This window comes from Tenrec ecaudatus, chromosome 17 (genome assembly GCF_050624435.1).
Source record: "Tenrec ecaudatus isolate mTenEca1 chromosome 17, mTenEca1.hap1, whole genome shotgun sequence".
NCBI classification, from domain to species: Eukaryota; Metazoa; Chordata; class Mammalia; order Afrosoricida; family Tenrecidae; genus Tenrec; species Tenrec ecaudatus.
Window position 1 is genome coordinate 30,902,216 of NC_134546.1, and position 288,358 is coordinate 31,190,573.

The 288,358-nt window shown below is 43.2% G+C and overlaps 2 protein-coding genes, 1 non-coding gene and 2 pseudogenes across 6 annotated transcripts; 3 read left to right on the top strand and 2 right to left on the bottom strand.

Annotated features, from left to right (window-relative positions):
• Window positions 1–25,307: 25,307 nt before the first annotated feature.
• MAP4K3 (mitogen-activated protein kinase kinase kinase kinase 3) lies at window positions 25,308–205,348 on the bottom strand. 3 transcript variants are annotated; one of them, XM_075535823.1, is made up of 34 exons: window positions 205,007–205,348; window positions 147,560–147,617; window positions 120,269–120,359; window positions 111,702–111,766; window positions 103,298–103,353; window positions 102,464–102,511; window positions 98,746–98,788; window positions 96,109–96,181; window positions 88,471–88,602; window positions 88,191–88,253; window positions 88,022–88,103; window positions 87,814–87,924; window positions 82,665–82,743; window positions 81,008–81,066; window positions 79,694–79,756; window positions 69,728–69,786; window positions 64,720–64,758; window positions 64,418–64,471; window positions 61,830–61,872; window positions 58,934–59,093; window positions 58,078–58,190; window positions 55,130–55,171; window positions 52,213–52,297; window positions 49,732–49,811; window positions 45,782–45,842; window positions 45,580–45,697; window positions 43,182–43,240; window positions 40,506–40,609; window positions 35,412–35,583; window positions 34,726–34,794; window positions 32,946–33,038; window positions 30,585–30,655; window positions 27,441–27,496; window positions 25,308–26,743 (listed from the first exon to the last, which is right to left on the bottom strand). In XM_075535823.1, exons 1-34 carry the CDS (start codon window positions 205,100–205,102, stop codon window positions 26,656–26,658), a joined length of 2,685 nt encoding a protein of 894 aa, XP_075391938.1. In that variant the 5' UTR covers window positions 205,103–205,348; the 3' UTR covers window positions 25,308–26,655. The 3 variants fall into 3 exon arrangements, with proteins under 3 accessions (XP_075391938.1, XP_075391939.1, XP_075391940.1); XM_075535824.1 differs by lacking the exon at window positions 79,694–79,756; XM_075535825.1 differs by lacking the exons at window positions 120,269–120,359; window positions 205,007–205,348.
• Window positions 27,265–27,333, bottom strand: LOC142431169 (U7 small nuclear RNA; annotated as a pseudogene).
• LOC142431136 (U6 spliceosomal RNA) lies at window positions 75,512–75,618 on the top strand. The gene has a single exon (XR_012780701.1). It is a non-coding gene; the product is annotated as a U6 spliceosomal RNA (small nuclear RNA).
• On the top strand, window positions 160,100–160,541 carry LOC142430400 (small ribosomal subunit protein bS18m-like). 2 transcript variants are annotated; one of them, XM_075535518.1, is made up of 2 exons: window positions 160,100–160,345; window positions 160,404–160,458. In XM_075535518.1, exons 1-2 carry the CDS (start codon window positions 160,104–160,106, stop codon window positions 160,456–160,458), a joined length of 297 nt encoding a protein of 98 aa, XP_075391633.1. In that variant the 5' UTR covers window positions 160,100–160,103. The 2 variants fall into 2 exon arrangements, with proteins under 2 accessions (XP_075391633.1, XP_075391632.1); XM_075535517.1 differs by having other exon boundaries at window positions 160,100–160,541.
• Window positions 205,349–241,055: 35,707 nt separating the features above from the next.
• On the top strand, window positions 241,056–262,421 carry LOC142431059 (protein-serine O-palmitoleoyltransferase porcupine pseudogene; annotated as a pseudogene).
• The last annotated feature ends 25,937 nt before the right edge of the window (window positions 262,422–288,358 follow it).

Below are 288,358 nucleotides of genomic sequence, written 5' to 3' on the forward strand. Positions count from 1 at the left end.
TCGCATATAATTTTTTAGCCGAGGTTCTGTATTTGCCTAAGGAAATTAAAAGAATATGTAGAAAGGCACTCTATTCCACCTATTGTCATTGCCCACAAGGAAGTGATTAGAATGTGATGTTATCAAAGTCAGTAGAAGGAAATGTTCTTCCTTTTAAAGATGGCTTCGTTGCTTCCTTCTTGGCAGTGGTTCTCAACCTTCCTCACGCCGCGACCCTTTCATACAGTTACTCATGTGGTGGGGACCCCCCAATCATAACATGATTTTCGTTGCTACTTCATCACTGTAATTTTGCTACTGTTATGAATCAGGTGACCCCTGTGAAAGGGTCGTTCAACTCCCAAGCAGCTGAATCTGGCATGACTACAAGTGATGTGTAAGAAGTGATACACCATACTACACTTCCACCTGGTGGTCACAGAAGGGGAAAAATGTGTTGTTGAACAAACACTAACTAAATCTTCCAGATTCGATTCTGATCCATATTGTCCCTATAGGGCAAGGTAGAACCGCCCCCTTTGAAATTCTGGAAACTAAATCTTTATAGGAGCTGACAGCCTCATCTTTCTCTCTGGAGCAGTTGGTGGCTTCAAACTGCTGACTTTGTGGTTAGCGAGCAGCCAACACACAATGCAGTATTCCACCTTCCTTCTCACTGCCATCTAGTCAATGCTGAATCATAGCGACCCTCTGTGGGTCTCCAAGACTAACTTGACAGGAGTAGAAAGACCAGTCTTTCTCCCTTGGAGCTGCTGGTGGTTTTGAACTGCTGACCATGCGGATGGCAGCCCGACGTTTAACCACTACACCACCAGGGCTCCTAGTATGCTAGCAGGACTCCTTTGTTGAATAAAAAACCCAAAACTAAATTCATTGCCATCCCTTGATGCCAACTCACAGCGACTCTGTAACTCTTTTGCATGGAAGCAGAGGCCTCGGCGTTTTGTTGAAACAAGCAGCCATTAACAATAACAAGTTCCATTTAGAGCATCATCTGTTGCTCTTAGCTTTTATTTACTTATTTGTAGACTTTTATTGTGATTTGGGTCAAAGTTTACAGAGTAAAGTGGTTTTCATTCAACAATTTCACTTTTCTTTTTATGGTGGAATGCAACCTTAAATCTTAAATCCCCCCCAAAGAAAAGCAATTATATTTAATATAATATAATTTATATAAATTACTGTATCTAGTATATAAGCCAAGATTTTCAGCACATTTTTATGCAGTTTTTATGGTAAAATTAGGTGCCTCTGCTGATATTTGGGTCGGCTTATACTCGAGTATATATGGTACCTATAACCTATATAACTACTGGGTATAGTAGGTCCTATTTTTCCAATCATATACATAGGTGAAGCCAGTATGGAATCAGAAACCAGGAAGTCAGGAATTAAAGATCAGAATTTTCATCCCTACACTCCACTGCCTTTGGGGTCATTCAAAATCATATGAAATTCAAAGAACTGCTTTATCTGGGTTTGATAGTAATACAACGTTAGGTGATGAACTTTGACCACTTTAAACATCTGGTTTTTTAACCTTATTAATATTCCATCTTTTGCATTCATAGATGGTCTCAATGTAGAAAGAAATAGACTCTCATATGTCATCATAAAAATATATAGCTGAGAGAATTGCTGGGCAACTCGTTACTAATATGCTTCAATATATATCTATATATCTCTATCTCTATCTCTATCTCTATCTCTATCTCTATATCTATATCTATATCTACTCAAGTAATAACAGAGAAGAAGTAAAACTATGCCATTTTACAGATGACATGACTCTATGCAGAAAACTGCAAAGAATTCATAAGTTATTAGAACTAATAAATGAATTCAACAAATGGGCAGGATATAAGGTCAACATAAAAAGTAAATAAATTGGGTTTCTATACATCAGCACGGAGCAAGTGGGAATTGAAAGGAGGAAGCATGTCCACTGACAATAGCATCTCAGGAAACTATCTAGGCACACATTTAGCAAGCAAGGCGAAGGGCTGACCACAGAAGCAGCAGCGCATTACTGAAAGAAATCAGAGAACTCCCAAATAAGTGGAAGGGTAGACTGTGGTCCTGGACTAGAAGGTAAAATATAGTTCAGGTGGTAATACAACCCCCAAAGCGATCTATAAAATCAGTGTAATTTCCATCAAAATTTTAACAACCTCTGTAGAAATGGAAAAACAAAGTCCTCAAATTTGTGTGGAAGGGCACATACCATTACCACCCACTGCCAACAAGTCATAACAAGCCCGTATAGCAGCGGTTCTCAACCTGTGGGTCGCGACCCCCTTTGGGGTCGAATGACCCTTTCACAGGGGCTGCTAGCAAAATTACAATTATGAAGTGCAATGAAACTAATTTTATGGTTCCACCACAACAGGAGGACCTGTATTAAAGGGTCACGGCATTAGGAAGGTTGAGAACCACTGCTCTATATAGTGTTTCTGAGGTTGAGAATTTTTTTTAATTTTTGAGAATTTTTATGGAAGCAGATAGCCTCAACTTTCTTCCTTGGAGCGGTAGATGTATTTGAACTGCTGATCATGTGATTAGCAGTCCAATGATTACCTGACATTGACACCAGGGCTCCTTTATGAGAAGACAAAAGATCCCTAAATCGCTAAAGTAAGTGACCTCCAAGTGGCTAAAGTAATCTTAAAGAAGAATGAAATAGAATTCATATTTCTTGATTTCACAAACACACTGTTTAGCCACAGTCATTAAATCAGCCTGGTACAAGTATAAGGGTAGGCCTAAAGATCATTGGAATAGAATTGAGAACTCAGAAATATGTTCATATATGCATTATCAACTGATTTTTTTGACAAGGGTGCTAAGTCCAATCAATATAGAAGACAGAATCTCATAAAAAATGGTGCTGGCTTAATCATAGCCCTAATCTAGGAACAATTAGTTTTTTTATTTTTAATTTTTAATTTAATTTAATTTAATTTAATTTTTTTTATTTTAACAATTTATTGGGGCTCATACAATTCTTTTCACAGTTCATACATATACATACATCAATTGTATAAAGCACATCTGTACAGTCCTTGCCCTAATCATTTTTTTCTCTTCTTTTACATTTAATTAGGGACTCAAACAACTCTTACCACAATCCATACATATACATACATCAATTGTATAAAGCACATCCATACATTCCCTGCCCCAATCATTCTCAAGGCATTTGCTCTCCACTTAAGCCCCTTGCATCAGGTCCTCTTTTTTTTTTCCCCCCTCCCTCCCCATTCCCCCCTCCCTCATATGCCCTTGGTAATTTATACATCGTTATTTTGTCATATCTTGCCGTATCCGGAGTCTCCCTTCCTCACTTCTCTGCTGTCCCTCTCCCAGGGAAGAGGTCACATGTGGATCCTTGTAATCAGTTCCCCCTTTCCAACCCACTCACCCTCCACTCTCCCAGCATCGTCCCTCACACCCTTGGTCCTGAAGGTATCATCCACCCTGGATTCCCTGTACCTCCAACCCTCATATGCACCCGTGTACAGCCTCTGTCCTATCCAGCCCTGCAAGGTAGAATTCGGATCATGGTAGTTGGGGGGAGGAAGCATCCAGGATCTGGGGGAAAGCTGTGTTCTTCATCGATACTACTCACACCCTAATTAACCCATCTCCTCTCCAAAACCCCTCTATGAGGGGATCTCCATTGGTCGACACTTGGGCCTTGGGTCTCCACTCTGCACTTCCCCCTTCATTTAATATGATATATATATATATACATATATACACATACATATATACATATACACATACATACACACACTTATATCTTTTTTTTTTTTCATGATGCCTTATACCTGGTCCCTTGGGCACCTCGTGATCCCACTGGCCGGTGTGCTTCTTCCATGTGGGCTTATTTGCTTCTGAGCTTGATGGCCGCTTGTTCACCTTCAAGCCTTTAAGACCCCAGACACTATCTCTTTTGATAGCCGGGCACCATCAGCTTTCTTCACCACATTTGCTTATGCACCCATTTGTCTTCAGCGATCCTATCATGGAGGTGTGCAGTCAATGATATGATTTTTTGTTCTTTGATGCCTGGTAACTGATCCCTTTGGGACCACTCGATCACACAGGCTGGTGTGTTCTTCCATGTGGACTTTGTTGCTTCTGAGCTAGATGGCCGCTTGTTTATCTTCAAGCCTTTAAGACCCCAGTCACTATCTCTTTTGATAGCCGGGCACCATCAGCTTTCTTCACCACATTTACTTGTTCACCCACTTTGGCTCCAGCCGTTGTGTCGGGAGAGTGAGCATCATAGAGTTCCAATTTAATAAAAGAAGGTATTCATGCATTGAGGGAGTGTTTGAGTAGAGGCCCAAGGTCCTTCCGCCACCTTAATACTTGACCTATAAATATAGACACATAGATCTATTTCCCCATCCTCCTATATATATTTGTATATACATGTCTTTGTCTAGGCCTCCATGAATGCCCTTTGACTCCTAGCTCTTTCCTCCATCTCCCTTGACTTTCCTCCTGCCCTACTACCATGCTTCATCGCCACCTGGGCTAGAGTATACGGAACAATTAGTTTTTATGACATGGCCCCCCTGCCCTTAAGAAGAGATCACTGAAGATATGGTTGCTACACCAAAGTGTTGTGAAGAAATCAGAAGGTGCCTAGCTATCAGCAATACCATAATAATGTCTGGGGTCTTAAATGCTTGTCTAAAACAAGGAGTCATGCAAGTGAATGATATGTCCCCTGAATCCACATGGAAGGAGCATACTAGCCTGTATGATCGAAGGGTTGTAAATAACAAAATCCAAGACTAGAGGAGAGAATTGTACTGGAGCTTAAATTCTGAGCACCCAGTTTGCAGAAGGCTATGGATGAGTGTAAAAGCCTCAAATACCTTTGTAGCGTCTCCACATGGAGACTCCAGTGAATTCCCGCTGACCACTGACCAACCATGTGAACAGCCTTGTTATCAGATGGAGTGCATAGGAAAGTGGATTAATGCAGATGTAGGTAGGTTAAAATGCCAATGCCTTATTTGTTCTCCCTTTTGACCTATTTTAAATTTCCTTAGAGAATTCTTTAAAAACTCTCACAAAACAAAACAAAAACAACTCACTGCCATGGACAGTGGTCTTAAAGGACTACACCCACTGCCCTTGTGTGTTTCTGACACTAACTCTTTACAGTCGAAAGTCCCATCTTTCCCCCTGAAGCACCTGGTGGTTTGGAACTGCTGGCCTCGCCATGAGCAGCCCACAATGTGACACACCTCATTTTTACTGCGCTGATTTATTTTCAATTGAGGTTGGTCTTTGTTTTGTTATTGGTTTTTCTTTGGTATGTTTATGAGGATAACCTAAAAAACGAGAGCCATTGGGAGGATTACATTAATTCTCTCCATCTGTCTGGCTGAGTGGGAAACTAGGGGAGGTCTAGAGGAGACCAGAGAAGGGTGGATCCAAGTCAAAACTGACAGCATTTTGATTGTATGCCCAAGTCCACACACTGATCTGCTGGCAGGGAGGGTAGAAGATTTCTGGACCAGAGGTGCGTAAACCCATGGTTGCTTAGTCCATTGCTGAATATAAGCTATGGAGATGCATGGTGGTAACCTCTAGAAAGTAGGCTAAAAATAAGAATAAAGCACTGAACAGACATTAGCAGCTACGTACCTGTGAGGAGGTGACTACTGGATACATGCAGTTGCAAAAAGAACCCATAAATAAGAACCTCAAGGGAGAACATCAGAATCCAGGTTTGCCACTATGTGTCTGGTTTTCAACAACAACAAAAGTATGAGGAAAAGCTAAGAAAAAGCAAAGTGTGACCCATACTTAGGAGGAAAAAGATGTCAACAGCAATGGACTCTAAGTCACTGCAGATTTTGGAGTTAGCTGACAAAAATGCAGATATTTTTAATATGTTTGAATAATTGCAGCAAGCCGTATTTTAAGAGTTAAGTGAAATGTGATGACTGGCTCAATAACAATTGAAATTATTAAAAAACAAAAAACAAAACCCAAATGGAAATTCTAGAGTCCAAAGATAGAGTAACTTAAATAGAAAAGTTCAATAGACTCAACAGCAAATTTGAGAAGGCAGATGAAAGAAACTGAGAAAAGATGATCTGAGCCTGAGAGCCCAGTGGGAGAAAATTAATAGACTAACATAGATGTGTTGGATTTCCAGGAAGAGTGAAGAGTGAGCGAGAGGGACAGAAAAAATATTTCCAGTAATAATGGTCAGAACTTTCCAAATTTTAGGATATCCTAGAGAAGGGGGTCTTCAAACTACAGCCGCAGGCCACAGGTGGGCCACATGCCCACCTAGGACATATATCCGGCCCTCCGGGTGTTTTTTGCCAACGCTGCCTGTCCTGCTTAGCTGACTCGTCCAGTGTGCACAGGAATTTGTTCAGAGTTTATTTTAAAACCATAGTCCGGCCCTCCAACAGTCTGAGGGACAGTGAACTGGCCCCTGTTTAAAAAGTTTGAGGATCCCTGACCTGGAGATTCAAGTAAGCCATGGAATTCTTAATCGTCTCATATGCATGTGAAAGTTGGATACCGAATACAAAAGACCAAATACAACTCAATGCATTTGAACTATGGTGTGTTCATGAAGAATACTGGAAGTACCATGACTTGGGAAAGAACAAACAGGCTCTGTCTTGGCAGAAGTACAGCCAGAATGTTTCTTAGTGGCAAGGATGGTGAGACTTGGTCTCACGTATTTTGCATATGCCATCAGGAGAAACCAGTCACTAGAACAGGGCATTATGCTCGGGAAAGTTGGAAGGCAAACCAGAAGAAGGGCCCTGACACAGACAGGTGGACACAGTGGCTGCAGGTATGGGCAGAAACATAGGAACAATCGTGACGATGGTGCAGGGCCAGGCGGTGTTTCATTCTGTTGTACACAGGGCTGCCATGAGGTGGAAGTGACCACAGCACCTAACAACAAAAACCTAGATCACAAAGAGATCCACATCTAGATAGTGCAGAAAATCAAAAGACAAGGTGAAAAACACGAAAGCTGGAGGAACAAAATGACGCACAGGGGATTACAAATAGTTTGATGACGAATGGGTTTCCCAGCAGAGAAACAGTAGGGAAAGAAATTAAACTCAAAATTCGTGCTTAAAAAACATTAACAAAATCGAGGAACCTTTATCTCGATGGACTAAGAAAAGACAAAAATTACCAAAATTAGGAACGAGGGATGGGGTCGTCTCTACTACTTAGCAGAAATTGGAAGGATTATGAGGGAATGTGATGAGCATTTATGCACCCAAATCCGATAACTTGACAAATGTCTAGAAAGACACAAAACACAAAAGTGACTCAAGGGAACAGAAAACATGATCACACCCAAATAAAGCAAGTGAGATAATAACTAAAAACGTATCCTCGTCACATCTCTGCTGGGTGGAGAGGAGCCACATGCAGTAGACACCTAATAAATACTGATTAGATGGGGGTTGGGGGTGGGAAGAATATTCAGGATCCAGTGGCTTCACTGGTCATTCTATTAAATATTTTAGGAATCGGAAAAAACCAATTCTACACAAGCTCAGAAAATAGAAAAGGAGAAGGCGACACTTCCCTGCTTATGTAATGAAGTCAATATATTATGGATGTACATATTGAATTATGGATAACTGCAAAAACCAGGAAATTCCAGGACACCACTATGTTCAGGGGGAATCTGTCCAAACTCCAGAAGGCAAATGTTGGAGCAGAATGAGGAGCTGCTTCTAGGCTTACAGTTGGGGACGGAGTGCATCAGGGAGTGCATCCTTTCTCCGCAAACGATCCGAGAAGGTGGACCATTGAAGAAGAATGTGGTGACAGGATTGGAGATGACTCATTAACAACCTGAGCTATGAAGATGACACAGTTTGCTCGCTGAAAGTAAAGAGGACTTGAAGCACTTAGTGATGACGATCAGAGACTAGAGCATTCCATACGGATTACAACTCCACATGGAAACCTCCTCCCCACCGGGCCACTGAGCAACACGATGAGATTCGGAGTCAAGCTTACAGTTGTCAGTCGTTTCATTTCACTTGGCTTCCATTCGGATCAATACCCACGGAAGCAGCAGGCGAGAAATAAATGGACTGAATTGGGCAGATCTGTTACAAAAGTTTAAAAAGTTAAAAAGCAAAATTGTCACCTGGAGAAGTAAAGTGCACCTAACTGAAGCCCAAGGTATTTTCAATCGCCTCATGTGTGTGTGTAAGATGGACACTCAATGAAGAAGAATGGCGAGTTCGCTTATTTGAAGTATGGGATTGGTAAAGAATATGGAATACCGCGGACTGCTAGAGGAATGAATAAATATATCTCAGAAGGAGCTCACGTTCATTCTTAATGCCGCCGAGTCGGTTCTGATTCATGTCAAGCCCATGTTCAGCAGAAAGAAACACTGCCCGACCATCCACCGTCCTCACAATGGCTGCTAGAGGCCACTGTTGCAGCTACGATGTCAATGCATCTCCTTCAGGGTCTCCCTCCTTTCCCCTGCCCCTCTACTTTACCAAGCACGACACCCGTTTCCAGGGACTGGTCTCTCCTCAATAACATGTCCGAAGTACATGAGATCAAGTTTCACCATCGCTTGCTTCTAAGGAGCATTCAGAGTGTACTTCTTTCAGACAGATTTAACTGCCCTCCTGGCAGTCCTTTCAATATTAGTCTGCATGCATTGGTTCTTTTGCAGTCTTCTTTACGGTCCAAGTTTCACATGCATAAGAGGTGGTTGAGAATACCATGGCCTGTGTCTAGGAACACTTAGTCCTTAAAGTGACATCCTTGCTCTTCAACACTTTAAAGAGGGTTGGCGCAGGGCTTGGCACCTCATCAGACTCGATTGGAAAACATTCATAAAAGTCAACAGTCTATTTATAGGCTTTTTTTTTCATCATGTCTATGTAAGATAGGCAGGATAAACATCCCGGGGGGGGGAAAACAATGGAACCAACGTTTCCTGGGGGACATTGGAGAGGGGGAGGTGGGAGAAAGGAAGGGGGAGCCAACAAACCTAGGGACAAGGGAACAATATGTGATCTAAAATAGGCGAGGAAGGCGCAGAACCCCTGCTGGGTTTTGATCAAATGCAATGTAGTCAAGAGGAATTACTGAGAACTGAATGAAGATCCAACATAGTGGGACAAGAGGAAACAAAAGGAAATAGGGAAGGACAAACTAGGAGGCCAAGGACATTTATAGAGGTATAAATACAGACATGTACATATGTCAGTATGTTTATATATAATGATAGGGACATAGATCTATGTACATATATTTATATGTTAAGTATTAAGGTAGCAGATGACATTGAGCCTCTACTCAAGTACTCCCTCAATGCAAGAACACTGTTCGAATGACTTGGCATTCTGTGATGCTCACCTTTCTGACACAATCATTGAAGACAAAATGGGTGCATAGCAAATGTGAAGAAAGCGGATGATGCCCGGCTATCAAAAGATATAGCATCTGGGGGTCTTAAAGGCTTGAAGATAAACACGCGGCCATCTGGTTGAGAAGCAACAAGGTCCACATGGAAGAAGCACACTAGCCTGTGTGATCATGAGGTGTCCATGGGATCAGGTATCAGGCATAAGACCCAGAACAAAAATCAAATCAATGTGAATGAGGGGGGTAACAGAGTGGAGACCCAAAGCCTACTGTAGACAATTGGACATCCTCTCACAGGTGGGTCACAAGGAAGGGATGAGCCTGTCAGGGTGCCGTATCACACTAATGAAACATACAATATTCCTCTAGTTCTTTAATGCTTCTTCCTCCCCCCTCCCCATTATCATGACCCCAGTTCTACCTAACAAATCTCGCTACACCAGAGCATGTACACTGGAACAGATAAGAGCTCTAGACACATAGAATCTAGGATGTATAACCACCCCAGGGGTTACAATAGGAGTAGCAATACCATGAGGGTAGGGGCAAGAAAAGGGGAATTGATTGCAATGATCGATGTATAACCCATCCCCCACCCCCTGGGTGATGAACAACAGAAACATGGGTGAAGGGAAACAGTGGATGGTGTAAGATATGAAAACAATAATTTATAATTTATCAAGGGTTTATGAGGGAATGAGGGTGGGGGAAAATGAGTTGATACCAAGGGCTCAAGTAGAAACAAAATGTTTTGAAAATGAAGGTAACATATGTACAACTGTGCTCGATACAATGGATGTATGGATTGTTAGAAGAGCTGTAAGAGCCCCCAATAAAATGATTAAACCCCAAACAGGACTGGCAGCAGATTTGCTTAATGCAACACATCATTTGATTTCTTAACTGCTGCCCCACAGCATTGATTGTGCGTCTAAAGAAGACTGAATCCTTGACCACTTCAGTCTTTTCCTCACTTACCATGCTGTTATTTTATTTTTTTTACATTTTATTTTATTTTTTTTTAAATTTTAACAATTTATTGGGGCTCATACAATTCTTATCACAGTTCATACATATACATACATCAATTGTATAAAGCACATCTGTACGGTCTTTGCCCTAATCATTTTTTTCTCCTCTTTTCTTCTTTTACATTTTATTAGGGACTCATACAACTCTTATCACCATCCATACATATACATACATCAATTGTATAGTGCACATCCATACATTCCCTGCCCCAATCATTCTCAAGGCATTTGCTCTCCACTTAAGCCCCTTGCATCAGGTTCACCATGCTGTTATTATCTATCGGTCCAGTTGTGAAGATTTTAGGTTCGATGTTTTTTTCACATTTATTTTCAATCCATACTTATCCACACTGCCATCTAGTCTGTTCTATTCCCAACAAGCCTATCTATACGTGGTTTCGGGGACTGTAAATCTTTACGGGACCATATGAGCTGATCTTTCTTCTGCAGAGTGACTAGTGGGTTTGGACGGCTGACCTGGTTAACAGGACTTAACTCACAGTTCTAGCAGGGTTCAGCATGATGGGTGGTCAGTGACTGCACCTGTGGACTCACCCTTAGCAACTAGGTGAGGATGGTGCAGGATTGGGTAGTGTCTGACTTTGATTCTGTTGAACACAGAATTCCTGAGTCGGAACCTATTTAATGGCACCTAACAATTACTTATCCTGATACCAAAATCAGGCAACTAAATCATGCGTACATTACAAATCATTGTCAACATTAGACACCAAAAAAACCCTTAATGAAATAACAAGTCAATCCAGAAACATATACTTATTTTTGCAAATAACACATGCCATCCATGTTTGTTTGCCAACTATTCCCTTACCCTCGGAGGTTTATTTGTAAATGTGCTATGCTCATTTTCTGGCTCTAAAATTTACAGCATAGTAGATTTACAAAAATGTCTCACAGGAGAAAAGAGTAGTTGGCAAACAAACATAGAAGGTGCATGTTTAGATTTTTTAAAAAAATACAGCAAAAAGCATTATACACCAAGAGCATTTACGATATTATCTCAGGAGTGCAAAGCTGTTTAAAGCTGTTTAATGATATAAAAGAAAAAGAATGTAATAGAAACAAAAGGTCAAAAGCATAATTATTTCACCTGATGCACAAAAAGCATTTGACAAAATCCAATACCCATTCATTAAAAAACAAACCAGTAAACATGGAACAGAAAGGATCTTTTTTGAAACCAATGAAGGATAACTATGAAAAGCCTGCCTCATGCTTGCCGGTCAAAGCCTGAAGGATTTCTCTCTCAGTTCATTTCCACGACTTAGTTAACATTGTTTTTGGAACCTCTTGCAAGTGCAATAAGGCAAGAAAAAGAACTTAAAGGTATATGGGTTAGAAATAAAAAATAAAATGTTTCGATCAAGGAAGACTGATGAAGGATTGATGCATTGGAACTACTGTGCTGGTGAAAAACATTGAAGGTACCATAAACTGCCAAAAGAATAAACACATTTCTTGGAAGAAGCGGCGCCAGAACGCTCCTTAGAAGCAAGGATGAGGAGGCTTTGTCCTTCGTCCTTTGGGCGTGTTACCGGGAAAGATTAGTCCCTGGAGAAAGACAGCCATGCTTGGTGAAGCAGAGGCGCAGTGAAAAAGAGGAAGACCCTCCACAAGACGGACTGACAGACACAGTGGCTGCAACAGTGGGCGCGGCCATAACTGTGGGATGGCGAAGGACAGGGCAGTGTTGTGTTGTGCACTGGGTCGGAACCAACTCCGCTCCCAACACCATCCCAAATCAGGGCCTGGGCTAAAGTCCGCCAGAGGAATGCAAGAAGTCAGACAACATTAAGCAAAGGAGAGGAGAGGAGAAATAGGGGGTGGGGAAACAAAACTCAAAACGATTAATAACCTGAAGGTTCCCAAGAAATTTGTATAAACAGTGGCTTTGGGAATTGGGGGTGAGGGTGGTAGTGAAGGCCAGACTGGGTAGGATTTTATAGGCTCTTTTACATAACATGCTTCGAATGATTAGTCAACGCGCATTTATATTGGAAGCATAGGAGCCCTGGGTGGGGCGTGATCGCCGGGCTGCTCTCGACGAGGTTGAGGTTCAAAGAGCAGCCACTGGGGTATCTAGACTTGACTAGGCTAGGGACATGGGCCACAAAGCCCTTCTCCGTTTGTCTTATAAGCACGTAACTCACTGTGTTTCAAAAGCCCGCACGCCTGTTTATAAATGTGTCTTGGTGATAATACAACCAGATTAGCTAAAAGCACCAACGGAGAACCAGAACCCATATAATTTACAACACCCAAAGAACTCTTTTTGTTTTCAAAGCACACATTGCACATTCACACACAACCGATCGGAAGGTCTGGCGCAAATCCCCCTGGCTTCCAGACCTCTAAACTGTGCCGATGGGGTCGGGGCGGGGGTGGGGGTGGGGCACCTGTTCAAGACAATCGTTAAGAAACTCTCTACCCTTTACTTAGCGAGCAGGGCCAGGTCCCCCAGCTGGGGCCCAGGTGCGCCTGCGCCGGTGGGTGCCCGCCGCCCTCCCACCCCCTCGCCGCCGTGCCCCTCTCCCCGCCAATTTCTACCCCTCCTGCCCCCGCCCGCAGGGCCCACCCTCCTGTCCTTTCAGTAGCCCCCACCCCAACCCCCAGGCGAGGTCAGCTCCCTCTTCCCAAGGGACTCTTGCCTTCCTGATTGGGGTGGGGGCGCATCCAGACCCCACTTCTCCCTCCCCGCCCCGCGGCCCAGGGACTCACGGTGTGTTGGGGGCGACAGCGGCAGCCTCGCGCAGCCCTAGCCCGGGCCGCAGCTCGCATGGGTCCCCAGCTGAGCCGTCGGCGTTTCCAGGCAACGGGGACGCTGTGCGGCACGGGCTTCGGGCGCGGCCCCTGGGGAGGGAGGGGGGAGGGGAACGGAGGGCCCGAGCCCAGCTGCGGGCGCACCGCGGTGGGCGTGACTGCAGCTCCTACTCCGAGAAGCCTTCCAGGAGCCGGAGCGAGGAGCCTAAATCCTGTTCCTTCGCCAAACCTCCCTGCCATACAAAAACCCCAAAACACCTTGAAAACGGATTGCGTGACCTGTGCCCTGCATGGGCCGAGGTCGTCGGTCGGAAAGACCTGTGATCAGGCATGATCCTTTGGACCTGCCTTCTTGTCTCCACAGCTTCTCAATAAAAGTGGGTTGGCTGCTCTGGGACAGCGGCTGGTCATTTAGCGACTATGCTAGGACTTCAGGCGGATTGCAGAAAAGACGGACAAGCCACCCAATGGGATAAGTCCCGAAAGCAAATCAGAATGTGATTGGTGGCTGCTATAGAAAGGGTCAAAGTATTTAACTTCACAAATGTAATTTTTGCTGAAGTTTACCCTTCTTGTTCCTAAGTCTCACTTAAAAATGCTTCTTCCAAGTACACGTTTAGGAACAATAAAAATTCCCCATAATGCTCAAATTGAGGATGTTTCTACTTGCCCTTTCTTCTTTTTTTAAATTTAATCTTTTTATTGGGGCTCATACATCTCTTATCACAATCCAGACATACATCAATTGAGCAAAGCACCCTTATACATTTGTTGCCCTCGTCATTCTCCAAATTTGCCTTCCAATTGGGTTCCTGGAATCAGCTCATTTTCCTTTTTTTCCCTCTCCCTCCCTCCCCGTTCCTCCCTTCCCCCTGAACCCTTAATAGTTTATAAATAATTATTTTACCTTATCTTACACTGCCGGGTGTCTCCCCTCACCCACCTTCCCATTGCCCATCTCCCAGAGAGGAGGTTACTCATAGATCCCCAAGATCGGTTCTCCCTTTCTACACCCCCTTCCCTCCCGGTGTCGCCACTCCCACCGCTGGTCCTGAGGGGTTCATCCATCCTAGATTCCGTGTAATTCCAGATCCCTACTGCACCGCTGTGCATCCTCTGGTCTAACCAGGTCTGCAAGGTAGAACTGGGATCATGATAATTGGGAGGGGAGGAAGCATTCAAGAACTAGAGGCAGGTTTTGAGTTTCGTTGTTGCTACACTGAACCATGAGTGACTCTTCTCCTCCCCACTACCCCTCTGCAAGGGATGTCCAGCTGTCTACAGATGGGCATTGGGTCCCCATCACGCACTCTCCCTCTTTCACGGTGATGTGATTTCCAACCCCCCCTCCCTGCCTTTGTTGTTTGAGACCTGGTCCCCTCTGCCCTTCACGATCACACATGTTGGTGGGCTGCTTCCGTGTGGCTTTGTTGCTTCTGGTCTAGATGGCCGCTTGTTTACTTTCAAGCCTTAAGTCCCCTGACGCTATATCTCTCAATAGCCGGGCACCATCAGCCTTCTTCACCACACTTGCTTATGCACACATTTGTCTTCAGCGTTTATGTAAGGAAGGTGATCACACAATGATGGTTTTTGTTTCTTGGTGTCTGCTACACGGTCCATTCAACACCTTGTATTCACTTAGGCTGTGTGCTTCTTCTCTGTGGGGTTTGTTGCTTCTGAGCTAGATGGCCACTTGTTTGCCTTCAGGCCTTTAAGACCCCAGATGCTATATCTTTTTGATAGCCGGGTACCATCAGCTTTCTTCACCATGTTTGCTTATACACACGTCTGTCTTCAGTGATCATGTCGGGAAGGTGGGTATCATGAAATGACCGTTAAGCTGGGCAAGGTGCTATTGTATTGCGGAAGTACGCGTGAGGCGGCTCAATGTCCACCTACTACCCTACTACTGAACCTATAAATATATGCACATAGGTCTATTTCCCCTGCTCTTTCTTCTTAAAGATGAATTTCCTCCCTGCTTCTTGCCTATTTTCAACCCTTGGTCTCCGAGCCCGTTTTGGCTCAGCAATACAAGGGGGTGCAAACGTTCCATGGACATTGTGAGACACCCTGGCCTGCTCAGACCTCCCATCTTCAGAGAACAAAATCAAAGAAGGAATCCCCTTTTCCTGTCCATCCTGTTAAGACCAAACATGTGTCCCTTAGCCTTACACCTGCATACACTGCAGTCCACGCATTCCCCTATAGTGTCCACTCACCAGCCTGTAGAGACAGTTGCTCGGGATTCTAGCGATCGCCTCCTGTGTCCACCCCTCTGGTCCTCGAGACCTCCAGGGTGCCCGATCCCTGCAGCTCGGGAACTGCTGCCTGCTGGCTACCTTGCTAACCCAAGTGCCTCATACTCGGGCCCATCCGTGCTCTTCTGCTGTGTGTCCTGACATTCTGCACCATGTACCCGAAGTTCTGTCACATGTAGCCCCACTATTTCTTAACAAGAGAGCCCCAGTTCCCAGTGAGTTGTAAGTCTTGGGCTGCTAACGACAGAGAAGCCTGTAGTTAGTTCTACCCCACCAGTTGCTACAGAGGAGAAAGGTGAGGCTGGCTGCTTCCACCAAGATTTACAATCTCAGACACTCCAAATAGTAGTTCTACTCAGTCCTATAGGGTTGCTATGAATCTGGATTGACTTGCTGGCAGGCGTGTGTATTTATATATTTAATATTTATATTTAATACAGATTTAATTCCTTGAACAAGGCCCTCAGGTTGGTGCCAACAGGTAAACGCTTAATACTAGCTGTAAGGCTGTCGTTTGAACCTACGGGAGGCTCTCAGGAAGGCAGGCACCGTGAAATCCCTGTGGTGCTGTTAGACTTGGCACGCGCCGTGCCGCCACGAGTCAGAGCGGCCTCCTGGGCAAGTAACAACAGAGTCCTTGCACACGTGGTATCTGTGCACGCGCCCCAGTCTAGGCTTCAGCTCCACGAAGACTCGTCGGTGCGCTGGTCATACTGTGGTGGCTGGTGAGCTGCTGGAAGCTCCACCACGGGCATTCCAGATACCAGTAGGGTCACCTGCGGCGAGCAACTTCCAGGGGACGTTCAGATTCAGAACAGACTGTGAAGAGGAACACGCAAACCTCACGAATGGCAGAATGCTGTCTGCATAGTACCTTAGGATGAGCCCTCACCAGCAAGACCTGGGCACGCCTCCTCTTAAGGAGAGTCCACCTTCATGGCGTAGAAAGAGCCGAGCTTTCAGGACCTTCATTGGCCGACGGGCATGAATGAAAACGAGGCGAAACCATGTTAAATATCCACTGATGATTGGAATGCGGAGTGCACGAAGTCTGAATCCAAAACGTTGAAAGCTGTCCAGTGGAGTGGAACACACAGCCAGCTGAGCGGGCAGGAGGTGGCACCGGAACGCATGGTGGCGCTGCCTTCGCAGCAGAGAGAAGACCCGCGTGGCTACTGCGCAGGGATGACACGCAAAGTCGGGAAGGGTTCCATATTTAAAAAACACCAACAAGCAACTGCTGGTGATGATGAACAGGCAACTCTTTGATTTAACTATGGAGAAGAAGATGTGAATTTTATATCAAATAAACCAGCTGTTCTCAACCTGTGGGTCACAACCCCTTTGAGGGGTCGAACAACCCTTTCACAGGCGTCGCCAAGACCATCTGCAAACACATGTCCGATGGTCTTAGGAACCGAGACACGGCTCCGCTATCCCTCTCCAGGTGGGTCTGCCCACATACAAGTACCTGGCATGAAGACTTACCCAGGCTATACCATGCTTCAAGACAAAGTTTCATTTACTTGTAATTAGAAATAAATGTCACAGTATAGAATTACGTAGTTTTTTTGTGATTCATCAGTATGCTTTAATTATGTTCAATTTGTAACAATGAAAACACATCCTCCATATCAGATATTTACATGATGATTCACAACAGTAGCAAAATTACAGTTATGAAGTAGCGATGAAAATAATTTGATGGTTTTGGGGGGGGGGCCCCCACATGAGGAACTGTACTGAAGGGCTGCAGCATTAGGAAGGTTGAGAACCACTGTACTAAACAAAACAAAACTTGCCCAATGTTACCATGGATGGAGGAGGAAGGGTTTTTGCTTAGGGGGTGCGGAGCGTATGTTCACGGTGGCAGGATACTGGGAAAAGATATCAATGGTTGTACAACCGTCTCATCAGTGGCCTTGAACACACGTAGAAGTTGTTGAACTAGAGACTTTTGAGGGGTAGATTTTTGCCACCATTAAAAAAAAATTGAATACAAGGAAGAAGAAAATGTGCTAAAATTGTGGTGATTGTTTAACTCTTCCTGATATGATTGAATTATTGAATTGTATATGTGGCTGAAGTGCTAATTGCTGAGTTGAAACAGACTGATATTGGCCCCTGTCTGCAGGGCAACTGTGGCTTACTGGGCTTGGAGTGCCAAGTCATCATCAAAAAGAACATTTTGAGATCTATGGTGGAGTTCAATGGTGTCAGTGATAGAATAATATCTGTAGTTAGGACAACTATTAATTATTCAACTTAGGCACCAACCAATAAAGCTGCTGCTGAAATAAATCAAAGAATCCTACCAACATCTTCAGTCTAAAAAATGACCTTGGTGATAAAAATGTATCTGGAGATTACATGATACAATTTTGATTTATTTCCAATGACGACTATGCTGCAAAAAACCCTTTGCAACGTCCTAAGTCATAAAAGTGGGCCTCACCAGATGGAAGACACAGGGATCGAAGTGATGACACCTGGGAGAAGAGACGATGGGGGAATCTCAATGGTATCAGCTAAAAGAGCCAAATCCATTGCTCATAAGCAAATGCAGGTTCAAGCTGAAAAATCAAACAAACCTATGTGAGCGAACATACATCTGAATTTACAGGCGATCTCAAGAACAGATATGCCCCAAACACTAAACATCATACCTGAAGAAAGCAAAAGATCATATTAAAAAAGGGGAGAAAAGGCCACCGTGGCTGTTGGTAGAGGCCCTGAAACAGGCCCCGGAATGCAAAGTAACTAAAGCAAGTTGAAGAAAGAAATGATGAAGTAAAAGAGCTAACTGAAAAAGCTAAAGGTTGGATGGAGAAGACAGAGAATCCTGTTGAAACCCTCTAAGCCTTACAAAGTCGAGGAGCCACCCACAGCTCTTTTCAAGATGAAAGAAGTGGGGGGAAAACCAACCTCCAGTTACATATTGACGGGTTCTCCTTGCAGGAAGTATTACAAAGATGTAATAACAGAGTCACACTGTACCCAAAGAACTGGTCAACATACAACCACTTCAAGAGGTAGCACACGACCAAGAATGAATGGTACTGAAGGAAGAAGTCTAAGTGGCACAGAAGGTATTCAAAGATATTTGCCAAAATGAGGCTGGAATTCCAGTGGAAATGTCCCTATGGTAGGACAGTCAGAACATACCACTCTGTCTTGGAAGACGTGCAGCCAGATGCTTTTTAGAATAGAGGATGGGGAGACTCTGTCTCACATACTTTGGACACGTTATCAAAAGAGACCAGTCCCGAGAGAAAGACATCAAGCTTAGTAAAGTGAAAAAGGAAGATAGACAAATCTGCATGATATAGTGTCTGGGGTCTTAAAAGGCTTGAAGAGAAACTCGTAGCCATCTAGCTGAGAAGTAACAAAATCCATGTGGAAGCACACCAGCCTTTGTGACTGCGGGATGTAGAAGGGGTCAGTCCCAGGTATCAAAGACCCAGAACAAAAAAATCCTATCAATGTGAGTGAGGGGGAGTGTGGAGTGGAGACAATTGGACATCTCCTTACAGAAGGGTCACAAATAAGAGATGAGCCAGTCAGGGTGCAGTGTAGCATCAATGAAACACAACTTTCCTCTAGTTCTTTAAATCTTCTACCTCCCCCACTATCATGATTCCAATTCTACCTTACAAATCGAGCTAGATCAGAGCATGTACACTGGTACAGATAAGAACTGGAAACACAGGGAATCTAGGACAGATAAACCCTTAGGACCAAAAATGAGCGTAGCCATACCAGGAGAAGTGGAAAGTGGGGGGGAAATAGAGGAACTGATCACAATGAATGATCTACATATAACCCCCTCCCGGGGGGCAGGGAGTACAGACAACAGGAAAGTGGGTGAAGGGAGACATCAGTCAGTGTAAGACATGAAAAAATAAGGGTTTGTGAGGGAGGGAGAGAGAAAAATGAAGAGCTGATACCAAGGGTTCAAGTAGAGAGAAAATGGTTTGGAAATGATGGCAACAAACGTACAAATGTGCTTGACACGTGGATGAGTGTATGTATTGTGAAAAGTGTATGTCTGAATCCCCAATACAATGATAAAAGAGAAAAATCAGCACATACAAATTGTGGCGGACTACAAGAATTAGAATGCTTTTTAAAGTAGAGGCTGGCAAGACTCCCTGACTTCCTTTAGGCATCTCAAGGAAGAATAGGGCACCGCATTTGGTAGAGGTTCAGAGAAAGGAAGAAAAACTCTCCGTGAGAGGACTGATGGGTCTAACACAAGAGACTCACGGCTCTACACGTGATGGACAATTCTTGCTCACCCTTGAATAGTGAGTAAATTTGCTCTCACTCGGAGCGCTGGTGTCACGGCAGGATGACCATTGGGCAGCAAAAGGAAACGTCAGAATTACAGGCTCATAAACCCTCTGCAGAATTGACTCGATGGCAGTAGGTTTGAAATGACAGCACCTACTTGTAAAAAATTTCATAATTCCCTTTGCTTGGAGCTTTTCCTTGTACTGAAAAACAAATTCACTGCCATGGAGTCAATTAAGACTCATAGTGATCCAATAGGATAGGGTAGAATGGCCCCGATAGGCTTTATAGGGGCCGAACGTCTCACCTCCCTCTAGAAGATCAGCTGGTATTCAATCTGTTGACTGTGGGGTTAGCAGCCCATTATATAACCACTATGTTACCAGGGCTCCTTTCTTAGACTGCAGGAAGGTTAAATAAGAACCTGTTCTGAGCTGCCTGTAAGTCAACCTAAAAACAATTAGGAAAGTATCTCACTCATAAACCCAGGGAAGACCTATCAACAATCACGAAAATAGTGCAGGACAGAGGCATTGTTTGATATGGAAGGAAGCGATTTAAATGTGGTCTATCTTTATTCATCAGAGTATGCCTGGGAGTTCTCTTTTCTCCGGTGACAATAATGCGCTCTATTGATGTGACATCTAATATGACTCCCCAAACCGTCACTGCCCACACAGCTAACACTAGCCCGACCTCTTATTGCCCTTCTTACAACCTCTGGCTTAGTAACAGTTCAACTCCATAACCCTTCCACTAAACGGATGAACTTCTAACACCTTAACCATGTATCATGTTAAATGTCACAAAAGCAAAAACAGAAAGCCTTTGTAATGAGTTTTGATTAGACTTGCGAAAGTCCTAATTGTAAAACTAATTTAACGGAGGTTCTTTTATCTTTATACAAAACGCTGAACAAAGAAAATGCTTTTGTACAGAAAAATTGAAGACAGGAAATTAACTTCTCTGGTTGCAAGAAGATAGTGAAATTCAGAATTTGGAATTTAACTTTCTTTCTGGGCCGGGTGGGGAACCCCTAATCGCTAAGTAAAATCACAAGTGTATTTTGGAGGGAAACTGTTCTGTTTAATGTTTAGTCCAGCCTAGTGGTTAAGAGGATACTTTTTTTTTTTTCACTAGAGAAAAGCTTGTAGTTAGTTCAGGGATCGTTTGCTGGCCCTTAGGAGCGTTTTCCAGTCCAGTCTGTTAGGGCACCATGCCCTGGCCCCAAAGTCCACTTTCAGCATTCCCTGGGGACCTTGCCACTCCATTCCCTTGCTGTTCCGCTGCACTCCCCCAGTGATTTGCCTCGGTGTGGTGGGATCAGGTCAGGTGCAATTCCCACACTGCGTCTCCGGTGCTGTCCCCTGTATCGCCCTTAGTCACTGAGGGGCATCATGTCTCATAGTAGGGCCAGCCATGTTGTTCTCTCTGTGGACTGGCTGCTCTACTCAGGAACATCATCATCACGGCCTGGTGGGCCAGGCTGTGCTCCACTCTCTCCTCCTGCCCCTTCATCTGCTCCCGTGTGCTCTGATCAGATATGTCCATCTCCCGGAGCTGCAGAGTCAATGTCGTCCTTTGGAACACATTCTTTTCGGGGAAGGGCAGGAATCCACTTAATTTATGGTGCTGGGGCCAGCCTCCCAGGCCTCTCCACTGGTTCCCTCCTCCACGCCGGGATATTGCATTCACACCTTGCGACACTGGGTTGAAGTCTGGTCCCACTTTCCCTCAGCGGACTCATGTTGTACTTGTCCTTTTGTGCCTGACTTACTTCGCTTAGCATGATTTCCTCCAGTTCTTCCCATGCCGCTATGTGCCTCATACGTTCACCACTGCTTTTTAGTGATGCGTAGTATTCCATTGTATGTATATACCACAGTTTTTTAATCCAATCGTCAGTTGATGGAAATTTGGGTTGCTTCCAACTCCTTGCAATTGTGAACTGTGCCGCAATGAACATTGGAGCACAGATGTCTGGTCTTGGTTTGTTTCTTGCCTCTTCTGGGTATATGCCCAGTAGGGGGATTGCTGGGTCATATGGTAACTCTATTTCCATCTGTTTTAGGTATCACCAGATTGATTTCCATAGTGGCTGTACGTACTTACAGTCCCACCAGCAGTGGATGAGAGTTCCTGTCTCCCCACAGCCCCTCCAACACTTGTTGCTTTCTGATTTTTTGAATTGGGCTACCTTTGAGGGTGTCAGGTGGTACCTCATTGTTGTTTTAATTTGCATTTCTCTTATGCTAAAGATTGGGAACATTTTCTCATTCGTTTGTTGGCCCTTCGGATTTCTGCCCCTGTGAAACTTCTGTTCAAGTCCTTTGCCCACCTTTCAAGTGGGCTATTGGTTTTTTTCTTTTTGGAAGCTAGCAGAGTACTGTAGATTTTAGTAATAAGGCCTTTGTCTGATGTGTCATTGCTAAAGATGTTTTCCCAGTCTGTGGACTCTTATTACTCTCTTGGTGAATTCTTTAGATGTACACAAGTGTTTTATCTTCAGTATATCCCATTTGTCGATTTGTGCCTCCTCTGTGTTTGTGTCCTTCCCTATTTCTGATAGCCTGTGTATTCCCTGCGCCAAAGTTCTCAAGTTGGTCCCAATTCCCTCATTGATGGCCCTAATAGTTTGGGGTTTAACTTCAAGGTCTGTGATCCACCTTGAGTTTATTCTTGTGCATGGAGTGAGATAAGGGTCTTCATTTTTCTGCATGTTGATATCCATTTTTTCCAGCACCACTTGTTAAAGAGGGCATCTGCTTCCCATTTGATATTTTTGGGGCCCTTGTCAAAGATCAGCTGTGTGTATGCTGATGCTTTTATTTCTGGGTTTTCAGTTCTTTTCCATTGGTCTGAGTATCTGTCATTGTACCAATACCATGCAGTTTTGAGAACTGTGGCTGTATAGTATGTGCCAAAGTCAGGTAAAGCAAGCCCTCCCACGGTGTCCTTCTTCTTGAGGAGTTCTCTGCTAATTCTGGGCTTTTTCCCTCTCCATATGAAGTTGGTAATCAGTTTTTCCATTTCTTTGAAGAAAGATGATGGTAATTGTATCGGGATAGCATTAAACTTATATAGTGCCTTTGGCAGAACTGACATCTTAACTATATTAAGTCTCCCAATCCAAGAGCATGGAATATTCTTCCATTTGTTGAGGTCGCTCTTGGTTTCTTGTAATAGTGTTCTATAGTTTTCCCTATATAGATCTTTTGTTTTTTCAGTCAAGTGTATCCCTAGATATTTCAGTTTGTGTTTGGCTATTGTGAAGGGTACCACCTTTTTGATCTCTTCTTCTGTGGTCTTATCTGATGTGTATAACAGTCCGATGGACTTCTGTTTGTTGGTCTTGTATCCTGCCACTCTGCCAAACTCCTCTATTGCTTCCAGTACTCCCCTTGTGGAACTTTTGGGATTTTCCATATATAAAATCATATCATCTGCAAATAACGATAGTTTCACCTCTTCCTTCCCTAGACGAATACCTTTGATGTCACTTCTTTGCCTTATGCCGTTAGCTAAAACCTCCAGCACGATATTAAATAGGAGTGGAGACAAGGGGCATCCTTGTCTGGTTCCCTTTTTCAGTGGGATTGTTAGTCTTTTCTCCATTGACTACGACTTTGGCTGTTGGTTTTTCATATGTAGCTTGTATTATCTTGAGGAACTTTCCTTCCATTCCTATTTTCGCTAGTGTCTTAAACAGGAATTGGTGTTGGATGAAGGATACATTTTTAACCAACTCCTTAGGTTCAAATCAAGTCTTGGCTCTACCACTTTTAGCCACAGTCCTGGCAAATTATTTAACCTTTCTGTGATTTCCTTCATTGATAAAAAAGTTAACAAGACCTACCTTATGGGGTTGCTTCAAGGATTAAGTGGAAGAATCTCTGTGTAGGATGTGCTATCCCTGGCACACAGACAGACACAAGGCTTGAGCACTTGCTGGTATTGCTTTATGCAAGGAATGCTGTTTACCTGTCATTTGAACGGCACCCCCTTCCCTCACTCTTCTAGTAACATCGACAACACTAATCCACCTATTTTCTGATTTCGACTGGAATCAGTGACACTCTTATAAACTCAATTGCCAGAACAATTGAACTCATTCGTCTCAACACCAGTGGCTAATTAGATAGCTTGAACTTCAGAGATGAAATAGATGGTTCCCAACATCTAAACAAGCACCTCTCCCCCTCCTGCGTGCATATTCCTAGCCCAGAGTTTGCCTTTCTGTCAGCATGGGTGATTCTTTCCAAAGCAAGTGGTCTTCAGACTACACTCAGAAATGCCGATTTAGGATCACTGTGCAGCAGGTGATCCTCATGGAGGGTCTACTTGCTGATCACTTGTCTCGTTTTGTAAAAATAGATTCCTAGGTGTCCAATCATTGGAGTGTGACTCCAGGAGTCGGGTGGGGTGTGTCTGCATTTTCAAAAAAGCAAGCTCTATACTTTTAATCAGTTGCATTTTATTTTCTGTGCCTATATGATGGTTAAAATTTTGAGAGAATAATATCTTTTATATAATGCACACAACACTTGAAAAACAGAAAACAAAACCCCAGTGGCCCCACTGCTAACAAAGGCTCACAGAAGCATCTTGGTTTCTTGAAAATCACTTCTACATGCCTCTGTCTCTCAGCAAATTGCTCGTGTTAGATTGGTAAAGGTGTTTTACAGGAGTTATTACCGAATAATGGGAAGATACTTGAATATGTTTGGGAAAAGTACCGTACATACTCGAGTATAAGCTGACCTGAATATCAGACAAGGTAGCTAATTGGACACAAAAACAACATAAAAATGTACTGAAAAACTCAGCTTGTATACGAGTATATACAGTAATAAAGGGATATCATCTCTATTTGTATGATTTTTAAAAATTCTGTTTTTGAAAAAGGAAAGTGGTCTAGAGTCAAGTAAATTATCCAGGGTGACAGTAAAAGGCATCGGCACAAACGATGCTAAAAATGGAGTCGCCTGGACCCCAACCCAACACTTCCCACTCTTTCTTCCTTACCTCCAGAATCACTCTTCTCCAATGCTTTCCTTTCCTTTCTCTAACCCAGAAGGCTGGCAAACTTTTCTGCAAAGGTCAGATAGTAAATAGTTTAGGTCTTCTGGAACCCAGGGTGTTGGGGTAACCACTTCTACCATGGTAGCACCCGACATAAGTGAATATTCGCGGCAGCATTCCAGTAACATGTTCTCTGTAACAGCAGGTGGGAGCTGCGGGGGGGGGGGGGGCTCGATTGTGCTGTGGAGAATTACCCACCCCTCTTCCAACCAAAAGACTGGAAGCTGAGGGCCCTCTAGACGCCCCTTTCCTCACGTGTGGCAATGTGCCTGCTTCATGAAATGGAGACCACAGATCGAATAACGTCACTTGAGGGGCCAGGATGGAGAATCTAAGCATCTACATGAGTAACAGTCAGATAATTTCCCCTGTAAGAAGCTTAGAATCCAGTCTTACTGTATCCAGATTGAGCCACAGGACAAGCTACTATACAACAGCATGTTAAAAAACATGTTTATTTTACAGTATGTACAATCAGGAATATATTTAAAAGCATTATCAATTAAAATACATGAAGACCATAAATCACAATTTAGTTCGTTCTTAGTGTATATACTCACATTAAAATATAAAGAACCTATGCCAAAAGAGAGTCCAGAGTGCGCATTTGCTCAACCTTGGTACATACATACTCCATTGGAAAACAGCAATCAAAACTGAGTCTCACCAGAACGAAGTTCGTGTGAGGGGTAGTAACCACTATCTTGTTTTGATGAGGTAGTAACTAAACTCTTTTGGCCATGTATTAATACTTTAAATCAATCACAAGAAATATGAAAATGATCACAAAAGAAGGCCAACAGAAGTAAAAATTCCACTAGAAATGTGAACAGCTTCACTTTAAGGAATGTCGCAGTTGTTCAACGTGATGATGCGCAGTGTTCCGTGGAGCGTCTTTAATTTGAGCAACGCTGACTGACTCTGCGTGGGCTGTAATTCAGTCAGTCACTGCCGTGTCACATCATGGCACCGCTACTCCGTGGCTCAAATTCGATGTCAAAGGCATTGTTTTCAAGCACAGACAAGCAACCTGACAGGGTTCTGCTTAAATATAAAAGGGCCAGTTACTACAACAGGTGGTTAATTGGTTTGTTTCACAAAGAAAACAAGCCAAATACATTTAAAAAAGATGTTATGGAGCCAAATGCGTATGGACAACGTCACAGTTTACTTTTGTGACTTACTGCATCACATCTCAATGCTCTGTGCAAATATAAACACCAGTGCACTAGCATTAAAATTAAAAACAAGATTATAAAAGGATTACAGCCTCTGTTACCATTTTAAAAGTTACAAGATTTATATCATATTACTAAATTACATAGAATAAAAATACAATAGTGTTTAATGTAGTTTTCATTGCCAGCACCCCATTTCTGTCATATAACCACACCCCAGAAGATACTAAAGAATTCTTAAAATATTAATCCCAATTGCATCTTTCATCCACATTTACATCTGTACAGATAAGACACGTACTTGTACATCTCATAAAAGTACATTATCTACATAAATTCTTGGTGTATGTCCTCAGCAAAATGAAGTTTCACAGAAAAATACTGCCTATATGTACAAAGATTACATAACAATGAGTTAAGCACTTGTGTGGTTCAAATATGCTAAATATATCCATACCACTTAAAACAAAAATCCCCCCTTTGTCTCATGCCACATAAACTACAGAATAACCGGAGCCAAGTGACTGCAGTCTGTGCGGCACGGCTCGCGTGGCCCTCTGTGCGGCGGCGCTGCTGCTGTCCCCAGTGACTGGCAGAGCACATTGCTCAGTAACTGTTTTCATGGCCCGCCAGGATGTAGAGATTGCTATTTGCGGTGGGGTTATCAGTTGGCCTACTTTCCAAAACCACGACCCTAAAAGTAAAACGAACAGAAACAGAGGACAGAGTTATTCTTGAAAATGACTAGCAGCATAAACCGCCCACTGCCCCCGCGGGCTGCTTCTAAGTGGGGCTTCTTTGATTTGTGGGTGAAGCCCATTTGCAGGCCGTCTGGGGAGAGGGCCGGTTCCCACCGGAGAAGTAGTTTTACTGCCCACACCCGTCCTGCCCTAACCCCAGTTTCTTGTCAGCACACGACGGGAAACCCACGTTAGAGGCAATGTGGAGGATGAAGTCTTACAGAGTCTAACAACAATGAGTGGCTCAAGAATCAGAAGATAAACCACAGCAGAACTAAAACGCTATCTGGCACCGAAAACCTTTCTTTATTGGCCTGCGGTCTTGTCATGTGTGGTAGACCAGACTTCATGTAGTATTTTTAATGCAAAACCAGCCCCGACAGATAGGTACATTCTTTTTGTTTAGGAGATCAGGCACATCTGCAAGGGTCTTCTAACTTTCTCTTCTTCTTGTTTTTTTTTTTTTTTTTGGGGGGGGGGTTTCCAGAAAAAAACAAACAAACAGAAAACCTGCTAGACAAATTCTAAAAGAGCTGTAACACTTTGTCGAACATATTACTGAGAAATGTCAGTTCTCATGAAAAGACGCCAGTTACATGTGGGACTAAGAAACACACGTAGCTTTATATTTTAAATAGTTTCTCTTCATACCTGTCAGAGCCAAGGAGCCTGAAAATTCTTGTGCTGTCTGAAATTTCTTGTGTTACCTGTTCAAGTAAAAATGTAAATTTAATTTCTGAAATTAGAAAACAGAAAAGTAGATGGGCATTTTATAACTTTACAGAAAACAAACCTTTTCCTAAGATGGAAAAGATATTCCTGTATGCCTTAATAACACGGCGCACAGGGGCAGAGTTGTGTTAGTCTAGGAAACGCATGGCTGAATTTGAATAAATTTGAATAAAATATAGAAATAGGAAAGCCACTTATGTTACATTATACACTTGAAGGGACCTTTAAAAGCACAGTATTCTGGCTCACCTTCTTAAGAAGGCCACTGGCCGCCGTAACTCACGTAGACCTGGTGCTTTGATTGAAAATGGTGCAGTATGAAGTATTGAAACGACAGGCACAACTTAACTTCGAATCCTAATTCTCACACTTAAACCACTGGGCAGCATATGATCTCCTAAACATATTTTTGCCTTGTGCAAAATGGAATAAAAAATATCTACTTTGGAGTATTCTCATAAATATTAAGTGGATATAATGTCTAGCTGAGAATACTCCAAAGATGCTAATTCTTGGTTCTTTTTCTTGCCCACTGTCTCGAAATAATAAAAGATTTCATAGTCGTACACATCCTTCAGAAAGTCCTCAGAGGGACCAACTGCCAGTTGGGGAAGCAGGGGTAAGACTACAGGGAAAGAGAAACCCAGGACAGGTGGTAGCTCACTGACGGCAAAACATCCTAAATTACAGTGGCTCTACCTTCTTCCCTAAATTTGGTAGGCTGCAAAAAATTTTGAGTTTGAAACTAAACTTATTTCCTAATACTTTATCAACTAATTACTCCAGAAACATCAATTATTCCTACGTTCTGTAGCCCAGCTCACCTGAAGGATACAACGCACTCACATAAGTAACAAGGGTTCAAGGCTCAAGATTGTGATTTTTAGTAGATTCTGGGGTTTGCCTACTAGAGGGGTATAATCTTATTTTTGGAGAGGTGGCATTGAAGTAAGGGCAGTCTCGGGAGTTTAAAAAAGCCCTCTGGTGATATTCTGTAAATACCTTTTGAAAAACAAAACTAAACAATCAGTCCTGTAATACTTTGCTTTTTCTGCTCAGTGTTCACTAGTTGTTGACTGTTCTTAATCTCCCTGCCCAATTCCCTCAGGTGATTTAACACCATTCTGAAAAGTGAGATCTCATGGGCATTACTGCTAAAAACATGTTAGCAGAGACCTTTTGAACACTTCCTACAAGCCAGGCATGATGCCAAGCACACCACGTGGTTCATTTTATTAACCCTTTGAAGCACTATTTCATTTTCCCCAGTCCACAGAAATATGAGGGGTACCCCCCAAAACAGGGTATTGTTCAAAACTATATATTTAAAGTTTTTTACAAAACAACTTTATCACCTTCAAAGTACTCTCCATTACACTTAATGCATTTGTCAAATCTGCGATTCCATTCTTGGAAACATTTTTCAAACTCCTCGGCTGGGATGGCTGACAGCACCTCTCTCCGTATTTCCTTCACCGCTTCTACCTCATCAAATCGCTGTCCTTTCGTGTCCCTCGTCATTCACGCAGACAAAAATGAAGTTGCACGTGTGTGGGGCAAGAGAGGCAGGCTGTGTCTTGCCCCAAACTGGCGCACTGAGATGGCTCCATGAGCAGGTACATTGTCGTCATGGCAAAAATAGTCTCCCCTCTGACACCAATCAGGCCTTTTCTGCTGCACACAATTTACGCTCTTTTCAGAACCTCCAAATAGAAAGCTTTATTAACAGTCTGATCTGCTGGAATGAACTCTCTACTACGAATCGTCATTTTTGTCTGTTTGGGAAGTTGATGGACGTCCAGAATGAGATTTGTCATCAGTCGACATTTCACCTTTTTTTGAAAGGAGAAAACCACTCGTACACTTGAGTTTTTCCACAGCGCTGTCCTTACAAGCTGTGTCCAACATCACAACAGTTTCTGCAGCATTCCCAGCCCCCTCTCAACCCCACGCCCAGGAAAAAGAATTTCACAGCCGCACGCTGTTCACTTAAATTGACCATCACAAAAGAGGAGGTTTGAGTGAAACTGCTTGTACAAAACATTCCCTGTGACCAGAGAGAATCTTCCTAGGCGATGCCACTGGCTCCACTAACCCAGAGTTGCTTGATGCTTGCCCAGCGCAATTTGTGTGTGTGTGCACGCGTGCTTGAGAAAGTTAGTGATATTCCAAGCTCACACCGCTGATAAGAGTTGCGACTTGAACTAGGGGGTCCTGCCCACACTGATTGCTTGGTAGAAGAACTGTACTGAGTTTCATGAACCTTAGTTCAGGGCACAATGTGCTACTGTCTTGCCTTTGGCATGAAAAGGTGCTTCTCCCACAGTGATCAAGTGAAGGTGACGCTTTACAGACTGGCAGAGGGCATTCACTTGAGGGCACTGGAAGAATTTTTGATGATTTTATTTACTATGACACTGAGGGGGAGGAGTGGAGAGGAAAAAAAGCAAATTTTGTTGATGTTTATAACCCTAGCACTTTCTGACAGAAATGATACATTGAATAGAATACATCACGCTGCTTGGGGTTAAATTCTTTCTGAAAGTGTGGTAGGAAGAACTCGAAAGATACAGACACAGGTGAAGGGAAGGGAAGAAAAGATGTGGAAAGAATCTGGCAGTGCAGAGGCAACTGAAGGAAGGGGCAGAGTGGCCTCACAGGACATGCAGGGTCCTGTCCTTCTAGCCGGCCGTCTGAACTGCCAGGCAGAGAAGGCGTGTCAGTCAGGGCTCTTGGTCCAGGTGTGGGGTCTGGGAATGTCAAGCAGAAACCATGGTGGTTAGCTTTAAGCAGTTGGGGAAAGTCTTGTTTTGAAAAGGCGGGTGTTGTCTGGAAGAACATAAAATATGCACTGAAGTTATCTGAGTACTGGAGAGAAAGCGTTGGCTATGAAACAAAGGTTACTTTAAATCACTAGTCTGAATAGAGACTATGATGGTTCCCAAGTCAAGCATTCCTGGTAAAAATTAGCAAAACCCAAATCAAAAGATTTGTCTGAAGTACAATTTGACAACACCTTGTGACTATTTAATAAGAAAAATTTTTTTTTAAAGGATTACTTACTTCATTTGATCTGAAACTTCTACCTTGCATTCCGTGTTTCCAGAAAGCTAGCACGCTGTCCTGTAGGCAAACTAGCAGGCAAGAACAGCTCAGTTACTGCTATTGTACAAAAGTTCAACTGCTAAGCATCATTTAATCCCTCTTTCTATCTTCAATGGCAACATTTCAACTGGTCACTAGCGTTAAAAAAAAAAAAATCACTGCCAAAGACTTAACTGATAAGAGTAGAAGCTGCAGATCTTTACATGAGCAGAAAACCTCCTTGTTCTCAGAGTGCTGGTGGATTCGAGTCACTGACCTTGTGCTTAGCAGCCCAAAGCACAACCCACTATGCTACCATGGGTCATTTCAAATATACACGCTCACCTACTGCCACGGAGTCCACTCTGACTCACAGTGACCCTACGGGACAGAGCAGAACTGCCCCTGCGGGTTTCCAGGACGGTTACTCTAGATGGGAGTCAAACGCCTTATCGTTCTCCTGGGGAGTGGCTGGTGGTTTTGAACTGCTGACCTTGAGGTTAACAGCCCGGTGCATAACCGCCACGCAACCAGCGCACACCACACAGTACTTAATATAAAATACTTAAAACACACACACGTACCACCACTCAACTATGAAATCCTAATATTTGCCAATAGGTTTAGAGAAAATTAGACCTGGCATCTTACATACCCCATGCTTTCCATGGTTCATACATTTGGTATGATGAAAATTCAAGGTATTTCTAGATTTTTTGTTATTGCAAACAATGATGTAATAAGCATTCCATTATCTTTTAACTCCATTTTGGACAAAATTTTATAGACCCCTCGTAACCAATCCAGGTTTTGTGTGTATAATGAATGAGGAAGAAATGTAACTTTGCTTCCCATATATGACCAATTTTTTCAGCATCATTTGTTGAATAGTCCCATCATTTCCCAGGATCTTTTCACGGTTTTCTGTTTGATCCTCATATTTCCTGTTTCGTGTCTAATAAAACAATGTTGCGGTATGGTGACAGCAAGCATCCTCACTGTTTTATATTTTAATGGCAATTATTTGGACCATTAAACATGATGTTTACAATAGGGTAAGGTCATTTCCTTCCTATCCTAATTTACGAAGCAGTTTTTTTGTTTAAAACATGAACAGAGTTTATTGAATTTTTTGGCAAAATAAAAAGTTATATGACTTTAAAAATTTTTGGTTACATACTGCATAAATCTCCCAAGTTTTTCTGAGATAAAGTATCTTACTCGTTAGTGTGGAATTTTATTTGTTAATCTTATTTTAATAGTGATGTTCATAAGTCACATTAGATTATCATTTTTTATTTTATGTTCCAATCTTATACAGTTTTAGTATCCTTATTTAGTTGGGTCTCATACTTTAATTCCCTCATGATTCCTTGTCTACAATCTCCAGATCTGTATGGGACTGGGTGTTTGGTCCTTGTTCCGGACATGAAAAGCTGTAAAGCCATGCAGCCCTACGTCCTCTGTAGGGAGAAGCTTCTGATTATCAGGCCCCTCCAGCAACAAGGTCTCAGACTTGGACACTGTTCTGAGTTTCTGTCCTTTGTTTACTTTGTATTTTCATCCCGTGCTGTTCTAGTGGCGGCTTCTATTTCACTGTCTTGGGCAGTTGTCCCCCCCAAATGACTTAGCTTTTTTTAAAAAGTGGAGGACATGCATTCAGGATTGAGAACTCAAAACAGCACAAACGAACTATCTGCCCTTGATCTGAACTCTCTGCAACATCTAGTATCTTTACTGAAGGACATTTAAAAAAATCATGGTTAAATATCATTTATACTTAAAAATACGACTTTAAATATTGTCCTTCATTTTTCCTGGCACAATCTCATCTATAATAATCTTTACCTTACTTTTCCTGGGTATAATTATTTTAGAATACTGATACCATCAGAAATACTTTTCTAGAAAAAGCTCTTGCCGAGTAAAATGTGGAAATATATTTATAAAGAAATGATACAGGAATCTGGAAGAAACAGAAAAATCATAACTATGTTGTAAGAAATGATACTATTTTTTTGAAATGTCAGATCTATAACAATTGTTTTCAATATTGTTATTAAACTAATTTAGAATATATGTATAACTTCAGGCTAATATTGACTTCCTACTCATTATATCCTATATTTGAAAAAAGATGAGTCCTTAGCAATGTACCGTATACACACAAGTATAAGCCAACCTAAACATCAGCCGAGACACTAATTTTACTACAAAAACTACATAAATAATGTGCTGGAAAACTCGGCTTATACACGAGTATATAAGGTATTTTTGTAACTTCAGGTAATTACCAGATCAATTATTTTCATCAGTTTAATCAGCCAAGATATTACTTACCTATTGATTCAATCTGGAAATCAAAGGTGAGTTCTGATGATAATTTTCTGCTGGATTTTAATCTTCCTTGGAGATTTACTATTTTTATACAACCTAGAGGGAAAAAAAATCACTGAGAAACGAAGATAAAGTAATCTTATTCCTTGAGGGCTATGTAACCACACCGAGCAACTCATGAACGGAGAGATGCACAGGGCCAGCCCCAGAGTCCACCTGACCCCCACTCCATCCCCTAGAAGTGTGCACTGCAGAGGACAATACCAACCCTACAGGCCTGGGAGGGACTAGACCCCGTATAGGGACAGAGAGGACTGTAGGCTCACAACAGCTCGAGACATGGCTGGAGCACACCACAACAGGGCAGTACTGGGACACATGGCGCCGAGTGAGTGAGCGGTGTACCCACTCTTACAGTGGGGTGAAGCAAGAAGGGAACATGAAAGATCAGCAGTGGGAGCAAAGCAAAGCTATAAACCCCCGAGGAGCCCCAGCAATACACTTCAGGCTAGGAGGGGCAGTTCCCAGGGCCAGTGGGAGGTGGGTCAGGGACAGACCTGGAAATGATGTCTGCTTTGTTCTGTGTGTGTTTTTTTTTTTGGCTAGGCATTTTCTTTGTTTTTTCTCTTTTTATTCAATCCTTTGTCTCTGTTGTTGTTTTGCCTTGCTATCTAAGACAGGAACTCATGGTTCTGGAGAGACTTGGGGGAGGAAGTGGCAGGGGAAAGGAGTGGTGAGCAAACAATGCCATAGACAGGGGAACAACTAGGGAATGAAAATCAACAAGGAGGATGTGTTGGAGCAATGGCAATCTAGCTGAGAGGAATTACTAAGAGGTGGGAGATGGGTGAATGCGGTCGTGGGGCAGGAGGAAGGTAAAAGGAAACAGCAAAGATTTAGGAAACAAAGCTATGGATAGAGGTATAAACATAGGTGTGCATTGATGTACTATATTAATTCATAAAAATATAGGTATTGGTCTATGTATATATATCTATATGGAAATACATTGAGGAAGTAGATGGACTTTGGGCTTCTGCTGAAGCCTCCCTCAATGCAAGAACACTTTGTTCTAACAACCTGGCATTCTGTGATGCTCACCTTCCTGGCACTATCACTAAAGACAAAATGTGTGCATAAGCAAATGTGGTGAAGAGAGCTGATGGTGCCTGGCTATCCAAAGACATAGTGTCTGGGGTCTTAAAGGCTTGAAGGCAAACAAGTGGCCATCTAGCCCAGAAGCAACAAGTGCACATGGAGGAAGCACATCAGCCTATGCGATCATGAGATCTTGACAGAATCAGGTAACAGACAACAGAAGACCCAAAACAAAACAAAAAACCATATTGTTGAGAACAGGAGGGGGTCAGAGCAGAGACACCCCCAAACCTGTTGGTAGACATTAGAACATCCCCTCAACAGAAGGGTCGCAAGGAAGGGATGAGTCAACCAGGGTGCAGTATAGCACTGATAAAACACACAATATTCCTCTGGTTCTTTGAGGCTTCCTCACCCCCCGCTATCATGACCCCAGTCCTGCCTTTCAGGTCTGGCTAGACCAGAGCAGGTGCACAGGTACAGATAAGAGCTCACGACACATGGAATCCAGGTCAGATAAACCCTTCTGGAACAGAAATGGGAGTAGTGATACCAGGAGGGTAGGGGGAGGAGGAAAGGGGGACCGAATGAAATGATCATCGCATATGTACAAATATGGACTGTCCTAAGAGCCCCCAATAAAATGTAAGAAAGTAAAAATAATAAGTTCATAAATAAAACTTACAGTCCATGCATACGAGAATGGTATCTCTCTCCAGTTGAGTTACATGAGTAACACTTGTCTGTGGGCTATCTACAACACAAAAAGCATTGAATAAAGTTATAGAAAAAGTAGTAATAAAAGCAAAGAGACATCAAAGAGAGTTCGGAGATCACTGCACTCGAAACGCAGTCATAAAATCACGGTAGTGGAGGATTCGAACTAGAGTCAGGCAGCTTGGGTGCCAACATTGAAGCAAGCGCTAAACGGTGTAAGTGTTCACCGCGGCCAGTGATGTTAGCCATTGCTTTCACTCTTTTACGTTAGTTATGACGGATTTCTGATTTTACGCTTAGAAGGCCTGGAACTGCCCTTTGTAAGTTTAAGTGACGTGATTTTCCCACCAACCCGAAGCCCACTTCTGCGTGCTCTAGACCCAGTAAGGTCTCAGTCTGTACCTACATGGTCTGTTAGTTAAACAAATCAGCTACTTTAAAACGAGCCATTTTCTTCAGTTCTAAAGAGATGTTTAAGACTGGACTTTCACAGTTTCTCCTTAAAGACAGATTCTGTCAACCTGTTGCTTATAAAACTGGTATGCACGTGAAGGGGCTTCACAGAGTCCGTGGAAAGGGGAATTAGGAGATGCCCCCACAAACTTTTGGAATCCTCTTTGAATAATGGTCTTAATAATTCAGCAAAACACAAACCTGACTCTGTAAACCACGAAGAGGTAGAATTCGGGTTGACGGTCTCAAACCGCACCACCTGGTTGAAGTCTCGCCCTCTGCTGACAGCCACACATACTAAGGGGTACTCCTGCTCTGGGACGACCAGCATCTCAAACATCCTGAGTGGACACGGGATAGGGAAATCGATGTGCTGAGGAGAGAAACAAAGACGTGCCGTCACACCCAGGAGAGTAAAATGCCAAAAACATAGTTTTATCAATCTTCAGTTCTGCTAAAACATACAAAACAATCAAGTTACTTCTTAGATAAAAACTCAAGGTATACAGAAAAATCAAATTTATTAAGTATTTTTATAAATACTTTACCATTATTTTAGGCAATTAGGGTTAGAAAATGGATCCCTGGTGGCGCAAATAGTTAAGCACTCAGCTTCTAACCCAGAGGTCAGTGGTTCGAACCCATGCCAAAACTCCTCGGGGTGGGAGACTTGGCGATCCACTCCCATAAACCTCATGTCTAGGAACCCCATGGGCAATCCTACTGTCACCCTGGTTAGCTTTGGGCCAGCATCAACTCCACGGCACCAAACAACAACAGGGCTGGATGGGAACACCCTCATCAAGTGTCTAACCCTTCTTTCTCAGAGTTGGAAACTGAGGCCCGGGAGTTTGGTGACTGTGTCAGGGTCCCCTAGCCCTTTCTGGTACAGGCTCCAAAATGGATTGTCTCCAGTTATATTTAATTCTGTATCCTTATTCAACTGAACAAAAGTGGATAAAAGAACTGAATTAGCCAGTGAGAATCATGCGAAATTTATCATCCAATCTCAAGCGATTTCATTCAATAAGGTAACATACAAGTAAAAGAAAACCAACTTTATTATTTTATCTTATTGTAAAGAGATGAATGAATTAAAAGTGTGGATAAACGTCATTAGCCATTAGGAAGTAAACTCACAATGAGGCACTCCCGATAGTGAAACGAGAGAGAGTCACAGCAATAGCCCTGGGAAGGAGCACACGAATGCTCACCCCACTGGGATGGGAAAACAGATGCCATCACACGCTCACTGCAGTATCTCCTAATGCAGACGTATGCACTCCCTGTGAGCTGCTAAAGCATCGCTGGTGTGCACGCCCTCAAGAATACGTGCCCACCTGGAGACACAAGAGTGTTCACAGCAGCACAGCTCATGAAAACTGTCCACTGGAATAACCCACATGCCTATCAGCATCAGAACGAACAACTGACATGGAGCCACAGCCAGAACCAAACTCACTGCCATTCTGACTCATAGCCACCCTAGGGGGCAGGGTAGAACTGCCCCTGTGGGATTCTAAGGTTGCAACTCCTTTTTCTCCCTTGGAGCTGCTAGTGGTTTTGAACTGCCAACCTTGGGTTAGCAGCCCAACTCGTAACTCACTGCATCACCAGGGCAATCAAACAGAACAATTTATAGCTGCACCCAATAGCTTCACAAATAAGCTTCACGAATAAAATGTTGCAACCCCCCCAGATAGCAATGAGCATATACAATTGATTCAATTCATGTCCAAGTTAAGAAATGGGGTAAAATGAATATGAATGGTTAGAGATGCAGGCTTCCACAGTAGCGCAGAAAGAAAAGGGCGTTCTTCAGCTGTGAAAGTCAGGTCTCCTTTGGTGGAAAGAGGTGTGGTGACTGGAAGTGGAGGGGGGGGGGGTACGGGTGATGGAGAATTCTGAAGTGCCAGAGGTTCTTAACAAAAAAAGTTCTTTTAATGTTTATTTTTAATACAGGAGTGGGCTGCTAACCCCAGGGTCAGCTGTTCAAAGCCACCAGCCGCTCCTTGGGAGACAGGCGAGGCTTTCTTCTCCGGTAAAGAATTAGTCTTGGAAACTCATGGGGGCAAGTCTCTCCTGTCCTGCAGGGTCCCCATAAGTTGAAATGCACTAGATGGCAGTGGGTGTGATTTTAAATATGCAAATATATCGGTGTCACTAAATCTCTCCAGCAGGGAATATTAACCATTAAAAACAAATGATTGCTTTAATAGTTAAGCTTGGTTGTTTTTAAAGTTTTTGATAACCACGTTGCTTTGCATAAAAGCTGCCCTTTGCCCTTTAGAAGTGTTTCTTAATACAACTCCCATGGTAAGCCAATTTTATTCCAAAACGAAGTTAGCATTTCTTTTATTCGTCAAATCTTGTTAAAGTAAACCAGAGCAACACTGAGAATTTCCCCCACTGTCCCTTTTTTCTCAATACTTTTTAAATGATCTTTTCACTCTTTTGAGAGAAAGCTCCTGGTGAGATCTTAACTTCCAGTCGTCGTATACAGAACTGTGCACTAGGGAAATCTGACATGTAAGCAGAAGCCACGACTTCACATTTTCTCAAGTCTTCTTTCATAGTTTTAGAGTAAGTTTCTTTAAGAAGCATGGCTCTGACCGTCATAACATGGTATGCTTTTGTATATTCTCTAAAAGGCGATTGCTAGCAGCCACAGAGCTACTTTCAATCTGGCAGCCTGCTGGAACTATTTAAACAACTGCTCCTTTCATATTTTCGGTGTTTTCAAATATATGCCATATAAAACCATTAAAAAGACAAATCTGCTGACTCAGAGACCTTATAAGATAAGAGGCGGCCTGCCCACAGGCTTCCAAGGCGGAGATCTTATACGGAAGCGGCCTGCTGCAGCTTCCTCTGCGGGACGGAAACATGGGCTCCAGACCCTGCAGCGCCAGGCTCCGCCTGCTCTCTACATAATTCTACACCTTCTCCCAGCCTCTCCGTGCTTTCCTGTTTGCCTCCATAATATCCCAAACGCTGCTATCAAACGGCGGCCGGAGTGCCGTCTCTGTATTTATGGAGACCACACTGAGGCTCTGGGGGTAGCGAGGTCGCCTTTGCTGAGTCCTTCTTGGGACACACCTCCCTGCTGGGCTGAGGAACCTGATTTGCCACGGGTGGAAGTTGCCGGGACCCCACTCACTTGCATAAAACCCTTAATTTTGGTACATTAAACACCGGCACCCTGAAGTCAAAGAATATGTTGCATGTCAAATTCAGGTTTTCAATCAATAATTTCCAGCTTACATAGCTCTCTGGCTTCCAGGCACTGTGCCTGGGAGAAGAGGCTGGAGGACCACTGAAGTGGAACCGCCAAGCCCCTCTGACCACGGCGCCACATGCCCTGAGCAGCAGGCACCGAGACACTGTTCGTGGTCCTGGTTTGCTTCAAACTTCACTCCAAAGACATCCGTTTTGAGGGCACGTGAAACTCAGTGTGCATCTGTGTTGTGCCAGGTTGATTACAAATTCACCGTGTCCTTATTTATTGTGATTACATGCTTTGTGACAGACTGGTAAATCAGTGACTGAAACGAAGTGAACTGTGCTGTGTAGGGAGATCTTAGTTTCGGTTTCATGATGTGATTCTCCTATAATAAGATCCCTATTTGTTTGACTTCAATCTATGGTTTGCTTTTGGAAAAAACCCGATTCATATTATCCTCCACCTACCAAGAATGTCGTTCTTTGTTATTTCCATTGTGTGTATGGACAAGATTTCTCAGCTTCAACCTTCATTGCTAACCTTCTGTATTGCATGTTCTTTATGTGGGGAGTGGGTGGAGGGATGATCTGACTTTACCCACTTCTTGCCAGAAGCACCACTTCTGTCTCCAACTGTGGCAGTCAGAAAAGGCTCGGGCATTGCCAGTTCTCCCGAGGGCAAAACACCCCAATGAGAACCACTGACATACAAAAGATGGTCAGACTGGTATACTACATACTACAGAGAGCTTCTTCATTACTAATAACTTACTGCTAAGACACCACAAATACACATACATAACGAATGCAACTAGAAATAAGCTATTTTACCTTAGGACAACAAAAGGCGGCGTGAGCTCCCAGGAGAAGACACAGTGTGGTCTCGTGGGAGATGTGAAGCTCAGTGAGGTACACGGCCCCACTTCCCTGACTCCCCTCAAGGCTGCTGGGGTGTCTCCATCCCATGCTGATACGTTTTTCATCCACCATCTACATCTTTACAAACCTCGTTTCTAGGAGCTTCCCCATTGCCTGGAGGAGATGCTTGAATAAGATCTGTCTTTTTTATTTTTTTGGAAGGCCAATCTGTCATATTTTTAATTAGGGAAAAAAACCAAACCAAAACAAAAAACCCAATTCTCTTTGAAATGTGATGAGAACGGTAAAGCAGAGAGAATACACTGCTTCTGTTTCTTTCCTATATTTTTTTCAACAAATCAGAAAATTTAACGCTTTTGGTTGTTTTTATGTCTGCTTATATGTGTGTGTGCATATCTATTTACACACACACACACACACACACACACACACACACACTCTCTCTCTCTCTCTCTCTGTAGGAGAAAAGAAAGCAGCCCCTCAACTGGGCCCTGTTCAGTAGCAGTTTCTTATTCCACAGGGTTCAGGTCCAGGAAGGTGCAGGGGCTGTCGCTCTGTGCCTTCTGATGGGTAGAAGGCCTCGCACACCCTCTGTCCTCAGGCTGCTTGGGAACCAGAGGCAGAAAAAATGTGACACGATCTAGATTACTCCCGCTTGGGACCCACACTCAGTCTGAAAAGGGGACTTCAAAATCCAGCATCTGACCACTACCAATTTGTTTCCAGGGAGTCCTAGTGGTGCAGTAAGTTAAGCATTACCTGCTGCCACCAACTGGGCAAGCAGTTCAAGCCCCTCAGCTGCTCCTCAGGTGAAAGCAAGCCTGTCTGCTGCTTTGTGGAACCACAGTATCCGTAACCCCAAGGGCCCACCCTCCTCTGTCCTGAGTAGGAATTGACTTCATTTAGTTCCAAGAATAATATGAAGTACCCACCGAGAGAGGGAAATTCCCTTCTCATATTTGTAAATCCGATAGCTCTCAGTAAGCATCATCCTCGAAGTGCAGAAGGGTTAGGGAAGGAAACGAGAAACCACAAGGAGAGAGTGGGCTACGAGGCGATCCATGAGATGAAACAAAACGCTTACGTACCATCACCTGGAAAACCGACCTGCTTCGTACAGCTCCACCCAATTCACAACAAAACCCAGATTACTTACCATGTCTATTAAAAAAAAGACCTATGTCTTAGGCTTACCTTAATTAACATGAATTTCTGCATTGGCTCAACCCATTCTAATAGCACAATGCTGGTGTGCAGTGCCCCACATAGGTATTTATGGCCCGTGTAAGGATTTCTCACTGTGGAGGCAAAAAGGAAATGTGTATGAGGTTTCTTATCATGTGCAGTGCGTACGAGAATGACAGGCTCACGAGCAAAACAAATGTAAATCTTCCTGCTAGTTAACTTTCTTCATTAGATCATATTATGAAAATAAAACCAAAAAACCCCAAACAACAAAACTATTTCAAGTGATAGCAGGAGACTCCCTTGTTGTAGATTTTGTCTGTTCCCTCCCAGATAAAACTGGCGGCGCTGATGGGCTGGGAGATGCACTTTATTTGTAGTAAAGTTCTGCTACCTGAGAGGTCTACAGTTCCGACCCCTCGGGAGCTCTCTGGGAGAGAAGACCTGCCTATCCGTTCTCATAAAGATTAGGAGATTCCATGGGGCAGCGGTACTCTGTCACACAGGACCAAGCTGGACCCCCACTCGCTGGTACACAACCACACGGCGGCATGGAGCTGAGCAGAGGCAGCACAAGCCTGGAGAAAGGGTGAAGGAGTGAGTGGAGAGTGCAGTGGGGAGGTCGGGCAGCAGACACATGGACAGGCGGCTCAGGGTGCTTTCAGAAGTAATGATGCTTTAAAATGAAAACCCTTGTACACCTCTCCATTTTCTATCAAACTCCTGCAGCCACCAGAACACACCGAAAGGATGAATCATGTCTCAAGAGATCACTTTAGAAAAAAAACAAACAAACCACCACCAAATTGCCTGGTATTTTGAGTTTTCCTGCTTTGTCCTCGGTTAAGGTTTGAAATAAGAAATACATTTGAAATACAGATTCAACATTGTAAAACATGTAAAGAGGATAATGGGAGCAAAAACCCTAACAGCATAGTTGAAATATTAACACAGATAACACAAGGTGAGCAGGCAAATCACCCAGCTCAAGGCGATAGAAGAGCCTGTCCTGGAAAGGCCAGTCAGAAGGGAACATGTGGCCCTTCCATGTTAGTCAAAATCAATGTGCTGGCTGTTCTGAGGGTGACTCAAATAGCATGCTCATCCCCCACTCTCCTCTGCCCCAAACGGCTGCTCCTCTTGCTTCCTGGTAACTGCGGTGCCAGCTTGCGTCCGCTGGGCTCACTTGCCCTGAGTGCATCGTAGCCCAATCACAGCGCCTCTACAGCACAGGGCAGAACTGGCCCTGTGGGTTCCGGAGACCGTGGCTCTTCATAGTGTAGAGTCTCCTCTTTCATTTGCACAGTGACCGGTGGTTTGAACTGCTTTATTGGTAAATAAACTGCTTTAAAACTTTAAACGGGGGGGCCAGTTCACTGTCCCTCAGACCCGTTGGAGGGCCAGACTATAGTTTTTTAGAAAACTATGAACAAATTCCTATGCATACTGCACGTATCTTATTTTGAAGTTAAAAAACAAATGGAGCAAAAACACCCGGCAGGCCGGATAAATGTCCGTGGCGGGCCCAGAGGCTGTAGTTTGAAGACACCTGGCTCATGGTCCTGCGACTGTCTCTCTCAAACCTCTCACGACCTCTCTCCGAGTGAGCTGTCCATATACATTCTCTGCCCTGGGCCCCAGCTAAATGGACCAGGCGGCATTTATTAGGTAACTGTTCTTTTTTGCACCGTGATTGCCAAATCATTTCCTTGGTTCTCAAGTGGCCTCTTCTATTAAAATCTGTCTTCTTTCGAGGTCAAGTCCAAGTGAAGACCTTCTTTTAGGCTCCTTTCCTCACGCCACTTCAAATGCTTCCCGCCTTCTCCCCTGTGGTGACACAGCCACTTAAGGGGAGGGAGCCTGTTTTGCTCTTGCTGATTGCAAACACACCTGCCAGTTGGTAAGGGAGTTCAGTGGTGGTTTAGTGAGAGTTTTCTCCTTTTGTGAGCTGGGTTTGACTTCCAACCAATGCACCTCCCCCAGTGGACACTCCCAGGTTTCAGTCAGACTTCCAGACTAGCAAAGACCAAGCAGAAAGGCCTGGTGATCTCTTCCTGAAAAGCAGCCTGGGAAAGCCCTATGGATCACAATGGCTCGCTCCCAGTGCAGGAGTCGGATGCTGACTCCACCGCAGCTAACCACCCACCAGAGACGTTGCTGTGGGGATGGAGGAGGAATGGCATGTGAGTGGGAGACAGCAGAGTAAATGTAGCCTACAAACTGTTACTAAGCAGAGTGGTGAATGATGAGTAAAAGGACCATTAGAGATCGGTGCTATAAAAGTCTCCAAAACAAAACCAAAAAAGTCTTCATTTATTTCATCAGCAGGTTATTTACCAAAACAACTGCGGTGTGTAAGATGCTACATTAGGAGCTAAGGCAGTGGTTTTCCACCTTCCTAATGCCCCGACCCTTTCAGACAGTTCATGTTGTGGGGACCCCCCAACCATCAAATTATTTTCATTGCTACTTCATCACTGTGATTTTGCTACTGTTATGAAAGGGTTGTTCGACTCCCCAAGGGGTCGAGATCCACTGAGCTGGAGTGACCAAGGGGGTGAACAAAGTCTTACCGACAGTGTCCCCTGGGGGCACTTTTACACCAGCTTAAACAAGTCACAAAACAAAATCAAGAGTAAAATTTTCAGCACAGGAAGTCTCTAGGTTATTGGACAAAGTACTTACCAACACAACACTTCTGACACCACTTGGTTTCGGGAATTTTGGCTGATACAGCAAATTTCCTAAAATACAAATGAAAAATCAACTCATGAAGCAAACTCAGTCTAGTGCCTTCGGTAGTCACTGAAGGTGGGTTTCCAAACCGGGGCTGGGTCACGTAGTATCTGTTCACAGTAAGAGTAAGCTGTAGCTCTAATTCCTCCTCCTCCTCCAATCAATTCCAAATGGACTATTGTTTCACATATAAAAAGCAAAACTATACAATATCTAGACAACCGAATATGATCTTGTGATTCCTTAAAGTAGAAATGATGGAAAGAGGCAATCATACAGAAAAAGATTAAATTGACTTTTTTTCTTCCTCACTCATGTATCCCTAATACCTCAAACTATGCCTGGCATGTTGGGGGTCTCACGTGGTCAAAGGAAATTGGCTACCACTGAGAAAAAGAAAAGCTGTTAGATACTTTCAGTCCATGTAATCATCTTAAGCTACCCAAACACTTGTCTTACCACTGAACCAATGCTAAGCATTAAAAAAATTAGATCCCTTTTAATAAAGAAAAGCAGGATATTGATTCTGGGCAAATGCTACAGTTCTGCAAACATCTGATTAAAACTGAACATTTCATATTCATCTAAATTACTTTTTAAAATGACAGCTAATAGAGGCCAACGGCTTTTATGAAGAAGCTGATGGCAATGGAGACGGCTCATACACTGAGGGTGGCGCAAACCTTAAATTTCCTCTTCATCCTGGACACAGATCTTGGGCATCTTTTGATGTTGGAAAGCATCAAAGGTTAGATGCCACTGCTCTGCAGGGGTCTGTCTTTGGGAACATGCAATCGTGTAGCATGCACGTGATGCTTCCTGTCAAATCCTAAGCAAGCGCATAAGCATCTCCTCCATCCGTGTCTGGTCACTGTCCACCTGACAGCTGAGTAATGACTGAGCACGTGAGACCATGTTATTGTAGCTTTAGCTATTAGGAAATCTAGCACACTGATTTTTATGTAGGTAAATACCTATACGAACCATAGTTAGCATCTTTTGAATCCTCACTATATCTTGGGCATTTACATGTTCCGCGTCCTTTAATCTCCCCAGTAATATAAGTAGGCCACAGGGGATGATGAAGCTTAGATTTCGTGTTAACACCTTAGGAAGAAGGACCTCTATCCAGTGTGGCAGTCTCTTGACCTCGCTGGTCAGAATGAAGTGTGCTCTGAGCTGGGAAGGACACAGATCCTGAACTTGAAATCACTTCTCAATGACTTGCACCATGGAACACGGGCCTCTCAAGCCCCCTCTCAGCTTCTGAAGGATTGTTCTGACCAAGCGCCTGCTTTGATAACCGCTCCCCGCCTCCCCGCTCGTTCTGAGAGCCAACTGTATGCACTGAGACTTTCTGCAGGTTTCGTGTAGTCAACAACAACCTTAACTAAGAACTGCCCGCTGAAAACAAGCACCCGGACAAGGTCTCTATTCTGACAAAAAAGAGATGGAACAAAGCGCATGCAGTAGAGTTCATGTGCTTTATCCACTCCCGGGTAGCTCCCAACTTGATCTTACGGTCACTTGGAAAGTCATGTTTTAGGGTTACAGGACTTTGGAAAGACCAAGTCACAAGGTGGGTACAGGGGTATCCCAAGCAAGCAGGCACAAAGCGGCATCTCGCAGAAAACTGTATGGGGACAGAGAGTCTCCGGCACCCAGTTCTGGGTGAGTTTATGGGCAACACTCCCAATTCCAAATACAGTTACTATGGTACAGTCAAACTACTCAGGTTCACAATCCCAATTCTGAGTTAATAAGAAAAGAATCAAATTAAATTTAATACTCTATTTCTCAAATACCAAGCCTGGCATTTTATTTCTTAAATGGTAAGTTTTCTAAAATACAATCTGTTCTAGACGCAGATGACCTTCTCGTCAGCAAATAAGGTTTTTAGCAATAATGGGGGAGTAAGAGTGATTGTAATGACAAGTTCCTGAATGTATCGAAGCATTACCCTTTAATTCCAAAGTCATCAATCCCTAATGTAAAAGGTTTTTTTTAAATTTCTAATTTTATGAACTTTGAGAAATAGTCATTTTACACAAGCTAACACAAATATGCCACGAAAGAAAACCACTATGTGTAATGTAAACATTCTAGTAGGTTCTAAAAAAATATTTCAGTTTTAACCTTGCAGAAAAAAACACCAAAAACTCAGTCTATCTGAGGTAACTGGCAAGTGTAAAATTTAGAAAAAAAGTGACAATTCTTTTATTTTTCCCCCATGACAATGATTTCTACTAACACGAACAGAGTATGCTTTCTGTCGCGGAAATACTTGTTCAAATGAATAAGCACAGTGTCAGTGAAGGTTGAAAGTGGGGCGCCCTGTCCTGTTTACCTGGGCAGGATTCTGTCAGGGAGCTTGTGTGCTGGGATGGCAACAGGTAACTTTTGCATTTGTCGTGCGTAATCAAACAGGCCCGGTAAGTTGTGGGAATAGAGCTGCGATGCTTTCCCTGCAGAGAAAAGTACATATGTGGCATGAAAGCGAACCAAGTCAACAGCGCCAGTATAAAGCACTGAAAACCCAAAACACTTACCAGATATCGATAGCAAGCAATTGTTCATCACATATAACCAGGTGCACCTGCGAGGGAATAGCTGGGGTGGGGGGAAGAGGGGAGAACAAAGGTTAAAGGGTAATCAATACACAGCAGCAATGTAAGCACCAGAGACAGGCTGGTGCTTCAAAAAGAAATGCCTTTTATTTCGTAGAAATTCATTCTCTATAGCACTTAAAGACACCATGCTATGCCAACATCAGTATCTACTTGGGAGGAAAGAACCTAGCCACGTGCTCGCACGCACCACGTCTAAGCAGGTGATCAGCCCAGGTGTCCCTTACGAGCACATGTCACCTTAAGACGCCTGGCTGACAGAGTCCACGCCTTTGCTTTAGTTCTTAAGCTGAAAAATCACAGCCAGACTAAACTTGAAGACTCTTATGTGTACTAAGAAATGTGTTATTTAGGTATCTGGACATGCATGGCTCCGAAAGTCGAGGAGATTAAAAAGAAAAGAAAAAAGGCTCATACACAGTAGACAATAGGATGTGAAAACATCGTATATGGGAGAATGGGTAAGAGAGAGTCCAGAGGAAAGTTTTAAACCATAAAGCAGACATTATATATATATATATATATATATAATGTGTTACTGAAATCTATCTAAACCAGGGATCCTCAAACTTTTTAAATGGGCCGAGTTCACTATAGTTTAAAAAAAAACTATGAACAAATTCCTATGCACACTGCACATATCTTATTTTGAAGTAAAAAAACAAATGGGGCAAAAACACCCGGTGGGCCGAATAAATGTCCTCGGCGGGCCGTAGTTTGAGGACGCCTGATCTAAACCATAAAAACCTCCAAACGCACTGCCATTGACAACTGGGAGTCATGGTGACCCTTTAAGGCAGGGAAGAACTGCCCGTGTGGGTTTCCAAGACTGCAAACCGTTATGGGAGTAGAAAGCCTCATCTTTGCCCTCGGGAACGACAGCTGGTTTTGAACTGCTGACCTGTAGGTTATCAGTCCAACATGTAATCACTATGCCAGCAGGGCTCTTTATCACTGTGAAAAGTGCTGGATAAAATGGGAGGGCAATGTGGCTTTATAAAGAAGACCAGGCTGACTAGTCTGCTAAGAGACTGGCGGACCCTCAGAGCCTGTGGCCTTCTGTCAGTCTTCAAGCTTGGCTCCAGGAGTCCGCACACCCTGAGAGGTCTGCGCAGGGAGGGACGAGCGCCACAGAGCAATGAGTCACCCAAGACCCAACGGGAGTATTCAGGGAGAAATAGGAAAGGACAAAAAAAGAATGTATCTGAAGAACGTTGTTACACCGTGGGGACCACAGTCAACATTATGAAATAATGCCTGTGGATTGTCACTGGAAAACCTATTCGCACAGTAAACGTTCACCTAAATCACAATGAAAAAATAAACAAAAGCAAAACAGAACAAACAATGGACAGGCTTTTTGGGAAACTTACAAGTGAAGAGAGGGTTCACACAACACTCCCCACCCACACACGTGCAGGGATAACCAGCTACTCTCATTAAGACATCGGCACCTCATGACTATCCGGACCGATGGTTCGGCACTATCAGGACCGCCTGGGTACTTGGGAGGAATGAAAACGCTACTCAGGCTCCCATTCCAGACCAATGGCAGCTCTGTCCCAGAAACTCTACATGTGAAACAAGTGGTCTTTGGGGATTCTGCTGCATGACCATGTTTGAGAAACATCAATGCGTCTATAGCTAAGCATCTGAATGAACAAGCTTCGTTGCTGGGCTTTGCTCTGGTATTTCCTACTGGGCCACTCCAAAGCAGACTGGGATGAGTTGTAGAAAACGAAGAGACCAAACAGAAAAGTGGGTGAAGGGAGACACTGGACAGTGTAAGATATGACAAAAATAATTTATAAATTAGCAAGGGTTCATGAGGGAGTGGGGCGGGAGGGGAAAAATGAGGAGCTGATACCAAGAGCTCAAGTAGAAAGCAAATGTTTTGAAAATGATGAGGGAAACAAATGTACAAATGTGCTTGACACAATGGATGTATGTATGGATTGTGATAAGAGTTGTATGAGCCACCAATTATATATATATATAAAAGAGAGACAAATATGCAACTTATCAAGGTCTCTGAGGACATTACTTTAGTAAGGCTCAATGATGGACCTGATTACTTGTAAAAGGTAAACTCAGTTCTGCTATTAAGTGAAAAAAAAAAAGTAATAAAATTTGAAGAAGCAATTTAAGCAAAATCTGATGGTTTCATTTATTTGGGAAATGGTTTCATAGGAAACACGTTGTTTCTCTGAACAAGATAAACGAGGCATCGTTTTTCATTTGGAAAACGAGCCCATAGCAGTGTCTGAGATTGAAAAGACAACATAGCAGCCTACTGTCACTGACTGGATTGAGAACATGATGCAGCGAAAGTGGTCCGGCTGCCTAACAGCACAGCACACAGGAGCAGTGGTGAATCGGCTTTATTTTTATATAAATACTTACAAAGTATTTCTCTAATATTACATCTATGGATTACTGTGCGATCCTATAGTGGAAAATCTTAGTGTGTTTGCTTATTTAATATAAATTCCTTTCCTATGTATTATCCTGTCACCATGGGGACAACGGACAGCTGTTCCTGTAAAGGTTTTGAAGTACTGGATTTAGTTTCTGATTTTCATTTTTAACCTCATCTATTTAAACTCTAAAGCTTTTCTGAATTTCTAACGTCTACTCCTCTCCCAAGATAAGCCTACAGGCAAAATAATCAGTTTCATGAAGAGTACATGTACCAGCTCAGTAGAACCTGCAATTAATTGGATGCCTAGATTCAGCTATCTGCTCTTCCCGCTAACTTGACCTCAGGTAATTAATCTGTCTCAGTGTTCTTATCTAGAAATGGCAAACCTCTGCCTCACAGAGCGGTTGTGAAGAGTAAAAGAGATGCGCCTTCTAAAGGGGCACTCGATGGCTGTTCGCCATAATTAATGAACGCCGATTCAGGTTTCCGATCGGACCCCTGCTCCGCGCCGTCCCCTCGCTCGTCTGCACAGTCTATCTAGCGAATCGTGCCTCTCCGTTTGCCAACTTAACGATCAGCTTCACGGTGTGATTTAAAAATTCAGGAGTTCGCACACACACCTTTTCTTGCAAGATAGAGACGCGCTTAATTTCCCCAAGCACTCGCTGTTCAGAGAGTAACTCTGACAGTAACAGTGCAGTTCCAAAGGTCAAGGCCCCCACTGTGAGGAGCTACTGCAGACTGGGGCTGCTGGGGGGCTTTGGGAAAGAGTCTCTTCAATTAGGCTGATGTTTACTTTACTTACGCATGGCAATTAACACTGTTACAAAGAATACAATTTGGGGGCATCTCATTATAGTCGAGAAAAATATTACCACCTTTGCATAATTAATACAAGTTATTTTTTCAGCACACAGCTCTAAGTATTGCTTAGGTCTTATTAGAAAATAGGATAAAAATAAGCTGTGACGTGACGAGGAAGGGTGGAAATGCTTGGCTATAACAAAAGCATCCTTACTGGAAGCATTTTCTCTCCAACGCCCATTGACAATGAAGAATTCATTTCACATTGCAAAGGTGCTCAAGTCAGTGCGCCCACATGGAAGACACCATCACTCCCTCCGTACTGGCTGCTCCTTCACTGTCACCTTCTGGTCTCCCTACAAGAGGCACCTCGTGGCTACTGACGCTCTGTCTGATACCTTGTACTTCCTTGTACTTCTTCCTAGTGTGAGATCCAGCCTGAGTGGTGTAGTGGGTTTCTATCTGCTTTCCCTGCTAGATCGGAGCTTTAGTGGGGGCAGGACTAGTCCTGGGTAGCAGCCGTCTGTCTGCACTATTTGGTATATAATGTATGCTTCATGAAGGGTTTATTAATGAGCAAATCCTATCATTAAAACTTACTTTTAACCTACTGTCTACTTAAAAGAACTTAAACAGTACAAAATACCTGCTCCATTGATGTTTCATGAAGTTCATTAAGATTCAAGGTATAAATCCCTTCTTCGGCACCAAATATCAAGTATTGATCTGAAATAACAACAACAAAGAAAAATCCTCTAACTGGTTTGCATAAATAAAATACCTTTATAATCTGAAATTCAGTGATGAGTGCATTAGCATGTAAGAATCACTGGGATTGATAAGCAATGAATACTTATTTTTTATTTGAATGCAAGGGGGTTAGACGCTGCATGATATGCGAACATTAGCTGGAAGCGGTGAGGGTGAGGAAGACGGTTACGTGAGGGGGTTTTGTGCAGCGGCACGCCGGCCTCCTCCCTCGTCCAAGGGCACTCAGGGCGGGGGGAGGGCCTGCACCTTTTCAGAAAACCCTCCTCAATAAAAGATTAAGTGAAACTGACCCGCCAAAGTCAATCACGAACTGCTCATCTAGACTCAACAAACTGCTGACAGGTGGGCACTTATTATATGCACCTCATTAGGGTTACTAAAAGCTGAGTACCTGCGAGGGTGCTGAGCATCTTCTAACAGACAGAGAAGCCGACCCACAGTTGTTTTACAGAAAACATAAAACAACAGGTCCAAGAGCATTTCCAAATGAAACAGACGTGTGTTGGGAACAACCTGGCATGCCAAGAAGGGCCCTAGATTGTACTGTACTTAGGATGACGACCGCCAGGCCAACAGCATAAGCTTTGTGGTCAGATTAAACTAGGTTCAAACCGCAGCACTTCCAGCCGGTGGTCGTGAAACTGCAAACCTGAGCGTCAGCTTCCCTACCTGTGAAATAAAAGCACTTACCTAATTGGATTTTTTGAAATAAGAATATACACATGTATGTGCATTTAGATACATGCACATCCATAACAATATCTATGTAAGACAGATACACCAGCGTACACACATATGCATCTGTCTGTCTCCATACATCAGCTAGCTATTAAGATAATACAGTTATTTACTACGTGCATATGTATACATGCATACGCATCTAAGGGTATGCCAAAGAGTGGTGCTCTAGGACTGTAGTTCACACACAGGCTTATTCTACCAGAAAGAGGAAAAGGAGGGTCCAGCCATGGCTCTATGATTGGTGGATGGTGGCGGACAAGTTCTTTCACTTGTCTTTAGTCTCGTTAGAGAGCCGTCTACAGGAAGGGCCAATGAGAGTGGTGGCTGCTGAGGCCTTGTGCCGGGCCAGTTCCGTTCCAGGTAGGAAATCTGGAAGCGCAGCGTGATTGTGTGCTTGGATCCCAAAGGCATCATCTCTGGACAGTTTTTCTTGAAGGACAGGGGACAACCTTATGAAGAAGTCTTAAGACAATGGAAAGCTGCGCTGGTGAGGAGAAGGCAAGGAAAGTTGAGCCCAGGAAATTTATTTCCATTATGCTCACTCTTCGAAGGCAGCAAGAGAGAATTTGCGGGGACTTTGTTGGGAGACTTTCTCCATCCACCCTCCAACCTTGATCTTGCCCTTTCGGCTTTCCCGTGGTGCCCAATTCAAGGAACATTGTAAAGGAAGGAACACAACCGGGCCCGCCCCCAGAGGGTGCCAAGACAGTCGCCCATGTTAGCATTGCGTGAATCACCAAGAGCAGAATTCTCTGGGGGAAGGTAGGAGATGGAAACACAGCCTTCAGGAGTATATAGACCTAGCCGGAGAATCCGCCAAGAAACAAGCGCTTCCCACTGGGAGGTTTTAAATAAAAGTTACGATTTTGTAGCAATGCTTTTTGACTTATCCTCACAGATTTATCCCGACACACCGAAACACACACACGAGACGGCTTCAAAATATTCATAGAAAATAGAATGAAAACATGAAGGGATTGTCCCCTCGTGCATCTGCCTTTGCCTTACACAGATGTTGAGCTATAAGCAGCGAGACGGGGCACAGACAGGCTGTAGAGCCTCCTGACCATTATTCTCAAGATGAGCTCTTCTCTGAGGACAGCGATCCTCCAGAGTGATCACTGCTTCCCAAGGGGGCGGTGCCAACCCCTGGGATCGCTGGCCAGATCTCGGGAGGTTGCGAAAGGGCAGACCTAAAGCTGACCCTGGGATCGCTGGCTACAGTTGAACAGTTATAGGTTTTTTTTTTTTCCTGAAAAGCAGGTAGAGGGCTAAATAAGGATCTTCGACAGCTAAACGCCTCATCAACAGCTATTCCTCAAAGGCAAAGCTCTCTCACTAGTCAGGAGCAGCAGAGGAGGGGCTTCAGGAGAAAGTTAGGGTCACATGTGGTCACATGATGACTGTACCATGGAACTTTGTGGCTAAGTATCAGCCCACACAGCGACAGTAAACAGAAACAACACTGACAATCACATAAAAACACAGGCACCAAAAAACATGTTTCTTTGTTTTACCCAAACACATTTTTGAAAAAAAAAAAAAAATCTATCTGGGCCCCAAGTTAAAGAAGAAGACAAAGCGAGACACAGGGCTGAAAGCCATGAACCACTACCTCGGGTGTCCGGGTTTATCCATGAGGTCGCACAGTGGATCTTCAAGGGACAGCCATTAAAAACCTTTGAGAAACACGCACCCATCTGGAAAACAGAAGACCCACATGAAACAGAGACAAACACCAGGCTTTGGCACCATGTAACTCCTTTCCAGCCTTGTGTGGGAAACTGTAGGTGGCAAATTAAACGTGGGAATCCTCAAACGGACAGCAAGGTCTATCAAACAGTGGTCACTACAGAGGTTCAGGGAACAAGAATGGTTGTCAGCGAGGAAAAGATTTTACTTTTATCATTCCAACTAAACAAAGCAATAGTAGCAACCAAGAGCCAGGGGGGGAAATTGCTTTTAGGAGTATTAATACCACGCTTTATGTCAAACCGAAACCCCACTGCCACTGAGTTGACTCAAACTCATAGCAGCCCGACAGGGCGAGTAGAAGCAGACAGCCTCCCTTTCGCCGGGGCCGTGGTTGGTGGGTTCTAGTCATTGACCTTCGGTTAGCAGCCCAATGCTTAATCCACTGTGCTACCTGAGTGCCTTCCTTATCAGAAGGACATTATTTCCCTGGTAAAAAAGAGATAATACCTATTAAAAGTCGAAATGCTCCTTGTTTTGTTTCACGATTCTAAAAATGGTATCACCAAAAGTTGTCTTTCAATTCCATTTTCCATGAATTTTCTGAAGGCCCTTTGTAATATACCTTATACTGTACTCTCAAAACATATAGACCTATTTTAAAAAATTTATCAGTCTGATTAGTTTTATAGAAGGACTTAAAAATGATTTCAGTTTGTAATGCTAATATGTACAGGAAACTTTACGAATCTTTCAAAAATACTTTATAATGAGAACAGAACATCATTCATCTGAGCCTTTAATATGTCTTCAAATCACAAACTTACTTTTGAAATCATTGTTCTTGTTAGAATAAATACTCAAGTTACAAAAGTTCATTAATTTAACCACTTTTACCACAAACAACTTGGGGGAAAACATTTAAAATGTATTTGGTCAGAGGAAATTTCTATATTTGCCTTATTGTATTCAACTGAAAGAACAGCATTGTCGATCATTTTATAGGGGAAATGTTTTCTTCACAAACACTGGTAACACGCTGAGGTAACACCCTGAGAGCAAACTTGACAATAGCGAACTTAAAATATTAACATAAACAATCCAAACAATGAACCTTAGTATTTCCTTTTAATTCATACGAATCCACCAACCTGTATTTCAAAGGTTTAGTACCCAAAACAAAAACAAGCAAATGGTCTGGTAATATCATTAGGTCATAGGAGACCAAGGGGGAAAAAAAAAGTGTTTTCTGGTATCGAGCAGAAAGGGTATATATAACTAATTCCAATAACTGCCTTTTAAAAAAAATTAACCAAAGTCCCTATGCTATGGTGCCATAAATCCTTCAAAATCCTAAATGACAAAATGAGCTTCAAAACAATCAAGCTTTATAACCTTCAGCTAATTTAAATAGTAGCATCTTGCCTGGTCTGATAGTATTCCATAATGATCAGTTTTCCCTGGTCAAGCTGCATCCCTGAGGTGAGGTTTTATTTTGCAGCACGATAAGCAGTTAGGTACATTCCTGCAACGCAGTCAATTACTTGATCGGCTTTGCCCTCTGGTCTGTGTAACTCCCACCAAAGACTTCCTGATGGGCTTGGGTCAGAGAAGGTGAGGGAGAGTCTGATGGGACTGTAGCACGCACTGTTAACAGGGTAAGTACCATTGTCCCATGATGGGTTTGCCTGCTGCGATCGTGCTGAACCAAAGCGGGCCTTCACAGACCAAGAAGAAAGGCTAGGGATGGATTTCTGAAAAATTAGCCAATGCAAACTGTATGGGCCTTACTGGACTACTGTCCAAACAGTGGTGGACGTTGAGCCTCCTAGGCTGGAAGGCAGTGCGTGTGAAGCGGCCACCATCGGCTGAGGTCCATCGAAGATCTCAAACATGGCGTAGGACCCAGCAACATTTTTCATGGGACTGCCAAGAGACACGGCCACTGATTCCAAGGCACCCACAGAATTCAAGTGGTCGGTCTAGCTGGAGATCTAGGTGATTGAGATCTGTGGGTCGGTTTTTCTCAGGGGAAAAGGTTTGGACAAGATGCTTCATCGGGATTTCTTTGACTTTATAAAATTCTGTTCACTATTTAAAAAGACATTAGAATAGACATGTCATCTTTCTATCTTATGGGCACCAAGAACTTGAGGTCTAAGGTGCGCTTGGCTCAATCTTTTCACCTGTATGCAAAAGCTCGACCGCGACCTCGGAAGACCTCAGAACTGATGCCTCTGGATTATGGCGTTGGAGACGAGCATTGAACTATGCCAGGGACTGACAGACACGAACCACCTATTCTAGAAGGTACAGTCAGAATAGTTCTTAGAAGCTAGGATTGTGAGCCTCAGCTTTGCACATGAAATGAGGAAGGACCAGTCATGGCGGGCAAAGTGTCAGGCTTGGTAGAAGGTCATGGAAGAAGAGGCAGACCCTCGACTAGATGGCCGGACACGGTGGCTCTAACACGGGGCTCACACACTGCAACCACTGTCGGGACGGCCCAGGGCTGCTGAGTTGGAACCAATTCATTTAACATATTTTATGCTTCCTCTTATGCTTGGGTGCCCTTTACACAATTCTTACAGAACAGCCGCAAGTAAGACAGTAACGCATTTTGAACAATATGTTTTACATGTATGGTTTGTCATAATTTATTTTGAAAACCTACATTTCAGATGAAATCTGGTAAGATTAAACGAGCAGCTGTAAACATGTTTTCAATAAGGGAACTTCTTTGTAGCAGACAAAGACTCCTACCCAAGAGAATACCGTCAAGTCCTTACTTCCCATTATAGTTAGTTTGGAAACATACCTACTTGGCATTGAGTACTTACATGAACTTTGGGAGTTGGGGGAAGACCATTACTAACTGGCTTCTAGAAAAAGAACACACACGGTTACACTGCTGATCTTGCTGTGTTGTCTAACAACCCCGTTTCAAATACATTTATCCGAATTAAAAAAGCCTCCCGTAAAATAGGCCCTATAACCACTCCACCGTCTACATTTCTAGGACCAGCCCCCCAAAAAGCAGGTTTGTGAGTATCCATTCACACCTTTGGATCTGTAGCTGATGAACACGGCCCTCTCGACCCCAGTCTCTTATGTGATAAATTTTAAATCTGGATCTCGCTCATGTGCCTGGAGCTAGAGCTGCACGTCGGAAGGCACTGCAAAGTAACAGGATGAGCCCAAACCCTGACCTCAGCAGAGGATGGGATTCAGGCGAAAGCCTTGGTTTAGGGGTTTTCTTGGGGAGTTACGTACTTTTAATGGATGCAAGGAATGATATGCTGTAACGGACAGAAGAAAAGCTGCTTCTAATGCCCCTGGAAATACCTGCCGGAGGACCGAGGTCTTATTTGCATAAAGAAGACACAGGGGTGTCATTAAAAAGGTGAGCGGTCATATATTAATTTGATTACATTATGGACACTCACTGTAATTCCCACCAAATGATCTTTTCCTGCACGGGTCTAAAAGGGTGGGGAAAATACTGATAGGAGTAGCCTGTGAATAACTGGACTGGATTCTCTGCCATGCCATCCTGCTGCATATAAAAGGAGCTCTCTGAGCAGCAGTGGGTAGAATATCACTACCAGGGGTGGAGCGTGCCCTCTGGACCCAGCATCGGGCTTACCCCTACCTGACTTTTGGATTCTGGACTGAATAGCACCTCAACAGAGACATTCCTTCACCCGTTCCTGATTCACAGAGCCCAGAAAAGTGAGGGAATATATGCAAAGGGAGGAGGGGGGATAGAGGGGTTGGGAAATGGAGCTGCAAAGTATCATGGGAGAGTTGTACATTTGGGGCACATCGATCCCCAACTCCTTGGGACAAGTCTGATATTAATTCTTCTAAACGAAGATTGGTGAAATGTTTCTTATTAATTTGCATGCGTCTGATTGCTAGGAGAGTTGAGCATCTTTTTAAAAAGACCAAGTGTTGATTGGCCACCCATATTTCCTCTTCCAGAAATAGTTGGTCTTTTTAAAATAGGAGTCATGTTTTTCTTATCTATCTACAAATGTTTTCTCCTACTCCTATGAAAATGCTAAAACCCACAGGTGTCGCTATGAGACGGTGCAGACTGGATGGCAGTGAATTTTGTTTCTGCTTTACAGACAATCTTACTCTGTTTTACAATGAGTTTTGTTTAAAACTTTGGAATTTTGATTAATTAGAATACTTTAATCATAGGTTGCAGTAAATAAGCAATATAAAGAGAACAAAAGAAGCATACGTCCTCATTCTCTATGGTCTCCAAAAATGCCAGACACTGGCTCACCACGCTACCTTTCCTGGGGTAAGTTTTGGGCCCCGGAAAGAGAATCTCTTTGGGAAAGTTTGTAATTTAGAGATATATATTTTTAAAAGATAGTCTAAATCTCTTTCAAGATTAATCTTTTTAATTTTAAAATTATTTTATTTAAAATTTAAAGAATAGGATTATCTATTTCCCAAGCCCTTTCAACTTGATATAAATTATAAATATTGAAAAGATGAAATAAGTTGAAACCAAGTAGCTATTGCTAATTGAGTTCACCTATATGGTACAAGTAAAATATTCGATGTAATATTAGTAATTGTTGACGTGTCTGAAATTGAGACTAATTTTAACATGGAGGTATATTTTTGAGAATGTATAATATTACCATCGATTATTGGTGCAAACTTCTGATGACTTTATTCTACTTAACAAAGATTTTATGTACTTAGTATGTTTGTATATTGATACCATAAAATTAAGTCCGTTTTAATTAGGGAGCTCTGAATGTTCTAACTCTCAGACTTAACTTAGGCATGAACAGAATTAGCTGTAAATCATGTCAAGAAGCTGTACAATCTGTACCCAGGTTTCAATATAGCATCGAAATAATTTATCTGACAAAATACCAGGGGCATGGGCATATTGTGTCAGAATTATTGAAAGTGTTATTGTGACTAACTAGTTCTTGGTCCTAATTAAAAATGTATACATAAAAAGGAATATTTCTCAAAGGTTATACTGTTTTGCAGAGACATGAAGTTGCATTTTTGATTAGCAGAGCTGCTAAAATTTAAGCTAATGAAATACTACATCATAGTGAAACTTTCAAAAATTTAAATATATATATACTACAAAAGCCTCAAGCAATGTATTTACTACACAGGTCATTGCTATATGCACAGAACACATTAAATATGCAGACATTTCTATAAAAATGAACAAAGATTGTTACATACACCTGAAAACAAAGCTCAGCGCATGATCTAGCATCTGTCAAAATATCCAAGTCTAAAAATAATTTTTGTTGTTTTAAATACTTTACCTTGTTTTAGTTCTGCCCCCTCCCTGCCCCACCCTTGTTAGTTATTTTGAGTAAGTAAGAGCAGCTCTATCACTAACTGGGAGATGTACAGTGTGCAGTATGTCTTGGGAGGATGCTAGAGCTGTCCGTATCTGGAGGCCTTCTCTCCCTCACTTCTAGAGACTCTCAGGACAAGTTCTAAGAGTCACTTCACGTCAATGACAGTAAGTTATTTTATGATTAATCACAAAAATAAGGTTTAACTGTATTTTGAAAGTTACTATACAGCCAATGAGTCTAAAGATTGAACCACAAAATCCATCATTCACATTTACCCTAGCAAAGTCATATTTCCCTGAGGAGTGAAAAATCTCTCCCTCATTACAATTGGGACACTACAGTATCCATAAACTATTATAAAATATCCCACCAACTTTAAAACTAATTCAGTAGTGAAAACAGGAGGACTTTGCAATATAAATACCTACTGGTACATCTTTCTTTTCTTTCCGGGAAAGATTTGTGCCTCTCTGCTCATTTTGTTGCTGATGTAAGGAGCCGTCTCGGTCGCCATTTAACTGGAAGGAGCTCACTCCATTTCCTTCAAGTAAGATATGTTTAAAGATATGTTTTAAAAGGATGACTTTTCCATAAAAATTGTTTAGAAAGCTATCAAGTAAGGAAAGAAAATATTAGACAACCGACATTTCCCACCTTCCTGTGGGACCACTCAGGTTCACAACGGCAGGAACCCACCCGACTGTATACGCTCCTCTCCTTTCAGCTACTTTGGGGTATACAGACAAACCTACATGCACACTACCTTTAAGTAAATGTTTGAATCGAAACAAAATTACTTGACCCAAACACTGAGTTTACAACTATTTTCAGAAGAGGAGGAATTTCGATCATGCGACCCAAGAAACGTTATTGAACTTTCATAATATTAAAGTAGCAGTATCTAGTACTAAATAGGAGATAAAAACCTAAAATACAACAATACGCATTATTTTGAAGACAAAAACATGATTAAATGAAGTAAAAGGGTTAAACACATGATCATCTTTTCTAAAACAAAAAAACCAGACACAGAACCTACTCTTCTTGTTTGTGCATGTGACCCGACAGTCTTCCATGAGGAAAGCTGGACATAAAGGGGGCAAAATTCCCCAGATGGGGGTCAGAGGTCACCTTACTATAAAAACCCCTTCTCATTGTGAGGGAGCACGCAGGAAAAAAATCTCTACAGCTATCGACTTTTCTCCTTTCCCACCAGAGTTTTAAATAATCTGCTAAAACAAGCCTTTGCTCCATCATACTTCACCCCCCCCCCCCCCAAATTACCTAAGACGACAGCCTTTTGTGAGGACAATCTAGGAGGGGGCGGTCTAGGGGGAACGTGGGATGGTTTTGCTGGGCTCTCTGATGTGGGGCACCTCTTGATTGTTCCTGGATTAGCATCCTCAGTGGAATGACTTTCCTGTGGGATAAAGATGGACTTCGGCTGAAAACAAAACAAAACAAAACAGACGGGTGACCAAAGGCGAAATCGCTTTCTGACGTTAACACTAGCATGAGAGTGAGCAAAACCCGCGTTGCTGCAAACTCACAGCAACCATTAGCAAACACAATCATCAGGCGGTTTCTCGACGTGTCCTCCAGCGAGGGTTTTACACTTCTGAGGACCGCTCCATCCCTCTTACCATCCCCTGAAATTCTGGGCTCTTGGATTCACTAGTATTGTTTGGCATTCTGCAGGGACTCAAATCCTGTTCCTTTTCCAATGTTTGAGTGTGGGGAACAAAAACAAGCACATCGAGGGCAAGCTAAGGGCTGCAGTGATGGGGCCAGGTCCCCCCCGCCCCCCCCACCCCCCATTCTTACAGGATAGAGAGCCCTCGCTTCCCTTGAAGGATGAGCAGGTATGTGGAGGGGGGATAGTAAAACAAACACCAAAAACATCTTCAGCATAACTTTCCTGGCCTTTGTCAACTGTCTTAACATTTCTTCCTCAGCCCTGTGATCATCCTATCCTGTATCCCTCGAGAAAACTCGATCAAAATTACCCCCTGGGGTCCTCCAATATAGTCACCAAGTTGACCCCTTCCCCTTGAATTAACTGGCTCAGCAGATCCCTTGGAAGTCATTGGTCCTCCCCTGTCACCCTGTTCTTTTGAAGACACCCCTAATGAGACAAAGACAATGTCTTCCTGAAAGCACATGCCTGCAGCCAGCCACCGAGCAGACGGCATGTTGAAACCCGCGTGTGTGGAATAAACCAGGCAGGTGCCAAATAATGAACCTGGCTAGCAAACATGTTTTACTTACCCTGGGGATAGCAAAAGCTTTGGCTTTCAAACTGTCTTCATCAGACAAGGCTATGCGAACATCTCATTCAGATTTATCTTAATGTATCCATTATTGAGAATTTACCCTAAAAATGTACCATCAAATGACGTGCTTCTCAGGTTTTGCTTTGTGCTGTCTCTTCCCCTACCTCCACCCTTACCACTTCTCAAAAAGGCCTCTATGTCTTTCTGTTCATTTTTACAACACTTTCCACTTGGATTTAGCAAGAAAAGAAATCCTGGCCTTCTGATCTCCAGCTTAAATGGAGTTTTTATTGTAAACATTGAGGCGACACAAAGTTCAAACCCTTATTAGGGCAAAACGGTCTCTGAGATTAGTCAATATCTTTTATGCTGATGCTTAATCTTTCAGATTGGGACGAGTACCACATAACATCGTGTCTTACTGGAGAACACCGACACAGCAATGTACGGCCCCCCTAGTGGCTTCCCGTGCACATGAGTGCAATCTCCAGCCAGCTGAAAGCCTGCACAACTTATACATTCTCATAAACATGAATCCTTATTAGGAAGCTTGCCTCTGACACCAGATCCCTACCTTTCTGCTACACCTATATAAAGAAGCATAGTATTATTCACCGGTGTGAATCCAGAACTTCCAATAGTATAAAATGAAATGGCATATAGAAAAACTACAGATACTAAGTCTGGTAAGAGTCTAACTTTCATTTATAACCCGACTTCAAACCTTAAAACAGCATCCCTATTCACCTTTAAAATAAATTCCTTTAAAAAAATCATTTTATTGGGGGTTCGTACAACTCCTGTCACAATCCATACATGCATCCATTGTGTCAAGCACTTTTGCACATTTGTTTTCTTGCTCATTTTCAAACCATTTGCTTTCTACTTGAGCCCTTGGTATCAGCTCCTCATTCCCCCCCCCCCATGAACCCTTGATAATTTATAAATTATTAGTTTATAAAATAAATTTCTTATACAATAAATTCATACCACCATTTTTCCTTCACAACAAACCTATTGGTGGGAATTAACTTTATAAAATGACTTGACTGCTTTATGAGATATATGATATTTTACTGTTTCTAGAAATGACCAAGCATTCTCATATTTTGTATTTTCACTTTAGAAGTATCATCTGAAAATTAAACTTCTGTGATGATAAATTCACTTGAGGGAATTAGCTATGAATGAGCAGATTTCAGGGGTAAAAAAGAATCTTAAAAAAAACGTAGCTTTTCCCTCTCCTCCCTCTCTCCGTTTCTCTGCCACCCCGAGTGTGGTGGTGCTTCGACTTCACCATGTCGTCTCATAAGACTTTCAGGATCAAGAGATTCCTGGCCAAGAAACAGAAGCAGAATCGGCCCATTCCCCAGTGGATTGGAATGAAAACCGGTAATAAAATCAGGTACAACTCCAAGAGAAGACATTGGAGAAGAACCAAGCTGGGGCTGTAAGGAGCCCCCTGAAGGGTGGCACGCACGACCGCATTTTCCCAGGCTCAAATTTGTCCCCATCTGATGACTTGAACTTCTATTGGCAAATAATCTGGTTTATTCCTTGGTTTTTTGCTTCCTAATCAAGTTTAACAATAACTGATGTAAGGCTGTTGGTGCGGAAAAAAAAAGGTACCTTTTCTCATTTGAATAAATGAATATTAATAAAATATAATAATTTTCATTGTACAAAGCTATAGAACATTTTAGAATAAAACAGTAAGTGAAAAATTAATTAAAGCAAAAGTAACTACAATCTTCTATCTGTGGTTAATAACGTCATGACCTCCTCTTTCTGGATCCCAAATGAAAACCAGTTAGGATGTTACTATCAACGTAGAACTAAAATAAAAGAGCATGACCTACCACACACTTGCCCACCCAAAATTTAAACTGAAAAATAAGTGTGCTTACCTTTGGTGGCAAAGGAGGTGGAATTTTGGCTTTCATAGTTGAACTGAAAACACAAAAGCTTAGAATCAGAACTATATTAAAAAGAATACTAAAATACAACTATTTCAGAGATAATGTTACAACACTTGTATCTGTGAGTACTTTTATTCTTCAGACTGAAGTTTTCAGTATCTTTCCAGTGAGAGGTACTATTGTGAAGTGTGTTGGGTGAATATACTTTCTTGGTTTCATGTACTTCACTGAAATTAAACTCGACACTGTCATGACACACTTTCAGTTTATAACAACCGAAAGGTAACTACAGTGATGTAAGGACTGACTGACTTGCTTATGACAAAGTTGACAAAATGACAGCATAAAATAGTATAAAATATGTAAGATTCATTTTCAGTATTAATATATCTTTGAGGAGGCCCATCGAGGCTATCAAATTATATGTAACATTTGTTAGGCTAGAGCTAAGACTCAATATAAATTAAATCAGAGTTAAAAAAAATTAGATCATTTTATTGGGGCTCATACAACTCTTATCACAACCGATAGCTACATCAATTGCGTAAAGCACACTTATACATTCGTTGCCCTCATCATTCTGAAAATTTGCCTTCCGCTTGGGTTCCTGGAATCAGCTCATTTTCCTTTTTTCCCTCCCCCTCCCTCCCCGTTCCCCCTTCCTTCATGAACCCTTAATAATTTATAAATTATTATTTTATTTTATCTTACACTGCTCAGCATCTCCCTTCACCCACTTTCCTGTTGCCCATCCCCCAGAGAGGAGGTTAGATGTAGATCCCGGAGATTGGTTTCCCCTTTCTACTCCCACTTCCCTCCCTGCATCGCCACTCTCACTGTTGGTCCTGAGGGGTTCATCTGTCTAGATTCCCTGTGTTTCCAGATCCAATCTGTACCGCTGTGCATCCTCTGCTCTAACCAGGTTTGCAAGGTAGAATTGGGATCATGATAGTTGGGGGGGTGGGGAGAGTGTTTAAGAACTAGAGGAAAGTTGTGAGTTTCATTATTGCTACACTGAACCCTGAGTGACTCATCTCCTCCCCACTAACTCTCTGCAAGGGATGTCCAGTTGCCTACAGATGGGCACTGGGTTCCCATCATGCGCTCCCCTCATTCATGATATTTTTTTTCTCCCCTGCCTTTGGTGCCTGAAACCTGGTCCCCTCGGCCCTTCATGGTCACCCATGTTAGTGTGCTGCTTTTGTGTGGGTTTTGTTGCTTCTGGGCTAGATGGCCGCTTGTTTACTTTCAAGCCTGTAAGTCCCCAGATGCTATATCCTCTCGATAGCCAGGCACCATCAGCCTTCTTCACTACACTTACTTATGCACACATTCGTCTTCAGTGTTTATGTGAGGAAGGTAATCACACATGATGGCTTTTGTTCCTTAGTGTCTGCTACCTGATCCCTTCAACACCTCGTGTTCACTTAGACTTGTGTGCTTCTTCTCTGTGGGCTTTGTTGCTAGTGAACTAGATGGCCGCTTGATTGTCTTCAAGCCTTTAAGACCCCAGACGCTATATCTTTTGATAGCCGGGCACCATCAGCTTTCTTCACCACGTTTGCTTATGCACACATCTGTCTTCAGTGATGATGTCAGGAAGGTGGGTATCATGAAATGACCGTTTAGCTGAGCAAGGTGCTCTTGTATTGAGGGAATGTGTGCGAGGAGGCCCAATGTCCACTTGCTATCCTACTACTAAACCAATAAATAAATACACATAGGTCTATTTCCCCCACAATCATAAATATATTTACGTATGTCCATGTCTGTATTTAGGCTTCTCTGTATGCCCTTTGCTTTCTACGCCTTTCCTCTATTTCCTTTCGCTTTCCTCCTGTCCTACTACCATGTGCAGCCTTCATTCTGGTTTCAGTAATTCCTCTCAGTTACCTTGCCCTTGGTCATTCCCTACCAGTCCTCCCATGCCCTCCCTCAACTAAATTAAGAGTTTTAAGAATGAAAAGAAAGTATGTAAAGATTAAGCACCAGGGTCCCAGATGAGAAAACCACAGCCCTCGGAGGTGAGGTGAGCAGACCCGAGGCCCCAGACCAGGGAGGCGGGGAGACAAACCCGTGTCCCTGACCCCTAGCCAGGTTCCTTGGCACTCTACCAGGAAGTCACGGCTTTCTTTTAAGAAAAAAACAAACTATGGGGGTCTTTTAAAAAAATTATTTTTTGTGGGGAGTCCCTTTTTAAACACAAACTTTTATATCCCACTGTGTGCATCTGACACACATCAGATGAAACGGAATCAATCATATAATAAGCCTCTTTGTGGCCACACGGTGGTAATTTCAGCAGCTCCCAATCACTAACTTACAGCATTAAAATAGCAGGGAAATGTGCCGCCTTTGCTAACGCCGATTCTAGTAGTTTAGAACTGGGCCTGCTTCCCAAAGTGCTTTCTCATCAACCAGAATAGAGAAAAGAAAAAGGTGGTGGTACAACCCTCAATACTGTATCACCTGTACAAAAATCACCCTTAATAGCAGCTCTCAGACAGATACAATCACGTAAAATAACGCTTTTTCCTTTACCAGAACCAGAAACAAAATCAACCTCCAGAACTTACTGTTTGGAGTCATCATCGTCCCCTTCATCATCTTCTAAATGCGCCACGTGTCCTCTGAAAACAGGGGGGAGTGGGGAAAGATTCCATGACTAAATGGGCTTGACCAAAACCACTTACATTTTAAAAATAAAATGCAGAAATGGTTACTGCAAGACATAACCTTTCTCCATCTTTCTAGATTAGTTTCAGAATTCCCAAAACTCAAGAAAACACTGTAAGCTCCATGACAGATGGGGCATGTTGACTTTATTGCTCCGATATGACACATAAAGCAATGCAAGTGTAATTTAATATTAATTTACCTCTGATGTAGCTCCTCCTCAACAGACTTCAGGAGACTCCTTTAGAGCAAACACACAAAGAGAAAGACATGTAAAACACACAAGGAAAGGAATAGGAAGGATCTATTTTCATCCCTTCAACTTAGTTCATAACATTTTTTAAGCATTATTTTACGAACTACTGAAAATTTGCTGCAAAGATCTCTGAACCTTAAAACACCACGTATGAGGAGATATCTGCATTTTCTACAGCTACTATGTATTTAAAATGCAGAATATAAATCCTAACGCTCACTTGAAACGACTGATACAGACAGAAGACAACCCCCCACGAAATGTCACAAGAAGACTGAGCAAACAAGAATTGCCGGGTCACCGTCTAGGTCTTTCAGGAGCCAAATCTCACCTGGAACATTGTACCTGACACCTGAAATGATTATTTTCTTTTTCATAAAATGAGGAAGGTGACAGACCCTTAAAAAAACAAAAGAAAACAAAAAAACCCCATGCTCTCAGGCAATCCTACACAATGACGCTCAACACGTTGGCGCTCTCTGCAAAAGCACGCATGCGTGTGATGGGGACACGGGAATGCGGTAGCACTGGGTTTCCACGGAAGACGCGCACTCACCTCGGCCACTGGTACTCCAGGGGTGCACTGGCAAACACATTTACACTTTTGGGAGACTAAGCCTGTATCAGACCAGGTGTGAGCATTTTACTATAACAACACTGTAAAAAACTGTTTTTGTTTTTTTTTCCAGGAATATGAGAGACAACGCCGGGCACTTCTAAATTCCCTTATTTTCCCTGCACCCTCCGGCAGGAACCCCGGGTCCTGGGTCCAGTTATATACTCTTCACGCACAGAAATTCAAACCGCCTTCTGACCACCAATGAGAGAGAAATCAACTTACAAGTAATGCGGAGAAAGTGACCCAGCAAAAAGCTGATTCTCCCCCAAAGTTTTAAGGCAGTGCCTTTCAAAGCAACTTTCCTAATATCTCTTTTGGAAAAACGACCCACAGGATTACGTGACGCATAATATACCAAGCTTCCAAGAAATGCTGTAAGAAACTACCATAAAAGAGGTGTCATTTGAAATTGTCCATCCAGAAAAGAATACGCTATCGATGGTAATATGTAATAGGTACGCGATTGTTATTTTAAAAAATAAACTAATAAGAGAGAGCGGTTTTTCCCTTAAGCACCTGAGGATATTTTTTGAGCCATATCTTTCTCCAGCGAAGAATGTCAGGATTTGAAAATAGGGAGGAAATTTTCAATTTACTTTCAATTTCTATATTTAATTATATTCCTAAGACTTTTTAAAAAAAGGAATCTGTCTGAAAATACTGGGTTCTCTAAGAATATAAGAAAAAGGGTGGAAAAGCACTAGCTTACAGTCTACAGACTCATACATCTATTTTATTCTTGAGGCTCTCCTATGTTTATGAAGATACAGAATATCTTACGTATCTTAACAAAGTTGTTAACACAGTTGCAGATATATGTGGCTTGCTCTTTAGATGTTATGGATATATAATAGAATGGTTACATTCCTAAAACATGTTTGTTGTAAATATTAATGAGAGTACTGGAGAAAAAAGTAATATTGATTTGTTCACCAAGAATGTGTCCTACACAATAAATGATGTCACTATTCACTAGGCTACTTGGGATTTTTCTTTATGGAATTTTTAAGAAAAAGTAAATCAAAGTAAAAATGATGCCTTCAACTTTTGAATTTGTAAACCAATCTGAAGGATCAGCAAATGTTGGTGAAATGACTGAAGATGGAAGCATGTAAAGACACAGGTCTACGTAACTGATGGACGGACTAAAGAAACCTGTACGGAAGAAAGTCTTAAGACTGCACCCTAAGCACCTGTCCCTATTCAGATTACTGAAGGGCTTCATACTGCAGGTTCCTAAAAACCTTCTAAAATTCTTTAATTGCTCAAGAAATTTCCTAAGTGCTACCCTGAAATACATTTAAACCCCAACCTTGAGCATAGTTACTCATTCATGCTCTTTGCTCACATAGGAGAATACGTCAGGGTTGCTACAAAACCAGTATCTCAACACATCCTACTAGGTCTATATACTGTAACTCTTCCCCAGAGTCCCGCCCTCCTTGTTACCCCGGACACCACATCAAGTACTCCAGCATGCGCAAGGGACTCAGATTGTGTTCCCTTTCAGTGCTCTGAGTTTGGGAAACAAAAAGCCCAAGGGGGCGAGAGCAGGGCTGTGGGGTGAACAGGGTGAAGCTTCCCAGCGAACACTTTCATAACACACCCCTGTGAGCATCCTGTATCTTTAAGAAAAGTTAGCAGGACGACTCCTTTGGAATTTCAAACTCCAGCCATCATCGCGTTTTGCGCTGACTGCTCGGCCTTGAACTCGTCTCTGAGGTCTTCTCGGACATCCCTGACATGCGTCACCCGCCTAAAACATGGTTGTTCGGGGGTCCTTTAAGCTTGTTGCAGCTCTTCAATCACTAGGGTAGGTGGTCACTTGAATTTTGTTAAAAATTTGGGATTAGCCCAGACTTTAAAAACAGTTCTTTCCAATGGCGGGCACGCACACACGTTTTTGGAGACACGTACGCGACACCAAGACAAGCTGGTTACTGAGATGTGCGCAGTTCGGCACCGAGCAGAGGCATGTTTGAACACGTTCTGTTTGGAATAAACCTACGTGGTTCTGAACAGGTGCCCTCCAGCAATGCTTTTTGACTTCCTCTCGTAGGACTAACCCATCAGCCGCCCTTATTCAATGGACGCCCCATATGGGCTCCAAGTGACACGATACGGAAAAGAACAACACGCTGCCGGCACCTGCGTCATCCCCACAATCACCGCTGCGTGCAAGGCCACGGGGCAGCGCTAAGTCTTAAGCGGACAAGAAGCTTTACAAGCAACTATTACATGTCACACTTAGAACACAACGTAGGCACCAAGAAAGTCCCATTTTACATGAGGAAATTAAGGGAGCTTCTCAGTTGCGACGCTTACAGGAAGAGCCAGTTCTGACTCTCAACCTGGCATTCACTACTGCTACTTTCTATGTTTGCACCAGACAGACGTGTAGCTAAACGTACTCTCCTCACTGTAATTAAGTCACTAGAGAAATACAGGAACTAATTTAGGGTTTTCTCTTAAAAAATATTTTGTTAGGTTTTACATATTGGCCAGAAAAGATGATCCGTTTTCAAACTGATCCCCGTGTCAGAATTCAAAAGAAGGTAACCCAGTATGCCTTCCATTGTAAGTAAGAAAACCTTATATCCTAGATTGCAATTCTAATGAGACAGTCTGGTCGGGTCTGCAATAGGTAGAAACCCACAAATGAAAATCTGTCTGCCTGATCACCTGTGGAGAAAGCAGGAAATCCTATGATTTGTATAAAAACACTGCCTAGTCACGAAAATAAAGCAGACATATCAATACAGTAAGAGAAGTGCTACATCCATGCTCATGTCACATGTATGTATATACCTGCACACGAAACACAGCCAAATGTCACACTCTGGCCAACCTACCTTGCCAGTGATTCGTTATACAGAATACAGTTCCTTAAGCAGGGATCCGATTCATCAAAAAATGAAGGTTGGCAAATTGTTAACATTTTACCTAGCCAACGTGAATATAAAAACTGAAAATATCTAACAGACAAAGTCCAGCAATGGGGACTAAAGAATCTGGAAAAATGTTTAGTGATCTGCACTGCATCTTCCTGGGCTCCTTTGAAAGTATATAATTTCTAAAAATTTGTTTAAAATAAACCAAGAAAGTAAATGAACTAGCTCTACCAGAGGACCCAGACTCTTAAAGAACACCCAAATTCGCTTTAATGGCCTCAAAACTAGTGGGCTCCTAGTTGGTAAAGTAACTTGAGAGAAGTCTCAGAGTGATTTTACTTGACAACCTATCAAGAGACATATTTTCTTGACTATTGTCAAAGTAGAGCAAGCGATAAACTGCAGATTATTTAGATAAAATTTCATAATCTGATGAATTTGATTGTATACTTATTTTGTTTTAGAAATTATAATTAATTTTAATAAAGCAATTAATAGTATTTAAACAAAGTCAGCTTAAATGCAAATGAATATTTTTCTCTAGGTTTTCATTCAAAGCCTTTACTCTGTATTGGAAATAATACACTAGTTAAATAAAAACCAAGCATTTATTTTACAAAATACACACAACTCTAATGCAAGGGAAATTTTATGTTGTCCTAATAGTTAAAATAATTTCTACATTTCTAGGAGGTATAGTCAATTTAAATATATTTATTAATAAACTAGTGTTTATAGCCAATGACCGTTAACCCATGATTCATGAATTTCATGAATTGAGTGAGAGCATACTGGGAGGACTAGTGGAGTCCCACGCCTCTCACTTCTAGTCCAACTTAAATTGTTAGAGCTTGGAATATATCTATATATCTATATATATATATATATATCTCACTGAGGCCCTACCCTCTAGATTGCATCTGGTGCAGAGCTGGCACTGAATAAGTGCCAATTTTATTTTTTCATGAAATGGTAACTTTTAAGACACTCGGCGCAAATTTTAACTATTGCCTACTTTTTCAAAGAGTCTAGCAGCTAAAAGGTTAATCTTAAAATTTCTAAATAACATGACTCCTTCCTTTCTAGCTGTTTTCACTGGCCGGGATATGCAAGAAAATGTCCCAAAGTAAGCTTCGTGAGGAATCAGCAGGCCAACTTTGCAAACAAAATCAACGAAGTGCTATAATATGTTTATCTTCAAATAGAATTTACTTGACTTTCTCTAACATGCTAGATTTGGATAGTAGCAGAAAATAAATATTCAAGTTGATCTCCCCATTATGACAAGTAACTAAATGATTAACAATGCAACAGTGAAAAAAGCTAAAAGCATATTATAAAATACGCCCGCCAGTCCAATACAACTTACCAGCTTAAATGACAAGATATAACAGTAAAGCAATTATTTTCCACTTAAAGTTCATTGTGAGAGAACTTTACTTACTTGTTTGCACCTAAAAAGTAACTACTCTGTTGTCCTTGCCCACACTCCAGCTGCAGATCCTAGTAGAACAAAACAAAGTAAGTAAAACGGTAGTTTGTAGCATTATTATTTTAAAAGGACAAGTCAGACTTCAAATAAATCTGAAATAAATCTGTATTGCTATAAGTTCATAAAATAAGAAGGCATGAAAGGACTTAGTCATTGTTTTTTTAAGAAGTATATAGTCCTGATTTACCTCAGATTTCAGTACTTTTCTTTAAATTTGTTTGTATAATACATTCAGGTTTCATGGCTGGCTGCTATTGTGATAAACTTTTTTTAAAAAAGAAAAACTCAAATAAAATACATATTCCAAAGTTAAAATGAAGCAAAATGATTAGAGAATAACAAAATCTTGGTTTGAGCTGGAACTGGATCTGAAGTAATTATGTACATATATACATTGTTTTGTATCTCCTGTTTGCTCATGAATGTATTTTTAGAAAACTTCTTATTGTGAATTAGGTGGGGTTTAATAGGTAACCATTTTAAAAGATGTGAAATAAACTATTTTAAGTAAATGATGCATGTGAACACGTACCAGATTCTGGGTTATACTGAAGAACTTTTAAGACATTTTTATTAAAAAAGTGCCTAGTTAGCAAAACATCAAATGAACATTTTTATTAGGGCAACTGCTCAACTATTTAATCAATTCCACTGAAAGCTGCAAGAGTTTTAAGAATCAAAGCTTAAGGAGATGAATAATGTGTCATATTTAAACAGCTTCTCTAGAAATCTAGGTGCTTCCCAACAATCGCGTACAATGTCCATGTACAACAAAGTGGTCTTTTTTCTTTTTAAAGTCATTTCGTTTCAAACCCCGTTTTAACCATACAGGAATCCAGGAGAATAACTGAAATTAATTTGTTTTCATTAAAACACACTATTCTTAAAACGCTTTGATTTTTTTTATAAGAGATTGTCAGATGCATGCTCAGGAAGGACATCGTGCACTTGAACTTGTGGAAATCTCCTGAGACTGCTCCAGGCAGACAGACAGCGCCTGCCATGCTCCACAGCAGTGAGGACACAGTTCTCTTCCAGAACCACTGTGCACTTTCACGACGAGACTCAGGAGTCAATAAAAATAGTAGACAGGACATTGGTGGCAGGATGGATAAATAGACGTTAGTACAAACACACAATGGAAAATTACACGTTAGAGAATGTTGAAACCCCTTAATGACAGGGATAGATGCGGAGGAACTTAGGCTGAGGGAAGTGAGCCCATCACAAAGGGGCAAAAATATTGTATGAGACCACTGCAATTAAAACATAAATCAAGAAAAGTTTTTCACACCCAAAGAAACATCCTTTGGTGGTTCGCACAGGTGGGAGGGAAGGAGAAGCAATAGGCTAGAGGTGGACAGGCATTACACTGGTGAAGGAGAAGATCTTAAAACAGGGAAAAGGGCACAAAAGAGAAACGAAAGAGGAGGAGTGTGACGGAGCAAAGGATTGAGGGGTCTGAATGGTGCAGAAGTAGTTGAAGACAAAAATGATGACCTAATATGTAAACTCCCACCAGTTCACAATAGAAAGTTAAAAAAACAGTAATAAAGTAGGAGGCGGGATTGTACTCGGCAGGTTTTAAGCTCCTTAAAGACAGAAATCATCAAATCCACCTGACATTCCCAGGCCTGAGGGATCACACAATACCATGCACACCTTAACCAGCCTCGGAATGCCTGTTGAATCCCATGTTTTCCTATTAACAGGCAATTAACACTATAGCCTTGTTAAAATTCAAAATATGATTCTAGGTCACAAAATTATCATGGCCAGGAGTATGAAAGTTCTAAACAATACCTAACATTGTGGTGAAAGACGCTTTAAAATTTAAGTACTCTAAGATCAATCAATCAATACAAATTCTGGTTTAGACAAGGCCCTAAATTTGACTTCTTCAGTATTTGCGTTCTGCTATACATAATGGTAAATGTTTCCTACCCACAGCAGAAATGATTGTAATAAACAAACAAAAATTAGTTGACTCACATTGGCCTCAATGTAATTTTAACAAACGAACACCTGTTCTTTAATTGATAATGGCATTTTTTTTTTTGGTTGGTGGTGGTGGTGGTGGTGGGCTAATGGCATATTTTTAATGGGATAAAATCACTGTTTCATTGGGGTTTTGTATTTTATCAGGACTGTCACACAAAGCATAGCCTGAGCAACTGAAGCGCCATAGCTTGAGATAAAAATCCATTACCATCAAGTAGGTTCCAATTCACAGTAACTCTTTAGGACACAGTAGAACTGTCCCACAGGTTTCCAAGGCTGTCATTGTTTTGGAGAGAAGTCCTGCAGGCACAGGGGTTAACTGCTTGGCTGCCGACCCAAAGGTTGGTGGTTCAAACCCCATGGGGGCAAGCGATGGCAGCTCGCCATTGTAAAGATCTACAGCCTGGGAAACCCGAGGTAGCGGGTTCTGCGCTGTCCTACGGGTCCCTATGAGTCTGAACCAACTCAACGGCACTAGGTGCTTTGCTTGATTTTAATCTTAGGGAGAAAGACTGCCGCATCTCTCTCCCGGGAGTGGTGGCTGCAGTTTCTAACCACTTGGCCTTCTGTTAGCAGCCAAGTACTTGGCCATTACATCACCATGCTGCCTTGACTCGATATCAAAACCAACCTCGCTGCACTGGGTCAATACTGACTCATCGTGATCCCCGGTGGGTTTCCCAGACTGTTTCCGAGAGTAGAAAGGCAGTCTTACTCCCTCGGAACTGCTGCTGGTTTTGGACGGCAGACTGTACAGATCGCAGCCCGACTCGTCACCTCTACATCACCAGGCTGCCCGGACTTGATAGAAGAACCTTGCAATGCTGACACTTAGAAAAGAGAAGTAGGGCTACGTCTCTAAATCCAACTTGGTTTTTCAGCCATAGGTAACTGGGATTTCTAGCAGGTTAGCGATTTCTCTAGTCAATCTAATCTTACCCCCTAAATCAAAGGACAGCTTCCAAGAGCATTGTGCAGAGCGGCCCTGCTCCTGTTACACCTATAAACATAGGGTGTCACCTTAACAACTACTCTGGAATCACCTGCCAATTAACTGCCTGGTAACTTAATGATAAAAAACACTGAGATCAGTAATGTACTTAGAACTGTCTAAACGAAATGAAATAATATTTTAATAAAAATTTGAGCCTATGTTTATATACAGAATAATAACTGAGGCAGGGGAGAAGTTATAAATAACTTCAAACCTGATGATTAAACACTCCCTGACTTACATGGAAAATTAAAATGGAACGGACCACATTCCTCATCAACAACGCCCTGCCACTGTATCATACACGGAACAAAACCAAAAGCAGTGCGCTAGACACACGTTTACGAATTATACTTAAAGACCAACATCTCTTAAAAGGTGTCAAACCTTATTTAACTAAATAATTTCTCTCCCCTTTCCAATCACCTATTCTATGGCTGGAATTCAGGCAGTCAATCAGATAAAGAAAGTGTGACGAATAAATATAGAAAGAAAGCAACACGAACCCAGTACAATGTTAGTAGCTATTGACGTAGCTTTGAGGCAATCCAAGAAAGCGTGATCTAAAAGGCTCTTCAAAAGCAACGTGGAAAACATTCAGAATTAAAAGCAAACAAACATTAGATAGCTAGCAATATGGACAGTCTTTACAAACTAAGAATACATTTAAGCAAGCAAGGATAGGAAAAAATTAATCGCATTAACATACATCAACTTATTAATGAACAACTCCACAGTAAAATCAAATAAGTAAGAACACGTATTAAGAACATGCAATGGGTCGGTGTAAATTCAATCTGAAAATGGAAACAAAACTTGAAGTTGGTTATCCCAGCCCAAATAAAGTTTGGGGACAGAGTGTCTCAAATTCGGCGACTCATTTTCATGGCGGGGAGATTTCTAAAATGTAGAATGGAAACCTTGAAGAAAGCATGGTGTGAGAAAGAGCTGAAAACAAACAAAACAGGTGCAGTGGGACACAGAAAAAGGAAAATTTATAGTCAAGAAAAATCCCGTGGCAGCTCTAACTCTCGCCACACGATTATAAAATCTGTGGCTTCGAGGAAAACAGCTAGACCAACAGTTAGACCTGAAACAGTTGCTAAAACAATGCTTAAAAATGCTTTACGATATATCTAAATTGGGGGAAAAGATTAGCTGAAAGCATTTTTTTTCCTCATAAAAGAGCAGTTTATGGCATGACTAGAGTTGCTAGCAAGGTGAAATCTTCCAGGTAAGAGCCCTTTGAATGTGGTGAATGATCGACAGAAGAAACAGGGGGTGAAGCCAGGAAAATCAGAGATTTCACATCTCTCAAAAGTCTGAGCAGCAAGTAGAGGGGAGCATTAAATGACTCAACAGGATTGTGCCTAACAAAAGCAGAAGATGAAGGAGCCCACAACGGAACAACATGACACCTGGGCGACACAGCTGGAAACAGACTAGGAGATTTCTATCACCGTGAGATTCTGAAGCGGGATTTCCCTTGAAATTCTTTTTCCACAATTAAGTAAAGTGGCCACGACACATAGATTTTAGAGCACTCCTAAATAAACAAAGTTGACATCCATTGTTTCTTTTCTGGAATAAGTTTGTGACATTATTCAATTCTGACCCAATTCACAGGAACTTTAAAATACTCTCCAGTATCTACTGATATTAATCATATATCATTTGTGATATGCATTACTGTTTTAACTATAACTTAAATATTTTATCCATAGTTTGCCAGGGGTTTGAGAAGCTTCTTTAGAGCAATGCTTGTTTTACTACTCCTTTGTATTCCTTCATAGTAGTTAATAGTGTCTTACATGTAATTCTCTCAAAGTATCTTTTACTGCTGGATGGCCCAAAATTCTTGGGCAAATGAAAAAGAGAAAAAACAGCACCAACTCAGACACATTTATAACACCCATAACCTTCTAATCTAAAGGCAGAAGAAATCTATCTTTGAGAAGAAATCGATTTTAAGGTTACAAGAGGAATGGGTACATTTTAATGATGTCAATTTGGTTGGGTTTTCAACTCTGCAGATGTCCTTTTTCAAAATTAAGGTCTTTCTTAATGGCTTCCAATCCTCCAAAGCAAGCTGTTGGTCTGGCGTCCTATATTATGACCTCACCTTTAGCGATTAAAAAAAAATTATTGGAGTAACAAAAATAGAAGCCTGAGTCTACATGAATTTTTTATTATAAAATGCATACATGTGTGATCCCCTAATAAAACGATTAAAAAAATCCCAAAACCAAAAACAACAACAAAAAAAACGCATACATGTAACACTTAAAACAATGACATGTAAGTGGCAGAATCCTTTAAAGGAGTCAACAGTTGCTCCGGTTCTCAAAGGCTTTTGGGATCTCAGCTTAGTGTCACTGGACTAAAGGACAGAGCGAGACACGTTGTCGGGAGAAAGACGGGGCCTTTCTAGCCCCAGTCCCAGTCTCGGAAACCCAAGGGAGAGTCAATATGAGTCAGCATTGATTCAGTGGCCGTGAAAATAATGGTAAATGAGTTAACACATGTAAAGGGGTTAAAGAATGTCTCCCACATAAAGAGCTATTGCTATCATCAGGAATAGGAATTTTAAGGTTGAGTTTATGCTAATCTGACAAAGACCTTACTCCCCCTCCTTCTACCAGAAATAGCCCCATCTTTTCTTTGTTGCCCACTGGCCACGGCTCTCCTCAAAGCCTTCCTCTCTCACAGACCAGCATCTGATCCTATTGGGACCCCTTCTCGTGTTCCCTTCGGCAGCACATATACCGAAATTGGAACGATACAGAGAAGATTAGCATGGCCCCCGCGCAAGGATGACAGGCAAATTCGTGAAGCGTTCCATATGAAAAAGAAACCCTTCTCCCTGTGGGCGCGGGGACAGGCGGTGGCCCAAAAAAGGTGTACTTCAAGGGGAAAAGGCCACCAGAGTTCACTCAAATGTCCAGGCTGGTTCCACACAAAGGTCCTGGAAGGAATACTTCTAATTCTAAGACATTATATTTCTGTATTATTTTGCTCTTTCTTGCCTGTACAATATTAATGAAAAAAAATAACTAACTTCAATCTTCTTTTGTGGTCTATTTCAGTACCAGATTTCACTGTCATCCCAGACTATTGTCCTGTGCCATCAAATTGGTCTGGATCATAGCAACCTGGGACAAGAGCAGAACTGCCGCGTGGGCCTAGGTGGTGATCCTCATAGCAACTGATGGTTTTTTCCCCAGGGAGCTCCTGGCTTTGTTCTGGCCGACAGAGAGCTTAGCCATCTCTCTTTCCCGAGATGTAGTCCATTTGATTCCTACGCATGCTATACACCGAGCAAGCAAAAGGGCATTGAAACTACACTAACGAAAGAACGGACTAAAATGGTTGTCAGAAGAGACTCTGAGACTTGCTCTCGGATGAAGAGCAGCTCACGTGAATGGAAGAATGATGAAATAAGACTTGAACAGAAGATGTGAAAAAGACAGAGTTTTACAAGAATGACGAAGTAGCAAGGACATGGAGCTAGAACACCAAAACGGAACGCACTAGGTATTTCTCAGACTGAAGAAAAGTCAAGTCTTGACTTGTAAAACTGAGTGATGCGGGAGCATCAAAAGATAAGGAAAGAATACAGAGTCGCGGTCAAGCATTTCAGGAAGCAGTATGAGATCAAGAACCAATGGTATTGAAGGAAACGACCAAGGTACAATGAGGCATCGGGGAAAATAAGGTTCAAGGTTCAAGGAAAACCAGTTAAGGTGTTTCAACAAATAGATGTGACCATGGAAACCATCTATAGTCACTCATTGATGCCAAGAAATTTGGAAGACTGCTACCTCGTCAACTAACTCAGAGACCCCTTTTTGTTCATTACAAAGAGAGGTGACCCAACAGAGATGGAAATTATTGAACAATATCAGTATCGCAGGCAAGTAAAATTACTGAAGACAATTCAAACACAGCTGTAGCAACATACGGGCAGGAACGTGAAGGTGAATTCAGAAGGCGGCCTATCCCAAGGGGTACATTTTTACTGATGTCTGATGGTCCTTGGTAAAAGGAGAGAGTACCAGAAAGATGCTTCCTTGTGTTTTGATTAACAAAGGCATCTGACTGTGTGGATCACAACAAACTAAGGATTACAACTCAAAGTAAAGAAACCAAAATCTTCACAAGCGGACCAATAGGTGACATCACGATATAGGAAGAAAAGTCTGTTTCGCTCCATAACCAGTAGTCATGGAAGTGGCAGCCAGGAGTTCCAATGATGCATTGCCCGGGGTCAACCTGAGATTGGGCTACATCCTTCCAACCCCTGAAGCGCTTGCTGGTGAACATCAGGCCCTCACTATGGATTATACACAACTCAATGTAAAGGAAACCCGAATCTTCCCAACCGGACCTACTGGTCACATAATGATGAAGAAAAGACTGAAGTGGACGAGGAGCTTATCTTGCTTGGACCCATAATCAATATTCACTGAAGCAGCAGCACTCTTAGGAGTGTTTGAAGAGCAAGGATGTTTCTGTGGGGTCTAAGGTTTACCTGACCCAGGCCATGGTATTTTCAATTGTCTCCACTAAAACAGGAAGACTGAAGAAGAACTGATGCCCTTGAATTACGGTATTGATGAAGAATACTCAAAGTACCATGGACTACCCAAAGAACAAATATATCTGTTTTGGAAGAAGGATGACCAGAATGCTCCTCAGAAGCTAGTAAGACTTCCTCTCACGTACTTTGGGTGTATGAATGGGAGAGACCAGTCCGTGGAGACGCACATCATTGTTGGTAAAGTCGAGGAGCAGTGAAAAAGAGGACTGCCTCCCACGAGATGGACCGACCATACAGTGGTGCAACCATGGGCTTGAACCTCAGATCAGCTGTGAGGATGGAGAGGGACCAGGCAGTGCTTCCTTCCTTCGTACACAGGGTTACTATGAGTCAGAATGACTTGACGGGACCTACAAAAGTTATTCACACAGGTGCATATGTGTGGGGAAAAAACAGTACCGATGAAGATCAGAGACTACATCCTTTAAAGTTTTAAGAAGCAATGACATCACCAAGAGAACTAAAGTGTGCCTGACCCAATCCCAGGTCCTTCAATCACCTCATATACACGTGGAAGCTGGACAGTGAATAAGGAAGAGTGGAGAAGAATTGAAGCCTTTGAATGACGGTGTTGGTGAAAAACATTGACTTTCCCACGAGCGTCAGAAGAACAAGTCGATGGGTCTTGAGAGAAGCCTGGCCCTAAGGTCCCTTCCACGTGAGGATGCAAACCTTGGAGGGCTCAGTCGTAAGAGGAGGAGGTGATGGTAAAATAAGCGCATCCGTGCGAAAGTGGAAGACCCTCGATGAGATGGATGGCCACAGTGACAGCATAGTTGGAGCATGCCAACAAATGTGAGACTGTTCTGGTACTGGTTACACGTAAGGTTGCTATGAGTCAGAAATGGCCTCCCGGCATCTCGCAGCAATGATGATCCTGTTAGGAGCACACCCCCCTGAGGAGCCCTGGCGGGTTGGAATTTCGGACATTTGTGTTAGCAGAGGAATGCTTAAAAGCACTGTCATCTAATTCTAACGTTTTAAAAACTCCCAAACCACCATTTTCTTAAAACATTCCCTCTCACTTGCCACGTACAGCTAATTCTCACTCGTTTTCTGGCCTCTCTGGGCCACTGGGCACATGTCACTTTCTTTTGTGACAGTCAGCCTACTGGACTCTCCCTTCTAGCATTTCAACTGCCTCTCGCCTCCAGTCGGGGTCAGGCTCTGGTCACTGAACACAAGCATCTCCCAATATATATGGCTGCTAATCTCTTTTCTGCCTTTCTTTCTTGAGCACAAGCAATGGCCGTTATCGGCCCCTTTCTCAATCCACTTCTCTTGCGCTAACCCCACACTCCAGGCTCATGATGGCTTTCATACTGCAGCGCCTATCTGACATCTCTCCAAAGTGGTATGCCAAGGCCTGCCCGGGACTTTCTGCAGAACTTCAGAGGCATTTCTCAGTCTCCTCTGGAAGATTAGATAGTGGTCCCTGGGCAGGAGTAACATTGGTCTTAGCCCCTCCCAGAACGTGTGCACGGCACATTATTCCAAAAGCTCGTCTCCTGCTCCGACCTTCTGTACCCAGTACATGAAGCCCCTCCCACAGGAAATCCAGGATATATTTCAGTCCATGTGTAAGTGTTGACATGTCTAGGTATTTTTACCCAGCAAGACCGCATCTTCCCTAAACAAATCACGTCTTAAATCTTTTATTTTCTTCAAATTTAACAGGGTATAGAATTGAAAGAGATGTTATAAAGGCAGAGAAGAAAGAAGTATAAGAAAATTCCTTTGTAAAAGGCATAAACATGGAATCTAGGAGGAAATATGTAGCAGTAAGAGGATCTGACTGCTATAAAAGTAGAACACACTTTTTAGTTAATATTTGAGTTTGCTTTTCATATTTAAGATAATCTTAATATTTTTTTAATTCAGGGATGGTTTATAATCCAAATTCTGGACTGAGAAAAAAAGGAATATGATACAATGTTATAACATTCAAATCTCATTTGAGATGAATTTTATTTGTTAGAGGGTAAACTTAAAAAAAATTATTTGTGTTGCCTAGTTTGTTAAAACAAACCACATTAAAATGGTATATTCTTCTTAAAAAGAAATATAATATAAAAACACTCCCGTTTGAGTGAGAAAATGAATCAGTAATGTTTGTCAAAAATAATTTTCTGCAGCACTATCACATGAGTAGTTTATAACTTGCTATAAAAAACGCTACCATACTTAACATATGGAACCTCGAAAAATGGCAGCAACTTAGAAAAGCAGACTTAAAATAGTTCATTAAAACTGGACATGATCTTAAAATTACAAAACAAGATTAAAACAATGATGACAAAGAAAATCAGAAGATGAGAAATACCAGATTAGATCTTGCAGTGTAGTATATTTCTTCTGAACTGTCCAAAAAACCATCAGTGTTGGGCTGTTTAGCAGACAGAGACCAAGAAACCCACGTTATTTACACTTAGACTAAAAGCCACATTCACAAAGGGAAACTTTCACAAGTGGTGTAAGACCTGCTAACAATTTTATAAAGCAAATATAAAGTCAAATCACATTAAATGATTTCTTACAAAGCAACACTGCAACACCAAGGTTCTGTACGAGGGTTACTAAATTAGTATCAAATTTAAACACATGCAACGATATCTTAAAAAGAGAAATAAAATATATGCAAACTGCCTTGAAAAATCTAATCACCATTTATCAACCTCATGCCTACCCTTTCTCCTCAACTTTTCCCACCTCGCTACACAAATGTCAAGTTTAAGTATTCTAGTATGATCATTTTAGGAATTATTTTTTTAGCCTTCAATCCCCTCAGACTGGTAAACTGAATTGAAATAAATCTATAAAACAGAAGCTACAGAGTTCCTTTGTATATCTTTCTTATAACCAGTCAAATGGGTTGAAACAAACATTACAGGTAAGAAAAAGTTCCTACTTAAATCCTTAGTATTTATCAATTATTAATACACATAATTTGGAGCTCTGGCACAGAAATTTCGTTTTGTCTGTCTTTTTATAGTCTCATTTACAAATTCTTCCAAGGAATATGAACATTTCAAATATTGGAAACGCATTTTGCTTCTAAGACTGTATCTGACATAATCTCATATATCTGGAGAAGAGTATATGAAGCAATTACAAGAGAAATATGATAATAATGTTCATCCAGTAAGCAAGCCTGAAAGGGATGAGAAACTTGAATGCCTCGTCTCTCCTGAATTTTAACTCTCCAGGCAGATTTTATTCTATTCTGAGGTTTAGAAAACTAGCTTGCATTTGGAAAAGACTGCCTATCAATTTACTAAGAGGTACTTTTACTACCATATCATTCTAGCCTAAAACCCTAGCTTTTACCCTGGTAAATATATACACAGCCCCATGAAACTGGGGTGGGGGGGGGAGGGGAAGAAAATGGATGGTCAGTATTAAAAAAAAATCTAACCAGAAAGTGGGAAAACGATTTTCATTTGAAATCATTTTTAAAATATTGTATTTCAGCAACACAGATTTATTTATTCTCAATTTTATAATTACTTACCTTTTTGCTTCTACCATATACTTTACCATATAATATTAACTAGGATTTTTAGTCAAGACCAGTAGGTCACAAAGACAAATGAAATTTTTATTTTCCATGTCAGCTTTCTAAGCCTAATGTACTTACAAGTTCATGATGTGGCTCGGTCTCTTTCCTTAAGGGCGCATCAAATTTTACTTGACCAACTATTAAAAAAAAAAGAAAATCAAGACCTGCTTTTATGATATAACATTTAAAGAAGTTAACTCATGGCAAACTACATTTAATCTTAGCATCTCGCATACACCTGAAGATGAGTTTCCTGTTCCTGGAAAGAATTAGTCTTGGAAATGCAGAGGAACCCTTCCTCCCTGTCCGATAGGGTCACATCGACTCAGAATCATGGCAGGAAGCCACCATACACGTGATCACAATAGATGATTTAAAGTAAAATTCTGTCAGGAAAAGCCTAAGAAAATTTAGTCGGGTAAACAATCAGTTAAGCCTTGATCTTTTCCATAGTTAAAAAAAAAGGAATGTATTATATATACTCGCGTATAAGTTGACCCAAGTATCAGCTGAGGCACCTAATTTTACCATGAAAACGCATAAAAAATGTACTGAAAAATTTGGCTTATACTTGAAGTATATATGGTCATTAGCTATCACCAGGATCTAATGTGCTACTTCACCATGTCGCAGCATAAAATCAGGAACACCTTAACTTGGGAACAGCTGGGCAGCCAGCAGTGGATGAGGAGAACTCTGGAAGGCAGCCTATAGCAGAGTCCTCAGTAACTCCTCCCTCCCGGAGTCACAGCCTGTGCAGGTCCGTCCCACATCACACCAGTGCTGGACTGTGTGAGCAAAAGACCAGATCGCGACCCCTTTGGGGGGTGAACGCTCCCTTTCACAGGGTCGCCCAATTCATCACAGCAGCAAAATGACAGCGATGAAGTAGCATCAAAAATAGTTTTAGGGTTGGGGGGTCACCAGCACATGAGGAATTGTATTCAGAGGTGACGGCATGAGGAAGGTTGAGAACCACTGGCTTAGAAGCAAATTCTCTGGTCTAGACAAGTCTTCAGGTGACCACCGCCCCAGCTGACATCTTGCCTGTAACCTTGAGTGACCCTGAGCAAAAGCCACCGAGCTCAGAACTTATGTGAGACAATAACTTCTGGGGTAATGTGCTGCACTACCATTAATAGACAAAGCAGCACCTAGAACCTGGGACTCCGGAATTACCTGAGGTGCGACTTAAAAGCAGCTTCCCTGGTCTACTCAAGACCTGGTGAAAGGAGATCTGAGGAGAAGTGGGGCCCGAGAAGCCCATTTTTAAAAAGTGCAGTTTCTGAGAAGACGGGCCATTTATAGACCCACCTCTCTTGGCTACTCAAAATGTGGCCCTCGGGCCACCAGCAGTCACAAAACCTGGAAGTTGGTTAGAGTAAACAACCACGCACCCCCCCACCCCCCGCAGACCGACTGATGCAGAAGGTGTGCTGGCGCAACCTCACAGCGCATGACAGGCCAGGAAGCCCCAGTCTGTGTCACTTGCAGGCTGCCTCTGCTGGGGACCTGTTCCCCCTCCCCAACGTGAACCACACAAAGCACCCCTGCCAACGGCAACATGCCCATGAGGAAGAAATAAAATCTGTACCGCCTTAAAGTTTACTCTTACAAGTGTCTACTAAGAAAAAGTATTTGGAAGAAAATAAAACAACAGCAATTAAAACGAAATAACGACTCGAATTCTTACGTCCCGTGGTTACATGATAAACCACGTGCAGTCTGCACTTACAGTTGATCTCGGAGCGCGTTTTTTCTTCTCTCACGTTGCGACTGGTCGAGGGAATTCTGTGCGGGACGGCAACCAGCGGCTAGGGAAACAACAGAGCAACCGGAGACTTACATGCATCGAAAAGATGCACTTCGTTTTAAAAGGAAAATAAAACAACAGAAGTTTTAGGGGTAAGAAAAAGGAGTTTTAAAGCCATCGTAGTTCACACAGTGAGGGCAAAATGATAACCATCTTTGTTTTCTAAAGAGGCCATTTACACTAGAGAGAGCACTTAACATGACTACATTAAACATGCATGAAAATAAATACAATATTTGTATGGGCTACATTAGTGTCTCACCCATTTTACCAGGGAGAACTGTACTCAATATGGGGCCCCTCTGGTAGGAAGACACGCTAGCCCAGCGGGTCTCAACCTGCCTCTCCTGCCGCGACCCTTTACTTCAGTTCCTCAGGTGGTGGGGACCCCCAACCATAACACTATTTTTGTTGCTACTTCATCACTGTCATTTTACTACTGTGATGAATCGGGCAACCCCTGGGAAAGGGTTGTTCGGCCCCCAAAGGGGTCAGACCCCCAGGCTGCGAACCGCTGCTCTAGAGGAAGAGAAAAACTAGCTGTGCAAAGAGTCTATTTATCACAGTGAAGACTCTTAAGGTTCATTCTTCAACTTAGATGTGCAGTTAGATAAATCACACTCCCCAGACGCATACTTCTGATCGGCGTCTGTGACAACAGGGAAACGCTCACAGAGACTAAGTGCCCGAGAGCCACAACAATGAGCGAGAACGCCCAAGATCAGGAGACGGTGCGGGACCAGGGCATCTTCCCTTCTGTGATCCACAGGCAACAGCCGTCGAGTGACAGACAGGGAATCAAATGCACGCTGCCCCAGGTGAATCTGCTGTGGACCCTGTGTGGAAGTGTCCAAAAGCAAAGGTGTAACTCTGAGACCAAGGTGTGCCTGACACAAGCCGTGGCCTTTTCAACTCCCTCCCAGGCATATAAAGCTGGACAATGAATACCGAAGAGTGAAGACAAATTGACATCTATGAATTAAAAACATTGGTTAAAAATACTGAATATAGGAGGCCTCAACAAGTGTGTGGGAAAAAATGAAATTAAGAGATGATGAAATTTACGCCTCCTTCTACTGCGAGAGAGTAAAAGGCCACTAAGAGTGGACAAGCCTGTCTTGGACAAGTTGTCAGAATGGTCCCTAGACAGGAGAAGGGCAAGGCTTTGCCTCCTGTCCTTTGGGCACGTTATGAGGAAGGACCCGTCCCCCGAGGAAGACATCGGGTAGCGAGAAAGAGGAAGGGTCTCGCTGAGGGACTGACAGCAGTAGCTTAACAATGGTTCAAACGGCCAGCTGGGCAGTGTTTTGTTTTGCATCAAACGCTCGCTGCGTGCAGGGACCAGCTGGACGTCTCTAACACCACACCGTGTTTAAACCTCTCCAGGAGCACCACCACGCCCAGAGAGAGGCATTTTGAGGGTGGGTCAATGCAGGATGGTCCCTTCAATGTGCTAGTTCATGGACATTCCGACTGACTCTCCTAGGAGTGAAGGGGTCTACTTTTGGCAACACTGCAGCAGCTCTCTCCTGAGCACACCACCTTGAGGCCTCCCCTAACACGTGATACCAGCATCCAGTGAGTGGTTATTGCAACACAAAACTCTGTGTGTGTGTGTGTAATCGCTACCTTTGAAGTAAGTTATACTCTTAGAAATAAATGTCTCTAGCAAATGAAATTTATAGTTTGAGGTTTTAAATTTAATGAGGCCGATCAAGGATATAACCCAAGTTAATTATTCCATTTAGGCACTTGTCAAGAAATAAAGGTAACATAATCTACAAGACCTGAAGCAAATTCAAACACTGGGTATGTAAACTTTTTGTGTGTAGTGCTCATAAGTTTACAAAGAATTTCCACAGACGTAAGCTCATTTTATCCCCCAAATCAGCTTCTGCCATAGGCCTTGTTAGACTGACAGCTACGAACGTTGCGGCACTCAATGAAGAGGCAGGGCATTTGGCTACGAGGCTACAGAGCTGAGAAAACGCCTGAGTATCTATGATGACATATGGGAGCACAACAAACCAGCGCTCACATCAGGCTTAGCACACAAGCTATGGGTAACTGAGCATGGCTGAAGCCCAGTGATCTGTGAGAACGATGTACTTTCTCAGGTGACTTTCACGTTGCTAGATCTGGTGATGCTGTACGCACAGGGGAAGAATGTTACACCAAGAACAACAACTCCCTGACTCCAGCGTGTAGTGTCAAGCAGAAACGATACAGAAGTTCAACGTTAAAGTTGAACATCTTCTGTCCATTCTTGAACCTGTAATTAATTTGAAAAACTACAGTAGATTTCCACCGAATGGATGAGTAGCAGTGAGTGTTGAAATGCCAGTTAGATACATTTCTATTTTGACAACATGGTCCTTAGGTATTATAATTAAAAACCATTTACAAATAAAAAGATGGTCATTTTCTCTGGGGAAGATATTATTTTAAGCCAGGATGAGAAGAAAAGTCCTCCCTTATCCTACACCAAATAATTAGATTCCTTTGTAACTTTGAATTTATTTACCAGAGAGGTTTAAAACAATTTACAGTCCTAAAACCACCAAGATATTCTTGAAAAGAAAGACTGATTTCTTTGCCTGCTGTATGTGAAAGCTTCAGAAGAATCTTTATTCCTTAGACCGCTTCTGAAGTTAAGTCTCTTTGAACACAAAATAACTTTATAATACATAATACACCAACCAAATCGAATGAGGTAATAAGCAATAATGCAGTATTTAGTGTATAGGCAGTCGTCACTTTGCAGTTTTGATATGCATAATTCTCAATTAAAAAAACAGCAGGAAACTTATGCCATCGAGTTGACTGCAACTTTTAACAACTTTTCCACAGGGCAGAAATGCCCCTGTGGGTTTCCAAGAATGTACCTCTGGATAGGCGTAGAAAGCCTCATTCTTTCTCTAGCACAGCGGCTGGTGGTTTTGAACTGCTGACCTTGTGGTTAGCAGTCCAACACTTAACTGCCCCTACCGGTATAGTTCAGTGTCCAAACACATGACTTCTTTCAAGCTCTAGGAGTGCTGACCCCTGCACATCTGTTCCTCGGGTCATGCTCAGAAAGCAAAGTGTATTGTACATTGCCTTATCCCTGAATGACTAAAAAATCCAAATGGTATTTCATGCCCAAGACTTTACCTTGAGAAAGAAGTTTTATCAGAGGTTTTAAGGAAATGCGTTGGGAAAAGCGGACGAGGTTCTGGAAAGTTGCCATTTAAGCAAAGGCATGTCCTTCTGAAGCCAGGGAAGGTTTCTGATTGGCCACACGTCTTTTCCTTCATTAGTATTAGCTGCGAGGGCTCTCGAGACTCCCCTAGGACGGCAGTTCATGAGAAGGTGGGTTTGGAGATGGAGTTAAGTAAGCGGTGTAGGCGTAGGTGCTTGTGCTGATCTAAACTGGTTACGCTGTTGATGTGCCACGGCCACGGCACAGGACGGATAATTGTTCAGGATTAGGAAGTGATATGATAAGATGGCAAGAGTTGTGCACTTTATTCTTGACGAGTGGGTGTTGGTTTGTTTGTGTAAATATAGAAACGAAACAGGTCAACTACTTAGAAGCCAATGCACCAGATGGATATTAATGTTATCATTTCCCTATACATTTCTAAGGAGCCCTGGGGCGTGCCGGGTTGTACATTGAACACAAGTTACGCGATGCGGCAGTTTAGTTGAGACTGTCTGCTTCCATGGAGATTTAAAGTCGCAGTAACCCAAAGGGAGTGTTCCGTGCTGGCCACTCCTCGGTGGCGGGCTTTGTACATTTACAGCCGGCAGTGGAAATGTTTAAGGCCTTGATAACAAGTGTTAAAGACCATAGAACATCCTAATTTTTCTCATCGATGACTTTACAAGGTCTCAGAGTACAGCCTATGTACCATACCACCTGCTAAAGTGAGGGTTATCTATACACTGAATTATACTAAAAGAGTTTACAACGCATTCATTATTAAAAATAAAATAAAACCAAAAAACTAATGTTCTTAAGTCAAAAATACTTTACATGTCTTAAGTTCCTTACGTTTCCAAATTCCTTTCCAGGCCTTGAACACAGGGGCAGATAGACTGTTTCTCGCAGCTGTACAATGACAGCAGGAGGGAAAAATGGTGAGGAGGGAGGTTTCCTCTGGCCGTCTTCCAGACTACTGAAAGCTATCATTCCCCAGTGTCAGTCACCGTGTGCGTCGCTGAAGTCCCCTGCATCCTCACACGGACTTGGGATGAGTCCACGGCCATCCCTGGGTCACAGGCCTCAGGGAGAATGCTGTGGTGTCGCATAGGCTGAGGCTATCTTAGGTGCTACAAGTACTGGCTGTGCTAAACCAAAAAGAACCATCAAACCCACTGACATTCATCTGATCCCAACTTATAGGACGCTTCCCAAGGGTTCTTGAGCCTTTACAGCTCGTTGCCGGCCTCTCACTTGCAGTGGCCGCTGGGCTCCAGCTGTGGACCTCTCGGCTAGCAGCCCCATATCCAGTCTGTGGCCCCACCAGGCTCCATCCTAACAAGGTGTCCTTCCCATTGGGGTTATTTTACCCTCTGCCAACTATCGGCTAACCTTAAAACCCAGGGGACCATTTTAATCAACAGCAAAATCTCTAATAAACTTTCTGTTCACACCTAATAATGCACGAAGTGTGATCAGAGGATTCTTTTTGGATCAGAAACCAGAAAAGAAACTCAGAGCCTGTTCTCATATCCTGTTTTGGGGCTTCTGATTTACTTTCTCTTTTCCAATGAATTCATTTGCCCATTTCATCTAAAATAATTGCTTTGAAGTAACTACAGTGGCTTTGAAAAGTGGAGAAGGTGGTTCTGCCTTGTCATTCTCAGACCACAGTCACCTGAAAGCCAATTGGAAATGCCCAGCATGTGGCTCCCTGGGAAATGAAGACAAATTCGAAGAGTTACGTGCTTGCTCTTCAAGAGTTTCCAAGTTAGACCAGTTTGATTTAAACTGGACCCAGCAATTCAGAAAACTAATCTGAAGATATACACAGACAGACATACGTACGTATGAACACACAAAAAGATGTGGTGAAACAATTCCTACCTCAGGGTCGTCATCATCAAAATAATGGTAGGTGGAGTGATCTGGGTTGTTCACTTTGTCCAATAGCTCAATCGCCAAAGAGCGGGTCAACGGTTGTGTGACAAAGGGGTGCTATAAAATTAAGGAATATCGGACAGACCTTTAGTAGAAATCGGACACATGACGATTTGAAATCAATAAATATGTACACACACATTTTAAATCATACCTGCAATAATTTTTCAGCCGTGGGTCTTTTCTTTGGGTTTTTGGTAAGTGCCATTTTCACAAAATGATGGAAACTATTTGACCTACGACATTAAAAAAGATTAAAAACCTCCATTTCAATTCTCTTTTGTTCCTTTTAACATGACATCAAGTAACTCAAAACTACTCACCACTTCATTTTGTCCTTCAGTTTCGGAGGCTGAAAATTGCTTTTTGTCATGAGAAATAATGCTCTGGAAGAAGAAAGGTCAACCAATAACTATACAGTGTATCTTCATAGTTCACATTTTAAAGTTAGGCCAGTTATATTACTGTGTATTCTGAAAGAAAAGAATATAGTCTGCATCTCATAATAAGGGGCCCTAGGAGGGAGGAGGGAGGAGGAAGGAGGGAGGAGCAAGCTTGGACTGAAGCGAGGCTCGTCAATGACTACAGTCACGGCACACTGACCTCATTGGGTGTAAGTCAAACATGGGGGGCTGAAGCTCGGCCAGTTCGATGGCGGTGATGCCCACTGCCCACACATCACAGAGCTGGTTGTACCCTCCTTTCCGCTCGACAGCAGCGACCTCCGGAGCCATCCTGAAGGAAACCGTCCGGAAAAACAAAACCAAACCTATGACACCTGGTAGGAGTATTCCCAACCGAGGGGCATGGAACCAGCACTATCTCAGCTGAGGCTTCATTTTTGAAAATAAGTATGTAGGATTTAAAAAGTCCAATTGTTTGAGCTCCCATTTAGTGGTAGACCTAATCAATCTTTGTCCTCATGATGAGATTACCGAGGATAGGGATTACTATGGCAAAATATGGTGAAGAAATCAGATGGTATCTGGCTGACAGAAAGCGGTATCTGAGGTTTAAAGGCTTGTCTTAAAACAAGCAACCATCTATGTGAGGTGTCATCTAAGTCTGCATGGGAGAACCACACCAGCCTGTGTGATCCAAGGATTGTAAAGAATAAAACCCAACACTGGAGAAAGGAACAGCTTAAATTCTGAGCACCTCGTTTATAGAAGGTGGCAGGTCTGGTGGGAAATGATCAAGGGTAAGTTTGCTTAGAGAAGAGGTATACTCTAGCCCAGGTGGCGACGAAGCATGGTAGTAGGGCAGGAGGAAAGTCAAGGGAGATGGAGGAAAGAGCTAGGAGTCAAAGGGCATTTATGGAGGTCTAGACAAAGACATGTACATGCAAATATATATAGGAGGATGGGGAAATAGATCTATGTGTCTATATTTATAGGTTAAGTATTAAGGTGGCGGAAGGACCTTGGGCCTCTTTCAAACACTCCCTCAATGCATGAATACTTTCTTTTATTAAATTGGCACTCTATGATGCTCAATCTTCCGACACAACGGCTGGAGCCAAAGTGGGTGAACAAGTAAATGTGGTGAAGAAAGCTGATGGTGCCCGGCTATCAAAAGAGATAGTGTCTGGGGTCTTAAAGGCTTGAAGATAAACAAGCGGCCATCTAGCTCAGAAGCAACAAAGTCCACATGGAAGAACACACCAGCCTGTGTGATCGAGTGGTCCCGAAGGGATCAGTTACTAGGCATCAAAGAACAAAAAAATCATATCATTGACTGCACACCTCCATGATAGGATCACTGAAGACAAATGGGTGCATAAGCAAATGTGGTGAAGAAAGCTGATGGTGCCCGGCTATCAAAAGAGATAGTGTCTGGGGTCTTAAAGGCTTGAAGGTGAACAAGCGGCCATCTAGCTCAGAAGCAAAAAAGCCCACATGTAAGAAGCACACCGGCCAGTGCGATCACGAGGTGCCAAAGGGACCAGGTATAAAGGCATCATGAAAAAAAAAAGATATATGTGTGTATACATATATATATGTGTGTCTATATATGTATATGTTTATACACACACACACACACACACACCATATTGAATGAAGGGGGAAGTGCAGAGTGGAGACCCAAGGCCCAAGTGTCCGCCAATGGAGATCCCCTCAGAGGGGTTCAGGAGAGGAGATGGGTCAATGAGGGTGCGAGGTAGTACCGATGAAGAACACAGCTTTCCCCCGGGTCCTGGATGCTTCCTCCCCCCAACTACCATGATCCGAATTCTACCTTGCAGGACTGGATAGGGCAGAGGTTGTACACTGGTACATATGGGGGCTGGAGGCACAGGGAATCCAGGGTGGATGATACCTTCAGGACCAGGGGTGAGAGGGGCGATGCTGGGAGAGTGGAGGGCGAGTGGGTTGGAAAGGGGGAACTGATTACAGGGGTCCACGTGTGACCTCCTCACTGGGAGAGGGACGGCAGAGAAGGGGGGGGAGGGAGACTCCAGATAGGGCAAGATATGACAAAATAACGATGTATAAATTACCAAGGGCATATTGGGAGGGGGGAGCAGGGAGGGAATGGGAAAAAAAAAAGAGGACCTGATGCAAAGAGCTTAAGTGGAGAGCGAATGCTTTGAGAATGATTGGGGCGGGGAATGTATGGATGTGCTTTATACAATTGATGTATGTATATGTATGGATTGTGATAAGAATTGTATGAGCCCCTAATAAAATGTTTAAAACAAAAAAGAAGGTAATGCATTGGGAGGGTCCCACCTGGATTGAGACTGGGGAATTCCCTTCGACCACTGACCGGGCCATGTGAACAGCGGTCATCAGAGGAGCGCCCTGGGAAGTGGGTCCGTGCAGCTGTAGCTAGGTGACAATTGGCATCTTTTCATGCCTTTTCCCTGCTGACCCATTTATAAATTTGTTATAGTTTTCATTATTTTCTGCTTCTGTTTTATTTTGTCGTAGCTGTGGTTGTTATTTGGGGGTATGTTTTTCTTTATACGAAGCAGTAACTAGATCAATAGTTTCTTAGGGCATGGCAATGGGTAGCGAACAAAAATGAACACAAGACTGAAGGAAATGTTCCAAAATTGATTACACTGGGCGATATATGAATTATATGTCAAGACAACTGCTTTAAGAAGTATATCTTTTCCAAAGGCCTCTAGCCCTTAGTATCTCATAAACACCTCCATGCTCCTAAGCCCATCCCAATGATTACTGCATTGCTTTGTGATACTATTTACTATACTAAAAAACAAAAACAACAACTCACTGTCACCAAGTCAGCCCCTTTAACTAATGTTCAAAACATGTGGTCTTAAAATCCTTTTATGTTAAAAAGAAGTTTCATGGAAACTCATAACAAAAGTGAAAGATGAATGGTGTCATGCTATTGATGACTGGTTTCTACCTGGTGGACAGGCCTTACTGACACGTGGCTTGCTCTTCTGTGGCCTCCATTTCAGTAGCTCTCATCACGTTAACGGAGATCTTAAATACAGAAACCCAGAGATGGTTCCAGCTGCTGTCGGCTCCCTGCCAATTCACGGCATTCTGTTCTTGCCAGTGATGTGCCTGCCACCATCAAATGGGTTTACCTTGGTTTATTCCAAATATATTTGCTATTCTAAATATGTAATTTAATGGAAAGCTAACTACTGATCTCCTCAGAGGCCTTGATCTTGTCAAAAGATTGGTGAACAGAAGACTTAAACTGAAATAAAATGTCTAAGGTATATATGATATGTTAATTTTGAGACTGGCCACTTTAACAAACTTTTTTTGTGCGAATTAACTATGAATCTTAATCATGTTGAATTAGAGGGATTCTATTCTATTTTAAATCCCTGGAAGGTAGACAGGAAAAACCAAGGGCTGAAAAGTGGGGTGAAAGTGTTCTAAAAATTCATCATTTCACAGGTTCCCTGGCCATTCCCACATTACTATAAAAGATATGGCATACATTTGTACTCTCTGAAGTTGGACTTGCAGGTCGGTTCCATCAGACACTTAGTATGTGTACAGAACCAAGCTAGATTCTGGAGATTCAATAAGAACAGTCCTCCAGATGTTTACAGTAAAATTTCAGAGATAGAACACTTAAAAATAATAACATGGGGGAGAGGGGATCAAGCGGAGCTGATCCCAAGGGTTCAATAGAAAGTAAAGTAAATGTCTAGAAAAGAACGATGGCAATATATAAACAAATGTCTGACACAATCGATGGACTGTAAAGAGTGGTAAGAGCCCCCAATAAAATGACCTTAAAATAAGTAAATAATAGGTTTTTAAGCCCTTATTCCTCTTAGAAGCCACTCCAGGACAAGAAAAACCACAGAGAGAAATACAAATACACATCCATTTTTGAAAAAATCCAGGAGACGTATTTTCCCTACAGCACATAAAGACGGAACAGAGGTAGAGGAACAGGAAGTGGCGGAGCAAAATCTACCCAAGTGCACGCAGAGAAAAAGACCTACACAAGCCAGCTAACTAGCCTCCAACAAGCCCCACCAAGGCTGAGGAATTAGACACCGAATTCTAAATAACAAAGGGGAAGTTGAGGCTGGAGTCCCAAACAGAAGTGGTGTGCCACTTCTACAAAAGGGGCCAACAGAGCCCCAGATTTCTCCTCTCTTCCCCTAAGGTCTAGCAGTTCTGTCTGCCGCACTCCCATTGGTCAAGGACATCCGCCTGAGAGATGTGAAGAACAAACGGAGTAGAGGAGGATGAGATTAAGGAAAAAGTGTGTGAACACAAAGAGTGAGTGTCCACATTTCTTCACTCGCTCAGTTTTAGATCACTAGCAACCAGGCTTTCACTCCACTTCCCAGGCAGAAGACAGCTACTCATGCTTCATCATAAACAAAAAAGACTCAAGTGTTATCTAAGGGAAGCCCCTGTCCCAACAGTGCACCCCGATAGTGAGCTCCCAGGAGAAGCTTCTCTGGCCCGCAGGAGGAAGAGGAGGAGGAGGAGGAGGAGGAGGAGGAGGAGGAGGAGGAGGAGGAGGAGGAGGAAGAGGAGGAGGAGGAGGAGGAGGAGGAGGCAGGAAACAACCAAAGCAGTCCATGCCCATGAAACAGAACATGATGCATTCTAAAAGAAACATTCAGAGAACAAGAAAAAACTGGACAATGTTGCAGCTGAAACAAAGGTTTCAGACAACGGATTAGAAAAGAAAGCCAGAGGCTGGTAAAGACAGTAGAAACAAAAAGCAAAACAAAAATAAATACACTGAGGTGTATCACCCAGTGGGGAAGCGCAATGGCTTAGTTAGTATAGCTCTTCCATCCCAGCCATTGAAACGCCCATCAAACGACTGGGTGGGGCCATGCAAACATGGCAGTGTGCGAAGAACTAGCAGTTCTGGCATTCTTCCAGCGTATGAGAGAGCCATCTCAGGAGCAGGGAGGAAGAACCCGAGTCCATCACAGGACCCCACTTCTACTCCACAGCAACAGAGAAGACGAGGCGGAGGAGAGCAGCTTGCTGGGACGATGAGGCAGCCTGGAGGAGCAGTCTGGGGACCCTGAAGTGGAGCAACAGCCTTCCCAGCCGGGAGGCCAAGGGACCACACGGCTGAGAGGCTGAGGACCAGAGAGGTGGCTGGCTGAGGAAAGGTACTGCGGTGGGACCAAGTCTGTCTCCTTGATGGTTTTGACTCCGACCTGCGCTAGCCTGTTAACTTCCCTCATACACCTCCATGTCACGAACACTGCCTGTGAGTTCTTTGTAGCCATTGCAAGGGACTGCTGAACCGAGCGGAAGAATAGCGTGCTGTGAGAGGGACTGACGGTGTTCAAAAGGACCAAGGCCACTGGACAGTGGAGGCCAGTCTGGCCTCTGTCTTGTGGCAGACAGCCGTGGCTGGTGTGGAGGTGGATCTTTGTACGAAGTGAGGATGTGAGGGAAGTCTTAATCAAGGATTTAAGACAGAAAGAAAATGCCAGGATAAAGAGAACAAACGGGCTAGATTTGAATGAAAGGAAAGTGTGCTCTAGGAAGGATTATGCCAAGAAATTTAAGGAAAGAGAAAATGAAAAAAGTATCAAATTTAAAGATGTTGAACTATTATAGCAAATTTAATAATTAATGAATTATGAAATTTCACATCAGCAAATACAATAGGCACACTGGGTGGACAGGAATACTGGATGAATTGAAGAATGAAAATCTTCAGAAAGCTGATGGTGCCCGGCTATCAAAAGATATATAGCATCTGGGGTCTTAAAGGCTTGCAGATAAACAAGCGGCCATCTAGCTCAGAAGCAACAAAGCCCACCAGCCTGTGTGATCATGAGGTGTCAATGGGATCAGGCATCTAAGACCCAGAACAAAACCATACCCAAGTGAACAGGGGGTGGGGGGAGACATGTAGTGGAGACCCAATGCCTACCTGTAGACAAGTAGACATCCTCTTAGAGGGACCACAGGGAAGAGACGAGCCAGTCAGGGTGCAGTACAGCACTGATGAAACACACAACTTTCCTCTAGTTCTTTGGTGCTTCCTTCACCCCACGATCATGACCTCAATTCTACCTTACAAATTGGATTAGACCAGAGCATGCACACTGCTACAGACAAGAGTCTGCAACCCAGGGAATCCAGGATAGATAACCCCACCAAAGCCAACAAGAGTAGAGATACCAGATTAGGGGACGATTGGGGGAGAAAGGGGGAATTGATCTAGAACCCCCTCCCAGGGGGATGAATAACAGAAAAGTGGGTGAGGGGTGACAGAGGACGATGTAAGATATGAAAATAACAATCTATTACTTATCAAAAGTTCGTGAGGAACGGCGGGTGGGGAAGGGAGGGGAAGAAATGGGGAGCTGATATTAGGGGCTCAAGTGGGAAGAGAATGCTTTGAAAATGATGATTGCGGCACATGTGCAAATGTGCTTGAAACCCTGGATGAATGTTTGGATTGTGATAAGCGATGTAAGAGCCCCCAATAAAGTATTAAAAACAAACAAACCCAAACAAGTCTACAAATCCTGGGTAATTCTAGAAATGGAAGAATTTTTGTTACAGCACTTTGGACACGATTTTAAATATACACATTCATTAAATAGACAAATCAACATGCTATGTATCATATCCCAATATCAAATAAATGTCACAGGTTCAGACAATACATGGTTGAGAGGTCAGTCCACCTAGGAGGGCATGGGGGGGTGGTAGCGCAGAGTGGGGCCATGGCAGGACTTGCAGTGTGCTGTGACTTCACACACGCTCTAGACCTACCCACCAACAGGTTTCCGGTGCTCAGCGTCTAACACACAGTGACTGCTCACAAGCGCTTATTGCGGGACCAAATAAGTAAAAGGACGGTCACGGAATACCCAGCGACATATAAGAGCTGGCAGAAAGGATCTGGGGTGGGGGCAGTAGGGGTCACACTTGATGAGGGAGATCTGCACTTGATCTGGTCCTGTGCAATGGAGGGCTGTGAGTGACTACTGAAAGATTAATTATAACCCTACTAACTGGAAGCGAGGCAATGAAAGGCAAAAAATTAAAAAAAAAATCTGTGAAAATGCAAGCGAAATGTATAGGTGCAAAAGTCAACATCAGGTTCCTAACCTTTAGGGCAGTGGTTCTCACCTTCCTGATGCCACGACCCTTTCATACAGTTCCCCATGTGGTGGTGACCCCCCAACCATAACATTATTTCCATTGCTACTTCATCACTGTTATTTTGCGATGCTATGAATTGTAATGTAAATATTTGACATGCAGGATTACCTTCATTGTCACAAATTGAACACAACTAAAGCGTAGTGATTAATCACAAGACAATATGTAATTCTATATTGTGAAATATTTATTTCTAATGACAAATCAATGAAATTTTGTCTTGAAGCATGGTGTAGAATGTGTAACAGTCTTCACGCTGGGTACTTGTATGTGGGCGTATCTGCATGTGGGTGGACCTGCTTGGAGACGGAAAGAGGAGCAGTGTCTTGGTTCCTAAGACCATTGGAAATACGTGTTTTCTAATGGTCTTAGGTGACCTCTGTGAAAGGGTCATTTGACCCCAAAGGGGTCTTGACCCACAAGTTGAGAACTGCTGTTTCAGAGCCTTTTCTGTAGACTGAAAATTGTTATGGTGGAATATACTTTGGCTGCATAAACCACACATGTGGAAATATCTACCTTACTTATTAATTCATTGAAGACCCCTTGACCTGCTTCAATTTCAAACTTTGTGAACGTTTAGTCAAAACACTTTTAACGATAGAACACACAATTAAAGTACAATTACCAATATGGTGTGCCAATGAAAGACTTCCGTTTGGCAATCGTAGCTGTTATCTGTGCAGACACTCCAAAATCAGCTACGAAAAAGGGAGAAAGATTAAGAAAAGAAAATTAAGAGAGAGTGAAATAGTTTAAAAGACTTTTCTAGTCATTGTTTCACTACGTGATTTATTTCACAGAAACCTGAGGTATCCTCTGATACAAAAATGAAATCGTTTCTTCTTTAATGGACTCACATGAGAATAACACAAACATGGCTGGTGTATGTCACAGCCAAATAGATTCCCCCGTATCCGCACATGAACCAAGTAACAACAAAGTGCATTCAAGACCAACGATCCTGATGAGAAAGAGAGAGCTGAGAGAAGCTGGCCCGCCCCACTTTGTGGTTTCATGAATGTTAACACCCAGGGCCTAGAATCCAGGGACTCTCCCTGGAGGGTCGCTCACATTTCTCGCCCACTCCCTGTCACACGCAAGAGGCCCGGTGACTGACGCCAACTCCACCGACACCTATGGGTTACTCCATGTAACAGGCAAAGACCTTCAAACAGAGTATTTCTAAACATTTACCTTAGCGACTCATTCTTACACCAGTCAGAAGCTTTACTCTGTGGGTAGGATTGTGGTTGTTCCCTAAGGTCAGAAGATCGGGTTCTACGGGAGGGTGGAGGGAAGGTGAGGTAGAAAGGGGGAACTGATTATAAGGATCTACATATAACCTCCTCCCTGGGGGATGGACTGCGGAGAAGTCGGTGAAGGGAGACGTCGGACGGTGTAAGATATGACAAAATAATAATAATTTGTAAATTATCAAGGGTTCATGAGGGAGGGGGGAGGAAGGAAACTGAGCTGATACCAAGGGCTCAAGTAGAAAGCAAATGTTTTGAGAATGATAATGGCGACAAATGTACACATGTGCTTGTCACAATGGATGGATGGATTGTTATAAGAGCTGTAAGTGCCCCCAGTAAAATCATTTAATACAATTAAAATAAAAAAGAATTACAGCCTCAGACACCCAGGAGGCAGGTCTACACTGGCCTATGGGCTGCTAGACATTGGCATGGACCCAGTGACAGAGAGCTTTCGGCAACTGGTGAAGTTCAGGAGTCTCAAACTCAAAGCCCTGGTGCTGGCGCTGGTCATGCATGGGACTACTTCCCAAGGTCAAACCCACCAGTCACCCGGTGGGAGAAAGGAGAGGCTTCGCCTCCAGACGATTTACCGTCCTGGAAACTAAACGCGGCAGTTCTGCTCGGCCCTGCAGCGTCAGTGTGGGAACGAATTTGATGCTAGCTGGTTTTTGGTTTTGTCTCCCAACTCCTGGCTACTCTGAGTTACTGAGTCACTTAAAAAAGTGAAAACAGTTCTTTTAATGGAGAGCAGATGGGAACATTATGTGTGAGGTGGAGCAGCTTCTGCAATGAGCCTGCGTCAAGGTTTGTTTTGATGGTTTTTAAAATACTTCATATGTCACCTCCAGTATCTGCCTTTTCTCTCCAATTATTTACAATGCACAATGCCACAACTGATCTTCTTGTAATGTAATTAAAATATGCAAATATGCCATGAAAATGCTGTTGAATGCCATGGGACAGATAAACTAGAAACAATACATTCCATTATTAATAAACATAATTCTATCAAAGTTTTTTAAAAGTTTCAAATCATGATATTATACAGGCTATGAACTCTAATCCTAACTTGAAAGTTATGATATCAAATGTAAGTTGTGATTTAAAATAAAGCAACACTCAGCATGTAAACTGTATTCCAATACAATGTTTCTCTACTTCATTAAAAATATATAATATAAAATACAATATTTCTTAACTCCACTTGATATAGAAACAATGCAGCATTTGGGAGATTTTGTACCTATTTTGGTTTTGGTTTGCTTGCTCTGTTTTTGGCCATGTTTGTACTGATTTCTTACTAGCAGTCACATTGCCAGTTAGAGATTTAAAAATTTCCCAAAGGTATGATTTAGTCAATCCCATTGTTCATCTGTTCAATATTTGCAAACATATCTACTCAATACGTTTATTTGTAGCCAAATATGTTCATGACCCAATAGATGAAACAAGATGCTTCTACACAGAAACGCACACAGGACAAGGGCATGTTCTCACTGAAGTGCCTGGCTGGCACGTCTGGTTGCTAACGGAAAGGCTGGATGGTGGAGTTCGCCCAAGGACCTTCACATGGCCATCTACTCTGACAAAGGACCGGGGACACCCTATGGGGTGCTGGTTTACTCTTGCACACCGGGGCCACCAGGACTCGGACTTGGTGAGATGCCGGCAGGCGTGTACTACTGGGGGGCACAATGATGTGACTTCATGAGAGGCTCGAGATTTACCCTAAGAACGCTGGTTCATGCTCACTAACTCACGGTCAGGGCAATGTTCAGATATCACAGCTACCGCAAAGATGCCAACTGGGTGCATCTCTCAAACACGGAGGGCTGACTCCGGCCTCACTGGGGGATGAGGACACAAAAGTGAGACGTGTTTCCTAATTAGACCTGCGCTCAAAGTGCACAGCAGGTGTGCTACGGACAGGCACCTGGTATACAGAGGAGAAGATAAACGTATCCTTCAGAACAGATCTGCAAACGACAAATTCAGTTACTTACCTAACTTCACATGACCATTATCCGTTAGCAGAATGTTAGCGCCCTTCAAAGTGAGAAGATTTCAGTTAGAGTGGGAAGAGACACTCCATCAGGACAGCTACAGGGTAAATACACATGCTTACAATCCCAGGGGCAGCCCCAAGCACACAAGCACTTCACATTTAAAGTACGCCTAATATTAAATCGTTATGTCATAGGAAGATTCACCATTCTCTTTTGTGTGCATCTGACAATCCTTATAAAATGGCCCTGCCTTTTCAATAGTGCGAAAATTGCTATTTAAGATGAATATTAACATGAAAGTGGTAGATTAGTTTTTATCTAGATGTTACTTTTCGGTTGACAGCACTGTCACTAATATTTTACCTAATAATGGGATTTTCTATGGGTTTTATTACACTTTAATCTGTTGCTGTGTGAAATGTATTTTTACTAATTGACGGCCCTTTCCTGATGGCTGGGGAGGGTCCCCTCTTTCTAGGAACTCATCATCAGGGGAACAGTGCTGGCATCTGACGCTGGACCTCGGTGTCGGTACATGAGGATCTCTACTAGAACATGCCTCGTTAGGCCACGCGGCACACAGAAAACCGCCATCCGTCAACAGGATGAAAATGCTACTTGTCCGCCTGCCCTTGTCACTTTTAGCTACTTTAAGCTTCTTGATCTAATTCCAGAGATGATGATAATGACTACTTCCTCTTTTAATTGCTCAATGCTGTGGAAAGAGGTAGAAATATCGATGCATGGTTTCCTCAAGGCACTTCAAAAGGTTTTTAAAATTTTTTTGAGGTTAGATTGAACTTTTTGTCACTTTCAAAAGAAAAAGTAAGTGGACACTTCAGTGCAAAATGCCCTCAGGCACAGAAGTGTGTGCCTCGGGGTCCATGTGGGGGGCACCCCCAGCCTCACAGAAGCAAAGCATGTTCAAAATTGGAGGGGGAAAAAGACAAGGACAAGGAGGCTTCCGAGATTTCAACCGTCACTAATGAAGCTGAATTATACCCACGGATGTTACCGTGGCTTATGGAGTACGCGGACAGAGAAGGAGAGACGAGAATCGAGGGAAGGTTTTATCTGATCGAGACCCGAGCTACCCAAACTGTCGTCAGCGTCTTGAATGGGTCTCTACTCAATTCTAGATTTATTTTCTTAAATGGCAATTTATATCACATCATCTGCACATTATGGCCTTTGATGTATCCACCCAACTATCTGTCAGTCTGCCTGTCCATCCATGCATCCATCCATCAATCCCATCCATCCATTTATCCACCTACCCATTCATTCATTCATCCCTGAAAGGCTCAAACACAAACCGAACTCCCTGCCATTGAGTCTGCTCTGACTGATGGCAACCCTATAGGGCAGGCCAACCCCTGTGGGTTGGGTTTCCGAGACTGCAACTCTGTGAGAGGCGGCTGATGGCTTTGAACTAAGGCCGTCAGCCCAACTCGAAACCCACTATGCCCCCTGGGCTCCTTTTCCTAAGGCTACCAAATAGTAAGTAAGTTCCAGCTCTCGTAGTTTTACATTCAGAGAAAATAGTTTCTAAAAGTGAATCCGTACAGGAATGCATAAAGTAACAAAGGATTTAAAGTCAAGACGGAGAAATGTATTCTGAAGACAGTAGGATGCAGAAGGCCTCTTACAGGCAGTGGTGTTTGAGCAGAGAGTTCGATGCCGTGAAGACGGCCAGCCCCACCAATTCTAGAACGTTCTGAGCAAAAGAATCAAGTACCAAGTCCTTGGACAGGATACGCTTGGCATAGTTCAAGTCCAGACTGTGGCTGGAACTGTGTGAGTAAAATGAAGAGAGGGGGATCAGGGAGCCCAGGGCCTTGATCAAAGAGTTTGGACTTGGTACTGAGTTTGATGGGAACCAACCGTGGTTGACAGGCAGGAGAGTGGCATGCTCTGATTTAAACGATCACTGTGGTTGCAGGTAGACAGCTGACTGGAGAACCACAAGAACAGAAGCAGGGAGACTCAGTTAAGATGATACTGGTGACGCAGACTAAGGCAGAAATCGGGCAATGGTACAAATCTACCCAATTAGGCCACACGCTGAAGTATGGCACCCAAGTCCTTGCATGACAGAGCACCAAACCAAGTGGCCAACTCTACCTCCTGCTATCCTCAGACATCCGCTTCACTTCAGCAATAGGGTCCAGGCTTTAGGGGCGCTAAACCGACTTCCTGCCTTCTGACCCAGTGGTCTTTGCTCACCTGGTTTCCTCGGACGGGAATGCGCTCCATGCTCCGTCTCCCACACACCTATCAATGTCCTTCCAGATTCCCTAAGCGTTCCAAGCTACAGAACCCCTCGTGACTTCATTTTCCTATGATCCCTTCTATGATCCTATGATCCTATGATCTATGATCCTATGATCCTATGACTTCATTTTCCTATGACCCCTTCTCTCGCTGAACTTGGAAGCTCTTTGTTCATGCCTCTGATGCGGCTTGGAGAAAATACCTAACGCCTGGGATCTCAGCAGAAAAGCCGTGCGTTCCTGAACGTTTATGCAAAACTGGAGAACATGTGCAGAAGGGCATTGTTTTTCCTGATGACAGAGTCCACGGCTTTCATCAGAGACTCAAATGCTTAAAACCCTTTAAACTTCAGAAGATCTCATACAACAAAGAGGAGAGACAAAGAAGGGAGACTGGTAGAAAAGGAAATTAAGTGAAAAGGGCAAATAGGTAAGCTGAGGGGATGGCAGGTTCTTTCGCTGTAACCTCAGGAGTCGCCCCGCAGCACCTGGTTGGCCACTAACCCCCAGTTCATGAAAGAGCGCCAGAGAATGACAGGGCGCATCGCACCCCGGGCCTTGCATTAGTAATGCGAGGTCCTTGCTGTAATATTTAAAGCACAAAACTTCGAAAATGCTGTACACCTGACAGATGCCATGCGTCTAATCGGCATTTCACAAATAAATAAGTACCAAGTAAAATGGGTTATTAAAAATTAAGCTCCCTTGATAGCCTAGCTTGTGAATGCGGGGCTTTTTTTTTTTTTAAAGGGAAAACAGTTTTCCTTTGATTGTCATTTCCCCCTAATGATTTTAAAGGCCCCAAACCCTCAGAGCAGACGAGCAGCAGGGCTCCAAGGTTCATCCCAATCGTGACAGCACTCCCTCCTGTACCTTCTACGTGAGTACTTCACTCTGCCACGCACAACCCCAGCCACCCCATCTGGCGCTCCTGGCGCTGGGCAGCACATGCCAGCCCGGGTGCTCAGGGCCTCCTGGCTCCAGGCAGCAGTAGCCACCTGCACACCTGGTGCTCATGGCCACCTCTCTGTATGACTCCCCATCCCCACCGCCCTTCCAGCAAGGCTACCCTCCTATGTGCAATGGATACAACTCTTGGGCTTTGTTCAGTGGGCTGCGTAAGGTTTTAATGTAATAGACATTAAAAGACTTTTACTATGGATTAACTGGGAACTGTTTGTATATATGTTTGCAAATCCAAATTGTACATTGTGCCTTTTCACTGATCACATAGTGGCCATTAAGTGACATATACCTGTACTTTCTAAAGAGGGTTATTCAATAGTATGTGAATGGTATCGCAAAGTTGGTGTCACTTTTCATCCAGCTTTGGAAGTATCTATATGATTATAGTTATACATATTTCGTCAACAATTTCAACATGTAGAATAGTTCAAAAGATTTACTTCAAAGTGACCACTAGGTTAAAACCATATGCATACCTTTATATCTCTGTGCATTTTTCCTCTACTGTGAAGATAGTATAATCCCTGGAGTTATAAAAAACAAAACAGAAAAATAAATATGATTTTAACAGAGCATACAAGTGATGAATTAAGTTATACTCTCCAATTTCGCTCCTCCCTCCCCGACCCTTATTCATGACAGAGGTGTAAGAATCATTATAACTTATGTTATTCCAATAGATGATGCAAATAAGTCAGCTCAATGAGACCAACTAACTTTCCTAAGACAAATAATTTGCAGGAAGCTCTGAAAATAGTTTGAGGTAACTTTTAAAAAGGTATCTTATCCAATAGTATCAGATTCAATGTCCACACTAACAGTTATTTCTCAAGCCTTTTTTTGCCATTAAAAAGTAAAGGTGAACATTAACATGTCCTTAGTGTTTAACAATTTTAGGTTATATTATCAAATTTCTACTTGCAAGTGTAATTCTCTTGTACATATACTTTAAAAAAATCATCTGCCACTGAGTTAATTCTGACTCATCGTGACTCGATAGGACAGCAGAATTGCTCCTTAGGATTTCTGGGACCATAAATCTCCACAGGAACAGAGAGCCTCATCCTTCTCCTGCTGAACAGCTGGTGAGTTTGAACTGTCAACCTTGTGATAGCAGCCCAAACTTAACCAGCACAGCAACCAGGCTTAGTTAGCGCTTTATTACACAAACAATTAGAATGTTTATTAAAAGCTCTTCAAAAGAGTTTAACAAACAATATTTAGCACTGATTTTACACAACAGGCAATGCACAATATCATCGTGTTTAAGTTAATACTAAAGGTTACTTTTTGATTCACATTTGATTTACCTGTAGTGTTTCTCTGCTAACATACGCAATTTGCAGTTCTGACAGAGGTCCAGTTACTATAGGAGAAGAAAGGTAAATTTAATAAAATTAGCCGATGCATATTTTTCAGGAAGTGACATGGGTTTATAAGTTCGGTGTTATAACAGATTTCATCTATGGAAACAATTCTACTAGAACATGAGTTTCAACCGGAGAGCTTTGGTCTAATTGCGCTCATTGCCTGCCTCGTGCCCAGGGTTCACCACAGTGCCTGGTACAGAATAGCTACTAACTACCGATGAGCGACCGAAAGAAGTCACTGAACTGGATATTTTCAATTTTACAACTCACCGATCAATAGTACATCTTAAATGCGGAGAGGGTATGTTCACAGATGAGGGTTGGCTAGTTTTTAGTAAAGTTTTCACTTGACTGTGTAACGTGTTATTGCTACTTTATAATCAACACAGTTCTCCCTGCAGGTATTAATTTTAGTTAGAAAATGAATGTGTTCACTGTAAAAAATTCCAATCAAGGAGAGGGTCTGAAAAATATAGTTCTCTCTCATCTAAACACACACACACACACACACACACACACACACACACAAATATAAACATAATCCTATTACACACGAGCTTCTAAAACTTGCCTTTGCCACTTACCATCAACATACTTATGTAGTTTAATCTTATCCTAATATTTGAATATTATTTCCTTTTGTGTGTATCCATTTGAAAAGCCTTCAAAGCTTCTTTTTCACTACTAAATTACTTTAAAATAAGGAAATACCATTAAGTGGGAGAGACAATTCTAGATATTGAATTCAATTCCAACAGACAGTTCTCAAAATGTAACAGCTTTGGGAAAATGTTTACTTTTGAGTTCTTGTGGCATTTCACAATCTTGGAAGAGAGAAACCGACTACATTTAAATTCTTTGAAAGTGGCAGTTGTGTTTAAAGGTCCCAAGAGAAACCTTATAACTAAAGTCTGTGCCTTCCAAGGCCACTTTCACTGGGAAGATCAGCTTCCTTAAGATTTCTGCTTCTACAGTGTGGCAAACGAGACAACCTGAAAACATTGGAAATCATACCTAGAAAAGGCGGGGGGGAAAGATACTTAAAACAAACTTTTAAATACAGAGCCAGGCTCATAAACTATAAGAGACTTTCCAAGGACCAGAAGCAAAAAGGGAAATGAACCAGAATAAAGCAACGTGAGAGAACGTTCTAGCTGTGTGTTCGATGAAAGGCAATCGCGGGGAGCCAGGCTTCAGCTTCTGGCGTCCATGTGGACAGGGAAGGCAAGGCCCTGGGGGTGCACAGGCGGCTAAGAGCCTTTCTTAGGCATCAGAACCCTCCAAGAGCTACTCCCTCCTTAATAGAACAAACGAGGAAGATGACTAAGGCTCTTGGCTCTCGGGGCAGGTGAAAGGGGTAGAGGAAAAGGGGTCTCAGCGTTTGCTACCATAGGCTCCGTCATTCAAGTTTAGGGTACAAATACAGAATGGAAACCTTGAGATTACGGAGATGGGGAGGGGGGGTTCTGGAAGGACACACCCATAAAGTCCATCGTTTCTCAGGTTCAAGTGCTGCCCACTGGGTCTCACATATTTAATTACTTAAGGCAGCACAGCGATCAAGGGTAATACGTCTCTTTTATTGGCCGATAGATTACCTGCCATATATATCATCATGGGGGGAAATGTAAAGATAAGATTCAACAGAAAAATGTTCAAAACAGATGGGAGAAATGCCCTCGATATGTTGACACAATAAAAGCGAGTTTGTCTAAGAAAAAGTAAAAGAAAAACCGTGAGGACGGGAAAAGGAGCTCATGAACAAAACCCGCCTTCAACATGTCTCTACCATGAGGCAGGCCAACAAGGCATGACCACAACTCAGTTAATTCTTTCTCCTTTCAGAGGCAGAGCTTACTTTATTTTTTTTTCAAGTTTTATTGGCACATAACTTATATACCTTACAATTGAAGCACTCAACTATATCAAGGGGGATTGTACAATCATCACATCTATCTTAGAGCATCCCTACCCCCCATGGCTAAATCACCTTCAATAGGAGTTATGCATAGCCTTTAAAAAATGTTTTTGGTGAAAATTTACTTAGCAAATTAGGTTCCTTTTTAGTAGTTTTTATCCAAATTGTTCCATAACATTAGTTACACTTCATAGATCATATGGTCAGTACTCTCACGACTCTGATTTTACTTGTTTCCATTTGTCGGGCTTCCCTGCCCTCCCACAGGGGCCCTGGTGATGTCCGGAGTTAGCACCGGGCTGCTAATCACAAGGGCAATGGTTCAGACCCACCAGCTGCTCCACGAGAGAAATATGAGACAATCTCCTGCGGGAACGAGTCACAGCCACAGAAACCTCACACAACAGTTCCACTCTCTCCAAAGAGGGTTGCCCGGTTGGAAAACAGTCCATGGCAGTGGATTCTGCTGGCAAGTTCCCTGCCCCTACTTAGCAGCCCATCGTAGTCCTGACCACGCAGCCTCACGTATTTAGTAATTCAAGGGAGCACTTAATTCACAGATAATACTGTTTCTCTTAGACGCCCGTCTGCTGTCTGCACAAAGGGGGAAAAAACCCTCTAGTGATTTGCTCCTGGACACAGAATCTGGCACAAGTGACAATACAGAACTTGGGAGACGACACCTGCGTGCCCTCCTGGTCCCACTGGCTCTGCGGGGAGCCGCTGTCCTCGGTCCACTCCAGCTGCTCCCCAGAGAGATGTACCCAGTGAGCAGTGCAGCCTCCGCCAACAGCCACGGGAGTGAACCACAGGGCCCGGCCCTCCTTCCGACCTCAGCCTCGCCATCCCTCACCCCTCCCGAGCCAGATTACGCTGCCACGTCAGCCCCTGGCTCCCGCCCTTTAGAAATCAGGAGATCGGAAGAGCTGTTTCAGCGGTCAGGTTCGCAGATCACTTGGTTAAAGCCGTGAGCCAGCGAGATGAGGGCGAGCACAGATGGGGAGGGGGAGGTCTAAGACGGCTACGCAGGCAGGCAGCACCGTAGACTAGTCAAGAGCAGACACATTGCCACGAGAGGCTCATTTAGTGAAAACTTAGTAAAGGCAAGAAAGGGAACACAGAGGAAAGCCGGGGTTTGGGGATAGGCACGTGTAGGGACATGGCATTGCTTAAACACGGCTCTTTTATCTAGGTCTTTGTAATCCAACCGAGTGACTGGGTGGTACCATGCAAATAAGAGGCATAAACACTCATGGTCGGTGTTGCCGGTCCTCTGGGGAGAGCCCGAGACCATCAAGAAAGAAGAGTCACCAGTAGAGCCCGAGCGATCCCTCGGGGACGCGGCCGAGGCCCCCGCACTGCGACCATGGGCAGGGCAGCAGCACCAGGCTGGAAGGCTGCCTGGCACACAGAAAGAGGCAGAGGCCAGGGAGCAGATGGCTGAGACAGCAGACTAGAGAGAGGCCCCTGGCTGCTGGCATGACTGAGACGAGGTGCTACTGTGGACAAGAGGGCTGTGTCCTTTGTGTTGTCGGATAGTGATCTGTGGTCATCTATTAACTTACCTAGCAAAACCGAACCCAAGCCAATGCCACTGATCGATTCTGACTCTTAGGCAACCCTCCAGGCCAGATCAGAAATGCCCTTTCAGGTTTCTGAGGCCAACTCTTGACAGGAGCGGTGGCTTCATCCGTCCCCAATGAAGCCGCTGTGAGGTTGAATTGCGACACTGTGTGCAGCCCACTAGGCCACCAGGCCCCTTATCGTTTCCACGATCTTAAGTCTTTTCTGTGCGATCCATGAGGTCGGCGCCACGAACGATCACACCGAGCACTGAAGGAGTGACGTGGAGGAGATGTTGGGGTCAGGATAAGATAAAGGAAGTTGGAGGGTGGAGGCCCAGCTGACCCCTGCCTTGTGGTCGTCAGCCTTGGGTTGGGGTGGAGTTGGATTCTCCTCCCACCAGGGCATGTCCACAGGATGTACATTCCAGCACCCACGTTGTTTCTCCCACGGACTCAGGTGCTGATCAGAATGAGCACATTAGCATTCACAGCCTTATTTTACTTTGTTATCGCCAGCCTTTGACATCATTGAAAGGCCTAGTTTGGGGACTGTTGAACAGAAATGGTAACAAGTAAGCCAACCCGTTGGTACAGGAACACTAGACTTTTTGTTTCAGAGTGAAGAACAGTAAAGAGGGCGATTGCCAGCACGGGGAGAATGGAATCAGATACCTGATTTGGATGGAATATATGGTAAGACTAAAAATCGAGTAACAGAAAGCATATTTAATAGATTAAAGATGTAAAGGAAGGGTTAAGACTTATTTGTGGAAATCATAAGACACCAAGAAAAAAGTGGAGATATGTGAAATAAAATAATTTCTAAAAATAGAAAATGTAATTGCCAAACATTATAAGCAATGGCAGTCCTAACCAGTTATAAAAGTAGTGACCTGGGCGATGGGTATGAGCCCCCAAAGGGCCCCACTGAGGGCTAAAAAGGGTAGACAATCCTACCTTGACCAGAAGGCTCAGGAGACATAGAAGGCCTTAGATATCTGTGTGGAATTCCAGGTCGAGAGATCAGAGGGGGTGTGGGTGTGAATAAAGGCATGTGCCTTTTAGGCCTTCATGACAGCCTGAGTCGCAGGAATGCTCTCGCCCTGGTGGTGCTGGGTCCCTCGACTCCAGCTGTCAGGCTGTGGGGCCTTAACCCAAGCTCAGAGCAAGTGCCTATGAGCCTAGTGAAGCTGCTTCTGCATGGAGTCCCTCCGTGTTCACACATAGGGGTGCTGTGTACACACCTTCAGGAGGAATCAGGGAAGCTGGTGGCACTAAGGGGACCTGCCCCATCCCTAGCCAGTCTTTCCACTGAGGACACTTTCCTGCTGTACCTCCAGGATCAACATAATGTCCCCACCCCCTCCTGCCTGGGGCAAGGAGGATGTACCTAGGTGCGTGGGATGCTGTCCTAATGAATGCTATGTAGCCATACCTACGTTTGAAGAGATAAGAATTACATTTTTTGGTATCATTTTATTAGGGACTCTTACCACTCTATCACAGTCCATATATAAATCCATTGTGTTAAGCACATGTCTACATGTTGCCATCATCCTTTTCAAAATATTTTCTTTCTACTTGAGCCCTTGGTATCAGCTCATTTTCTTACCCCCCACCCCACCACACCCTCCTTCCCTCATGAACCCTTAATAATTTATAAATTATTTTTTTCATGTCATCCACAGATAGCTAATGCCCTTCACCCACTTTTCTGTTATCCGTCACCCTGGGAGGGGCTTATATGTCAATCATTGTGATTGGTTCCAGAATTAAAAATTTTAAGATGAGGAGAGAGCTAAATTCTGAGGCAAGCACTTTAAGTTCAAAAAAGGGCAACAAAAAAAAAAAAATCCACACATAGACTGGAAACATCAGAGTTTAAAAGAAATTAATCCAAATTCAAACAAAAGACTGGACCACATGAAGAATGTATCAGGATTAGAGGGAGGCTCATTAACAATCGGCAATACAAAGATGATACTACGTTCTTGCCCGCTGAAAATGCTCACAATTTGAAGCACCTATTGAAGATAAAGGAAACAAAAACATGCACCAGTGCAGTAGTAAGTAGTGCTATGATCTATGAAGAAACGATTCTAGTGGTCACGGATTTCATTTTACTTCCATCCACAGTCAACGCTCATGGAAGCAGCAGTCAAGACATCAGAGGGATGCTGCCAGGGGCAAACCTGCTGCACAGACCTCTGTAAATGTTGCCAAGCAACGCTGCCACGGTGAGGAGAGCAGCATATCTCACCCAGGCTATGGCTGGCATTTCCCGTTTGCAAAAGCTAGATAATGAATCATGAAGACGGAAGAAGAGCTGATGCCTCTGAATTACAGTGGTGGAGAAGAACACTGACTGTACCAGAGACTCTACCAAAAGAGAGAGCAAAGCTAGTCTTGGAAGGACAGTCAGAACGCTCCCTAGAAACGAGGATGTCGCATTTGCTTGATACAGGTTATCAGGAGACGCCAGACCCTTCATGCTGGGCAGAGTCAGAGAAAGAGAGAAAGACCCTCGATGGATTGACACAGCGGCTACAACAAGGGTGCAAATGCAGCGATGCTCTTGAGGATGGAGGACCGGGCTGCTGTGGGAGCAAACTCATTCAATAGCAGCAGGCAACAACAAAACAAACGTGGGAACAGAGTTTTGAATTCCTAACATACAGAATTATAAGCGTCTAGAAATGTAGTCTTTATTCTACAATGTTCAATAATGTTAAATATTTATCAACACTCATTGAAATAAAGCTGACACTTATACAAAGAAATCTTGCTCAAACATACACTAAAGAGTATTCATACTTCATCAAAAGTATCCTCACAAAATACGTAACCTTTTTATAAGCTTCACAAATGTTCTCATGATCTTCCATTTGGCTTTCAAGGATCTCTATAACTTATTCTATTCCCCAAATATCTAAATGCCTAACAAATTACTGTGATCTCTCATTATATCTTCATGACAGTACTATTGCTTCATCTACCAGAGCCCAAATTAATTTAAAGCCTACTTTTTTCATTAAACTTTCTAAAACAATCCTAGTAATTCCATCATTTAATTTCCAAAAGCACATTAAAAATGGAGTCAGGCTCACTACTGACTACGTCCTTATAATAAAACCCAAACCAAATTCCCTGCCATTGAACTGATTTTGACTCATGACGACCCTTAGGACAGGGTAGAACTCTCCTGTGAGATTCTGGGACGGTCACTCTTAACAGAGTGAAAAGCCTCACTACTTCTCCCAAGAAGGAACGGTGGTTTGGAACAGCTGACCTTACAGTTAGTAGCCCAGCAGTAACCACGAGGCCAGTAGGAGTCCTTGCTGGTACCGACATCAGAAATTCTGTGTACACTAGCCTTTTAAGATGGAATCCGGGCGTATGACTCAACTAGGCTTCTTTATGTTTGCAAAGTCAAACAGATGGTCACAGAATAGGACTTAAACCTGAGTAATTTAAATAAATCTCCATAAAACAAACAAACAAAATATGGAGCCCTGTAGCACAGAGGTTAAACATTCAGCAGCTAACCAAAAGGTCAGCTGTTTGAATCCACCAGCAGCTGCACAGCAGAGAGATGTGGCAGTCTGCCCCGGTCATGGTCACTGCCCTGGAAACCCACTGCGCAGGGTCCTTCCTTGTTAGGGTCCTTCCTTGTTAGGGTCCTACCGGCTAGAATCAACCCAAGGAAGCAACCTTTTCTTTCTTTCTTTCTTTCAAAAATCACATTAAAATACTATTTTGTTAATCCTTATGTTAAGTAAAACAAGCTAAGAAGACAGTGAAGTGAAATAAACACAGTAAAAATAAAATCCAATCTTTTAATATCTACTTTGTTATAATCATGAGAAGTCCTGGTAGCACAGTGGGTTACTTGTTGGGCTGCGATCCATAAGGTTAGCAGTTCAAATCCACCAGTTCAAATCCACTCCTCGGCAGAAAGATGAGGCTTTCTACTCCTGTACAGCGTTACAGGCCTGGAAGTTCGCAGGGGCAGTTCTATCCTGTTCTATAGGGCTGCAACGAGTCAGAATCGACTCCAGGGCAGTAAGTGAGGTTTTGAGGATCTTTTTTTTAGCTATAATCGACTGCAAAAATTAGTTAAAATATAAAATACAAGCTCAAATTCTGTATGAAAAAATATTTAAAATTTATAAAGTATTTTCTCAGAAAGGTTGACATTGCGAATTTCTAAGACATTATTTTATTTCACATCAACCAAAAAGCACACCTCTGGCAAACAAAGATACCCAACTTTGTAGCGTAGAACAAGATTCATTCATAAAACTAGACGGAAAAGGGGAAGAAAAGGAAAGCAGCGAATGCTGTATCTTTGCCACGTCTTTCTTCCGACTCTATTAGAAATCTCAACGAAAAAGGGTTTTACCCAGATTTTTAATTCTCTAGAATCCAGCACTATCGGACAGCAAATATTTAACTGATACTTTCAGAGCACACGATAGAGTAAAATCTGTTGTCTTTGTATTATCACTGTTCATTTTCTTACTAGGGGCAACTTTTTGGATACAGATGGCCTGTTTTCTAGCAGTCTGAGCTTGAAATGTTTAACAATAAGTGCTCTTCAAAATTAATAAACACTTCAAACACATGTAATGTTCCAAATTATAAAGCAAGTGTTCCTTTCACCCACACAAGGACAATTTCAAAAAAATCTCAAGGGAAAATTCCATTATCCCTCAAATTCGGTATTTCCACAAACTTTTTGAAGATCCTTTAAATATTTTAGGTATCTAAATAAGATAATGATCAAAGAGCTTTCTTCCAATGTGTCAGTAGCTGTATTTTAAGACATTCTATTTCATTAAGCTAAAATAGAAAATCTTACCGTGATAAATATCTTGTAAGGAACCACCACCACAAAACTCCATACAAATCCAAAGTTTATCTCGCCTGTGAAAATAAAATAAGCACATATCACATTTTCATGATTAAAATTTGAGTCAACACATATTAGAACCCTAAAAAAGTACAAAAATGCAGTATGCAACCTGAAAAAAAGCTAACTTCTATGAGCAAATAACAATGAGCTCCAGTGGTTGTAGGGCTGCGAACAATGAGGTCAGCAGTTTGAAACCACCAGCTGGCCACAGGGAGAAAGATGAGGCTGTCCATAGTTGTAAAGAGCCACAGTGTCAGAGACCCACCAGGGCGCTTTTACCCTGTCCTGTAAGTTGAAACTGACTTCATGGCAATGAGCTGTGAGAAAATGAATTACGTATGTGTTACCATAAAGTAATTGCCGGTTTTAAATACAACATGTCACTTAATAGAGTAAAAAACTGTCATCAGGCACATTTAAATAACAAAAGATAATTCCCTTTACTTAAAACTCTTCCTCCCACTTTTATTCATCTACTCCCATGTACTATTATAAAAGCGAAATGTTAATTGAAAGGCTTATATGAAAAAATATCAAAGTATAAGAAAACCATAATACATTCAAAGCACATCAGCTTGATAGCATTCTTGTCAAAACAGATGGAAGGTCAACCTTCATATCTACACATCAACAGAGATCTAGTACATCGTTCACTTCCTTTCTGAGCATTTTCCGATCACATTCGTATTCTGAGATAGCCACCTGGCCCCTACAAGTCTGACCTACTTGTTATACGGTCCTTTGCAGAAACAACGTGCAAGCCTCTGGAGTTGATGATACTTCAATACAGAATCCAGGCCTGCATGGAGTGCTACGGGATCCCAGAGGAGGCACGCCGGAGGAGAGTCGAGGGAAGGTTTTATGGAGATCCTATTTGAATTGGGTTTTGATGCTAAAGTTGGAATTCACCGGGGAAAGTAAGGCGAGGAGGTTTTCTGTGTGAGCGGCAGGAGATGAAGGGGCCGGAAGAGGTCACGGTCACTGTTGTAAAACAATGCCTGTGTGGCAGACTCCTGAGTTTAGTGCCTTCATTTGGTCTAGATGCGGTCTACCTTGCCAAGCTCTCTCTGAAAACGTGGCATCAAGACTCACGCACTGGTCTCAGTGAACGGAACACATAGTATGTGCTAAAAAGTGGAGTTGTCGTTGTCAGGCGTGGAGCGCAAAGGTGGCGGGGATGGCTGTATCCAAGAGGTGAACAGACCCGGTTAGGTGCACTGTACTTCAAAGGCACACGACCGCTGGAAAGGTCAGTGAAGTAACCCGGGGTACACTAGGAGTGGGGAGGAGGAAGGTCCCATTCTAGAAGGTAAAGCTGAAGACAGCGACGTCTCTAGACCAGGAGATCTGACGTCTCCTCGGGTCTCCTGGAAGCAGGTGAGACACATGCCAATGAAACTGGGGCCTGGCAGCTGACGGTGAAATATGGGCTAGCTTCGGTCCCTGGGGTAGGGTTTAAGAATTCTCAGAACACATGCCTGGGTCAAGTGATGTGTGGTTTTATCCAAAATGAGGATGATGTTTTTGAGAAGGCTAAATCCCCTCGGAGAATCTAATAATTATTTTCTTTATTTGAACACTATCATTCTATTTATTAACTGGGCTTAAGGCTACATTCAGTTTCTTAGCAACTACATGAAACTGCAGGTTTGCAGCGTGCGCAGTCAACAACAACACACCTCTAGATCTTTTTTACGTAAAGAAAGGAGACTTATGTCTAGCATCTTACTTGTGGTAAAGCTGATTCATGGGCTGCGTCCCTGTTTAGTAAATCCCATCATTAAAACATCAATGTTTGATTCCTTCCCCTGGCTCCTGACACCGTTCATAAGATGTGCCTGGTTTTGAGGTGAGAAAGAACTGGCAGCTAGGAGTTGAGCCTACAAAACCGGCTGAAGGATTGTGTTTGGGGCTCTACTTGCTATATGATAGCATTTGTAAGAATTAATAACATGATATGGAGACTCTGAAGCAAAGAATGGGGAAAATATTGGAGCACAATAAATGTAAGCTGCTTCCAAATCCCCTTATTATCATTGATCTTGTATTTACCTTACATTTTACCAGAAATTGTTCCTGGAACATGTTGAAGAAACAATACCCCAATGAAACTGAGCTTTCTTTTGTAAGCAGGGGTAGTGGGAGGAGAGGCGTCTGACAAGACTTCTTCCTAAGCCACACGGCAAGTGCGTCTCACTCACCGGATTAGTAATTTACCACCGACCTCTGCCGGGGACAGACAGTCGCTCCACAGTCAAGTGCAAGAGTCTGCACTGTCTTTCCCTCTGAAAACTGGTCACCAGTGAATCTCTGATCTTTGACACCTCTTCCAATTGTCAAAGCGCACTGACAGTGGATGACAATCGCGTTTGCTTATTTCCAGGATAATGAGATATAATTTATATAATTCCAGAAGTTTGAACTCATTTAAAGTGTCTAGCTACTCTATGATTATCTACTCACCTATCTTATATTTCAATTCGTTCTTAATAATGCTTTTCCTACCCTTTAGTTTGAAAACGGTTTCCCTTGGTGGAGGAAATGGATGCAGGAAATGAGGACTCTGTTTGTGTTTCTATTTTGATATGATACCATCTTCTACTCAAAGTTGGTTTATTCCCCCGTTTCGCCCTTGCCTAAATACACAACATCTATTCATTCTAGGTAAACTTTACAAGCAAAAGAAACAAGAATATCTCAGGAATGTCTATATTTTAAGATTCCTAAATTACTTTAAGGAGCCTTGGTGGTGCTGATGGGCAAGCACTGGACTGCTGACTGCAAGGTTGGTGGTTCAAAACCACCAAGCACTGCTTGGAAGTAATTTGTTCCTATAAAGATTTGATTTATAGCCTGAGAAACGCTCTGTAGGGCCACTATGAGGCAGAGTCAATTCGATGTCAGCAGGTAAATTACTTTACATTTATAACATTCTGTTTTGTTACAGATATTACCAAAAAACCCCTAGATCCTTCAGTTTATTAGAAAAAAAATGCCTTCCATCTGTCACATGAATGTCTCTCTTGCAGTGATGCATTTGTGTTTGTTCTGGTCATTCGCCACGCCATCTGTCTACTAAGAAAGGACTGGAGTCAGACAGGCCCATCTACTCAGGTCAATAAATGGTAAAATCTTTGCCCCTAGGTACCTGAAATGGAACACAATTTACCCGAGGTAAAAATTCAATGAGTCAATAGCTAATTTCCAGATTCAGCACTTTTTTTTTTTTAGAATTCTTTCTTTCTTGTTCTGTAAAATTATCTACCTTACAAGGAATAGAATAATAAGTCGAGGGGGAAAATTCACTACTTTCATCTTGTAGTTTGAAGTTTGCCAAAACATTCTAATTATTTCACTGACCTGAAAATCTTATTATTTCTAAAACACATATTTTAATCTTTCTATATATTCTAATACATCAGGCTGTGATTAACCAAACTATGGCCAGATTATTCTTATATTTTGCCCAAATACCAAACATTAACATTACATTACTGAGTATTAATATTATTGCTACTATTCAAAATAAAATAAAAATATGGCCACCATCATTAGGAAGTAGGAGGGCAGGGTGAATGGCTGGGGGTAAGCAAAGGAAGGCAGAAGGGAAAGGGGGGAGGACGATGAAAAGAAAGAATGGGAGGGTGGTGGAGATGAAGAAGAAATAAACGTTCTCATTTTATTTATCCTGGCATTTCTCCAAATTAATATCCCCATGTGCCCACTAAACAAAGAAACAAAATAAAACCCAATGCACATTATAGTATCCCTCAGACTAATGCTCTGAGGAAAATGCCCCAGGTAATATTGGCCCAGGGAACTATTTCATAAGGTTGCTCCACTCAACTTTTGCTTCAAGTTGTGGTTCTGACCTGGGGGCGATGTTGCCCTCTAGGGAACATCTGGCACCGTCTAGAAAGACTGTGTTTGTTACAGTGACGGACTGCTCCTGGAGGTTACAGGTAAGATGCTAGAGACGCTCATCTTACTGATAAGGCTGCCTCTCAAGTGGACTAGATATGCACACGTGTTTCCATATCTATCTATAACGTAGGTTTCTGAATGGATTTTGAGCTCACACTAAATCATAACTCCTCATGCTCCACACGTGCCCGCATGAAGTGACCACTGGAAGATATGGGCAGTACAAAAGTGTGGTCAAGAAATCACATGGTACCCAGCTATCAGAAGGAACAGCACCTGGGCTCTTAAAGGCTTGTCTAAAACAAGCAGACATCTAACTGAAGTGTCTTTCAGCTAAATCTACATGGAAGAAGCACATCCGCCTGTGTGGTCCAAGGATCGTGAAGAATAAAATCCATGGTCAGTGGGGGCAGACTGTACTAGAGCTTAAACTGAGCACCCAGTCTCCGAAGGCTATAGTGAAAGCCAACTGAGGAGTACTCACAAGGATTCAGCTTCCAAGGATGGTCATAGTTTTTCCCTCAGGCACAATTCATGGAAAAATGAATTCCTTCTACCCTCTCCGAGCCAGACCTGTAGGGGCTTGGATGGGTGTGTCTTTGATGGGGATCACCAAACTAGGGCTCTCAGTCACGAGTGGTGCCCTGATTACTTTGGTCGGAACCCCCTGAACCGACCTTTACATTAGTAGACTAAGATGCCTTCTCCCCGAGAGGGGCTGGTGAATTTGAACCCCTAAGCTTTGGGTTAGCAGCCGAGTGCTTTAGTTCCCATGCAACCAGAGCTGCTTATGAAGTTGCCAATCAAAACCACGTGAGACCCCACTTCACCTCTACAAGAATAGCTGCGATGTAGCCAACAGAAATGAACAGGTGTTGGCAAGGACGTGGGGGCAATTCTCAGTCATCATCCACAGCGGATGAGAATGCAAAATGGTACAGCTCCTGAAGAGCACTCTGGCAGTCCCTCAACCAGTTCAATACGACTGTCGACTGGGCAGTGAGTTTATTGTGTTTTGTATCCTATGACCCAGCAACCCCGAGCCTAAGAATAAGTTCAAAAGAACGGAAAGCAGAACACAAGCACAAACCTCAACACTGATGTGCCTCATTGCACGGCTCAAATCAGCCCCACAGGGAGAAACAACCTAAATGCCCCCAACAGACGATAAACTGGACAAACAACATGGTATTATTACATGGTGAATCACTCGGTCAAGAAGAGAAATGAAGTTGTGAAACACGCTGCAATAAGAACGAGCCTCGCTACACGTGCGTACGGGTGCTCGTTATGCTGAGTGTCTCCCTGGAGGTGAGTATTATGCCGAATCAAATAAAGCAGCCATCAAAAAAATCGGTATGATCTTACTTTGATGAAATACACCAACAGACCAAAGTTTATTAGTGATTATGAGGGGACTGGGAGAGTCATTGCTTAGGGAGCACTAAATTGATGGAATAATTTGACAAAAAAATTGTGGTCGTAACAGTACGACGTAGTGAGCATAACTGACGCAGCTGACTTAAACGTGTCAACTCTGCTCAACTGGCAAGTGTGTGTGCACGTTATGGGACACAGTGGTGCTGGGGGTTAGGCCCTGGGCTGCTGGCTCCAAGGCTGGCCGAGCTCACCTGTCACTCCACGGAGAAAGGGGAGGTTGTCTGCTTTGCTGAAAAGATTTGCAGTCACCCTGTACAGGGCTGCTAGAGGTGAGAAGTGATTTGAATGCAGTGGATTTTATTTTATTTCTCTCTCTAGATATTTACATATCTACCTACATATCTATTTATATAGTACAGATAGATATAGAGATCCATATACTATCCAGTCAGGTACCATCCATCTGCATATACCCCAGTGGTCTCGTAACATAAATCGGAAATCCCCATCGGAGAACAGGACAGAGAGAATACAAAAGCGTCTTAGATGCAAGATGTTTAACATGCGTCTCTTGTACACAAAGCAGCTCTACTGCCTGGCACATATGTAATAACCCAAAACTCACTTATACATCTTGATTCAAACTAAACTCATTGCCACCAAGTCACTTCGGACTTATAGCTCGCTTGTAAGGCAGAGTAGAACTGTCCCAGTGGGTCTCCCACTTACGCACGGACTATGTTGCACTGTACTTCCGTTTAAGAAGCTTACAGTCTAACAGTGTATACTTCAACCTGCAGGCAGCAGCCGCCAACGGTACCACGCAGCTGCAGTGGTGTAGTGTTATCAGTTTAATTGACTTTCAATAATATGACCATGAAATCCATCACGGTTCCCAAACACAACCAAACCAGTGTTCGTGATAGCAGCCGCAAGAGGCAGAGAAGCATCGATTTAGAGGTGAAACCAAGGTTATTAAACAAGCTATTGCTTATGATTTGGGCATTATCGCACTTGGACCATCATAATCCTCAAACACAAATAAAATACACCACCACACTGGTAAAGGATTAGCTCTCCCGAAAGCTACTGAAAAGAAGAGAGAAACCTTTTTCCCGACAGAGAAATTGCTAACGATGGGAACGGAGACCCAAGCTCAAAAGTGACGTGCGCTCTCAGCACGCGGAGATCATGCTGTGGCACGAAGCTTGTTTGAGATACTTAAAGACCAAGTAGGACCAGGCTACGATTTATGGTGCTCCTAAGACGACCAAATCCCATAATACCCTATTTCACAGAATGCACCACATGTTAAGGGAAACAGGACCGTCAGGACGGCCTCATATGCATGCAAACGCTGGACACGGAGTAAGGAAAACTGCGAAGAATCAAAGCATTGGAATGATGGGGTTGTCAGGGACTACGGAAGGTACCGTGAACTGCCAGAAGCTCCAGAAGACCACAGAAATCTGTGTCGGAAGAAGCAGTGAAAAATGACTTTTAGAAGGAAAGGAAGACTTTATCTCACACACTCTGGACACATCATCAGGAGGGGTCTCTGGTAGAGGACATCAAGCTGGCCAATTAGAGCAGGAGGGCAGCGACAGCGAGAGGTTCTCAATGAGATCGTGGCTGCAGCGATGGCGTGACTGTAACCATTCTGAGATAGTGGCTGCAGCGATGGTGTGACTGTAACAATTCTGAGATAGTAGCTACAGCGATGGCGTAACTGTAACAATTCCCAGGACAAGGTGCTCAAGACTGGGCAGGGTTTCCTTCTGTCGTACACAGGATTGCTATGGGGCGGATCCGGTTTCCTGGCATCTGACAACAACAAGGTGCCATTTGAATGTGTGGTGTCATTCCCGTATAAGGGGGTAGGTCAGGCTTTTGGTGGTCCCAGAGTTCTGGAAAAACCTAGGCAATTTCTGAGAAACAGTCGGAGACTACTTAAGACTATCAATGTTCCTGGCGAAAACAACAAAAAAAATGATCTCTAAAAAGCCTTTTTTATCATGGGGTCAAAAAAAAAAAAACCTGTCAGTTTAGAGGTGCTATTTTATTTTGGCCCTAACAAGAAACCAACTGCTCTAAAAGTGACTTTAGCTCTGTCTCACATGAACAAAAATGGATGCAGATGTTGTGTGAGGTTGCCATGTGGATGCTCACCTGTCTTTCGCCGTAAACTGGCTCAGAAAAAGCCCAGGACACCCGCGGCCTTGTCTTGGGGGCAGAACCTGGTCCTAACTGAAAAGTCAGTTCATTTCCCTAGAGCAATGGTCCCCACCTTCCCGATGCCGCCACCCTTTCACATAGTTCTCATGTGGTGGTCACTCCTGCACCAACCATAAAATTATTTTTCATAGCTACTTCCTAACTGTAATTTTGCTACTGTTATGAATCAGGCATCTCCTGGGAAAGGGCCATTCAACATCCAAAGGGGTCACGACCCACAGGTTGAGAACCGCCGCCCGGGGGTGCCCATGACCCTCACTGGCTGGCTTCAGTAGCCCTGTCTGCACACCCCTACGTTGAAGTGCTTTTCCATCCCAGGAGGACAGATGTCAGCCCTCCCTGTGAAGGGCACCTGAAGAACAGTTAGGACGCGTGTTCACCTCCACGCTGCATACAGAAGCGAGTGGAAAAGCAAACAAGCGTTGATCCCAGGTCCTGCCCTATGACACGTGACCCCGGCAACCCACCTGGCCCTGCTGATCAAAACACCAAGACACCCGTTCCTGGCCCTTTCAAGCTCATCTACTGCCTCGGAACACAAGAAGCCACCAAACCAAAGTTAGAGTTCTTAGTCCTTTGGACAAAATCAGGAAAGGATGTAATACTCTGCGGCTAAAAGCACAAAAGAAAAAAGTTTCTGATACACACATCCCAGGAAGAGCTGCTCCTGGCTTTCTATAGGCAACGAGAGCGGCATGCTTGGCTGGTGCTCTCTCTCTCTCTCTCTCGCCCACCCGACAGTCCAATGTCCTCCCTGAAAGCACATCCAGAAGCCCCAGCATCACAATAAATGAGACAGGAGACGGTGACGTGGGTGACAGAGTTAACATAAGTAAGCAGGTCATAAATAAAAATACCATTCGTATGAACACATTTTCTTTTTCAAAACTTAAAAAAAAGACAATATTCCACAAATTTTCTTTTGTTCAATGCATTTGGTGATCATTTTGGGTTTTGAAAGGAAAACAGTGTACCTGAGATAGCTTCCAAAATAAGCAACGATATTTGGGTGTTTACAGTCTTTCATCATAATAATTTCTTGCTGCACAACTGCAAAATCTTCTCCTAGAATAAACAAAACAAACATATTGAGTGCTTTAGCAAGGTACACATTTCAAAGTGCCCGTTTCTTTCAAAGGACAGTCATGGTGTTATCAGCACTACTTGGAATGGTAATTCCCATCCTGGCTTAAGAGAACATACAGCACAGTGACCACGGGCATGAATGCTGGGGGTAGGCTAACCCCACTGCTGGTCCTAGAGTAAACCCCCTGCCAACTAGTCCTGACTTACAGCAGCCCTGCACAGGGTTTCTGGGACATCCCATCTGCACGGGAACAAACAGCCTCACCTTTGGATGGTGAGTCTGGGCTTTGTCGACAGCAATCTAACACCTACCCATTAGCACCACCGGGGAAATCCCAACTCTGTCCCGCTGGCAAATCATTCTCTGCGCCACTCTTTCTAAGTTAATTTTCTCTTCTGTAAAAGGGGTATAGCAAGAATAACCACCTAGCTCGTGGGGTTGTTAAGGGTTAAATGGATATGTAAGAGGCTTAGACCAGTGCCCAGTACAGTGTAAGAGTTATATAGCATTCGATATGATTCACACCATGCTGCAAACAGGATGCCAGTCTGTCTTGTTGCTTCTGACTCTTCAATTCATTAATGTACTAGGAAATGTAGTACTTTTCTATTGCCAAATAACATCTAATATAACTTTGGCATCAATTGGTAATTGTTTTATGTTTGGGAGGATACCCTTACACACCAAGCTTATCAAATGTACCGCCATCGACTCTTCGTGAGACTCAAGGTCCCATGCTGCAGCAGTCCTGGGTTTCCAAGTAGTCCACACACACAGGTTTTCTCTGTACTGGAGTGCCTGGTTACAACTGTTGTGGGATGCAGGAGGGGACTGTACCTGAGACTGGCCAGACAATTAACATATAATCTCTCTCCTCCGATTCCCTCCCCACCCAAATTTGCCAAAATTAGATCTGGGAATCCTATCTCAGTGTCACATGCTGTGGCTCCTGAATGAACACTTGTCATGCAGAGAAACACAAGTGCAGTGAATGCAAATGTGGTGAACCAGAGACTGCAGAAAGAACAAACTAACAACCACCACAATATACCACTGAATCACCCGATTACATGTGTCTCAATGGAAAGTAAAATACAGATGTCAGCTAGCTTCCCAAATTCCTACCCAAATCATAAAGATGAGGTGCTTATAACAAGATCTGACACATCTACTCCAGTATGTCCTACTGTAATGTAATTCACTAACTGTTTGCACCCATTACCAAAACCTACCTTTCCGCCCCAATTACAAGGGAGAAAATAATGGAAAATATGCCAGGCCATTAGTTTCTGTAATAAAGTACGCACAAAACCCAAAGATTTCTCAGCGAAGAAGAAGGGATTTTCATGCCTCTAAAGGTTCAGAAGGAAATCATTGGCCCGGACTCTCATGAGTTCATTTCCCACTATTAAGAATTTCTCATTTTGAGTATGTTAAGGACTCAGAATTAGAAACAACAAAGCCACAATGACACAAATAGCAATTTTCCTAGGCATATAAAATAACTGCCAAGTTTTGGAATTGTGCTTCTTCACTAGCCCCTCAGTTATACTTCCCCCCACCCCACTAGTGAAAGGAGAGCATGAGACTGAGGTTGATGAAGGTGGCGGGAACCGGAGGGCGCTGGCTGGCTGTGGGCAGCCATCACGGCAACCTCAGAGGGAGGGGCTGGTCGAGGAATACAGATCGTTCGTGAAAAGCACTGAGGTGGTGGGGAGTGAATGAGGGTGTCTGGTGATAGAAACAAGGCTGCAAAAGGTATCGGGGAAAACTCCCTTCCTTAAATGTCCAGAAGCTTTTGGAAGCCCCCTCCTCTTTGGCCTTGCCACTATAATTTCCAGGTGTACTGGTGCACGACCTTGTGTTAGGTTGCCTTGAGTCAGAGCCATAATAAACAACTGCAAGCATCACACCATCTACAGTGATCTGTATACATACTGTATTCCTCGTTACATCAGTGTCAGCAGGCCTACATGCGTATGAGTAGACGGGCTTCTAGGCTAGAACTAAGGCTTAAATCATCTTTGCATCTCTAGTATGAGATGAACAAAAAATGTGTTGAATAAATGAATCTACTACACCATAAATTTTCTTCCCCATAACTCTACTTCAAAAATGTCTGTTTCGGGGTTCGTTTCATCCAGAACTTTCCAAGGTTCTGAAATGTTTATGAGCTGGAAATGACTTGATGGCAGTGAGCTTCCTTGTTTGTTTGTTATTTAAAGGAGCCTTGGTAGTGGAGTGATCTGTATACTGGGATGTTAACCACAGGGTCAGCAGTTGAAACCACCAACTGCTCCACGGCAGAAAGATGAGGCTTTCAAAAAGAGAGAGAGAGATGAGGCTTTCTACTCCTGTAAAAGTTTTACAGTCTTGGACACCCACGGGGCAGTTCTACTCTGTCCTATAGGATCACTCTGAATTGGAATAAACTTGGTATCAGGGATTTTGTTTTTTTGTTATGGAAAAAATCTACTGCCAAGTATTCCTGGAACAAGGGGTTACAAACTGGTTTAAAATCTGGAAAGGTGGTAGTTAAATGATCATGTATCAATTTGAGAGGATTAAAAGTGAAGTGGTGGGGTCTAGCCAATGAGACCTCTATGTGGGCATGGCCTACTGCTGAGGACTCTGAGAACTCAGGTATTCCTCCCTGGAGGCAGGAGACAACTCTCTTTCTCTGCTCACTCCCTGTGAGACATCCCTGTCAATTAGACACATGGAACTACTCGAGTGCCCTGAGCCGGAAGAGTCATGGAGAGACCTGCCAGTGCTGAGATGCTTACACCACCACTGGATCCACAAGATTTCCCACCCACTGGCCTGTGATCTTCCTGCATTCAGCATCATTTCATGTGCTTCGTAAGTATGAAGAGGACTATACAGATTGGTATCAGACATATAGGCTAATATTGGACTGATGAACTTGATCTGGACTAGGAGGGACATTTTCTCAATATTCAATTTCTCTTGTATATAAAGCTCTTTCTTGAAGACATGAGTCTCCATGGATTTGTTTCTCTGGTCTACCCAGATGAACACAGTGTGCATCAGGGTTGTGTCCTTTAACCATTCTTAATCAATCTGTATGCTGGGCAAATAATCCAAGAAGCTGGACTTTGAAGAGAAACTTGGCAACTGGAGGAACTCATTAATAACTTGTGATGTGCAGAAAGTGAAGAGGTCTTGAAGCACTTACTAATAAAAATAAAGACTATAGCTTTCCTTCACTAAGAATTACAGACCTCAACATGAACAAAAAACCTCACAAGCAGATCAATAAGCCACATCATGATAAACAGAAAAGCCTGAAGTTGCCGAGGATAACATTTTACTTTAATCTGCAATCAACACCTGTGGAAGCAGCGATCTATAAATCATACGATGTGTTAAATTGAACAAATGGACTGCCAAGGATCTCTTTAAAAGTAAAGATGTCACTTTGAGGACTCAGGTGTGCCTGGCCTAAGCCATGGTGTTTGCCGTTGCTTCTTATGCACACAAAAACTAGACAATAAGTAAAGACGCCCAAGGAATAACTGATTATGGTACTGGAAAGAAATTCTGAATATGCCATGAACTGCCAGAAAACAAACAACTCTGTTTTACAGTCAGAATGCTCAACAAGTGATCCAAAATTGATGGCGAGGAGCGGGTAGAAGGCCTGGTAGGGCTTGATCAAGGGGAATGTAACCACGAGGAATGACTGAAAATCAAGTGAAGGCTGAACATGATAATGGGACATGAGTAAAGTAAAAGGAAATAGAGGAAAGAACTAGGAGGCAAAGGCCATTTACAAAAGTCTAAATTCAGGCATGTTCATATGTGAATATTTATATGTGACCATGCAGAAACAGACCTATGTGCACATATTTATAGGTTTAGTATTAAGATAGCAGATGGACATTGGGCCTCTACCTAAGTACTGCCTCAATGCAAGAACACTTTGTTCTATTAAACTGGCATTCCATGATGCTCACCTTCCTAACAAAAACAGGTGCATAAGCAAATGTGAAGAAAGCAGATGGTGCCCAGCAATTAAAGATATAGTGTCTGGGGTCTGAAAGGCTTGAAGATAAACAAGCGGTCATGTAGTTGAGAAGCAACAAAGCCCACACGGAAGAAGCATACCAGCCTGTGTGATCACAAGGTGTCAGTGAGATCAGGTATCAGGCATCAAAGAACAAAAAAATCATATCATTGTGAATGAGGGTGAGTGCAAAGTGGGAAATCAAAGCCATCTGTAGGTAACTGGACATCTCTTCCAAGAATTGTCTTGGGGAGGAGACGAGCCAGTCAGGGTGCAGTGTAGCAAGGATGAAGCATATAACTTTCCTCTAGTTCTTTAATGCTTCCTCCCCCAAACTATCAAGATCCCAATTCTACCTTACAAATCCGGCTAGACCAGAGGATATACACTGGTACAGATAAGAACTGGAAACACAGGGAATCCAGGACAGATAAACCCCTCAGGACCAATAATGAGAGTAGCGATACTAAGAGGGTAAGGAGAAGGTGGGGTAGAAAGGGGGAACCGATCACAATGATCTACATAGAACCCTCTTCCTGGGGGGTGGACAACAGAAAAGTGGGTGAAGGGACACGTCAGACAGTGTAAGACAATAATAATTTATAAATTACCAAGGGTGAGGGAGGGAGAGAGGGACACTGGGAGGGTGGGGAAAAATGAGGAGCTGATACCAAGAGCTCAAGCAGCAAGCAAATGTCTTCAGAATGATGGCAACAAATGTGCTTGACACGATGGATGGATGTCCGGATTGTGATGAGTTGTATGAACCCCAATAAAATGATTTTTTTTAAAGTGAGCATTTTGAGACTTTGTCTCACATATTTAGACATGTTTTCAGGAAGGTCTAGCCCCTGGCGAAGGCTATCATGCAGCGTAAGGTAACGCATCCGCAAAGAGGAAGACTGAACGAGATGAGCTGACAGAGGCTACCACAATGCAATGGGCTGGGGCAGAGCAGAGTGAGGAGCAGGTGCTGTTCTCGGCTGAACAGGCAGTTGCTACGAGCTGATGTCAACTTGATGGCACAGGTACCACTAACCATCCATGATGCGGCTTCGAAAAGTAACTGTGCACACACACACAGGAGTCCCATGCAATGTTGGAGAACAACGGTGACTCTGGGAAACACCTCATAGGCTGGATGAACGCGAAGGGCAATATGCTGGGTGAAATCAGTCAATCACAAATGGACAAATATTGTATGAGAACACTACTGTAAAAACTCAAAAAGAGGTTTCCACACCAAAAGAAATAATTCTTTGATGGTTACCAGCGTGGAGAACATGCGAGGGGGGAAAAGTCACTGGCGAGATGGTATATGATTGTTTATGCATGGTATAAATGTCTGATTTGGGTGAAGTGGAAGGCAAACGGCAGTATGAAGAAAGGCAATAAAAAAGGAGGTAAATGGGAAAGACTTTGGAAAGTTTGCAAGAGTTCAAGGCTATGGTCCAGCTCCACCTCCACCTCCACCCCCACACCCAACCTCTCTCTTGGGGGATACCACGTCAACTAGCACAAGGTTGTCCACAAAGACGAAAAAAAAATCCTACTGTGTGAGTAGCGACATGAGTCTGCTTGTGAGCAGCATTCCCAGGTGCAACTACTGGTCCCTTGCTGATGGGCGAAAGGAAGGGCGAGGAAACATGAAAGGCGCTCGGAACCAGGTCGTCAGATGGACAGCGCACCACACGTCAGTCTCCACAACCCTGAGACCAGACTACTACGACCCACTGCTTTGAAAGCCATCACCTTGGATGGTTCCAGAGCGAGTGAGAGGGAAAGGCGAACAAATTCAGACTCATCAGAGACCAAGGTTATGGTCAGATGGAGGAAGTGAGGCCCGAGACAAGCCTGCAGACGCCTGTGTTGGGACAATCGTTTCCGATCCGAAGGGCAGCGTTTCCCTGGGACAAAGATCACAGGGCGAGGAGCGGAGGAGGAATGGAACAAGAACCAGGAGGAAGCGGATCTGGATACGCGAGGGCATACTAGGGGATGGCAATGAATGAGTTAAATGTGCATGAACTGTTGACTGTAAAGCGGACCATCTGTTTGGTACACCTTCATTTAAGCCACAATAAAAATTTCTAAAGAATTAAATTTAAAAATAACACTCTCTCTCTCTCTCTCTCTCTCTCTCTCTCTCTCTCTCTCTCTCTCTCTCTCTCTCTCTCATAAATGATGTAAGAACTACTCTCGATGGCAAACACCAGGCAGCACTGAGCAAACAATGGGTGGTCTGGGATCTACGAGAACACTCAGGGGAGCCAGTCAAGAGATTTCCTGCTGCCTGCCTTTACCTGTGTCTATGTCTACACCTGTGTCTATGCCAATGTCCGCCACTCTACGGCAAAAGCTGGAAGGGAGAAAGTGCCCCGCCTCCTACTGCCCAGGGCAGAACAAACCCATGTCCTAGCAGCCAAAAGATGAAAGAAGATTCTTAATCCAATATTGGCGATCCATGAACAATAAGGATGGAGTGAGGGTTCACTTGTACCTTCTCACATATTTAAATTTTGCTTTACAATTTAATACATATCATTTTCATGGAAACAAAACATAGTAGCCCCCTTTCTTTCTAGAAATCGTCCCACCTCTCAAGTTCACTATTCCTTATTACATTAGAAAAATAATGAGCTTCTCCCGTCGGGTGCTACCTAATTAATCAGCGTGGTCACATGGCTGCATTTACACTTCACCTCGCCAACCAGTGCTCCAAACAAAATCCCAACAAGGAATTTCAAGCAACTTTAATTTAGTGTGGAAGACTGAGGAACAATGGACCAAGAATTAGGAGAATAGATCAACAAATGAAGTGCACCTCTTTGGGCAGATTCTAAATGGCGTGCCTCCTTTTCTACATTGTGAAATGTGAAAGCTTGCTGAAGAGTTTTTCTGCCCTTTTATCAAGGATTTTCTATAATGAATATTTTGAGAGTTTAAAAACATCAGACAACCACTGGGCCAAACACTGTGTTCCTAATGGCTTAAAAAGTATGACTTTAAAACAGACATAGAAAAAAGAAAACTTATGATTCCCAAGATCCTCAAAGACAGGCAGCTACAACATGCAGGTGGAATATGACAGTGATGTGTCAAAGTACGCATGACTGTGAGTGAGTTCTAGTCCACTAACAGGCTGGATCACAAGCTATCATGCTGATCCATTTTTGTCATTAATGATTGACCTTTTGTTGAGAACAGACAGAGAACGTAGCACCCGTTCAGGAATCTCTACTCGTACAATTCAATGACCTGGATTATACTCTTCTGAGTCGTCCCTCCCGCTAACATAAAGTCACAGTCCAATCCATGTGGTCCACGGATGCCATGTAAATAGTTCTTAAGACACAATGCTAAACCCCTGCTTGGTTTAGAGAGCTGTCTCCCCAAACGGGGGCGAGCTGGGGGGGGGGGGGCCGTCAGGATGAGATTTGAGGGAGGACTAAAGTGTAGGTGTGATTTAAATTCAGCGGTATTCTGATGCAGGCCTGAGCGGTCTTAGCAAACAAGTGGGAAAAAAACCCAAAACCAGAAGATTCATTTTGAGATTTGGGGGAAGAGTAAAGTATAGGTGAGATTTAAATTAAAAGCCATATTCTGAGGGGCTTAGAGCACCACGGGCCTGCATGTAAAAGGGGCTACACCTCAGGAATGGACTGCAAAGCGAGTTCAAGGTCCTTCTACCATAGAGACTCACACAGTTAAGATGTAAAAGCTGTGTCCCCAAATCTCCTTTTCTGAAGTTCTGAATCTAGGGAAATCAGGGCTGCTGTACAATGTCACTGATTTAGATTCTCCAGGCAAGAATGGGATGCTTCGTTCTTGCTGATAGAAGTACACACAGCCAAGTGTCTCACAGTCTAAGATTTTCAAGCACAAATTCTCAGGAAATAAGCAAGCAGCCACAATCATTCAAAGCTCAGGTCTTGTTCTGGCTCTTTACAGTTGCACCATTCCTGGAAGAAATATTGTCAGTTGCTTTGAGGCTTCACGTGTATCTTGTTATTTGTGGTCTGATAAAACCGGGGCAGAAAGAATCCCAGATGGCAGACCAGGCAGATGCACTAAGAACACTTCAACACCACAGGCAGGAGTCACGAAGTGAATGACAATCCTGAAACCGAGACCTTCAGAGTAAAAGATAAAGAAGTAGATCAAAAGCCGGTGAGCAGAAGTGACTAAGTGAAAACCGTGAACAACGAGCAACAAACTGCCAAGCTGCTTTAGCTGCATCCCGTTCAGTTCACTGCGTTGAAGTTTTCTTTCTGCTCTACGTGTTATGATTTCTTTTTTGAAATATTGTGAACAACATAGGAGAGAGCTGGTTAGTTTAATTTGTAAATTTCCCAAACTTCCTTCTATTATTGATGTCTATGCAAATCCACTCAAAGAATATATGATTTCAGTTCTTTTACATTTAATTGAGGTGTGTTTTATGGCTTGCTGTCGTTGGGCGCCATCAGAGTCAGTTCCAACTTACAGCGACCCTATGTGCAACGGAACAAAGCACCGCCCAGTCCTGTGACATCCTCACAGATGCCCGTATGCTTGCATCCACTGTGGTAGCCACTGAGCCACTCCATCCTGTCGAAGGCCTTCCTCTGTTTTCTGCCCTTCCACTTTACCACGCATCAGACCTTTCCAGGGACTGGTCTCTCCTGATAACGTGTCCAAAGAGTGTGAGACAAAGTCTTGCCATCCTTACTGTTACGGAGCATTCTGGCCGTCCTTCTTTCAATACAGAGCTGACTGGTCTTTTGGCAGTCCGTGGTACTTTCGAGATCTTTGCCAGCCCCAGAACTTAAATGCACTGACTCCTCTTCAGTCTGCCTTAGTCAATCTCCTACTTGTATACCTAGCATAGGCGTTACCCTGGGGGGTGGCTTATGTGTGCTTGAGAAGAATGTGTCCTCTGCGTCCCTAGAATTGTTCAAGCCATCTGGTTCCTTGCTATATTACTGCTACGAGGTGCCATGCAGTCGGTTCCGACGTCCAGCAATCCCGTGTACAACAGAATGAAACACTAAGGTGTCAGCCTGCACCATCCTCGCAATTGTTTTGTCCCAGTCCGCGAGCCCCTGCAGCCGGTGCGGTGCCAGTCCGTCCTGTCAAGGGTCTTCCTCTTTTCCACTGCCACTCTACCCAGCACGACGTCCATTTTGTGTTGTCAAACGATTACAAGTGGTACATTAAAGCCTTCAACTGCGACTGTCCAATGACCTGTTCACCCTTTCTACCTGGTCAGTTCTAGCTTCGTGCACTGGGGGCTCCATGGTTAGGTCCAAGTGTTATCCCCTAACCTTTTTCAAAACAGGCAACTTACAGTGTGGGGCAATATTTTTGTGTGGAGCTAGCTCAGACTAAAGTGTCAAGGATAGCCTATCAGGAAAATGTAATCACTCAGGTACAAACAACAGCCTTCAAAGAAAACCCTTTCCTTCTATTCCAGCACACTATGGAGAGCAATTAATACAAGGAGCCCTGGAAAAGTTCATGGAAAATTCCATGATCAGTTCATTCCATTTTCCCACAAGCTTTTTGAAGGCCCCTCTTTCACTGCCGTACAGGACAGTGGTATGTCAAGCAAAATACCAGTGCCCTATGGGTAAGATTACACACTCAGAATCCATGAGACTTTACACAGATGAGATTACAGGGCGAGATAACATGTACTCGAGTATAAGCCAACCGAATAGCAGCCAAGGCACCTAATTTTACCACAAAAACGGTATTAAAAATGTGCTGAAAAACTCAGCTTAGACACGAGTATAGACGGTAACTAGGCACGTTTTGTCATATTTTCTGCAAAGATACGTCCGCTTTTCGTTAAAGGAAATCCTGGTGGCGCAGCAACAATTAAGTGCTTGCTTTGGACCCAAAGGCTGGTGGTGCAGACCCATCACTGATTCCAGGGACCAGTCCCTGGCGATCTTCTCCTGTAAAGACTACAGCCTGGGAAATGCACCCAGGCAGTTCGACTCTGCCTTCGAGGGGGCAACGAGTCAGAATCCAGCCAACCATACTTCTCATGCGACATTTCTACTTCTGACTTTTTTCACCTTCTGAGAAAGGCTGAAGATAAATTATGAATTGTATGTTTGTCATTCTCTGGATTTGGTGAAAGGAAAGCACTTTCATATAATTAACAGGACAGAAATATAATAAGCTGTTCCTTAAAAATACACACAGGTTTACAAGTTTTATAAGCAGTACCTTGCCAAATTCCCTTAACATTGCTTTCCCTACAACCCTAATTTATAATATTTTAGTAAGAAAAAATTGATGGTATTTTGTTTTAATGCGACAGCAAGGCCCATTATTGAACAGTTATATTAATAGACACTGTGAAAATGGCTGGTTTCTGACTTCAATTAGACAGCATTCTTCTTCTAATTCCTAGAATGGTTCTTAAAAAATGATAAAAAGCCATTCGTATTATTCAGATACCTTACCTATCTACCTCGTGTTACGTCCGCGAAGTGCCTAGTTTCTGCCAGCTGAGAAATGGAGAAACCCTCCCCTCCAAGAGACTTTCTCTGAACTATGCCCTCCTCTCAACCCAAAGTTAATCTGTCCCCGTGACTGTCCAAAGCAGCCTCAAGAGATGCACTTCTCTTGTTCAAAGGAGCAGGCTCGCTTGTCCTAATTGGACTCCCTTGCAAGCCCTCTCAGAGCCCTACTCTATCTTTGAAATCTTTATTCTGTCCATTATCGTTGCTCCTCCCCCTTCCCCCAACTTGCTTTAACATAAAAACTACTTAACTCAACTGAACTACTACTACACGTCAAACCTACGTTCCTATTTCTTTTTCAGCTGGTTTTCCTCAAACAATAGTCAGATCTTTGCTTACTTTTCTTCCGTCTATTCACTGAAGTATCCTAAGGTAGCATATTTCCTTCTAAGGAGGTCGCATACTTGTCTGCTCACTTCACATTGCTGACGACTTACATGACTAGCCCACTGTACACAAGGCTGGGAAATACAGTCTCTTAACATCTTCCCACTGCAGCCTAGTTCTCACGCCATGACACTTAACCACTGCTTTCGCAAGGCTCTTTGACCTTCGAAATCCCAAACCAAAGGCCTCTCATCAATCCGCATGGCACCTGACATCTTTGTAGCACTTGACATTGGCAGCCCTGTACTTCTTTGTGAGATTTCTTCACAGGCTTTCACTGTCCCCCTCCGGCACGGTTCAGATGTGTCTTCCTTCTGTCAGCTTGCTTCTTCATGCTGGCTTCCTTCTCCCTCCGGCCTTACCTCGGGCAACCTAGTTCATCCCTCAAAGTGTAACGACTACCACACATCGATGACGTCCAACCCCACACCACTGGCCAAGACCTCTTTCCTAAGTCTCAGATTTGCATACCAAACCGACAACCTAAGTATCCGCACAAGCAATCTCTCAAGACACAGCTCATGAAAATGCAGTCTTTCTCCTTCCTCAATAGCTCAATTCCAGCCCACTGTAACTACTTGGTTCAAAGTCTCATACTAACCCTCCAATTGCCCCTCGTGGCCATTCTTCCTGTTTTCCTGGGTACACAGTGGCCTAGCTAGAGACTGTATTTCCCGGCCGTCAGTACAGCTGGGATGGCCACGTATGTCCTCAACAATGTAAAACGAGCAGAGTGGTAGGCAACTTCCCCTGGCTTCCTCTGGCTCCCTTCCTGCCAACGGAAGATGGCTATATCCACGGCCTTGTCTCACATAAGCGAATGAACAGCTGCCCTACTGTGCAATGAAACCGTGAGGTGCAGGAAGCACATGTCCCTGAATGACCCGTGGAACAGGGCTGACTTGCCATCCTAGGCTTACCTCAGTGTGCTAGTCTGGTTATATTAGAGAAACAAATCCACAGAAATTCTTATGTATAACAGAGAGTTTTATAAAAAGGGCACGTGAACATCAAGAAAACATCCCAACCCAGTGCTGCCCAAGCCCACAAGTCCAACATTAACCCATATGTCCAACACCAATTCACAAAGTCCTCCTCCATCTCTCAAAACACACACTATGATTCCGACTTCAGGAGGAAAGCCGAATCACTGAACATGTTAAGTATTTCAGTGCTGGCAGCGGTCTCCACACGGCTGCTCCAGCACCCAGGGCTGCATCGGGGTAGGTCCATGTGGCTTCTCCTCAGGGATGTCTTGCAGGAAGTTAGCTTTGCCAGCTGAAGCAGGGAACTGGGTAAGGCAGCTGCACCCTGGTCTGACCATCACAAAGCAAGAGACCCGAGAACTAGAAAGGCGAGGCTCACTGAGCCATTTATCTCTCCGCCCTTCAATGAACCCCACATGTGTTTATCGGCCAGGTTGGCACAAGAAACTAACTATAACTCAATCGACCCTTTGCCAACTTGGCACCTGTACATCATTCTTTAGCCTCACAATTGCAATTAAGTAACACCTACAACATAATCCTATAATCCTGTGAATATGTTCCCCACCTACGAAAGTTTGTAAGACAACCACTTCATGCCTTTAGCCCCCCCCCCCCCCCAATGTTGGCTATCCAATTTATATACCGCCCACTTACATCAACCCAGTGCTCTGAGGAGACAATCATATTTTTCGACATGAAGAAATCTTCATTCCAGTTGGAACCTTGTGAAGTCTGCATCCATAAGCAGAAGTCAAACCCAGACAGGCCATCCATAAAGTCAGTAACAATATGCACCAGTTCACAGGCTCAAAAATCTCCATCTGGTCTGGTCTGGTCTGGTCAACTCAATGTCGGCTGCCTCACTCAGCCTTCACAGGTGCCATTGGTCGCCTTGCCTTTAGACCACGGGCTATCACCAATACTCAACAAACCTATCCCCCTTGTGCGAGGTCAACCCACTCGTCTTTTTTTTTCTTCCCTGTAAACCAAGTCCACAGGAGTCAGTGGCCAAACTCAGCCCATCTCTTTATTGCTGCTTTCTCCCACTTCCACTCCACAAGTAGATCAAGGTGGTCACCTAGCAAGCATCTCAACCTGCCCACAGACTCCCTTTAACATTTAGTCCTAGAGAGGAATTGTCTTCATGGTTCCAGATTTTTTCCAGTTTTTGACAAAGACTACTGGTTCCTGAGTACTCTAAAGCACGGGGTAGGGCATATCTTTCTTTGCAGAGATGGCCTAAACCCATCTAAAGATCAAAGTTTAATGGCGGAAAACAAGTGGGCTTACAAACTTTCTATTTTCCTACTCCCCGCCCCCTGGAAAACAACCAAGTAAATAGTGTGGTTTTATCTGACCACTGGCTAGACAAGAAAAACTACCATGAGGGAGAGATCAAACAAACATCTACTCTCCATCTTATGATTTGTTTCTCCAGTAACCCACTCTCGAGATACCATAATGGGTCAGTCTGGGTACTTTAGAGAAACAAATCCCCAGAAACTCATGTATGAGAATTTCATATAAAGGGTAAGTGCACATCAAGAAATCCAGCACATCCCAACCCAGTGTTGCCAAGCCCACAAGTCCAACATACGTCCGACACCAATCCACAAAGTCCTCCTCCATCTCACAAAACACACACTATGAGACTGACTGCAGGAGGAAAGTCGAATCAGTGAATCTCAGCGCTGGCAGGGGTCTTCACATGGCTACTCCAGCACCTAGGGCTGCTTCGGGGTGTCTTGCAGTAAGTGAGCCTTGCCAGCTGAAGCAGGGCGAGGCTCACTGAGCCATTTATCTCTCTGCCCTTCAATTAACCCTACATGTGTTTATTGGCCAGGTTGGCACAATAAATTTTAACTACTCACTTGGGGCTGTCACACGAAACTTCTACCATTTTAAGGCAATTTTATATTTCTTTTTAAGGATACTTCAACTGTATGCTAATACTTTCACTAATATATTTCTTAACTGGTCTCCTGGCTTCAAGTATCAACTTATATACCTGCCACATTATGGCCAGAAATTTTCTACAACACAGGCTTATTAGTCTTCTCCTTAATAAACTTCTGACTTCCAGTCTGATTTTCTGACACAAAATGCAATGTGTCTTTGTATTCAATCTGGCTCTAAGTATCTCTCTAGCTTCAGATCTTTACTCTCCAAACTCATTTTGGGCCAAGGTACCTCACCCCCACCCCCACCCCCAGACACTCTCTCAACTCCTGCATCATAGTCTCTGGTAAAACCAGAAAACAAAACGTAACCCAAACCCTCTACAAAGTGAAAGGCAAGCGAAAATAAACCACAGCATGTACACTGGTACAGCTAAGTACTCTCAACACATGGAATCCAGGACCGATAAACCCCTCAGGAACGACAATGGGAATAGCAAAACCATGAGGGTAGGAGGGAGGTAGGGGCAAAAGGGGAGAAAGGAGGAACCAATTACAACGATTGATGTATAACCCTTCCTCTCCAGGGGAACAAACTACAGAAATGTGGGTGAAGGGAGATAGCAAACAATGTAAGATAGAAGAATAATAATAACTTATAATTTATCAAGGGTCCATGAGGGTGGGAGAGGGAGGGGGGAAATGAGCTGATACCAAGGGCTCAAGTAGAAAGAAAATGTTTGGAACATTATGATGACAAAGTATGTACAAATGTGCTTGAAACAATTGATGTATGTATGCATTGTTATAAGAGCCTCTACTAAAATGTAAGAGCCCCCAATAAAATGATTTATTAAAAGAAAAAAGAAAGTTCATGGCTCAAATCTACCAATCTCTTCATGGGAGAAAGACAGGCAATCTACTTCCATAGAAACCCTAGTGGGCAGTTCTACTCTATCCACAGGTCGCTGGGAGTCCGGACTGGGTCTGACGGCAGGGAGTGTTTGGTTGTGGTTTAGGTCTGGCAAGCTGTTTTCAAAAGATAAACAGTCCATGGAGCTTCTGGTCTATGCCGGGTCATCACTAGTCAGAATCAACCTCATGGAAACTATTAATGAAAGCAACAAATAATGCAGGACCGGGGCAGAATAAGTGTTATTAAACGGTAGGTGGGTTTGCATCCAACCAAAGGGACCTCAGGAGAAAGGTGTGGCAAAACACTTCTGAATCATCAACCAAGAAATCCCGAGGGTGAAAATCTTGCTCTGACCCCCGTGAGCTCAAAGGCAACTGGTGCTGGGATTCACACCCGAACTCGTTAGTGGCTGCTTTCTCACAGGGACACGTGCTAGCAATCCCCAAATTACTTACATTTACTGACGAACTGAACGAATAGGGAAACATATTGTGGATAACAGAAATCAGTCTTTGCCCCTTGGAGAAAGGGGAATGCGAATACGGAATGAAAAACAATGGCACACGTGTTAGACTGGCATTCCACACCAATCCCAACCCATGGTTTTAGATAGCTGGCTGGATGTGTGCACGAGTATAAATGTGCGTGGGAATATGCATGCAAATACAAGTTTCTATACATCTGTTTCCTAGCCATGAACATGCAGAATCAAAGACAACTGAGCATCCAGATCCACTCACCACTAAAGGAAATCAGACTCAGAGGAGTAACAGAAAACCATAGGACAGCGGTTCTCAACCTGTGGGTCACAACCCCTTTGGGGGGGGGGGTCAAATAACCTTTTCACAGGGGTCTCCTGATTCCTAACAGTAGCAAAATTACAGTCATGAAGTAGCAACAAAAATAATTTTATCGTTGGGGGGGTCACCACAACATGAGGAGCTGTATTTAAGGGTTGCTGCATGAGGAAGGTTGAGAACCACTGCTCTTTTTAAGAGCTGGGCCAAAGACAGTACACAAGAGCTGGAAACAATTTGTGCCAGAAAGTGAGAAGGCACTTAACTCAAGGACAGCACTGACGCTGCATCTCAGGGATGGGGACATGGCTGATCAGAGCACACAGGAGCAAATGAAGGGGGAGGTAGAAAGAGTGAAGCACATCCTGGCCCACCAAGCCTTGAGGATGATATTCCTGCTCAGAGCAGCCAATCCACAGAGAAGACCACATGGCTGGCCCCACTATGACATACAACATCGCTCACAGACCCATAGCCCTAAAGGGGACAACACTGGAGAAACTGTGGCAATTCCGCCCGATCTGATCCCACCACACTGAGGCAAAACACTAAGGGCATGCATGGAACAGAACAGCAAGGGGAACAGAGCAACGAAGTCCAGGGAATACCAAAAATAGACTTTGGTGCCAGGGCTTGGTGCCTCATCAGACTCAACCTAAAAACACTCCTAAAGGCCAACAAACAGTCCTTGAACTAAATACAAGCTTTTCTTTCTTGTTGTGTTTTGTTGTCATTGGCTTGTTGTTGTTGTTGTGTTTTATTTTGTTGCTTGGTTTTGTTCTGTCATGTTTTTTTGTGCATGTTATTATCTCCGCAGGTCTGTCTAAATAAGATAGGCTGGATGAACAATCTGGAGGAGAAAACAATGGGACCGCAGTTCTGGGGGGACATGGGAGAGGGGGAGGTGGGGGAAAGGTAGTGGTGTTAACAAACCCAGGGACAAGGGAACAAGTGATACAAATTGGTGGTCAGGAGGGTGCAGGAGGCCTGGTAAGGCATGACCAAGGGTAATGTAACTGAGAGGAATTACTGAAACCCAAATGAAGGCTGAACATGATAGTGGGACAAGAGGAAAGTCAAAGGAAATAGAGGAAAGAGCTAGGAGGCAAAGGGCATTTAGAGGTCTAAATAAAGGCATGTACATATGTAAATGTATTTATATATGAGGATGGGGAAACAGATCTATGTGCATATATATATAGTTTTAGTATTAAGGTAGCAGATGGACTTTGGGCCTCTACTCAAGTACTCCCTCAATGTAAGAATACTTTGTTCTATTAAACTGGCATTCTGTGATGCTCACCTTCCCGACATAATAGCTGAAGACAAAGCGGGTGAATAAGCAAATGTGGTGAAGAAAGCTGATGGTGCCCGGCTATCAAAAGAGATAGTTTCTGGGGTCTTAAAGGCTTGAAGGTAAACAAGCGGCTAGCTGGCTCAGAAGCAACAAAGCCCACATGAAAGAAGCACATCAGCCTGTGCGATCACGAGGTGTTGGAGGGATCAGGTATCAGGCATCATCAGAACAAAAAATCATATCATTGTGAATGAGGGGGAATGTGGGGTGGGGACCCAAAGCCCATCTGTAGGCAACTGGACGTGTGCTTAAGGAAGGGTCTCAGGGAGGAGACCAGCCAGTCAGGGTGCCGTGTAGCAACGATGAAACATACAACTTTCCTCTAGTTCCTAAATGCTTCCTACCCCCTCCACTATCATGATCCCAATGCTACCTTACAAATCTGGCTAGACAAGATGATGTATAGTTTCAGATAGGAACTGGAAACACAGGGAATCCAGGGCGGATGATCCCTTCAGGGCAAGTGTTGAGAGTGGAGATACTGGGAGGGTGAGGTGGAAAGGGGGAACTGATTACAAGGATCTACATATAACCTCCTCCCTGGGGGGACAGACAACAGAGAAGTGGGTGAAGGGAGACATTGGACAGTGTAAGATATGACAAAATAATAATTTGTAAATTATCAAGGGTTCATGAGGGAGGAGTGAAGAGGGAGGGGGAAAATGAGGAGCTGATGCCAGGGGCTTAGGTGGAACGCAAATGTTTTGAGAATGATGAGGGCAAGGAATGTACAAATGTGTTTTACAAATTGATACATGTATGGATTGTGATAAGAGTTGTATGAAACCCTTAAAATGATTTTAAAAAACACACAATGGCAAAAAATGTGCTGAAAAACTTGGCTTAATCACAAGTATATATGGTAACTGTCTGAGCTATAAGAATCTTTACTTCACTCATCCTACTCAAATATACAAACTTTAAATCTGGCGATTCTTCTTTTCATTTAAAAAAACTTACAATTCATTTCTTATATTCTTTTTTTTTGGGGGGTGGCTATTTTTCATTAATGCATCATTTTGAAAACTACTATTTCAAATATCCCATTCAGATATTCACCTCTAATCTTTCCAACTAAGTTTAATTTTCATTCCAAAAGTTTCTGCCCTTATACAATTAATCCTATGATGTCACCTTTTACTATCTGTACCTGTCCTTATTCTTCTGACTCTGTCCAGATTCCATGAACCAGCACATAACCGTTCCTTTGCAAACACCCTTCCCTCCCCATCATATTTGTTTGGCGAAACTCCAACACTAGTATAACCCCAAATATCCAATTTCTGTACATCTGTATCTGAAAAACAGCTACTAAAGATTTGCTTCAAATCTGTGGCTTTAAATTTCAACTAGGCACTAACGACTGTCAGACCAGATTACTCTTTTTTCATTCTTCAAGGTGACTAATTTGCATATATCATCTTCTTTGCTTAATCTTCAATATACTTTTGACCTCTTATTCTGGGCTTATAACCCTGTCCTACAGATGAAAAGAAAAAAATAACCAGGAAAGACCCATCTTCCCACTACCACTCCAATGACCTACCTAATAATGCACTCATATTGTGCACATCTCTTGTCCCAGTGATTCATTTCTCCCTACTCAGACTTATATATTGACCCCAACTCTTAGAGGACCTGATGCAGAAGGCTTAAGTGGAGAACAAATGCTTTGAGAGTGATTATGGCAAAGAATGTACGGATGTGCTTTATACAACTGATGTATGTATATGTGTGGATTGTGATAAGAGTTGTATGAGCCCCTAATAAAATATAAAAAAGGAAAAAAAAGGAAAATGATTAGGGCAAAAAAAAAAAGAGTTGGAAAACAGTACTCCATTCCTTAGTGAGTATGAGCTGCTGAAGAAAATTTAATAACAAAATCCACCCAGAGCTTCTCATTGCCCTTAAAATGAAATCTAACCTGCCTACCAAAGTCCTGTCAAAACTCAAACCATGTTCACGACCACTGAATCCAAACAAAACATAGCACCCTCTAGCACAGGGTGTAACTGCCCTTATGGGTATCAGAGACTAACTCCTTGAAGGAGAAGAAAGTCTCATCTTTCTCCTGCAAAGCAGCTGGTGCTTTCGAAATCCCGACCTTGCAGTTAGCAGCCCAATGTGTAATGTGTAACCCACTACCCTACCTAGGCCACCTGTAATCTAGTCTTTGCCTAGTTTTCCAGTTCCATTTCATATCATGTTACCAGCAGCTCACAACGATCTAGTCAGACTGGCTTTCTTGCTACCTCACCCTTGTGTTCATTTATTTTTTCAGAGCTACCTGATGTCTGAATTGCTCTTTCCCAAGATTACATTTGACTATCTTCTGTTCAATCAAATTTCAACAGTATTGCCTTATCTGAGATACCACCTACTAGGCCTAAGTAAACTCTAGTTATTTTCAACCACCAAAACCTAAACCAAACTCAGTGCCACTGAATCGATGATGATTCACTTAAGTCTCCCCCCCACCCCCCATGTACTTCGAGACTGTAACTATTTATATTAGTAGAAAGCCCAGTTTTTTTCCTGTGGAGTTGCTGGTGGTTTTGAAATGCTATTATGTGGATCACAGCCCAATGCATAACCACAACGTTACCACACTTTAGGCTCCATAAATTATCTTATTGTTTACATGTTTCTTATTTGTCTCTCAGCTCAGTATATATAAGCTTCTGTAGGCAAGATTGTGTCTGTCTTACCCAATTAGCCTAGCCCTCTAGGACCAATGAAGGCACATAGCAGATAATGAATAGTTTTAAATGACTGACATGAACAGGTTTTCACAGAAATAAGGCATCCCAGCAACCCAGCAAAGCAGGCCCTGGTATCCCTGCCCTCTTAAAAAGCACACTCCTCCCCCCCCCCACCCCCACTCCCACAAGGTAGGCTATGTAGTCTCTCCTGCCCCACAACAAGGAAGGCCCTGGGCGGTACTGAGACAAAGCAAGGAAGGCCCTGGGCGTGCCCACATGGGGCGAGTAGGACCCCAGCTGTTCCTGAGACACAGCAAGTCAGGGTACATCCCAGAGACCTAGGAAGAAGACCTCAGCTTTCCCAATCCCCAGTCAAGGAAGTCCCTGGTCATAGAGACAACCTGGCAGGAGTCAACTGCCTCTATATGCCTCAGCAGTCCACACAAAAGTAATGGCTGTTCCACAACATTTCAGAAACAGTGATGTCACATTATACCCACACCAAAAGAAAAAAAAAAACCAAGAAAAAAACACAAACAACTAAACAACGAGACCCAAAGGATTCCTCTGAAGAAGAGGCCCTGGAAGTATCAGAAACAGAATTCAGGAGATGCATACATGTCTTTGAAGGATGGAGAAAATAATTGAAAAACTAGAAACCCTACACCAAATAGATTTCCAGGAAAGGAAAAACAGAATTTGACACATTCTAAAAGAGCTGAGTAATAAAACTGAAGGAAAGGAAAACCTAATTAGTAAGCTTGAAAACATTTTTTTTGGGAATATAACCAACAAGTGAAACAACCAACAAAAAGCAAAATAATCTGAGTAAAGCCTAAGAATGAGGTGGGATGCCATCAAAAGGACAACCTGTGTGTCACTGGGAACAAAGAAAGCTACAAAGAAAACAGTATAAGAAATTCCTCCAAACCATAAACAAGGAGAACTTAACGACCCAAGAAGCTGAACAACTCCAAACAGGATAGACTGCAAAAGAGAAATGTCATCATATTTCAGTCAAACTTTCCCACACTCAGGAAAAGGTGATAATCTTGAACGACGCTAGAGGAAAAGACAGTAACCTACAAAGAATAACCGATAAGAACAAGCTCGGACTTCTCTGTAAAAATCACGCAAGATGACAATGGAGTGACAAAATCCTGAAAAAAGAAAACTGTCGACCAAGAATCCTACAGTCAGCAAAAACTTTCTCTCAAATACAAAGAAGTAGGGGTATTTGCAAATACGGAAACTTTAAAAGAATTCTTAAAATCAATAATAGCAGACAAATCTTACAGTGACATAGACACATCAACATCCAAAAATCAATACAAAAACAGAAATCAATACAAAACACTGAAATTGAGAAAGAAAAAAAATCAATGAAACAAAAACCACAGCAAAATGACAGCAACAAACCCGCACAAATCAATAATGACATTTACTGTCAATGGATTAAATGAACCAGTAGAGAGGCAGGAAGTAGCAGACTAAATCAGAAAACAGAACCGATCAATCTACTGCTTACAAGAGACACACCTTAAACACAAAGGCAAAATAGACTAAAATAGGATGGAGAAAAATTTATCAACTGAGTTGCAGCCCCCCCACCAAAAAAAATAGCAGGAGAGGCATTATTAATCTCTGATCAAATAGACTTTAAGGTTACAAAAACAAATCATGAGAGACAAAATAAAGTAACATAACGACTAAAGGAGCAATAGAATAAGAAGATATCATATTAAACATATAGACCCCCAGTGAAAGGCCCTCAAACTCTTACAGAGCTGAAAAAAAAATACACAGGTTGTCAACAATAATAGGACACTTCAATATACTACTCTCAAGGAAATAGGTCCTCAGAAAAGAAACTTAGTAATTACACAGAAGAACTACACAGTACAATCAACCAAAATGACCTCCTAGACCAATGGTTCTCAGCCTGTGGGTCATAACACCTTTGGGGGTCAAACGACCCTTTCAGAGGGTTGCCCGATTCATAACAGTAGCAAAATTACAGTTATGAAGTAGCAATGAAATAATGAAAATAATTTTATGGTTGGGGGTGTCACCACAACACAAGGAACTGTATTGAAGGGTCACGGCATTAGGAAGGTGGAGAACCACTGTCCTAGACACATAAAGAACAATCTACACAACAAGAACATAGTTTGTATTCTTCTCTAGTGCATGTGGAACATTCTCCAGAACAGACCACAGGCCACAAAGCCTTAATTTTAAAAGGTTGAGATTCTACAACCCATTTTCTCATAACACATTGCTGTGAAATGAAAAACCAACAGAAAGAACAAGAGCAAAAAATTCCATGGCATGAAAACTGAACAACATAAGGATGAAATATTAAAATTCCAGGAAATAAATGACAACAAGAACACAACATACTCACCTCTTGAGGACACAAAAAACCTGTTATCAGACGATAATTTGTAACAATTAATGCACATATGAAAAAATAAAATATGCCTTAAGTCAGCTTCCTCAACAACTAGAACAAGAAACACTGGGGGAAAGAAATCAACAAGATAAGTTGGTTCTTTGAAAGGATTAATAAAGTTGTCAAATCACCTGCAAACTTAATCTAGGAAAAGAGATGATGCAAAAATATCTAGTGTAACATATGACAAAATAGTAACAATTTATAAATGATGAAGGGTTCATGAGGTAGGGGGGAGTAGGAGGGAGGGGGAAAACGAGCAGCTGATATTAAGGGCTCAAGTGGAAAGCAAATGTTTTGAGAATGATGATGGCAACAAATGTACATATGCGCTTGACACAATCGATGTATGTATGGATAGTGTACGAGCCCCCAATAAAATGGTTTTTAAAAAAAGAAAAAATATATATCTAGAATTAGAGAGAAAAACGATGATATCACAATGGGATCAAACACAACAATTGTTAGAACTTTGCAAGACCGGGTGGGGTTTTTCATTTTTCTTTTTCCGTTCTTTTGTACACAGGGCTGTTATGAGTTAGAAATAACTCAAAGGCACACAACAACTACTACTATGAAAGTCGGTACTCCAACAAGTTGGAAAATCTAAGTAAAATTAACAAATTTCTAGACACACGCCATCTATCCAAATTAATGCAGATTGGCATATAAAACCTCAACAGAACCCTAACAAAAGAAGAAATAGAACAGGTCACTAAAGAAGTTACGTCCAGGAGACGTCTAGGACCAGATGGCTTCCCAGGGGAATTCTACCAAGTATTCAGAGAAAAGGTGACACTAATCCTACATACGACTCCTGAATATAAAAAAAGGATCGTAAACGAAAACTCATTTCATTAAGCAAGTATAACACTGAGATCAAAAACAGGCAAAGACCCCACAAGCATAGAAAACTACAGACCAATAGCTGACAGACACAAAAATCCTCAACAGAGTCCTAACCAATAGAATCCAACAATATATCAATACATACGCGAACACTATGTTTTACAATTTGTTTACAAAACAACCATATCACCTTCAAAGTACCCTCCATTACACTTAATAAATTTGTCAAATGTGCTATTCCATTCTTGGAAACATTTTTCAAACTCATCTGTTTCGATGGCTGAAAGCACCTCCCTTGTTTTCTCCTTCACCGCTTCGACAGCTTCAAATTGCTGTCCTTTCATGTTCCTCTATATTCTTGCAAACAAAAAGAAGTCACATGGAGCGAGGTCATGTGAGTCAGGTGTGGGGGGCAGGGAGGCATGCTGCTGCTTGCCCAAAACTGGTGCACTGAGATGGCTGCGTGAGCAGGTGCACTGTCCTGGTGGCAAAATCAGTTACCCATCTGCCACAAATCAGGCCTTATTTGTTGCACACGGTTATGCTATCTTTTCAGAACCTCTAAAGAGAAAGTTTGATTAACAGTCTGACACAGTGGAACAAACTCCAAATGTACTGACAGTCAACATTTTAATCCATTCGGGAAGTTGATGGATGCACAGAATGAGGTTTGTCATCAATTGACAAACCACTCATACACTTGAGTTTTTCCCATAGTGCTGTCCTTGTAAGCCGTGTTCAACATCCTAACCGTTTCTGCAGCATTTTTCCTGAGTAGTAAACAAAATTCCACAGCTGCATGCTGTTCCCTTAAATTGACCATCACAATAAACAAGGCTTGAGTAGAACTGCTTTTATGAACAAATTCACTGTGAGCAGAGAGAACCTTCCCAGGTGACGCCACTGGGTGCACTAACTCAGAGTGAGTTGCTCGATGCTCACCTAGTGGAAAAAATGCATACTATGAAAGTTCTGCTCCACCCAGAGCAATTCTGGTTTTTTTGAGTTCAAAAATGAACTCAAGAGTGATTAAAAGTCTAAACGTAAATCCTAGAGGTGAAAAGATCATCCATTAGGAAACAGAGACAAACTTAAGGATCCTATTGCAGTATATACATGTACTATCAACTATAACAAAGGAAGCACATACAGATGGCAAAATAGATCAGAAGGACCTACTAAAAATAAGATCCTTGTGTGCAGCCAGAGTCTTCACCAAGAGAGTAAAAAGAGTCCAGGAACCTGGGAACAATCTTTAGTAATGACACACGAACAAGGAACTAACCTCTACAATCTTGAGAATACTGAAAAGTCTCATTAAGAAACAACAACCAATATTCTAATTAAAAAGTGACCAAATAGACACGAACTGACAGTTCACCAAAACCGACCTTCAAATAGCTAACAAGCACATCAAAAATGCTCACTGGGAGATGCGAATCAAAACAAAGATGAGGTGTCATCTTACACTGACAATGAAGGACAGCTCAATTACAATGAATAAAGAGATAGCAAGAGCTGGCGAGGTTGCGGAGACACTGGGACTCTCCTACATGACTGGCGAGCCGACACACAAGTACACATGTTGAGGAAAGCAATAAATAAAACCAAAGTCAGCGCCAGCGGGTCCATTCGGACTCGTAGCAACACTCTGGGACAGAGTTGTAGAAAGTTTCATCTTATTCGCCCAGAGCAGCTGGTGGGTTAGAACAGCTGACCTTGTGGTTAGCAGCCCAATATGTAACCACCATGTTACCAGGTCCCCGGGTGCTACCTACAACAACTGAGAATGGAAATCCCGTAAGAGCCAGCAACACCTCTGCTTAGTCTAACCTTAGAGACATAAAGCAGACAACATAACACAAACACTCCCATCGTCTCAGCACTGTTCACTCCAGCACTATTCACACAACAAGGCTTAGTAACCACCCAAAAGTCCACCAGAACGGACAAAGCAATGCACACAACGGATACTTTGGGTCATTAAAAAACAGTGATGAAACTACTAAGCACCCCCAACATGGATGGGTCTGGAGAACACGATGCTGGGTGACGTTAATCAGTCACAAAAGGGAAAATTCTGCATGAGATCACTACTGTGTGGGCAAAACAGCAAGACAAAGAGAGGCGGCTGTTCTCAGGTCATGTAATAATTCAGTAATAATGTGGTGGTGTGTCTAAGGCTTAGGATCCATCTCTCACTCCTTAATTTTACATCTCAAAACCACTTCTTCAGGAGGCCTCACCTCAGCTGCGGCCAGTTTTTATTTCAGGGGGACAGGGACAAAGAGATCCTGCCATATACCACTGTCCCACAGATACCCCAGACGAAGATACTCCTGTAATGGTGAGCAGTGAATTTAAATGGAAACCTGTGTGTGTGTATGTGTGCGCGCGCACATATGTGGGTGTAATGTGCCTCCGAGGAAATGATTTCGCCTCTATTGGTGATTAAACAAAGGCACGGAGCCTGCCTTTGGGCAAAACCCTTAACATGACTTAGAAAGACTCCCAATGAGAGAATCTGCCCAGGGTTATGTTGTTCTAATCAAGCATTTTGGACTAAGTTTCCTTTCAGCCTTCAGTGACCCTCGCTGCATGCTATAGGGTACCTAGATCTAAGAGCGTGTCCTTTCCGTGTACAGAATCAAGATCATTATTCAGAATAAAGAAAAAAACCAATGTTCTGTCAGAATATAATTATGAGGGCGAGTCAAAAAAGTATACTACAAAAATCACAGAAACCTTAGAGGAAAATATTAAAACGTGACGTTACTGTTTTTCAACATATCTTTGATGTATGTCTATATCAGCGGTTCTCAACCTGTGATTGTGACTCCTTTGGGGGTCATCTAAGACCATCAGAAAACACATATTTCTGATGGTCTTAGGAACCAAGACACCGCTTCTCTATCCGTGTCCAGGTGGGTCTGTCCACAGGCAGATACCCCCACATACCCAGTTACCCATGCTACACCATGCTTCAAGACAAAATTTCATTGATTTGTCATTAGAAACAAATATTTTGCAATATATAATTACATATTGTTTCTGTGACTCATCACTAAGCTCTAATGATATTCAATTTGTAACAATGAAAATATATCCTGCATACCAGACATATACATTATGCTTCATAACAGTAGCAAAATTACAGTTATGAAGTAGCAATGGAAATAATGTTATGGTTGCGGTCACCACCACATGACGCACTGTATTAAAGGGTCACGGCATTAGGGAGGTTGAGAACCACTGCTATATATATTTTTGAAGGTGGTGTTTCCATCTCCCCAACCCTTCCATTGAGAATTTGGGCACCCTGTGATTTCCATCACATGGAAATGGAAGTTTTGGCATGTTCCACAGACTCGAACCACGTTCTTTTGGAAGTATGGTGAGAACGCTAACGTTTCCCAGCGGAATTCTTATCGAGCAGCCTTTGAGAATAGCAGGTTCATTGTCACATCGCGGGGAAAGTTTTCTCAGCACAATCCACCTTTTTCATTTTCTTCAAACTTCTTCTGAATAAACCCCTTTATTGTCTCATATCTAAACCAGTCACCATCATCTTCTGAGTCGACGGACCTCTATGCCTTAGACTCGCCAGCCCGGCAGATCTCCTCAGAAGGCTGCTTTGCTTGGACTTTTTAAAGGCACCCCAATGAGACTAAGACAAGTGTATTGTTGAAAGAACTTATTTGCAGCCATTCACTGACTGCTTATGTTAAACACATTTTGTTCGGAATAAACTGATGCATGTATACATGGAAACCTTAGTGGTATTATTTTATGTGTGTGTGTGTAAACTATATCAAATGATGACATATATACATCATCTCCAAACCCAAACACACACACACACACACAAAACCAAACCCACTGCCATCGAGTCAATGCTGACTCTTAGCGAGCCTCTAAGGGTTTACAGAAATCAAAGCCCAGTCTTTCCCCCGCAGAGCTGCTGATGGTTTTGAACTGCCAACCATGCAGATCACAGCCCAGTGTTTAACCACTATACCTCCAGGCTTCCTGGGGTGTGTGTGTGTGTGTGTGTGTGTGTGTGTGTGTGTGTGTGTGTGTGTGTGTGTGTACACTAGAAAGGACTCTCTATAACTAGACTTCAGTTGACATGATCACAATAATGGGGCTCAGTCTATCCATTAGGTCACAATTACTGTCTACATCGGGAGGAAGGAAGACAAGCATCATGATGACAAGCCTGAAGATATACACAATAACTTCTTAGCAAACTAAGAATGATTAAATTGCACATCATTTACCTGGTTCCAATTTTATTACTTTAATTGCTGCCAATTCACCAGTGTTAACATTCCGTGCCTAAAAAAAAAAAGACAAAAAGCTGTATGAAATGTTATTTTAGCTTACTATTTGTTTCAATAGATAAGAGAACTATTTTTAATGAGCTGAAAAACTATTTGCATTAATAAAACTAGTATAGTCTTCACAATGAATCTCCTCATTAATTCATGTACAAACTTAATAACAGTAATAACAATAGCTCACACACACAGAAAGCTTAGTGTATACCAGGTACTAATATACATATCTTAGTAGTGAACATATATATATTCACATTAACTCATTTAACCACCATCACAATCCTGAGTTAGGTACTAATCTATTCTTATGGTGATGAGAAAATTGAAGCACAGAGAGGTTACGGACTTGCCAAGGTCCGTAACCACAGCTAGTTAACAACAGTGCTGAATTCAAACCTAGGCAGACACGCTGGCTCCCGAATATGAGCTTTAACGCATTACACTACGCTGCTATGCCCTTCAAAAGCTAACTATAATTTTGAATTGATTAATTAGCTTTGAATTTTTAAATTAAGATGTTAATCCTGGAATGGGAAGGCTGAAGCAGTTATATGGTGATGGAAACAGGCCCGCTACTATCTTCCTTGAAAACACACGTCATGACGGAGTCAGTAACTGGTTCCAAACAAACCACATCTATTATTTATTACCGGTCCCGGGTTAACAAAAAATCACCTTTAAAGATCAATTCATAGAATGAGATTCATGATCATTATATAAAAATAGGCAGAAGCTGTCTTTTCAATGTAACGAACAATATCAGCCATCCTTCATGGATTTAACATACTCTAATATTGTACCAGAGATGTCAAATGGTATTTTAAATTATTAACTGAAAGAAACTACATAAATTATTTTTTCAAATCCATCAGTGTCGGCCAATATGTGCAACATTCTGAATCATTCCTGTGTCCAGATTTCTCAACCACAACATTGCAACGTGAAGATCAGCAATCACCCCCAGAGCTCCATGCCCGCATCATCAGTGGAATCCTGAGAACGCTGGGACCCTGAAACTATCAACCAGGGATCTGGAAAGATAGACAGCTCTTCCTATTCCAGGGGGGATATTAAGAGGAACAGTTTCTTGAAAAATGTATTTCTAAAATGTTATTTCAAACAAAATCCCTGTAACTAACAAGATCAAGATGCCAACTTGTAATGGGGAGGACTACACAGATTTGAGCAGTCAGTTCAAGTGAATTCAATTTCTGTTAACAGACGGATGTTTCAAATACACAGTGTCTTGGTTAAGTATTTGTCTCCTTCTTACGATGAGAAGATTAACAAAACCGAAATGTAATTCTGAAAGCAGTTGGGAGAGGAGACAAACATGGAAAATCTTCTGCTCTGTCAAGCCAACGTTGGTCAGAAAGTTTCGCAAACACTATACGACTGTTGGACATTTCTCACACTCCTGTGTCTGTTTTCCCTGAGGCTCTGCTTTTGTAGCATCTCAAAAGAAAATAGGACACGATGCTGCTCCCTCCAATTCTTAACGTTTTTTTAATCTTTTCCATTATTTTGGATTTTGGCTTACTGAAAAGAAACATGTGATTCTATTGTGGAATAGCAGAGAAAGTTAGAATAATAATTTTTTTATAGCTGAAATTTGGTCCCCAAATGACCACAGGAGGGCACACTCTGTATTACCAACAAAAATCTCCCAAAATTTCCATCCAAGGAGGTTGCACATAATGCGCTCCATCCATTAAAAATGGATTTATGGTTGCTCAGTACGAGCACAAGCAAGGGGGCTCCAAAAATACCATGGAAATAATAGAATAAAAAGAGAATGGGAGTTTCTTACGAACCTCTGAAGTCTCTTTCGTACTTGAATTTAAAATTCTATCATTAAACTACTGATGCGTGAGTGATTTCCCAGTCAGTGTTTACAAGCTTTAAAAGGTAAAGAGTTTTCAAAAGGTAAATAATTCTAGAATGTTTTAAAATGTAAAAAAGTTTTAAAATATGGCAAGTGCAAAACACACACACACACACACACAGCTGTCTAAAACATTTCCCAACATGTAGCTTATTGAGGTGCCTGGGCGTGCTATCAAGTGTAATGGTTGGATGGCTCGGGGGAGTGGCTCCCACTCACCAGTTATACTCCACAGGAGACGAGCCTATCTGTTCCCATCAGGACACACGGTCACAGAAACTCTGTATAGGCTAGTTATGAGTAGGAATGAATCTACTTATAGGCAATGGACCACGGAACATTTTCTTTGATAGCAATAAGAGAATTTATAGAAATAGAACAAATGATTAAGGGGGAAAATCCTTGCAAAACTTTTTAGCTTTTCCTCATCAAAATCCCAGGGCTTATTAATAAAAGGTCTTTAAAGTATTAGCACCACTTGTCTGTCAGTTTGTCTTACTGCGGTAGCTTGTGTGTTCCTCTCATGGACTCAGGAAGCAAGGGAACTGGTATTTTAAAACACCAGCAGGGTGCCCAAAGTGATCAGGTTTCAGCTGAGCTTCCAGACTAAGAAGACTAAATGGGCTGCCAGAGGAATTAGGCGCTGTAAACCATATGGAAAGCATCGAAATAACCCGTGATACGCAGACGACACAACCTTGCTTGCCGAAAGTGAGGAGGACTTGAAGCACTTGCTGACGAAGATCAAGGACCACAGCCTACAGTATGGACGGCAACTCAACGTAAAGGAGGCCCAAATCCTCACAACTGGACCAGTAGACAGCACAATGTCAGGGAGAGAAAAGATTGGTGTCGCAAAGATTTCACCTTCTTTGTATCCAGTGCTCCATTGAGTAAATCTGCTTCATGAGACCTCATGGTATTGAAAAGCAAAGATGTGACTTTGAGGGCCAGTGTGCACCTGACTCAAAAGCCATGGGCTTTTCAACTGACACCTATGCATGTGAGTATTGAATACCGAATCAGGAAGACTGGCTAACTGATGCATTGGATGGTGGTGCTGGAGAAGAATATCGAAAGTGCCAGAAGAACAAACACATCTGTCTAGGAAGAAACACAGCCAGAATGTGCCTGAGAAGCAAGTGTGGTAGTTACATAATTTCATGTCAACCTGAAGAGATAGGACAGTTGTAGGGGTGGAGTCTAGCCTGTCAATAGGTCACAACCTGATGGTGCCTCCTTGTGAGCGTGACCTCCTCCTAAGGAGGGTCCTGGAAACCCCCCCCACCCCACCCCCGTCTTCATTTTCCTGATGGCTGACTCTGATTGCTGCCAGAGCCCTGCCACCACCGCTGGATCCAGAAGACTCTGCACCCCTCAACTTGTGATATTCCTGCATTCTGCATCATTGCTTGTGACTGAGTGAGTCTGAAGAGGGGCATATGGACTAATTCCAGACTTATGAATTTGAGTTGGACTGGGCTGAGATATTTTCTTGCCATACACTTACTTCTTTTTTTAAATCATTTTATTAGGGGCTCATACAACTCTTATCACAATCCATACATACATCAATTGTGTCAAGTACATTTGTACGTATGTTGCCCTCATCATTCTCAACACACCTGCTTTCTACTTGAGCCCTTGGTATCAGCTCATTTTCCCCTCCCTCCCCTTCTCCCCCTGAACCTTGATAATTTATAAATTATTATTTTGTCATCTCTTACACCATCCGACGTCTCCCCTCACCCCCTTCTCCACTGTCCATCCCCCAGAGAGAAGGTTATGTGTAGATCCTTGTAAACTGTTTCCCCTTTCTCCCTCACCTTCCCTCCACCCTCCCGGTATTTTGATATAAAGCATATGTGAGTGTCACTGGATTTGTTTCTGTCGTCAACCCGGCCTCACACTGCCAGGATGGCAAGAGTTTGTCTCACCTGCTTTGGACACGCTATCAAGAGAGCTCAATCGCTGGAGGAAGACTAACAGAGGGCAGCGAACGAGGAGCATCCTCAAGGAGCTGGACTGACACAGTGGCTGCAACATGGGCTCGCCCTTCAGAACAACTGAGAGGATGGTGCGGGCCTGGTTTAAGTGCTGTACACAGTGTCATTTGCACCTAACAACAATAACAAAGTATTCTACCTCGTCACGAATTTAATTCTTCTGGCTAAAATCAATGATATTTTATTGTCTCTAAATCAGCAAGGATCAGGGGTAAATTTAAAAATTCAACATCATCTGGTCTCTCTCATACTCTGCAGTAGCCGATACATCTTTTTTGGAGTTCTCCCCTAATCTATCACGTAGAGCAACCTTAAAAAAAATAAGAACAGGTGAATATTGTAAATAATTTCCCTGCATAAAATTCAACTTTTCTAATTAAGTATTAGTAATGTAAGTTTTTCAGGAGTGTTAAAACTGAGGACAAATATCCCATGTATGTAGACTTAGTGTTCTGCCACATTGCTGGTCTACCCACTATTTTTCCTACTTGGTCCTAAAGTGATGTTTCTACTATGCCATTCATGAGCTTAAACGTTTTCAGTTGTACACCTGCCGTTGAAAACAAAATTGCAAATTCCTTGTCACAGTACTTAAAATTTACACTAAAGCATTTGTAAGCATAGCTTTATTGAGATCTCTAATACACCCTTATAACACACATTGTCCAGTGGTAGTAATTTTAGAGGTGAATAACCAACAATTTCAGAACATTTTCATCTGTTCAAACTAAAACCCTCAGCCCACCGCAGGCATTCCCTATTCTTCCACCTTCCAGTTCCTGGTAACCACTAATCTATTTTCTAGGATTCAACTAAGCTGGATATGTCATAGAAATAGAATCACAAAATCTGTGCTATTTTTTATTGACCTTCTTCCCTTTATGTATGTTTTAAGTTCATCCATGTTGCAGCATTTTTGAAGACTTATTGATGGCCAAATATTATGCATTATACAAAAATAACCATATTTGTTTATTCACTCAATCAGTTGATGGGTATTTGGGCTGTTTTTACTTTGGGGTTGTTATAAATAGTGCTGTATGAATGTTCTGACCTGTGTTTTCAAATTTCTTGTATAAATACCAGGTGAAACTGTTGGAACACTTGGAAACTGCTCAACGTTTTAAGGCACTGCCCCCTGTCTTCCAAGCAATTCTAAAGTGACGGTGTCAACCAGGGAACAGATGGACTTCGGACCTCTCCTTGAATTTTACCTCAGTACAAGAATAGTTTGTTCTAGTAATGGCCTGGTACTCTTTGATACTCACCTTCCAGACACAGTCGCAGAAGACAAAATAGTTACATAAGTAAAGGTGGTGAAGAAAGGTGATGGTGCCTGGCTTTTCAAAGCTATAGCGTCTAGGGTCTTAAAGGCTTATACTGAAACAAGCGGCCTTCTAGCAGGGAAGCAACGGAGCCTACATGGAAAAAGCACCCAGCCTGTGTGATCATGAAGTGGTACCAGAAGTTCAAAACAAGCAACCAACTCAATGTGAAAGGGAGTGGATGTAGTGGAGATCCAAAACCCATCTGTAAGAAAATTGAACAGTCCCTCTCAGGGGGGCACCAGGGAAGGGATGATAAATCCAGGATGGGAATGGCACTGATGAACCACACAACTATCCTCTAGTTCCTTAATACTTACTTCCCTTACTATTATGTTTTTAAAATATTTTTCCTCATTAAGTATGTTAGATTTACATATGTTCATTTATATACTTAAGATTGTTAGGTATATGAAAATCAAGACAGATAACCCTTAAGAAACAATAACAGGAGTAATGGTTCCCTGAGGGTAGGGGAAGGGAGGGGGTAGCTGATAGCATTGAAGATTGTATAATTCCACTAGAATGAATAACAGAATTAAAAGTGAATGGCTATATTGGATTATGTAAGAGATGGCAAAAAAACAAAAACAAAAAGAAGGGTTCCTTGAGGGTAGGGTGGGGAGGGAGTGGACAATGGGGAGCTGACAGCAAGGAGTTGAACAAAGAGGAACATGCTTTGCAACTGATTGTGGCAGCAATGGAACAAACTGTTTGATGTGTTTGAACTATGGGATGTTAAGACACCTGTAAGAGTTCCCAATAAAATGAGTAAAAACTTCAGTTAAATTAAAAATGGTGGTGTCCTTTTACAAGTGCATTACAACCCACAGTTTTGCAAGTTCCAATTTTTCCACATCCTTTTAAGCATTTGTTTTGTCTTTTTATTTTAGCCATTCTCACTGCCATTGAGACAATGCTGACTCAGCAACCCTGCAGAACTACCTCTGCGGATGTCTGACACTAACTCTTGACAGGAGTAGAGACCCTGGTCTTTCTCCTAAGCTGGTTTTCGAACTGCTGACTTTGTGACTCGTAGCCCAACGTGTTACTCTTAGGCCACCAGGGTTCCTAGTGGTTAGAAAGCATGTCACTTGAATTTGATTTGCACTTCACTAACAAGTAATGCTGTTGAGCTTCATTTATGTGATTATTGCCCCCACAAGAACATTTTTGAAGAATTATCCACTTAATCCTTTTCTCTCTGGACTGTCTTTGTTGTGGAGCTGGTAAGAGCACTTTATAAATTGCAGATGCATCAAAACCTTCTGAGTTACATGCTTTAACTAATAATTCCTCCCCTTCTCGAGGCTGCCCTCCCACTTTCTTGATGATGTCCTTTGAAGTCCGGGTTTGGTTTTTGTTTTCATTTCAGTGAAATGACTTATCTAGATTTTGTCAGTTATGTTTCTGGTGTTATACTTAGAGACCTTCATAAAGTCATCTAACACGAGATAAAGATTTAGCCTAGGCTGTCTTTTCAGAGCTTTACCGTTGAGTACATTTGGAGCTGATCCGTTCGGGCTAATTTCTCATATGGTATGAAGTAGGGCTTCCACTTCATTCTTTGGCATGAGGCTACTGAGTCGTGAAATCAAGCAGTTTAACTATAGAACCCGAAGCCAGCCTATCTTACTAGCCACTCCCTAATTTGCACTTCCTAGTTTAGCCAAACTAATAAGCAACCTGCCATTCCGCAATGCTAGCCACTGTTTCATTCTCTATCCTTATAGTTTGCCTTTTCAAAAACGTCATATAAATGAAACCAACCATCATATAACCTTTTCAAACTGTCTTTTTTCTTTAGCCTAATGACTTCAGTTTTGCTCTTTGGCGCTTACTGACTAACCCACACGTGTCCCGCTCCTTCCCCTGGCCCTACTTCAGAGACAGTCTTCAAGGATCAGTACAAGTTACCAAGGCTTCTCAAAAGCCTTCTCTTGACCCTGGTCCCATACCCTATTCTAGTTTAGGAGACGGACAAATACACACTCACGGATTCTGGGTCACGCTTCTCGAATGGTACCGAACCGAGGAGGCAAATCCTACAGATCTGGAACTGACAAGCACAAACAGTGGTTCTTGCACATGATTAAGTTTCAAAGCAGTCCCAGAATTCTGTTTGGGCCAGTTAGCCTCTAAGAGGCTATTCAGACTAGAACTAGTTTGGGAAAGGATTTTTCTGAGATTAATTTATGCTGACAACTGAGTTATTTCCAACTATGAATAAAGTTCCTGAGTTTGGCAGTAAACTACAACACTATCAAAAAGTAATCATTAAGAGACAAAATGTGCTAGGAACGATGCAAATTCAGTTAGAGATAGTAAGTGTCAGTGAAAAACAAACAAACAAAATCTGAACAGTGTATTTACCAAGAACTCCAGGGCATCGAGAGTGTACTACTTAAATATGAATCTGTATCAAGGTTCTGACATGGGCGCTAAAAACTGCAAACATCAGGCTTGCCTCTGCCGGTAACAAGAAGTGGGATCTGAGTGAGCAAGTGATTTTGCTTGTATCCTCTTTCCCACCTTCCACCCCAAATTTAAAGCAACAAGAAAGGAGATTGGTTCTAAGGTTCCTAATCCTAAAAATCATTTTAACATCAAATGACCACAATCTAAATTAATGGGTTTCAAATGTGGAATTAATTGGCTGATTGTAAACAAATTACGCAACAAACTTAAAAAAAACATCACAGATGATTGTTTTGAGTCAGCGTGGAATCCATATTTAATTATCCAAATTCTTCTCATACATACGCAGACCTATGTTTAAGACCGAGCTTAAAGCACTGTGCCGTCTGAGTTTTATAAAAGGTAAGCGGCAGCCTCTGGGGCCCCAGAGGTGTCACGGTGATGACTTCATGAAGGAGATGCCACTGAAACAAGAGGAGCTGGGCTGCAACCAGAGGAAAGAGGGGCCGAGGACGATGAGACAGACAGCACGGCATCAGCAAATGCACCGGACAGAAAAACAGAGGCTTTTTTGAGTCTATTAACTCAACTCACAGCCACAAGGTCCGTTCCAATTCACAGCAAGTCTCCAGTGGGTTTCCCAGACTGTCAATCTTTACAGCAACAGATGGCCGTTCTGTAGCTGGTGGACTGGAATTGCCAACTTGGCTGCTAGCAACCCAATGCTTATCTGAGCCGGCCACTGGGCCCTCCCGCCCTTCAGAGGGGCACTATCAGCTTGGTGACGTACATCCTGGTTTGCCAGCAGCCTTGTTAATAGGGTCTGCTTCCACTCTCAAACAAGAACACTTCATTTATTTCCTTTGGATAATAAATGATATGGTCACTCTATAATTAACCCTGACGGAACATGAAAAGGAAACTGAGAAAATTCTTTAAAATAGGGGTCAAAAGGCGCCACTTGCTTTTCAAACAGGCGGCGTTTTCCCAGTGCACAGCCACACTCCTGGGTGCAGTTACGATGTAGGGCTGCTTCCACCCAGTCGCGCAAGGGCTGAGGTGAGCGGGCATGGGCACGGCTGCAGGACCCAGAGCGCGCGGGCGTGCTGCTCCCTGCTCGAGCGCTTTCGTCCAGGGCACACTGGTAAAGATGCTCTACGCCTGCTTGTCCCATGTGGCCGCTCCAGGTCACGTGGCCACTGGAATTAAATCCAGCTACGTGTATACATGTGCGATCAAGTAGTTTAACATGAGGGTTCTAAATATTTTTTCCTTTAAGTAACTAGAGAGTGAAATTGATTTTCTTTTTGGATGGTGTACAATTCTAGGAGTCAAAAGGCAGCTACAGATGTGTGGAAACACGTCTATCAGGAAATGGAACGGGTCTCTCTCCTCCAAAAATGCTCTTGGAGTCATTTCCTTCCCCCTAGCCAATCCCTGATTCATTCTCTAGCTTTACAGTTTTGCTTTTATAAAAATGGCATTTGAATTCATGTATCATATAACCTTTTAAAAACTGGCTTCCTACACTCAACAGAATGATTCATCCAGGTTGTTGCCCGTTATTGGTGTTTCTTCTTGCTATCACTCCACTGTACTGAGGTATCAGTTTGTCCACTCATTTGCCAAATAAAAGGCAGCAGTTTTCAATTTTTGGCAAATATGAACAGAGGTGCTATAAACATTTTGTGTGCAGATGACATACATACCTAGGAGTGGGATGTCTGGGTGATGTGGTAAGCGTATTATTTAACTTTCCAAAAAACCCGCCAAACTTCTCTAGCTGTCTGGAGCCAAGAAGAGTGGAAAGAGATTAAAGACACAAGATACAGTGACTGTGAAAGACTAATGAACCACCTGAGCTCCAGCTTCCGTCCTCCCAAGACTAGAAGAACTAGACGGTGCCTTGCTGACTACTGCTGACTTCTCAAAAAAGAATCACCCAAAAGGTTCCCAATAGATTGGGGAATGTGGAAGAAAACTCAAAATCCTAAGAAAGTAGGCTTCCTGGCCAGAGGCTGGTGACACCCCAAGGCTATGTTCCTCACACAGCTTGCAATCAAGTCTGGAACTGAACTCACCCTTGTAGTTCATTTTATGGTGGTCTACAGGGACACAGTCACACCAGCGAGGTACACACCCCTTAGAATCAGCACACATTTTGAGATGGGGGAGGGGTGACATTTGCTCAAGGACCAGGTTCAGAGAGGTTAAGAGAGAAGGGAGCAGAGGTGGGAAACAGGGTGGAGACGGAATGAAAGGACTGCAGTAAATGAGACGAAGCAACATCTGTATGGATTGTTGAATGGAAAACTGGTAACTTTAATCCAATTCACAAAAAGTAAAAAAAAAACAACAAATTTCCCTTTAAACTAAAAAATCATTAAAAGACCAGTCTTACTTGTTTGACAGAAACTAGTGAAACCTCTAAAACTGTGCCCCTTCGATCCCCTTCAAACCTGGAACTGAACTCACCCCACGGCTCAACTTCCAACCAAAAGTCTATAGGTGAACAATGAACACCAAGGAGGTGAGGTGCACACTCTGTGTAACAGTCAACGGCGGGAACTTCAAATGGAAGGTTTGGCCAGGGATACAATTCAGCGAAAAGGAAGGATCAGAGGCACAGGATGAATGGAAACAGTAAATGCATGGAAGAAGTGGTAAGACTGCTGTTTCATTGTAGGATTTGCAATGAATGTCACAAAACATGTATGAATGATCGAATGGAAAACAAATGTGCTTGCTGAAATTTCACACAAATCACAGCCCCCCCAAATAAACAAAGCCCCGTCAAGCTCCTTTTTCATGGTTGCTATGCTGTTTTTCATTCTTACCAGGAATTATTTGAGAATTTTAGTTGTGCCACCCCCTTGATAGTAGTTGGTAGATTTTTCTTCAAATTCTAGCCGTTCTAAGAGGACCACCGTTTCATCTTGCTTAGATAACCAAAATAATTTTTTGGTTGGGTGTCACCACCACATGAGGAACTATATGAAAGAAGGTTGGATTAAAGGATGCACTGCATTAGGCAAGACCTCTGAAGGACGTCCCTTTGAGGACTCCAAGCAGGCTAACTCAAGGCATGCTATATTCAATCACCTCATGTACACGTGGAAGCTGGACACCGAAAACGGCAGACACAAAAGTTGATGCATTTGAATCACAGTTTTGGCGAAGAATATTGGATGAACCACGGAGTGCTTAAAGAACAAGCAGATCTGCCTTGAAAGAAGTACAGCCACGATGCTCCTTAGATGTGAGACGTCCTCTCATGGACTTTGGACATGTTTTCAGGCAAGACCAATCCCAGTCACAGACATCATGCTTGATAAAGTACAGTGGTACGTGGAAAAGAGGAAGACCAGTAAGGAGATGAACTGATACTAGGGCTGCAACAATGGGCTTAACCCTAACAGGGATCGTGAGGGTGATGCGCGGCCTCGCAGTGTTTCAGTCTGTGGTTCAAGGGTCCCTACGAGTCAGAAATGATCTGACAGCACCTGACAACAGCAACAACGGGACCACTGTGAATGGGCTTCCTGGTAACAGTGGTTAATAAATATGTAATGGGATCTCAAAGGTCCCCGTAATGGTACAAAGGGTTTGTACTTGACTGGTCCCCTACAGGCTGGTGCTTCAAACTGTCTCAGTGGCACTGCAGAAGAAAGGCCTGATGACCTGCTTTCATAAGACTGTAGCTAAGAACACTCTGGAGAGTTTCTACTCTGTAACATATGAAGTGGACATGAGTCAACAAAAACAACGTCAAGCCATCCATTGGGTTGGGATCCATAAGGTCCGTAGTTCAAAGCCACCAGCCACTCCAAAAGTGAAAAACCAGGCTTTCTATTGCCATAAAGAGTTACAGCCTTGGAAACTCACAGGGCCAGCTCCACCCTGTCCTATAGGGTCTCTGTGAGCTGGAATCAGCTCAATGACAGTGAGTTTGGTTTGCTTTGATTCAAAACACTGTCAGATAGCAGACTATGGACTGGTTTGTAATGAAGTTGGCAGAGGGAGCTGCATCTGACAGTCTCTGTTGGGCAATGCTCAGCTCCAGTGCTATACCTCAACAGAGCTGCGCCGACGTCAAGCAACCATGACAACTCCAAAGGACACTGACTGCATTGTAGACCGCCCTCCAGCAGGATCCCACCCAGTGTCCTGTGCCATCAGCTGGATTTTTGAAGTTTTGAAGTACGAGTTTAATTTGAAATAAGGTTTTCTGCCATAAAGAATAAATAAATAAATAGATAGATAAATAAGGTTTTCTGCCTAAGTCAGAATCAACTTACGACAATCATGGGGCAGGAGGTCTACTGTAATTTGGTAACTACTTTTCAGTAAATGGGTAGGTGGGGTGAAGGAGCCTGTCCATTGACAGAGTGAGAATAACCAACAACTTGCTTGGATCAGCCCTTAGTTGGAGTGGGTAAATCATCTCTACTGAAAATGCATAATTGCAAGCCTGTCTTCCATTAAACATAGGGTTGAAATGCATACTTCTTGCAAAGATCACGAGCTACAAGCTGAGAAATGAATTTAAACTGTTCCTGAGTTGGTGGTACCCCAGGTACCTGTCAGAACAAGCAAATTCTCTATGAAGCAACAAGCCATCAATCCATGCCCCAGGGGATTCAGAAACATTCATACCAGCCAAGTGTGAGCTTTAAACAGAAAACTGCTAAGCACAAAAGGAAGTAAAGCACCACGAGTTTAAAAATGCTAACACCATGAACAAAAGAAAATAGCAAGTAGTTGAGACTTTGGAATTAATAGGTACGTAATATCAAATTAAAAGTAAGTATGCTTTCAAAGTTTACAGAAATCGAGGAGGCGCTGGCATCATGGCCGCCATGGTTGCTGTTTGCCGTGCTCTTGGGAGAAAAAAGTTGACGCGCTTCACCACGGCTGCAGCCAGCTTCCCAGATTCCAGGAGGCACGCGGTGATCTACAGAAGAGCTTGTTCACAATATAAACAGGTGACCAGCAACGAGGACCTGCCCATTACAATGGAAAATCCTTACAAGGAACCTCTTAAAAAATGCCTCTTGTGTGGAAAACGTGTAGATTACAAGAATGTCCAGCTTTTATCCCAGTTTATTTCTCCGTTTACTGGATGCATTTATGGAAGGCACATAACAGGCCTTTGTGGGAAGAAACAGAAAGAAATCACAAAAGCAATTAAGAGGGCACAAATAATGGGTTTTATGCCAGTCACTTACAAGGATCCTGCTGCATATCTCAAAGACCCCAAAATTTGTAACATCAAATATCGGGAGTAAATTATATAATATTATTACCAATAAACTTACTTTATAGTAAAAAAAAAGTTTACAGAAATCAAAGATGGTATTAAATACGTAAGTCAGAAACAAGAAACTATCAAAAATGACTCAGTAGACAAGAAATACAAATTACATAACTCTTGGAATGAAAAAAATCTAATGGTCAGACAATTAATCAATTGGATTTGAATAAATTGGCCAATTATGTAGTAAAGAGAATGAGGGAGACAGAAGCACTAAAGGAGGAGCGACTATGATAACATGAAGGTAAGAAGTCCTAGCATGTATCTAATTGGAGTTTCAGGAGAAAAGAGAAAGAATGGAGAATTCGTTTTAAAAATAGTGGCTGTCTAATGGATACCCGTCTTCATGAAATGATCACTGGAGATACAGGTGCTATAGTAAAATGAGACAAGGACATCATATAGTGCCTGGTTATCAGAAAGTACAGTGCTTGCTTGCTGTCTTAAACGCCTGTCTAAAACAAGCAGCCATCCAGGTGAGATGGTGCTAAATCCCCATGGGAGGAGCCCAGCAGCCTGTAATCCAAGGACTGTAAATAATAAAATCCAAGAGGAGGGAAATTTAGTGAAAACTCTGAGCTCCCAGTTTGTAGAAGGTTATGGATGAAAGTCCAGAGTCCATTTGCACAGTCCTCATGCGATTACGCCTCCACCGAATTCCCTTCGACTGAGGACCAGAGATGTGAACGGCCTTGTCCTCAGACAAACAACAAATCCAACGACAAAAATAAAATAAAACAGGGTTAGGGAAGCAGTGCAGTGATTAAGCGCTTGGCTGCTAATTAAAAAGCAAGTAGTTCAAACCTACCATCCGCTCCATGGGTCAGAGGTGTGGCAGTTTGCTTTCAAGATGATTTACATTTTGGGGGTCCCATGGGGCAGTTCCCTAAGCTGCTACGCACAAGGGTTTGGTTCAAGCTCGCCAGCAGCTCCGTGCCAGCACGACGTGGCTGCCTGCTTCCGCAGAGACTCAAGTCTTGGAAACCCAAAGAGGCCGTTCCCCTTTGTCCTGTAGGATCACTCGGAAATGGAATTGAATCGATGGCTGGGTCAGTTGTTGTTTTGGTAGAAGGTGGATGAGTCAATATTTGATGCCCTGGCAGCGGGTTTTTGTTAAAATGGTAATAGTTGACTTCTAGATTAATAACATTACTAAGGGAGTGCTTCTTACCAAAGATGGTATTAATCCTATAAAGGAATGTACATAAACCTCGGAGCACATTTTGAGTTGTCCCATGAACTGGGAGCAATAATGACATTTGGTGGCCGAAGCCAAGAATTTCAAATGTGTTGTCAAGCCTAGTGAGGGCTACACAATGACAATAGCACTGCCAGAGAAACACTACACCCAGTTATCAGCATACAGGATTTGAATAACTCAATGTGGACATTAAAACTTCAACAAAAATCACCTATAAGCCTACTGTATTATTATTATTTTTTAGTGCTTAAGGACGGACATTTATTCCTATGTAGGTTTGGATTACAGAAGTCTAACATGAGTCATGTAGGGCTAACATCAGGTGGGGGCAAGGGGGGGGGTTGTTTTCTCCCAGAGGCTCTGGAAGCTCCCTTCTCTTTCCTTTTCCAGCTCCCGGAGGCAGCTAGGTCATCGTCCCCTGTAAGCCTACTTTGAAGAACAGTCTTGAGTGTCACATATACCGGGTCAGAAACAGTAAATCTGCGGTGAGATTCAGGAACTTACAACCCCAGGCGAGCGTGATGCAATACTTCATTAATCACCCTTTCAGACACCCGGCAGCCACATGGGGGTACAGCAATAGCTGCCTGGGGTGTGGAGACTCCAAATGCAGGGGAGGCTCTGGAGGGAGAGATGCCCAAGGCTGAGGACAAACCTACCCCTAGGGAGGAGGTGATGAGAGATGTTTACGTAAGTTTAAGTTGGAACAGTGGTTCTCAACCTTCCTCATGCCCTGACCTTTCATACAGTTCCTCATGTGGCGGGGACCCACTCCCAACCACAAAATTATTTTCGTTGCTACTTCATCACTGTTAATTTTGGTACTGTTATGAATCATCATGTAAATAGCTGATCTGCAAGGTGTAGTTTCATTGTTACAAATTGAACACAATTAAAGCATAGTGATTAATCACAAAACAATATGCAATTATATATTGTGAAATGTGTGTTTTCCGATGGTCTTAGGCAACCCATGAAAGGGTCGTGAGACCCCCCCTCCCCCAAAAGGGGTCACGACCCACAGGTTGAGAAGCTCTGGGTTAGAAGGACCAGCACTTTCCTAGGATGGCTAACAATGAACGTAGACTAGTGCTTTCTCACGAGAAAATGTGTCAACAATCTTTTCAACACTGGAAATGAAGATGTAACAAAGTGGATTGGGGCACTATGAACACAATAATTCAACCGAGCTAACAAATGATTTATGGAAGAACCGGTTTCTTCAGGAGTGTCTTGAGATCCAGACCCTATGCTGTAATGTGTCCACTGAGGAATGCAGTCCAGTCATCGATTTCTAACTTCTGGGATGTATCTGCCCAGCATAATGGTAAAGGGAACTTCAAAAAGTTCACGGAAAAGATAGTTTTTCCATGAATATTTGAATCCTGCTCATATTTCTGAAAGTTGATAGATGTTTTGCAAAAGAAGAGTTCCTTATTGAGTACTGAAAATAATATATTTCTCTTCCCAGAGTTTAACAATGCGTAACAGCATATTAAAAGATCCAGAAAGCACTGCAGTAAGGAAATTCTTACTGTATTTCCTACCAACAAGCTGACCCAAAAACCCCAAAACAAAAACAAAGAAACTCATGCTGTCTAGTCAACTCTGACTTACCGCAATCCCAAGACAGAGGAGACTGCCTGTGACGTTTCCAAGTGATCTGTTAGCAAAGTTGGCTGCCTCATCTTTCTGCCACTCACTCTGGTTGGTGGGTTCGACCCGATGATGGACAGATTAGCAACTGAGCCTGAGACCACTGCGCCAACGAGACTCCTTTATTGGACCAGAATCCCTCAGGCAGTAGTCCCTTTAGGAAGAGATCGTTGTTGGTGGTGCGGTGTGCCCCCAAGTCAGTCCCAACTCCTCCGGAGTCAGTGTGCCACAGGCTGAGGGACCAGTCCTGCGCCACCTGCACAATCAGTCCTGGGGGAGCCCCCTGTTGCAGGCCCTGCAGCAGTCTCTCATCGACGGTCTTCCTCTTTCGGGATAACCCTCTCCTCTATCCAGCACGATGTCCTTCTCCAATGACTGCTACCTTCTGATAACATGCCCGAAGTATGTGAGACCAAGTCTCCCTGATCGTGCTTCTAAGAAGCAATTGAGTAGGACTTCTTCCAAGACAGATTTGTTTGTTCTTCTAGAGGACTATGATATATTATTAATATTTTTTGTCACAAGGTAATTCAGAGGCATTGATTCTTCTTTGATTTTCCTTATTCACAGTCTAGCTTCCACATGCACGGGAGACCACTGCCAAAGTTCTCACTGCTTCTTCCATGGGCCTTAGTGGGGCGCCAAGTAAGACGAAATACTCGACAACTTCAGTCTTTAGACCCTTAGGACTTATAAAATTCAAATTATCTTTGTTACTTAAATTCTACTAAGTCAATGCTGTTTATTTATTGCTATATCCTAGATACCTAGAACAGTGATTAGGACACAACTTCAAAATGTTTGTTGAGTAACTTTACAAAAACCAGTTGCATGCTGGTAAATGTTTACCAGCTAGCTTGGGGAGAGGGGGGAGTGACGGACAAAGAGCCCAGGGTTTGTATTATTTCATGGTTGTAAATACGTTTACACAAGTAACCAACTGACAAGGAGCTGAGAAGAGATGCTCATAATCTCACCAGTACCAAAGGCTCCAGGAATACCACTGAAAAACTACAGTGTAGGTTTTTAAAATATTTAACTGTAGAAAAATACACTAGCCAGTACCCCTGCTGGCCCTGTGGGATAGGAGTTGGAGGGCTTAACAGCAAGGTCAGTGGCTCAAACATACCAGCGGCTCCCAGGAAACAGACGAGGCTTTCAGCTCTCATAAAGATTTACAACGCCAGAAGTTCTGTAGAGGGCTGCTGTGAGTTGGAATCAATAAGACTGCGTGGGTTTAATTTTGGAACCAATATATCTGGGAAATGATGACAGTTTCCTAGACAATGGAATAAATGCTATGGGAGTATATTTTAATATATTAAATATTTATTAAACTCTAATTTGACTAAGTGTGAGATACAAACATGAACATCTTTTGTTAACTCTGGATTGCCAGTTACATCATCTGAAAATTGTATTAAGAGGATGCTGTTACTGATGAATAGTGAGGTACATAAAGCTATTTGCCCTTATGCTAAAATCATGGGTTCTTAACCTTGGGTCCCAAGACTCTCCTGACATTCACACACATTTTTATGTGTGTGGGAGAGGAAGTTTTGCAGCTTTAATCATGCTATCGCAAAGGTGTCCCTGACCCACATACTGAGAACCACTTCTTCAAGTAAACGTTCCGTTTGTTTAAAGGGTTAGGTTTCTCCCTCTCTCAGCAAGCTGTCAGTTTGGCATGTTATCGCTGTGCTGCTTAGGCCTACCCACACCTAAGTCTAATTTTCTATACGTTGTAAACATGGTAGAAGAGTTTGTTAGATGTGTTTTAATTAAACAGCCTTGGGCCTCAACTATGAATGTAGACAAATACAATATTAAACCAGGAAAAATGACTCATAACAAATATAATGAACAGTTCTATAGATAATTGATGATCTGGGTTAATCATAATATTATGTAAAATATACAAACTATTCCACCCAGTAAAATCTTTGCCTCTGTAGAAGTCTTTGATTTATTTCTAAATACTGTATATACTCAAGTATAAGCTGACTCGAATATCTACCAAGACACCTAATTTTACCACAAAAACTGCATTAAAAATGTGCTGAAAGATGGACATTGGGCCTCCACTCAAGTACTCCCTCAATGCAAGAACACTTTGTTCTATTAAATTGGCATTCCATGATGCTCACCTTCCCAACATGATTGCTGAAGACAAATAAACAAATGTGGTGAAGAAAGCTGACAGTACCCAGCTATCAAAAGATATAGTACCTGGCGTCTTAAAGGCTTGAAGGTAAACAAGAGGCCATCTAGCTCAGAAGCAACAAAGTCCACCTGGAAGAAGCACACCAGTGTGTGATCACAAGGTATGAATGGGATTAGGTATCAGGCATCAAAGAACAAAAAAATCCTATCATTGTGAATGAGAGGGAGTGTGGAGTGGAGACCCAAAGCCCATCTGTAAGCAACTGGACATCCCCTTACAGAAGGGTCACAGGGAGGAGACAAGCCAGTCAGGGTGCAGTGTAGCAACAATGAAACATACAACTTTCCTCTAGTGCTTTAATACTCCCCCCCCACACACACACACACTCCACTCTCATGATTCCAATTCTACCTTACAAATCGGCTAGACCGGTGAATGAACACTGGTACGGATACATGCTCTTGACACATGGAATCCAGGACAGATAAACCCCTCAGGACCAGTGGTGAGAGTGGCAATACCGGGAGGGTGCAGGAAAGGTGGGGGACAAAGGGGGAACTGATCACAAGGATCTACATATACCCCCTCCCTGGGGTATGGACAACAGAAAAGTGGGTAAAGGGAGACGTCTGACAGTGTAAGACATGAGAAAATAATAATTTATAAATTATCAAGGGTTTGTGAGGGAAGGGGCAGGGAGGGAGGGGTAGAAATGAGGAGCTGATACCAAGGGCTCAAGTAGAAAGCAAATGTTTTGAGAATGATGAGGGCAACAAATGTACAAATGTGCTTGACACAATTAATGTATGTATGGATTGTGATAAGAGTTGTACAAGCCCCCAATGATTTTTTTAAATGTGCTGAAAAACTCGGTTTATACTCAAGTATATATAGTACATTTAATATAATTTACAGCCTATGAATGAATATGCTTTTTAAAATATACAGGGGTCAGGAAATTTTGTACCTATTCGTATATTCCAGACTCCCATATTTGTCAGCAGTTATCAAGAATAGTCCATTAAAAAAATAAGCTTCCACGGACATTCCAGAGGAGGCACTTACATTTCTGTTGGTAAATGGGGAGGAACAACTCCACATAGGGAAGGGATGCTAAACGGTAATTGGGGGGCTCCTAAGGGGGGATTGAGCCCGGTCCTATGTTCCTGGGTGGACACGTAAGTTTCTACCCAATCCTCAAGTGAACCACACCATACACACAAAGCACTGTGATGACCTTGGGCGCGCACCTTACAGGGAACATGGCATCCCCTCAAGGCCGCACCAGAAGGACTCGGAGTGGAAGCCCCACTGAAAGAACTGGGCTCCACCTCAAAGCCGCCTGTAGCCCTGAGACTTAGAACTGAAATTCCCTGACAGGAAAGAAGGCAAAGGATGGCCACCCCAAGACTGTGCAAATGGTGGTTGTTGGACCTTGGAGGGGAGTCTGGTTTAGTGGGCGTCCAATGAAAGGGGACCCAGAAACATCATATATTTAGTACCTCAATGCTCCCCTTGTGTTAATATGGCAGGGGTTAATCTGATAGGCAAGGAAGTGCCCTTGTAAGGAATGTTAGAGGGTAATTTCCCCTGGAACCAACCCGTCCCCCCATGCTCAATGCAAACAGAGCTCAACCATTTAAGAAATCAATTTGTCCAAAGGAACGCCGGTGGGTGTTTTTGTCCCATTTGTTTAACTTCAAAATAAGACATGTGCAGTGTGCATAGGAATTTGTTCATAGTTTTTTTTTTAAACTATAGTCCGGCTCTGAGGGACAGTGAACTGGCCCCCTGTTTACAAAGTGTGAGGACCCTGGACTAGAGCATAATTGATTATTAGTCATGCCCTGGTGTGGGTTTGATCCCAGCTCCAGCATGAGCTGTCCCATTACCCTAGCTCAGCATTAACTGAAAGTCGGGCAAGTTTCTAAGCTTCTCGATATCAGTTTCCTCATTTGTAAAATGGAGATAATAAATTAGGTAAGCTACTCCACAGGGTTATTGTAAAGATTAAATTGGTCAGTATTTATAAAGCAAATAGGTCAGGCAAATACTAAATAAACATAAAATATTCTATTAATCATAACCTCAAAGATATGTATATCATTTATTTTAAATTTGCAGCTGATAGTAACATTTATATTTCTTATATAATGCGCTACATTTATGAAATCTAGCATGCTACGTAAATACTTTCCCAGTTAAAAAATCATTTATACCATTTTATTGTGTGTCTAAGACATGGGATTTTTGTTATTTTTTTCTTTACTACGGTCATCATTCAGTGAAGTGACATGTATAAACTAAGAAAATACTGATAAATCTATAGGAATTGATTTTAAATGGACTGTAATTTTTTATTTAGGGAAAATGGTAATTCCCATTTCTGTAAAAAAGAAAGGCATTTTAACAGGTTGATGGCATGTAATTCATGTCACACAATTCAAACCATCAAGAAGCATTGTACAAACACCACCACAATCAGCTCTTGAACCTTTTCATCTCATTGCCTCCCCACACACACCTGCTGTCATACCCCCAAGGGACCATGAATGCGACTGCTGCCTCTGCAGGTTTGCCTATCCTGGATCTCATATGCAGAAAATTATTTTTAAACAAAACAAAACATCCTGACAATAACAGTGCATACTAGATCAAAAGCTCAATCAAAAAGAAATCAGAAAATATTAAAAACATGAACAAAATAATTTTAAAGGCACTTGAAATCAAGTAGGCACGTCCTGGATCCCCTATGTAGTGCAAACAGCACCTTGGCTGACAATAAACAACAGGTGAACGGTGTAGAACTAACTTTTCAAAAGATCAGCCACTGACGCCCCTACGTGAGACCAGTACATGGGGATTCCCTGAGGAGAATCAAATCAATGGCAATTGGTCACCAGTGGACCAGAGCACAGTTAAGTGACTCATAAAATAAACATTTGTGTAAAGCAAGTAATCATTATATAAAGTAAGCGCACCAAACTCTCAGTTACCTGTTTCATAAATACAAACTGACATGAAATCATTAACCAAGAATAGAGACTGTGTGAAGTTAATCTTGCTAGTGAATCCAGAACCTGCTCCTATTGTACTAGGAGGCACAAATAAATAAAACACACACACACGACATACCTACCCAATACAACATTCAACACAGCTGAAAGATCAGGGGCAGGAGCAGCAATGTAAGCAAGCATTTTATCTCAAGTTGTGTGTGAGAAACACACGATGGTAATACCTCAATTATTAGGAGGCCATCAAACACAGAATACTTAGAAAAATGTGTTTCTGACACAGGAATGGACAAAAAGATCAACAAAACAAAACAGAGTCCACATTGAGACTATGATGAAAGCAGCAGTTAAAATCAGTAGGGACTTACAAACCAAAATGTGTGAAACTTGTCAAATAGAAAACTCATTTGCTCTAAAAACTGTCACCCAATCTCTGAGTAAAAATAATAACCAGTAGGGAAGGAGCATGTGATTACTATACTATAGCACATAGCACAACAAATATAGTTGGTTCAAAGCATGTGTAAGAAACAAAGTTGTTGAAATACTCAAAGAAAACAGAAAGCATTTTGATAATCACTAAGTGGGGGCCTCCCAAACAGCGAGAACCCCACAATCATGGAGTGACTGCTTCCAAATCAAGGACTCTACACAGCAATAAACACAGATCGAAAATGAAGACTGCTCTTCAGTAACAATTTACTAAAGGAATCATAAAAGAACAAATACCAATAACATCAATGATGAGAGAAATGCAAATTTAAATAAAATATATCCTAGTATAGCATTGTGATGGAAAAGTTCAAACAATGAATACTCTCTAGAACTGGTAAAAATAGGAGGAAAAAATAGACATTTTCAAATATCCACAATTGGGATATACATCCTAACAAATTTTAAGTCTTTCCGATGAGTTTTTCATTTAATAGTTTAATTCCATGGCAATGGGTGTTTCTGTTGTTAGGTTTGGGGAGTTTTTTCAAGTCTCTTGGTGATGCAAACGCTATGCTCTCGGCTACTCGGTGAGGAATTGGTGGGGCAAACTCAGGCAGCACCCCCTCGGGAGGAAGCCTGGCCATCTGCTTCTAACAGATCACAGCCCCTGACAACGCCATCGCGCACCGTCCACTAGGAACCCAGGCAGCGCAGGCCAGGAGCAACTGGCCCGCGCTGGTTTGCTTGGTTAATTCTTTGTAGATTCTGACTGTTCATGCCTCATTTTCCTGATTTCCTTTGGTTCCTGGTCTGTTTTCTTCCGGAACTTTTAGCCTGTTTAATGGTGTTATGTTTCCCATCTGTTTGTTTTTTAAGCTTCAATAAATAACAGCCCCTCTCTCTTCACTTAATGGGCCATACGACCCAGTTTGGTTTTTGTTTCGTGAATCTTTATTGAAACTGGGACACCGAGAGATGTACAATGTGTTATCTTTCCCAATCCTTCCCCCACCCCAAGGATGTACAATGCTAATTCCCTTCAAGATGACTTACTGCTCCCTCCACACATCATGAGTTTAGATCAGAACCAGGTGTTTCTGTCCTTTCGTGGATCCCAGATACATGAGAAAATACATACTCATCCGTCTGCCCTCAAGAGCACAGCCTTGGTCTCTGCTGCTGCCTTCCAAATCCCACCAGAAAATCAACCAACCTTACGACGATACAGATACGGTGTCCAGGGCTGTACCTCCCCCCCCCCCACACACACACACACTGTCCACATATATACAGAAAAGCTCTCAAAGGACATCTACCAGGCACCAGTGACCAAGGACAATAAAAGGTAAGGGGGAGAGGGGTCCTTTCACTTTTGGGGGTCTGTTTCTCTTTCTGCATGCATTATTTATTACAAAGAGAGAAAAGCAGAAGTTTCAAAGTTAAGCTAGTAGCTGGACCTCCATACTCCATACATAAAGAATTAAGCACAAGAAATTGTGTTATGATGTGGCTCATTTACAATTCAGGTTAAATTATTCAAAGTACAGGCAGATTTTGAATCACTGAAGGCTTGCTTTCAGAACTATCATATCAGCCCAGGACCAAATACAGGAACATACAGATTTCAGGTTTTTCCAAAAGAGCCTAAGAAACTGCCCTTATTACTTTTTGCTGGAAAGGCTCACGGTATTTCTGAGGAAATGCAACTTTACTAAACCATGTCTTTTTGACTCAATCACCTCCTTTTTTCAAAAGATTACACGCATCACAAGGCAAGCAACAGCTCATAAGACTGCCAGCATCACGTGACTTTGATTTCAGACTGTGGTCCACCTCTGGAACAGTTACACAATGTTGACACTAGGCTTTCAGTGAGCTTTGCCAAGTCCTCTTCAGCAAGAAGTCCTGGGGTAAAGCAGAAAAGAACCCAGTAATCTCCTGGCCGTATTTTAATATAAGACTGGTGACATGGTGTTTCACAGCTTCCCGATCTGCAATGGTTTTGTCCCTGATTTAGCACACGGCAAGATTATGGTCACCATCAGTGTTCGGTTCCAGCTGCTGCCAACAAGAGAACTTCACTCTCTCGCAGCCGTGAAGGATACAAGTCCAAAATCGCAACGGGAGCAGAGCCAGCTTCCTCAGAGACTTGGGGGGAAGGAGAAATGCTTGCTTGTCTCCTCCAGCTGCGGTGGCCACAGGCGATCCTCAGTTCTGGGTGGCTTCACTCCCCCTTCTCCCTCCATGTGAGTTAAAGGTCCCCCCGACTGCCCTCTAACCTAACCCACGCCGTCTGCAAGGAACCTATTTCCACCAAGTTCACACTCGGAGGTTTTAGGAAGGACATTCATTTTGAGAGGGAGGCTATGCAACACATTACAAAGCTGGTGGTGAGGGTAATGACCGTATGCCATCAATACGGACGAAGTAACGACCACATAGTGAGCACCTGTCAGTCATTGCACCGTGACCTGTACGTCTCTCACCGCTATCCGGTTCATTCTCACTCAGTTACACTATAGCAGCGGTTCTCAACCTGTGGGTCGCAACCCCTTTGGGAGTCTAATGACCCTTTCACAGGGGTCTCCTGATTCATAACAGTAGCAAAATGACAGTGATGAAGTAGCAATGAAAATAATTTTATGGTTGGGGTCACCACACGCAAGGAACTCTATGAAAGGGCCGTGGCTTCAGGAAGTGGGGAAGCACCGGCGTAATGGATTTGGCTTTGGGCTGGCAAATGGAAGGCTCCCTGGCGGTCACCCCACAGCCACGCTATGCAGCGGTGGGATTCCGCCGGTTTCCAAAGGTTCGACAGAACCGATGCCTAATTTTTTGTTGAGTTTGGCACGCCAGTTATTAAAATGGCACTAGTAGTGAGACTGCCCAGTACAGAAATCAAATTTACATCTCTTCCTCATTTTTAATGTTCATATGCGCAGTAGTGTACTCTAAGCCCCCTGTAGTAACGCTCATTCCGTCCATAGGTCTATAAAATTAGAATTATGGTTGTAATATTGATTTCTTCATTTCATAAAACTTTTGATGAAATACTACATTTGTATTCCCTTGTGCTTGTTACTTCAGTAAACAAATATACAACATAAAGAGAGAAAGCGTGCCACCAAACAACCAGAGGGTGGCACGCTGTCATTCGTCTCTGCTTTGTGGGACAGGCCCCAAGTCCCCACAAAGTATTACGACTGGATTACTCACTTCCTGAAGGCGTTCACGACAATTGTTCTAGGCTCATCAGACACTGAAAGAGGTTTTAAAGACGGGCACGATCTAGTACGTTCAGAGATGAGAAGGCCCGTTTCTAAGAGATCAAACACGAGGACCATCGTCTAGCTGGCCCCGTCTCAGACATCAGGGCTGCGGTCAAGGGGAGAGGACACAGCAGAGGATGCGTGGGTAAAAAGATGATCGTGCAAGGGAGGGTGCCAATCAGGAAGCAATACGGGACTATCTTAAATAACAGTTGTATTGTTTGCACCAGATTACTATTTTTATTAATATTTCAAAATACTTTCTTATAATCTAGCTTGCTGTACCTCCTTTATTGTTCTCCTTCAAATATTAACTGTATGAAATAATAAAGTACCTTTCAGTATAAAAACAACTTTTTTATTCTAAAACGGTCATGAGGTCAGCAAACTGGTTGAATTATTTGAACTCCACCACGGCTCTAGTACGAATAATAGGCTGTCTGCTCCCTGAAAGAGCTCTCTCCAGGCCGCAGTTCTCCTCTCACTGACCAGGTCAGCATGGGCGAAAAGCAACTTGGTGGCAATGGTTTTAGGAAGAACAAGGAGAAGAGGAGAATGGGTGAAAAAAATTTTTTAATATCTGAGTCATGTATATTCAAAAATTTATAATCTGAACAGGGGCAAAAAGAAATTGTTGGTTTAAGTATCATTTGGCAACTTTAACATGTTTACTGACTTTACAGATAAAAAAGTTATCCAAAAAAATCTAATAACTGAAAGACCAACATCACCAGTGCAATTCCATTTTGCCTTATAAACTCATATCAAATTTCAAGCGCCCATTAAATTTCAAAACTCCTTAAGTTTCATATCAAATTAAAATGAAAGTATTTCACCTTGAAAACTCTTGATTTTTATGTAGCAGAAAGCCACACTGCTCACAGTACAGTTTCTATGGGAACAGACATCACCAAGAAGAATAAACACTATTAACAAGTGGTAAACACGTTGCCAGTGTAGATAAAGGTCTTATTAGCCAGGCAGGCTGGGAGTACGCTGGAAGCAGCAGGCTTGCGGTGGCAGACAGGAGCCTCTGAGAAAAGGTACTCCCGATAGGAGCCACTTTCTTTTCTCTAACGACACAAACCAAGGACTGGGAACAAGCAGAGAGGTTTTGCTTCCACCTTCTGTGTGACTGGGAGTTTTGTTTAGGTCCAAAAGAAAAGGAAAGAAAAACTGACTGTTAGTATCTCACTAACCAAAGTGGCAGCCACTCATTTTAAGTATTTCAGAAACTAGTTAAATGAAACAGAGGACAAAGGGGATCTATTCTAGTAAACGCTGCCACGGGGAGGCGACCTGGGTGTTGGCAAAGAGCGTGCAGAGACTCAGAATCTAAGGCGACCCCCACACCCTGCTGAGAGAAATCCGAGTACTCACTTAAAAGAATGCCAAGAAGCAGCCTGGTGCAACGCGTGCACTGTGGTGTTTATTACAAGAGGTGGTTTTCAGTAGAACCTGGTGTTCACATCTGAGAACTAGCTAGGTAAATGGGAGAGGGTTGAGTAGGATTTTTTGAAAGGTACTTTTTAAATTCTTAGAGTGTTTAAGAGCATGTTTTCGGCGAGTTTTCAAACAAGAACCCAATCCAGTGGCAGCAAAAGCAGACACAATTCACCCAAGGCCACTTGTCCCCCAACAAAGCTCCAAATTCAACCACTTTCCCTCCCTCCACACAAAACCCAGACAACTACACCTACTGCCCAAGCGAGAACCCTGACTGCCTCTCCCCACCCCTCCGTCCACAGTTACAAATACTTACTGAGTTACTTCACTCCTATTTCCACTCCGAGTGACATCAGTGCCTGCTCTGGAAGAAGGCAAGAACCTCCAGCCTTGAGTGGCTTGACACTTTACAACCCAAGTAGCTCGGTTTTCCAGTTTATTGGCATAAATTGCTCAGGATATTCCCCGATGAGTTTTTAAATGTCTGTGTTGGCAGGAGTTGCCTCTGTTTTTGTTCCTAGTAATAACAAGTAAATAATATCTATGCCTTCTCTTTTTGGCTTGGTTGACCTCACCAAGAGTTTGGCTTTTTTGCTTATCCAATCAAATACTAAGCTGTAGGTTTTAGGAAGAGCAGAACATAGGAGGTGATGGAATGTGTGGTGAACTGCCTCCATGAGCAACTGCCCCAAGAGGACCCCAGGGGGCAGGGGCAGGGACTGCCGAAGGAGAAGGCGGCAGAGATGTACCGAGAGGTCCTCTCGGTTTTCAGCCCACGGCTGATCAGCAGGTGCGTGTGAGAAAATATCCCAAACCTCACAGAACCACCAGAAAGGAGGACGGAGCACAATTCCCCGAGCTTGGTACGGGCCAAGAATAATGCAAGCTCCCACCAGCCAGAGTGGAAAACATCAAGAATTCAAGAAGCATCAAGCACACAGGATATTGCCACAGTATTGGAAAAAATTAGCTCAAAACTATAAATGGCTCTGGTCCCAACTAACACGCTTAAAAACAATCCACCCCCCAAAAGATGTACTTTCAAAATAATTGAACTGCATCCTAGAACAAAGCTAAATGAATATAAAAATAGTCAACACACAAGGAAAAAATTCACAATGTCTGGAATTACTGGCATGTAGAAAAGTAGAAAAATATGACGGGCTTCAAAGCGTTTGGGGAAAATTTCCACTTTCTTTGCATTCCAATTTCTGTGACTTTTTAAATTTCCCTCATGCAACCCATGGTAGGAAGATGAATCAATAAAAACAGGTTTTTAAAAATCACTAATGATTTGCATCCATAACAAGGGCATTAAACTCGTTTTCTTGAAGACTTGTTTCATATGTTCATGAAAGTAGGGGGGAACTAAGAACTATGAAAAGCACCAAAACCCTATCAATAGGTGTTAGAGATTGCACTGTGTCCCCCCAAAGTCGTGCTGTCAATCCTAACCTCTATGCGCTGGGGAGAGGTGGTGAAAGCTCCTCACTGCCAGCTGAAAGGTCAGCGGTCAGGCCCAGCAGCCACTCCACAGGAGAAGGCTGTGACTGCCTGCTTCCCAGGAATCACAGCTGTGGCAATCCTAGGGCGGCTCTATTCCATCCATAAGGAGAAATCGACTCACTTGCAATGGTTCTACTATAATAAATGTAAGGCGCTCTGGTGGTATAAATAGCAGTTTAGCGCTTGGTGGCTAACCACAAGTCAGTTCCAGGACCCACCCGTCATTGCGCCACAATAGAAAGAACTGGCAATCTGTTCCCATAGAGATAGAGCAGTTCTCCTGTCATCTACCGTCACTGGGAGTCAGGACTGACTCAATGGCTCACGGCAACAACAATATAGCAACGGTTATGACAGACCTGTAATTCTCCGGCATTAAGATCGGGACCGTGTGATGAAGGAAAGAAGTAACAAGATACTGACTGGATGGTTACTGAGTCCTTATTCCAACAATTGACTGGAAACACCAGAGAGGTATTTGTACTACTGCAAAAGGTCCTTGGAACAACTCGTCACAAACCTGAAATGCTGGCATGCTGACAGGCAATCATCTGGGTTTTCACAATTCGGTCAGGTCTCCTGATGATATCAAAAGCGATCTCTCTTAAGGCTAATCCCTTTTAGGTGCTTCGGAACTTCTGATTACTTTTACACCTGGTTTGGGTGAGAGGATGGGGAACTTGGAATGGGAGGGAGGGAGGGAGCGAGCTGCTAATCTGTCCTTTAACAAGAAGGCTGGGTCCCTGCTCAGAACAGGCATTACCTAAATAGAAGTGGCTGCCAGAGCCCAGGTGGGCAAGCAGGTTACAGCACACACACACAGCCAGACCACGTCCTCCACATCATGTGTCCACCTGCGCCCAGTCCAGTACTGTCCACAGGTCAGATTCAGAAATCAGGGTAGCATAATAAAGCAACTGGCAACACTATCAAGATTAGAATTTTTGGGTAAAGCTTAACATCTATATTAATTTGGGTTCAGTGTTCACACATTGTAAATAAATTCTATTGAAAACCCCTGAGCCATTCCAGCCATTTCATTGTGAATAGCCAAGAATCTAGGCTATATAATTCTGGACCAAATATACAAGTGGGAGAACTAGGATTTTTTATAATGTTCAGTATAAAAACAGTTTTTCTATCTTTTCAAAAGCTTTCTAAATTCTTATATACTCTTACTCTAGCAAATAAACCAAAATGTGTAAAATAACATTTCAAAAGACACAAACCCTAAAAAGTCTATGATATTGTTTATTAACCATTTACAGAGACATGTCATAATCGTTGCTACCAATGTCTCTGTATTACTCTTCTATATTTTTTTCAGAAAAAGATGCTCATACAATTTACATCGACATTAAGCATATATGCCTTTTAGAAATAATAAAATACTCATATATATTTGTATTTGGTTGTGATAACATTGTTAAAATACTTAAAAGTTGGCGATAAATTCAAAATACAGAATTGAAAATCTTTTATAATTTAAATTGAGTGGTTTCCCTGAAAAGAGTAGGAAATAAATATTTACATCAGAGAAGGGTTTTGTTTTTGTTTGTTTTTGCGGGGGGGGGGGGTGTCCTAGTTTTTGTTAAAGCTCTCATGTTGGATCCATTTGAAAATACAGAAAGCTTCCGACATGAACGCAGATGTCTTATCTACATTTTCCCACTTAAAGTCATACTTATGGTGTGTATTCCAAATTAAGTGAGTCAACCTACATTGTGTCCCTAAGCCAACCTACACTAGCCCCATTCATCTGTCTCGGGAAAGAGAATAGCATATGTTCATTGTCTCCTTTAGTTATTAACCATTTATAGAGAGCCAACTACACTCCAGGCAGGGTGCTAGGTACCGAGACAAAGAGCTGTTAACAGCTTATGCTTTGCTAGGAGGTAAAACTCTAACATGAGAATCTCAAACATCTTACTACCTGGGATGGCCACTTGGGACTGATGAGGAAGTGAACTGAAATATCAAGCCTGTCTGGCCGACGCTGCAGCCTTGACTGCTGTCAGCTGTACCGAGTTACTCGGCTCTGCAAGCGAGCGGAGACGCACAGAGGTCTACTCGAGTTGCAAACACAACGCTGAGGGAAAGAATAACTGGTGTTGCTGCCGTGGGAAAAAATCAGGCAGTCTGCAGCTGGAGAAGAGCGACTAAATGTAATGCCTTCCGAGTCCTCGTCTACACAGCGGCTAATGATAGGAGACTTACAAACTGGACGACAAGAAGTGGTTTGTGGCCCTCTACAGCTCACAAAGTACTTATCACCTCCGTCATTTCCTTTTAGTTTCCCAAGCCTTCCAATTTTATAAGAGGAGAAATGGAGTTAGGATAAGCAAAGATTTTAAGCACTCTGCTAACCCTGCAGCGCCCACTGTGTATTCCGTGGAATTCCATTATGGAAACAAAGTAAAGTTCATGAACAACTAACTTTGGAAAATAATTAATCCAAATTAAAAACACATCTACTACCTGACTTCTCTGTCTCCAATATGCTAACATATAATATGAATCTCCAAGAAAGGAGAGCATTTCCCAACCTCATTTCATCTCACAGTCTTACTTGGGAATAGAAAAACGCAACCACTTTGAAGCTAGTTTTGAAACTCCAGGGTAGCCCAGAGCTGGCTGTGGAAAGAAAAGCAGCCACCTCACAAACTGCCCGCACTAAGAAGGCTGGCAGCCGGAACACAGGTCACTTGCCAGCTGCTCCACACACTCACTCCCACTTTCTGTCCTCAGGCCGATTCCAAATCCCAGTCACTGCATGGAAGAAACTGGGATTATCTATCGGTGCCGTGGAACCACCTCATCAAAGACAAGTGGATCCCAAAGACTAAAAGTCTGCTCCACCTGTTCTCCACGGAGACAGCTACAAAGCTCTCGAGCTCCATGCTCCGTGGGGGGCCCAAGAGCCTCTCAGGTACACACAGCTTGGGACCCGCTGCCATGCAAGGGGGACTTTCACTCGCCTGCTTCCTACAGACTGTACCCAACACTGACATAGCCCCAAAGCATGCTACTCCTCCCCTCCTCACATCGATCTCTACACCTTTAAGTAACATTTATTCAGATACCCATGACACACTCCCAAGGTGACCCCAAAAGGCAGCCAAGCACCCAAGGAGAACCTATCAGATGAACAATGCGATTATCATAATTAAGCTGATTGTGTTCCCTGCTGTCCAGACACTTCACAACAAACACATTACTAATCCTGTACGGAAATAGTCTAGTCTGGAAAACAGAAGCACATGCACCAACCTTGCCTTCCAAAGTTAAAATATGGATGCCCTGAGAGGCAGGATCTTTTCTGAAGATGGGCGCTCCACAGCGTCAACCGGAGGAAACATCCTGCTTACCCTTGAAGCGACTGCCATTTTACTGTCAAGTCTTAGTGGCATGAATTTTAAGAGGATTACATCAAAACCCTCTGTGAAAGAGTTTTTACAAACCATCCTGAGGGGAGTGAATGGATAGCAGCGATTCAAAAACTCCCTTCACTCACAATAATGATAGACAATAGTCTTTTAAAAATATTTGCTTAAAAATTGTTCAGCAACATTGTTTTCTGAGAGATTGCTCTACCTCCATCCCCACTGCCACCTGCCTGTAGATTTCCTACCCTGCCCAATTGTGCCTCAGTTCCCTTCTGAGTATGTACCACTTGAATCCTTTGGAACTTTTATAACGTTTTCAAAGAGTGTTATGTAAATGAAATGCAACTTGTTTATCCAAACTTAAACCCCCAAAGAAGTTCATGATTGCTACTGGTTGCATCCAGTCCATTCTGATAGCTGGTGACCCCATGGATGCAGCGTCAACTGCTCCAGAAGACTTGCAAGGCTATTGCTAGGTGTGATCGTTAAGGTTTATTATTAAGGTTCAACGTGGCCGATGAACACATGTGGGATCAATTGAAGGGTGGAGAGATAAACGGCTTGGGAAGCCTTACCTTTCAAGTTCTCGGGTCTCTTCCTCTCTGATGGTCGGATCAGGATCAGCTGCCTTAGCCAGTGCCCTGCTCCAGCTGGCAAGGCTCACTTCCTGCGAGACATCCCTGAGCAGCCACATGGGCCTACCCTGGAGTCCAGGGTGCTAGAGCAGCCACATGACAGCGCTGAGATGCTTACATCTCACTGATTGAGCTTTCCTCCTGCAGTTGGCATTATTGCGTGTGTTTTGTGAGATGGAGGAGGAATTTGTGGATTGGTGTCGGAGATATGGGCTAATGTTGGACTTATGGGCTTGCTTTCTTAATGTACACCTACCCTTTAAATAAAACTCTCATGAGTTTCTGTGGATTTATTTCCCTAGCTTACCCAGACGAACACAGTAGGGTAGGCATACTTCCAAAGCATGTATCAGTGGGTTTGAGATGCCCATCTTTCAGCCAGTGGCTCAGCACTCACCGGTTTATGCAACACAAGGGATTGCTTCGAGAATGAAAATACTGTCACCAACAGTACTCTGGAGCACTAGGCAGTTCCAGGGGACTTAAACGGCAATGTTATGAGCTAGGTGCAATGGCCCTTATCTAGGGCAGGGTTCCTACAAGACTTTACTAGTTCATCTTCATTCCTAGGAAATGACAGCCGGTACTTGACAAGTCCAACCCCCTCCTAGGAAGTGAAGACCAAAATCCACACCCACTGCCCTGGCGGCCATTCGCACTCAGAGCCACCCTGACCAATGCCATCCGGCCAACTGCAGCTACAGCAACCCGAGAGGAGGTTTCCCGGCTTTAGATAGGCAGGCAGCCTCATCTTTCTCCTGAGGAGCAGCTGGTGGTTTTGAACCTCTAACCTTGCAATTAGCAGACCAACACTTGGCCACCAGAGCTCCTTCAGCAATCCTATAGAGCAGGACGTAGAACAGGGCGTAACTGCCACAGAGGGTCTCCAAGGCCGTGCATCTTGACAGAAGCAGAAATGCTGCTGCGTCTGTCGCATGAAGCAGCTGATGGGTTCAATCCACTGAACTTTCAGACGGGAGCCCAGCGCCCAACTCCTGTGCCACAGCACTCCCTCCTAGAAAGTAAAGTGCTACTTTTATGTTACGGTTGTATGCGGCACAAGCAGACTACCATAAGGCCCCTGTGGGTCTTGGGCCAACTGAGAGAACTTTGCTTGGGCAACAGGGGAAGTTCACCGTGTGCCACACTGTAGACGTGGAGATCTCGCCTGTCTGTGCAGACTGGTCAACTAATAGATACCAGAGCTTCGCGTCAACTGAAATGCGACTGAGTTGAAATGGGTCTATGGGATTCAGTGTCCTAAAAACTGCGCAAGAGAAAAGGAGATAACAAGTAAGGTGGAGCAAGGCAAATGCAAGCAGGCAGAAAACAAGCAACGGTGCGCACGACGGAACGGGGCCCAGCACGCTAAAGCCAATTCGGATTGGTCCCAGGGTTTTTATGTCTCTCCAATCCTTTTTAAGTTAAATAATGTCACGTGATGACAGTCACCTTTGGAGTTCAGTTATAGAATTACTATAAAAAGCAGAATCAGAAATCAATGACATGTGGAACAAAAAGCCCCTTTTTACCATGTCTCTGACTTTTACATGCAAATTTAAATCATACTGTTGTCCTCTGTGGATATACTGAAAACCACTGATTTGGACACTTAATGGCTGAACTGAATGGTATATGATTATAGCTCAGTATGGCTATTAAAAAAAAAAGGCCAAACAACATTTAAATCGGATGCTGAGAAGGGAGTGGGGGTGGTTTGCTCTTTTTTAAAAAAACAAAGCTGCCGAATAAACTTTTCTAAACTGGCCAATGAGCCAAATGCAAAACAGCCGCTGATGAAACGGAATGGATAAGCTATCTCTGGCATGTTAATAAAGAAAACACTTCAAATGACTTGGTTGTAGACTTGAAGAGCAGCCAGTTAAACGCCTCTGCTGACTTCAGCCCTGACCCACTCCTTCCCCCTCCGTGCAAGAGACATACGTGAAGAGGCTGAGAACCACATGCTCCCACCAGAAGGAAAAATAGAATCTTCTGGCAGCTGACATGCGATAGTGGGGGAGCAGGGCGGGGAGGGGGGGGAGAACCAGACTGTCCATGTTTTATTCCAGAATTTTCAAAGGCACAAACTACTTTCTTCACAAACACAATCTCCTCAGATTTCAGAAGAAAACAAACCTCCTCCTTCAGTGACTATCCCAGGCCATGTTTATCTTTTTAAGGAGATTAACTTTTCCCTAAATGCTTTTATCTCCCCACCCCCCCCCCCCACACACACAATCTAAGACTGTAAATCTCCAGGAGAGCAGAGACAGCTTCATTCTACTTCCCGGGGGTGGTTGGTGGATTTGAACTGCTGACTTGGCGATTGGCAGCCTAACCTACGGCGCCATCATGTCTCCAGGGGAGTATTTTTCTGCTATCACCATGCCACTTCCAGCCCTCTTTCCTTAGCCAAAAAAAAAAAAAATTTAAAACTTTTGTGTGTGTTTTTTTGGTGGTCTATCTGAAACTATTTTTTTAAGTTTAGCTTTTAGTGTCTTAGAGAATTAAATAATAATTTTGAATTACTTTTACAAATATCTTAAGTTTAAACAGGGGCATTCCAATCTTAGCCAGAGCAGGAAAAAGGCATTTCTCTTTCCAAGCAGCTGATCATAATGCACAAATGATATTTCTATCCAGTGTTGCTAAAAATAAAAATAAAGCTAGATCCATTTACTGCCACATAAAATACGTTGTTTCCAGATTTTTCTTTTAAAGCCACCAAAACAAGTTGCTACAGTTTTATAATACTTTGTCGAAAACATTATCAAACAGTGATTTGAATTTCCCACCTTTCATATATGATCATTTCTCCTAAAAACAATGTAGGCCACATTATTGAAATATTCTCTGATGTTAATTCAATTTTGTTTCATCATAACATGATGAAATGGGCAAAATAAATCTGAACACCAGCAATACCAGCCTACTATAAAAAGAATGACCTTGCCCAGTAATTATCTGAAGCCTTCAATTTTGGCTTCTGGAAGAAAAAAAGGAGAAGAGTTTGTAAACCTCATGTAACCACAGTTTACCAAGAAGGGGCGGGGGGGAGAACACACACAAAAACTCAACATTTCAAATCAAAACATCTTCCATGATTAGAAGAGCCCATCATCCAGGAGTGTGATCCAAACCCAAGCACTGACTAGAAACGCAAGGCCCCAAAAGGTCAATGCCAACATTAGAACTAGAAAGTTAAGAAAGAAAGAAAGAAAAAAAAAGACACGGACTGGCCTGTATTGTTCAAACTGGATATCTGAAGTTAAACAAGCAGCCATCTAGCAGGGCAACAACCAAGTCCACACGAAGAAGCACACAACTGCCAGCTCAATGGTTCAAATCGCCAGCTGCTTCGCAAGAAAAATAAGTGGCAGCTTGTTTCTGTAAAGATTACACCTCGGAAACCCTACAGGGACGTTCTAGTCTCTCCTTTAAGGGTTACGAGTCAGAACGGACTCAACAGCAATGGGTTTGGTTCTATCCCCATGTAGCCTCCCATCTGGACACTTGCTGCCGTTTGGGGGCTTACCTGTTGCTGAGATGCTGGAAGCTAGGCCATCAATGTTTCAAGGAACAGCCGGCTCCTCCCATGATGGAGAGGCTCAGGAGAGCTTCCAGACGAAGACAAACTAAAACGGCCTAGAGCTCTGCTTCCAAAGATTAACTAATGGAAACCCTATGGATCCACCATCCCAACCATACAGTGTTGGCAGAAACCCGCCAGGTGACCAGTGGCCACAGTAGTGGGCTCGAGAGCACACCAACAATTGTGAAGCTGGCATGGAGCTGGGCTCAGTTTTGTTCTGTTCCACATGGGGCCACCAAGAAATCGAGCCAACTCCGTGACAATAACGCAACACATCCCACATCTAGCATGCCGCCTCCTTGAGAAGGGGGAGCACATCCTGTCCATTCTCGGTCCATCCTTCCTTCTGCAAAGCTCAGCATACTACTCCAGGAGTCCTGGTGCTGTAGTGGTCTAGTATTAGTGTGACAACCCTAAGGTCAGCAGTTCAAAACCACCAGCCACACCTTGGGATAAAGATGAGGCTTCCTACTCCTATAAAGAGTTACAGTCTCTGAAATGAACAGGGGGCAGTTCTAGCCTGTCCTGCAGGGGTGCCACCAGTTGGAATCAACTCGATGGAGATGAGCGAGAATGGGAAGAATACATCAAGAGATGAAGGAAAGGGGAGTTATAATCTAGAAAGTAGTAGGATTAAACTGCTAGACAAGAGATTACAGAAGATGTCACCTTCTTCTCTTACCTTTGGATTACATTTGCAATTAGGATTTTTTGTCAACCACTCTGAAGAGGACTCCGTGGACAGCATAACATCCTAAGGAGACTCAAGGTCTTTGTCCCGTCCTTATCTCCCTCTCATCCTCTGTGCTATCAGAACTCAAATACCACCCTTTACAACCCAAAACTCCTTTCTAATCTTTCCTGCTTTTCTCGTCTCTCTCCAGTTCGTTTTCTTTGTCTGGGACCTGTTCTTTACAAATTAGCTTTCCATCCTTCTTCGTTCTTTTGAAAATGTTGCTAAAACAGTTTAGGCTATTGCTTCTGTATAGGAGCCCGTGGCTGGCACATACCCTACAGGACAGAAGAGATCTACCCCACATGGTTTCCAAGGATCTAAGTCTTTCCACAAGCAGGCGGCCACATCTTCCTCCGTGAGTACAACTGGCCAACAGCTGTGCTTTTGGTTAGAAGCCAAACGTTTAACCGAAGTACCGCCACCAGAGCTCTTTTCACTTTAATATAGATGATCAGCAGATCTGTATGCCCAACCCTAATTGTTCACATAAATTATTATCCAGTGTGAGTTAGGTTTTTTGTGCCAACTTGGCTCCTGAAGGAACATGTGGGCAGACTTTAGTCTGTCTATCAGGTCACAGCTTGATTGGAGGGCAACTGAGATATGAGGGGGTAGCATTTTTCAGGCTGCACAAGCATCCAGAAACTCCAAGTTAGTCCATACAATGGCATCACCTGGGAAGGTTCTCTCTGGTCACAGTGAATTTTTTTGTACAAGCAGTTTTGCTTGAACCTCATTTTCTGTGATGGCTGATGTAAGAGAACAGCATGCGACTGTGACATTTTGTTTCCTGCTCAGGAAAAATGCAGCAGAAACTGTTGTGATGCTGAACACAGCTTACAAGGACAGTGCTATGGGAAAAAACTCAAGTGTACAGGGATTTTTTTTGTTTCAAAAAAGGTGAAATGCTGATTGATGACAAACTTCGTTCTGGGTGTCCACCAACTTCCCAAATAGATGAAAATGTCAGCTTAGTGCATTTGGAGTTTGTTCCACCAGGTTGGACTGTTGTTAATCAACCTTTCTATTTAGAGGTTCTGCAAAGATTGTGTAACAGTATGCAACAAAACGGCCTCATAACTGGCAGATGGGGGACTTTTTGACACAACAATGCACCTTCACATGCAGCCATCTCAGTGCACCAGTTTTTGGCAAAAAATAGCATGCTTCCCTTGCCCTATGCACCTGACCTTGCTCTGTGCAACTTCTTTTTGTTTCCATGAATGCAGAGGGACATGACAGGACAGTGAATTGAAGATGTAGAAAAGGTGAAGAAAAAAATGTGGGAGGCGCTGTCAGCCATTCAAACAGATGAATTTGAAAAATGTTTCCAAGAATGAAATAACAGATTTGACAAATGTATTAAGTGTAATGGAGAGTCCATTGAAGGTGATAAGGTTGCTTTGTAAAAAAAAATTAAATACGTAGCATTGGGGGGAGGGGCGATTCTGGGCTTTTTTTGGGGGGTACCCCTTATAAATGGCTCTTCTAGGCCAGTATCTTCCTCTTTCTCCCCAGAGGGCAGGGTCATAATCTCTCTCTCTGCTTTCACCTTTCTATTGACAAGCCCCATGGAGCCAAGTGGAGACTGCAAGAGCCCTGGAAATGCTTCCACCGCCACTGGATCCATAAGACTTTGCATCCACCGGCCTGTGAGCTTCCTGCATTCTGCATCATTGCATGTGTGTGTGAGGCTGAAGAGGGGTTTATGGACTAGTATCAGACTTACGGGTGAATATCGGACGTATGGACTTGATCTGGACTGGTCTGGAATATTTTCTTGAGATTCAATCACGATATATACCTGTGTATAAGCTGAGTTTTCAGCACATTTTTATGCAGTTTTTGTGGTAAAATTAGGTGCCTTGGCTGATATTTGGGTCAGCATATATGCGAGTATATATGGTACTCTGAAATAAAGCTCGTTCTTAAACATATACGTGTCACTGGATTTCTTTCTCTGGTCCACTGGGCCTAACATATGCAGCATCTACAGCTTCTTATAGGTTCTGTCTAGAACAGTGGTTCTCAACCTTCCTGATGCTGTGACCATTTAATACAGTTCCTCATTTGTGGTGACCCCCCCAACCATAAAATTATTTTCATTGCTACTTCATCACTGTAATTTTGATATTGTTATCAATCGGGCAACCCCTGTGAAAGGGCCATTCAACCCCCAAAGGGGTCACGACCCACAGGCTGAGAACTGCTGGTCCAGAGTTAGACTTACACAGCATCTTTCTACTGCTTTCCCATCGTCACCAATGGCACCTTATTTTTTTAGCCCTGTTAGGCTTACACGTCATAATGTTCTCATTTATTCTCTGCCTTCCATCGATTGGCCATATCCTATCAGTCTACAAGGCCTATCAATGTCTCACTTCCACTGTCTGCGGGGACCCCCCCACCCCCATCATCATGCTAAACCAGGGCCGTATTTCTCAGCACAGCACTGCCAGAGTTCTCTTTCATCTCCTGATAGCCAAACTACTCTGTGACTCGCTGAGGCCCTTCTCGCTCAGAGATTCCGACGCACAGCAGCCCCACGGGGGAGAGGAGGGTGGCTCTGGAGCTGTGACCTTACTGGACGCAGACTGCCCCGTTTTCCTCCCAGAGAGGCTCTGGATCCCCAACACCAGCCTTTCCGCTAGCAGCTCGACGCTTAACCCACGGTGACACCAGGGATCCTGCCTGAATGATTTCACATTGCTTCAAATACGCATTACATTTGAGAAAGCCCCATCACAATTCACAGCAAAAAGTTCGTGTTCTATGTCCTAGTAAGGTTAATAGCGTGTATGATCTCAAAAGCTTGCAAGCCACCCTTTACAATCCAGCATCAGTCGCTATTCATTGGAAGTAAAAGAGAAAGAAGGAAATTAAAAGTCCCAGAGAGTTAGTCTACAAAGATAATAGCTTCCAGGAGCTAGCAGACCCCCATGGGGCCTGGTTTCCAGCACCCGCACTCCCACCCCAGCCCTAAGAGAGGGACCCTGAGAGGAAAAGAGAGCAGAAGTCATCCTCTTGGAAGAGTTCAGACTTCCTGGACCAGTCCCAACGAGAGAGTTCTCTGAGATATTCTTATCCCGAGGTCACCTTTTAGCAAAACAACAGATTGGCGCATAAAAGATGTGGCCTCAAGTACAGTAATCCATTAAAACGCCTGTTTGTCTGAGCCCAACGGGCCGATAATCACTCCAAGGCAAAGATGGAAATGTAAGGGAGCAGAAAAACAAGAGCACTAGGAATGGAACCAACCAGAATGCAAATAAAGACAATGAGATTATATTGTGGAAAATATATCTGATGAACTAAACAATTCGTGGAGAAATTTTCCAGTGGCAACCTAATGTGCTGTGTAAATTTTCATCAAAAGCACAACACATATTTTTAAAATACTCACTCAACAACCACTTACTGAACGTCAGCTATATACCCGATCTTTTTGGAATTTAAAAAGACAGATGCCTAAGGTGTGGTCTCTACAGCCAGAGAGAATACAACCTAATACAAAGGGTAAAATGCATGCAAATAACTAAATAAAAAATATGGTAATCAGAGTTCTCATCATGTGCCATTTCGCGCAGTCTCTGCTCCTTCAAGCAACTCTGGGAGTTGCTATTTCTCCTGCATGCACTCACCTCGCTCTCACAGAGGGAAACAGAGGTAAAATAAGATTGTTACTCTCCCAAAGCTGCACAACTGTAAGGAAAGGGCAGACATGCACCCAGAACCATTCTGAAGACTACACTCCTTCCGGCTTACACTGTGCTTGCTGGTGAGTATGGGCAGAGGGCCGCAATGAGATACAAAAGCGCAGACAATGATGCACTGGGGCTGCAAGATAAACAGGAAGAATTTAGGGAGAGGAAAGAAAGGGGAAACCATTCAAGGCAGGATAGAACTGCCCCTGTGAGTTTCTGAGACTACCTCTTTATAGGAGTAGAAAGCCCTCCATCTCCAGGTTCTTGGACAGAGGAAGAAAACCAAAAAAGTCCTTTAGGAATTCAAAAGCATAAAAAATCAAAAAGAACTCAAAACCCAGAACCTGCTGCTCATTGGATTTAGGGGTTCCAATCTGCCTGGTCATTAGGTGTGGAGATTCCCATGACGAGAAAGTAACATAAAAATTAAGCCTGGACTAGTACGACTCAGAAGGATACTGCAGAAGAAATGGAAAATTGTTTTGGAAGGGCACCCCCAAACTTGAGCCACAAAAGAGTCTTACGGGGGGGGGGGAGGAGCCTAGGGGAATTCAAAATTATAACCCACCATGAGTGAGAGTCAGTAGCTACAACAAACACAGAGCAAGAGCAAGAGTAAAACCCCAAAGAATTGCAATGTAGGGTGACTGTAAAGAGACCACTACACGCCCGGTACAAGGAAAGTCATGAAGGTAAAACGGAAAGAAACAGAAATGGTGCAGACTTAGTAAATAGAAAAGGAGTTCTAGGAACAAAATTATTATTAAAACTTAAAAGCAAAGGAACCTAACTTGCCAAACTGATAGCAATCTGAGCATCAAAATAAACAACAGTGGTAAATTATGAATAAAAGAATGAGCGAGGCTGAAAGAAAAACAGGAAAATTTACAGAGGAGGAGAAAGAGTAAAGGACCCACGAGGCTAAAAGCAAACAAAACAAAGAAAGCGCTTGCTCAGGAAGAACAACGAGTAAGTGTAGGGAAAATTAACGGCACTAGAGAATGTCCATTTGCACCAGCTCGGTTATCAGTTGGGTAAAACTCAGCAGTGCAGGCTCACCTAGTGGGTATAAGCTTGATGAGGCGCAAGTATTACACAAGCTCAGAGTACCTCCCTACAAATTAATGAAGTACAAAAGGAAAAACAATAACTTTATAGTTAAGAAACCTAGCAGACCCACCCAACTAAATGACCAAAGTTAAAATTAATAACGGGATACACCGGCGTCATGACCTCTTTCAGAATCTTCTACAAATGCAATGGCATACTTTCTTTGTGTGTATGTGTATGTATGTGTGTGTATGCGTATGTATGTGTGTGTGTGCACGTGTGTGCGTGCGTACATTCCCTCTTGGAGGAAGTGCTCCAGATCAACTCCAACCATCTTTCTCTTAACCTGAGTTCCTATAGTATTTAAAGTTCATCACTCTGCCCCATAATTGTTAAAATATTGCCTTAAAAACACATTCTGTAGATGTTCCATTCATGCATGTCTTGTTTCCTCGACCAGATCAAGATCAGAAAGAAATTCAGCTGAACAACCTAGGACAGTGTTGCGTACTTTTAAGCTTTGCGATGTAGTTTTAAAAGCTAGAACAAAATAAACAAAGTATGTAAAATAAACACACACTTATCTCATACATAAAACAAACCAGGCTTTTAATGACTTTGTTTCAGTTTTTAGATAACTGCACTTCCCTGTCTTCTCCTATTTGCCAATTTTCAAAGGAGTCCATATGCTCCGAGCTAAAAATGAACAAGGTCAAGTCCAAGGAAGTCAGACACCACCAGGGCAGGAAAAGCTGTAATCAAAACGGAAAATGTGACTCACATTAATAATCGTTACAGCACCACCTTGAAAAAGTCTCGAGAGGAGCTATCTTTTACTGCACATTAGTAGAAAACGCAGGAAAGTGGGGTGTTGCAAAGGAAAAAGAGGCAAAATACCGATGAGAAAAAAAATGTTTAATCCACATAAAGAGATGCCGTATTTATATGTATGGAATTCAATAAGACCTCCAATTTCCACAAAGGGAACTGCAGATCCCATACAATCCCATACATGTGCCAAAATGTCATACACAAAAGACTCATGGAAAAATCCCATTCTCTCTTCACTCCACTTGTCCACAAATTTCTGACGCCCCTATGGTTGCAATGAGCTGTTGAGTGGGGCTCCTCTAGTCGGGGTCTCTGGAGCACCAATGCGTCTGGGTGAGAGAAGGCGGGGCAAGATACTGTAGACTGGTTACACAACTCTCAGCTGTGAGGGACTGTTAACAAGGTTAGCTGGAAAAACTAGCAACTCTACACAAGGGACTGATGGGTTCTGCCATCCTGCTGGGTATAAAACAAGTGTCATCTCAAAAGCAGGAATCTCACTGCCATCAAGAAAGAAAAGCCGCAAGCAAGCGTGTCCTTTGGACCCAAGATTCCTGCACAGTAAATTTCCTTGCTCTAGGGATAGAAAACAGTGCCATCAGCAGAACCACATGCCCAAACAGGAGACAGCGTGGAGCTTCCCAGCCCTCGGAACAAGTGTAGCTAAGTGCTACGTGCCCTTGGGCAGAAGACTCACTCTCTTGCCAGTCACTTACCCGGGGAGGCTACATTTGACGAGCTGAGCTCAGCGTCCTGGAGCTGAAGCTTTTGGCAGTGGAGTGCCTGGTGGGCATGTACCAGCAGCGCTAAAACAGCTTTGTCACATTCCTTAACAGAGTGGAGATGGATGGGTGTCACAGCCTGTGGGCAAGGCTGGGGAGACGGTCCAGACCAAAGAACCATGCCCTGACCACTCCTGCTCCTGACCTGCAACGTGCAACGTCCCTAATCAAATCCCAATGGTGAGTGTGGCCTGTGAGCTGTGTGTGGCCCTGCAGTCAACCCTCACACATAGCTGAGAAGTCAAGGGCGGTGGGAGGGGCAGGATCAGGATTGGTAAACAGGCTGGAGGCAGGTTTGACCTCAGACTCATAGGAATCAGCTCTGGTTAGCTGGGACTAATGGTGCTGACTCTCCCTCTCTCCCCCACAGTTGTGAAGCCAGAAGTTCACTGCTGCCTCCACGCTTGTTTTAGGGCACGTGAAAACCGACTAATGTCTAGGTAACTTTACTGTGACCATTTCCTCGTTCTCATTGCACCCTATAGTTATATAAAGATGTCACCATCGGTGTAAGTGAGGGGCTGGCAACAAAGGACCTATTTGTACTATGTTTAGCAACTTCCCATGAGTTTATAATTCTTTCAAAAATAAAATAAATTTATACAGAAAAGCAAGTGATTTGGAAAAGGCAGTTTAGAAAACGTCCAACAAAGTTGGGAGGGCTCAGACACCCGACTTCCAGCCTTAAAAAGATACACTAGGACAGTGAGATATTAAGGATAAAGGGCTCATCGAAGTAGGGACATTGTCGTGGGTTCCCAAACTTGACTCATCATTGGGATCACCCGATGGTGTGGTGAAAACACAGATCTCCAGGCTCCCTGAGTAAACTAATGAATCAGAACCCAGAGGGAAAGGAGGGAGCCCAGGGATCGGTATGGTCACCAGATGCCCAGGTGATTCCGATAATCAGCCCAGTTGGGGGATACTGAGTCCAGAATATACTCACCAATACTGCTACCTGACTGCCATCAGCATTGATTGCTGCTTCATTTACACAAAGTCCAGGGGAGAGGAGGGGCTGGAGCGCGAGACAAGAGAACGCTGAGGTGTGGAGAAGTCTCTACCACAGGTTCCCACACTTCCGTGGCCTATCATGCCCTTTTCAGAAAAGACGTTACCCAGTGCCCCGCTGGCAATTAACAATGTTTGTCCTCTAACCCATACTCCAGAATAGAGTGAGATCTCGGCGCTTCGGCAGCCCCTTGAGCGTTCCCAGGTCCCCCCAGGGAGCAGCATCACCCGCTTTGGGAAATGATGCTCTGCACCTAAGTAAGGGTATGGGTTCCGCAGGAGCATATGCTTGTCAAAACTCACCCAAACACAAGAAATAGACTTTCAGTGTTTAGAACTTGATTTTCAAGTAGAACACCTAACTTTTGTGCATCAACTACTTATGCATAAGAAAACACATCTAAATATTAAGAGAGTTCACCTTTTAGAAGATTATTAATCATTGTTTTCTTCCAGTCTTTTAAAACGTGTCTCATATTCAGAACAGGAAGCATTTTTTCTTCGGTTCCTGATGTCTTGTATCACTTACTCCCTGTGTCTGCGTGCAGCCTTTGCCAGCCCCCCAGGAGGAGTTGAAAGGACAGGCCCTCACCAGTTCCTACGTCACTGCTCAAGAAGTACTCCTCACAGAAAACACAAACTCATTATCAGCATTTCTGTAGAGTAGCTGCTATAATAATGAAAAAATCCCAGAGATTTTCATTTTCAATAAAACATCTAAAATTCCCATCTCTCTCCCTTCTTAATTTTACTTTGTAGGTTCATATCGTTACCCCATTATTTATCGGAATTACATTTATCAAGTACCTACCCTGCACTACCCACGCTGGTTTAAATTTTTGAAGTCCTCTTTTTATTCCCGTCCCCCATATTTCTCCAGAAATCCTGCCAAAGTTTCCTCCGAGATGTCCCTTCATGGCCACTCGCTTTACGGCGACCCTTCGCTGATGGCATTTGCCTAAGTGCTACAACAGCAGTGGGCAGGTAACTGCTGCTATAAATTATGGCAGTGATTCCACAATCTACTAGGACTTACTCACAGGGGGCGGGGGAAGCCCATTTTACTATGAACTCCCTTGGCAGACAAACCTAGATTCTATTCAGTCTGAGCTCTGAACGCATGTCACGCTAATCGCCTATGTGATGAAATGAGACGCATGCTCAAAGCCCAGGTGCTGCTGTGTGCGGAACACCGCAGATGTCTCAAGGGACACCGGGGGGTGACTATGAGTGGCGAGATGAACTGAACCACTGGCTTCGTAAAACACCACTCTTACTCGTGAAAGTGACAGGCAAAATACAGCTATTCGGGCTGTGGTGTTTGGGAAACATTTTCTGAAATGTTAGCTACACGAACCCATCACTTCAAGGAAAACAGCCGACAGTGTACAAGTGATGATTTAGGAGAAGTTCTGAATCTGTATCCTCTAAGGCTTTTCTGATGAGATCAGTCTTGCTACCAATGACTTAATTTTTAATATTACATAATAAACTGTATCAACGTGAGGAAGATCAGGATAAATCGGTGAACCCAGGTATTGCAAATAAACAACATGTGGTGTTCCAACATCATCAATGGTGTAAAAGGATGTAGTCCAAGTCTGAGAGACCCAAAGACACTGATTTGCGTTACAGATTAAAATTAACAATAGGAAAGGCTCACTGCTATGATCTTGGATTGCACAAGGAAACTAGTTAGAATGGTGTTTTATGAAGAAGCTCTTGTGGTTAGCTACTGCTGAACTAGTTTCAACAAATACCAACCTTCAACACCACAGAATGAAAGGCTGACCAGTTCGGTGCCATCCTCACCAGTGTGTTTGTAACAGGCACTGTGTCAGTTCATCTCATAGAAGGTCTTCGTATTTTCTCACTGGCCCTCGACTTCACTAAGCACAATGTTCTTCTCCAGGTACTGATCTCTCCTGATACATTTGCTCCATTCAGAATGCATTCTAAAGGAGCATTCTAACTTTACCCCTTCCAGATCTGTTTGTTCTGAGAGTATCGTGTATTCAATATTCTTTGCCAACACCATAATTCAGATACATCAGTTCCTCTCTAGTCTGCCTTACTCATTTACTCATTGTCTCCGTCTCACACACAAACGGGGCCGTGACAAAAACCAAGGCTCGAGTCAGGTATACCTTACTCAACAACGTGACATCCTTGCGCTTGGACACATGGAAAATAAAAAGGTCTTGGGCAGCAGCTTTGACCTGAGCAAGACATTATTGGATTTACTGACTGCTGTGTTCCTGAGCATTGATTGTGGATCCAAGCAAAATTAAATACTCGACAATGTCAATTTTTCCTCCATCACGATGTTGTCTATTGGTTGTCTAGATGTGAAGATAAGTTTTTTCGCAAGGCTGTGTTCACTGATCTTCAAAGTAAGTACTTCAAATCCTCTGGTTTTCCATGAGATTGTGTCGTCGAAAACTGAAGCCTCTTAATGGCCCTTCTCCCATCCTGATGCAATCTTTTTAGCCACAAAGTCCAGCTTCTCCGTTATTTCGTCAGCACACAGATTAAATAAGTAAAGTGAAATCCTGGGCAATCTCAAGTTTTTGCTCTATTAGAGAATATGTAAAAATAAGACTAACTCGGAAAGTAACACTTTACAGAACTTCCTGAAAGCCAGGTAAAGTAGTTTCGCTGTGAGGTGGTGGGACGTTGAGTGCACTTTAAGGAATTTGTACCAAGAATAACAGTGTTACAAGGGCTTCAGGATTACTTCAGCAAGAAATTGATACTAAACCAGAGGTAATGGGAGACAGGAATATGTGCTGGGGCACGGCTTCTTAAAGTTTGCGAGTTTCAGAACCCTTTACACCCTCACATTACTGAGAACCCTAAAGTTCTTTATGTGAATTATTTCTAATTTAGAAACTAAAAAAGAAAACAAATTTAAACTATCAATCCTGAAACACAATGGCATGTTTAGCACAAATAATGTTTTTGTGAAAAATACCTACCGTATATACTCGTGTATAAGCTGAGTTTTTCGGCACCAAAAATGTGCTGGAAAACTGGGGCTCAGCTTATACACGGGTCAGTGATACCCGTGTGAAAGACATTTTAATAGCCTTTCCAGGAAATGTAACATCTCACGGGGATAATTGCTGTTCCTCTGCTGTTCATTCAAAGCCCCGCTGACACTGCAGGGCTTTGAATGCTTGTTTACTCACATCTGACCAATCAGAGCCGTCCATGACATGGACTGCTCCATTCACAGAAGCACCCATAGTGATTCACTTACACCAGGAGGTGAACTGGTAAGGATGTGTCTGTGGCTGCGCTCCGTCTCTCCCCTCTGGTCTCTGTGCTAATTCACATCCTGAATTCCCCACCCTAGGCTTATACTCGAGTCAATCAGTTTTCTGGTTTCCCAGGTAATAATTTACTCGGGTCGGCTTATATTCGAGTACATAGGGTATTTCCCAAGCTTGAAAATTCTAGATAGTGCAATGGCACTGAATATTTTTTATTACTCTGTAATACCTGGTTAATTAAAGATGGTTAGGTTCTCAATTCTGTTTCTGCATTCAATCTATTGCAGCATTTTGTTTTGGTTGGTATGTATTGGGGGTGGGGGGGTGTAACGTCTGATCTCTCCCCAGTATGTCCGTGTGAAAGACATTTTAATAGCCTTTCCAGGAAATGTGGATATCTTTCTCTGGAACTCTCCACAATTAGACCAGTGGACACTTCTTAAATCGGTCTTCCCTATAGGCTACTTAGCAATGTAGCTCAGGATAGAGCTTCGAATATTCTTTTTAATGATGATAAAGATGTTGTTCCCCTTCAATTTTTCATGACCAGCAGAGTTGTTCCGTGACGTGGAGTCAGTCTCGACTCACAGCGACGACCCCATGCACAACACTGCCCGCTCCGTGCCATCCTTACGATTGTTCTAGGCATGAGCCCATCGCTGCAGCCACTGTGTCCATCCATCTCATCACGGCCTTCCTCTTTTCAACCCCCGCTCCTTTACCAGGCATGGTGGCCTTGGCCCTCTGCAGGAACTGGTATCTCCTGACATGTCCACAATACATGAGACAAGGTCTCATCATCCTTGCTTCGGTCAATGTCCAACTTTCACATGCATATGAGGCAACTGAAAACACCATGGTTTGGTCAGGCACAGCTTAGTCCTCAAAGTAGCATCCTTGCTTTTCAACAATTTAAAGAGATCGCGTGCAGCAGATGTACCCAATACAATGTGTCGTTTGAGCTCTTCACTGCTGTTTCCATAAGCATTAACTGTGGACGCAAAAGAGATGAAACCCTTGACTTCCAACTGTTTCTCTGCTTATTGGTCCAGTTGTGATGACTTTGGTTTTCTTTACACTGAGTTGTAATCCATACGAGCAAAGTAGACCATGTGACTGTTAAAAAGTCAGAATGCCCAGTGCCATCCATTCCAGTTCCTCAGAGAGTGAAGAAAATCGAACACACATAAAAACATTAGTTCACATCTACTGAACTATCAGCCTCCAACAACCCTGAACTCAGAAGCAGACGGTGTCTGATTATCACTACCAATTGCTCTGAAAGGGATCACGTTAGAAAGTCCTAAATAATGTGGGAGAAAAATGTGCAACAAAATTTACAATCATAAAAAAGACCCCTTATTGGTCAGGCAGACTGGAGGAACCTTGAAATTATGACAGTTTTCTTTCAGGTCTGAAAATTGATGAACAGGCCCTTGTTGTACAATTTCCAGCCAAGCAACAGGTCTAAGTGGAGAACCGTAACACCAGGGAGGCCCGTAGTCCTTGCAGTCAAAAGGGCAGCATTTACTCAGTGACCAAGTTCTGAAGCGTGAGGAAAGGAGGAAGGGAACCGAAAACATAGGAAGTGGGATAAGTTATGTTATATTGGAAATATTGCAATGAGTGACATGAATATCTATGAATTGTTGAATAGAAAACGGGTTTGTGCTATCAACTTTCATCCAATTCACAATCAAAGGTTTAAAAAACAGAGATATCGTCTTTGAAAATTCTTTAATTTATAATAAAATCTAAAACGCTGGCCACAGAGTTTAAAGACCAACGCAGTCAGTACACGGTCACATGGAGAATCTTAACCTATGATCACAGGTCAAGGCAGTTGGTGCTGTGAAACGTGGCATCTTGCAACACGATAAAAGACTGCAAAAGCAAAAAAAGCAAGATTTCACCTCTCAAAACAAAGGCCAGCTTCTCATATTCACTAGTTAGCCTGCAGAGGGTCTTCAGTCGAAACTGGCAGAGGACCTGCTTATGCCTGTCACAGTGATGTGCATTGCTGACTAGGCAGAAGACACTTACACAAAGCATACTGATTAACTTTAGGTCTAATAACCAACAGCATTTCATTTACTCTGGACCCATCACTGCCAGAGCTCCAGGTCCAGCTCAATGCCATGATTTCTCCCAGCCAGAACAATGCTCTCTCCGGGTTCCACTCAAGCACTCGCCTAGGCTCCAGGGACAAAACCGTGGGCAAAGCCAACTCCCCGGCTTCCGGCATTTATACACTAGTGAGGAGACAAGAGTAAACGAAACTAGTAGGGCCATGCGGATTAACTGGCACAGGAAGAGCCAGAGGGAGATTTCCTATGAAGTTTAAAAAGCCCAGGCCACTGACTGCACAGGTTCCTATTAGTGCTGAGAGTGGCTGGGAGAGACCAAATACCTGGGGAGGAGGGGGGAACCAGGAGACTGTCAGGAAATATTTTATGTGGCATTTCTGATGAAAAGCTTACAGAGCTCAGAAAGAAGGGACCTGACTCTAAGGTTAGAAAGGTTAGGTTTTGTGGTGCACCTCTTCTTTCTCCAAATGAACGATCATCTTCGTAATTCATTTTTAATTCTAATTCTTTCTCTTAAGGAAACACCCCCTACCTCTAATCCCCCACCAATTGCATTTCAGTCCTACAAAATTTGGGCCCACTCCTGCTGTGCTCTCCCTCTTACAGGGAGTGAGGAATGGATGGCCCGATTAAATAACATTTGGACCGAGCCCCTCGGGGAATGAGGAGGCAACGTACACTCATGGGGAGGGAGGAAGGGCAGGCCGACAAACTGCAGGACAGTAACTGCCATCGAGTGAAGCCGACTCCCGGCTGCCTACACAGGCAAGTGCACACCCATGAGTCAGAAGCCTGGAGGAGCAGGGGAGGTTAGAAACAAAGGACAGTAAAAGAATAAATACATAATACTAGATACTAACAATTAGCAACTGCAGGGTGATTATTAGTATGTGTCATTCATCTGGGCATGTCTGTTTTACAACCGAGGAAACCGAGGCCCAGGAAGATGACTCAAGTCATTGGGGACAGGTCAAACAGTGAAACGAGGTAGTCTTTCTCCAGAATACGACTCTTAATCGCGAGCCTGTGATACGGAGAGGGAGGCTGTCCAGATAACGATGTGTCTAGAGAGGGGTTGACATAGTGGCCGCAACAACGGGCTCAAACATAAGCACAATTGTGACGATGGGGCAGGATCAGGCATCATTTCCTCCTGTTGTACATCAGGTCACTATGAGTCTGAACCAACTCAACAGCACCTAACAACAACAGAGAATTCTGGAGCCCTCCTGGCACAATGGTTCCAACCCACCAGCTGCTCCAAGAGCGAAAGAGAGGCAGTGGGTTTCCATAAAGTTGTACAGCTTTGGAGTTCTGAGTCCAAATCCACTAATACCGTGGACGTGGTTTAGGCTTTGAGAACCTCTCAGCCAGTAAGAGGTTTAATGTGCTGAAAATGAGGAAGTCAACAGGATTTTTATCTCAAACGATGATAGCTCGCTATCGCTCCATTTCCTGCCCCTGTAACTACCTTAAGACCACGTATCAAGCCTTGTCAGTTTTTGCTAGTCCACTCAGTCCCAAAGATTTCCTTTCATGTTTTAGCTGCACTGTATCTGGTGGTTGCTCCAAGTAGGCTCATAAGAGGACTTACTACAAACTATTCATTCTCAAAGCGAAATACGGGTTCAGATGTGCTTTCGCGAACACTGGCAGTCCCCAGGTCACCTGTCTGACTCTCAGTCAGCTCACATGTGCCCTTTAATGTTTTCCATACTTGCTTTATCTGACAGAAGTGAACCGACACAGCTTACAACAGTAGTCCCATCTTTCCCCTTACCTGCAGCTCATGTAGCTTTAAGTTCATTAAAAGGCTTCAAAAGTCTTTTCTTGCACCAAAACCCGTGGCCATCAAATTGACTGTGACTCACGGCAACTCAAAGGGACAGAGTAGAGCCGCGCTATACGGGTTGTGAGATACTACAGCTGATGGGAGCAGACAGCTTCCCTTTCTCCTGCTTCCGGTACTAAAGCGCTGCTAATTCTTTACTTTTTTTAAAAGTAAGTATCTGACCCAACGTCCCTACAAATTTGACACATATAAAACAGAACTCATACTTGACCAAGAGGCTTCCTCTAAAGACCGCCACAGACAAAATCGTGGAAGTAGGTACCTCCCTGCCTGCACTCAGATGCAGGCCAAAGCCAGAACACCTGCTTTGGTCTGTTCTTTGAATTTTCTACAGCTCATCCATTGCAATGTGTTGCCAGGGCACCAGAATGGAGGCACGTGGGTGGGAATCTGTCCGAGGGACGAAAGGGAAGCCAGGAGCCAGGAAAGAACATGCCCTTGGTCACAGAGTCCTTGCTGAGAGCGAACAGTCTTGGCCTAAAGATTGAACTCAGAATAAAGTGGAAATAACCCCCACCTTAAACAAAGAAGGAAGGAAGGAAAGTGAAGCCTCGGTGGACACTTCCTTAGACACTAGTTCGTCCAGTTGGACCCCTTCATAAAATTTGCATTTCCATCCCAGTCAGACTTCCCCAGAATCTGCATTTTACCCAAAGCCCATGTGATTCCTATAGAACTCCAGGTGATTCCTATGTACACAGAATCATAGGAGGATCTTGTTACAAAGTAGGTTCTGCTTCTGTATAGCTGGGGGGTGGGGCGATGCAAATTCTCAGCATAGTTGTGGGACGGATTTGAAGCCTTGTGGTTGCTATTGTATGTAAACGTGGAGTCAGTTTGCTGTCACAGCGGCCCTATGGTCAACTGCCCGGGCCTGTGCCATCCTGACCACCGCTGGCATGCGGGAGGCCACGTGGCAGCCACTGTGTCAGTCTACCTCCTCCAGGCGCTTCTCTCCTTCCTCTGACTCTCCGGGCCTGCTGTCTCCTGATTACACGTCCAGAGTACGTGAGACCAAATCTCACCATTCACTTCTGGGCAACGTTCTGGCTGTACTTCCTCCCAGACAGATTTGTTTGTCCTTCAGGCAGTCTGTACAGGACTTTGAACATCCTTCGCAACGTCATAACTCAAATGCGTCGTCCTCGTGCACGTGAGATGACGGAAACACCAAGGCGTAGGCTAGGTGGACCTCCGTGCTCCAAGGGATCCCTTGGCTCTTTAACACTTTAAACGACGGCCTGCGCAGATTTCCTGGAGGCAGTAAGGCACTGGATTTCTTAACTGCTGCTTCCCTGGGCATGGATTTGGATCTAAGTAAAAAGAAGTCCTTGACAACCTCAAACTCTTCCCATTTATCAGCATGTTGCTTATGGGCCCAGTTGTGGACCAAGTAAGCGCTTTAAGCTCTCCTTTGGTTTGCCCTAGCTCCAGCTCTAGCACTGGCTGCTTTTCTTCAGCGATCAATGGGGGATAAGCCAGAATACGAAACGTTCAGGCCCTTCCAGTTTCTGGAAAAGGACTGTCAAGATGGAGCCACGGTGTGGTTGCAACAACGGGCTCAAGCATTGCAACAATTGTGAGGATGGTGCAGGACCCAGGAGTGGTTCCTGCCCATAGACATCAGGTGGCTGAGTTAAAACGGGCTCAACAGCACCTAACAACAAGCATAAATTAAACTTGAAATCTGCCAGAGAAATGACAGAGCAATGTATGTGAAAGCTACTACACTAAGAGCCGACAGTGGGTCTCATCGCTCACTGCCGTCATGTTGAATCCAGCACTTAGAGACCCTATGGAGCTGGGCAGAACTGCCCCCCCACCCCAGGTTCCAAGACTTTAAATCCTTACCTCGTTCTCCTGCAGAGTGGTCAGTGGGTTTGAACCACTGATCTTGTGGTTTGCAGCTCAATATATGGACCATTATACCATTAGACTCCTGAGATCTAATATAGAACTATCGTACTTCATTTCTCAAAACCCAACTCCTTCAAATGAGAAGTCTACAAGATCAATAGTTTTCTTTTGTTTGTATTATAGACCTCTTTGAGAATGTAATGAATGCTCTAAGCCTCTCTCCTCAAATCACACCTACATAGAGCCCTCAGCCTATTACTTTCAGGGGGGTTTATGGGCCCACGAAGGTCCACGCCAGAGAGCTCTAGGTGTCCAACCTCAGGTCACCTCTGCTGCAGATACTTCATCTGACAAATAAAGCTCACAGAGTTACAGATCTTAAGAATAAGGTATGGCTTGTTTTGTTTTATTGTGTGTGAGTTAACTTTATCTTATAAGCTTAGGAAAAAATAAGATGATTCTAGGGACTTAAATAAAAATAAAAAGTTAACTAATTTGCTGAGTGAAACTCAAGTCATTTGACACCAAAAGCAGAGGGCATATGTTAATAATACTTTCATGATAAAACAGTTCAGAGAAGTTAAGTGATTTTACAAGGTCACAGAGCTAACAAATCCCAGCTTTTCCACATCCTAGTTCAGTGCTTTTAAACTAAACCATGGCACCTGAAATGTAATACACATGACACTGGGTAGAACAGAGTTTTCAAAACAAAAATCCCTTAAAACGATTTCACTCACTGCCATCAGGTCAATTTCAACTCACTGCAGCCCCTACAGGGCAGAATGCAGAACAGAACTGCCCCTGTGGGTTTCCAAGACGCTGAAACTTTACAGGAGCAGAAAACCTCCTCTTTCTCCCGTGAAGCTGTTTGTGGTTTAAACTGCTGACCTCAGGGTTAGCGGCCCAACGGCTACAGCACCAGGGCCTTCTAAGAATGACTGTAGAAAACTAGTCTCTAACTTCTTAATCCAACCATTGCATTTTTAGCACCTACATATTGACAAAGTTAAGGAGCAAATTATTGGTATCTATGGACTTTTGAAGGGCCCTGCTGGGAAAGCAGTGAACAAGTAAGATGGAGTAGTAACAAAAAGAATTCTATGGTTGGGGGTCACCACAAGAGAGGAACTGTAGTGTAGGAGAGCGTCTCGACATTAGGAAGGTGGAGAAGCACTGCGCCAGGTGAATAATGAGGCTGTCTGTTGTTGTGAAGATGTGCAGTCTCAGAGACGCCCCCTGGCGTCACGATCTACTTGATGGCAGTATTCTTGTTGTGGCTTTTAGAAACAAATCTTGTAATGCACTTGTCTCTAACCAATCAACATTAATTCATACAAATAAGAAAAACATCTAAAACAGTAAAACAAGTTAGAAAAACATATTCTCTTGGACACATGAGCATTATAGATAAGCATACAATATGGCTTAAGTGTTGGGGTTGTTAGCGGGCAGGGAGAATGCTGCCCCAAATCACTTGGGGCATTTCTGCTCTGGGCCCCGGCTATCAGAAGAGCTTGGGCAGGCAGGATCAAGCGTCCATGATCTGAGGTGCACTTGGCTGACTCTGCAGAAACAGTGCAGCTTGGCCGTACGACAGCAATTAGGGACTCCCATCTACTAACGACCTCCAGAACTTGGAATGTGGCTTACTCACAAGCCGAACTAACCACGCGCCTCAGTTTCTTCACTGAACATTCCACAATACATTATCTATCCTACTCCTATCTCTGGGGTTGCTAATTCTGAAGTTACCAGCCGGCTCCACGGAAGAAAAGATGGGGCTTTCTGCCCCCATGAAGAGCAACAGCCCTGGAAACAGCCGGGGGCAGGTCTCCCCTGCCCTGTACGATTGCCTTCAGTCAGAAATGACTCAGAGGCAGTAAGTTTGGGGAATCCATCACTAGGGAGGAAAACTTAATTGAGAGACCTCAGTCTCTAAAACTAACCTGATTCTAGTTTTGGCCTTTCCACCTACCAATTTTTTTTTTCTTCCTTTTAAATCATTTTATTGGGACTCATACAACTCTTATCACAATCCATACACTGCTTCAATTTCTTTCAAACACAAAACGAAGCTAATGTCAGCATCTATTTCATGGTATGAAACCTAATTAAGACAAGGTAAAAGATTAGAACAGGGCCTGGCGAGTAATAAGTGCTCCCTAAATGTTAGCTATGATCATTATTTTAAACAAATGACTAATTAATGATACCTGTATTGCACTTGGATGTCCTAGAAATCGATAAACCCTAGATCTTAATTTTTATACTTTTTAATCATGTGACTTAGCTACTAGCTGTTTGCATTTTTATTTTTGTGTAGTAAATATGTGACCAATTATTCCTATAAAGAACTCGGTGTACACACTGCTGTTTAAGACGTATACATTAATGCAGTTTTAATGAACATTTCATCTGAATATAAGTAGGCTCCATGAACTATTCCTAAACTACTAGGATTTATCCACTTCTACTCCATATCTCACTACTCACTGCCATCTAATCAATGCCAACTCAGAGTGACTCTACAGGACAGGGTAGCACTGCGCTGTGAGTTTCTGAGAATGTAGCTGTTAACAGAGTGGAAAGCCAGTCTCTGTCTTGCTGAGCAGCTGGTGGTTTCAATCTGCTGACCTTGCAGAGCACAGCCCAATATGTAGCCACTACACCACCAGAACTCCATTTCTCCTTACCTAGAAGATTGCAATGCCTTCCAATGGACTCTTCCCCCTTGCAGTCCCCACCCCGCAGCTCCTTACTGTCCTGAGAAGGCCTTACAAGACGTTATAGCCCTAGATGATCTAAGACGATTCTCCTTCCCTGGCTAGTAGGGCAGTATAGGTTTTCCTTCAAATCCTTCAAGGCTCCCCATTCCTGCTCCTTTTACCTGGTAACTCTCTCACCCCTCCAGCGGCCCTAAGCATCCGCCTAATCATCCTTCCGATCCCCACCTGTGACTCAAGCAGCTCAAGTCCTCCTGTTCCACTGCCATCACGCTAATCTCTAATCTGCTCTTCTTTACGGTGCAAAATAAAACTGCCATACAGTAATGATTGAAAGAGTTGTTTAATGCTGTTGTTAATGCCCCAAAGGTCAAAAAACAAAACAAACAAAAACTACAAGACTTAGGACCAACACTATTTTTTCACTACCCAAGTGATAAACTGCACAAATCCAAATCAAGCATGTCGCATCCTTTCTGAGACACAGTGACACTATTCTTCAGAATAGAACCGGCCCCACAGGGTCTCCAAGGTAACCTTTGAAGAAGCAGATTGTCCTATTGTGCCCCCATGGGGTAACAGGTGGGTTCAAACAGCTGGCCTTCAGGTTCACAGCAGAGCGCCTTCACCACTGTGCAACCAGAGCTTGAGTGTGAATTGCCACCTTGTAGAGAGCTGCTCTGCTCCATTAGCATGTTAGAAGACAATCGAGGAGCCCTGGTGGTGAGGCCAGGTGAATGTGGCCAGTTCAAACCCAGGAGCTGCTGTGAGGGAAAAAGATGAGGCTGTTTGTTCCCTAAAAGATCTATAGCCTCAGAATCCCCGTGTCCAGGGTATGAATCAGAACCGATGCGATGGCCCTGCATTTGGGAGTTGGGATATTGGCGGTGGGAATTCCAAGCAATGAGTCACGCAGGTGAAAGCAAATCATCAGGACAACAAATGATGGCCAAGTAATCCCAAACCAATCTGAACTCCCTGCCCCCAATTCCAACTCAAAGCAACTCTCCTCCGGGCACAGAGGAGAAATGCCCTCGTGGTTTCCCCGAGACTGTAACTCTTTATGGAGGAAGAGAGCCTCTTCTTTCTCCAGCTGGTGGTTTCAAACTGCCTACCCCTTGTGGTTAACAGCCCAACTCCGCTCCTTGAACGGCAGGGTCCCGGCCACGTATTAAAGTCATCAAAGGCATTACACTGAGAGCAAAAGTCAAAACCTACAGCTTCAACATTACTGCCGACCAAACTTTCTAAGACCAATTGCCACTTCTTTGTGCATCCTCAGGTGTTAGGTGAAACCGGCGGGGTTCAGCTTCAGTTACCAGTAAGACGATCCGCGACTAAATCAGGGCTGCTGCCCCGTCTGGCAGTGTCCTCCTCTCCTCTTGGCAGCCTCTGTGGGGCCAAGAGTTGAGCTGGCCAGGGAAGAGTGATTTATCCTCCCGCATTTAGAAGTGGCCCCATTATAACAGCAATGCTGTACGACTAATGGATTTTGAATTCTAACCTTGTCAAACCCGTACCTTTCCTACGGGTTCCCAAAGCGCTCTCTTATGTGTCACTGTGGGGGTGTGGGGAGGGGGGGTAAGGGGGGAGTTTCATATGGCCTCAGAGCCCAATTGGGGAAAACAAAGTTGATCTTCCCTCCAAAAACGCGCACACGCACACATACATATACTAAGTAGCGCTGTTTGACACATGAAAGTCACTGGTTGGAAAATTACGCGAAACGCACCTCGAGCTGCGCAGAACCAGAAAGGTGGAGGGGTTCTGCCAGGAGGCCTGCAATCATCACCTACGGGCCTGCTGGGCAGCGGCTGCCCACCTCCGGCGGGCGACCCCCGGGGCCGGCTGACGCCCGCAGGGTTGACATACGCCAACCCCGCCTTCTGGTTCGTGCACTGCCACCGCCAAGGCAACACGCACCTAGCCCCCCTGCACCGACGAGCCGTGGCCTGTGGCCGCAGCTCCCTCTTCCCGGGAAGAGCGCCCTAGAGAGGAGGGAGCTAGGATCGCGTCCAGGGAAGGGCTCGGAGGTCCCCGGGTCAAACATTTGCTCTTTGTTCCATACCAGGCGGCGGAGCCCCGGGCGCCGCTCCTCCTCCCGGGCGCCCGCGCCTCCGCCGACAGCAGCGCCGCCTCGGAAGCCCCGGCGCCCCGGGCCTCCGGCGCGGGTCCGACCCCGCGGCCTCGGCGGCGCGCGGCCCCTCGCCTTTACCTTGTAGACGTCGCCGTAGGTGCCGCTGCCGATGCGCTGAATCAGCTCGAAGTCCTCCTGCGGGTTCCGCCGGGACAGATCGAAGCCGGGGTTCATGGCGGGCCCCGGGTGCCCCCCGCCTCCCTCCCGGCCGGGGAGGGGGGGCGTGCAGGGGGCCGCACGGCGAGGGGGGCGGCTGCTGATCCCTTCCTCGCCCAGCGGTCACAATCGCCGGGCTCCGCGCTGCGGCCGCCACCGCCGCCGCCGCCGACCGGCCTAACCGTCCCCGCCCCCCGCAGCCCGCAGCCGCTCGGAACCCGGTCACACCCACGGGGAGAGGAGAACGCTCGCAGCCCCCCGCTCGGGGAGAGACGCCAACATGGCTTCCGCCCTGGCCGCCCCGCCCCGCGCCCTCCCCCTTATTCCGACTCGCCCCGCCCCCTTTTCCCGGCTCGGGTCCCACTGCGCAGCCGCGATCCCGGAGCCAGCGCGGCCCGGCCCCGTGCGCGCGCCGCGAGCGCCCAAGTCGGATCCCGGATCGCCGAGTCCCGGGGCGCGGGCCTGGAAAGGGGCGTCCCTGGCCGCGGGGGGCCGCCGGAAGGACAGACCGAAAGTAGTTCGTCTAGAAGGCCGAGTCCCTAAGGACCCAGCTGGACGCCGTGTCTGAGCCCAGCTCCAGGCAGGTAGTAGGGTTCGGATTTGCTAGGCAGTCAGGGTCAAGTTAGTGATACCTGGGGTGCAGCGAGTGCCACGACATTTCTGGGATGACCTGGAGAGAAGCTGCTTAGTCCTGGCCCCGACTCCCCTTCCCATCCCCCCCTGCACCCCCTCCACTCCTGAGTGGTGTGCTGCCCGTGCCCACACTTGAACCCCTGGAGTTGGCCAGCAGGCCCGGAGTGCAATCAGGGAGGCGTAGCGAGTGGGCTGGGCTCGAGGGAAACACGCCGGGCGGCTGCCGGCTGCCTGCTACCCCGCGTGGAAGGCGTGGGAAGCCGGTAGAGCGCAGGACTCAAGCAGGGATAGACTTCCGTCGCCTGGGAAGTCTGGATTCTCAAGCCCCGGGCTGGAACTGCAGGCTGCCAAACAGCTCTGCAAAAGAGAGGCGATGGGAACCGAGGACTGGACGGGACCCAGTCCATGGAAGCACGTGATGATCCGGAAGCGTTTCCCGGTGACCTCAAAGCAAGACCCAGTTTTCCACCATTTCATCCCAGCGCCTGTAATTGTGTTTCATCTGTTGTGGCTGGAGTTCTTCCAAAGGGGTCCTGGTGCACAGCTACTAACCCAAAGCTTGGTCGTTTGAACCCACCACCGACGACAAGACCTGGTGACTGCTCCCTGAAGGATTACAGCCTAGAAAATAAGGTGGAGCAATTCCACTCCTTGAGGCAGGGTCGCTGTGTATCGAAATTTGAATCAACAACCTCTAGGGAGGGCTGGTGACTTAGTGAGATACACCCTGGGCTGCTAATCACCATCCTATCGGCAGGAGAAAAAACCTTCAGAGGCAATTCTACTCTATCCTAGAGGGCCCTTGCAAGTAGGGATGGATTAGATGGTGGTGATTTTGGTTTATTGGAGCCGCAACAAAGTATCTGCAGCAGTTTTCTTCGCCTAGCTGGTGGCCGCTTTGATGACACGACATTGGATTGGGTTTTGCTTCAGAAATGCTTTCCTAATTCCCATAGGCACCACACCATCTGCCTGCCGGTCCCCAAGCCAGTAGGTCTCATCAGACCTACTAAGGGTAAAATAAGTACATATAATAAATAAATAAATAAAATAAGTACATATAATCAAATAAAAGTCAAACTCCTTTCAGTTAACTGCCCGATACAATTTTACCTTTCTCAATCCTTTTGCTTAACATAGACTTTCATATATATTGTATTCTTCATATAACACTTTGTAAGTAATTTCTACACCCTTAAGTACAGAGGACACTCATAAGTACATAGCCCCCAGGGGTGTGCAGGGATTGTGGGAAACACAGCACGGGCCCCAAGGGTTGCAAAACAATACTAAACACTAAAAGATGTTTTTAAAAGACCATTCTTAACTATCAGAAGTCATTTTTGAATTATCTTTATTTTTTCATTCTTTTAAAGCATGGAAGACTATTACTTAAATTACTACCTTATATATTCACCAATTCCTCTCCCTTACCCTCCTCCCTCCACTTCCTCAGGGTCACTCTGGGTGGTTTTGAGTTTGGGAAGTGGCTGTGTCTTACAGGTCTGGTACCTTGAGAATTCAATTCTGTTTTCCTGTTGACGGTACTTGGCTGAGCCCAGTGTGCAGCTTGTCCACATTGGAAGAATGTTTGGCCTAAAAGGACATTCATTATAATTACCCAGGATTCAGATAAACTGACCTAACCAACTCTCCTAAATCAGAACCAGCTCAGCTCTCCTTCTCTGCCCTTTCAGTGCCTGGAAGCCAAGTACTCAGAAGTTACATGAGAAAGTTCTAATGGTTTCACTGTTTTGTTTGCTGGGATTATCATCTGTGCAGATAACTTCACATTTGCATCACTAATAGACATCCTTCAAAGAGAAAAAGTATTTCAGTAACGCTGGGACCGTTGTGTTTTTTTTTTGTTTTTTTTTTGTGGTCCATAGCCTGGGTCAAGCTAGTCCTTTGAAAAAGAAATGGGTTTTCATGTAAGGCTTGATGTGTACAATATAAATAAAAGAGTTTTTGCAATTAGCCGCTTACAAACCACAAAATATTTTTGTCTCTTTAATATATGTAGACAGCCACATCTGATGTCTTCCCTCCCTCCCCCCACCCCTCAGTTCTAAGACTTCTCAGCTTGGCTAGAAGTAACACTAATATTCACACTTTCTTTGAGTCAGAGAAAGAGCTTGCCTCCTCTGTGATTAGAAGGATCCTTAGGAAGTAATCGCATCTTTCCTATTCGGGAGCTGCTTCCACAGCACCGCTCTCGGATTTACCAGCCTTCACATCTCACTGCTCCAAGAAGCAACCTACTGCATTGTGAGCCCGTGCTGGTAAATGATCGGGATAATAATGGGAAAGGATCCTGATATCTAACATGGGAAAGCACTTCACTAGACGCCGAGGATGGCGCCAAATGCTCTCCAGGTCTTATCCCATTTACTTGTCCCAATAACTTGACGGCATTGATACTATGCTTTCCGTTTCATAAGTAAAACAAGGCACAGACAGGGTAAGTTGCTCAAGGACACACAGAGTGAGCCAGAGTTTCAAAGGAGGCAATCAAGTCACTCTTGATGAGACCAGGCTTTCCGGCAGAGGAGACCCCACGGTCAAGGCTGGCTTTCCCAGGGTGAGGTTTATTCATTACACCCTGGATATGCTGACCCTTTCAATTTCCCCCAAACTTGGAAACTCAAATGCATGCTTTGTGATCGTGGGGGACTGCATTCTCATTTTAAAAAAAAGCCAGAATTATGAGGCCAACCTGTGTTCTCAGGAAACAGAAAGAATATAAAACCATTGAGGACAATGAAGAATGTGTATCTAATTTGTTGGTGGGGGCGTGTTGGTGGTGGGTGACGATACCATGAGTAATCAAATGGACTGGCTTCGCTCCCCAGCCCACACCCCACCTAGGATCTAACTCACTCCTTAACCAAATGCCTGACCTTCTCGTTTCAAAAAGCACCAAGCTGAAACTGATCTGCATGATAAGCAATCTGCAAGCCCCTACTTTTCTTAAAGGCCCTTCTGTCCACTTGAGCTACGGAATGCTTGGTTTTTATTTTCCTAGTGGTGGTGACTTAGTGGTTTACTTGGTGAGCCGCTGTTCTGTGGGAGAAAGATGAGGCTCTCCGCCCCAGCAGGAGTTGCAGTCTGGGACGCCCACAGGGGCAGTTTGACTCTGTCCTGTAGGGTTGCGGTGAATCATCGCAAAGGACTCAATGGCAGTGACTTTGGTTAGTTGTTTGTTTTTCGGGATAGTGCTGCCCTGCTATTGGTCCCACAGAGTCAGTCAGTCGTAGCAACTCTCTGCACCAGTCACCCTGCCCAGCCCTACACCACTCCCTCTTGCTGCTTTGAGCACATTCCTGCAGCCAGTGAGTGTGTCAACCCATCTTGGTGAGTCTCTGTCTCTTAAGCTCTGCCACTCTAGCAAACATGATTTCCTTCTCCAGGGACTGGTTCCTCCTGAAAGCCTATCAGTACATGAGACAACATCTTCCTATCATTTCTAAAAAAAAAAATTCTGGCTATATGTCTTCCAAGACAAATTTGTTCATTCTTCTAGTAGTCTGTAGTATATTTAATATTCTTCACCAACACCATAATTCAAATCAACTCTTCTCATGTCTTCTTAATTAATTGCCCAGCTTTATCAGGTGTGCAAGGTGACTGAAAGTACCATGGCTTGGGTCAGGTTCACCTTAGTCCTTAAAGTGGCATTCTTGCTGTTATTGCTGCTGCTGCTGCTGCTGATCCAGCACATTAGGAGGTCTTTGGGATGAGATATGTCCAAATCAATATGCCGTTTGATATCCTGACTCTTGCTTCCGTGGATGTTGACTGTGGAGCTAAGTAAAATGAAATCCTTGACAACTTAAGTCTTTCTCCGGTAATCTTGATGTTACTTTATTTGTCCAGTTTTGAGTGTTGTTTTACTTATTTAGACATATAATGTTTATTGAAGTCTTTGATCTCCATTAGTACTTCAAGTCTTCTTCACTGGAAACAACAAAGTTGTATCATCTACATAATGAATCTTCCCCCAGTCCAGGTTCCATATTCTTCATGTAGCTTGGTTTCTCATATTATTTGATTAACATAAAAATTGGGCAAATGTGTTGCGATGATAAAGTCTTGAAGCATTCCTTTCCTGATTTCAAACCAACCTCTCATTATCCCTTTGTTCTGTTTTGTTTTTTAATCATTTTATTGGGGGCTCTTACAGCTCTTATAATAATACATACATAAATTATATCAAGCACATTTGTACATATGTTGCCATCATCATTTTTTAAACATTTTCTTTCTGTTTGAGCCCTTTGTATGTGCTCTCTTTTTCTCCTCCCTCCACCACCTTTCCACTTTCATGAACTCTTAATAAATTATAAATTATTTTCATATCTACACTGCTGACTTCCTTTACCCATGTTTCTGTTGTTCTTCTCCTTTTGGGGGAGTGCGTTGATCATTGCAATTGGTTACCCCTTTTCTCCCCCTTCCCCTTCTACCTTTCCCCTACTCTTGGTATCTCTACTCCCATTACTGTTCCCGAGGGGTTTATATGTCCTTGATTCTGTGTGTTGAGAGCTCTTGTCTGTACCAGTGTACATGCTCTGGTCTATCTGGATTTGTAAGGTAGTACTGGGGTCATGGAAACCTCAAGGAACCAGAGGAATATTGTGTGTTCCGTCAGTGCTACACTGCACCCTGGCTGACTCGTCCCTTCCTTATGACCCTTCTGTGAGGGGATGTCCAATTGTCTACAGATGGGCTTTGGGTCTGATCTCCCTCATTCTTAACAATGTGATTATTTGTTGGGGCCTTCTGATACCTGTTACCTGAACCTGTGGACACCTCGAGATCACACATGCTGGTGTTCTTCTTCCATGTGGGCTTGTTGCTTCTCTGCTAAATGGCCAGCTTGTTTAACTCCCCCTTTGTTCTGTCTTGAAGGACTGCCTCATTTAGGTTCCACACGAGCACAATTTGAGTTCTGAAATTGCCATTCTTCAAAATATTACTCAGAGTTTACCATAGTCTACAAAATTAAATGTGTTTGCATTGTCAATAGGACATAAAACCAAACTCACAGTCAGCAAGTCAATGCTGGCTCACAGCGACCCCCTGTGGGTTTCTGAGACTGTGTTTCCGGAGTATAAAGCTCAGTCTTTCTCCTGAGGAACTACTGGTGGTTTTGAACTGTCAACCAGCAATCTCAAGACAATGTGAAAGTTGGACATTGAATAAGGAAGACAGAAGAAAACCCCATGCATTTGAATTATGACACTGGCAAAGAATGTTCAAAGTACCATGGACTGCCAAAAGAACAAACAAATCCGTCTTGGGAGAAGTACAGGCAGAATGCTCCTTAGAGGCAAAGATGGTGAGACTTCGTCTCACGTACTCTGTACATGTTGTAAGGAGAGGCCAGTCCTTGGAAAAGGACATCATACTTGGTAGAGAGAGGGCCAGTGCGAAGGAGGAAGACTCTTGACAAGATGGATCGATACAGTGGCTGCCCCAGTGGACTCAAACACGGGAACAATTTTGAGGATGGCTCAGGACTGGGCAGTGTTTTGTTCTGTTGTGCACAGGGTCGCTATGAGTCTAAACAGACTCCATAGCACCTAACAAGAACTTAGTATTATGATACGGTTTGGTAATTGGATCACCTTTCTTTGGAATGAGCACAAATACGGATCTCTTTCAGTTGTTTGGCCAGGTAGGCACCTTCCAGTTTTCCTGGTCTAGACTCGTGAGTGTTTCCAGTTTTGAATTTGTTTGTTGAAACATCTCAGAGGTATTCTGTGAATTTCTGGAGCGTAGCTTCTCCCCAGCGCTTCCAGTGCATCATGGCATTCTCCCTTCCATACTACTGGTACTAGACCATGAGCTGCCTCCTGCCATCAGTGAACTCCACCTGTTCTTTTTAGTACCATGACTTTTTGTGTTCCTCTATGTTCTTTTGATGTTTCCTGCATCATTCCATATTTTGCCCATCTAGTCCCTCAATATTACAACGCGGGGCTTGAATCTTTTCACGAGTTCTTTCCATTTGAGAAATGCCAAACATGTCTTCTCTTTGGTTTTCGAACTCAAGGATTTTGCCCATTTCATTATAATACGTTGTCTTCTAGAGCCACTAGGTGAACTCTCCTGGAGAGCTCTTTTTACTTCGTTATTTCTTCTGTTCACTTTAGCTACTCTCCATTCATCTGCAATTTTCTTCCTGTGCATAGACCAAGAGACAGCCATCCAGGGAGGACCTCTGGTGGTTTGAAAGCAGGAAAGCTACGCGTCAGCGTGGTCTTCCTCCATTCACTTCTGCAACTCGAGGTTCAAGAGCAGGTTTTAGAGTCTCTTCTGACACCCATTTTGGTCTTTTCTTCCCTTCTCGGCTTTGTAATGACCTTTGCCTTCTGCTGTATGATGCCCTTGTTGCCATCCCACAACTCATTTGATCCTTGGGCATTAGAATTCAATGATCTTGAAATCTAGTTAGGATGCATTCAAAGTCATATTGTGAATCCTATGGTCTGGTATTGCGTTTTTCTCAGCTTCAACTGGAATTTGCTTATGAGCAGTTTATAATCCATTCTGCATCTGTTCTGTAAGCTTAGCCTTGTTCTAACTGATAATATTGAGCTTCCACAAATGTAGTCCACTTGACTCCTGTGTGTTCCCTTGACAAGGGCCACATATATTGTTGCCATTTCTATTGTTTTTAAAAAGGAATATTTCCAATGAATAAGTCATTGGTCTTACAAAATTCTCTCATGGGATCGCCTGGATTCCATCATGAAGGCCATATTTTCCATCTGCTCTTTCGTTTTGAACTTTCACACTCCAATCCCCAGTAACTTCCCATGCACCAAGGGTGTATGTTTGATCCATCATAGACTGCAAACGTTGGTAAAAATCTTTGATTTCTTCATCTTGGCATTAGTGGTTAGTCTGGAATTTTGAATGATAGTCATATTAACTGGTCTTCTTGTGGCATATGTCTGTTGTAATCATTGACAGCATTGTCCTTCGGGATAGATCTTGAAGTGTTCTCTTTGACGATGAACACAATGCCGTTTATCTTCCCTTTGTTCCTGACATGGTAGACCAGATGACTGTCTGACGCAAATGGCCAGTTCCAGTACATTTCAGTTTCCTAATGCCTAGAGTCTCTCTCTCTATGTGTTCTGTTTCATTTTCGATGACTTAAAAAACAAAACAGAGCACTAATATTGTTATCAGGTAATAGTATCTAGACAAGAAGCTCATATGTTCTCGGGAAGCCAGGATTTCAAGTGGGAGGATAGATAACTGCTGTCTCTTCAAACTCGTTTTCTCGGGTTCATGGTACGGACAGGATGGCTCCATGCTGGGTAAGAGATAAGCAGAAGGGTGGACGAGTTCATCTCATTGAGAAAAGTCCTGATCATATTTCTCTGTCATCGCATGATAGGTTAGAACACAGTGTTTCCCTGGCTTCCTTTTATAGCCTAGACTTCCCCTTCAATATTCTCAGTTAAGGGGTCCTGCCTTGAAGTACAAACTGCCCAGGTCTCCAGATACAAAGTGAGGCTTTTGTTGGCTACCGGCCTAGATGGAGTTGGTTGAGAACAAATATGGTCACATATATTGTATTCCCAGAGCAGAGTATGCCCCCAAGTATTATCCTGCTGGCTTTTTCATCAGAAATTTTATTCCATATTACTATTCATTCTCTAATGGAATTCCTCCCCCCCCTTCCCCCTCCCCCCCCCCACACCCAACACACAGAAAAACAAACTTCCTGAAAAGTCATCTCTAGAGGGCAGGGCAACATGGGGGTGGGAATCTAGTAACTGAGTTTAAACCTTGATTGGAGTTTTTTTTTGACTAAAAAACAAACTACAAATAAGGATGAGTTAAATGGAGATTTCTAATTCAATCACGAACATGAAGTTTTCCACTATTTTCTACCCTCTGCTCATGGCTCAGGGTGGATGGGGAGGTAACTCATTTCTTAAATCTCCCAGATCTCTGGTGCAGGGGTGCATCTGTGCACATGGCAAAGTCCACCTGAATCAAGGCATACTTCTAATCAGCCTAGAACTGGACCACGAGGATAATTTAAAGACACTGCTTAAAATATGCTCAAATTGGAACTTCTTTGGAAGAGTGTATGGACATTCCCAGCTCAGCATCTGATACTCTTCGAATAGCTTCAACATGTGGGGATGAAATAATTGTCCTCATTACAAAAGAAAAGAAACTCATGAAAATGCCCCACTGCTTCGTATTTTATTTACAAATTGATCAGCTGCTCTATGGACTTCGTGAATAGCCCTTTTCAAAAGTAAGCTTGGAGCTTTGCATAGGCAGACAGTCTATCTCAATGGCAACACTGTATATTGGATCTCAATCTCTGGAAATATTTGTTACCTTTTAATGCCTAAAAGGCAAAGCACTCATATTGCTGATGCCAATGTTTAGTGTAAAGGTTTTATATGTCTTTCAAGGAGAACATTTTCTGGTCCATCCCAAATAAAGCTGAAACATCATACATGCAAATCTGAGTGTAGTCTATTTTCTACTATGTGGTACAAGTCTCTTAATGGGTGTCTCTGGCCCCCATTCTCTTTTCCTTCTGTTAAATTCCACAGTTGGCCAATAAACATGTTTCTAAAAGGCTAGCAACAGACGTATGAAAGTCCAGGTGGAGGAACTCGTATTTCTTTCTAAATATGAAAGAAATGTGAGTTTATATGTAGTCATGTTAAGTTTGAGGAGCTAAGAGTGCACTTTACAAGGACAGTGAAAATTTTAAATAGAATACAAGAGGGAACTAGACATATAAATTTGTATCATACAAAGTCTACAGTTGGAGTCAGCGGCTGTAAAGCAGTGCTTCCAAAAGTGAGTGATCCTGCTGCCTGGGGGCACGAGAGTGATCCAAGGGGGGGGGCGGGGTATAAAAGCAGATACTTACACTTTATCCTGTATTGTAGGCTATAGAACCAATGGTTTTAAGTACCAAGGAGCTGCTGATTAATACATACTTTTTTTTTTTCTGAAAAGGGGGCAGTAGGCCCAGTAGCTTTGGAAATTTTGGTGTAGAGCAATGGCGAGTAGCTTTTTCTTTGCCTTTTCTCTTTTAAACCAACGGGCATTTAAAGGGAATTGACTATGTTTATGCACATCCTTCTAAAAAATTCAAAGTGGAAATCATGTTACTGAATTCCAAGATGAAACATTTTCATCTGTGGGATAGTTTAGCGGAAGGGTGAGCATACAGCCTTTCTAATTCTCAGATGGCACTCAATAGAGTGTGATGGGGATTACAGGGAATGAATTGTGAGGACATAAGTGGGAAAGTGAGAATAAAAATGGGAAGGAATTCGGTAGCGTGTTTAACCTTTTAAATGTTGGGGGAAAGAGAGGAAATGAACACAAGCCAACTAAACAAGAGCTAGGGAGGGAACTTGAGGATCTCTGAAGTCAGAATAGAAAGGAATTCTGGGAGCGTGCACAGCACCAGGAGCGTGGCAAAACACCATGACTAGGTTTCTCTGGGATGCTCTTAGATCTTTGTATACCTTCTTTAGTCCATGACGCTGTCTCTCTATATAAACCTGTGCTGAGGCTGCAGCACTTGGGGCCCCAGGATTTATTTGGGTTACAAGAACAATGCCGATGAGCATTTTGGCTGTCCTTTGGAAGCATTGAAGTATGACCAAGTCACATCTGAGAAGTGACAACACAGAGGCCGCTTTCTCATCTTCTATAAGTTCATTTGAACGGCTCTTTAGAGTTATAAATGTTGTCACATGTATATTTCATTTTATCTGTGTAATGACTCTTTGACTTATTAACACCCTAATTTTCAGAGAGAGAGAAAGTTGAAGTCTTGAGAAGTGAAAGCCAGAAATAGATTGGGGTTTATAATTAGTTCCAGCCAATTTAGCACTTACCAAGGCTTGATGACCAAATTCGGGGTACTGTACTAGCTTTAGGAGGCATAACGATTAAAATACACTCTAATCTTCAACCACAACATATTTCCTTATTTTACTCTTCTGCAGTTCTCATCCCTAAAAGTGGAATGGGTTATAGAGAGAGGTCCATCACTGAGCATCGTCTACACAAGCAGCCAGTTTACACGAAGAACCCTTTCCAGGGGCATTGGCAGTTCCATGCTCACCAGAGATGCAAAGATAGGGGAAACATGGGGACTCCCAGTGTGGCATTGGGAGGAGTGTACATTTTCCATGGGAAAATAATTTGGCAATATCTATTATGGTTAGTAGGATCCCTGGTGGTGTTGTGGTTACTTGTTGGGCTGCCATCCGCATGGTTGGCAGTTCAAAACCACCAGCCACTCTGTGGGATTGGGCTTTCTATTCCTAATAAAGTTACAGTCTCAGAAACCCCAAATGTTCTCTTTGAGTCAGCCTTGACACCATAGCAGTGAGCTTGGTTTGGTTATTATGGTTAGAGGCACTCTGGTAGCATCATAGGTTGTTCGTTGGACTGATAACCTCTAGGTCAGCAATTCAATCACACCAGCCACTCTGATAGAGAGAGATGAGACTATTTGCTCCCAGTGTGATTTACAGACTCAGAAATCCAAAGTTCCACCCTGTTCTTTAAGGTTGCTTTGAGTCGGAATCAACTAGATAGCAATGAATGAGTGATCAGGGCTAGGCATTGCACAGCCAAATGCAAGGGCAGCAGTGAAAACCAGCAGGTGCTCTACAGGAAAAAGGCGAGACTACCTGTTATTGTAAAAATTTATATGAGTTGGAATCAACACAATAGTAGTGAGTTTTATGAATTGAATCCAACTCAATAACAGTAGGTTTGTATTTTGAGTATTAAAGCTAACGATGTCTTTATCTTACCATCTGACAATTCTGCTTTTTAATATCTATTCAAGATAAAAACTGACCATCAAGTCTAACCTGACTCATAGTGCATCCATGTGTATCAGAGTTGAATTGTACTCCATAGAATTTTAAATGGCCAGGTTTTCTGAAATAGATCACCAGACATTTCTTTTGAGACATCTCTGGGTGAATTTTAACTTCCAACCTTTCAGCTATCAGCTCAGCATACGTTATGCATGTACCACTGAGTAACTACTATATCCAACATACCAAATCCACCCACTGCCATAGACTGATTCGGACCCACAGCTACCTTTAAAACAGAGGGAGCTGCCCAAAAGATTTTCAAGGTTATGTCTTCTTTTTTCCTTTTTTAAAAAAAAAAAGTCACTTTATGGGGTCTCGTACAACTCTTATCACAGCCCCTACATCCATCCCTTGTGTCAAGCATATTTGTACATTTGTTGCCATCATCATTCTCAAAACATTGCTTTCTACTTGAGCCCTTGGTATCAGCTCATTTTCCCCTTCCTCCCTGCCCCCACTCCCTCACGAACCCTTGATAATTTATAAATTATTATTATTTTGTCATGTCTTATATTGTCTGACGTCTCCCTTCACCCACTTTTCTGTTGTCTGTCTCCCAGGGAGGGGGTTATATGTAGATCCTTGTGATCGGCTCCCCCTTTCTACCCCACCTTCCCTCCACCCTTCTGGTATTGTTACTCCCAACACTGGTCCTGAGGGTTTCATCTGTCTTGAATTCCCTGTGTTTCTAGTTCCTATCTGTATCAGTATACATCCTCTGGTCTAGCTGGATTTGTAAAGTAGAATTGAGATCATGATAGTGGGTGGAGAGGGGCAGCCTTAAAGAATTAGAGATAAGTTGTATGTTTCATTGCTGCTACACCACACCCTGACTGGCTTATCTCCTCCCCATGACCCTTCTGTAAATGGATGTCCAGTTGCCTACATATGGGCTTTGGGTCCCCACTCCACATTTCTCCTCATTCACATTATATGATTTTTTTTTTGTTCTTTGATGCCTGATACCTGATCCCATCAATACCTCATGATCACACAGGCTGGTGTACTTCTTCCATGTAGGCTTTGTTGCTTCTGAGCTAGAAGGCCGCTTGTTTATCTTCAAGTTTTTAAGACCCCAGATGCTATCTTTCGATAGCCAGGCACCATCAGCTTTCCTCACCACATTTGCTTATGCACCCTCTTTGTCTTCAGCGATCATGTCAGGAAGGTGAGCATTGTGGAATGCCAATTTAATAGAACAAAGTGTTCTTGCCTTGAGGAACTACTTGAGTGGAGGCCCAATGTCCATCTGCTGCCTTAATACTAAACTTATAAATATATGCACATAGATCTATATCCCCATCATTATATATAAATATATTTACATATGTGCATGCCTGTATTTAGACCTCTATAAATGCCCTTTGCCTCCTAGTTCTTTCCTCTATTTCCTTTTACTTTCCTCTTGTCCTGCTATCATGCTCAGCCTTCATTTGGGTTTCAGTAATTCCTCTCGGTTACATTGCCTTTGATCAAGCCCTGTCAGGCCTCCTACACCCTCCTCACTACTGATTTTGGATCATTTGTTGTTCCCTTGTCCCTGAGTTTGTTAAGGTTGTAAGTCTTCATGGAAGCGAACTGTCCCATCTTTTCTCCTACAGGGTTGTTGGTGGGCCTGAACTGCTGATCTTTTTTGTTAGCAGTGAAGTGCTTAACTATAGTACCACCAGTGCTCTTTTGCTCAAAATACTATCCCTTAAAGGCACAAGGGGACATGAAATAATTTTCATTAAAGCATTGTCTGCAACAGAAATGAGGAACCCTGCTGACACAGTGACTAAGCATTTGGTTGCTAACCAAAAGGTCAGTGGTTTGAACCTACCGCCCATCTCACAAATGAAGGATTCAGCCATCTGCTTATGTAAATATTTTAGTGTTGGGGATGCTATGGGGCAGTTCTACTTTGTCTTAAAGTCACTGTGAGTCAGAATTGACTTGACATCAATGGTTCTCAAACCAAAACTCACTGTCATTGAGTCTATTCTGATTCACAGCAGCCCTCTAGGACTAAATCGATTGTCCCTGCGGATTTCTGAGACTGTAACTCTTTACTGAGCAGAAAGCCTTATCTTGCTGGCATTTCCAAACTGCTGGCCTTGCAGTTAGCAGGCAAAGCACTGTGTCAAAACAATCTAAATGTCCATCAACTTAAGACTGCATAAACGAATTGTTGCTATGATCCTATAATGAAATACTGTGTGACATAAGATAAAGCATGCCTCTGAGGAAATGGTAAGAGGCCCATGTCTAACCGTCTCCAACTACACAAGGAGAAGGAAAATCAAATTTCAAATTCCAGCTCTGCCTAACGGTGATTCCTATAGGGAGAGGTCAAACATGCTTCCGTCCTCCAACTTCTTTACCCTATTCTGGTACCAACTGTCCTTCCAAGAACACTCTCCCCCTCTACTAGGTTCAAGACTTCATTGCAGTGGCCACACTTACAATGTATTGCAATACTCATGATTTATTAGGGAAGTTAATGGGTTACCACAAATCAGGATCAGAAAACTTAAGGATACAATCTTCTTCCTTGCAGCTCCTCTTCTCAGCCATGTGGGCAGACACTTCTGGTTTTCCATCTCTCTCTGGTCTTCAACTCTTCTACCACAAAGTCCCTTGCCCTCTGCCCTACTCTAGTAAATGTTACAAAGTTCCTTTAGTGTTGATTGATGCTCAAAGGACACCCCACTCTATAAACTAACCTTCTGCAAGAAGGTACTCAGCATTACTCTGTCTGTGGGTGGGGAAGCCGGATGTAATGTCTCATGGTCTTGGTGTCTGGTGCCTCTGCTGCATCCACCACTTTGCACAATGAGAAATTGGAAAGAGAAATTAGGAAAACCATTTTATTTACAAAAGCATCTAAGAGAACAAAATACCTAGAAATAAATTTAACCTGGGACGTGAAGGATTTACACAATTAAAATGATAAAACATTGCTGAAAAGAAGACTTAAATTATGGAAAGATGCATCATGCTCATGTATTGGAAGATTTAATATTATTAAGATGTCAATACTATCCAAAGCAAGCTGCAAGTTCAGCATAATCCCAATAAAAATTACAACAGCCTTCTTTACAGAAATAGAATATCAATCTTAATTTTTATATGAAATGTCAAGAGGCCTCAAAGCAAAGAATCAATGTTGAAAGAGAAGAAAAAAGTAGAAGATTCCCACGTCCTGATTTTAAAACAGATTATACACCTACAATAATCAAAACAGCTCGGCACTGGTGTAACAGCAGACACATAATAACCCATGGAAAAGAATTGCGAGTTCCGAAGTAACTAACACATGATGGTCAATTGTCCATTTGATGGGAGAAGAAGGAGCTCTCGAACAGACGATCCTGGGAAAATTGGATTTCCACCTGCACAAAAGTGAAACAGGGATCATACCTCATACTGCGCACACACAAAACATTTAAAAGCAGTAAGGAGCTAACTTGGAAAACTAACATGATGAAATCCACAGAAGAGAATGTAGAGACAGTGATGTCAGGTGAAGTTTTTAACAAAGAGCTATCAATATAATAACAAAAGTACTAATAGCAGAAGTGAAAAAAATAATGTTGCTTAGGGGGCATTGAGTTTAGGTCAAGTGATGGAATAATTTGGAAAAGGATATCAATAATGGCTATACAACGCAAAGAGTATAACCAACAGCACTGAATTATACAAGCAGAAGGTGTGGAATCAGAGAATATTTTTGTATCTATTTTTGCCACAATTGGAAAAAAATTACACGAATAACAATGAGTACAAGGAAGAATCAGATATTCTAGCATTGAACATGGTGACTACTATACAGCTCTTCTTGATATGATTGAATTATTGAATTGTATGACAGGTGGACAAAGTGCTAGTAAAACTGTTAAAAAATCATTCAGGCCTTGTAACAGACATTTACATGAAGACTACTGAAATGACAAATGTTTTGCCCCAGCACACCACAATTAAAGAGAAAGGTGTTTACAGTCCCTGGAGTTCTAGACCCTCATGTATGTTTTCTGTGTGCAGAATTTTCATTCCCATGTTGAAATTCCATCCATTCTTGGACAGCTATTGAGAATTTCAACGATGACTTCGTCAACCCACCCGGGGCTCTGTTTTCTAAGCCACTATAATTCTACAAAGTTCTCTTTCACAGTATGCTTATATGACCACGTGTAACATGGCATGCTATACAACTTCTTTCATGTTGCCATGTAAATCAACATTGCTTCTTAAATACTTCCACGGCGCCCAGCAGGGAAAACCAAATACAGATAAAAAGTAATCATTTATAATGATAATACTGTATAATTATTTCTGCAAAACATTTACCTAGAAAGTTGAAATACTAGTTTGAGCTACAATTGCTTTTATTTTTCCAGAGAAGGAAAACTAAGGAGCTGTGAAATGACCAAAAATTCAGGCAGCAGAAGGGAAAAAAGAAATAAAAATAATGAGTTTGCATATTACACATTTTGGATAATCAGCTCTTAAATGATTAAGTGTGGAAGATCTTTTATTGGGAAGAGAGGATTTAATTTAAAAATTATGATTATGAAATGGGTTTAGAGATTATTTCCTATTTTCAGATAGTTTTTGACTGAATTTACAAGTTATATTTTTAAAATTTGTTTTATTATATGTTATATGACAAGACTTGCCTTGTTATTTGCTTTCTTCACAGGGAAATTAAACTTAAAAAAAATTGTCTCCCCCTGTGGAATAAAGAAAGGGGTTTTATATAGAGACAAAAATTACTGTGAATTTGATTAGCCGTTAATATATCTTATAAAAAATAAATGGCAACCACCTCAAATTAAGGCTTAACTAAGAACTCAGACAAGAGAATCCCACGGGATTTAAAATCAGGAAAGGTGTGTGTCAGGGTTGTAGCCTCTCACCATATTTATTCAATCTGTATGCCAAGCAAATCGTTAGAGAAGCCAGCTTATATGAAGAAAACTGTGACATCAGGATTGGAAAGTTTATGACCAGCCTTCCATATGCAGATGACTCAACCTTGTTTGCTGAAAGAGAGGACTTGAAGCACTTGCTGATGAAGGATTGCAGCCTCCAGTGTGGATTATAGCCCAATGTAAAGATGACCCAGAGCCTCAGAAGTGGACCAATATGTAACATCATGATACATGGAGAAAAGATGGAAGGAAACAAGGATTTCATCTTGCTAGCACACAGTCAGTGCTTGTGGGAGCAGCAGTCAAGAGATAGAAAGATGCTTTAAATTGGATACATTTGCTTCACAAGATCTCGTTAAAGTATTGAAAAGCAGGGAGGCTACTTTGGAGACTTTGGTGTGCTTGACATAGCCATGACATTTTCTTTTAAAAAATCATTTTATTAGGGGCTCTTACAGTTCTAACAATTCATACATCAATTGTATTAAGCACATTTGTACATATGTTGCCATCAACATTTCCAAACATTTTCTTTCTACTTGAGCCCTTGGTGTCAGCTGCTCTTTTTGCCCTCCCTCCTCTGCCCTCCCACCCGCGTGACCCCTTGAAAAATTATAAATTATTATTATTTTCATATTTTACTCCTTTCACTGTCTCCTTTCACCCATGATACTGTTGTTCGTCCCCCATCAATCATTGCAATTGGTTCCCCCTTTCTCTCCACCTCCCCCCTACCTTCATGGTCTTGCTACTCTCATTGTTTCTGAGGGGTTTATCCCTGCTGGCTTCGGTGTGTCCTTAGAGCTCTTATCTGTACCAGGATATAAGCTCTGGTCCAGCTGAATTTGTAAGGTTGAACTGGGTCATGACAGTGGGGGGAGGAAGCATTAAAGGCCATGCTATTTTCAATGACCTCATATTTATGTGAAAGTTGGACTTTCAATAAAGACCAAAGAAGAGTGGATGCCTTGGCATTATGGTGTTGATGAAGAATATTGAAAGTACCATGAGCTGCCAGAGAACAAAGAGATCTGCCTTGGGAGAAATGCGGTCAGAATGCTCCTTAACCTCCCTAGCGGTCTAATTATGTCAGGAATTTTGTACTTAAAACGGTACATTGTTTTGCATAAAATTTGTTGTTTTATATTGTAGGCCTGTAATTCTTAAGAAATTACTCATTTTAATCTTTCTAGTAGACATTCCAGGTATGATAAACTTTAATACACAATTCTGCGAGAAATTCTAAGTCACTTGTGCTATCATTTATCTGGTCTAAAACTCCTTTTGTGCTAAAGTGACACTTTTTTTGATGCCATGGACAAAAGATTTCCAGGCAAAATTTTTTCCAAATGACAGTAAAAGGGCAGGCAGGGCACTGAAGACTGATCTAGGGACAAATCTGAGGTGATTTGCTTTGATACAATGTAATCTTTACAGGTTACACTGTATCACTGTTTGTATGTATGTAAGCCTCTTTTGGACTTGCAGTTTTGAATTTCCCCTCCAATTCCACCCCTGGGTGGCATGGCGACACTGCACACAGATTATACACCTACAATAATCAAAACAGCTCGGCACTGGTATAACAGTAGACACATAACCAATGGAAAAGAATTGCGTGTTCAGAAGTAAACTAACACATGATGGTCAATTGTCCATTTGATGGGAGAAGAAGGAGCTCTCGAACAGATGATCCTGGGAAAATTGGATTTCCACCTGCACAAAAGTGAAACAGGGATCATACCTCACGATTACCGCCAGGGAGGTTAGAAGCAAGGATGGCGAGACTTTGTCTCATGTGCTTTGGATCTGGTATCAGGAGACACAGTCCCTGGCAAAGGATGTCGTGATTGGGAAAGTGAGGGGCATCAAAAAAAGAGGAAGACGTTTGACAAGATGGATTGACACCGTGATTGCAATAATGGGCTCAAACATCATACTTGTGAGGATGTCACAGGCCTGGTCAGTGTTTCGTTCTGTTGTACATAAGGTCACTATGAGGCAGAACCGCCCGGACCATACCCAACAACAATTCCAAATGAAAGACGCATCCATGTTAGTCCAGGATTAAGGCTAAAAAAACCCACAGGAAGTGATAGGAGATCTGGCCCAAATTGTCTCTCCTGGGAATGAACAGTTGGGTACTTAGCTCCAATCCGATCTATTCTCAGGATGATTACAGCCTAGAAAACCTGATGGGACAGTTCCACTCTGTGCCATGGGGTTGTTATGAGTTGGAACCAACTTGACAGGACCCAACAATGGAAACATCAAGTCAAGGCTGAGTCACAGTGAACACCCCTGTGGGCTTCCGAGACTATAAGTGTTTGCGGGTGTAGAAAGCCCGGTTTTTCTCCCTCGGAGCTGCTGGTGGATGGCAGCCCAACCAGGAATCAGTACACAACCAGGGCGCCTTCTAACCATAATAGACATTGCCAAGCTGTTTGCCAATATGGCTGTAGAAACTTATACTCCTGGTTACAACATTGGGAGTTCCCATGTCTCCCTAACCATTACAAGAGTGAGATAAATTTAGAAACCAGTGTAACTACTTTCAGCCCAAACTGCGACTGCTGTGGGGTAGGTCAAAAGTCCTTGAGGATTTTCCTAGTGTACCTTTTGGACAGTGTCCTCTTGGGAAGCAAAATCAGGACACACTTATGAGGATATATGAAGATAGATATATACAGCACAAAAATATATAACAGCAAATTAGTCCACACAACAGTACAGAGGGCTCAGTTCAACTCACTTCTGTGGAACAGTTAATATACTGGAAGTCCTTCAATTCATGAGGGCTACTGGGTCCAAGGTCAAGGAAGCAGACAGATGAGTCTTCTGTAGGGCAGTGGAGGCAGTCCAGCTACCGGCAGCAAACAGCACGGTGGGTCACAACAGACAGCAAGATGACAGGATCTGACAGTCCCAAGCTCAAGCAATGTATACACCAGCAGCGTGGTGAAGCAGGTTTCGAAGGAAACTCAAGCTCTAGCAGCACAACCACAGGTTGGCAGTCCCACAGGTAGTGAAGCTCAACCTTGTAGGAGAACTAGCTAAAGCAGTAGCATGCTCCAGCAAGCTCCGATCACACACACACACACAGAGAGAGAGAGAGAGAGAGAGAGAGAGAGCTTGCTGAGCCATTTATCTCTTTGTCCTCCAATCAAACTGTGACCTTATTAATCCCACATGTTTGTATTGGCTAGGTTGGCACAATAAACCTACCTATCACACCTTTGTACTGATTTACTAAACCAGGCCACCATGTTGTGGTTCTTCAGCCTATGCACTTTGATACTCAAAATCTGGTGCTTTAGAAAAGGATGTCAGGACTCTGTCTTACATATTTTGGACATGTTATCAGGAGAGACCAGTCCCTGGAGGAGGACGTGTGTTTGGTAAAGCAGAGGGGCAGTGACAAAGAAGGCCCTCAAGGGGACAGATCGACATAGTGACTGCTTCAATGGACTCAAGCATAGGAATACTTGTGAGGATGCACAGGACCAGGCGCTGTTTCAATCTATTGTGCATAAGATTGCTCTGGGTAGGGACCCACTCAATGGCACCTAACAAATTAACCATCACAGACAGGTGTAATTATTTCACTTTTAACTCCACAGTGCACCTCAGGGAGGGCATATTTCTGAAAATTAGTGTCTTCTTCCCACCTCCGCATTGTTTGCATCCTAGCAAGGAAAATCCAGGGCACAGAAATATATTGCAATTTGGTGAAAGAGCATATATTCCCTTTTATTCATTCATTTGTAGCTGCTAATGTCAAAGTGCTGGCAGGGTAGCAGGTCAGGCATGGATCTCCTAACCACAAGGTAAATGATTTGAATCCATCAGTCAATCTTTGGGAGAAAGAGGAAGTTCTTTGCTCCTGTCAAGATTTAGAGTTTGGGATGGAAACTCAAAGGGGCAGTTCTACTCTGTCCAATAGCGTCGCCAAGAGTCAGAATTCACTTGATGGCACTGGGTGGTAGGTTGACATTGAAACACAATTAAATCAAAGTGAACAATGGATTTCTATGTAATTATGGGACTTAGGGCAAAGAATGTACAGATGTGCTTTATACAAATGATATATGTATATGTATGGATTGTGATAAGAGTTGTATGTGTCCCTAATAAAATGTTTTTAAAAATTCCAAAAAAGTTATGGGCCTTATCATTTTGTTAACCCTCTCTATGGATTTATTCTTTCTCCAAAGAGACACAAGAAAGATGGTGGTATGCAGAGAATGCCTATTATTTATTGTAATTCATGTAAATTTAATAATATGTGTTATTAATATACTGTTTTCTTTAAGTTTCTAAGACTTGGAATTGATTTTCCCTGGGAACAGTCTGATTAACTATAATTAGATCCCAAGGCCAGTTTACAAAATATGCGTAGTATAATACTACTACTGGGTGTGGGAGGATAAGTGGGTTGAGAAACTGGCTTGTTTTCTTATCTGTGGACTCCAGGAAGAACAAGACGTGTTTTCCTTTCTCTTATCTAAAATGTAACGAAGGCTTCCTTTTCCCTAGAAGATGCCTAAGATAGGGTGAGTTTTTATTTCTTATTTTTTTAATTAATCATTTTTTGGGGGGCTCTTAGAAATCTTATAATAATCCATCATTCAGATGTATTAAGCACACTTGTACATATGTTACCATCAACATTTCCCAAACCTTTTCTTTCTACTTGAGCCCTTGGTATCAGTTCCTCTTTTTTTCCCTCCCTCCGCCACCCTCCCCCCCTGATCAATGATATATTATTGGTATTATTTCATATCTTACACCATCTGTTTTATCTCCCTTCACCCACATTTCTGTTATTCGTTCCGCTTGGGGGTGGGAGGGTTATATAGCCAACCTTGTAATGGGCTCCTCCCCCTCCCCCCTCCCCTCATGATATTGCTACTCCCACTACTGTTCCTGAGGGGTTTATCTGTCCTGAATTCCATGTGTTGAGAGCTCTTATCTGTACCAAAGTGTGTACTCTGGTCTAGCCAGATTTATAAGGTAGAACTGGGGCCATGGTAGTTGTGGGGGAGGAAGCATTCAGGAACTTGAGGAATGATGTGTGTTTCATGGATGCTATACTGCACCCTGGTTGAATCGTCCCTTCTTTGTAACCCTTCTGTGAGAAGATATCCAATTGGCTACAGATGGGCTTTGGGTCGCCACTCCAACCCCATTATTCACATCAATATGATTGTTTGTTTTCTGTCTTCTGATACCTCATACCTGATCTTGTCGACACCTCATGATCATACAGGCTGGTGTGCTTCTTCCATGTGGACTTATTTGCTTCCCTCCTAGATGGCTGCTTGTTTAACTTTAAGCCTTTAAAACCCTAGACACTATATCTTTTGATAACCGAGGATAAGAGACTAGAGGAGCACTGATGGTGTCGTTGATTGTGAGTTGGGTTGCTAACCACAAGGTCAGCAGTTCGAACCCACCCAGCTGTGCTGCTGGGAACTATGAGGCTTTCTGCTCCAGTGGAGATTTGCAGCTTCTGAATCAACTCGATGGCAGTGAGTTTGAGTGTTTTGAGGCCCTTGGAGGCAGAACACTCAATTACCTGGAAGGAGAAAGTCTCTACAGGCAAAGAATGGCCCGAGGAAAGAAATCTTTGGACCTTTTGAAACCAGGACGAAGAGGGAACCGGACAGGAAGAAATTTCCATAAGTGGTGAGAACCTTTGCCCAGTTCAAAATAACAAGGAGGGCTGGAGACAAAAAAAGGAAGTTCAATGACCGTGGATTCTTTGACAACAGTACCACCAACTCTGCCTCACACAAGCAGTGCCATGCACTCGCGGCGGAGTGGTGGCAACTACCAGGCATTAAGCCACGTCAGTTCAGTAATGAGCGTTTTAGTGGAGATCATTAATAATGGCAACAAGTGGCTTATCCCTCAGTGTTCTAGCTTGTCGATTTACTGACAGTTGAGGTGGGTGATGGCTGAGAAAAGCAGAATTAATTTGGTTTAGAAATAGAAAAACACACACATTCCCCAACCTGATTATTAAGTCCCTGAGAATCTGGCATGTGTATGTTTGGGGAGTCAAGAAAGGGTTATTTTTTCCTGGAATATTAGCACAGGGGCTAAGGTGCTAGAGAGATAAGAGACCTAAGGAGGAATTTCTGACACTGTAAGAATCCCATCCCTTTCCCCCAGGAAGTTACAGCTGCCAGTCCTAGGAGCCCAATAGCAGCAGCTAAGAGATTGAGGAGCTCAGCGGAGCTTTCAGCCGTCTCCAGAGGATATCGATTACTGTAGGGGGGCTTCCAACTCTGCCCCATAGGAAGAACGACCTCATAGGGTTTCCAAGGCTGTACTCTTGACAGGTGTGGGCTGTCATGTCTTTTGCCGGTTCAAACCACCCATATTTTGGTTCCCAGCTGAGTGCTGTAACCACGACACCATCCTACCCCTTCTTAGGGTCATCAAAACATAAAAACCTTGCAGCCATCAAATTGATTCTGACTTAGAGCAGCCCTATAGGACAGATGAGAGCTGCTTGCCAGGGTTTCTGAGATGGTCAATCCTCAATGGAGCAGACAGGCTCATCTTTCTCCGATGGAGTAGCAGGTAGGTTCCAACCGCCAGCTTACAGTTAGCAGCCAAATGCATAATCCATTATGTCATCAGCCCTCTGTCTCAGAGGGATAGGGAGACAAAAATTGAGGTTGAGGGATCACCGAGAAGGGATATTTCGTGTCCCCCCTGGGGTACAGAAGGAGGAGGAAGGGTGCTCCAAGGTGTGAGTGCAACAAGTCGGCATGGAGGAGGGACCAGTGGAGAGCTCTGAGGGGCCGACCCCAATCCTAACTATGTGGACAGCTGCCTCTCCCCCCAGAAGAATTCACTTCAGAGGACAGCACTGAAGCTACAGCTCAGGGAGAGGGACATGTCTGATCAGAGCACACGGGAGCAAATGAAGGGGGAGGAAGAAAGGGTGGAGCACATCCTGGTCCACCCAGCCTTGAGGACAATATCCCCACTCAGATAAGCCAATGTACAGAATGGACCCTATGGCCAGCCCCACTATGAGATATGACAGCCCTCACTGACCCATAGCCCTGCAGGGGACAACACTAGAAACACAGTGTGGAAATTGCACCTGATCTGACCCCACCACACCAAGGCAAAACACTAAGGGCATGCAACAGAACAGCAAAGGGAGCAGAGCAAGGAAGTCGCAACAGAGTGACAAAAATAGACTTTGGGGCCAGGGCATGGTACCCCAACAGACTTGACCTGAAAACACTCCTAAAGTTCAACAAACAGACCTTGAACTATTTGCAGGCTTTCCATTTTTGTTGGTGGTGGTGTTTTGTTTTCTTTTGTCACTTTGTTTTGTTCTGTCTTGTTTTTGTGTGCATATTATTATCTCTGCAGGTCTATCTAGATAAGATAGGCTGGATAAACAATCTGTAAGAGAAAACAATGGGACCAATGGTTCTGGGGGGACATGGGCTGGGGAAAAGAAGTGGTGTTAACCAACCCAGAGACAAGGGAACAACAAGAGATCCAAAATCAGTGACAAGGAGGGTGTAAGAGGCTTGGTAGGGATAGATCAAGGGCAATAGAACCGAGAGGAATTACTGAAAACCAAATGAAGGCTTAGCATGATAGTGGGACAAGAGGAAAGTAGAAGGAAATAGAGGAAAGAACTAGGAGGCAAAGGGCATTTATAGAGGTCTAAATACAGGCATGTACATATGTAAATATATTTATATATGATGATGGGGAAATAGATCTATGTGCATATACTTATAGGTTTAATATTAAGGCAGCAGATGGACATTGGGCCTCCACTCAAGTACTTCCTCAATGCAAGGATACTTTGTTCTATTAAACTGGAATTCCAAGATGCTTACCTTCTTGACATGATTGCTGAAGACCAAGTGGGTGCATAAGCAAATGTGGTGAAGGAAGTTGATGTTGCCCGGCTATCAAGCAGCCATCTAGCTGAGAAGCAACAAAGCCCACATGGAAGAAGCAGACCAGCCTGTATGATCACAAGGTGTTGGTGAGATCAGGTATCAGGCAGCAAAGAACAAAAATATATCATTGTGAATGAGGGGAGTGCAGATTGGGAAACCAAAGCCCACCTGTAGGCAACTGGACATCCCTTTACAGAAGGGTCATGAGGAGGAGACGAGCAAGTCAGGATGCAGTGTAGCAATGATGAAACCTACAACGTCCCTCTAGTTCTTTAATGCTTCCTCCCCCTCATTATCATGATCCCAATTCTACCTTACAAATCTGGCTAGACCAGAGGATGTGCACTGGTACAGATAGGAACTGGAAACACAGGGAACCCAGGACAGATGAGCCCCTCAGGACCAGTGGTGAGAGTGGCAATACTAGGAGGGTGGAGGGAAGGTGGGGTAGAAAGGGGTAACCTATCACAAGGACCTACATATAACCCCCTCCCTGGGGGATGGACAACAGAAAAGCGGGTGATGGGAGACATTGGACAGTGTAAGGTATAACAAAATAATGATAATTTATAAATTATCAAGGGTTTGTGATGGAGGGGGGCAAAGAGGGAGGGGCAAAAATGAGGAGCTGATATTAAGGGCTCAAGTAGAAAGCAAATGTTTTGAGAATGATGAGGGCAACAAATGTGCAAATGTGCTTGACACACAATGGATGGATGGATGGATTGTGATAAGAGTTGTACGAGTCCCCCAATGAAATGATTTTATAAAAACCTCATATTCTTTCTGATGGCAACATGTGCACAAGTTTGCTTGATATAATTGATTTATGGATTGTTATAATATCTGTAAGAGCCCTCAATAAAATGATTTAAATTTTAAAAATAAAAAAAAAAGGAAGAGGAGGAGGCAGAGGGGGTGGGAGGGGACTTGGTAACTCCAGGCTCTCAATTGGTGTTAGATGTGATTGAGTTGGTTCTGACTCATAGCAACCCAGAGCACAACAGAAGGACATAGTGCCACTCCTACCATATGCTTCAGCCCATTGTTACAGCCACTGTGTTAGTCTAGTTGTTGACGGGTCTTCATCTTTTCCCTGCCCCCTACTTGACCAAGCATGAGGCCCTTTTTCCAGGGACTGGTTTCTCTTGATGACATTTCCAAAGCAGATTTGACAAACACTTTATCCTCGAGTCTAAGGAGTGTGCTGGCTGTACTTTTTCCAAGATAGATCTGTTTGTTCTTTTGGCAGCCTCAACTGGTACTCTTGAAAAATCATATCCTCAAACTAAAGAACAACTCAAAATTAATTTTATATAGACTGGAACAAAACTTTAGAACAAATCAAACCCTGACTGAATAAAGGTGCTATGTCCCTAATCTGGTTGGTAAAAGCAAACATTAATAATCTAGTTGGTAAACCCTTTATGGGGTTGCCTTGAGGAAGCCACTCGAAAGCAGTGGGTTTGGTGTTTGGCTTTGGACGGAAGCTAAGTCATCCAGAAACTCTCAACATTCCATACTATAATCTGGCAGCATCAGACCTCGTCTGGAGACGAACATCAAAACCGGTACAAAGCTGACTCCTCTGAGGTCGAGAGAAAGACATACTTCCAACTGTTAAACCATTTCTGACACATCCCCATGCCTACCCACCAGCCCCATCTGCACTCCCTACTTCTCTGTTGGGTTTGATCATTTTGACAGTTGCCACCCAGAGCTCACAGACCACAGTCATGATCATTAGAGAAATAACAGGCTACACCTTGGGACCAAGATCAACTTGGAGGTAATAGGACACTATTCAGGGGACAAGGTAACATCTTTCCATCAGGACCGCTTCCAATGGAAGACAGCGCTCAGCTTCTGGTTGGCCATCTATCAGGCCTTCTCTCATCCAGGCCCTTTCAGACTGCTGGGTGGTACCCCACTTACCAGTTAGCCCCCTGCCCGAAGGCACTCACCTCTCTCCTGCTCTGGGGGTGTGGCACAGCCTACTGCAGCTGTCTTGCATTGGTCTTCTGGTTCCTACCATTTCTATCTATTGTTGCTGCCATTTCTCACCCTCGGGAGCTGTCTTCAGTGTGACCGCTTCCCCTCTCTCTCCTGTGCCTAGGAGGTTCTTAGTGCTGGAACTCCAAGTTCAAAGGAATTGCTCCTTTCCAGACTCTTCTTGGTGGTAGTCGGGCTCTCACTCTCTCTCCGTGGGATGGGCTCTTATGCAAGCCTACTCCTGGTAAATTTCAAGGCCAATCCATTAATTTAATTTTCATAGCATATAAGTACACCCCCCTACCACCAAAATGTCCCTGCATCCTAGAGAGCGGTTTTATGCATTCTATCTGCATGGTAAAAGATGCACTGGTGGTGCAGCGGATTAGGCATTGGGCTGCTAACTGCAAGGTCAGGGTTTGAACTTCCCATTGCTGTGAGGGGAGAAAGACAAAGCCATTTGCTTCTTTAAAGATTTACAGTCTCAGAAACCCTAGGAAGCAGTTTGATTCTGTCCCAAAGGGTCTATCTAAGTCAGAACTGACTTGATGGCAGTGGGTTGTTTAGTTTTAGGGTTTTTTTGTTTTTGTTTTTGCAGGGGGTGGAGGGATTATTTGCATAGTAAGTCAACCAATTCCTAGTAAGACTGCAACCCAGTCAGCCATCTTTGGGAGCATTACAAACCCAGGATAAGAAAGCCTATGGAAGAGAAATCCATTTCACCACACATGTACAAGTTATAGCATTAGATAAAGATGATAAGGCATACCAAGAAACAGGACTAAAAGAAACAGCAAACAATAGCTCAGGCCCACAGGGAATCTAGATAATGTTAAGTCAGACAAATTTTTAAAATAAGCATGATTTGGGGGCATTGATCACTACTGAAAAACTATCTATATGGGGTCAAATTGACAGCAGTAACGAAATAAATCAGATAGGAAGCTTCAGGGTAGTGAGTTTCATGATAAGGGGAGAGGGAAAACTTGGAAAAGGAGGGTCAGGTGGTTGTACAATTAGAAAAATGTCATCGATGTCACTGAATGTAGGATTGTTGAACCGGTGTATGTTTTTCTGAGTATGTTTTCAACAGCAATAAAAGCAAAGGTTTTATATTTTTTAATGAGCATGATTGAGATTTTCAAGAAAGTAAGTAATAAACTAGAAGCTTTCATCAGGGAAGCTGAATTCATAAAAATACATAGTTAACCTGAAATATATAACAAATGAAATTAAAAAGGTATGATTTGGGCATAATAATAGGCTAAATGCAGGAGAAGATAGGACTGGTGCACTGATAAAGAGATCAACTACTAATATTCCTACGCAACATTATACTAGAGATTCTAGGCATTAAATGAGGAATTACGACTATTATTACATAACATGCATCTTATTGATAATAGACAAATGGTTAAAATGACAAAGATTCATATTTCGTATTTGGCACAAACTTGTTAAAGAGGACACAGAGAGAATGTCAAGTAAAAAGAAAACATAAATTGTATCTTATGAAAAGAACTGTTCTTCATAAGATAGCATATTAATGTGTAATCCCCCTACCCGCAGGGGGACAAACAACAGAAACCTGGGTGCAATAAGACAGCGCATAGTGCAAGATATGAAAATAACAATAATTTATAAATCAAGGCTTCACGAGGGTAGGAGGGTGGGGGAGGGGGGGAAAGAAGAGCCCAAGGACAAAGAAGGCGCTTTAAAAGTGACGACGGCAACACATGCACAAATGTGACTGATACAGTTGATGTATGGATTGCTGTAAGAGCTGTAGGAGCCCCAAGTAAAATTTTTTAAAAATTTAAGATAGTATGTAAAGAAAAAACAGACGCAAACCACTCACTAGAAGCAAATATCTAAGACATAAAATTGAATAGCATAGATTTATAGCAAGAATACATAAAGAATTATTGTGATACCATAAGAACCTCAAATGAAATGAAAACTGAAATGGGCAAAACATTTGAATACATTCTTTATAAATTGATAAGCAATCAATAAGATGCTCAATATCATTAGCTAGTCTAGAAATGCAAATTAGAATTAGAATGAGATATAAAGACACATTCACCAAAATGGCTAGCATTAACAAGACTGATTATTCTAAGTGCTGGTGAGGATACAGAGCAAAGGTAAGTTTCACATATTGTTGGTAGAAATATAACTGGTATATAATTTATAAAGTGTTTGATGGTTTGAAAAAAAATTAAGTTAAACATACAGTTACTATAAAACCAGTAAGCCCACCTTTAAATGAAAGCATGTATATCAACAAATGTTCACCGTAGCTTTATTGGACTAGGCTCAAACTGGAAGCATCAAAGTGCCTATCAATAGATAAATGGATAAACAGCTGTGGTATTGCCATACAGAGTGGAGTAGTATTTAGCAACGAAAAGGAGTGAACCACAGATACATCAAGTGACAAGGAAAGCATCTCAAAAGCATTGACAAAAGTCTTGTTTCATGTTTTGTGAAAGAAACCAGAAACACATGTTTCCACTAATCAAAAAATCTAGAAAAGACAAGCACAGTAAGTCATGAGTGGGTCCCCCCCCCAAAAAAAAAAAACAAGCAAACAAACAAATAAATAAAAACAGAGGTGAGCATCAAGCAACTCACTCTGAGTTAGTGCACCCAGTGGTATCGCCTGGGAAGGTTCTCTCTGGTCAGAGTGAATTTTTCATAAAAGCTGTTTCGCTTGAACCTCGTTTTTCCTGATGGCTGATGTAAGAGAACAGCGTGAAGCTGTGAAATTTTGTTTCCTGCGTGGGAAAAATGCAGCAGAAACTTGTGATGTTGAACATAGTTTACAAGGACAGCTCTAAGGGAAAACTCCAGTGTATGAGTAGTTTTCTGGTTTCAAAAATAGTGAAATGTCGATTGATGACAAACCTCATCTGGATGCCCATCAACTTCCCGAATGGACGACAATGTCGACTTTGAGTGCATTTGGAGTTGGTTCCACCAGGTCAGACTGTTAGCCAAGTTTTCTATTTAGAGGTTCTGAAAAGATTGCATAACAGTGTGTGACAAAAAAGGCCTGCTTTGTGGCAGACGGGGGACTGCTTTTGACACCATGAGAATGCACTTGCTCATGCAGCTTCTCAGGGTGTCAGTTTTGGGCAAAAACAGCGTGCCTCTCTTGCCCCACCCACCTGCCTCACCTGATCTCACTCTGTGCTATTTCTTTTTGTTTCCCTGAATGAGGGGGCCCTGAAAGGACAGCAATCTGATGAGATGTAGAAGAGGTAAAGAAAAAAATGAAGTAGGTGCTGTCAACCATCCAGGCGAGTTTGAAAAATGTTTTCAAGAATGAAGTCGCAGATTTGACAAAGGTATTAAGTGTAATAACAAGTACTTTGAAGGTGATAAGGTTGTTTTGTAAAAAACTTTAAATACATAGCTTTAAAAAAATCTGGTTTTTTTTGGTGGGGAGGGTACCCCCTCGCATAAAGCAGAGTTGTGAGAGGGAAAGTGACAGTACAATGGAAATATTATGACTGGGATTTTGGTCATAGTATAGTATACATTTATTAAATTAGAGAATTGTATTTTAAACTTGGTGAATTTTGTTGAATGACATTATATATCAATACCATTAATAAAAAACAGGGCCCAAAACATGCAGTTATTTTATAAAATATCCAAATGGCCAGTAGAAATTACTGTCGATAGTACAAATTAAATCACAAGAAGATACACACAGATCGGAAAGCCTACAGCGAAAAAGATGGAAAATGCCAGATCTTGGTGAGGCTATGAAGCAACCAGGATTTCCCACACTACTGGCGAGAAGGTAAATTGGTAAGCCCCGTTAGAAACTATTTAGCCGTATCTAAGAAAGCTCAGCAGTCCCAGAATCTAACACCCAGCCTTTCTAGACTTATTTCTGAAAACTGGGTGGAGAAATAACCCAAGTGACCACCAATAATAGGAAGAATGAATAAATTGTGGTAGATCTACACAGTGCAACCCTACACAGCACTGAGAATGAATAAACCACTGCTATAGACAGTGACCTGGATAAAGCTTATAAACATAATGTTGAATGCTAGAAGAGACTGAGCTGGGGTACTAGAAGTCAGGATTGTGGTGACCTGACAGCAGTAAATAATTGGTTGGGAGGATCGAAGGGTGAGATATTAATGTTTATTGTGCCAACCTGGCCAATAAACACATGTGGGGTTAATTGAAGGGCAGAGAGATAAATGGCTCTGTGAACCTCGTCTTTCTAGTTCTCCAGTCTCTTGTTTTCTGATGGTCAGACCAGGGTGCAACTGCCTTAGCCAGTTCCCTGCTTCAGCTGGCAAGGCTCACTTCCTGCAAGACATCCCTGAGGAGAAGCCACGTGGATCTACCCTGATGCAGCCCTGGGTGCTGGAGCAGCCGTGTGGAGACCCCTGCCAGCGCTGAAATGCTTACACACTCACTGATTCAGCTTTCTTCCTGCAGTGGGCATCATTGCATGTGTTTTGTGAGATGGAGGAGGACTTTGTGGATTGGTGTCGGACATATGGGTTAATGTTGGACTTGTGGGCTTGGGCAGCACTGGGTTGGGATGTTTTCTTGAAGTGCACTTACCCTTGATAGAAAACACTCTCTTGTACATATGAGTTCCGTGGGTTTGTTTCTCCAGAGTACCCAGGCTAATACAAAGGACTTCTGGACTTCCAGTAAGTTCTCTCAGTGGTGCAAACAGTTTTCGTTTGCTTGAAATTGGTGGTTCAAACCCACCCAGGGAGGCTGCAAAAGAAAGGCCTGGAGATTTGCTCCCATAAAGATTGTGGGTCAGGCAATCCTGTGGAGCACATCTACTCTGGGACCCATGTGGTTGGTCGGAGTGGGAATTAACTCAACAGCAGAGGGGTTGGTTATGCGGTGTTAGAGTGCCAGCCATGTTCTGTTCCGGGATCTTACACGTGTGTGTTCACTTCGTGAACATCTATTCAGATTTCCTCTTAGGATTTGTGCCATGTTCTTTATGTACGCTATGCTTAATAAAAGAGTTCATTTAAAAGCTGTTATTGTATGAATGCCTGCATAACAGTTATAACACAGAGTATAATTTCAAATCAAGGAAATCCCTTCATCTGAATCTGCCCCACCCAAGGATGTCTTATAAAGGGGAACCGACATAGACAAAACGGAATATTACCTGGAGGACAGGGAGCACCGTTCGCTTCGCTAAGCAACACATGAAAGGCGCCAAAGGGCCAAGGAAAACACCATAGCATATCCATTTTTCAATTTTGTCAATTTAGCTTAAGGAAATAAATAGCCCACTCAAACCACGAAGCTGGCTACAAATATGTTGTTTTCATCATTATGACTACTAGCAAAAAACCAAAGTGAACTCAAGTCTCTAACCACTGGATTAAGATTTTTAAAATGATGATTTATTACCAAAGATAATAACCTATATTCAAAATGATGAATAGGAGGCCTCATAAAAATTTTAAAATTCAAGTATAATTAAAATTAAAAATTAAAATTAAAAAATGCAAGTATAATGCTACATAGATGTAAAATAGTATATATATCAGGGACCAACGGGTAATATAAAAAGCAAACAAATGAAAAGACGATTGTTCTGGAGTGGTAGATTTATGGATTTTTGTTCCAGATGATTAGCAACTCTCCTGTACACCCCTTCCTCCCCACTAAATCTTCTTTATCATTATTTGGGTGGTCAGATTTCTTCTGTTCCAAACCACAGAGACTAATCGACGTTACAAGGAGATCTGTGGAGTCATATAGGAGCAAAGGAGTTGCGGAATGACCAAGAGCAGTGAGTAGGAACCAGGAAGGTTCTAGCCATCTTAGAAGCAAAAGTCTTCGAACCACTCTTCTGGGATTCTGCAGCCTTATGATTAGCTTTAATCATCCAGATTTAAATAATTAGAAGCGAACATCATTCTAGCCTGAGCCGTACACCCACTGTGTCCTCTGTCTGACAACCACATCAGAACCACCTTGAGTTGGTGCGAGGCACGTCCTTAAGGAGGGGGTGGTGCTGTTATTCAAAAACAGGATGCTAGCCGGACCAAAACAACAGATTTCCATGAGATCTTACATCATCTTTTTCAACCCACTAGAATATGACTGCCTTTTCTCTTCTAGTAAATGAAAATATGCCAATTGTAGAGAATCTGTAAAGTTTAGAAAAGTGTAATGAAAAACAGACCATCCTTTGCCCCATCCCCATGTTGTTGTTATTAGGTACCAGCAAATTGGTTCAGACTCATTGTGACTTTACGCACAACAGAACAAAACACTGCCTGGTCCTGAGCCAGCCTCCCAATTGTCCCTCTGCTGGAGCCTATTGTTTTAGCCACTGCGTCAATCCATCTCCTTGAGAGACTTCCTCTTTACTTTACCAAATATGATGATCTTCTCCAGCACTGCTCTCTCCTGACAACATGTCCAAAGTACGTGCGACAAAGTCTTGCCATCCTTCTCATCCACCTGCTGGCTGGGACTGCAGTCATCTGAAAGTCCGACAGGGCTGGAAAACCTGCTTCCAAGCTCACAGGTGTGTGTTTGGTTCGAGGCTCCCGTCTCTTGCTATGTGTGTCTCTATAACGTGCCTTCACGACAGACGTAGCAGCTGGCTTCCCCCAAGAACAAACGATCTGAAAGAGACAGAAAGGCCAAGGGAGATGTTGTCAAGTTTTTTAACAGTCTAATCTTGGAAATTACAACGCCGTATGCTATTGGTCACACCCACCAACTCCTTCCATACCCCATTGACTACATAGAGCAGTTCTGGTACAGACAGTGTAGGGGGAGGGGACTACAGCAGGGAACGGGACCCACTGGCTACTGTAATCCTAGCTTTCGCCCTGTCTGAAGTTGACTCATTTCGCTGATTTTTAAATTAAAACATGCTTATTGTAGGTTACACTGAGAATTAAAGAGTGCCGGTGTGATAAAACACGCCTAGTGCTTCTCATCTGCTGGAGTACCAGGTGGAGAGGGGCAGGAAATCTGACAGGGAGGGGCGCTAGCCAGATAGGAAGGAACTAATCTCACTGACTTCTCAACCCTGCCAAGGGGTGGTCGAAATAACCCCCGAGGGCAATGAGAAGTCGGGGAGGAATTTTAAACGTAGAAAGATGATCAGATTTGCGCTTTTGAAATATCCCTTTGGCTAAAACCTCATTGCCTTCGAGTTCAGGCTGACTCTAGCCACCCTCAATGACAGGGTAGAACTGTTAGGTTTCTGGAGTTAGGAATCCGATGAAAGAATTCACACTGAAGCCCGTTTTGTAATCCAGCTGGGTTTCTGTGAAGGACAAGACAAGGTTCAGGTTGTACAATCTCAAAGAGCTTCACAACTGGGCATGGACAACCACATGGAAAAGAGCACCCATGTTTGCGAAATCAGGGTGGGTGGGAATCCTGGGAGGTCAGAAGCTCAAGAACCCTAGAGGTTGCACGCCCTGTGTAGGTCCAGAGTGGGTGCATGGGCACCTGCATGTGGTGGGAGACCCTCTCCCCCTTCCCCTGCCTCTGACCAGGAGCAGGGTAAGAGAGTGTCCCAGAGCGTGCTCCCTGCCTTTATTCTAGCCCACCCCCTGGGTGGGGAAGGTGTGGTTGATGGTATTGGTTGACCTCATTGACTGAGTTAGGCCCACCTGGGTGATGTCATGTGCCTGGGCCTAGTTTAGTCTGCCCAGGTATACCTCCCACCTGGGTCGGGGCTTGAATATGAGCATGCTCAGTTTGGGGTCTTCTTCACTGATGTCTAATGGTTGCCTGGTTTTTCTCCAATCTCCTCTATGGGGGCCTTTGCAGGCATGGGAGGGACACCCCCTGTCCCTAAGCTCAAGAGTTTCTGAGACTGTTACTCTTTATGAGAGTAGGAAGCTCAGTCTTTTTCCCAAGGAGCAGCTGGTGGTTTCGAACTGCTGACCTTTTGGATTGCAGCCCAGCATGTAATCACTATGCCAGCAGGGCTCTTTCCTTTGACTAAAGCATGAAAAAAAATGGAGTGAGGTAATCATGGCGTTCGGGCAGCCAGGTAGGAGACTGCAGCTGTGATCTGGGAAAGAGATGAAGACAGAGTGACCTGGTGAGGTGACTGGGAGGCTCTGAGGACAATAAGCAGTACTACAGGGTTTGGCAGGTGGAGTGCAAAGCATGTCCTTTATTGCTGACCAAAGCTATGTGTGAGAGCCAAAGGAGATGTTAACGAGACCCCTAGGCCAGACCCCTAGATCCTTCTGGGGTGCACACTGGGGTGTGCTACCCACAACCGTTTTTCTTATTACTGGTCAGCAATCTCAGCAATCAACCCCATTCAGGCATTTCTCTCACACTGCCATCCAGCCGATTCTGACTCATAGCAGCCCTAGACAACAGGGTAGAAGTGCCCCTTCGGTTTTCAGAAACTGTAACTCTTTTTTTTTTGGAAACTGTAACTCTTTATGGAAGCAGAAAGCCTCATTTTTATCTCAAGGTGTGCCTGGTGGTTTCAAACGGCTGACCTTGAAGTGAGCAGCACAATGCATAACCCAGTCACAACCCATTCCTGGAGGGCTTGCATTGTAGTTCGGAATGTAAAGGCTTCACTCCCACAAACTCCAAATTGAGACACCGCTGACAGGTCATCATCCCAGCTTTGGCCTACCCCATGTCAACTGAGACAGAATCTAAGACCAACTCATCCTTTGGCTCAATCTTGTCCCTTTCCCTTCCCTTCCCCTCCCCCTTCCCTTCCTGCCCTGCCCTGCTCTAACCTGCCCTTCTAATCTCTTTCATCCCATCTTTGCCTTCCACACCCTATTCCTTCTCTCCCTTTCTTTCCCTCCCCTTCTCTTCCACAGGTGTTGATTTCAAAATTTACACCCAATTTTCATCTCAAAGCCTGCATCCTGGGGAACCCAACCTATGACAGCTTGGGAAGATTACGCCTGGAGGCCACCATTTGTCTGCCACTAGGTTTTCCTGTGGTGGCTCACGTGTGGTTGTGAGGCTGGAAGCTGTGCCATCAGTGTCTCAGAACCAACGCAGTGGCACCTAACAGTGAAAACAACCCCTGGAGGTTCAGCATGCGTGCCCCCTTTATGAAAACAGCCCCTTTACGAAAACTAGGAAGCTGAAGAGTGTCTCTGCTTTATAACCACAGACCACTGCCTCTTCCTTGAGCCGCCGCATCACCGATGGTGGGCAGCTTCCAGCAGTTTCCATATTAAGCCAGCCTAGGAAGGAGGAAGGTGCCCTAGTGGTGCAGTGGTTCTGTGTTGGGTTCTGTAGTGGTGCCGTGGTTCTGTGCTGGGTGGCTCACTGTGAGGTGAGGAGTTTGAAACCGCCAGCCTCTCCGTGGGAGAAAGATGGTGTTTTCTACTCTTGTAAGAAGTTACCATCTCGGAAACCCACAGGGGGCAGGTCTCTCCTCTCCGATAGGGTCGTTAGGGGTTGGAATCAATTTGATGGCAATGAGTTGGGGGCTTTTTGGAGGAAGAAGGGAAATTTCTGGAAAATCAACCAGTATTTTCAATCACTTCATATGCATGCAGAAGCCGGTCGCTGAGTAAGAAAGACTGAAAAAGAATCGATGCCTTTGAATTACGATGTTGGTGAAGAACCTGGCATGTGTTGTGGACGGCTGCGAGAAGGACCTTACAGTGATGCCTTGAAAGTGCAGCCAGAACGCTCCTTACAAGTAAGGATGGCAAGACTTTATCTTACGTATTTTGAACATGCTCCCAATAAAGTGGAGGGTCAGTGAAAAGGAGGAGCATCTCAACTCGATGGGTTCATCTAGTCAACAATGAGCGCACACGTAGGAATGGCGCTCAGGATGGTCCAGGACTGGGCGGTGTATCCTTCTCTTGTATGTAAGAGTCAGAACCAGCTCAATAGCATCTGATAATAAAAACAATACGTGGAGGGTCGGAACGTGTCACCCCCTTTATGAAAACAGCCACCGAGAAGATGAAGAGTCTCTGAATTTATAATCACAAACCACTCCCTGTGCCTTGAGAGAAACTACCGCTCTCACTGCCAGCAAGTAGAGTCTGGCCCACGGCCACCCTATGGGTTTGCAGGGTTGAAGCTATTTATATGGGAGCAGAACACACCGCGGTGGGTTGAATTGCTGACCTTTTGACTAGCAGCCCAACATCACCCACTCTGCCACTGCGCCACCAGGGGCTACAGAGTAGTCAGCCGCATAGGGAGATGTCAATGGTCACGCCAACTATATTTCTTCAACAAAGTTTTGAACCTTGAGTGATATTTTTGAAAAATGGACTCATTAGCAAAGGTACTAGTGAGGAAAGATAGTGAGAAGGAAATCCAATAGTGAGGAAGATACTCCCTGTCATCCAATCCACATTGATTCATAGAGACCCTTGTGGATTTCCCAGACTGTGTTTACTGGAGTAGAAAGCTCAGTCTTTCGCCCTTGGAACTGCTGGTGGTTTCGAACTGCTGACCATCCCATCGCCTAACCACTACACAACCATGGCTCCCTGAGGACAGGGTCAATCAAAATGACTTCTAGCTTTCTAACTTGGGTAACTGAGTGAATGGTGGTACGGTTTATTCAGTTAAAAGAAAATTTGCAGTGGAGTGGGGAGGGAGCACCAGAACTGATTGTGATCGCACAACTCTGTTTAAAGATAATATAACCATGGAGGGGGGGGGTGTCCGAGGGGAGAGGCTCTAAGAGAGATGTGGTGTGCTTCTCCTTGATGTGACTGGACAATTGAACTGCTCAATTGTATGATATGTGAATTATGTGCCAATAAAACTGTTGGGGGAAAAAACCAAAACAAAACAAAACAAAAAAAAAACTGTTGGGGGGAAAAAAAGAGAAAATTCGCAGAAAGCTATCAATTCAAATTGAGGGGCCTTTAGAATACCAAAGGACTTAGGTGGCAATGTCAGGTAGGCACTGGGCACTGTGAGGTTGGCAGTTCAAGCTCACCAGTCTCTTCATGGTAGAAAAATGAGGCTGTCTGCTTCCATGAAGATTTACAAGCTTGGAGCCCTGTGGAGTAGCTGCGAGTTGGAGTCAACTTGAGGGCAGTCAGTTGGATTTGGGTTTGGAGGCCAAAGAGGACTCGTTCATTAGGCAATTAATGACAGATCTGCAGTTCTGGGGCGTGCCCGTGAGCAGGGATATAAAAGTGTGTGCTCCTCGCAGACTCCCGGTAATGACAATAATCCCACAACTGCCCGAGACAGTATTCTGGAAAGAGAAGTAAACTATATGAAAACAACAGCAACAATCCAATAACCTCTCATTACTATTCTCAGAGCTTTGAGAAGATACTAATACCATTCTGTGATGAAATGAAATTCATTGGTATGGCTCTTCTATCCATCGTTTTTTTTTACCTCCTGCTCAGTGACTGTGTGGAAGCATGCAAATAAGGTATAGAGGACGTTAAATGAGGGGACGTTAAATGGTCAGTTTTGCCATTCTACTGAATATGACATAGGCCATTTCAGAAGCACGATCAGAGAATCCCATGACCATCGAGAAAGAAGAGCCACCTGTGGGATGCATGTGAGCCGCCTGAATGAAGTGGCAGCAGAGGCATCGGAAGCCACAGCGCTGAGACCATGAGATAAAGTGAAGGAACTATACCAAGAACATGGCACTGAGAGGTGGGCATCCTGAACCATGGAATGAGAAAGTTGAGTGCCTCCAGGCAGGAGGCTGGCTTGCAGGGTAGCGTGCCCTTTGGGTATCTGGCAGTGCTAAAGGAGCTTTGTACCACTTGACTGAGCAGGGCAGAGGCAAAGGCCAGTGTGGCTGAGAGTCGGAGGTCCAGAGAATGAGGTGGCTGCAAGCACGCCTGAGAAGAGGGGCTGCTGCAGACAAAAGCAATCGATCCTGAGTGTTTTCAGATCCCTGACTTATGGTTACCTATTGATTTCCCTACCAAACCCCTGTCATCATGAGTCTTGTCTGTGAGTTCTGTGTGGCCAGTGCACTAAATGCTCAAACCCAGGAGAAGAGTGTTGTGGGAAAGAGGGCTGGTGGCAGAATGAGATAAAGAAAGATTGGGGGGTGGAGACATGCCTGACTTCTGACTCAAAAGAAGCATTCTTGGATAGATGTGGATTCTCCTTCTCCCTTGAGTAACCAGAGGAGGTCAAACATGGCCTCCCTCCACACCATTTCCGTGCAGACATAGCTCAGGGATGCTGTGGATAGGATCAGAAGCAGGAGAAAGTCTTGGGAAGGAAAAGTGTGATTCTCCACATTAAAAAAAAATCACCGGAAGGATTAGATGTCAGAGTTGATGAAATATACCAGAAAGTGGAATATGAAAGTAGAGAAAGAGGATAATCCCCCAAACTCCAACAGTCAATACAAAGGATCCGGGAAGAAACACAGGTTGCCACCAAGAGCAGTCTACGGGGCAGTCCTCATCTGTAACGTGTATTGTCTTGAGTTCTTTTTCTTTCTTTCTTTTTAACATTAAAAAAAATTTTTTTTTATTTCTCCTTGGATGAAGTTTCAGGTCAGCTTTTATCTGAAAGTTCATGTGAGGAGCAACCAGGGACTTTGTGTTGGGTGGAAGGAAAGGAAGGTTCAGAGGAAGAGAGGAGGTGAAGAAGGGGCAAGGGAGGGTCCTAGCTCTGTGGAAGGATTCTCTTTAACTAGGAAGGACGCCGTGCCTTTGAGCAAGAAGGGAAAACACGTGTGCCGTTGCACATAGGGTCGGTCACAGGAGGGATGACTGGAAATGGGGGAGGGGTAGTTACATAATTTCATGTCAACTTGAAGGTAGATAAACGTGTAGGAGTGGAGTCTAGCCTGTTAATCAGCCTGATGGTGCCTCCTGTGGGCGTGGCCATCTCATCAGGAGGGCCCTGGGAACCACCTCCTCTTTCTCCGCCTTCACTGTCCTCCTGGCAGACCACGGTGGCTGCTGCCAGAGCCCACGGATGCTCCCACCAACATTGGAGCCACCAGACTTTGCACCCACCAGGCTGTGATCCTCCTGCATTCTGCATCATGGCATGTGGCTGCGTGAGTCTGACGAGGGCCTTATGGACTAATATCAGACTTACGGACCTGAGTTGGACTGGGCTGGGGTGTTTTCCTGATATATAAAGCTTCTTGATATATAGTTCTTTCTTATACATATCTGAGGGTCACTGGATTTGTTTCCGTAATCAATCCTCTGGTTTAACACAGGGGCGTTCTAGTCTGGTGATCTCTACTTTCTCTGTGAAGTATGGACACAGTCAACTGCTGAGGTTTAGTGGATGAGTGTGGGGGTTGGAGTGGCCCTTGAGTAGGGAACATTGAAGAAGAGAGGACTTTTCTCTCTCTCCCAAAATAGCCTGAATGGAGGTTGCAGAAAAGAAGAGAAAGAAACGCTGCTTAGGGAAAGAAGAAATGATTGTCAGGCTGCTCAGAGGGCCCAGGTGGGAGGTAGGCCACCACCACTGGAAGGGTGATCAGAGCTAAACTGAGCTACATAAAAAGAAAGGCGACAAGCCAGTCCCGTCATGAAAAGGCACTTAGGTTCTTGTGAGACAAGAGCTGTACCCGAGAAAAGTCAAGAAGCATTTTTCCTGTGAGTCATAGGCCTCACTTCCAGCAGCTCGCAGGCCCTGCTCCCTTTGAAGTCTACAAAGGGACCTGTGATTATAAAGGAGGAAGGTGGAGAGTGTAATAAACCAGAGACGCAGGAGGAGGAGTCAAGCCTAAACAAGAGAAGGAACAGAGCTCCTCTGAGAGGCCTTCCTGTCCTTCAGCCTTCTTGGCAAGCTCCCTGAAGGAATCAGAGCCCTGGCTTTGTCCTCAGTAGCCACACAAAGCCTGGTCCGTAAGAGATGCCAAGCAAACACTGGGGGAGGTGTCCCTGGGTGGCACTAGTGGACTGAAAGTCTGCTGATGCAAAACCACTGGGGACCTTGGAAGAAAGGCCTGGTTATCATAGCTTTGAAACCCCTCCGGAGCTCTGCACTCCAGGGTGGCCAGGAATCTAATGCCTCTCCATAGCAACTGGCACCGGCACACATTTAGGGAATGACAGAAGTCCTTAGTGGGGTCACCAAGGTTTATAGTGGATGGAACACTCTAGAGTCTCCTTGCCCTCCTGCCCATCCCCCCCTAGCCTTCTACAATGAGATTTCAGGCTTCTGCGTCCTTTTCAAGACACCAGTGTTCCTTCTGCAGCTCGGAAGACCCACAGCCTACTTCCCAAGGAGAAGGGCGCCTCTCTGTTTTGGGGACAGGGAAGGGGAGTTTGCTTTGCAAGAAGCTTGCCTAGGAAATGGTGCCATCTGGGCTGTTTTTCATCTTCTCTCAAACTCATTTCCTAAATGGGAAGACAGCAATGTAAGGAATCTGAGGAATATGAAACTTCTCTGGAATGATCTTTATCGAGCGGCATCAAAACCAGCTGAAATCCTGAAGAGGGAGCAAGCTGGGCCAAGAAGGAAAACCAAACCAAACAAATAACCGAAACCATCGTAGGCCAATTCTATTAAAAGGTTTCTAGAGCAGAGGGTTTTTAACCCCCTTTCCCAGAACAGCTTGCCGCCCACCCCCCTTGCTCCCCCACCTCCAGGGGTAGAGGAGGGCTGACCATTGTTGCAGGATTGCTTTGACTGACTCTGTGGTGGGATGGAGACAGGAGGGGACTTGCTGTGTTGGAAGTAGGGTGTGCGGTTAGTTGTCCCCTACCAGCTTTGCAATGTGCACAGCTGACCCCCCTTCCTCCCCCCCCCCCCCCCCCCGCTAACTTCCTCTTCCACTGGGAGGCCTCTGACCCGTAGGTGCTGTTTCTCTGCATGGAATTCTCCATAGGACTTCCCCTGGCCAGAGGTCATCTCTCTGTTAGGTCTCTGGGATGGTTTCCCTCCGTTCTTGCTTTTTGACTGCGCAATTTCTCCCTTCCTATTCCCATTGGGGGGAGAGGGGAGGCGTGGTTGAGGGCTATTGGCCCATCTTAGTGGATGAGTTCAGGCGCATGTGTGATGTAATGTTGCTGGTGCCAAGTGTGTGTTCCCAGGTTGACCTTCACCTGTGCCTAGGTGAACTTGATCTGCTCATGCCTGACTGTGGATTATCCCCATAGGTGTCTAATGCGTGCCTGATTTCTTTCCAACCCCTTTATTGGGACATGACCAGATAATTTTTATTTCGCTTAGGCATTCGGTGGAGACAACCCCCTTAATCCCTACTCTTTCTTTTGTTTTTAATCGTTTTATTAGAGGCTCATACAATTCCTACTCTTTGTACCTTTCATCTTCAGGCCTTCATTGGAGGGGTGAAGGGCCGTTTAGTCTACTTGACAATTATCCAAGGAGAGTGTAAGAAAACATTGGTACATAAGCTGTCAGATGGGCAGGGAACGCTTGGGAGCACTCAAAATTTTCCATTAATAATATCCCTGCTTGTCCTTTTGCTGTGAGCAGTACCCAGTCGATGAGCATTGCTGCTGAAATCGCCACCTCCCCACTGCCAAGACTGGCTTGGCTGGTTTCCAGAGCCACCAGGAGGGAGGACGGGGAGGAGGCAGCCAGAGAGTGGTGTTTTGCTTGTCCCCCATTCTCACCCCATCGGGAGCTAACTGGCCTGCAAATGAGCTGGATATGAGGAAGAGAAGCCAAATGCTTTGCCTGTGGTCAGTACCCTTCTAGGTGGATGTGGCGCCGGGACCAGGGGCACAGAGTTGCTGAGCACAGGCCAGGCCCAGGCCACACTTGACTGAGTCACTGCTTTACCTGGAATGCAGCTCCGCTGGAATGCAAAGCAGGGGCCTGCATACCCGACACAGGGCAGAGCAGGGACGCTGGAAGGAAAGGTCTTTCCCTAAGCGTAGTAAAGACTTATACACATAAAAGCTACAAGGGATCTTAAAAGAGGAGAACACACACACACACACACACATATCATACAGGTAAATGCAAGTTTCTTCCTCCTACCCCTCCTTTTACCCCATTTAAGGTTCTTCTCCACGGCAAACACTGACTTCAATGGGGAGCTTATCTCTTCAGGTGTTTGTTCTCTGTGCAGGTAATATTTAAAAACAGACAAAGCACAAAGAAATGAAAACATGGGGTTTGTTTGGGCAGTTATAGAGGGAGGGAGACCATTTTGTTTCTAACACAAATGGCTCAATGTAGGCTGGTTACAATGACATATTTAGAGAAGACTTTAAACATCAACCATTGGCTGATCCTAAAGTAGGCTTAAAAGGATTTTTTACAAAATGTTTAAACAATGATAAAAGATACTTCAATTATCCAGGAATTCCAAGGTTTACCTCCTTGGGGGGAAGGGAAATTACCTAAAATTACCTTCTTTGCATTAGATAAATGGGGAGCTCCATTATGGTTAAAAAGTGTCTTTGTCACCAAGGAGGTTTGCAAATATTTAAATACTGTGTCAAATGGGTTTCTCCATTTCCGTATTATCAACACCTGTTAAGCCAGAAAAACAAAAACAAAAAGCAAAATAAGTTTACAATACTGAAAAACTGTTTAGCACTTTGGGGTGGAAACACAAGTTAACTAAATTCCAGACAAGATTAGCACTTTGGGGGTCTGGTTTTTTAGGTTTATGAATAATAGTATCTCTTGAAGTATAAGCCAAATGTGTATTTACAAACTGATTTTGCACCAAGTAGGCAGATAGATTGCTAGATAGAATTTTGATCGACTTGCTTGGCCCGATGTGGTGTTCTGCAGTGTGGGTTTTGCTTCAATTTACTTTGCCAGTTTTCACAATGTCTCTTGGAGATGTTTCTGTTTCAGTGTATTCTTTTTTTTTTACAGTGTTCTAATTCTTTCCAATCCCTGGATACTCTTACATAACTCAGATGTCAGTGGAGACAATCTCCAGGGAAATAAAAGGGTTTTTATTCAGGAGAGTTACGGGGCCATGAATTCTGTAGTGTGGCTTTTCTAGGCATAGTTGTTTTGATTCCCACACAAGGCTGGGTTGGACGATGCACATACAGTGCTGGTGGAGCATCAAGGAGATTGGACAGGCTGCTGCTACTGCAAAGGTTATATGGAACATGTGATTGTTATAGCTATGTGTCCATTTGACCAGGCCCTGTTCTTTTCTTCAACTTGCTTTTTAAAATTTTAGTGTCTCTTGGAGACTTTTCTGTATGTTCTAATTCTTCCCAACTCTTGCATATGCTTTCACAACTCAGATGTATTCAGGGTGGCATTCTGTTAGGCCATTATGTGATATATAATCTGTAAATCATATCTTGATGTAGTCATTCTCCGTTTTGTAATCTGATATAATTATTCTCCATGGTGATGTGCCTCTATGCCTGGCATTATGGTCTCTCATTTGGGACTGAGTTATCTCTTCTGTTAATGAGGCAGGATTAGGGTGGGATGGATCTTCAGTTACTACCTTATTAAAGGGTATGACTTATGTCACTACCTTTATCCCATTCATCACCTTTCATATCCTTGTATGGTTTTGCACAAAGTAGGAGAATTGTATGGTTGGCATCTAATATGTGAAGGCCCTGGAAAAGTCCTGTCTCTTTTTCTAGTGCTTGTGTCTGATTCTTCATCTCATTTAAAACTTGTGGAGCTTGAGCCAGCAGCCTATCATCACATTATTGTGAGCCAGCAGCCTGTTGTCTGACCTGCTAATTTGATTTTGCCTCTATTTTGACATCTGGTCCATTGATTTGGGACTTGCCAGCCTGTACAACCAGGTAGACAGTTTCCTTGATGTTTGTGAGTTCTGTGAGGTGTGATGGACTACAGAGCTGAATTGGAGAACTGAGGGGTGGAAGAGTAGTTGATTCTAGAGATGATGGAATGAGGCAGTAGTTAAGAAAAGTTGGACATTTGGGACTTCTTTAACCTTTACCTCATAGGACCTAGCTTTGTGCTGATTCTTCCAAAATAAATTAATAATGCAAATAGGTATAGTTGGGCAATGCTGGGTAAAAATATCAAAGTGCTCCATAGTTCAAGTTGAGAAAGGGGTCATTTTACAGAGAACAAAGGGAATGAAATGGGGGTTAATGTTTGATTGATTATAGGTGAGATTAGTTTCAGCTTGAAGTTCTTTGAAATGTGGAGGTCAACCATTTGGCTAGGTAGGAGTGAGTACAAAGTAAAAAAGGTGCCAGGCAGTGTGGTGACACAGGATTATAGGACTGCAGTCAGCTATCCTTTTGTTTTTCTGGGCACCAAGGGCTTTCATTTTCTACCCAAGTGATTGTCCATCTGACTGGTTCGTTCGCCATGAACACATTCTTCCAAAGAATCATTGTTCCCATCTTGGTGCACCCTTTCTGAATTAGTTACAGGCTTACTTTGTTTTCTGAGAATGTTCTTAATCTGGCATGAGCACCTCCATTTGAAACTTTCCCCTCTTGTGATCAAGGCTCTGCTAAGAGGTGCTGATTAGGAACAGTAGAGCAGCTCTTTTTTCTGTTAAGACTTTGCTTTCTGGAGGAGCTTCGGTTAAAATATGATTTTCTTCAATTTGCTGAGCTAAAAAGCCTCATCTTGAGGATGAATAGTTTGTACGAGGAGCTTCTTAATACATCCTGTGAATTGACATTGATTCAATGGTAATGAGTCTTTAAAAACATTATTTTGCTTGGTCTTAATAGACAAGGCCACATTTCCCAGTCAAGATAAAATGTGGACATCATAATGAAACATACAAAGGGAGACCAAAGGTAAGTTATTAAACAGTATGACAATTGACAGCCTGTGAGACCAATAGGGTTTTATGTAACCGGCCAAATGGTTTTGAAGTATAGCATTTCATGTATAAAATCTGTTGAACTAAAGCAAGTCAGAAGTTTGTAATTATAATAACAGAAACAATGCAGAGTATAAAGTTCCCAAAATAAACTAACCATTTTTTCTCTACCACACTCCAAGAAGAAAAGCAATTACTTGTAATTTCAGTTAAGGAAGGAAAAGGATCCTGTAAGTGAGATATTACATATGGCATACAATTGATCTAGAGTGTTACATTAGCACTGTTGTTAGGACTTCAGATACAGCCCTTTTTACACTGAGAATGTCAAGGGCCATTTTATCTTAGAATATTACTTTTTCATTATTGCTATATCATTATTGATCTCTAAAAGCTCACAGGCACTGTCAGTTAGGAAGATTGTATGTATTTGGTTAACATGTTCTATTACATCTTCAAGTGTCATCTGAGATGTAAATACTGCCGCAAAAACATTCAAGTCAAAGAAATACTGATTGAGGCCATCAGTCTCTTAACCTGAGTACATTGGCTGGTGAAGAGGATTCAGCTAGACATCTTTGAGCCCAGCTGATGCATAGTGCACCTTTCCGTCAACGTTGTGTGAGCCAGTACAAAGGTTTGCTCTGCCTAGCAAAAAGCACCATTAGGGTTACTCACTTGGTGCTGGAGTGTTATAACCAGTGAGTGGAACACAATACAAGAAGCAGCCAAAGAAGAGAGAAAGCACACGCAATGCCATTGTGATGAAAATAGTTACTGTGCACATTCGAGTATAAGCCAACTCGAATATCAGCCGAGGCACCGCATTTTATCACACAAACTGCATTACAATGTGCTGAAAACTCAGCTTATACACGAGTCTATACGGTAACCAACATCCAACTACTTCAGGAGGTAGTATATGACCAAGAACTGATGGTGTGGAACAAAGTCCAAGCAGCACTGAAGGCATTTGCCAAAACCAAGGCTCTAGTAATTTACAGAATCCCAATTCAAATGGTTCAACCAATGGATACAGCCCTGGAGGTACCCATTAATATTCCAAGAACTGGGAGAGAGTTATATTCTTGCTCTCATCAGAAGTAGAGATAGGCATAAAAGCACAAGTCACATTGGGACTATCTTTACATTTCAAACTCCCATTCTATTTAGAGTACAAATAAAGTGAAAAATACAGGGTGGGTAAAAAGACTGACTTCTGAAAGATAAAGTTAAAGGACGGGTGTATGGATGGTTATAAGAGTTGTAAGAGCCCCCAGTAAAATGATTTTGTTTAAAAAGTTGACTAGGAGATATAAAAGTAGAAAAATGATATATGAATAGGTAATTCATAAAAGAACTCAAAATAACCAATACATAAATGAAATTATGCATAACTTCATTTTAGTTCTGGGAAATACAGATATTTTAAATGAGATATTTGATGATAATCTAAGCTACAGCATGCTTTGTCTGGATCATTCTAGTAGCCTCTAACTCAATTCCATGCTTCTTTCCTTGCCTCCTTGCAGTCTGTTCTCAACATAGCAAACATATATGTAAGTATATGTGGCAGGGGCCAAAACCAATCCAGGGAAACATGGCAGCCAACTGAATAGGAGAAGAAAAGAACGAAAGGGGAGAAAACCAACCAGACATGGGTAGGAGGGGAGCAGGGTAATAACCTACCCCAAGGGGGGAATTGTTTATATCTCCATAGGAGAGGGAGAGAGACTAGGCTTCAACCTGGTATGCCAAGACATGAATACAACATGCTGGCATGTAGCAGGGAACCAATAGAGAGGTCTGGGGGCCAGCCCCAATCCCAACTAGGCAGATCCCCCAGTGCCCCCTCCCAGAAGAATGCACTTCAGAGGACAACACTGAAGCTACAGCTTGGGGAGAGGGGCCATCTGATTGGAGCACCTGGGAGAAATGAAGAGGGAAGGAGAGTGAGTAGAATGCATTCTGACCCACCAAGCCCCGAGATGACATTCCTGCTCAGAGCGGCCAATGCACAGAGAGGACCACAGGGCCGGCCCTGCCACAAGACACGATGTCCCTCACTGACCCATAACACTATGGGGGACAACACTGGAGACACAGTGCGGGAAGTGTGCCCGCTCTGACCTCATCACACTGGGGCGAAACACTAAGGGCGTGCAACAGAGCAGCAAGGGGAGCAAAGCAAAGAAGTCCCCGGGGAATACAAAAAATAGACTTTGGGAACAGTGTGGCACGCCATCAGATTCAACTGGAAAACACCCCTAAGGTCAAAAAACAGACCTGGAACTGTTTATAGGCTTTTTCTTTTTTGTCATTGGCTTTCTTTTTGTTGTTGTTATTTTTTGCTTGTTTCCTTTGTGCATTTTGTGTTGGTTTTGTTGTCGTTAGTTGTTTTGTTTGGCTTTGCCTTGCTTTTGTGCTTATTCATGTCTCTGCATGTCTATGTAGATAAGATAGGTGGGAGAAATAATTTGGGGAAGATAAACAATGGGACAGACAGTTCCACGGAGACATGGGAGAAGGGAAGGTTGGAGAAAGGAAGGGGTGTGTGTCAACCAACCCAGGGACAAGAACAACAAGTGAACTAAAATCGATGGAGAGAAGGGGTAAGATGCCTAGTGGGGTTTAATCAAGGGCAATGTAGCAGCGAGGAATTACTGAAACTCGAATAAAGGCCGAACATGACAGTGGGACAAGGGGAAAGTAAAAGGAAATAGAGGAAAGAACTAGGAGGCAAAGGGCATGTATAGAGGTCTAAATACAGGCATGTACAAATGGAAACATGTTTATATATAATGATGGGAAATAGATCTGTGTACTTATATTTATATGTTAAGTATTAAGGTAGCAGATGGATATTGGGCTTCTACTCAAGTATTCCCTCAATGCAAGAACACTTTGTTCTAATAATCCAGCATTCTGTGATGCTCACCTGGTATTCTGTTATGATTGCTGAAGACAAAATGGGTGCATATGCAAATGGGGTGAAGAAAGCTGATGGTACCCAACTATCAAAAGATACAGCATCTGGGGTCTTAAAAGCTTAAAGATAAACAAGCAGACATCCATCTGAGAAGCAACAAAGTCAGCATGGAAGAAGCACACCAGCCTGTGTGATCATGAGGTGTCCATTGGATCAGTTATCAGACATCTAAGACCCAGAACAAAATCATACCAATGTGAATGGGAGGTGAGGGGTGGTGGGGTGGAGTGGAGACCCAAAGCCCATCTGGAAACAATTGGACATTCCTTTACAGAAGGGTCACAAGGAAAAGACAAGCCAGCCATGGAGCAGTATAGAACCAATGAAACATACAACTTTCCTCTACTTTGTTAATGCCCCCGCCCACTATCATGACCTCATTTCTACCTTACAAATCTGACAAGACCAAAACATGTACACTGCTACAGGTAAGATCCCGAAACACAGGGAATCCAGGACGCATACACCCTTCAAGACCAATAATGTGAACAGAGATACCAGGAGGGTAAGGGGAAGGTGGGGGGGGAGGGGTAATCAATCACAAGGATCTACATATCACCCCCTCCCAGGAGGATGAAAAACAGAAAAGTGGGCGAAAGGGGACAGTGGATGATTTACGATATGAAAATAATAATTTATAATTTATCAAGTGTTCATGAGAAAGGAAAAACATGAGCTGATAAAGAAAATGCTTTGAAATGACGATGGCTTTGCCTTGCTATGCCTTGTTTTTCGGTGCACGTTATTATCTCTGCAGATCTATCTAAATAAGATAGGTAGGATGAACAGTCTGGAAGAGAAAACAACGGGACCGATGGTTCCAGGGGGACATGGGAGAGGGGGAGGTGGGGGTAAGTAGGTGATGTTGACCAACCCAGGCACAAGGGAGCAACAAGCGATCCAAAATTAGTGGCAAGGAGAGTGTCAGAGGCCTAGTAGGGAGTCAGCAAGGGCAATGTAACCGAGAGAAATTACTGAAACCCAAATGAGGGCTGAGCATGATAGTGGGACAAGAGGAAAGTAAAAGGAAATAGCGGAAAGAACTAGGAGACAAAGGGTATTTATGGAAGTCTAAATACAGACATATACATATGTAAATCTATTTATATAGGATGGTGGGGAAATAGATCTATGTGCATATATTTATATGTTTTGTATTAAGGCAGCAGATAGACATTGGACCTCCACTCAAATACTTCCTCAATGCAAGAACACTTTGTTCTATTAAATTGGCATTCCATGATGCACACCTTCCCGACACGATTGCTGAAGACAAATGTGTGCATTAGCAAATGTGGTGAAGAAAGCTGATGGCACTAGGCTATCAAAAAATATAGCAACTGGGGTCTTAAAGGCTTGCAGGTAAACAAGCAGCCATCTAGCTCAGAAGCATCAAAGCCCACATGAAAGAAGCACACCAGCCTGTGTGAACATGAGGTGTAGAAGGGACCAGGTATCAGACATCAAAGAACAAAAAACCATATCAGTGGGTGCCCACCTTTCCGATTTGATCACTGAAGACAAATGGATGCATAAGAAAATGTGGTGAAGAAAGCTGATGGTGCCCAGCTATCAAAAGATATAGCATCTGGGGTCTTAAAGTCTTGAAGATAAACAAGTGGCTATCTAGTTCGGAAGCAACAAAGCCCACATGGAAGAAGCACACCAGCCTGTGTGACCACGAGGTGTCAAAGGGATCAGGTATCAGGCATCCAAGAACAAAAAATCATATTAAAATCAAATCATATCATTGTAAGTGTAGAGTGGAGACCCAAAACCCATCTATAGGCAACTGGACACCCTCTTACTGAAGGGTCACAGGGAGGAGACAAAACAGTTAGGGTGCAGGGTAGCAACAATGAAACATACAACTTTCCTCTAGTTCTTAAATGCTTCCTCCCCCCACTATCATGATCCCAATTGTACCTTACAAATCTGGCTAGACCAGAGGATGTACATTGGTACAGAAAGGAAATGGAAACACAGGGAATCCAGGGTGGATAATCCCTTCAGGACCAGTGGTGAGAGTGGCGATACCTGGAGGGTGGAGGGAAGGTGGGGTAGAAAGGGGGAACCGATTACAAGGATCTACATATAACCTCCTTCCTGGGGGATGGACAACAGAAAAGTGCGTGAAGGGGGACGTCGGACAGTGTAAGATATGACAAAATAATAATAATTTATAAATTATCAAGGGTTCATGGGGGAGGGGGTATCGAGGAGGGAGGGGGGAAATGAGCTGATATTAAGGGCTCAAGTAAAAAGCAAATGTTTTGAGAATGATGATGGCAACAAATGTGCAAATATGCTTGACACAATGTATGCATGTATGGATTGTGATAAGAATTGTATGAGCCCCCAATAAAATGATTTAAAACAAACAAACAATAAATAGACAGATTAAACACACACACACAAGAAAATGATGATGGCAGCATATGTACAAATGTGCTTGACACAATTGATGAATGTATGGCTTGTGATAAGAGCTGTAAGAGGCCCCAATAAAAGAATAAAAAACAAACAAGAACAACAACAAAAGATGTAAGTATAATTCTTTCTCTGGTCCTGATCCTTAAGTGGAGTACATGCCACTTCAAATGGAAGCCAAAGTTCACTTGGGGTGTCGCTGTAGTATTGTAAATTGTCAGGTTTCTAGCTTCGCGGGGGCATCTTTCTCTTAGGGGGGGGACAGGGTGGGTGTGGGGTGGGGTTCTGAGAAGCCTGTGTCTGCTGCGCTGTGCTGGCTTTTGAGGCCCCGAAGAGCTGAGCTCACACAGGAAGTTTCTGGAAGTGTCAGCGTCTGCTCGCCAGGTGCCAAGGCTGACTTCTGATTGAGACCAGAGGAAGTGACATCATAGCTGGGAAGAGGGCGACTCGGGTTGTTGGATCTAAGTGGGATCGTGAAGATGAACACGCGAGCCCCCTCATTTCCCTGGTCCTCTGCTTGTGAACTTCCTGTTGGCTCTTCAAGGCTCAGAGGACATACCAGCTGCTCTCTGACAAATTTTCCCTTCGCTCTTTGCTGGAAATATTCTCTTTAGAAATTCTACCATGTGTAGTTTCTAAGTCTTTAATGACTTTGCATTGAACCCCCTTTTGTGTAAAATATCTGAAGATTCTTTTGCTTATCTTTGCATCTGTGCCGCCACCCAGACCTCTGCTTTGTCCTCACTCTCGACTCACGAAATAACAGTTGGACTGAATCTGCACTTTTACAGGCCAAGTGCATCCCCCAGGTTTTATTAAATGTAGACCTTAAATAATGAATATTTCGAGGAACTTGAATATTTCAAAGCTCCATCCATGGAAAGTCTGAATAATGCATGCAAATATTTGAAGAAAAGAACAAAAGCCTATCTAATAATTCAGTACACTGCTCTTTATTTGGGCCCAGAAAAAGGAATCTTGAGCTTAATTTTGGTGGTAGGCTCAGCTTCAGAAGCTTTGAAATGCAGATTAGATTAATTACATCACAATTATACTTTGAAGTTTCAAAGAGGCAGTATCAGAAAGGCAAATTCCAAATTTAAGCCTTTTCAAAAGAAATGTCAGTTGGAAAGAAATGGAATCCACCACAAAATATGTGGCATTTCTTCTGGTTTCCACTCTTTACCAGGGCTAGGCTCATGTGATATGCTAGAAATGTGCTTCATCACATTGAGCCTGACTTCTCAAGTTAAGAAAATGCATATGAAATATTTCCAAGACAAGAGTAGGAGGCATATAACTTTTTATTTTTTTAACACCCAAACCTCCCAGGCTGCTGCATCTGTCTAATTTCCCCATTTGAAGATTTGGCTTCGTTAAGATAATCTACAAATCCCTATTCACTTAGAACGGGCCTAGAATAGCCTGGAACCCTGTGGGACTAAACGGAATTTGAGAATGCAGATCTTCATTTTTTATTCAATAAGGAACACCGCGCCAGTATTTGTATTTATCTTAAAGGGTATATACTCTCAGGAAGGATTACTCAGAGGCAAATCGACAGAAACTAGTGCCTACATGGCAATTCGTTTTAACTGCTTAATGATTTCTCACGGCTGGTGATGGAAATCATGATCGTGAATAGAAACTGCTCACCGACGTCATCCATCAAGTGACCCCCAGGGGATTTGCTGGACGCTGGATGTACTCTGGGATTACTCACCAAGAACAGGATCCAGACTCTCATCTCAGCTTTCTATGTGATGAATGTTGAACAAATCACTTAAACCGCTGAGATTAAATGGGGGCGGAGGGGGCTAGTGCAAAGGAGTTCTGGGATAGCTTCTAGGCAAAAACTGTGGTTGTAGCTGCCACCCAGTCAACCCTTAATCCCTGGTGACCGTAATCACAACAGGACGGAGCTGCCCAATTCTGGCCTTGTCCTGTGCTATCCCTATAGTTGACTGCAGATCAGACTGCCGTAAACCACAGCTACTTTTAGCTACTTTAGCTACTTTTCGGAATCAGATTGCCAGTCCTTTCTTCTGAGTTTTTTCTGAGACTGGAAGCTCTGCTGAAACCTGCTCAGCCTCACAGCAATATGCAAGCCCCATGAGGGACAGGTGGTGCCTGGGCATGAGGTACATTGGCCAGAAGTTCAAGTACAGTCTCCCGTCGCCTGCATGAAAGGTGAGAGTTCTACCATTGAACGACCAATGCTTTGCATGATCTTGCAATTTAAATATAATCAACCCGAGTTTTTGTGGTTCTCCCAGAAAAAAATTTTAAAAATATAAAAGAAAAAAACCAAATGAGGCCATCATCAGTTTGTACTTGTAAGCTCTGGCTCTTGGCTTTGAAATACCGTGAGAAGGGGAGAAGGGGAAGAAGAGGTGTCATTGAATTTTACATGAACTTGGCCTGCCCTCGATGGTGTTAGGTGCCATTGTTTCTGAGCGAGGCTGGCCCTATGTTCAATAGGAAGAAACACTACTAGGTTATGCGCCATCCTCACAATCATTCCTGTTGAAATCATTGGTGCAGTCACATTGACAAACCATCTCGTCGAGGGTCTAATTTTTGCTTAGCCCTCTATCAACCATGTTGTCCTTCTCCAGGGACTGGCTCCTCCTGATAAAAATATGTGAGACACAATCTTGTCATCCCTCTTCTAAGGAACGTTCTGCCTGTACTTCTTCAAAGACAGATTTGTTTGTTCTTTGGGTAGATCTTGACATATTCAATATTCTTTGCCAACCTCATTCATTAAAAGACATCATCTCTTCTTCAGTCTTTCTTATTGTCCAGTTTTCACATACATATGATGTGATTGAAATTACCATGGCTTGGGTCAAGGGACCCTAGTCCTCAAAGTGACATCTGCTTTTATTTTAACATGCTAAAGTGTTAAAAGCTGTTGATACTACCAGGATTAGAAGAGATGAGATATGGCTAATGGAATTTTCTTAATTTGGAAAAAACAATCCCCCAAACCATACACACACAAAACAGAAATGAGTTTCTAATTTTATTTCAAATAACTGAAGGATTGGAAATGATTAAACTGTCACACATTTCTACAGTAATAAGCTCTGTGCAAAGGATCAGTTACAACATGGTGATTTACCATAATTAATCTTTAAAATGAGTCTAATTTTTCAAAGTTCATTTTAAGGGTTGTAGATTTTTAAATCAATTTTCTTGTTATTTCTTCACTTGTCTTAGAAGTTTATGTGGAGAACCTTTATGCGGCAACCTTTGTAATGTGCTAATATCAAAAGAAAATTTTATTTTAGCCCCAAATTATACTAACTTTGGAAAGAAATAAAGATATTTGGACATGCTATGTGCAAATCATATGAAATGTCATGAAACCATTCTCTATAATGATTTCATAAAAGATTAAAATTCTTAAGATTGATTTTTAAAAAGTTGTAAGTAGGAGAAATAAGAAAAATGTTTTTGTAATAGAATCTTAAAGTTATGCCTGTATCTCTCTCTCTCTCTACTCATCTACACTTACCTGCTTGGTTGGATAGTTTTAAACACATGTATTATGCAGATACATGCCCGTGCCTGCCTATTTTAGCATCCTTTCTCTCTTATGTAAACAAATAAAATAACTAACATTTGATAAACGCTGAGACAATGTCACATTGTTCCCTGGCGCTGCTGCTACTTCCTGTTGGTCTAGTGGCAATGATTCACTGTAGTATAATGCATAGGATTTCTTGTGTCCCATGATAAATTTAGATGAATACATAAGGGATCTGAATCACTGTCTGCACTTTAAAAATGCAAATCTGCAACAGAAACCTGTTGATCAGAGGTTTTGGTAACACCAAATAGTAAATGTTTTGATTTCAGTAGTACTAATACGCTAACAGAATTTATCTTTTACAGTGAAGAAATGTGCTTGATTAGACTTTTCAGCCATTATTTTATAACTTATAAATAAAAATGTTAAACCAGCTCATCATCTGTTCCTGAAATTAAACATGTCCCTTAATATATGCCCAGATATGTTTTCTTAAAACAGTGATCCTATACGATAGGGCCGATCAAACTATCCCTGTGAGTTTCTGAGATGGTAACTCTTTGGGGGAGTAGAAAGCCCCATCCTTTTTCCATGGAGCTTGTTGGTGGTTTGAACTGCTGACCTGATGAATCACAGCCCAATGCTAAGTGACCAGGGTTCCAGGTTATTTGATATAGATATTTAGAAGGGTTTTAAATTCCAACAAGAGCAATCTTATCCTTAATAGTCACCTACTTCCATTGAGTCTATGCTGAGTCATAATGACAGAGTCGAACTGCCCCTGAGGATTTCTGAGATTGTGAATCTTCAAGAGAACAGATCAGCCTCTTCTGTCTCCTATAGAGCAGCTGGTAGTTCTGAACTCCTTGAAGTCAGCTTAGCCTGTTGCACCAACAGGTTCCCCATCCTATCCATAGCCCATTGTAATGTTTGTTTTCATCAAACTTATTTACCATTTAATGGGGAAGGCTCTGAATCCGAAAACAATCCAGTCAACTACCCATGCTTTAAGGAACACGGCCCTTTTTGTAGTTATGCGAAAGATGCAAAGATAGATCACATCAACCCTTATTTATTCTTCTTTGTCCTTAATGAGCATCTCTCTTCTGGCCTATTTCTCTCTTTTACCAGAGGTAGGAGGTAAGTGACTATTTTGAAGGTGCTTAGTTGGATTGCTTTCATTTCTTCTCATACTTGAGATAAGGCTTAAAGAAAATACCCTATAGTGTGGAAGCAAAAGTAGCGATGTTTGCTTCAGAACATAGTGGCTGTGGTGGGCTGCTACCCACTCCACAAGGACAGCAGTTTGAAACCACCAGCACTCCAAGGGAGAAAGACCAGCTTTCGACTCGCAGACTGAGTTTCAGGCTCAGAAACTCCTAGGGCAGTCCTGTCTTGTCCCACAGGGCTCCTTAGTGCATTGGCTTAGCCCCTATGGCAGCGAGTTTGGGCTTTGAGTTTGGGGGGAACACATTCCCCCCCCTAAATTATCAGATTTGGGGGTTAGCTTCAAAGTGATGGCGTTGGTCATCTTTTCTAGTGGCCTCCGAGTAGTGTCCGACTCATGGCGATCCTGGGCAGCACAATGAAACACTGCCCAGCCAGACACCACCTCCGGTGTATTCTCAAAGCGTCACACTGACTGGCATACTTGTGGTGTCATCTATCCCACTGAGGGTGTCCACTGCTTTGTTGTTGTTGTTTGTTGTCTTGAGAACACTCTGCAAACATGTTGTACCTTCTGGTGACTGATTTTTCCTAATGGTATGTCCAAAGTAAGGGAGCCAACGTAGGCCGGGACTGTTCTAGAATGCAAGAAGTCATTTCAGTCACAAGATTGAAATGAAGAACACAGTTCAGGCAGCTGGTCCCGGCCTTTGGGCCTGAAGGGGAGGCTACCCGGAGGAGGCGGCAGCCTTAGCAGCAGTGGTGTGGCCCAGGCCCCCGATCACGGGTTCCTTCCAGCCAGGTCTGTCCATTCAACTCTGGGGGCCCACATTGGCCACCTTCAGCCACCAGGAATGTGTACAGCAACTGCTGCAGAGTTGTCTCCTGCCTGCTGCCCAGCAGGGCCTTGAGCCGATCTGGCTGCTCCTTGCCATCTGCCTCACCTGCCGCCTCCTCTGGAAGCTTGGGTTGCCACCCTACCTGAAGCTCACCAGCACCGTAGCAGGAGAATTCTTCAAGCCTCTACCCCTTCTGTGATACCTTGTGTTGTTCCTCCACCAACATTCCTCCCGTCGGGGTGTCTTCCTCTCAGTCACCAGCCTCATCTACTGACTTATGCGTGAGATGCACATGGGGGACCCCGTGACATGGCACAATATGCGAGGGGCTCAGATGATCGTGGCCATGAAGGTGGTGTCTCTGTGCTCCGACCTGGACCGGGGCGAGGTGGGTGCGGTGCCCTCACCAGTGGAGTTCACGGGCTACCTCTACTTCACGGGGACCATCGTCTTTGGGCCCTGGGGATCCTTCCGCAGCTACCTACAGGCCGTCCAAGGCCAACCGCTGAGCTGCCGGTGGCTGCAGAAGGTGGCCCAGGGCCTGGTGCTGGCCCTGCTGTGCCCTGTGCTGTCCACCACCGCGGGCCCCTACCTCTTCCCATTCTTCATACCCCTCGACCGGGACCGTCTCCTTTGCAAGTGGTTGTGCGCGCCTACGAGAGGGCTGTCTCCTTCCACGTTGGCAACTCTTCTGAGGGCTTTCTACCCGAAGTCACGGCCACGCTGGCGGGGCTGGCTTCACCGAGCAGAGGGATCACCTGAAATGGGACCTACCAATGTCTAAGCCACTGAATGTGCAGCTGCCCCGGTCCACGGTGGAAGTTGTCATAAGCTGGCACCTGCCCATGTCCTATTGGCTCAATAACTACGGTTTCAAGAATGCTCTCTGCTTGGGGACCTTCTCTGCTGTCCTGGTCACCTCCGCAGCCAGCGCCCTCCTGCACGGCTTCAGTTTCCACCTGGCGGCGGTGCTGCTGTCTCTCACCTTTATCACTATTGTGGAACAAGTCCTCTGGAAGTGCCTGGCTCGGATCCTCCGGGCCTGTGTCATATTCAAACGATGCCCACCAGACTGTTCACATCAGCTTCGCTTGGGCCTGGGGGTACTCTTTGGGGGCCTGGTCATCTTCTACCTGGCCTACCTGTTCGATGTCGATGTGGATGGCACCACAGAGGAGCAGGGTTATGGCATGGCATACGCTGTCCGCAAGTGGTCAGAGCTCAGCTGGGCCAGTCACTGGGTCATTTTTGGATGCTGGATCTTCTCCCGTCTCATAAGTTAAGGCACATCGTGGGCCCTCAAGACTCCTCCTTAGGGTGCCAGTTATGATGTGGCATGAGGGAAGACCCTCTGTTTACCCCTTTCCTCTCTCTATCCTTGACTCCCAACCCCCCTCCAATACAACACACACACACACACACACACACACACACACACACACACACACACTCCATTTCCACACCTCAAGATCTTCACCCCATTACAAGGCAGGGGGAGGGAAGTCCCTGCTGGGGTGTAGGGGTGGGGGATTCTTAGGGATACCGAGAGGGGGGAAATCCTGGGCCAGCACACCTCCCCCCTTTTTAATATACAGTTTGTTATTATCCAATCCAAGTAGGAAAGATACAAAACAGAGCCACATTTCAGGTGGAAAGGAGCCCTGGCCGTGCTGTCAGCTAGTAAGCGTTTGGCTGCTAACAGGCAGGTCAGCAGTGCAGACCTAGGGGCCACTTCTTGGGAGGCACGTGGGCTGTCCGCTCCTGCAAAGCCTGAGAATGCCTTGGGATCCGTATGTAGGGTCGCTTTGTATTGGGATCGAATTGATAGCAACGGTTTAGTCATGTTATTAGGTGGCAGTGCTCTGTCTGAAAGGGTCAACATTTTACCTACAAGTGTCCTGTCACCCATAGACCATAATCTATCAAGTGACTTGGGCTGCCGGAATGGCTTGAAGGGCCTGGTACGGAACACAAAGCAGCCTGCAGGATCCTTTTAACTTTATTAATAACCCGAACTCTATGGTATGGGTGATCGAGAGATTCCCGACGCAGATTCTAGAATATTCTAGAATAGTCACGTTAAAAATAAGCAAAACAAAACCGATAGTGTTTATAAATGAATATGCACACTCATTTCAATGACTGAAAACGACTATTAAAATACCATCGATTACCTTAAGGGCGAAAGGAGTAAACAGAAACACAAATAGAAAAGAATAAGTATTTCTGAGGTAACAGGACCCGAATGAGGGTAGCAGAGTTAGATGAGCAAATATTTAGGTTGAATAAAGGTGGCCTCAGTGCAATCTGCTAAATTAGTGAAGATTAATGGAGATTAGTGGAATTCAAGAGTGAAGGAATGTCTCTAATTACGATGTGAGCAAACACATGGAATGTTGAAAGAGTTATGGCTTTTGGAACAGAGAGTTAGGAATCAGGCAGTAAGTCTGAACAGTAACAATTGCCTGGATAGCAGTATTCAAGCATACTGTATATAAATTACTTTTGCTGGAGGTCGAAATTTTCTGTTGGATTTTATTTTCTATGAACCACATTAAGAACCTTTGCCAGTAAATTGGATTACATCTGTGGAGTCAAATTTCATCATCTGAATAATATTCCTGAGGCAGGTAATAATTTTCTGTTTTGAGCTGGAAACATTTGCATTAGAAATCAATCTATTTCTAAAAGTTGTATTCAATTCTACATGATCATTATCTTATTCCCTTGAATTCTTTAAAAAAAAAAAGGGCAAGTGATGCTTACACAGCACACTAAAAAAATACATAATGTACAATTCTGTTGTTCTGATAAACTTTCCTCAAGCTATAGAATGGGAGGAGGACAGGGCTTTCTACCCCTGTACAGAGTTACCCTCTGAGGCCCTGTCCCACTCCGAGAGTGAGTGTGAGAAGGAATATCCGTGATCGACCACTGATATGAGGCTCTGAGAGGAGCCTAGATGTTCAGTTCTCTCCCAAGGGTTAATAAGCTCTGAGCTTTATGAGTGGATTTTTTTTCATTGCTGTTCTAGAGATTCTTTTGCTGTTGCCTGGCTCATTTATTTCTTGATAAAATTCAATTTTCCTTTCTCCTCTTCTTCACTCTTTTACTTAATATAACCACAAAAGATGTCGCTTCTTCTTAAACCACTGCTTGCAGCAAATGTATTCATTATGAGATCGTGGAAGATTGTAAGGCCGCTTCTATCCCTTAGGCTCCTCTTAATTCCTTGCTTTTTTACGCCCCCTCCCCCCTTTGATAGAATAACCTCCACACTTGACACTGGACTTTTTGGCTCTCCTTCTCACAGTGGAACATTACACTGTCTTGTCGTCTTTGAACCAACATCAGATGACACTGCAGACTATCAATAAGCAAATGTGTTTTACCTTTCAGACCTTTGGCTTAGCTAATGAGGGAGCTTGAAAGGAAATGAGTCTATTTGGCTCCTTTAACACTGGTGGCCTTAGCTGGCATCTTTTGGGGGTGGTTAATCTGCATAATTCTGAATCCCTTCTTTTTTTCCTACTCCTATCTCACTCCTTGACCCAGCAACAAAGGATTTTTGCTGCTTGGAAGTTGTGCACTAGTTGATACCAATCTCTCCACTCACCCCTGAAGGCCAAGATTCCCCCCACCCCCCAACCAGGCCACTGAAAAAAACAATAAAGACTCACTGCCAGTGAGTTGATTCTGACCCATGGAAACCCTCTTCAGGGTTTCTGAGACTGTAAATCTTTAGGGGAACAGACAGCCCCCTCTTTCTCCTGAGGAGTGCTGGTGGGTGTGAACCACCAACCCTGTGGTTAGCACCCAATCCACTGTTCATCGGGGTGCCTCCAGGGCCTCTGCAGTTCTGTGTCACCCCATCTATGTGAAAATGTCGGTGAGGAGCTGTAAGGGGAGGTGATTTGACACTGGACTGTGATGGAGCTGGACTCATTTTCCAGATATGCACATGGTCCACCGCTTCACTCATCACCTTCATTTCTTCAATTTCCACCCGAAGAGAAAGAAGCAGGCGGTGGTGGCGTTAGATGCCATCGAGGCGCTTCCAACTCACAGCGACCTCAGGACAACAGAGCGAAACACTGCCTGGTCCCGAACCATCCTCACAATTGTTTCAGTGCCTGAGCCCATTGCTGCAGTCATGTTGCTACTCTATCTCCTCCCTCTTTTTCACTGCCCCTCTTCTTTAGTAAGCATGGTGTCCTTCGCCAGGGAATGGTCTCTCTTGACATGTCCAAAGTACACAGGACGAAGTCTCACCATCTTTGCCTCTAAGGAGCACTCTGGCCGCGCTGCTTCCAAGACAGATCGGTTTGTCCTTTCAGCAGTCCACCATACTTTGAGTATTGTTCTCCAGCACCATACTTTGGAGGGAATATTCTTAGGTGGGACAACATGGGAAGCCGGTGGCACTGCCAGGGCTAGACCACGGCTCCCTCTGCCTGGGAATTGAGCAGAAATGATTGTCTGCCCAGTCATCTTTCCAGTGACCATCACAACATTTCCATGTGTTTTGATAACTAATGTTTTCCATTTTCATTTACAGATGAAGAAATGGAAGCCCTAGTAAATGCAAAGACACTTAACTGTAGGATTTACCTAGAACATGAGAGGCAGAACAAGGATTCTCAAACCTAGTATGCTTTTCCTATCAATTTCCAAATCTGCCTTCCTGGGTAAATTCCTAGGGTGTGGTAGGGACCCAAGAAGAGCATTGTAACACATTCTGATCGTTTAGTGACACTCACTTTCTTCATAGAACTTCTTTTAATCACCTAAATGTTCTCACATAGATTTAAGTCTTGGCGAGATCAGCATCTCCCCCACCCATTAAGCGTTTATTGATCGCGTACTTTAAGCGATGCTATGCTATCAAGTTCGGTTTAAGGAAATGTAAAGAAATAAAAGGCATAGTCCCCCACAGAGCATCTTATTCTCTGCTTAGGGTACCAAGTGCACACACCAAACAATATCTTAAAGACACACATCTGCATCACTCTATCCGTAGGGTTTTCCATTTCAGTGGTTTTTGCCTTTTCCACAGTCAAACCCTCTCATCGCAATCTCCCAAACAGGTTACACTTTGCTCACAAAGCGGGGCCAAGTCAGGGTCCATTTCTCTCAGGGTTCCGTCTCATGCTTCGCCGGTCCATTTAGCAGCTTCTTTGTGTTTCTCTCGCGCGTCACATTCCTTCTGGAGACTTCAATTAGATTTTCACTGGTCGACGTGGTAAGCCCTCTGGAGCCAGATTTGACTATTACACGGCCTGCAGGACTCGCGTGGCTTTTCCCAGTGGCTGAGCGTGCACGGAGGGATTCAAACACACTGCTTCGTGGGCTTCTACAGTGTGCGGCTCTTCAGTCAGCCTCATTCCCCTCCACACCCCCCCTTCCACCAGGATCCAAACCCCATTTGACGCCACCGTTTAGCTCTGTGTTCTGTTTCAATAGGTTAACAATGTATCACTCCGCCTGGACCTAATATTAAGTTTTTGATGTTTCCTCCTTAGAATGTGGAACTCAGCTTGAATAAAATATTCCAGATACCATTAATCAGCCTGTGATGACCAGGGCACTATAGTGGTATTAACCACACTGTCCTTCAGGATTAGCTGTAGGGGCCCCAGGCAGCTGTGGTTTAGACGGCTTTTTGACGAGTAGAAGCTACAAGGAGTAGCTGAGGCAGCTCAGGAGACAGCTCCACTCTGTGATGTCACCGTATACCTTTTGTGTTGGGTGTTTTCATACAAATTTCCTCTAGTTCCTAAACGCTTCCTCCCTTCCCCCCACTATCATGTTCCCAATTCTAGCTTACAAATCTGACTAGACCAGAGGATGTACACTGGTACAGATAGGAACTGGAAACACAGGGAATCCAGGACAGATGATCCCTTCAGGACCAGTGATGAGAGTGGCAATACCTGGAGGGTGGAGGGAAGCTGGTGTAGAAAGGGGGAACCAATTACAAGGATCTATATATAACCTCCTCCCTGGGGGATGGACAACAGAAGGGGGACGTTGGACTATGTAAGACATGACAAAATAATAATACTTTATAAATTATCAAGGGTTCATGGGGCAGGGAGGGTAGGGAGGAAAGGGAAAATGAGGAGCTGATATTAAAGGCTCAAGTAGAAAGCAAATGTTTTGAGAATGGTGATGGCAACAAATGTACAAATGTGCTTGACACAATGGATATATGTATGGATTGTGATAAGAGTTGTACGAGCCCCCAATAAAATGATATAAAAAAAAGTTTAACCTGGTAGAAATATTGACACATGCACACCATGCTTACAAAAAATGCTCCTGCTCTCTCCCCAGAAGAATTTATTTCAAAAGATGGTATTGAATCTGCAGCTCTGGGAGAGGGACATATCTGATCAGAGCACACGGGTGCATGATGGAGGGGGAGGAGGAGAGAGTGGAGCACCAGGTCTTGAGGACGATGATCCCAATTAGAGCAGCCAGTCCACAGAGAGGACCACACGCTCAGCCCCACTATGAGACATGACGCCCCTCACTGCCCCATAGCCCTACAGGGGACAACACCAGAGACACAGTGTGGGAATTGCACCCGATCTGATCCCACCACACCGAGGCAAAACACTAAGGGGGCGCAACAGAACAGCAAGGGAATGTAGTGGCAAGGTCCCCAGGGAATGCTGAAGGTGGACTTTGGGGTCAGGGCATGGTGCCCCAACAGACTGGACTGGAAAACACTCCTAAAGGCCAATGCGCAATCCTTGAACTAACTACAAGCTTTTCTTTCTTGTTGTGCTTTGTTTTGTTCTTTGTCAGTAGTTTGTTGTATATTGTTACTTGGTTTGCTCTGTCTTGTTTTGTGCATGTTATTATCTTCGCAGGTCTCTCTAAATAAGATAGGCTGGATGAACAATCTGGAGGAGAAAACAACGGGACCAACAGTTCTGGGGTGGGGAGGGGGGACATGGAAGAAGGGGAAGGGGGGGGAAGGAAGTGGTGTTTACAAACCCAGGGACAAGGGAACAACAAGTGATCCAAATCGGTGGTGAGGAGGGTGTGGGAGGCCAGAAAAGGCAATGATCAGGGTAATGTAACGAAGAGGAATTGCTGAAACCCAGGTGGAGACGGAGCATGATAGTGGGACAGGAGGAAAGTCAAGAGAAATAGAGGAAAGAGCTAGGAGGCAAAGGACATTTATAGAGGTCTAGATAAAGACATGTACATACGGAAATATATTTATACATGAGGATGGGGAAATAGATCTATGTGCATATATTTATGGGTTTAGTATTAAGGTAGCAGAAGGACACTGGGTCTCCACTCAAGTACTCCCTTAATGCAAGAATACTTTCTTCTATTAAATTGGCATTCTATGATGCTCACCTTCCGGACACAACTGCTAAAGACAAAGCGGGTGAATAAGCAAATGTGGTGAAGAAAGCTGATGGTACACAGATATCAAAAGATATAGCATTTAGGGCCTTAAAAGTTTGAAGGTAAATAAGCAGCCATCTAGCTCAGAAGCAATAAAGCCCCCAATGGAAGAAGCACACCAACCTGTGTGATCACAAGGTGCCAAAAGGATCAGTTATCAGGAATCAAAGAAAGAAAAATCCTGTCATTCTTTGCTCACCTCCATGATACGATCGCTGAACACAAATGGGTGCATAAGCAAATGCGGCAAAGAAAGCAGATAGTGTCCGGCTATCAAAAGTTATAGCGTCTGGGGTCTTAAAGGCTTGAAGGTAAACAAGTGGTTATCTAGCTCAGAAGCAACAAACTCCACATGGAAGAAGCACACCAGCCTGTGAGATCATGAGGTGTCAAAGGGATCAGGTATCAGGCATCATCAGAACAAAAATTTTACCATAGTGAATGAGTGGGGGAGTGCAGAGTGGAGACCCAAAGCCCATTTGTAGGCCACTGGAGATCCCCTGGCAGAGGAGTCTTGGGGAGGAGACGAGCCAGTCAGGGATTGATATAGCAACAATGAAAAATACAACTTTCCTCTAGTTCCTAAATGCTTGCTCCCCCACTCCCACACTATCATGATCTAAATTCTCCCTTGCAAGTCTGGCTAGACCAGAGGATTTACACTGGTACAGATAGGAACTGGAAACACAGGGAATCCAGGGAGGATGATCCCTTCAGGACCAATGGTGTGAGGGGTGATGCTGGGAGCGTAGATAGAGGGTGATATGGAAAGGTGGAACTGATTACAAGAATCTACATGTGACCTCCTCCCTGGGGGACGGACAGCAGAAGGGTGGGTGAAGGCAGACATCGGACAGGGCAAGATATGACAAAATAATAATTTGTAAATTATCAAGGGTTCATGAGGGAGGGGGGAGCGGGCAAGGAGGGTAAAAAATGAGGACCCGATGTCAGGGGTTTAAGTGGAGAGCAAATATTTTAAGAATGATGAGGGCAATGAATGTACAAATGTGCTTTGCACAATTGATGTATGTTTGGATTATGATAAGAGTTGTATGAGCCCCTAATAAAACGATTATAAAAATGCTCCTGCTGTTTAACTGCAGAGATAGTTTCATATATAAAAAATAATACATTCCTGCTGAGACACTGCTGGAACTATTTTAAAAAAAAGAAAAGAAAAAGAAACAACTCCAAGACAAACAAGTCTTTTCCATTGTGTGGTTTGAAGGCGAGAGATTGGAACTGGAAGGGCAGAGCCAGGGAGGCGAACTAAGGGGGCCATAGGGTACAGCAAGTTCCTAGGTTACAAATATCCCATTTAGGGACAACTTGACAACACATGTTGTCCTTTAGTGTTATATACCTTCTCTTTGAAATGATTGGATGAACCTCAACTGTATCAAATTCTTTATCGCAATTAACTTCACTTTCTGCATATGGAGCTTTTAAGTAATTGGAAACACTTCAAATCCTTTGTGCACTAAGATAAGGCTAACTAAATACAGTATGCACTGATTCTGACTTACCTACAGATTAGAGTTCAAGACACCCTTAGGAATGGCTCTTGCTCGTGACATTGTGCTGTCTGGGTGAGAAGGCTGGTGACAGGTCAGTGTCAAGATCAAAGTGGAAAGGCTGAGGCAAGCCGGAGTATTATAAATGAGCCATTCAGGACTCACACATTCCTCCAAAAAATATTGACAATGTTCTACGTTCTAGGCACTGTGCTACATGCCAATGGCATAGGGGTGAACAAGATAGACCCAGTCCCTGTCTGCAGGGGATTTATTTCTTGGGGTGCATGACAGAAACAAAGCAAACCAGAAATCAGGCCAACGGATCTGTTGTAGTTTGTAATGAGGAAAAAAAAAGGAGCAGACATGAGAAAACCCATGAAGGGAGTCCGGTTTAGGTAGGGGTTCCGATAGGCCTCAAGGTGGGACCTAAAATCAGAGAAGTCAGCCAAGGGAAGAGTGAGGGAATGGCTATGCCAAGCAAGAACAGGTTGTGCAAGTCCTGGGCCCAGAAGGAGCTTGGTCGGGAAGACAGAGTCTGGCAGTAGCTTGGGAATCCACAGTTCACAGCAATCCATTGGAAACACATGCAAATTCACGTAAGGATGGAAACTGATATAAAACCAAAGCAGTAGACTTGGACCCAAGCTCGCCTGCAGTTCTATCAGTTGAATTCAAGATCTATCAGCAGGATGGTGGTGGTTCACTGGTACCACTCTCCTCTTTGTGATGCTGGACCTGGGCTTGATTCCAGGCCAAAGTACCCATCTTATCTGTAGAGAGCTGCTTGTTGTTGAAGAGGTTTTACCCGAACTTCCATACTTGGGTGGAGTAGCTATAGACTTGGTGAGCTACTTCTAAAGAACAGCCATTGAAAAACCTATAGATTGCCATGGTTTGAAATCAGCTGATCCTGGGGATGAGCCAGGGGCTCCTCACGAATCAGATGCCACCTGGATGGAAGCTTATAACGACATGATGTCTCAGAGCAGCAAGCTGGTGATCTGGCTGGCCCTGCTTCTGCAGGCATGAAATGCAAATGTATTTAATAACATAGTTTAGTTTTGCTATTAAGAATACACACAGCAAAAAACATACACCAAGTCAAGTTTCTAGACGTACAATTCAGGGACACTGATTGTGAAACCATTCTTCTGTTTTCCTGAGTTCTTCCTCCTCCGATAATATAAACTCCTTGCCCCTAAGCTTCCCAGGTAATCTTTTGAGTTGCTGCTATCAATTTGATTTCACATTGATAGATCTTAAGAGAACATCATGCTCAAGGCAGGCATTCTTTACTAGTTATACTAAACTACTGTTTGGTTGTAAGAAGACTTAAGGGGATATTTTTGGTTTAAGGTTTAAAGAACATCTCAGGGTGACAGTTTCAGGCACTCATTCAACCTCCATTGCTCTAGAAACACTAGTTTTTATGAGTTTTAAAAATTTTGTTCTTCACTTTCCCCCTTTTCATCCGGATTTTTCTGTTGAATCTTTGATCAGATGTTCAGTAATGGTAGCCAGACTTCATGCAGTTTTTTGGGCTTTTTTTGGTGTCATGCAAGGAAAGGGACTCATTTTAAAGTAAGGGCCCCGTGCGTTCTGTTCGTGCTTGTTTGAATAGGAAGGACCAACCATTCTTATGTCGTAAATGTCTCGATGGCATCCTCACACTTCTCACAGAGATCACCAAAGAAGCCTGCCAGCTATTGCAATAAAGGGCAAGGCCAAGGCCAAGACAAAAGGGTAACACCAGTGCCATGCTTTAAGATTAAATGGAGTCACCAGCGGGGGAGAGTTGAGGGGACCAATTCTTCAAATCTTTCCCCTGGGAGCCCCATCACAAGGGTAAGAAAGTTGGCCTAGTTGTTTTGTTTTGGTGAACCTGTGTTGGCTACTAGATGGACATATTTTTAAAAGCTTTCCAATAAACTTTTAGATGCTTTTTGCAAATTTTCTAATGAGGAAAATGTAGTTTGCCAATGTGTGGTTCCCAGAATCAATCTCTCTCTCTCTCTCTCTCTCTCTCTCTCTCTCTCTCTCTCAATCTCTCTCTCTCTCAATCTCTGTCTCTCTCTCTCTCTCCCCCTTTAGATGATCAGCATGCTTGCCTTAGCCCGGGCCCTTACCTGTTTTTACCCAGAGTACTTTTAGTATTTTCTAACTAGTCGTCCTAGTTCCGGTCCTCCACCCAAAGAACTGCCGGAGAGATCTAGTTAAAACTTACACCAGATCCTATCTTAAGGTCGTTTTATCATTATGATTAACAAAATCTGAACTCTCTGTGTTGGCATTCAATATCCTTTATGATTTGACCTTTGCCCGATAGCCATTCTCATCTTCTACCACCCCCCACCCACCGCCCAACTAAGTTTGAACCATGTCAAGCAACTTGCCTTTTTGGTGAATTAACTAATTTTTTAAACATTACTTTTCTATCTTTGCACATTGGGTTCTGAGACAAACATAAACAATGTATAACACTAGATGATATAGTTGCTTAAGACAATACTACCGTCTTTATAGTATTTCCTTCTTCGAGGTTCTGGGGAAACTATGAAAAAACAAACACACCTGAGACTAGGGTCGCGGGACTAGAGTGAACTGGATTGCACGGCTTGTGCGTGCTTCGATCAAGCCAGCTCAGCCTTTGGATGAACAGTTGATGACATGGGAGTGAAGGGTTATGTCATTTTGTTCCCTTAGCAGAACTCTGAAGCCCACAAAAATTCTCACAAAGCCCAAGAGCCACCCCCAAGTCATCCCGTTTGCTTCCTCCGATCAGCTCCAGAGTCTCCCTCCATTGATGCCCTTCCTCAAGTTTTCCTAGCCACATCAACCCTTAAGCCTGTTGCTCAGGGAACCATCTCGGCAACGCAATTCCTGATGTGCTCCTTGGCTTGGCCAAGGGAACAAAGCAGCTACTTTCACTTTCAACTGTTTTGTAGCTCTGTAACCAATGCTAAGCAAGGCCCGGAGACTCTGGTAATAGTGCACACATCTCTCCACTAATTCCTAGTGATTCCTTAAGGATCTATTTTATGCTTCGCCTCTCTGGGAATACTTCTGTAGTGAGATTTATGTGTTCTTACAGACTAAATAGCAATTTGTACAAACAACTATTACAATAGTTGACTTTTAACTCTCTCTCATGAAAACATAAGCTTTATAGGACTATATATCTTAGCATTTAACAGTGTTAGCATATGCAATCGTTTCAGAAAGGTTTATGAAATGGCTATATTTGTATTTTCTCTTATCTGGTTTAGAGTCTAGTATTCCATCTCCATGGTTCTAGAGCAGCGGTTCTCAACCTGTGGGTCACGACCCTTTCACAGTGGTCGTCTGATTCTTAACAGTGGAAGTAGCAATGAAAATAATTTTATGGTTGGGGGTTACCACAACATGAGGAACTATACGAAAGGGTCATGCCATTAGGAGTGTTGAGAGTCACTGTTCTAGACAATACATCTACTTTTACTTTTTTTTTTTTTTTTGCAGGGAGGGAGCGTGGAAGATGATTCACTTTAATTTAGGCATAGAGACACACTTTTACTTCATTTTCCAGACTTTCAAATGTATTTATTAATCGGATTTTGAAAATGATCCATGGCTTAATCTTAGCAGCCATATCTTGCTGTGATTCAGGCCACCAGAGTATCGATTTTTAGGCTTAGAAGTTTAGAGTGATCAGATTCATGATTTTATTTCACAAATGAAGACACACGGAGAGTCTAAGAGAGGTTGAATGGAAACACACTGTTTGTTGGTGGTAGAGTTCAGTTTAGGATCAAGGTCAACTCTCTTCAGATATCTTCATCCACTTGAGTGTCAGAGGCCAAATATGGGTATGGCCCTGAATGCTTTATTTACCAACATGAAGGTCACATTCCTGTGTCAGTCTGGGTAGACTAGAGAAACAAATCCATGGACACACACATGTGTATAAGAAGGAGATTTACATTCAAGAGCAATTAAACATTGAGAAAACATCCCATCCCAGTCCAGATCAAGTCCGTATGTCCAATACAAATGTATAAAGTCCTCTTCAGGCTCACACTTGCAATGATGCCGAATGTAGAAGATCACAGGCCAGTGGGTAGAAAGTCTTTGGATCCAGTGGCATTGGAAACATCTTAGTGCTGGCAGGGGGTCTCTGCATCAGGGTGGGTCCATCTGTCTTGTTAACTGCTATGTCTGCCAGGCTGTGAGCAGAGAGTCTCTCCTACCTCCAAGGAGGAAGTACCAGATTTTCCAGAATTCTCAGGAGAAGGCCATGCCCACACAGAAGCCTCACTGGCTATGATTTGATTGACAGACTAGACTTCACCCTATATACTCTTAATCCTCAAATTGACAAATGATTATATATCTACCACAGCCTCTGAAGGTAAAGATTCATTATTAGCTAATAAGTTAACATTAAAAATTTAATCTGCAGCCTTGTGAATCTGTGACCCACCTTCTTATTTCTAGGAAACCCTGGCTAGAAAAAAGCCCAATAACCCCGTAATGCATAAATAAGTATTGAACTTAGTCTTTTGCTACCTGCTCTCCCTGAGGCTCTTTCATTTGATCACAAATTGCTTCAGCATCTGAGTAGTTAATAACTATTTACCATAAAAAGGCCAAGACATTCCAGTTTGTTTTCTTTAAGTAAATGCAGGAAGAGGAGCAGGAACGTTATACTGTAAATATAAACTTCCCCAGAAGCAAATACGTTTATTAACCAATGGAAGCAAAAATATTTTGTGTAGTCTGCTAATTTTTTATGTTTCATCTTGTTTGCCTTACAAGAGTTGGTTAGAAATCAAGTGGAGTGGGGCTTCTGGAATGACGGCAAACTAGGCAAACACATGACATCGAGATTCAGAGAAAAGGATAGAGAAGTCGGCGAAATCCTGACTAGGAGAAGAACCTGAATGAAAGCCAGGCAAGGAGACAGAGGGTGAACTGTCAGCTAGTCTGACATGGTGCTGCTCTCTTGACCTTTGGCAAGCACCATTTGCCAAGACAGAGGCTTGGCACCCCAGAAACTGGGGGACAACAGTGTGGGAAACCTCCTTTTCTCTTTCACCCTTACGGTCACCAGAAGTGTGGTCAGGTTCTACTCTCATCCACCCCATGGCTGATGACATTGCTTCCTCAGCCCTCCAGCTCTTCCACAACTCAGTCCCTGCTCTGCCTGAGATAAGAGTCAAGCTCTCCTGGATCGATGGACTGGGCACCAACTGTATCATCCTTGAACTCCCCTCATCAGACCAATAGAAATCACAGTGATAAGACCCTGGTCACACAGAGGGGTGGGAGCTCCTTCTATAACCAGCCTCCCTGTGCACAGAGCCCTTCTGTGCCCCAAGGAGGTCCTTCTAGGAATAAGTACCCTGACTTTTGCACAAGTTACAACTAGATCAGGTGCGTTGGCCACAGAAAACTTACAGGCCTGTGGGAATTCCATGTAGGATTGCTATCCCACCCCCCACAAGAAGACAAAACATCAGTTCTTTGAAAGGATGAACAAAATCAACAGCCCATGGGTAAATCCAACAAAGGAAAAGAGGGGAAATATTCCAATAACACGAATAAGAAATTCAATGGGTGACCTCCCAACAGACCAAAAGGAAAAAAGAAAAAGGATAAAAACCAGACTATCATGAAGAACTCTACTACAAAAACACTGAAAACCTGGAAGATATGGACAAATTTCTAGAAAACACACTACCTACCTAAACTAATATAGACCAAAGTAGAAAACTTGAACATCAAAATCACGATCAAAGATGAAATTGACCATGTCATTAAAAAACTCAAACAATAACAAAGATAAACCTGGGCTCATGTAGCCTTACTGGTGAGTTCCAGCAAACTAACATTTAGAGAAGAGCTGACAACCAGTTCTACTCCTAACCCTTCCAGAGTACAGAAAAGGATGAAAAAATCCCAAAGTCATTTTGTGAAGTGAATGTAACCCTGACACCAGTGCCAGGCAGAGGCATCACGAAAAAATGGAAATTACAGACTGATATCCCTCATAGATGCAAAATTCTCAATGACATCCTGGCCAACAGAATCCAACTATACATACAAAAGTTATACATCATGGTCAAGTGGAATCCATGTGAGGGATGCAAGGATGGTAGAAAAACATTAGAAAAACAAGGTAATCCATCACACAGATCCAACAGATCCCAAGAACCACATGCTCATATGAATTGATACAGACAAGGCATTTGGCAAGATCCAACACCAATTCATGATAAAAACTCAACAAAATGATTGTAGAAGGATGACAAAATAATAATTTATAAATTATCAAGGGTACAAGAGGGAGGAGGGAATGGGGAGGGAAGGGGGAGGGAGGAGAAAAAATGAGGAGCTGATGCCACAGGGGCTTAAGTGGAGAGCAAATGTTTTGAGAATAATCAGGGCAAGGAATGTACAAATGTGCTTTACACAATTGATGTATGTATGGTTTGTGATAAGAGTAGTATGATCCCCCAATAAAACGATTAATAAAAAGATTGTAGAAGGTAAATTCCTCCATATAATCAAGGGCATATGCACAAAACCAATGGCCGTCATTACTCTCTCTGTGGAGAAAGCGAAAACGTTTTCCTTGAGAACAGGAACCAGCCGAGGATGCCCTTTCCCCACTACTATTCAAGATTGTGCTGCCAATCTCAGCCAGAACTTAAAGGTAAGGATGGGAAATTAAAGGCATTCAAATGGACAAAAAAATTAAACTCTGTTTTCAGGTGATTTGATCATATATATAGAAAACCCCAAAGATTTGGCAAGAAAATTGTTGGGACTAATAGAAACATTAAGCAACGTACAAGAGCAACATACAACAATCAGTTGGATTCCTTTATGGTAACATAGAGAGCTCTGAGCATGAAATCAGGAAAATAATATCATTTACAGTAGTTACCCAAAACATGAAATACTGAGTAATACATCTCACCAGAGAAACAAGAGCCCCGTGTAAAGAAAATTACAAAACACAGTTAGTAAAACAATCTTACAACTCAAATAATAATACTGTATGTGGATTCTGATTCATAAAACTGAGTCAAGGTAGGAGCTGGAAGAAATGGAATGTTGGACAGAAGAAATAAAATGCTGTGGAATCGTATGGCTAGTAAGAGAATCAGGTATAGAATCCTACACTTGTTATTTTTTTTAAAAGCAATATCTTTTGGCACAAAAAATGTAGATTGAACACACAAGTAAATTGAATACCCACCCAAAGCCACATCTGTTTATTTATGTTTAAGATGTGATGCTTTCAGTGGACCACTTCTTCCTTTCACCCTCTATTCCACCTGCCTGTACTGCATGTGAAGCACATTATATACATTTCCCAATGGCTTGTTCACATGTCTCTCAACAGGTAGAATGCTTTGGAGGGCAGAGTTCATGTCTCACTTTTATTTCTAGAGCGTGATACACCAAAGTCACTGCCTTTGCATCAGATCTGATTCATAGGGACCCTGTCGGAAAAAGCAGAACTTCCCCTCTGGGTTTCCAAGGCTGCAAATTTTTATGGGAGCAGAAAGCCTCATCTTTCTCCTTCAGAGAAGCTGGTAAGTTTGAACTGTTGACTGCGTGGTTAGCAGTCCAACGTGTAGCCCTGGTGTGGTGCAAGTAGGTACTTAATATTCTATGAATGGTTAAAGTCGTGGAAGACCTTTGAGATTTAGCAATGAGTTTCTGAGGACAGGATGATTTAGTGGACGCAAACAGTAAGAAAACAGTATGGGTTTTGTCATTTTGTCCTCAAGCTGACTTACTAAAAGAATGTTTCATATGAAAGCTGATATAAATGGGTCATAAAACAGAAATAATTTAGAATGTACAGATACTTATTCTGTATAGTTAATATATATCAGTAAGCCATTGCTCTTTAAAGCTTTAATTTCACAATGTGCCACAAAAATGACCTGTAAAATGCTTTCTATCCTCACTGAGATATTAAGTTCCTTGGCAACTCTTAGGGTTTTCAGATAGCTCCCCCGCTGCCCCCCAATAATCTGGAATACTGAGATTGTGTCTTGTTGGGTCGCTGATTAAATGACTTGACGCTAAGATGCGTAACTCCATGTTTGGCACTCGGTAAATACTGCATAAACATTCGCTTGTATTCAATCTTTAGAGCGGTTGCTGTTTTTAGGTGCCCATGAGTCATCTCTGATGCAGACACATCTGAGGATACAAGAGAATGAACCACTGGCTGGTCCTGTCCCATCCTCTCAATTGCCGAATTTGAGCCCATGGTCGCAGCCATTGTGTCACTTCGTCTCGTCGCGGGTCTTCTTCATTTTTGCAGGTCTTCACTTTACCAAGCACGATGTCCCTTTCCGGGGCTGGTCACTCCTGTATGGGGGAGGGGAAGGCTTGCCGGCAGACCACGATATTTTCCAGCAACACCATGATTCAAAAACATCAATTCTTCAGTCTTCCTCCTTCACGGTCCAGATTTCACATGCATGCGGGGCAACGGAAACCACAATAACAACAAACATGGCTTGGGCCAGGCACAGCTAGCCCTCAAAGTGACATCAATTCTCTTTATAACTTTAAATAGATTATGCGTGACGATATGTCTGATGCAGTACATCATTTGCTTTCTTGCTCCTGCTTCCTTAGGCATGGATTGTGAATCTAAGTAAGATGAAATCCTTGACAATATCAATGTTCATCATTTACATGATGTTGTCTCTTGGATCACTATGTGAGGATTTGGGTTTTCTTTCAGTGAGTTGAAATCCATACTGAAGGCTGTCGTCTTTGATCTTTATAACTAGTTATTCAGCTATCCAGCATCAGCTTAATATAGAGAGAGTCTTAACAATACGCAGGGTTTTCATATAATAAGAGGAGCCCTGGTGTTTGGTAGGTAAAGCCCACCGGCTGCTCTGCTGGAGACAGTTGGAGCTATTTGCTTCTGTCAATGTTTACAGCCTGAAAAGCTCAATGGTGAAATTGGACTCTGTCCTATCGTTACACAATATGTCAGAATCAATTTGATAGTAGTGGGCCATTTAATTGAACATACTATTCTGTGGAATTAGTGAAACTCATTTGGAACGTGCCCTCTTTCCTTGATATATGTTTTCAGAATGAATTAAGCCCATTGAGGCTTATGTTCATAGATTTGGGAAGACATGAATTCATTCGAGGATTTTCATAGCTACCTCAACAGGCCAATTGAAGATAAATTGAAGAAATTAGGACGTCATGTTCCAATCAAAATGGAGCCTTCCCACAAATTAAAACCAAGTTCAAAAACAGGTGAATGCAATATTAAACAATGAGGTCTGTGTATTATTATTAGTATATCTATAATGAAAGTCCAATGGGCACTGAGAGTAAAAATTTAAGCTCATACTAGCTATAGCAGGCTTCATTGGCTCATACTTTAGTAAACCACAGGGGCTTTGAGGCAAATGAAAGTGGACGGTGCCCTGATCAGAGCACACAGGAGCAAATGAAGAGGGAAGAAAAGTGAGTGGAACACATCATGGCCCACCAAGGCCCGAGGTTGACATTCCTGCTCAGAGCAACCAATATACAGAGAGGACCATAGGGCCAGCCCCACCAACAGACACAATGTCCCCCACTGACCCATAGTGCTTTGAGGGACAACACTGGAGACACAGTGCGGGAATTGTGCCTGACCTGACCCCACCACTCTGGAATGAAGTATTAAGAGCGTGCAACAGAATAGCAAGGGGAGCAAAGCAATGAAGTCCCCAGGGAGTACCAAAAATAGGCTTTGGGGCCAGGGCATGGCACCCCAGCAGACTCCACCAGAAAACAATCCTAAAGGTCAACAAACAGATCTAGAACTATTTATAGGCTTTTCCTTTTTGTTGTTGTTGTTGCTGTTGTTTTTATTTCTTTGGTGGTTTTGTTATGCTCTGTCTTGTATTTGTGCTTATTATTGTCTCTGCATATCTATCTAGATAAGGTAGGCGGGATAAACAATCCAGAGGAGAAAACAATAGGAACAACAATTCCAGGGCTATACGGAAGAGGGGGCCATGGAGGAAAGGAAGTGGATGTTAAAAAACCCTGGGACAAGGGAACAACAAGTGATCTAAAATCAATGGTGAGGAGAGTGTAGGATGCATGGTAGGGCTTGATCAAGGGCAATGTAAATGAGAGGAATTACTGAAAACTCAATGAAGGCTGAACATGATAGTGGGTCAAGAAAAAAGTAAAAGGAAATAGAGGTAAGAACTAGGAGACAAAGGGCATTTATAGAGGTCTAAACACAGTCATATACATATATAAATATATTTAAATATAATGATAGGGGAATAGATCTATGTACATATATTCATAGATTTAATATTAAGGTAGGAGACAGACATTAGGCCTCTGCTCAAGTACTCCCTCAATACAAGAACACTTTGTTCTAATAACTTGGCATTCTGTGATGCTCACCTTCCCAACACGAATGCTGAAGACAAAATGGGTGCATAAGCAAATGTCGTGAAGAAAGTTGATGGTGTATGACTATCAAAAGACATGGTATCTGCGGTCTTAAAGGCTTGAAGATAAACAGGCGACCATGTAGCTGAGAAGCAACAAAGTTCGCATGGAAGAAGCACACAAGTCTGTGTGATCATGAGGTATCAATGGGATCAGGTATCAGGCATCAAAGACCCAGAACAAAAAAATCATTTTATTGTGAATGAGGTGGGGTGTGGAGTGGAGACCCAAAGCCCATCTGTAGAAAAGTGGACATCCCCTTACAAAAGGGTCACAAGGAAGAGATGTGCCAATCAGGGGGCAGTATAACACTGTTGAAACACACACCTTTCCTTTAGTTCTTTAATGGTTCCTCCCCACCACGATCATGATCCCAGTTCTACCTTACAAATCTGGCTAGACCAAAGCACATACATGGGTACGGATAAGAGCTGGAAACAGGGAATCCAGGTTTGATAAACCCTTCAGGACTGATATTGAGAGTAGCGATACCAGGAGTGTAAGGAGAAGGTGGGGGAGAGAGGGGGAACTGATCACAATGATGTACATATAACCCCCTCCCAGGGGGATAGGCAACAGAAAAGTGGTGAAGGGAGACATTGGTCAGTGTAAGACATGAAAATATAATAACAATTTATAAATTATCAAGGGTTCAAGAGGGAGAGAGGGTGGGACAGGGAGGGGAAAAATGAGAAGCTGATACCAAGGGTTCAAATAGAAAGAAAATGTTTTGAAAATGATGATGGCAACAAATGTACAAATGTGCTTGACACAATGTATATATGTATGGATTGTGATAAGTGTTGTATGAGCCCCCAATAAAATTATTTAAAAAAGAAAGAAAGAAAAAAAAGAAAGTCGACATGCCGTCTATATTAATCACAATCAACAAACCATAATGACCAGTGAAGGCATTCTGAAAATATTCTGATTATTTTTCTACATTGTAAAACTATAACATTTAATCCCCTTATACTTTTATACCTAATTTGAAAATTCAAGAATTTTCTATTTGGTTCTTAACTTTTTTTTAGCATTTTATTAGAAGCTCTTAGAGATATTATTACAATCCATAATTCCATTAGATCTATCACAGCTGTACAATTGCTGCCATCATCATTTTCAATACATTTTCTTTCTTCTTAACTCCTTGATATCAGTTCCCTTGATCACTTCCCACCCCCTACCCCCCTTGAGGCATTAATATCTTATTATTATTATTATTGTCTTTTGTGTGTGTGTGCCATAACTTACACCTTCCAATGTATCCATTCACCTAAAATTCTGATGTTTGTTCCCCTCCAGTGGGGTTATACAGTCATTGTTGCTATTAATTCCATACACACACACACACACACACACACACCCTCCCATTCCCATAACCTCAGGGAGTCATTACTCTCATTACTGTTTCTGAGGGGTTTATCTGTCTTTCATGCATCATAAGATCTTAATTGTACCAATGTACATATGCAGATTTAGCAAGGTTAGGGAGGTAAAACTAAGGCCTCATAGTAGGAGGAGGATATTCAAAAGAACTTGGGGATAGTTATGTGTTTCATCAGTGCTCTACTGCACTCTGGCTATATCATCCCGTCTGTGAGGGACTGTCCAATGATCTTACAGTGGGTTCTGGGTCTCCAGCTTCCCTATGCTCCTTGAAGCATCAACTTTCTTGCTTGCTTTGAACTTCTGATACCGATTCCGATCTACACCTCGTGGTCACACAGGCTGGTGTGCTTCTACCATGTGGGCTTTGTTGCTTTTCAGCTAGACAGCCACTTGTTTACCTTCAAGCCTTTAAGATCCCAGACGCTATATCTATTGATAGCCGTGCACCATCAGCTTTCTTTGCCACATTTGCTTATGCACCCCTTTGTCTTCAGGGATCATATCAGGGAGGTGAGCATACAATGATATGATATTTTGTTCCTTGATGCCTGATAACTGATCCCTTTGGCACCTCATGAGCAGGCAGGCTGGTGTGCTTCTTCCATGTAGACTTTGTTGCTTCTGAGCTAGATGGCCACCTGTTTAACTTCAAGTTGGTGCTTAATTTTAAGAACAGAATCCTGGGTTGTTTTCCTTTTTCAAAGCTGGAAACTCAATGATAACACTACTCCAAACATATGTAAATGGAGCACCAGCAAATATGCACCAAGCATCACTTCATGTAATTAGAGGAATCTACTCTAAGTATGGATCTATCTGTACGATGCTGTATGCAATAAGATAATATATAAACCTACAAGGAATGCCAGTTAATATTTTTTACATGTATGCCATAACCACTAAAGCCAGTGATGAAGAAATAGAAGAATTCTACCAGTTTCTTCAGTTTGAAAGTGATCAAACATTCACTCTGCACGCATTGATAATTAATGGCGATTGGATTCAAAAGTTGGAAACAAAGAGGAAGGATCAGTAGTTGGAAAAATGACCTTGGTAACAGAAAAGGAGAAAGAGATATGATTGAACTTTGTGAAATCAATTACTTTCTCATTATACATATCTCTTTTCAATAACATGAAGAGAAACTCCATGTATAGTTTTTTGGCAGGAATACACAGGAACCAAATTTATGACATGTTCCATAATTTTAGAACAATTTGGAAATATATGAAAGCATAGGAGAGGTATTCAACCTGTGAGTCAGGCCACAGCCTGATGGTGCCTCCTGTGGGTATGGTCCTCTCATGAATTCTGTTTGTATAAAAAGTGTTTTTCTAAATTCAGTTTTTCCTAATTCAAAACACAGTTCTTGTTCTTGGGAAAGACTGGGAGTAAAATGGTTCTGTCTCCATAAATAAAACAATTTAGAGAGTTGCAGCAACAAACCGAACCCACAGAGAGAGGTAAAAAACAACTTTCGGAACTTTGCTCAATTTATTCAAGTAATTTTGTTCTAGTTATTAGAAAATAATTTCTTTAAAAAATCATTTTATTAGGGGTTCATACAACTCATCACAATCCATACATACATCAATTGTGTAAAGCACATTTGTACATTCATTGCCCTCATCATTCTCAAAACATTTGCTCTCCACTTAAGGCCCTGGCACCAGGTCCTCAATTTTTCCCCTCCCTCCCCACTTCAGCCTCCTTCTCCCTCCCCACTGCCCCCCTCCCTCATGAACCCTTGATAATTTAAAAATTATTATTTTGTCACATCTTGCACTGTCTGATGTTTCCCTTCACCCATGTTTCTGTTGTCAGTTCCCCAGGGAGGAAGTTATATGTAGATCCTTATAATCGGTTCCCCCTTTCCACCCTACCCACCCTCCCTCCCTCCAACCTCCCACTATCACCACTCTCACCACTGGTCCTGAAGGAATCACCTGTCCTGGAGTCCCTGTGTTTCCAATTCCTATCTGTACCAGTGTACATTCTCTGGTCTAGCCAGATTTGTAAGGTAGAATTGGGATCATGATAGTGGAGGGGAGGGAGGAAGCATTTAGCAACTAGAGGAAAGTTGTATGTTTCATCGTTGCCACATTGCACCCTGACTGGCTCATCTCCCCATGACGCTTCTGTAGTGGGATGTACAGTTGCCTACAGATGGGCTTTGGGTCTCCACCCTGCGCTCCCCCTCATTCACAATGATATGAGAAAATCAATTCTCTATTGTAAAATTTCCTACACTCTAACGAACAATTTCAGTGCATATAACTTAGATTAAAGCAAGTTTTTGCACTCTTAGAAGTGTCTGGATATAAGCCTTAAATAAGCTTCTTCATTTAGGCCGTAGATATGTAGTCATCTATCAAATTGTTATAATTACATTTATCAAACATCTGCTCTATGAAGAAACCTTCACACACATTTTCATCCTTACAGCAAGTTTGTTGAGGGAGTGCAGTGAGTCGAAATTTAGGTCTGAGGAAATTCCTGCTCAGTTTGGTTCAGTCATTTCAAGCAGCAGTTAGGTGTTGAATTGGTCAAATATACAACAGAATGAAACACCGCCCGAGCCTGAGCCATGGTCACGTTGTCTTTATGTTTGAATCTATTGTTGGCAGTTGTCAACCCATCACATTGAGGACCTTTCTCATTTTTACTGACCTCCTACTTTTACCAAGCAGGAAGTCCATTCCTAAGGGCTGGTCTCCCTGATGGTACGTCTAAAGTAATGAGACAAAAATCTCACCATCCTTCTGCTAAGGAGCATTCTTCCTCCCAGGCGGGTTGGCTTGTTCTTCTAGCAGCGTGTGGCACTTTCCATGTTCTTTGCTGGCACCATAAGTCAAAGGCATCCGCTCTTCTCTGGTTTTCCTTCTTCAAGGCCCAACTTTCCCATTCATGTCAAGTTACTGAAAATTCCATGGCTTGGGTAATGCACCTTAGTCTTCAAAGTGACATCCTTACTCTTCAATGCTTGTAAGAGATCTTGTAAAAAATTTTTTTTGACAAAAAAAAAAAAGAGAGCTCTTATGCAGCAGATGTACCCAATGCAATGTGTCCTTTAATTTCCAGACTCTTGATTCCATGAATGTTGATTGTAATCCAAGTAAAATGAAATCCTTGACAACTTCAATCTTTTTTTGGTTTATCACAATGTTGCCAATTGGTCCATTGGTGAGGATTTTTGTTTGCATGGAGTTATAATTCAGATCGGAGGCTTTAATTGTCATCAATATATGCTTTATGTCCAAGCATCAAGGCTCATCTCAAACCCCAGCTCATCTGGTGGCACTGCTTGAGAGCAACTGCTTATTGCTGTACAACATACAACTGATGCAGAGTGGAATGATTTATGATCACTTTTGATAGTCTTAGTTCTTTAAAAGACATAAATATAATGCTAATAAAAATCCATTCCATAAGAAGGCCATTGCGCCCTCCTTTATAATTCATTTTCCTGCCATCTCCTTTTCTCTTGCCTCACTTGTGATATTTGTAGAATATTATTATTAATTTGCCAATTTTTCCTCTGCCGGCACCTACTTCTCATCTCACATGGCATTACCTTAAAGGAATTTCCTTTCACATCACTCAACCAAAGTTAGCACTTTAATTCACACAGGTCATGATTGTGGCATAGTTTTTGCTAAGAGTTTCCGCTTCGAAAACAAATTATGTTTGGGGTGAAAGTTCACACAGAAAGTTAGGTTCTTATTTAGCAACGCCTAAGCAATTTGTTCAGTGACCATGCTTCCTTTCCACATAGATTGTCGATCTTTTCACTCTGGCGATTGTGGTTCAGATTTATCACCTTTGAAATCAGTGGCCAATAAAAGAACTCTTCCCAGGGGTTTGGTGAAATTAAGTGCCAAATGACACAGAGAATGAGAAAGAGATACATACCGCTGGTCCTACTGGCTATTCTATTCAGCTATTCAACTGAAATTTCCAACGACTTGGAAGAATCTAGTCGATATAGCCCCAGAAGATCTGTGTTATGAGCTTATCTGTTGCTGAACCAGCTCAGAGAACAGAGAGAGTCGAGGTTCAAGACTTCACTTTGAAGGCCCAGGTGCACAGCAATACAAAAATAACCAGTTGCTATTGAGTTGATTCTGACGATGGCATTCCCCTGTGTATCAGAGTAGCTTTGTGCGCCATAGATTTTCATTTGGTGACTTTTCGCAGGCATCTCTGAGCTGATCATCCTTTTGGGTATCACTAAGCCCCATTCACTCTTAATACTACAATAGTTAATGTATATAGACTGATTTCTAAGCGCTAGGCTCTGTGTTGTGTCAGCACGATTTAATTTCATCCTCCTTAATACGTAGAGTTGCATTGTGGCTGACTGCATGGACGCTGGAGCCAGACTCATGGTGCTCTATGTCCTTGGACAAGCAATGGAAATTCTCTGTGTTTCAGTTTCCATGTGTGTCAAATGTGGATAATAATATGTGGTAGTTACATAATTTTGTGTCAACTTGAACTATGGGGTGGAGTCTAGCTCTCAATCGGGTTACAGCATGATGACCTCATTTGGAGGTGCCACTGGGATAAATGGCCCTCTGGAAGTAAGCCTCTCTCTCTCTCTCTCTGCCTAGTTTTCCTACTGGCGAGCCATTTGGGGACCTGCTGGAGATCTGTGGGAGCCCTGGGGATGTGTTCACTGCCATTGGATCCAGAAGACTTTGCACCCACCGGCCTGTGATCTTCCTGCACTTTACATCATCGCATGTGGCTGCGTGAATCTGAAGAGGGAGTCGTGGACTTGAGTTGGACTGGCTGGGATGTTTTCTTTGTAGAAATGCTTGCTATGGGGTGATTTGTGCGCCACAAAAAGATCTTAACTCCTAGCCCCTAGTGCCTGGATTGTATCTGGAAATAGTCTTTGCAGATATACTTCATTATAGGTCACACTGGAGCATGGTAGGCCCTAAACCAATAGCACTGGTGTCCTAATCAAAAGAAGAGCGACCCAGGGAAGAGGCCCTGGGAAGGCAGAGGCTGGAGTTACACGCCCATCAGGCAAGAGGCTTCCAGAAGCTGAGAGATAAGAACAACAAGGTCTCCCAGAGCCTTGGCAAGAACACAACCCTGCCGACACTTTGGCTTCAGACTCCCAGACTCCAGAACTGTGAGACAATACAGTTCTGTTGATTTCAGCCACATACTTTGTGGTAATCTTTTACAGCAGGAAATTAATACATGCCCTGACAACAGGGGAGAAACAGCGAGAGCTTACTCTAACATAGTGTATCTCAAACGTGTTTTTAAGATGAGGACGTCTGCTAGCGAAGCGAAGGCTGCTGGGGTTAGCAGGCAGTTTTCACTTTCATTAAGTAGAGATGCACAGCAGAAAGGTGGGTGAAAGGAGACAGTGGATGGTGTAAGGCATGCAAAAAATGTATAAATTATCAAGGGGACATGGGGGAGGGCAGGAGGGGAAAATTGGGAGCTGATGCCAGGGGCTCAAGTGGAAAGAAAATGTTTTGAAAAAGATGATGACAACATATGTACTGATGTGTTTGATACAATGGATGGATGTATGGATTGCAATAAGAGCTGTAAGAGCCCCCAATAAAATAAAACTTAAAACTTAAAAAAAAAAGTTGTCGCTTTAGACGCCAGCCTTCCCCAGACGATGATCTCACTGGGGGAAGCAATATGTGACTTTACTGCAGGAAAGTTTTTTGTGCAAAAATGTGACTCCTGCCAGGAATGTCATATGTTTCAGTTAACTTTTTCCCCAGGAGTCAGGGGGATTTCCCAAGCTCCAGACGGATACAGGGGTCTGGTGGTGCAGTGGTTAAGTGCTTGGCTGCCAGCCCCCAAGTCAGTGGTTTGAAGGTACCAGTTCTTCTGCAGAAGAAAGCTAGGGTCGTCTGCTTCTGTAAAGATGACAAGCTTTGAACCCTCTGGGGACAGTTTGATCCTGTCCTATAAGGTCATCATGAGTCAGAATCAGCTCATGACAGTGAGCTTGGTTTGGGGGAGTCCACGTAACGGAATGCTATTCAGAAGGCGCTAGCTCAGGGCTGCAGAGAGAGGCTGAATTTTACATGCTCCATCTGGTTCTGGTTGACATGAACCCTCTGTTCTATTTTCCTCAAGGTGAAAGTCCAATTCACTTTGAGAATGGTGATGCCTTATTACATCGGAAGGAAATGATTGTGATTTCTGCTGTTGCTATGACTCTTTATGCCTTAATACATTTATTTAAGTAAGGTGAGGGCCCTTACTTGAGCCCTTCCAGGGCTCTCCAAGAATAAAATCACGCAGCTGAGAACCCATCCAATATTCTGCCCCTGTCCAATCCTTCCCAATCCTTTGCTGCACTGTGCACTCTCTACCACCATGCTGTCGAGCAG

What these genes read in the sequence shown, in the direction of transcription:
- LOC142430400 (XM_075535517.1), top strand. Translation starts at nt 160,104, where the DNA reads ATGGCCGCCATGGTTGCTGTTTGCCGTGCTCTTGGGAGAAAAAAGTTG.
- MAP4K3 (XM_075535823.1), bottom strand. Translation starts at nt 205,102, where the DNA reads ATGAACCCCGGCTTCGATCTGTCCCGGCGGAACCCGCAGGAGGACTTC. An exon ending in AAATGCACAGAGATATAAAG is followed by an intron (nt 98,789 to 102,463) that starts GTATGCATATGG and finishes CTCACTTTGAAG; the next exon opens with GGCGCTAACATTCTGCTAAC. An exon ending in AAGAAAAGAAAGATGTACCA is followed by an intron (nt 55,172 to 58,077) that starts GTAGGTATTTAT and finishes TTCTTTTTCTAG; the next exon opens with AAGCCAGTTAGTAATGGTCT.